Source organism: Tubulanus polymorphus, chromosome 1 (genome assembly GCF_964204645.1).
Source record: "Tubulanus polymorphus chromosome 1, tnTubPoly1.2, whole genome shotgun sequence".
In the NCBI taxonomy this organism is placed as follows: Eukaryota; Metazoa; Nemertea; class Palaeonemertea; order Tubulaniformes; family Tubulanidae; genus Tubulanus; species Tubulanus polymorphus.
In genome coordinates this window covers 11,363,640-11,585,509 of record NC_134025.1, presented here as the reverse complement: position 1 = coordinate 11,585,509, position 221,870 = coordinate 11,363,640, and the positions used below count along the sequence as shown (strand labels likewise).

Below are 221,870 nucleotides of genomic sequence, written 5' to 3'. Positions count from 1 at the left end.
TTCTGAAGCTGGCGTTGTGTACGTAAATGATCCCGTTCAAATATCATAGAGCTAAAGAGAAAACGAGAAAATCAACTATATGGCTTAAAACTGCACAGTTATTAGTTATCCTACCACAATGAGTTTATTCATTGGTCTCCCTTCGTAATACAAGTCGACATTCAGAGCATTTTTAATGAACTTGTTGGAATAACTGTATTGAAATCAATCGATAGTTCTGCTGTATGTTATTTAGCAGTTTTCTTCGATCTGCTGTGACCTGTTCGTCTGTGTAGAGGAGCAGGTATTAAACATTGCTCAGTCATTTAACGCAGTTATAATACAAAAAGTATTGGTGTTCAGGTTGCCAATTTTTTGAATACTTGGGGTGGGAATGATGTGACTTGAAATCAGTCATGTTTTTCACATACTAGAATGCAGGAGGAATGAAAGGTTTCCTTCATAACATGAGTTTACCAATATACATTATATATACGTACGTATACAATACAGTTGTTTTTTCTAAAAAGAAATGAACTTCGTTCTTGACACGTTTGTACATAGTTTCATTTTAAAGAAATTTATTTCAAGTTCGTCTGTGCAATTCCATAGAATGTATCAAGCTGATAACAACATCCGTGTACACTAAAAAGTTGATAGCTGTTTTAAATGGTGTTAATAGACATTGCTCAAATGACACTGTTCTGAAATTTAACGATGAAATGCAATAAGGTTGATGATTTTGTGACGTTTACAACAGATAGTATTATGAAAACATGGCTTAAACGCAGATGTTGTTAACTATGGTTTTTTGAGGATTTGGAAAGAATATTTGGAAGAAAATTGCAATGCAGTGGCTTGGAAATAAATGGTAGATGTGCAGTTGCTTGTTGTTCACTGTATAAATAGGGGATAATGAGTTTAGGTAAAACAGGATAGCTCTTTCTTGTATAAATGCGTAAATGGGATACAGGGTAGACTATGGGATAGATGTATATTTGAAAGACTCATATACCGGTATATCTTTGCTACATACAAAGTTTCTTGGCTAACAGATTTGATCAGTTTGCCATCGGCGAGATGGACACTGGCAAACCTGACATGATAGGGTATCTTCAATCATATAACAATTTCGGCAGTAATATCATTGAGAATTTTTTAAAAAGTTTGTCCTACACATTTTTGTGTTAGTTTGGGAAGTTAAATTGACGAGAATGGGCTAAAATGATGTTTGTAATGTGGAAGATCGGGTGGTCTGGTGCGTTTGCTCGAGACGTGAGTGCCAATTCTGTTAGCTTCAGTTTAAACATAGGGGAATAAGTGATTCTCAACTTCCTTAAAACTTATCATCGTATTACCTCGCCATCAGTCATCGTGCAATAATGATATAAGATAAATATTTTTTTGTTTATCGACAGTAGATGCACTATTTATGAAAAGACCCAGTTTTCGCTGATTATCTAGTTTGTATTCGTCGGAGTCGACATGAAATTTAACTATGCAACATAGACTGATGACCATGCTAATGATAAACAATATAAACGAGATATGTTTCTCCTCCGTGTACTGGAGGCGCTATATTTTAGGTATTATGATATACGGAAAAGTATGCGATTGTCAGTGTTGTAAAGTCGGAAATAAAAAAAAAAACTGCATTTGAAATAAATGTACTATTTTTCTACGAAGTACAAGTGCTGGAACTATAAAATAATGAAACCCGTTTGGGTTTACTTATTTGTAGAGAGTATGGCGTCTTAAGTGAACCTATATATCTATGTTGTAAGAGATTATTGCGGTCACAAATTAAGCTTTTATTATCCTCAGTAGTCTGTCTCTACTAGTGAAGTTTAAACAATGCAAATGCACCTAAGTGAATTGAAAGGAAAATCTCGGTTTTGGTTGCATAACGGACTGAAATACTTAGGCTTCTGAAAATATGCCATAGCAATGAATTTTTTCATCAGATACTTGTTACATCTAAGGTATTTCAGCTATATTTTGTACATATGAATATACATCGGGAAGTACTCGTAAACTGACAAGTGAACATTATGATGATATTTTATTCAATGAGGTGTAGAACTTAACAAACGCTATGTATTACCGATATCATTTTCATTATTATCGTTATTATGTTGTGTGTACTTATGATATAAGTCGACAGTACCGAAGCCCGAAGAAAACGTCTACCAGTAATTTGATTTACATCGCATCAATGTGTTATAGTGAGGTTTCTTTTTTAAAAGGACATTTACCCACAAATGGTTGAAGGACAGTGACTTATATTATGATAGTATTTATTTTGGATTTGATGGAAGACTATGCGTTTTCTGCGTGAAATCGATTTTGTATTATATATAAATAAGAAAATGTATTATAAATAGACTTATTATTAATTAATTTGTATATATTATACTCATAGCTGGATATGTTTTTATATATATATATATATGAATATCCGTATAACCGCAATTTTATGATGATGTAATGTACTGTGCTTTAATTACATTGAAATAATTAATCAATTATCAAGTCGATTGATCATGACATGACATTTTACCCCGAGTGGATATAGCACGCTTTTTACAATGATTCTAAATGTTTTTAGAATTACGAATACTCAAAAATGAAAAATTTCTTGAATGGCTTTGTTGTATTTTTATTTTATTATGTATATTGTGTATTGATTGAAAATATTGATTTTATCAGTGTATTTAATTTTAAAGAGGAATGTGCCCGATTTTCCTTTTTCAAGCTGTTTAAACGTGATGACTTGTATTTTAAAAACTAGTAGATGACGCTTTCTTTTAATACGATTACCGGGTTCTGGATTTTACAAAAGTTCTTTAACATTTAAGTTTTGCATACTGGGATCTTATGTATTTAGCATTGGGTCAATGCAATTATGCCGTTATTTCTCAATGAAATTATACATTTTTATTCTTTTCGAACGTGATCGAAAAGCTAAGTGTAAATTTCATGTTGAATGAGGATCGTAATTTTTTTGGCTAGTGAAGTTTTGATTGGTTAGTTTTCTTAAACCGTTCTAAATGGGCCAATAAGAGTAGCTTCGACATTTAGAAAACATCAATTGGTCATTGCTTCCCGGCCAGAACAGATATCTCGATTTCCTTCATTGAGAGTTGATTGGATGTCTTCACGTGGCTATAACCATTGCCCCAATATTCCGCTGTTTAGATTTTTTGCGTTCATAGGGAAACATATCGACTACATAAATTATTTATTTCTTTTTGTTCATAGCACAGATGATAATTCAAAAAAGGTGCAAAGTTTTACGACGTGCTTGTACGGTATTGAATCTCTCAAAGGTATATATAGCCACATTATCAGCACTATTATGGTTTATGGCTTCAGTCTGATATTATTCTATGCACAGTCAGATATGGATCAAATGCTGCCTTCATGTACCGGTACTTAAGATAAATATACAAAAAATTTGTTCAACCTCTCATATGGCTTGTAGATAAGAAGAAATTGCATTTGAAAATGATGTAGAACTCGACACTAAATTTAAAAATTACTTTAATTTTTTTAACTCTTGCACCTCAGTGATATAGAGCTAGGGAATGGGTTGAAAGCAGTTAAGATTCCTGTATAAAAAAAAGTTAACTTTTCTTCACAGACACACTATTTTGGTCCCTTTTAACTAGCTTCAAAACTCGAAATCTAGCCCTATTTAGTAATAGAAACTAAGTGATCTGATACTCTGAAGTCTGACATTTTCATCAATCTACATGTACTTATTGCTGAATAGGATATGATTATGGAAATTGGGCCCACTTTTTCATTTACTCAAATTGTGATCATGCAGGCTTTAATCGATTGTGATGTGATAAATATACAGTGAAATTTTAGTACGATGATGCGATATACATGTACAATGCTCACTGAATTTATCTACTTTGTTAGTCAGATTTATATTTAAAAAAAGAAAACTGTGTCATGGCTTATTCTCAACCGAGAGCTCAATTTATTATGTATGGTAACCTACATGAAGAAGATCTGATGATTGTGAAAAAAATCTGAACCGACAGTGTCTTAACGCATTTACAACTATTGACACGTGCTAATGATGGTTTATGTTATTTCGAAACAAGAATCTCTACTGAATTGCTTGTTATTTAAAAGAAAACATTTCTAAGAATATTTTACTGTAAAGCTTCGTCTACACGGGAGTAATAATCCTTTATCTCGAGTAACAAGTGCAAAAACCCTTTCTTTAACAAATTAAGACTCCTGTAGACATAGTTATTAAGTAAAGGTGTAAGTTATGGTTTGGGTAAGAGGCATTTATCACTTGCAAAAAAATATGATTTAATTCATTGACTTGCCTTGCTCAATGCTGCAATACTGATTCGGTCAGTCAGAATTTCGATCTGTTCAGAAAACGAGTACCGGTAGAATTTTTATCAAATCTAAATCGATTCATTTGGCCAGTAGATTAATTAAAGATGTTCATGAAGAAGTTGATTTTTACCGTACCGCGACTGTAACAGTGTGGTGGTGACGATTTTAGCACCACATGAACTTTGTCACGCTCTTTATTTTAGCAGGGTAAAATTTAGACTTAGAAGAATTAGGCGTAGTGCGATTTCTTTCAATGTGATGCTCAATAGGTATGATAATTGAAGTTTTAGAAAGCCCAGTTGACAGACGCCCATACATAATCTCTGTATACATAACAATTATGTACATGTATGAACAATTTTGTCATTTTCCCTATTTACACACTTTTACGAGGGAAACTGGGAAGTTTTTTATCCTCATTGTTGGCTTTGAACAAACGAAATGTATTGATATGTTACGACCCAGTTCCATGGTTGTCAGTTGATATTGAAATTTTTGATAACTGAACGTGACAAGTTTCTTATCTTAACTCGTATACAGTAAACCTTGCCTTACTGTGACATGGCCTACTCTGATTAAGTCGGGACAAAAAACTGAACTGTGGGATTAGGATGCAGCTATACCGTCGGTCATTTATACATGTTGGGAGATCACATTGAAAGACTTCGGCGCTATTCCAGTAAAGGTATGGCTTAACGTTAGTATATATAGTGTACATAAGCTACTCCAAGAGAGCCTAAACAGCATAATGGACTTAATATAATAATCATGATGTTAAAGATGAGGAATTCACATGAAATGACACCTAGTGTGTAGTTGTATACTTATTCAAAACTTTTTAATACAAGTCTTTTCCTAGCAATAAATGGACGAGATTGAAAAAAATGCTTCATGTAGTTTTAAAGTTCTTGGTTTTTATTTATCACCCAGAAGCGGCACATCTATTCGTCATGATCTTAGAATGTATGGAAGTGTATGTAATGTATGGCCTTTTTAGCCCACTTGGGACGAAGCCCCACCAGGTATTGTATTTTGTCCAATCGTTGACAGACTCTTAATTTTTCACAGTCAAAGCTCGTTATAACGCCAGCCCCTGGACCGTCAAAATTTTGGCGGTATAACAAAATGACGATCATGAGAGTTGACATAGTATACAAGACATGACTTTTAACCAAATCCAGAATTAGACAATATTTGACATAAGTTGATCTTATATCAGGAAAGTATAAAGGTCTTAGCTCAATGTGTGATACTGCCGACGATATCAATTCTTAACCCAAAGATGGAAACGTTGACACAATATTGTTGGCAGTATAACGAATGTTTTCTCTACGATTTTGAATATTAACGTTCTACGATTTCATTGGCGTTATAGTGGAGGGTGAGATGTGGTATAACGAGTGCTATTTACATTCAAATAGATACCAAATGAACTGTGCACAAGGAAATTCTTGGTGATAGGTGAATTTGGCGGTATAACGAGCTTTGACCGTACATGGCTTGTATGGTCTTGATATTTGGTTTATGTATGTGCATGTTTCTACCGTAGACACATAGGCCAAAACCTGGCCCATTGAAATCAATGTGGTTGTGGAAAAAGATGGGCATACTTTGATAGGAGACCTTGAACATATCAGGTAGGTCGGTTTTGATGCAGCCAACAGCCATCTTAGTTTCATCAGTTCCCTTTCGTATTTGGAGAAGTTTTTTGGGCAAAAATGTCAACAGGTTTGAACTTGCAGTCTCGATATTCAACGATTCACATGGAATTGGGATTACCGTACTGGCATTTATTATCCTCACCACCACACAATGATTTTGAATCGTCATTAGCTACCATGATCTTCAGTTGATAACCCAATAAGTATATTTTTCTTTTCCTTGTTGAAGATCTTGATCGGACAGTATTGCAACATAGTGGAATAACCAAGATCTGTATAGATGGGACTTAACTGATCATAAGAAACCCAAAAATCCCATCAAAACGGGGAGCGGCAAAATTTGAAAGTAACTTCTTCATGAAACTAGACCCAGGGAAAAATTTCACAAAAATGTTTAAAACTGTTAGAATTCAAATGTTGCACTTATTGAAACCATGACGTAAGTAATGACAACTAAATCAAACATTTCATTTTAACATGTTTGTGAAACTGGACCTCACGATAGACCAACAAAAATAGACGCAAAGATGACATTCATTCAAACTAATGCTTGACTTTTTATAGAAACAAATTTATTCTATTGTATATCAAGTCTCCTCAACTTTAGACAGTTCTTGAATAAATGCACGACATTTCGCCATTAGGATTTTAATGGCTTCAGAGACCAGGACATCGGGTGGTAAAGCTCCAGTGGATTCCACAGAAACTGTAAAATAAAGGAAAAACATAATACCTGAGCTGAAATAAAGATGAGATAACCTCTGGTAGCAATAAGCTCGTTGACTTTGAAAAACATAATGTATCGAACTAGTAAGATCCAGACATAAATCAAGAAGTCTCTCAAGGGATAGACAAACTAGACTAGAGCTACACTAGCCCCTAAATATGAAGGCTCTACAAATTTGGCTGTGCCAGCCATCTCGCATAATGTACCGGTATATACATAAGTCAAAACAATAGGGCTCTTCCTCCTTCCTTCCATAATCTACATACCAAGTTATGAGAAAATGGATGACCACCCAGATGGACGACGGCGATGAAAATACCCTTCCGGGCCTACTAGCCAAGCGGTTGAAAACCAGAAATTTTACTGGTAAATGACTTACAAATAAAGTGATCGCGCACTCGATGAAGTTTGACACAGTCTTTCAGATCATCATGTCGTAATACTTCTCTGCTACACACATCTCGTCTAGCATCAATGACCTTCGCTACTTTTTCACCTGCGAAGAGTCAAAATACACACTGGAATACAGTCCAGAATATTTTCATTTTTCTTTTTATTGAAGAAGCATTCTTGATCAACTTAAGAATGACAATACTATGAACTGAAATAAGCTAATCGAGTGGAGAGGGCACATTTTGTAGCAGTTCATAAATCTATCATTCTCACATTTCCCTTTAATCAATGAATAAACAGTCACAAACAAAGAGAATACATGATGAGAATATTTGGCATCAAATTATGTTCTTACCTCCAATATTTTCGATTTTAATGACTCCCGGAGCGAAACATTTCTTCAGTTTTTCTGCCCGCTCCCCTTTGACTGGTTTCGCAAGAATGATTTCGGGTAGCAGGCGATACGATGCAGTGGCTGTAAAATCGATAAATATTCAGAGAAATATTTACTAAACTGTATGAATTTCAATCAATTTACATAAACATATTACGAGTTTTTTTATGTGCATGAGCCTTTACCAACAGGGGAAAATTTTGCATGGTCCTGTCCGATGCCTTTTACACAGTGCATAGTAACATCGATCTCCTGAAACAAACAGAAGAACAATTCATAAACATATAGACTATTTTCATAGTTTCACTTATCCACGATCACGAATAACAGATGATTATATGTACTTGCCTGACCAGGTCTAAGTTTGGCAATTAATATATCATCTTCGACTGGTCTTATATCACCCTCTTTAAACTGAAATACACCAAGTCACATCATCAAGAACAGAACAGGTGTAGCGGTTTATCAGACTAAAAAGATGTTGGTCCTTTAGTTAAAACTATTAAAATAGATGCGAGGGTACAACAGGGTCTAAAAGTGTCCTCTTCATAGTATGTGTATTAGATAAGGGTGATTCGAGCAACTGTCATTGGTGAAACAGAAACTTGATTGATGCAATTTTTATCAAAAGAGAACTTTTCACTTGTTTTCCCTTAAAACATAATTCACAACTTGACCTCCAGTCTCAAATAAATCAGTTTTGGACTCATCTTGGTGATCAAAAAGGTTTTAAGATTCAAAATGGTTTCTAGGTCCATAATTTGAACTCACACGGAAAATGATGGAGCCATAAACGGCAAAGGAAAAATAATGAGCACATACCAAGTCTGCTTGACTTCCCATCGGAACCCACTTCATGTGACTCGTGAAGACTAAAAAATATGAAAAGAGAGCAAAGCTTAAGATGAGTTAAAATGGTAATTTTCTATAGATAACAGAAACAAAGGATTTTTTACCTTTATGGTCCTTGTATAGTTCGTTTGGATCAGTGGCATCTTTAGCTGCACTGGGGTTTTTCGTACATCGAACTTTCAGTTGAAAACTGATTGTATCGTCGCCTGTACCTTCTGCCTCATCTACGAGAGGGGCAAGAAATTGATTATCTCAATGGGCTGGCAACTTATTATCTTAATATCACAATTATTTAATTAGTATTGAAATTGGTATTTCTGATGTACATAGCCATTGCTTAGCTAGCTGGAGTTTTAGAGAAATGGACCAGTGGTGCAGTCACTGGAGGTGACTCCATCTTAAAATGCTACACTAGATAAAAAGCCAAGCTGGGAGGAGGGAGGACTAAAATATTTTTTTTACATTTACAAGCACATTATGTTCTTATCACTTTCCTAAGAGAAGCATTGGCATCATTATTTCCACTTTCCTATGATACCAGGAACCAATGGTGCAGCAGTATCGTAGGGCTCCCATACATGCAAAGTTGTGTCCTTCTCACTGGAACTGAGCACAGACTACCAGATTGCCTTCACCTTGGCGCACAGATATTCTTTTACTTTCGTCTTCAGTTCATCTGCACAAGCTCCAGGTAATCTTCACCATACGCCCTTACAGAGATAACCGAAACTGAAACTGAAATAAAGGTTTTTACAACAAAATGGTCGTATACCTTGTGTTTTGTATTCAAACAAACGTGGATCAGCGTATATAGGAATCAGTCCCAGTCTGTGTGCGAGTACTTCATCTTGAATAATTGATGTGTTATTTTCAATGAAGACCTTTTCCACAGCCATCGTTGGAACCTGCAAAACATCATTTATGGTTATCTTAAAGAGAATTTCTTATCTTAACAATCTGAGAGAATTTATCACTAACTGAATTTGCAACACATAGAAAATTGACCACATAAGGATGTTTGTTAAACGAATGTGTTCAAAATATATAATTTACTAACCTCGGCCAGTAAGATCCTCCTGAATGCATTCGCGATCGCGGCATCAATCCCAACCATATCAAACTCCATTTCCCTCTCAGTCAGCTTGACTACTTCAACTCTGAATTTCTAAAAAAAAAGAAAAAACACCGCAACAGTTAAGAAGTGACATACTATTCAGGGGCCAGTTACTGAAAAGTTGGTTAGGGTTAGTGGATAGTTGACATAGTGACAATTTAAAGTTCATCGTTACTATGGTATTTCAGTTTATCAGCCGGTTATCTTAACCGACTTTTGAGCAACTGAGCCCTGGTCGCATATGAGGAGTTTGTGAGTATACTGTTTGTGAGTAGTTTTATTGATTGGGTTTCATAATGAGGGCTTTGCAGTTGAAAATACCATGTGGTCAGAGTTACCGGCAGTAAGAGAGGTTAAGGAAAAAGTAAGCACTTTTTTGACCCAGAAGAAAGCGCTTTCCTAGCTATTTGCAGGGTAGTCTACAATCACAGCATAATCTCATGACCAGAATCATCAAGTACTTGTAAAATGAGATATTCGTACATTCATCTGATTTATGCAACCAACCTGAAGGAAACACTTTTAAAACTTAAGACTCACTCGCAACCGTAGAGTTGCTTTAGTGACCCAGTTTATCGCACATTCTTACCTCTTCAAATTTCTTTATGTTCCATGAATCGTCGTAACCCTCGTAATTGCCAGGGAAATCCGAACTGTGTGTCTGAAAGCAAAATCTTTTGTATCATTCCTGGATCATAGAGCATACTAAATGTAGTCCAATAAAATAATGCATGATTGTGGCTGGTGGGTAATCAGTTGTGAAAACAAAATCAGAATCAAAGTTTCTACGATGGACGTCCTAAATTAATGCCAAAACAAAAGAGTCCCTCAGGAATCCACCTGTTGATCTCTGAATAGGATAATATCAGAGCCACACAAGTCATTGAATAGATACACAACTAACTAGCCGCTAAGCAACGTCAAGAGGGAGCCTCATTATCTCCCTAGAATAATTTGGTGTTCAGGTAAGCATATTAATTTTCTTCTCGCTGTACCTTGCTGGTAGCGGTCATCCTTATTACCGAGATGACGTATTTTACCGAGATGAACCGAGATGAAATAAAATATAACATATTTATTTATTCCTTATCGATTTTAACACTTGAAATCATATTATATCAGTAATAAATGCCTGCTGGAGTCATATTTTACATATTTTGTGGGATATTTTTGTAGAAAAATAACTTAACTTTACCGAGATGAGATCGTTGATCAATCAAATTCAATGAAATTTTATTGCTAACCGAGTTTACGTATTTGAAGTCAAAATTTTTTTTTATAAAAAAAATATGTAAAATATGATTCTAGAAGGTATTTATTACTGATATAACATGATTTCAAGTGTTAAAATCGATAAGGAATAAATAAATATGCTATATTTCATTTCATCTCGGTTCATCTCGGTAAAATACGTCATCTCGGTAATAAGGATGACCCGCTGGTAGGGGTACTCTGATCATGGTTTCTACAGTGCTTGCAGCCACTAGAATATTCTAAGAGTATAAGTACCGTAATAAAACCATTATAAAATATGACTCTAGAAGGCATTTATTACTGATAAAACATGATTTCAAGTGTTACAATCGATAAGGAATAAATCAATATGTTATATTTCATGTCATCTCGGTAATAAGGAGGACCGCTAATTTTCTGGGGTTGAAATAGCTGCCATCTTGTTTTTTTTAGGCCACTGGCATTCTGTGAATAGGATTGATACCACTGGCACACGTACAGCACAAGACACTTTTTTCTTCTCAGGACTCAAGAGACATATCATTTGATTTGGAAGGCCTAATTTTCTTGAGTGTTAGCGTCGGGGTAAAAAATAGAAGTAGTTTGGGACTGTCAAGTTACATAAGCTTACATTAGAAACACCATGCTCTTCCAACTCGACACGGCTTCGTATAGTTTCGATTCGATCTTTCATCATAGTTTGAAACGATGACAACTAAAGCCGACTGAGTTGAAGCGCTGAAATGGTAATTTCAGGCAGAAAATCGAAAAATCGGCACGCGTTTACTTTTTGACAAAATTGTTCGTTGCAGCTGTACTAATTTCTGTTAAATATGGAATTTTTCGAAATATTTCGATAAGTTTTTTCATTGCAAAAACACGATAAAAAGTAAGAGATAATTTTTCGTTTTGAAGAATTATTTAAGTTATTCATTTGACCATATATGATTTGACGTTATTAGAAGTTGGTAAAACTTTCGGCCATGGAATTTTCATTTTGCTTCAACCTGCCAGCCCCCTTCAAATTAATTGAGGATAGTTGGTACCGGATAGTTGAAAAATGAATGACAACTCACTAGAAAACTTCGATTCGCAGTAGGAGATTGATTGACCAGTTAATTAACGTAGAAATGTAAAATGTATGAGGCTGATTGTTAAACCCCATATAAAAATCTCAGAGTGGACACCGACACCACTTCTTCTTGTTCATTGTTATTGTTAGTGTTAATGTTGGGTCAAAAAATGCAAAAAAATCGAGAAGGCTAAGCTGAGGCTAAGCTCAACATCATCACGATGTGCTCGTACAACCAAGAGGGTGGAAGTGTTAAATCCTAGAAGAGGCGTTATAACAGTGTACGCTGCCTACAAATTTTTTGCTTTAAGGCGAGTTACCATATTTTGGGTACCGGTACCATACGCAGCCAACTCTTCCGTACAGACGAGTTGGTTTGGATTTCTAGATGGTGCCTGTGCGTTCGGCGATAGACCAAAATACAAAATGGTTGCCTTTTCAATCGCACAAAATTCAGGTTGCAGTGCGATTCTATTTGCACCATACGTGTCTGTCGAACGCGAGTTTACTGAGTTGCTTAAGTAATCTCTATCCGGATGCATAGTAGAGGCTCTGGATCTCATGATGAGGTCTTAATGTGACAAAAATCTAGTGGGTTTAAAATTTGGCATGAAACGAGCCCAGGTATGCCCTGGCCCGAGGTCTGAAACGTTGCCGTGGCCGATTGCACCCAAATCTTCTAGATATCAAAGAATAATCGTTAAAGAATATGTTTTGAATATGCCCATTGTTGGTGATAGCTTTCCTGTTGTTGGAATATGATTTCAGGCCTATGGCTGAAAATGCCTGGTCGCCATATTTTGACTTTCTTGTGCTGTTCATTTGAAGTGTAGGATCTTGTGTAAAGTGTAGGAACTTGTGTAGTCCCTTAGTTAACTGCAGTAAGTTCACCAGTTATATTGGCCCTCGGCTCGATGTAGTGAGAAATGTACACTACAAAGGAGCTTTACTCAATTCTTACGTGTAATGAGTGTGAAGGTACCTATTTTGGCCAATCATGAATCGATGTGATCATCGTCCCTCGACAGGAATTCGGATGGCGTCGCGCTAGACTCTGCCATCACAGAAAAAACCCCTGCCTGATCAGCCCAGTGAGTCAGCTATTTACGCCCTTAGCCATGAAATCATCATCATCATTAGCCAATCTATAGGCCTACAACAGGCATCTGATCGGTACCACAAGTCTTTTTCTGGGTAAGATGGGCAAATAGGTCTATTCAGGTGTTGTACGTCTCAATGCCATCAGGTTTGAATCCCTGGCGCTGACTTGGCCCGGAACAACACTGTTCACATAGGACTAGGTACCAAATGGGCCCGTTTGGCTTGACCACAAACGTCGGACCAGGCCCGAGTCAAATTTTAGCACAGGAAAAATGATTGCATTTAAATTGCAACTGGTTCTAGATATGACTCATTGTTTGAGGGATCAAGTCAGTGGTTTGCACGTGAGCGCGCTCTCTAATTAGGCATGGGCCAAATTTGACTCTGGCCTGATCCGTGCCAATGGCCAAATTGTCTCTGTGTGATCGCGGCTATTCTTCCCTTCTTTCTTCGCTAGATGATAGTTTGAAATTTTCTATTTTCAGTTTTCAAGCCGATTGATTAACTGACTGTTTACAAAGTTAAATTGATGCAGTATCTGGATCATACGATGGAAGAAAAAATGAATTCTAGTGTGGAAATGAGGAACCTAGCTCAAACTTACATGTGCATCGACAAAAGCATCAAAGTACATGTAAACGGTGGGAAAAGAAACCAATTTGTTGGTGTTAATACCAGCTCGTATGGTGATAGCTTCTTTGCAATGCCCAAAACTGGCATCAGGAATTATAACGGGGTACAATTACAAACTGGACATCCAGTTAAGCAGAATGCAGGTACGAAGATGGTATGGACATTGGCGTCAGAAAATAACGCGATATCCGCAGCATTGAAGGCTAAAAACGTTTGCCCAAATGGCAGTTCTGTTGCGCAACGCATGCCGATGAAAATTATCAAATGTTTGAGGCCTGAAAAACAAATCGATAAATGTGATTCTAATGATTCTGTCAGAATGCCTGCTCAGTCATCGTCGAACGTCGGTCAGAGCTTTGTCAATTCGGCGGCAACGTCATCGACGAAAACGTCCGCAAACGTCGTCGAACATCTACGGAAAGTTATTGTACATCCGCCGCAGTCACGTTGGCTTACAAAAAAATCGAAAACTGTGACAGTCAGAGAAAAAAAACTGATTCCTATAATAATAAGAGGTGAGGACGGTAAACTAAACTGGCATATGTCGAAATGTTCAACCAGTAATATAGCACCTCAGAGCGGTAAGTCAATGAACAATTTGATAAGTTCGACTAATGATGGAAATTTGAGGCGCACGACCGCGGACAAACCCGCTGTCCCAACCCGACTGAATTTCGATAACAATAAGACCGTATCTTCGCAGTATTTGCAGAATAAGGGCAGTCAGGGCAGTAGAGTTTGGTACACTATGAAGAAGTCGACGGAAGACGGTAAATCGATTATATTGCTAATCCCCGGAGAAAAGCCACGAGGCATTAATAGCGCTGTTAGCGAGCGATCGCTTGTGGTTACGGCTGATAAGCCAAATGCCGATGCTCATAATGCTATCGCGACCGGAACGCAGTCGCGACTGTCGCGAGGTGAAGTAAGCGCGTCTGCTCTTAATCGATCGGTAGTATCGACGACGAATGTAACCTCTTCGACGGGGCAACAAAGCTTCTGTGCGATTCCATCTTTGCCGAATACTGCGGACGCGCATTCGCCGACGGCTGATAAAAGATTTCAAGAGGTAAAACAAAATGGCCGCACGGTATTCGTTCGTTTGAATGTTGCAAATACTAATGTTACATCGCACACTATCACTAGTAATCGTACCAGTATCTCATCGTCCCAAGTTGTGAGTAGACCTACTGTAACTTACCCCGGAACTTCTGATATTCAGAAAAATGATGTTCGCTTGAAGAATAGTTGTATCGAGCGCGATCCGAAACCTCTTCGACAACCGTTGAGCGACAATCATAAACCGGTAGCCCGTGATTCGACGGTTCAACAGCAACGCCGACTAAATGATCTTGAACTCGATTCGAATGTTCAGCCGCGATGCAGCGCTCCGGTGTCGGTACTCGCGTATCAGTCGTTAATACACTCAGACCAATCTAGCGGTAGCGCTCCGTGTGTCGAGGCAGTCGAAAACGATTTAGGATTGAGGATAGATGCCGTATACAGCCTGGCTGCGAGCGCTTCGTCGGTAAATCAAAATGCTTCAGAGGGAATTATCGAAGAAAGTGTCCAACACCGGTTAAAGATGCCGGTATCAGAGAAGAGCCAATCTAAAGTTAAAGTGAAAATGCAACTGGACTCAACTACTGATCGGACAAAAAAGCCGTCTTGCGTGTGCAAATTAGCATTCGAAGAGATCGCTCGCCGAAAAGAAGCGGAGACGTACATCATGTGGCATCGACGGTGTTCAGTGCGGCTTACCGACATTTCGAAGGCGCTCGCCGGAAAATCGAAAGTTCACGCGCGAAATCGAGAACTGTTGAAATTCAACAAACGTCGCTACCGACACTCGAACTGGCGTCAGCGCAAACCACGTTACGACACCGTTCGGCCGGACGAGACATATGTGATAACGTGCGACGACCCGCTACAGCTTAAAGTCAAAATGGCATCGCCGCGGTATGCGCGTTGCTCGCGATGCGTCGTCAGATCGTCGGAGTGCGACGATGATGGCGAGTCGTGTTTGTGCAGCGGTTGCCTCGAAAAACGAATTTGCTGTGAATCGAGTAACACGAAAATCAAACTGTCCGGCCAGTTCAAAGCGAAATTGATTGACGTTTTGATGACGATGAAAAATTCGAAAGACCATCGAAAATGTATCAAGTTCACCGATCGCGGAAAGAATATCCGATATGGCTGGATTCTGTCGGATTTGGACGTGGCGTTGCACGTCGACGACGCTGATTTCTTGAAGCGAAATTTCAAACTGCTGGCAGTGAACAACGGTCATTTCCTGTTGGATAAAACGCATTACGCTCGCATGTGCGCAGAGATGGTGCGTATAATCAAAGCGTATCGAAACGAATCGTCTTCCGAAAGCGAGTTGAAACACGATGACGGCGGCGCTTCTCGCGACGGAGCTACCTCGAGTTTAGTGAGCTTAGTTAACGATTTATCATCGATAATGTCTCAAAACGACAACCGCATGTCGGTTGGGACTACGGAAAAAGCGCCGTCAGTTGCCGTGCCGAATGTACAACCCGCAGTTAATGATGCCGCGATAACTTGCAATCACGGCGATACACACGTGCGTAATAATCATCGACAGGAATCGAGCGTGACCGTTAAAAAGGAACCGTCGTCGGATTCAGACGCGATCTCTTCCGATGAAGTATCGCGGAAACGCGAGGCTGAAAACGTCGTCGACTCCGCGTCGAGCGAAAAGAAAATCAAACACGAACCAGCGGATGATTCCGATCGAATCGAGAAGAATTTCTGGCCGACATGCTATGCGTGTAAAAATAACGTCAAACCGGAACCGGTCGACGGCGGTTTAAGCTACGAATCGATCAAGTCCGAGCCCGGATTAAACGAGTGCTCCGGCAACGATGCGCACGTTTTTCAGGAATTCAGGGGCGATTGCGTAACAAATGGCGACGTTGATAACGACGACGACGAAGACACGAATCTCGCTGGGTTGGATGGTATCGAACGCATTTCAAAACTCAGAGAATTATTGAACGAAAAACAAAGAACTCTCGATGAACTGCGAAAACAATGCCTCAATGCGAACTGATCGTTCAGCGGTATTGAAATGGATGCTGCTGGGAGTAAATTTGAGAAATTTCAGTCAACTGCAGCGCTATATAACATTGTATCCTTGTATTGCATCTAGACATGTATCGTTACTTACGCTAAAGCCTAGTGCACATAGCCGGGCTTAAACCTGAAACCAATGAAACGATAAACACCAAAACAAACCTACAGCATAGTTACTGGTTATGTTCATTGCCATTTTGGTCAGTTATGTAATCTGTATACTGCTGCTGATAGATTGGTTGTCGCATACTTGTGACTCTTGACCATCGCACATAGCAACTAAAACGAGTGAAAAAAGGTTTCAGGTTTAAGGAACACCGCTTACAGTCATGAAACAAGCCAGAAAAGCATTTCTGTCTTGTATTTCTTGCTGCCAGCTATGCTTAAGGTTAAAGATGAACAATTGGTGCTACCATTTTTAGCCCACTTTGTACTTAATTTCCAGTGGGCGATTGCCTTCACTTTTCATCCGTAGTCCATCCATTCGCCTGTACGTCCGTCTGTAGACAGAATCCGGCCTACAGAGAAGTCTTGACGATGCTTCTATGTATTGTCTTGATATTTTGTTTATACATCTTTCGATCGGTTCACTTCATCAGTACTTTTTACACAATTTAAATGTTTTTTCGAGGGAAATTCTGGAGATACGGTGATCAATTTTCTTGATGTTTGATTTGTATCCCTTAGGGTCCATCCTCATAAAATAATTGGGTTGATCAGTCACCAAGGCCACCTCGTGACCTTTTTATGCCCATAAAAGGTCATTATTTGCCTAAATTTTTAGCTAACTGTTGGTCAGCCATTATTCAAGTATGTTTGCGATGTATATACGGTACTCTGGGATAAGATCAGATAGGTATTTCGACTGATCAATTTTCACATAATTGGTGGCCAACATTAGTGTCATCAGTCCTCTTGCATAGGATATAAAGGTTTTTTTTTTTCAGAAAAATTTGAGGATAGTTTTAACTGATAGTCTAGATATTTAGTAATTGTTAGCATTTTCATAGGGCGCATTGCCTTATATGGAATTGGGGTAATCCAGTTTTTGGTTCAGCAGGGGGAGTTGGATATTGAATTATACTCAATTTTTCCTTTTACATTGGCATAAACTACCTATGCATACTTTGTAATCATAATCAATTGCAAATACATAGCTCATGATAGGCCTATGCTTTATGATTGTGTTGGCTTTCAAGGTCATTTGTTACTGTTTGTTGTCACAAGGGGGCGTTTAATAGCTGAATAACATGGTATTCACATATATGTATATTGTCAAGCATTTCACCAAACGGGTATGGTGTCCCTGGGCCAGTAGTTCCATATTAAGATATCAATTAAAGAAATGTGTCTATGCGCAGTTATGGTGGGTCCCTTGTACACAGGGTAGGTGCAGTGAAAGGTGTAATAGCTAATGCATAACATGATAATTTGTTTTCCTGAATTTATTTATGTATTTCATGTACACTTAATAGACTATGACTAGCCCCAATTTCAGGGTCTGAGATCAGTTAGAGGTTACCGATAGGTGTTATTTTCTATTGTAAATGGCAACAGTTTGATATGTTATTGAAAAATATTTGACCAGACCCAGTTTAATAACAATTTACATTTTTGAAACGGCTGTTATTTTTTGTCATTGTAGTCTACAGCGCCAAAATTAACTTACAAATATGGAACTGACTGTAAAAAGGTTTAAAAATTTTGAAGACGCGATTCAGTTTTAATTAGTTAGACAGTTTTAGTTACTTTTTAGCATGGCTGCTTTCTCGTATCAGGAGTGAACTATTCATAAATTGAAACAGGAATTTTGTAAAAATACTTTCATAGTGAAATATCTAAATAACATCATGTTATATGTTGGTTTAGTTCGTTTGGTGGAAGTTGATTCGTTTGGTTTGAGAGATTAGGGACTCATTCATCTTCACTTGTGCATCCACAAGGTACATGAGTGCATCATCTGCTGCTTGGACCCTAACATTAGTGCTTCCTTTTTGATCACCGAGAATCGCTATGGAATCAGCACTTCCGAACGACCCCCAAGACGTTATCAATTGAAAAATTGATCTTAAAAAAACAAACACACCTAAGTGATGGAATACTTAACACTGCCCCCACCATACAGATGGAATCCTTTTAATATCCATAATCTTTCTCATTATTTCTCATCACATGGCACTACTTTACTTGAGGTAGTAAAGGTAAATTCAAAGTCCTTTAAATCATAAAATAATAATAAACAACACCAGTGAATTAAAATAATCGTATTTGACTTTTATTATTCTCCACCTCCAAGGCTCTGTATAGAAGAGTCCAGAAAAACTACACAGTTTTACTATAAAACAGCAATTACTGCAACAATTGTGGATTTTACATTACTTTTAGTCATTTGTACAAGTGAAGTTTTGTCAGAAGGATCGATCAATTCTCAGTGTTGCAAAAAAACCTGTTAAAATTAGTACTTTAATCTTAGGTGGTTGATACATAATTCAAACTTGATGCAGAATATAATGCTATGTTTTATGTATTGCAGCTATTAATCTGCAGCCTGGATTGACCCATTCAGTCATTAACAATGAAGTGCGTAATTTTTCAAAACGTTGATTATAAATGACTAATGACTAGTGATTCTAGTCCATTTGGCACTCAAAACTGAGTCTCCTGAGAACATGTGAGCCTGAATTTCCAAATAGTGGAAAAATTGTTATTAAGGATATAAGGGGTGTCCAGGCATACAGATTGACATTTGCATTAAAACTTATCAAAAAATTCCATCAAAAGGTTCGACCAGTATTCACTATATGGTTGGTTTACCGAGCTAATTCATGAAAAACTCTTTAAAAAATCAATTTCAGCAGATCGTTTCAATGAAATGTATATCGAATTTAAGTAAAATGAAAGGTTTATTAAACTCAGTGAAATCCCTCTTCCGTGCGTGAGATCTAGAAAAGTTTAAACTAACGTCCTCTAAATAATTCGTCGATGCTGCATGCGTGAAATTTCTTTTGTAATGGTTTTGATAATGTTCATAATCATTTTCAATCACAGACACGTCTGAAAAACTATTTCATCCCTGAGCAAATGCAGACCAAGTGTTGGTGTTAACCTTTTCTCGACTGGTCCCTAAACGATTGGGCAGTGAAAAATGAGGGTTTATACGGAGAAATTATTATCCCATACATATTTCCAGCCACAGTGGCACCTCATTACAACAAACTTCAGATATGTTCGTTATACAGTAGAACTTCCTTAATTTATATTTTTCAATCAGGATTTTCACTTAATTCGGATGAAATGTTTGGCCCATTTAAAGTGGAACCAGGTAAACTAAGTCTGAAATTATCAAAATCCTATTTGCGATGAAATTCTATCTATAATCGATGAATCGTAATATATCTGAGGTTTTTATAACAAAGTTCCACTGTATATTGGACTGACCCCCGTGCTATGTAGCCAAACCTTGTTCAGAAAACGAGGGATGTGTATTTCAACGCGAATTAAGGCTGTCAATCAGCCATATCGGATGAGAAGAAAACAGATTTGCATGAAACTAGGGATAGTGTATATACGATCGAATCTGCATAACTCAGAATATTGCCTAATTTTAAAATCTGCAATTCGAAATCCAATAATCTGTGTCACAAATATGTAGACAAAATCAGACGCGCGCAATAGTTCTCAGGTTCATACAGATTCAACAGTATAGCCGCGATCACTTGGAGACAACTCGGCCCTGGCCAAATTGGCACAGATCTGGCCTGAGTCAAATTTAGCCTGTACCTAATTAGAGAGCGCATTCACACGCAAACCCTTCACTGGTTACTAAACAAAGCGAAGTAAGACACTTTTGGAACCAGATGAAATTCAAACGCAATGATTTGACCTGTGCTAGAATTTGGCTCAGGCCTGGTCCAACGTTTCTGGGTGAATAATGATGATCTCAGTTGATGACAAATGAAGATGACTACAAATCATGCAGTTCGCGGGATGTATCTATCTATCAAAGGCGTCAATCATGTAGGCAAATACACTGATTCCGATCATCAACGTGCTCAAGATGCCGTTCCTATACACATGTATGTGGTAGTTATGTTGACGTCATTTAAAAATCGATGTACCCAAAAAGTCCTGTCAAAATAGATCAATCACACTGTACATATACAAACATCTAATATCTATATAATAACAATAATATTATCACAATTCTCAATCAACTGATAGCACATATACATGTATAATTGGGAATTTAATATATATCTCGCGATGGACAAGAATGTGCATTTGTGTTAGTACACGCAAGTACTACCGTTAAAATAACACCACTAATACATCGTGCCTTCCGAAAACCTATTCATATTCTGTGAAGTGTGTCCGACTCAGACAAACTGAGAAAATTGGTCCAAGGTAAGCAAAATCAGGAAAATATATTCAGAAGTCAGAAAAATGATCAAGTTTTAGTCATAGTCATTCAAAAATCCTAGTTGGCCATGTCTGATTAAGACTAGGTTTACTGTATGCTACGTGAATCTACAATTCAACTCCACAGATTACACGGTTAAGTGATTTTACAGGGGGTAAACATCGGTGACCAAGAAAAATGTCTACTCGCTGTCACTTATTCTGGATCGTACGGGACAGATGAAATTCATCTCGTTATTATTAAGAAATCGATCGGGATTGAAGACATTTTTGCATAGGCCTATGTTAAGGTGGTCTTTATACATACAGTAAACTCCGCCCGATTCGGATCCTATCAACTCAAATATTTTTTGTGATGCAAAGAAATACATAACAACATCCCACTCGGATATTACTTAGGTCGGACACACTTTTACGGTTCTAAATGATCTGACTTGACAGGAGTCTACTGTAGTTCCGAGACGAGATCAAAATACGGGTTGAACTGATCTGGATTAAGTAGTCTAAACTACATTCAAATTCATATACCATAACTCAAGTGTACCGTAGTTGAATTAGACGTTTAGTGGCCAGTACAGGCCAGACAATCCCATGAAACATCCCAAAATACATTTTCTCTCTTAGTTCCATTTTGGCATGCATTGCTGAACTGATGTTATACCAGTACGGAAGTTCTGGTGGTGCCACCGGAGTTTGCGCATAGAGTTGATCATGATGTAATAGATCGTGCGCCACTTCAAAAAGTTTGCAACCTTATTCATCAAAATGTATATAGTTTGTCCGATAACCTTGTTACAATACAAGAGAGATGACACCTATTTGCAGTATTCACATTACAAGGATTGCCAGTATTTTTGGTATGCAAGATCTGTAGTGAGTCAAATCTAGGAATCTGGAAGTGGTTATATGACGGTCAACAATTACAACTGGTGTACGTCTGAAGATTTGAGCATGGCTTATACGTAATTAAAGGGCAATTAGCTCAGTCAAAGTAGTAAGAATCTCATTAAGTTGAAAAGTATGCTTTGTTTATGAAATGAACTAAACTCTCTCTAAAATTCAGTATTCACGAAATACTCATCCAGCATTCCAGTATTTAAAGTTTTGGGGTGCGAACCCTTATACAACTAATCAAGGAAAATTTCAGTTACGGTACTTCAAAAAAAAATTATACAGGAATGCTGCCCTTATACCCAATACAAAATTCAAATCATTTCAATAAGCCGCTCACATGTGAAAATGACATCAAGGAGGTTTTTCTACTCACAATAAAACTACATCGTGCTTGGTGCAAATGCAGTGTCTCTTTCATTTTACTAGAAAGCAAATTCACTTCAGAGAGCTTGAAGAGGTGAATCTTATATAAAATCATGCATTTCATTAAAAATTAATTCTTTGTAGACGTGTAGATGATCTGATCGGATCACTCCTAAAAAGTAAAATACACGTACAACCAGCCACAAATCCTACACAGCAATCTACTTGTGTAACAAATTAGTATTTCGATTTCAAGGCTTCACAGTCATTAGAATTGGCTAATTCCTATAAGCAATGTTAACTAGTTTTGAAGCACGGCCAAATTTCCAGTTACAAGAGATACAAAATACCTAAATCTTCAGTGGCAAGCTAAACTTCAAACAGTGCTCTACTGCTATAACTATGACCGTGATATAGCATTTATAGAAAGATCATGCAAAAGAATAGCAAAAATAACAATGAATATAAGCAGTAATTCTGTCAGAGCGGGTGTTAAAACAGAAGAAACTGCCTGACAAATTTTATCCATCTACTTATATATAATATATATATATATATATCAGTCCGTAAAGTCTACATATCCTGTAAGTTTACTTTTAGCCAACAGGATCCAGGTCAAAAGTTCGAATTAAATTTGACTTGCAAGTTATAAGCATTTCTTTTTACTTAGGGTCGCATGATTCGTTGATTGGTCTGGTTACACATCCCATTTACTCTTTTTTTCACTAAAAGGGCTGGGTATCACATACCAAAATTTCGGCACTCGGTATGAAGAGTAAAAAAGATATCACCGGCAAGCATTTTTACCTCTAGCATTTGAAAGCTTTCATCACTTACCCCGGCCAGCAAGAGGGTTTTTGTAATAATGAAAGTAATAATTAATTTGACGTATCATTTCTGCAACGAAAGTTACATATAAGGCATTTCGAGATAAAAATTGGTTTTACTTTTCATTAGCAATGGGGTACCCGCAGTGCTACTGTGGCAAGCGAGGATTCCACATATGGCAGGCGAGGATCCGCCAGGTTCGCTAGTAGATAGTTGGTCGTCCGCGTTCGATTTCTTCTACATTTCAATTACGGTAAATCTTAATGAACTCTTCTCTAAAACAAATCAATTCCTCTATGAAAACTATACTGATATCTGTGTCGAAGAATGAATGTATATTTGGCGGGTGTGGTGAAAATGTATGGACTCTGGAGTACAGTTCTAAGTTCATTGAAAATGCACTAATTTTGACAACGGACGTCCTACTGCTGGTCACACCATCTGGTGGTATAGCTGGTTATTGCGGGTTCCCCATTACTCATTAATTCATCGCAGTTAGATATAAAATCTCAGAGGTCAATAAAATAAAGTTATAAATAAGCCAGGGGATGTTGACTCGACATTTCTACGGATTCAGCTAAATGTTCAAGTTTATTCCGACACTCCGCGATATACTCATATATCTCATATATATATTCATAATTTCTCATGATTCACAACAGTACGTTCCAAAACCGGGTTTCTGACAGCGACGATTACCGGGTAGCTCTAATTCTACATATACAGCACAAGAACATGCAAATATCTTACAATAATACCGTAATGATGATATAATATCAATAATCATAATAATAATAATGATAATAATAATATAGATATTTATAATATATAATAATAATCTTACTACAAATCGCAATTCGTGTGCGACATAAAATCATACCACAAGAGTATAACAAATAGGTGCTTGACGTCCAACTACCCCCCTCCCCTATACCACGAACCAGGAGTCGTAGACCTTGAACCAGTGCCATAACAATTGTATACGCGTTAGGGTGCAAGGTTGAGATATTATCATAACGATTGACACCTCTATTTAAGAAGTTTTAAGTGCAGTCAAATAGTTTACTATATGTTCATCGTTATGCATGCGTTCCAATTGGAACTTTCCTTCATACGTCCCCCATACATTCGTACATCCCCAAAATGGTTAAACCTTACAACAAATCCCACAGACATTTAGGAATTTCAGGACAGCTTTTGCATCATATAGACAGTGCGAATTTTGAAATATTCTTTTTCGAGTTCGTCATCCGAATTCGCTACAGTTCTACACATACCTATCATTTCATAAAAAATCAGCGGAAAACAGCTTTCTTTTTCTACTGCGCAGCCAAAATCATAAGTACCGTAATCTACTACATATGAACATTAGCAATAATAATAATAATAATAATAATAATAATGATAACGATTACGAGGTGTACATGTGATGCAAGAATCAGTGTGAATTCACGAAAGCGTCAAATTTGCTTTGTTCGATTGTCATCAATTCGACTATCAGTATCTAGCCAACGATTCAGTTGAGATTTTTCGAATATTCTTACGCGTGCTGCATCAATCCAACCACCCGCGTAAGCGCTCTCATCGAATCGTAAAACGGCAAATATTTGACGATCATCATTTCTGTCCAGAGTATTCGTCGGCGTTAATGCGGCGCGTCCACTACTCTTTTTAAAGACGTCTACGAAATTATGCAGCAACGTTCCTGAGAAGTTCCTAATGAGCATCTTGATGAAAAGATACCCGCATAATATTTTATTTATCACAAGTTCGGCATTTTTTAAATTTCATTTAATTGTTGTTAGGAATGACTACGTTTTCGACACGGTCGAGCATTTCCAGTATAAGCGGCGGGACCTCGCCACCCGGCATCTCTTGACGTAGATGTAATACGCATTCGGCGCCTGCAAAAACAACAAATTCGAATTGAACGCAAAAAATCTAAATAAATAGAGTTCATCTTTATGCCATCACATATGTACCTAAAAAGTTTCAAGGATTTTATCTCAACCAGTTCTTTAGTTATGGCATTAACACAAACTTCACATGGATATGGATAAGCCAAAACCATGATATCAAACAACATCGTCCAGGGGATATAAGCAGGGAATTTACGAACTTCAAGGGTCACTCAAGAAGAGGGTTAATTACTTATTGTGTTTACCAGCCAATATGGCATAGTTGGAAAAGCATATGGCTGGCTGCAAGACCTCTACATTCTTCAAAGTTGCATTGACTTGAAAGCATAATCTAGGAATTTTTCAATCCAATTCATCAAATCTCAGAATTATTTGCGTAATTATCCACGTCTCAGTCTCACATTTACACTCCACAGAGAGCTCTTACAAAACTTAAACAAACCAAAATATACATAGATACATACGTACCTTTTACACTGATACTCCGCAGATCTGTCAGTTTCATAATCATTTTCGCGAATATATGAGGCTGAGAATGTTTATGCCGTACGTAATGTTTCATTGCTTCCAGCATCGGTTCTTGCATTCGTTCGATTTTTTCGGTCTCGGTCAAACCGGAGCGATCTGAATAGAAATAATATTATCAGTAATCATCAACGCAGTGACGTGCCTCACAATATCAAAACTTTAACCATGGGTAGGTTATCAAAAACAAGTAACTGCCTTACTTCATCGGTGGATATGTAGACACTTGGATTAACTAACTTGGATTTCTGTTCGCAAAATCAACTACTTTCAAATAACATCTTAGCAGCAAGAGACTTTCAATGACTGGGGCGTTCTTAGTGGGTTTTTTCCTCTTATAGGAAGGACAGGTTAGACAATAATTAACGCTTCATTTTGTCATTGATTTTGACAGTTAAGCGCAAATATGTAATGGCTAGAATCTTATGATACTATCAGACCTAGGAAGGATGCTAGCATGTCACCGAAAGCATTTAAATCTTTGACCACGTTTCTAACAACTCCGTAATCGGCATCGCATACCAACAAAAATGCTGCCGTAAATCTAAAAGTACCCACCTCCGCTAATCAAACATATCGCCGCTAATAAGCCATATTCTGTTTCGTCGATGTTCATACATTTCATCGAGTTAGCGAACGCGAATATACTGTCCGTCAGAGATCCGAATCCTCCAACTTCGAGTTGTCGACGTGTCAGCGTCAGTCCGCTGGAGAAGGTCATCGTGTCGTCCGTTTCGTTGTATTTGGAGCTCAATCGCAGCACCTTCAGCGGAAATAGAATAAAACACGATTAATACGAATACGAACGAAACCACACTCGGACGCGGTAACACCAGAGCTGCTACTTAGCACTCAGGAGACGTCTTTTAGGGCGAGGTCGACCTACAGAGCTGCCAACCTCTGAAAAGTAACGCATTGAATCTTTTCGGTAACATTTCATTGAAATATGAAAGAAAAAAGTCTATTTAATCAGTAATCAACAGTTAAACCCTCAGTAATGTCTTTCATATTTCTGTACGCATCAAACAAATCATATAAGTATTTCTCGTTGTAGAATAGTAACTAATACTGAAAATCAGGAACAGTTACCAGCTCTGGACCTACCCATTTACCTCTGGGTGGAGAAAGGCAGTGAGGATAATCAAGTCTTGCCTGGGGATACTACAGTGTTGCACAGGGCTTCAGACACACAGCCTGGCATCCAAGAGTCAAACGGTCTAACCACTCATTCAGGTTGCTCCACGAAGATGGTATTAGGCTAATAGAAGATGATGCTTTCCCAGATTGCAATTTAGAAGCACCTTCCTAACAGAATGTAGAGTTTAGAATATAAATAGTTATCATACTTACAATGATTTCTAAACAGGCAGCTTTGAGTAGGGTTATTTGATCAGTATTACTGAGTGACATGAATCCGGGCATTCTCTTCGCAAAATCGACGATTTTCACGATTCCGGTCGTCGACAACTCGCAAACTCGTTCCCAAAGAACAATATCCTGACCATCTTTGATCGGCTCCTGCATAGATAGAGAATTGATAGAATGCATTATTTAGCAATACATTCATATAGCAGAATATACAGGAACAACGTAATAGAGAAAAATGAATTTTGATGAATAGATGTTTTACAGAAAGGAGCATTTGTAGCAGTCGCTGAAATTTCTATAAGTTATGCATCCTTAATATCTTGAGGGTCTTGGAATTCTAATTCGTCAGGGTAAGCTGCATGCCTCATGTGAACCAAAATGTAATTGCCAACCCTATCCTAAATGCGTTGTGTCAACAATCTTCGAAAATCTAAGAGGAAGTTTTTTTGAAATGCTCGTAAAAGGTTTCTGAATTTAAGCAGGCAAAGAACCCTAACCTAAGATGGGCATCTCACTCATTCATATAAACGCTCTCAGTTTGGTAATCATAATTGGCATCGCAGAAAGTATTCAGAAAACCAATTATGTAACTAATGCTTTCGAGAGGACACTCAATACAAGTACGACATCAAAGGCGAATGCCGGTAATCTTCCATTGAAGCATTAACTTCAGATCATCGATCCCGGTATAAACAAGACTTATCGATTACTCCGCAGTCAATGGCTTCATGTCAAGTACTTCAGAAGCTTCTTTTACTTCTTATGATACTTATTGATTAATTGTTAAGAGACGTTTACGGCATTGTCTCGAGTATGGCGCACGCCAGTGTTGCATGGTGCGGTATTTTTTCACCAGTTTCCACTATCCTGGTGGGACTTTATTCCATAATTCGCACGGTAGTAACCTTGAACTACTTTCATTGCAAAAACATTCTCATGTCTACTAACACTAATTACTACGTATAGTAACATATCTTAAGTTTCTATTGACAATGACACAATTTTTATCAATGCTTGTGTATTGATGTGGTTTTAGCATGTGACTGTACCAGTATATAGAATTGAGCAACATAAAAGATAATGAGCCCATAATCAGGTTTATGTGACTTAAAATCATTACCGGGTACCATCATTCCAATAAAAGATGCTGGCCACAGCAAAATTCTTGTGTCACTAATTATGATAGTGACATTACCGCAATCAAATCAGCAGCAGACCTAACTAACTACTTGGTATTATAACCTTAAAGAATAGTTTTCACCACAAACAAAAATGGTAGTTTAGTTGAATATGAACCAAGATTAGTCCGATTTTGGGGTTACCAGAATTTTTTCATAGTAATTTCGAATAATCAGTAAACTGGCGAATCAGCTAACCTAGCAGATGGCACCGATTGTTACTCTTAAGTGCTAAAATGCGGTGTATTACCAAAGTTCATCACCAATTAAATAATACACCGTTATGCAGGGTATTCACACTGAAAGGGTTAAACGATACAGATTATGAACTCGTCAGGTATTCAAGAAAATCTAATGATACATTATCTTACAAAAATCAGCTTCATTTGTCAATCAGTTTTAAATCTGGAGACGCATGAAGTTAGGTACTGACACTTAATGCTTAGGAATGGTTGATGGTGTCATCAAGTGGCTGATGACATAAGCTCACTCAGAACATGAGCTAAAAGTCAGACTAATCGCACATCTAGATCAACCGAGTAACCTTTAAAATCATGGTTAAATTTCATATTCAGGGCAATACGAGCTTACTTTTCTGTGATAAGATCTATACTTACCGCTGATTTGAAGTCGTCGCTTTCTCTAGGTAGCGTTTCTAGATGGGCTTTTTCGATGAGTGTAATGAGGTCAAGTTCTTCCTGAGTGAGATCGTCGGACGGCGTATTCGAGGCACACATTTCAGCTTTCGCTTTTCGTTTCTTATTACGGTCGTTCCGTACAGCTGCCGATGAAAAAAGAAAAACGTAAGCAAATACTATACACGTATGCATTGGTGAACCGGGGATGAATCGTGAAGTGTGACTAAACAGTATATAGAGAAATCCCACACTAATATAACTTTCAGCTAAAACTATCAATCTATTCTTCCAACATTTCGACTAGATCCTAATATGACCTGAAGATGACTATTAGAATAAAGTCGAAAAAATATGTAAACTCGACCGCCGATCACACAACTATATCTGTACTTCGATTTCCGATTTCAAAATCAAATCCCCTGTTTCGCTCCCGGCAGGTGTGGTGGGTGTGTAAGGGACACTCAATCAGAAAATCAAACGAAATTTACCAACCAAATAAATAACAGGGACAATCCCTATTTCAAGATTTAAAAAAAAGAATATAGTCGAAATGTCGGATGAATAAATTGATAGAAAGAAAACTTTTCGGACTTTATCTTTGGTTCTATTAGTGTAAGATTCTCTGTATACCGTCACAACATGGAGTGTTTCATCAATTGGTGAATAAACAGTACTCTTCCCAACGACAAGGGCGATATAATTTGGAAAGGGCACATTTGTAGGGGGATACATTAAAATGAGAATATGGCTATACTCCCAACTCATTTCCAAAATCTGAATTTTATTCGGCGCATTTAGAGTTTGGACACTGCTAATCGTTAAAATCATTGAGTTTCGCAGTTTATCAGCTTCCAACCTTTCCAAAGTCACTAAAGAAAAACTAAATCGCATTGCCTAGAACCGAAAATACAGTCTGGATCTGCTCCCGCCTAGATCACAGAGATAGAAGATGCAAAGATAGCATTTGCACCGTGCACCATGCACCATTATTTCTAAACCAACTTTGACGCATCAACTTAACACAACCAGTATACAACCATTGTCCACATGAAGATGTGTATTTGCATTTATTTAAAAATTAGCAAATAGGATTCATGACTTATGGCTCGTTAAGTTATATAGAATTCATAAACAACCACCACTTTAGACTATGAACGGGGATAATGAATTCAATTATTCTAAAGCAAAGTTGGTTTGATACCAAACCCTGATGAGTAATACGTAGAAGCATGGACGCTATTTAGGGCTAGATAAGATAATGGGCAGGTCTGCGAAGCTAGTCGTGTTAGTGACATCTTCAAACAAGTGACTCATTACTAAGTCAGTCAATACGATCAAATTGTATTCACTGATTGCAGGTACAGCAGGTCAACCAATCAGTAATCTGAATTGTTTATGCCCACAAACCAGGATAGCGTCATATTTCGATAATAGGGACTTTCCGTAAAATAGCAACTGTCAACATAATCGATGACAGCCGTTCTTCTGTAAAATTAGGGTGGCCACTTTTATTATTCGACTTGCGTTTTCCCTGACATGCACGTTGTTTGCTAAGAATCCAATCAATTTACACAGTCAAACATGAAAGACATAGACGGAAACTGTTTGATTATATGCACGATCTAGCAGTCGGAAAAAATTTCCCTGATTTAAGTTGTTTTTTTTTTACTTAACTCCTTATTCCCTAACTTTTTTAAAGAAAAGAATTTCCCACAACATTTTTTCTGATTTCCCAGGTACTTGGCCACTCAGAAGTTGTTTCGATTACGTGAATACTGGTTTGCCAATCGCAGAAATGAATTTGGGTACGTGGGTGGTAAAATCAGGCAGACGCTCCGTAAAATATCAATGATCTACGAGATCAATTACCTTCTTTCGACATTCCCTTCGCAAAACATTTCTGAAGTCGACAATATTGACAGCGATTTCGCGTCACTTTGTTGATCACGCAACTTTTGTCTTTGTGACACGTGTACTGCATGTTTTTCTGAACGCTTCGACGAAAGAAGCCCTACAACGAACAACAGATCAATGACATGAAACATCGGGTACGTAATGGCCAGTAGTAGCCAGTAGAGGAGATTGAACTGGTCAGCTTTACAAACATATTAAGGATGGGAAAGGAATCATTTCTTGCACCTAGTGAAAAGGCATCACGATACTCCCGCGGGATAATTTGAAAATTTTGAGCTCTGTCGCACAATTCCTTAAGAACATTTCTTAATCCTTCAATGAAACGGATGCGAAATTTCTGACAATTTACCGGCCACTTAATAAGGATGTAGTATGGACTTATTAAAATTTATCAAAATATGCCAAAAACGCTCAGCAAGATCGAAATAATTTCATTCTAGATTATGGATTAACATCGCGGAACCGACCCCAGGGGCCAGTTGCGCAGTTGTGACTTAAGCCCAAAAGTGGTCCTTAATCTTAAGACTGGTTTTAAGTTGTTAGATTGGCTATAGAACTAAGTGGGTCTTAGACCGGTCTTAAGTCTAAGCCATGACTATGCAACCGGTCTCAGGGGCTAGTTGCTCAAATTTTGCCTTAAGATAACTATCAAATAAATACCATTGGTTACAAAGCAGTCTTATTTGTTACGACGACAGTTATCCGCTGGATTACTTAAACCAACTTCTGAGCGTCATACGAAACCTACCTTACAGCCTTCGCAGGAACTGACGCCGTAATGGTAACCTGAGGATTTATCGTTGCATACTACGCATGGTTTATATATACGAGGCGGCGGCGGAGGTGAACACGCCGGACTTAGCTCGGTCGCCGTCGTCGTGCCCGAGTTCGGACTCGTCATACTCTGTTGTTGCTGCTGTTGTTGTTGTTGTTGAGGATTGTGCATGTATATCGAGTTCATCGTGGAATGCGGTACATACATCTGTTGATTTGCTAGAAAAACAAATCGAAAGCGACGTTTTTCAAACGATTGTTTTTTTTTTGGTGTAAAAATAGAAATAACAATTTTGAACGCTACTGCCGAAATATTCTAATGAATTGTCAGTCGTTCAGCTTGATTTAAATGAACATTTATCATTAACCCTTTCCTATCTTGTAGCTAAATTGTTGGGTTAGAAAATGATTACGGAATGGATGCATTGCATAGCGATATGGGTATGTAGACAAATGAATATCAAGATTACTTCACATATTGGTGCACCGAACAGTCGGATGATGCTGAAATGTTATGCGTTCCGAGAAACGACCCCGGATAGTGTCACATATTCATGCTTTAGATGAATTTAATTGTATTCATTTGTCAATTACCCGTATAGCCTATATGCCAATTAACCCCGGTTCCAGAAAATGGGGCCAAATAAAGACCATTCAATAGATTCAAGCCCATTTTTGAATGAGATAAAAAAATACTGGTAACTATTTTCTTCATAATAACGAAATGTTATATCAGCACTTAAAAGCAGTGTATCATAATAGACAATTAAACAATATAATCAGTGACAGGCATATATAACCAATATCAGGGCTGCCAAAATCTGAAAAGTGCTATCAGTAACAAATATTTTTTCATCGAAATATGAAAGAAAATGTTCAAATTAATCAGCAATCAACAGTAAGACAATCAGTAACATCTTTCATTTTTCTACATGTATCAAACAAATCTAATCAGTATTTCTTGTTTTAAAAGAGTAACAAATGCTGAAAATCAGGAACACTTGGCAGCTCTGCAATATATATTTTTGATAGAATCCCCTACCAATTCCGTGTACATAGAGAGCGCTTGCGACCTGATGTCATAGGATTCTATTCTAGAATTGATTTAAAATGATATCATCGCCCAAGAATTCCAAACATTGAATTAAAGAAAACTATTTCCATCTCATATACACGCTATGATATATACATATATATAGTAAGCACGAAGCCGAAGCCGAGTAGCAACTATATGTAAGCAAAAATTCATCGAAAGTGAAACACACGAAACAGCCATAGCTTGCAGAGCACACTGATTCTAGTTCATCGTAACACACTGTCCTCGATAAAAAACAACACACAGCGATGATCAGATAACTATATACAATTGATACAGATGATGTGGGCCATTCATAAAGTAGGATATTGAAAACGACAGAATGAACCTCGTTATTTTTTCACTGTCGATGTCAATTCTATCATTTTCCCCCATCCATTATAAGCCTTCATTTCGTGTCCAAAATTACCATATTCTGTCCGATTTACAGTTCTCGTTCATTGAGTCCATAATTTTTTTTTTTTGCAAAATGTGAGGAAGGTGGTAAATAAAATGTCTAATAGGGAATTTGTTCACATATTTCAACGACTTTCTCATGGAGGTGGATTTTGGCTTTATTTTCAGTAAAAAAAAATTTGATATGGAAGACTGTTAAATGCGTGTCTCAGATGTCATGGGGCCCATTTATTTTTCTTTGAGGTAAATGAATTGCGGTGACGATGAGTCAACTTCGCATGAACTTGAATAGAAAAATTTAAACACATCGTCCCAGTGATTATCTAAGGCAATCAGCTCTGTGGCAATCATCGACTTTCTGGTTCTCTTTTGGGCGCAGAATTTTCCTCTATTGTATAACGCATTTTCGAATTTACTACCGATTCCGAATACAGACATTCCGAATACAGACAATCTTGCCAACCACCGAGTAGAATGGAAGCAATCTTGCCTATTAACGTACTACTATTGTACGGAAACAGCATCAGTGACCAAACTCGTGTACCTCGATTGGCTTTATTAGAAATGATCTACCATTGTTGATCGTGAAACCCGACGATATGTCAAACAATGGTCAAACACAACGCAATTGTTCAGTACCAAGAACAGTTAACAATGTGACATGCTATATGACCGTCGTTTTAAGAGACCTTTGCATAATATGTGACATCTTAAATTCTATACAAGACGGCTGTGTAATGAGTATCAGGACCTTTTAACATCATCAAGTTGCCAACTGCCATTGGATCTGTGAACCCGCTAAGAAAACATGGCTATGAAACTATCCAAACACGAGACTAGTGAAAATATGACCATGTCACAGTGGAGGCAACCAGCCTTGAGTGAGGCCACTACAGATGTATGAACTGTTGTTGGGTTTTTTTAGGTTGTGTGACGTAGAAATTGCACCTGAGATTTGAACCAAGCAGAAAAATCATGCGTATCTACTGCCAAGTTGAAAACCAGTTCAAAATATTTTCCAACTCAAAAGCTTGAAAGTTTGTTGTAGATAAAGCCATAGCAATTTGAACCACTTTTGGGGAACTTGTGTTTATTATGATACGCATCATAGGCCTACTACACAGAAAGCAGTTCGGATACTAACTGAAATGACGGGACGGGAATAAAATGAGTTTTAGGCAGGTTTTGATCTAACGTATTCCATTTTACGAATAACTGATCTTGATTACGAACTCCTGACCAGCCTTTTGCCAGGTATACAGACTACCCTATACCGGAATGAATAGAGCCTTTTCCGGTCAAGACGAACACGTCAGAAGAGAATTCTAGAATCGTTAAACACCGATCGAAACCTGCCTTAGTCAAAGCATGAATATACATCAGCATTATAAAGTCAAGTAAAAAACATGTACGCTGATCGTTGTCAGTCTGGTATATTCTATCTGCATACAGCTATTGTTGCGAAGACAATTGCTAGGTTTCCCCATAAGGACAATGAATGAACTCATCTTGAAAGCACCACCGAGTATTCTACTGTACTGCGGATTTATAGTCTCACTACTGGCGGAAGAGCCTTAATGAATGAACGCGAATAGATGAGAAGCAGTATCACTAGCTGATTTAACGGGCAACTGCCTTCGTATCACACTTCATATGGTAACAACGCCGGCGAAGAAAACTGGCAACTCAGAAACTGCGGGTAGTGGCTGAATAGTAGTCAGCGATGGTGAATATTCCTTATAATGAATATCACGAAATTCATACCTCGCCGAATACAAGCGAGAAGTGTTATATATAATACCATCAAATACGTTACCTGTATGACATAAAGCCTAACCTGCCTATAGGTATAAATGTACCCATCAAAAATTTTTTCGGATACGGCCTGCTTCCGACACCACACCGTACGGTGGCGCAACCATCAATTTCCAGGTTGACCAGGCGAGGCGCGTACGGCGGACTTTATGCTTGTCATTTTAGAGTTATTCAACTCCGTATGCCCGCTAAAGACTGTGGTTAACCTTGGGTCCGGTTTCATAAAAGCCAAATTCATGAACTCTACCAGCAGTCTGTTTTGATTTGGCTTCCGACAGTCTTATCCGATATGGATAGAAAGCTTAGAGGAAACTCTAAATAAGTTTCTTAGACACCGAAACTGTATCATTACAGTCCTAGAAACTAAAACCGTTTCCATGAGGAACTTCGGCTGGTGACTGGGATGATTAATTAACGTGGGTCGACCAGGTGGATTGTCAAAAATTAATCCACATTCCAAAGGGTTAAAAGTTTAACTCTCTAGGACCTTTCACACTCCCAGGGGCCAGTTGCTCGAAAGTTGGTTAAAGCTGTTTCTCGAGACAGTTTGTCTCTGTGTCTAATGCGTTAATTGTTGTTTGTCTCACTGTCATGTCACTGCTCGTCACCTTTGTTTTTGTATCATTTTCCATGTCTCCACCTGTCTCGTATCTCAATGTATATAAATAGTTTGTGTGTAAAAATAAATCAGTCCAGTTTTGGTATTCCAAACTGATAGTTCGCTCGTTACTCTTTCGCTCTGTTCCGGATTTCCGACATCGACCATTCTTCCAGAATAGGACAGAAAATAGCTTTGTTAAATATGCTCTAGAAAAACTAGATAAAACACGTATACCAAGATATACTACTGAAAAAATCCGATCATATCACATCGACTGAAGTGAAGTTTATCGAGGAATAAAGCGTGATACACAAGAAAAGATGACGAAAGTTACCGTCTTTCTCTCGCGAATTGGTGAGCTACCGATCACTCATCATCATCGGCACCGGACCGAACCGACGACACCCGTGTAACACATACATACCATAATTATGAAAATACGCCGTCTTACCCTGGTCCGTGGGTATCGCGATATCGATTTGCGGGTGTGGCAGCGGCGGCTGCTGACAGTTCATCATCCCGTTCATGTCCGATAGGCCGGTCGTATCGGCGTTGTGGAACGACGGCTTCACGTCGGTCACATGGTCGCTGTCGAAATTGTTGTCGAGAGCGAATCGCAAAAAGTTGCTGCCCATCAATCCTGCAAAATTAATTTATGCGCATTAGCAATTGATATGGTTAGCTCAGAGCTACCAACTCTGAAATATACTTTCAGTAACAAATTGAATTTTTTCAGTAACGTTTCAATGATATGTGAAAGAAAATGTTCAAATTAATCGGTATATTAATCAGTAATCGACAGTAAGGCCCTCAGTAACATCTTTCATATTTTTGAATGCATCAAACAAATCAAATCCGTATTTCTTGTCATGAAATAGTAACAAATACTGAAAATCAGGAACAGTTGGCAGCTCTGTTAGTTAATCAAAAGCAGAAAAACTGGTCGATGCCCAAAAGCCATGATCACGCGCATTTTTGGCCCAAGCATAACTTGGCTGCAATGACCAAATTTTAGCACGGGTCAAATCACTGCATATGAATTGCAACTGCTTCCGGAAGTGATTTTGACTCGGGACCCTGATCCGTGCCAATTTGGCCCAGGCCAAATCATCTCCATGTGATCCCAGTTAATGCTACCATTCGATGGGATCTGGATATTCTCTGAACTAATACACGAACTGACCAAGTCACGGTTTTCAAAGGCCCCTAGTTAAACATGCCTCAGACAATTACGTGCAGATGGTAACTCAGTCCGATTTGACTTTCTTAACGTGATGGGAAAGGCTTAAGTTGGATCTTTTTTAAACAGTCTTATCACAGGGGGATGTCTGATTGAGTGTTGCTGAAGTCACACGTAACCATCTTAATTGCTGTGCATGTTTAAAACTTGACTATGCTCGTGTGCTGCCTTGAAACCTTGTATGGCACTTATTAGATAACAAGAAACATTAATGTATTCACTTATTTTGGTCAAGAGTAAATACCAATCAGTGTTTTCTCATCAGTAATTGGCATCCTTTCTTTCAGTGTTTCTTGTCTCACTGTACATGACAGTAAGCGAATCATCAACACATATCAATATGAATCTGTTTCATGTTTCCGGTTGATTGCTAAGGTATCTAGGATTTGAACCATATCCTTTGCCACCAACTTGTATTCATCATAAGGTTATTTTACCATGGAAATTATTACCAAGTATATAATTTTTGCTTGCCATGTATAAATCGATATTGCTAGTACACTACACTATGGTGTATTGATGCAATTAGTAATTTTTTTTATCTCTAATGAAAGACGGCAGGACCTACATAAAACCCAGTTAAATATTAGTGACTAACAATACACCGCATAGATGCATTATGGCCGCATGCCTGTTACTCAACACACTGGGGTGGAATCTTTAAAAATTTTCAAATCATCTCCAGCAGATATTAATTAGTCAACACTGAAAGGGCTTGGAGTAATCAAATGATTTATTTGATTACTCCAAGGAAATGGTTAAGCTGGTTTCTCGGGAATCATGCCCCGTCATCGCTAGCAGATTCGAAAATCTCACAGGCTGTCATATAGGGTGAAGCCTTGTCGAAACATCCTTGTTTCCCCACCTCCCCCCCCCCCCCCCCCCGGACACATTTACTGCAGTATCTAGTTTTAGAATAACCGCCTCAAGCAAATATACAAGAGGCACTCTGATTAGATCTTCATGTATTTGAGCATAATAAGATAACTGCACAACTGGTCTTACACGGCAGGCTTTTGCCATCGAAGGCAAATGGGAACAAGAAACTACGGTATCTGCTTAGAAAAACGATTGTCTCGCTTTATTTTTTACTTTTTAGAAATAGTAGGAAATCATATCACGACAAAAATGTTTGAAATATTTTTCGGAAAAAATCTTCTTTACAATTGTTTGCTCGCGAGAAAGATCAACAAGCACTAATGTATATCACTCACTCGTCATTTATCAGAAGCCATCATGCACATTCATCGCTTATACACACAAACAAGCATCTCTCGTACACATGCGGCTGACACATTTGATGTCAATCTATGAATGTGTCGCATTAAAACGTCGATGTTGATCCGCGAATGCAACTGAGACTGCGGCTAGTGCTGGCACAAATGACGGAAATTTTCCCGGCAAACGGATGAATGCGCCACATCGATCGATAAACAACGAAATCGCGATTTTCGATTTCATAATCGATGAAATAGACCATTTTTCTTTCCCCTGACGCGTTTTAATTTCGCTTTATTCATATTTCACTAATGTAATAGATGATACTCATAGCCGGTATAAGGTATCGCGAGGGTTGCAAATATCGAAATACGCGACGGAATCGATATATAGCGAAGAAGATATGTCTGAAGAATATCCGTGGCTTTTAACGATGGACATTATCAACGTAGCAGGAAGTAAACGATATTCACTGGCTCTAATAAGTTAAAATCTCGGATTTCTAATCTGAGGTTTAACGACGAGTCGCACAATATCTCGCAACATGTTTGATATTGCGCGACGGATAATCGCACGTCGCGGTGAAATCGCTCATCACAACCACCGCTGCGTGTCGTTATTTTAAAATCTAACCATGGTTAGGACTATTAGATAGAGGTTTTTTTTAAATCTTAAAATAGGGAATTTCCCTGTTATTTATTTGGCTGGTAATTTCGTTTGATTTTTTGATTGAGTGTCCCATACAGACCCACCACACCTGCTGTGAGCGAAACAGGGGGTTTGATTTTGAAATTGGAAATCGAAGTACAAATATAGTTGTGTGATTGGCGGTCGAGTTAACAGAATTTCTTTTAAGAGGATTTTATGAAACAATCATATGCCTAAACTAGAGTGCGCTGAATGAATACTATCTACGTACCCTTGATAGGTCGAAAAAAATATTTTCATGACACTTTATATTGCCACAACGCTAGTCGCGACAAATGAACCGATTTACCATTGCACGATATGAAATATTTTTGACATTGAGCGACTAAATCCTTTCTTCTGATCTATGAAGTCGCCTCCTGATTGCAGGCTGCTGGCGATCGACTATCGCCCATGTGCGCATCAACCAAGTTCATCCAGGGCCTCATTATAATGTTGCAAAATGAACGGAGCTTCAAAACCAATGATCATTTCAACCATCTATAGCCGCATTCATACTATGTTATTTATAGAAAGGTCTAAATTTGGGCTGACCTAAAAGACTGATTGAGGTCCATTCTATCAAAATGGACATTTCCCTGTGTATGCATAGAATCTTATCTTAAATTGCCTGTCAATCACTGTGTTGTGTCTAGCTGGACCATGGATAGCTGCTGAGCCATAATCACAGAGACGATTTGGTCCAGGTCAAACTGGCCTGGATCAGGCCCGAGTCAAATTCAGCCCGTGCCGAATTAGAGAGCGCTTCATCTCTATCACCAAAACCACTCGGGCCACTGCGCCTCTCCTATATATACTGTGCATTGTTCCCACAGTTATATAAATTCAAAATTCCCAAGTTTTTCCCAAGTAATTCTTGGGTGATTTTTCAATTTTCCCAAATGGAAATGAACACATATCGTCATCCAACAGTCAACATTTTAGCGGTGACTGGTTGATAAAGATGATTTTCAAGGAAAATTGCTGAAGAAATGTGCCCTTGGCAAATGCAATATGTGAAATGTAATGAATTTCCCGAGTATTTCCCTGATTTGAGGGAAATTTTTCAAATTCCCAAATATTTCCAAACCGGGAATTATTTTTTCAAAATTCCCAAGTTTTTCCCAATTTCCCTGTCCTGTGGGAACCATGACTGTGACAAAGCGAGGTGGGTCACTTCCAAAACCAGTTAGTGCTCACACATAATAATTTGACCTGTGCTTAAACTTTACACGGGCCTTGTCTGAGGTTTTTGGTCTGGCCAAATTTGGCATGGGTCCATTTGGCACTCCTGTGAACAGTGGGCCCATACCAGAGATAGTTGTGCGATGGCGGTTTTTATGCTGAGTGCACAGATTTGACTTGGTACATTCTCAACTGATCCATTATATGGGCAATATTAGAAGGGACCAGTTAATGAAATTGGTCTGGGGTATGTTCATGTCTATTAACTGTGACAAAGTCAAGACTTCCAAAGATTATAAGGCGTGTTCAGATACATGAATTCTACTTTTAAGAAATGTTGCCTCTCTCAGCAGCGGTCAGAAATCGTTTTAATTGTTTAACCGATATCACAGATGACACGATTCGAATAGAAACATTCACATTATATCCCGACCCCCTACCGCCTCATCTCCCAGAATGAAATTTCATTAAAGCTCATTAAGATCAGTTTTATGTTTCTTCTGAATATAAAACGTCTCGCTCGATCGAGGATCTAACAGCTCGATATAAAAGAGGAAGGAAATTCAAACTGTTCAGCCAGCAAACGTTTGGTATAATGCCATCTGGCATACCACGCTTTATGAAACTAAATCTAGCCTATCACGATCTTTTCTACAATCTACACTACATTTGACCATATTCATTTCATTCTGTATGAAAACTTGTTTTGTTCAATTTTCTTTTACAACTCAACATGAAAAACACTATATACAGTATACATGGTTTGACAATATATTGTCAAACCGTGTTACATATTGGTCAAAAGTACCCAGCCAGTAGTAGAAATTCAACAAATTGTTGTTCACTTAGCCACCTCAGATTTCTGGAGACCACTTTGACATGTTTTAGGATGATGTAAATGGAAAAATATTATCATGGCATCCCCCCCAAAAAAGAACTTTCCGAAGGGTATTCTAGTTGTTCTACAATAATCGATCACTCGACCTCATTTGTGAATTATTTACAATAAATGAGGTCATCGGATCACATTGGTTTCAAAATGGCCAATGTCCTCGGGAACTTCCCTTCCTAGGGTTCTGATATTATAGAAAAAATAACTATTCAAAATGTGTCGAGCTCGAGTTGCTGAGGTCAGCCATGATAAAGCTATAATTTCCCCTGAATGGCCTTTTTAATAACTTTTTGATAGGATATTTCATTATATATCATGTATATGAGGCCTATACAATATTTCTACCATTTTGAGTACCACCTTCAGCAATGGATGAATTTCCAGGCATTTCATTCTTATATCAGTTTCACCCCTTTCTTCCTGAGTTTGAGGCAAACGTTGCCCATATTTTAGTTAAGATGTTAACATCGTCGTACCTTTCTCATCATCATCCAGCTTATCGCGCTGTACTTCTCCATGAGTGTGGTACATAGCCAGGGGCTCATTCATACTCTGAGGTCTCGACAGTATATACATCAGTCAGAATCTACAAAATAAATCGAGAAAGAAAACATCATTTTGAATTTCGCTTGGCATTAATTCGCAATGCCCCAAACGAAGGTATCCCACTTATGATCCCTAAAAACCCTGTCTCTTCAAAATTCAATTGATTTACTTTTTCCATACATTTCGTGTTCGGTCCATTTATGAGTTAATGATCTCATCATTAAACTAAATCCAGTCGGTATTAAGAAAAGTGAAAATATCTTTTTTTGAATATCCGAACTTCAGTAACTGATCTCGGTGAAATCGTTCATAAAGCGATGGCTGCGAAATCGGAACCGCGCGCGACAACAGCGATCAGTTGACAATCGGCCACAGTTGTGCTGATACCGACATGCGGTTTGTGTGACCATGAACTCAAACTCATCATCGTCGAGAATAATATAGCTTCGATCAACTAGGCATCGCATCATGGTAATTAGCATGCAGGCCGTCGCCGCTTGTATCTAGATTCAACAATGTCCTTAAATATCGCGCGTGTCCGGCCAGACGGTGGACAATCGATGATGCCGGCTATCATTAACCGAATCGATTATACCGTACATAACAACGTATACAGCGGCTGCGACAGGGTGACATGTCCTCCAACGGCGACACATGCTTTAAGAGTGCCGGATAACCAGCGATTTATCAATATTTGATAACTTTGTTATCGAAAATATTATATACGCAATACGAGGAGAGGACCCCAGTTTTCGGGCCGAAACATGACGCAACGTATTTTCGTGGATCGAAATCCAGTAGGCGGACTTAGATGACAAGTTTTGCCGAAATATGATGTGAGATGATATCTTCATTAGTGACACGTGTATACGTATATTCATTTCGATCGTTTACAATTTTTCTCAACACCCAGCCATCACGGGTGTAAATGTCTCTACAAATTACGGTTTAACAAAGTATTGTGATACAAAATACCGAGTTTGGCCCAAACATTTATTTCTCGACGTCTTTCATACCAGGCCTCGGACACAAAACCACTTACTTCCATTCGACGATTTTTCATTAAATATATAAAAACTGCCATTAACGATACCATTCAAATGGAACTTAATTAATGATCTATTCGTTCATTTAGCAAGATTCATTTGTACCAATTTGACAAAAGACATCTAATTTCATAGAAAATTGTGACCAGACTGTTTTATTTTCTGCCAGTTTCTTTCACGCATATCGCTCGAACCCCCCCCCCCCCGTTAGCAGACAAAGCTATCAAAATCAAGCACGCCGCCATCGACATAAGTTTTAGTATGCTAGATAACTAGAACCCTGACCTCTAGAATCACCCGTTAGCAATCGATAATTAACACTAAAATAAAAAAGAAATACTATAAATATCCGATATTCCATCAATTTTTGACCAGAGATTTTTCAAAACTCGAGGGGAACAACTCACCAATTAACAATCATTATCATCCCGTCCGAGCGCGCGAATGTCTGAACAGCATCTGGCGTTCTGATACGGACGAGCACCGGGATAGATCGATCGCTTTTGATTTTCGCCCTATTTTCGTGCGACCCCCGCGCCTTTCAATAACAACAATCGAACAAAAAAAAAAAACAGCCCGCCGATCGCGCGAAGCAGAAGTAGATAATACGCGATTCTAATTTGGTCACCTAGATAGCTGACGACGACGATGACGGAAGCAGAATGCTAGCGCGCGGTTGTGGTTTTTCTGAGAACACGAAGAAACATGAACTAAAATAACGCATCGCTTTTCTTTTTTAACCATCAAGACCCGAGACTGCGGCTTATTTTTGGTAATCAGGTCAAGGTCAAAACGTTTTTTTTTTTTTCTAAAAATAACAGAAAGAAGAACGGTATCCGAAACTTCCGCAGACACTAATTCACAAATGATTTAGCGCGAAACTTCAGAAGATATCATTAAGGAACGAAGGAAAAAACAAACGAAAAGAAGTCTTTCGAGATGTCAAACATGGGGCAAAAACAAAACAATCTGTATGTATTAAATTAGGCAGCCAACAAAGTTAATCCCAATCAGTCACTTGCCGGTTCAGACTGGTTGGAAGAAAAAATTCTGTAATTTTGACGATCACACAACTATATCTGTACTTCGATGTAAGGGACACCAAATCGAAAAATCAAACGATTAACAGGGTCAACATGCCATACCATAATTCGTCAACCTCAGAAAATGGGGGTGTGAATTGTGTGAATAATCAATTCTCAATTTTATTTCATTTTCCTGATTTTCTAATCATTTATCCAGCAAACTCAGCGAATAAGGCAGCAATAGCTAGCTGTGACCCTCTACACCAGCATATAACTATGCATAATAATCATATTATATGGGAAGTGATATTCCGTGAATCCGGTATATTTGACATTAAATAGTTCGAAAATCAATTTCATAATGATTATAACTTTATAATTTTACTACGGGTTATAGCCTAATTTAAAGTTTTAAGTTCTACATTCATGAGAAAAGTTGCACGCATTCAGGCTATGAGGAAGGATGTCTCATGTTAGAGGTGTTATAAAAATATGAAATATGAAAATCTATTAAGAACATGCAAGGGTGGGGGTTCAATTGGGATTAGGGTGTGTATAATTTGCCTACACATGGCCTAAAGTTATTTTACGAAACAATAGATTTTTGTTCTTTTCGCCTGTCATAGACCCATCATTAATGAGCTGCGAGCTTCTGTAGATGGCTTAACCACGCTTCCGTGTCACGACACTTTCCATTTTTGATCGAAGAATAAACAGGGCGTTCTCTCGTCAATGAGGAAGCACTGCCATGATCATTGACTACTAGCAAAAATATATTCAGGGTTCCTTCAGATCGGTCATTCCAGATTTCAAGGAGTTTTCAAGGAGCAAATTTCAACTTTCATATCTGTAGACCCCTAAATCTGTTCTGTTTATCTCGGTAAACCATTTAATTCGGTGTAATCTGTGTGAAATCTATGTGTATATAACTAGGCCTAGAACCGTAAAATTTACTAATTGCCAATTTCTCAAAATTCAAGGCATTTTCAAGGATTTTTAGGCATTTTGCTCGAATTCAAGAATATACAGGGAACTTGAAAAACATTTTTTTGTTTGGAAGGAATTTACAAGGAATCAAGGAGTCGTAGGGACCCTGATATTACAGGCGCTATGTTAGAATTTACCAACAGAGCTTGATGTGTCCAGATATAGGCTAATGATTAACTGCAGTCATCAACATCCGTTTAATAAATAACGGCCAGGGACTCATAAATCGATCATTAAGATAGGAAATTCTAAAATACTCAGGGCGACATCATGCAGGGCCAGTCATAAATATCTGTAGCCAATTCGGCAAGGTGCACTCTCATTTGGATGGTTCCAAATTTGGCACGTTCCGAGCTATTTGGAATAGTCTATTAAGTGATAGTGTAAACACTCGCTGTTTTGCTACTACTATGAACAGGGAGGTTGTACAGAGAATCCCACAATGATAAGAAAAAGTCCGAAAATGTAACTTCAAGATAGTAGTTTTTAGTTTCTATTTATATTTATACTCACTATTGTTGTTTATCATTACCCTTTGGTTTGCTTCCCTTTAATCTATTTTAGCGTGTAACTGTTTCTACGTTAATTTTCCTTTAGTTTGTATCATCTCTGATTCCTTGAATTAGTCTCTGTCTCCGGATTGTATATATGTCTCATAATTTTTGTAGTATCTCATTATTCCTGAAGATGACTATTAGGATATAGTTAATAACTACTATCTCGAAGTTACATTTTCGGACATTTTCTTATCATTGTGGGATTCTCTCTACATCGCGTCAACACGGATATAGTGTTCTATCAATCGTGAGGGAGGTTGTACCTCCCTAAGTAAGTTGAAGTAAGCCACAGCCAATTTTGATACCTCCACACTATCAACCTCGTAGCCTTTCATTAGTAACCTATTTTCTCGCATTAGTGTGTCTGTCTATCAGAGAGCCATTCATAGACTATGACCAATTCTTCGAAAACTTTCTTAACCGGATAGCAAAAATATTTTTCATTTGTCCAATGGTTTGGTCAGAGGAATTTTCATCACGCATTTTAAGACTTTCAAGCACGCAAACATATTCGTTTTGTTTTATAACAGCATTGTATGAAGATGTGTCCTTAATTTCTTTGTTTATGGAATAGACCAGCTCAACGTAAGTAAATATAGATGATTCAAACTTTTACATTTGATTTCAGTAATTTTTGAAATCAAATATTTCCCCAGGTCCGGCAAATATTGTTCGCAAGAATAACAAGATTTTCACAATATAGCCTCAGTACAAAAGATGCTGATTTTTCTATAGTAATAAGACAAAAACTGAAACCACACCCATTTCGAGTACAATATGGCCATAGGCATTATTTTGTGAATGTTTAATTGCACCCTATGATCTTAAAGAACATAATAAATGTCGATTCATATCTGAAGATAATGGAATTTATCGAGTTTTCGAAAGGCTATCCACACAGTATGGAGGCCTTAATTTTGAAGTTATGATTTTTCTGTAACATTTAGGTATTAGGACTCGTGCTCCGTAGTTGTCTCCTGAGTTAGACGCAAAGGGTTAAAATGTGTTCAATTCGAATTTTTTCAGTCTAAAATTTAAACCCAAGAACTGTGGAACCGAGTTCAGTTCTGACGCGAGTTAACTCTGTAATTAAAATGAGTTCAGTTTCGATCAACTCTTGGCAAATCTAAACTCACTGCAACTAGTAATTTTGGTTCACTTCTCAAAAGATTTCAATTTCGGGCCCGGGGGCACTAAGGCCAGCCTGTTGTTTTCGATTTTCATGAATTTGTAGGTTGTAGGAAAATACCCTTTCTGCTTCAATCTAATCTACACAGTACACGCATGATTTAGTCACACAGACAGGCAAAAACTTCGGATCAATTTGTTTTTTCCTTCGTCTCAATGATTTGCATGATTTACGCGGTACAATATTGAATAAGGTTAGACGGTTTTTTGTTGAATGAAATAAAATTGAATTGAATGGACTTTAATTGAATTTGCAGTCTAATGGGGCAATGACAACACTACAGGATCCCATTTGCAAGAATTCTGGAATGATCCACTAGGTTCGCTTATGGTTACTGAGCTTTAATTTCTTCTACATTTCAATAAAATTCTAATCAACTTTTCCAATAAGTGAATCAATTTTCAGAGTTATCTTTTACCAACCATGTACTGGGTGGAGAAAATGAATCTAACATCTATGTGATTCGTAGCAAAAATCAGTTCATTTTCAACTTTTTTTTAGGCTTCCAAATATGAAATCTTATCAAACGAGTCATCTGATAGATATAAGATTCACTTTCTCACTCAGTGTATGGAATAGATTTTACTGAGAATTGATTTACTTCATGAGAAAAGTTGACTGGAATTCAATAGGGAATTTTCCAGTTTCCAGGAGCCATTTTGAGGCGGTCCCGCATTGTTGGAATGATTTTTCACATTTTTGAAACTAAAACCTTTAGCGCGATTCATTGTAGTCCATCCCCCATTTGCTTCAAAAATTTAAGTCATGCATCGTTAGAAAGGTGACAATTTCTATTTTCAGATGGTGTTTATTTTATTTTTCTCGGCTGCAACAATCGGATACAGTTACAGTTTAAAAAATATACGTCACTTTAAGGAAGGCGCTTCAAAAAGATTGGTAATTTTGTGTTATTGAATGTAACTTTTTAATGTTTTGAGATGAATTTTTCATTGAAGATAGTTTTATCTGAGGATTTTATTGATACAACATTGGCAAAAATATCTTCATAGAAACGCGTGGCCACTGGTTGAGCCAAACGCATCTGAGGATTTTATTGATACAACATTGGCAAAAATATCTTCATAGAAACACGTGGCCACTGGTTGAGCCAAGCGCAAAGGGCTCGTGAGTGGTTGACCATCGATTTTCTGCATGCGTTGTATGCTATTTTTAAAAAAATGTGAAAATCTGTCCAACAATGCAGGACCTGTGGGACCGCCTCAAAATGGCGCCTGGAAACTTCCCTATTGAAATGTAGAAAGAAATTGAAGTGCGGTAACCCGGCGCCACTAGCGATCCTGGCAGATCATTGCCGAATCCTTGCGTGCCAACGAAGCATTACCGGTATCCTATTGAAAAAAGTCTTGGCTCGATATCTACTGTAAATTCATGCGAACCCATCGGTTTCTATTTTCCATCGCTTTAAAAGCCGCGACGCGAAATAAACGCGAAAGCCGAGCGTTTGCGCGAACCTTGAAAAAAAAAACCCGGCATCGCTTCCCCGTCTTCCATCGCTTCCCCGCATTACATCAAAGTTCCGCTTCACGACGACGACGCCCCGTCGATGAAATTTTACTTTAACATTTCTCAAACAGCGATGAATTTACATTGTCTTTGTATCCGTAAATGCAGATTAATATAGAGACATACTTTGATGCGACGATATAATAACCATTTCACGCCGATCGATACCTTTGATATCGCGCCCGAGGCCGTAACGCCCCTCGCTGCGCGACTAAAGGTTTCGTTCCGGTGGCCATTTTTGGGCAGTTTTATTTTTATATCGTGACGTACGCAAAGTTCACGTAAAGGTAAATTGAAGAGAGGCTCTGGCCTCGACTACAAGGAAAACGAATAGATGATCATCATCGCGGTAAATGTAGTTTTCAGCTTTCATGGATCGCGAGCGTGTGCGCTTACTTTTTAGAACAATATCGTCGCGCCAAAATAAGCGAAGGTGACATTTGCGTTCCATCGAAGCTGGTTTTTCAAAACGGCGGAGCGATGACAATTTTCAAGTTCGAAAGCGAAATCACAATAAGTCGATATGCTTATATATGAAATCAAAGCATGCTTATACGAAGTCCAAGCGGACTTGAAATCGAGTTACGCATTTAAGCTTATAGTTTCTACACTATATCAACCCTTTATCGAGCAATCAGGCAGGAAAACATAAAAATGTGATCGCCCCACGAGGAATCATTGACACTGAATATTTGATATAGCGATACATCAGATCCCTATGGACTAATAGCCAACTTATAGATTGCAAATGCAAGTTACATGCGGACTGATATTACGGGCATCAAAATTTCTCTAACCAAATTCTCTCTTCGAGAACTGAATAAATGATCACTGAACAACTATACCCGTCCTTTTGTAGCTCGTGATGACGATTTTCATTCGGAAAGGATATTACCTTAATACTAATGAATGATTATAGAATTAAAATTAAACTAATTTGAGATATGCGAGTAGTAATCGCCCGTTTAGCGGTAGAAAGCCACCATTAGCCACAATTTCTCAGGATTTATATCATGCATAGAGGTAATGCAGTTTTCTAAAGTACCAAGTCACCGCCACATTTTAGCACCGGTCAAATTATTGCATGTGAATTGCGACTGGTTCCGGAGGTGACTCACTTCGCTTTGTTTAAGCATTGTTTAGTATAGAGTGAGTGGTTTTCATGTGAACGCACTCTCTCCGATTAGGCATGGGCCGAATTTGACTCGGGCCCGCTCCGCACGATCATGGATTATGTATGAAGTCCGCGCGTTTCTACTCTCGTAACAACACCCTCAGAAGACTTTCGGCCTCAGTCCGATATAAAGCGAAATTGTCTGCACATTCACCATACTCCTACGCCCATGCAATATTTTCTACATTTTCACTATTTTGTACTTAGGCCTACATCAGACTTGGGCCGATTTTCTTCTCGGTATAAAACTTCAGACTTGCTTTTGTTTGTATCTGTAAAAACCTGATAATCGGTTTTCAATACTAACACGTTAGTAGGATTTTGTCGTTATGTTATCGCCTTACGAAATTAATACTTGTATGTTATCGCCTTATGAAATTAATACTTGTATCTATCGAACGAATGGCTTTATGCGCCGAGAGCATTGAGTAGAACATACACTGGCCTAGACACGTACATCATAAACACTGACCAACCGCATTGTTAATCGATTTCAACTAGTGCACGGCACACTGAATTGACCACAAGTCAGTCTAGACCTCAGTTGCACATAGTTTGCAACGTAGAATGTCAGACTGGTAACAACAACAACTATAACAAATTTATAACCAACCATAATCCCACTGGCCGCGCGGGCCGGCCGCACACAATGCGCGAGAAAATTTTCATTTCTATAGGCCATAGAAATCAACCGGAAAATTGATATTCGAAAATATCAAGCACTTTCCAACTGAAATTAAACGTGAATAAAGAATAAAATCTGAGCTTTCTAATTTTTGAGCATCGAGCAGAATGTAATAATGCCTAGCCGTACAATGCATTCCTTATCCTCATCAAACCCGCTAAATCCGGATTATTTTAATCCAGATAATGATCTAGTTTGGATATCGTTAACAAAGTGCGCTTGCGCGCAATAATGTTTAAGTTAAATATATTGCTTCAGAAACATGAATTTCAACAAACCCAAATGGTCTAGATGGAGCAGGTTTAATAGTGTCTCCACGTCTCAAGAAAAATAAACGGCGAAAAAAGTTCAGCAAAATTATGAATTTTACAAACATAATCAAGCTAGATATTTTTTGGTTTTTTCCTAGAATAGATCATGGACTCTAAAACGAAGAGGGCCTGTGATCTATTCTAGGAAAGGAAGGCATAACAAAAATGTGTTATGCCTTCCTTTCCTAGAATAGATCATGGACCCTCTTCGTTTTAGAGTCCATGCCTAGATGAAGTATAAATAGACCTAAGCAAAATCCTGCAGTTTCAAACAATTGCCGCAAGAATGCTATCTTAGGTTCTATAACGATCAGAATGATATGACTTCAGTCGTGTTTTCAAATTCAAACTGACCAAAGCTTTGAAAATCTCCTAAACAATAATAGGCTTGATATTTTAGGGCCAGCAAAAGATAGAAAACTAAATACTATTCCCGTGGTAATCAATATATTTAACACTTTAAAATGTAAATTCATATTTTGATCGCATTCAACAATAGTGGAACAAACATAATTAAATCTCGCAATAGATTCGGCCAAAAATGAAAAAACCGATTATGGGATTTCTCTCGTTTTTCACCTTGAACAGGATATTGCGCGTGTCTGCTCAGACACATCGTTATTAAAACGAGTTTATGGCCCCTTACATTTCGAAGGGAAACGTTATATAATATGGGATTAGACCTTGAAATTCAATGCGAGAATCTTCACTTCTCTTCATCAACCAACTAACTACAATATCTTTAAACTCGCGATCATATCTTCACTTTTCTTCATCAACCAACGCAGTACAATAACTCGCGCAGACTTTTGCGAACTTTACTCCCGTTTAGCAAAGATCATCAAACATGATATAGGGCCTCGTTTGAAAATCATAACGATAAAATTAAGACGTAAAAGACGCGCTTCATAATAATCTAGGCTATATAAGTAACAGGCTTCAATTTTCCCAAGTCACACATATAAAACATTGGCAATTTTTGTTAAGTGCTTTGAAACTTTTCATGTATTTCCTGTACATACGCGCTAAAAATTTTCTAAATGACTTATTATTAATTCGAAATTTCTTATCGACCCGATGTACTTACCTTCTTAGAATCACACCAGAATTCGTAAATCCCAACTGTGAAATGTTAATAACGAATCTATTCCCGATTGTTCAACTACGCACAGATTGAAGTATTCAACAGCAAATGACAGCCAGACAAGCAGGCTGACGGCGCGTCGTCGACCGATCGATAAATTTTTACGAAAATTAAAGCCTATGCCAATCGTCGTTATCCATCGAACCACTCGCGCGCAAAAAGTACCGAATTCTGACCGGCGGAACGATTGATAACCCGGAATAGATTATCCGAGAATGCCGTTGTCTCTCGTCCGTATCAGGTAGTAAAATTATCACAGGTTTTAGAACTGGCGATATAGCCTAGGCTGGTGAATGCCGGAGCGCCAGCGAGCAAGTTCACTCGAAGTTCAAAACCCGCCGAGACGAAATTCATTCAGCGCAACAACAGCCGTGCGCGCAATGGTCAACGGTTTTGAAAAGCTTCGACGAAAATAGCGCCGCGCCGCTTGACCGGAGTCCGAAGTTTACGAACAAGAGACTCGCTGTCACAGGCATAGGCAGCCGCCGCCGCTCGCACTATAATTAATGATTAAGAAAACTATCGAATGCCAACGTAGAGAGTGATTTCTCAATAGATTCTATTCCGGCTTATTCATTTACTTATCATGCGCGCGAGGTGAGGAGAGAGAGCGCGCAGGGGTACGAGCATACGCACAGCTGAACTTAGAAGGCGCACGGTTCTACGACGCGCGCGTATAGGCCAGACCCGATACAATTACTAGTTGGATCATGCATATACATGTAGTAAACAACAACAATCTGAACTATTGAACTTTCTCGTATATCAGCCCGCGCAATTCACAGGTTACCAGTACTAGTGCGCTTTCAGCCGGTACAACCGAGCGAAACTCCTGCCAAAGCCAGGTATGAAATTATCACGAAAGTTAACGACTACAAACGATCAGTTTCATTATCAAATTATCACGTGTAGAGGACCGCGGTTGTAGCTGTAGGTCGCGTTAAATGAGAAATCTAGCGCTGTATCGCGTACCTCGGTAAATGAGGTCAGGCCCGGTGTAGGACATAGAGGTGGCCAATGGGCCTTTCGATAATGGCGCGATGTTTATCTCTCGGACCCCATTGAGTAATGTAGGCCTAGGCCATAAACACAAGCTCGGACAAGCCTTATTTCACTTAAAAACTTACATTTCTATTGAACATCAACAATGAAAGTAACGGCAACAGGGCTTTTTTAACTGAATATTTCTACAAATATAGTAGACCTATACACTCATTGAACTACATGTCCTTTGTTGCATTGATATTATCTTTTACCCTATTTGGTTTTATTTGTAACAGTAAAAATTCAAAATAATAGATGATACCAAAAGACAGTCACCCACTAGAGAAATGTGACGATTTAAAAGATTTGAATCTTATGGATGATTTGCATACTTACAGGCTTATTCTCTAATTACTTGGAGTACGGATCTGCCGAATGTAGGTAAACCCCCCCCCCCCGGTAAAAATCCCCCCAATTTCAGTTTTCGATCAAATTTAAAGGCCCCACACACGAGCTGAAAACTGCGTACGCAAATGGCGCAGCGCAGTTTTCGGCTCATGTGCGGGGGCCTTTTCGAGCGCATTTATAATTTTTACCCCTTCGCCCTCCAACTTTATTCTTGAAAAAATCTGTTCTCCGAGTAATTTAAAAAAGGCCTTAGGATGCGTGAAAACCAAAACATGGCTTTTATACTTTCGTTTTGAACATGAAGAATAAATGCAGGCACCACAGAAGTCGCAACTTTCTGGGACTCTGACGCTCAACATGACTGAAAGCAAAAATACATAAAGAGTATGTATTTTCGCTGAAAGGCATACTATGGACTTAGCACGGATGATTGTCAGGCGCCCGGTGTTGCTATTGGCAAGTGCAAGCAACTCCGACCAACTTAAAATTTTTTTTCGCGCCTTAACCCTTTCAGTGCATCTACACCTCAGTGTGGTGTATAAATCGGTGATGGATTTTGCTAGTACACCGCACTGCGGTGTATTGATATAATTAGTAATTATCCCTATTGAACAATGGCAGCTCCTGTCAAACATAGTGATATATTAGCAACTAATGATACACCGCACTGCGGTGTTGATGCACTATAGTGGTATTCCCGTTATTCAACACACTGGGGTGGAATTTTTCAAAATTTTCAAATTATCTCCAGGAAATTAATAAGTCAGCACTGAAAGGGTTAAACAATAACAAATATTGGTTAATATTGTCGGCAGTAATGAATTATCCATTATTAAGGATCGATAAAGTTATTTTGAATTTGAATATATCGATAATTGAATTGAATTGACCGGCAACCAGTCGATCCTAGATATATTGATGAAATAGTGCATATTCTCTCAAAAGTAATCATCAGAATGTATCAAAAATTTAATATAAGAGTTATGAAATGTATTCGATCACAAAATACACACGGCAAAATTCACAATTGTAATTGTTATTTTGAAATGCAGAACCCCTTAGATAACACAAACTAGTTATCAATGTATATAAACATTATTGTAACGGTTTTTACGGCATCAAATTAGTGTGATGTTTCCAGTTAATATACGAAGCCAGATAAATAATACATACTAACTTACTATCTATCTAACAAGTACGCCTGAGATCGGGAGCCGCCCTTGTTTCGCAACTTAGCCATGAAAGAAATAAGCGGATGTATCTATGAATTAAGCTTTTGTTGAGACCTGCGAAAGCAGCTTTCGTGTAACCCTTGCTCGTACTGCGCTAAAATGCGGTATCACTTTGAAGTACATGTAAGTAACAACACTGTAAAAGTTTCATCTTGATTCGTCGCCAAACCCGTCTTCGAACTAATGGTTACCTATCTGATACTGCCACCTGGTGGTCATTTTTGTAGCATTCAGGTAAATAACATACGCCGTCGTGAATTTCATATCATCAATGATGACGTATGAAATTTGGAAATGATCCGATTGAAACTGTAGGACAAGCAGCAATTTGAAGAAATAGAAGCTCCACCCCAGGGGCGCCTCCAGGGGGGGAGGGGGACAAATCGAACAATGGCTCAGTAACTTTGTAGGTCTCGGACCATAGAGTATTCGCACCAAATTTGGAATGATGATCATTAATTCACAGATGTAATTATACCCTCTGCATGCTGAACTTCAAGTGCGTCCTTGAAAAAATCATATAAAAAATGCGCACACAATTTTTCAATTTATCCACGGACTTAGTCCATTACTTAACCTATCGCCTCCCATATAAAAGACTTCTCCAGGCGGCAAATTTGCTGAAAACAAGCTAAGAAATTTCCCGCGAGCTGCTTTGAATAATTGGTCAAATACAAGGTTAAGATTCATATAATTCCACATTTAATATGTTGTTTTTGCCATTAATGAGATTGAAAAATGTTCAGCTGATTAGCTGGGAAATTCAGCAATTTGACCTTTTTCTAGTCGGGTGCTGGTGTTAGGACCTTGAAACACACAGATGATTTTCGCGATTATTTGATTTCTAACTATTATTAGGGGTTTTGATATCGAAAACACATGTACGCGACCGCATTTGCCACGCCAGGAAAACTCGCAGGAGATCGATAATTTACGCCGACAATAGAAAAGTCAGTCTACATAGCAGCTGAATAAATCACTCAAATCAAACAACCAGATTTGAGAATTGGTACGACTTAAACAAAAAATTAAACAGATGAATGGATACTGATCTCTCATTTGGACCATATAAAATGAGCAACGACTTATCTAAAAATCTGACGTAAATGCGAATGTTTAATGGGCTTTGTCGCAGTCACTGAATAATACCAGAGACCTACTACGATACGAGTAGATGTCAAATTCTGACATATCCCGATCCAGCTTAAGCGGGCTTAACGGTAATTTTCATAAAACTCTTCATCAAATAGCCTTAGAATCATAACCCACGGTCACAGATCAGGCCAGAGTCATATTTGACCCGTGCCTAATTAGAGAGTGCATATGCACGTAATTACTCACTAGATACTAAACAATGCTAAAACAGTGTGCCACTTTCGAAACCTGTAGCAACTGTTGAACCTGTTAAAATTTGGCTTGGGCCTGATCCGGCATTTATGTTCGGCAAAACAGGCTCAGGCCCATTTCGTAAGTACTCGTGTGAATAGTTGTTCCGGGCCTAATTTGGCATGGGCCAAAAATGCTTGTGCGATCCTGGCTATAGAGCCACTACACAAATCAACGAATAGATTCTACTCACCCGGTATTGGTTGTTAATACCTAAGTCACATGTTCTGACACGGCCGCGATTATTATTAATCCTGAATAAAAATCCGCGAATTATCATTATTGCATGACAGTCGCCGTCGCACTACATTATTACTGGGACCACACCTGAAAAATGATGGAATAATGACTTTAAAATTAAAAACTTCATATCCCGCAAAGCGTAGATTATACATGCATTTTTGAAGTTCTTCAGGAGAATTCTAGTCAGAATTCTAAACAAACTCTTCATAGAAACGCAAGGATCAGATTGATGAGCTCTTGTCTAATTGATCAGTAAACAAGAGAGGGTAAAAATTGTGATTTGAAATGTGTTTCGAGACCTGATCAATGATTTAACGCTGTATAAACCCAACTGTATGTTAATCCTGTTTTGAGCGGATTCACCATTTCATTTTATAAGCGGACCATTGACGATTTCCATAATCCGAATAAATCAAACTGGTCCAGATTATGCAGGTTTGACTATGACGCTAATACGTGATTAACGCTATATGAGTAACAGATTCCATGAAAATCGAGGACTTAACAGTAGCAGGGTTTACAGTGGTAAGGCCAGGGTAAAAAGAAATGCTCAAATGGACTTTTTCGGCAATTTTAGACCCAAAAGGACAAACTTTTTGACTCGAAAAAGAAGTACTTTCCAGTTAAATGAGGGCCCATAAGGAAGCATTTTCGCAAAGCCTTTACCGGAATACTAGTCATGAAGACCAATCATATATACCAGGCTAATTCCATAACACTTTCCTGTACATTCAATCTAACTGACAAGTGAGTTACCAGGCCTTACTAATAAAATACTTACACAGTCAAATTCGCGACAAATTTGTGCGCGAAAAAATACATAAAAATCAAATTTGTAAGGACATTTTTTTCAAAAGGAAGGACTAAGATGATAGTTGTCGAATAAACACTATAATCCGTGTAGGCCTATACTGTAGATAAATGAAAAAATCCCACACTTTCGAAGTGGGATTTCTTCATTTATTGACAAAGATGACCTTCGTCCTAACTTTTTCCGATAGAAGGACTTGGAAGGACCGCTGCAAACCCTGAGTAGACTTTTAATGCCTGCATAATTTCTGCAGTTGATCGTCGTAGTTTCTTCCTCAATTCTTCAAAAACCTTTTCAAAGAAATTCACTTTCGAAAGAAAAATCAATCATATTCAACTCATAGACATAAAAAGATACGACGATCTGGACATTACAACAGGTTAAAATTTCACCGAGCTGCAATCGAGAATTGTTGACTCATTCCAACTCCGGGAGTCAAATTTTATATCGTCTCGGTCGACGAAGCCGGATAAAATGAATCGAATCAATTAATAAACGTACGCAACGAAAAGATTTCCATGGATTATCGAGCCATTTCTAATCCGGGACGGGCATAAATTATTATCGAAGCGACCAAAAGCTTACTACTCGGAAAGGCTAGCCCGAGGGCGGTGAAGCGTAGAGTACGTATGGCTGGTGTTTCGTGTGGTCAAGCAGCGGTCACCAGACAATCTTGTTGGAAGCCCGATGTCGTTTGTGTCGATGTGGATACCAATCAGCTACGTACACAGTATAGAAATTGACCGGCTAGACAACAGTCTGCGTAGATCGATATGCATCTCATAACAACGCGTTGGCGTTGAAATATCAGTTTTCATACACGCACACATGCGCGACTGTCTACATGTGGATTGAAGAAAAATCTGTGATTAAAAGCTGGGAGTAGTTAGAAACAAATCCGACCTCCCATCATTATATGAGCAGTCTTTATGATCTTAGGCCAGCGAATGTCTATGGGGCCTTTTATAGTTGTGTTGTATCAAGTAGTCGGAGAATGTCTGGATTTATCACAGTGTGAAAAATAGATCTCAAACACTAGATATAGCGGGCTCCTGGGTCAACAGAACGGCGGCATAGGGAAGATTAAGAATTAATCTGTTTGCACATCGAGATTTAAGCGAAAATAGCGTGTGACTCTCATTGTCTCATATGTACACTATGTATAGCAATACAGCGACCTGATCCGATCTGATCGAAAGTTATCAGAGGTCAGATTTCGATTTTCGTTCTAAGGAATTCAAAACTACTGTTCCAAGTGCAAACCGGCATCCCTCGCATAATTCATAATAAGCTGCATTCACACTAGGCCTACCTCTAGTTTAGACCATTCTACATTCAGTGGGGGATACAGGGGATGTCCGCGTGGGTCCGCACCCCCAGTCAAATTTTAAGGTCCCTTAAAAATTCCATCCACAAAAAATTCATGAAATATTTTCAGAAATCAAAGCCTGAACAACCGAATCAAAATTTTGCTGTGGTATTTTCGTTTTTTTCCCATTACAGAAGTTCTTGAAAACATAATTGTGTATGTGTTCAACGAAATCAGTGCGAAACTCGGAAAAAGCCCTTAATTTCCATAAGTGAAAAGTCAGCATACTTAACTAGGTAGGTGACTGGCGTAGACTTGCTGCCAATCTTGTCGTCATCGAATACCTAGCATGCTAGATACTGAGTGATCTTGTCACTTGCGTATTTGTCGGCCGACAAAAGTTGCAAGTAGGCTCATACTAGACAATATTGTCAAAAAATTCATTTACTCGCAGCAAAAATCAGCGAAATATCATCAAGAAAATGTGACTAGCGCGCCATCGGATTTACAGCTCATACATCAGTTTAGAATGCAAAAACCAATCTAAATACTATGCGTAGGCTATAGTACCACGGAGTGAAAATAACGAAAATACGCGAATAAATGATTTTTCAACACCACGAGCTGCTTTGTTTTTGCGTTCACAAAATATATGCAAATTCCATAGAAACGGAGCAAAAACTGACAGTTTCATATGACTGATATCACCATAGAGATCTATTCCTATCACAGCGGTCTCTTTTAGCTTAGGTTTCCTTATCAACAAAGACATAAAGAAATACGGCATAAATATAGCGCAAGACTGGTCAGGAGGTCAAACAGTCAAAATGCCAGGAAAACGCATCAATTCAACTACATTGAATGTGTACCCAGTTTCCCAGATGTTGTTGTGTTAATAAGTCCATGCGCCAAACTTCAATTCAACTTTAATATCTATCTGACAGAAAAGCAGTAGGCCTAATATAACTCAAGGAAAGAACAAATATATATATATATATATATATATATATATATCAATTTCTAAAAATCTTACAAACGATACACAGCGCTTTATCACGTGGGCCTTGCAAAACAATTCTCAACTCATTGCACTAGCCTTAGGTGTGGTTGCTCACCCTCGGGAACCCTGAATAGCAACATTGAGCTCGCTTAGCTGCGTGTCATTGTTTTGCAAAAATTACTCGAACGCAATTTTCAAACTAACTCCCATATACCGTTATACCACATGATGTTGTACGTACGATTAAAGGCCAATGCATTATTCATTTTGCTAGAAATCATCAGAAATGACTGGACCCTTTTCAATCGGAGACCAGCTGCGATCACAGCAGCTCGTATTGTTGAAAACAAAAACAACATAAATTCACGTCTCGGCGAACTGAAAACAATTGAACCTAAAAATCATTGTTGAAAAATAAGTAAGTAGGCCTAGGGACTTGAAATATCCATATTATCCGTAAGGATACTTATCACAGATATCATTACCGAACCTGAGTGAAGCCACCATAAACTGGACTAAGACGGAATATCTGCGAGTCATGTTATTTAATTTTAAACAGATAAAAAACATCATATCAACCATCATTGAATGGGGAATATATACCTTCTTCAACCTTTAACAAGATTTTCCAGAAGGAAAGCAAGAAAGAGAGAGAGGGAGGGAGAGAGAGAGACCTAAAGCTCCCCAAACATATAGGCCTAAAACAGCATGAGCCACGAGAACTGGTAGCAATATCAACAGCAGCGACCTAAAACCCTTCTGTTACACTCTTTCCAACTGGGCAAATGGTGCTGGCTGCCTGGCTCGCCGGGAGGATTAAGTGCAAGCGCACTTTACACCCTACTAAAGCCTTTTGCATTATTAATGCATGACTACACAAGAAGATCTGTGATCCCCGTCAATGAGAAAACTATAAGTAACCTAAAATACGTCAACAACAATGAACAGTGTCTGGAAACCATATAATAACTACTTATGTAATTCCAGATTTTGAGGACCTTATGTTAGGCATACCCACCCCTTTTCAAATCACACACCAATGATTAGGCTATAGGCTTATTATGCTTTTTACTTTAGGCCAATGAAGAGCCCTAAGCAGTTAGCATAGTGAATTTCAATCTCTCTCAAATCTTTCAATAAGCGATTCGCAAATGACCAGGATTAGAAGGCTTTTCTGCATGCTCATAGCGCAAATTATTCATCAAAATGTTTTAAGTCTAAATAGGCCTAAACCTGTTGGGGCTTCAGACTTAAATGCTGCACTCCATTAGCCAAACGGGCCTATAAGAATCATGCAAGTCCAATTTTTTCTGAGGGATATGACAAATTATACCATGTTGGTTCGCTTTTTTTTTTAGTTAATTGGGGTTGGGCTAACCAAAGCCCTATTCAGTAGCCTAACTCGACTGAGGTTTAGTTCGACAAATGGCTATTCCGATCAGTTTGGCCTAGGCCTATGCCCTAGGTATTCAGGATTCACTTATGATTTGAATACCGTATTGGTACACATTACCAAGAGGTAAAATCAGCACTTAATATCAGATAGACTTAGCTTGTTTCTCGGTTAAGACAGCATAAAATTGCATGTGTAAAAACAGAGAGCTCTATTTCTGACCTAAAGCACAATACATTGCAGAATGGTAGGCCTATCTAACTTAAGGAAAAAATCGATGAAAATTAATATACCAATAAGATGGCATCAATAATCATTGCTAACATTGTGCTATAGGCCTGTGGTCATCACCAATAAGGTCCTATGAGTAACTAACAACTAAAACAGGGTTTTGTTGGTCTAACTGATCCTAAAGGTTTGCGGTTCACTCGTAGAGCTCGTACGTGGCAGCATTCATTTCAAGTCAGACCCACACTGTCAACTTTCACCTCGCTATTCATTTCATTCTTTTACCAAAAATCTACCAGAATTTCAAAATCATCAAAAACCATAGTCATCCGTCATCTTATCTGATTTGTTGTAGGCCTACCCTATTTATCTTCGTCACATACGTAGGTGGTTTCAACATGGCCTAAAAAAACCGAAACTTTATCCAATCTATCATTAACTATCTAACGTCTCAAATGGATGCCAATATATCTAACTTGTTTGGGGGTGGCAAAAAATTACGGTAAACAAAAAGTTCTGCTTTCCATACACTAGTTACAAGCATGGGCAGATAAGAATAACCGCCCATAATCCCGTAAAAAGGCCTGTGTTCAAAAAAGCCTATGAATTTTCAGAAATTGGATAAAATCATAGGCATGACCTCCATACTCCTGATCTTAGTCAGAGGCCTACAAAGGTAATAGGCCTACTTGAGACTGGCATTTAATTCCATCGGAAGCCTTGAATTGTGAACTTGTTACTTGCCATCACAACACTTTTACCTTCAAGCATCGTTTCAAACAGGTCCACCAAAAAAATCGCAAAATAAGGAAATGAAGCACCGAAACATCGATCACGCTACTTGCCTACACAGGCCTGCTCTTAACAGCGTTACTTTATTAGGCCTAATGAAACGTTAACTTTTCACAAAGGATATCATAAGGGTTACATAGGTTAGGGACATAACCACAAGGCTCAATTTCCATTAATTGATATGATATGATTAATTGTTGAAACTGACCTGGTGAACGAAGGAATCGGATGATAGGCTACTCGTCTTTTGGCCAAAAATTCTATTTAATTTGAATTGATTGCGCCTTTCCCTATGATGCCAGCGGTGGACGAATGGTTCAATCTACGCCCTACTGGAATGTTAGACCAACAGATTCTGGTTCTTCTCGCTGGTTGATTCGGGTATCGAAGTTTAGAGTGATATTCAATCGACGTTAAGTTACGCAATGAAAATGTTACATCAATTCTCGAGAATGCAGAATTGCACGCGTTACGTGTAAACGGTAGCGTTACGGGCACGTTTATTTACTAAAATGAAAACTTGCAAACAAATACAATTCAAATCTGTCCTTTTATTTATCCGTATACAAAACAGTCAACGCCCTGTAAAAAAAAAAATCAAAAAATGCTAATGCACTTTTAAGATTGGTTTCCTTTTATTTGCAAATGGCTTAGAACGACTTGTTAATACCTCGATATCGATTTGCAATTCTTGATCGTGAGGATTCAATCGGTGATTCGAGATCGAATGCATCGATTCCAGGCATTTCAACCCCCTGTTTCGTACGAGGCGGGTTGTTGGGTGTATAGATGTAGCAAACAGAATTATGTATATACATCAAATCAATCAATCAACAGATGACAGTAATCCCTATTTCCCTATTTCAAAGAAAATACCAGGTAACTTCAATTGCGGATCACTATGCCGTTGGGAGATTTTAAAACAGGTTTTCCACTAATAAGGCGCTTAGATATTCCAGGGCCCTAGTTTAAAGTTTACCAACGCCTAAATTCACATCGATAAATCGGTTTGCCCAGTATTTATACGGTGGAATCTTGAACAATTGTCCCCAGTATAAAGTGTACAAACAAGTCAGTGTTTTATGCGATTATGAATTCCAGCTCCGTCTTACTTAATCCACGAATTCAATCGCTGGCTGGGTTAGTTTTGCGTAGGATATTTTTGTAGGCTCAGGAATTCACTCATTGATTACAATTTTCCCCCTCCTACGATATTTCCTCAATGATATTTCTTTTTATGGGTCTGGTATAATCCTTGTCCTCTTTATCATGAAATTTATTTTCACTGGTCCGATATGGTCCGATGTCCTCATGATGCATTATTTCTATTGGTCCGGTTTGATCCACCCGAGGTCCGGTATGCCCACCGGTAAGCTATTGCCGATATGAAAATCCGGTGAAGCACGCCCTACATCCTGCAGACTATAGGCTGGTAACATTTCAACTGCAATCGGCACAGCCATGATTCCACACCATATGCACCACCATTGACGAGTGGAAAAATGTCCGACCTAGATCCGATTTATATGGCTAAAGAATGAATACGTTTTATTTGTATATAATTTAAGTTACAGAATAAAATGAGTTTTTATTTCAAATTTGAATAATTATTATTTCAGGCGGCTTCATCGTCTATCTCTTCGTCGAATTCCTCCTCTTCGTCCCCGTCGACTGTAGCGTCCTGGTATTGCTGATACTCGGACACCAAATCATTCATATTCGATTCGGCTTCTGTAAATTCTAACTCGTCCATTCCTTCGCCAGTGTACCAATGCAAGAACGCCTTACGCCTGAACATCGCCGTGAACTGTTCGGATATTCGTTTGAACAGCTCTTGGATCGCCGTGTTGTTGCCGACGAACGTCGCGGACATTTTCAACCCACGCGGCGGGATGTCACAAACAGAGACCTTGACATTATTTGGGATCCATTCGACGAAGTAGGCGCTGTTTTTATTTTGCACGTTCAATATCTGTTCGTCAACTTCTTTCATGGACATTCGCCCGCGGAACATCGTGGCTACGGTCAGGTACCTGCCGTGCCGTGGGTCACAGGCCGTCATCATGTTTTTGGCGTCAAACATTTGCTGCGTAAGTTCCGACACGGTGAGCGCGCGGTACTGTTGGCTTCCGCGTGATGTCAGAGGTACGAATCCTGGCATGAAAAAGTGAAGGCGCGGGAAAGGTACCATATTGACTGCTAGCTTGCGCAAATCGGAATTTAGTTGACCTGGAAAACGTAAGCTAACGGTCACCCCGGACATCGTGGCAGACACCAAGTGGTTCAAGTCCCCGTATGATGGAGTCGTCAGTCTCAGCGTGCGGAAGCAAATATCGTAAAGCGCTTCGTTGTCGATGCAGAAGGTCTCATCCGTATTTTCAACGAGTTGGTGCACAGAGAGCGTCGCATTGTACGGCTCGACGATTACTTCGGAAACCTTCGGGGACGGCAGCACGGAAAAACTCGTCATCATTCTATCTGGATACTCTTCACGAATCTTATTGATCAACAGCGTACCCAGGCCAGAACCTGTACCACCACCCAGGGAATGGGTCAACTGGAACCCCTGAAGGCAGTCGCAACCTTCAGCTTCTTTGCGGATGACGTCAATAACACTATCAACCAACTCGGCTCCTTCGGTGTAATGACCTTTTGCCCAATTATTACCGGCGCCGCTTTGCCCTAGAAAACAAAGTTGCGTTAAGTAATGGATATGAACTGCCTCCTCTCACAAAGATATTCGGAGATGTCTTTCTAATCATATCATAAAATACTGGAATCTTACCAAAAACGAAATTGTCTGGTCTAAACATTTGGCCATATGGACCAGATCGCACCGAATCCATAGTCCCTGGTTCCAGATCAACCAGGATAGCACGCGGTACATACTTTCCACCTATATTACGAAGACAAAATAAACGTTTATATTCATATTTCGATTCTGGTTTTCAAAACCACAGGTTGTGGGTTAATTCTTCTTGCCTTTTGGCCAAATGACTGATATAATATCGATCTTGAGTAGAATTATTCACACTTTATCATTGATGCCATCACGAAACAATGTCAAAACGTTTAGAAGAGAAAAAAATCTGTCTGGACACTTATCACCGCAATAGTGTTAATAATTATCATATATGTTACGTGACTATTTCTAGTAAAGATTTCCATAAAAAAAGTTGATCATAAGTGTTAAGTGTAGGTAGTGAAGTGTAAGTAGACCAACCGGCGTATCAAAAACGAAGAAGAAATTTCTAAGCAAGAAACTTCTATTTCTATTCTCAGCTGCATAATACATACCGTTGGCCTCGTTGTAGTAAACATTAATTCTTTCGAGTTGCATGTCGGAATCACCATGATATGAACCAGTTGGATCGATTCCATGTTCATCTGAGATGACTTCCCAGAACTACAAAAAAATAACGACACATTAGAATAAACGGGATTTCTCGCATTCACGGAGAGCATTATCAATTGTACAAAAGTTTTGATAGTATCATCGCCGTGAAAAAGGTAATCTAAATAGTGGCTATTTTCGAAGATGCACTAAATTACTGCACTAAATTACTCCTCGCGGAAAATATCAAGAGCGTACCAATGTAGGTCCGCTGTATAACTAACAAGATCTTTCCAGAGTGCAACCTTCTAAATAAGAGGTTCTCTTTGTAAACCTGTAGAACTGGATCCCGACTCTCTCTTCATCTGAGGGGCCAGTTGCACAGTCGTGACTTAAGTCCAAGAAGGGTCTTAAGTCTTAAGACTGGTCTTAAGTTGTTAGATTGGCTATAGAACTAAGTTGGTCTTAGACTGGTCTTAAGTCTAAGCCATGACTATGCAACCTGCCCCTGGATGTTCTGCGAGTCATATTTTAGCCCTGACAGTGGAATAGAGTCCTGCAATAGTGAAAATTAGACCATAATTCGCGCTGCCGCAGTTTCAATTGACAACTTCTGGTGGTAAAATAGATTGTTGCGCAGTCGTTACGTGGCTGATATATAGAAATGAATTTGTCAACTAAAACGGCTATAAAACGGCCTGTGAAATAAGCGAGAGTTGATAATACATGCAGTATTAGGCCCTGAAATATTGATTTTCTGCTGATAGTGACTTCCTGTGTGTAAAGAGAACTTCCTGATGGACGACATTTTGTATGTCCGTGTAGAGTCAACTAATTATTCCAATCTCCAATCCCTATTATTCCTAGCTACAGTTTCCCTAATTACAGCTATTTCCCCTTTTACGAATAAGTTGTTATTACTATTGATTGGTGCCCGATTCGCCGAACAAAAAAAGATATTTCATGTTGCAAAGAAAAAGACTGTAGTTGCGAAATTCTAATCTTTTTCAATGAAAGTAAAATTTATATTCAATTACTATTTTCAAAATAAATTTCTCTGCCGATTCCATTATAAATTTTGACTATTTTCCGGTTCTACCCAATGATTCTATCTTGATATTTTATCTAGACTTATCCAGTTTACCTTGGAACCTATCTGGTTGCCGCATTGTCCGGTCTGAACGTGTACAATTTCCCTCATTTTGTGCAACTATAAAAACTAAAAGCGTTATACAGCCTTTCCAATCTGCAAGTTGTAACTAACGTATGCACTCGAAATCAATCGGGACGTCCAAATCTTATATCTCTCCTTATCATATATCTGCGACACGGATATTCCGATAAACAACCAATTCCACCAATTAACAAATAGAACCTATACAGGCTTATACGCTTTTAGCGGTACCGGATTTTCCTGGATATAGCTCGGGGCTCATCTACATTATAGTATAGTAAATTACAGTAAAAATCCAATAATACATATGTCGGGATCATGCGTCAAATATCAAATAGTTACTATATCATATTTTGTAACATAACACCCCGAGGTGACTCTAATAACGATTGTCGATACGAGCCTCAAGCTTATTAATAAGCTACATACGCTCCGCTATCATTTTATGAAATATCAAAGGATTTTTGTTTTGTTTTATACCGATTTATTTTCACCAAAGGTTCCTCTCTCATTGATATCTCTACATTTCACTGATTCATTTAGTTTGAGATCAAATCAATACGTTTACTTAGATATTGTAGTCATCATTATATCTTTTCATTCCACGAAATGAAGGCCGGGACAGCCAAATCGCCGTGGCAATATCTTGTTTCTTGTAGCCTTTTTAATCGTCAATTTCGGTGACTCGCTGTGGAAAAATGTTAGTTGACTAAGCGCATATTCCAAAGTTGAATTACAATATCGATTCTTTCGTTACACACATTTTCACTAATCGTATTTAAGGGACTCTTATCTGATAACACACACGTCGTCGCATTATACGTGGTCGTTGACTCAAACCCCGGAATAATGCTCGTCCTAGGTAGAAAATTATAGAAATTACTTTTAAAAATGAATTCACCTTTCCACAGCAAGTCCGCATCAGCATTTTTGACAGGTTTACACAGGTACACGTTCGTGCATCCTTCATTCTTGGGGGTTCGTTTATTCGGCCGAAGTCCTTGGTTTTTTGACCCGATATTTTTAGGGACGTTGTATTAACAAAGTCTATATACCCTGCAGACATCCGAAGTGAGGCCTGGGGTGTCATCGGGGTTGGCTTTGGCCGGGCCGATAATTTTGACGATGATTTTTTGACAACGATTCTTGTAATCGACTGTGAAAGCAGCGGCGTCTAAAACATTACGATTTGAACAATCAAAAACCAAGTGATTCAATCTTCCTGAATAATGATACCGGGAAATCATGGTCGCAAAAAGCCCAAGGGCCTTTGAATGCGACCATTTAGAAATAATTCTCCAGGAACACCGGGAAAAAGAAGATGTACATTTTCTCCCGCGGTTAACACCTTGTGGCGTTAGATATGAGCCGGGCCAAGGCCAAGTTGCTGTAGTAATCAGGAGTAATGGAGTAATCAGGCTGGCAGAATAAGGCTGTTTTTTATTAAAAGCTGGATTACGGATTCGATGGACCGTCGCCATTTACTGAACGAATCCGACAAATATATCCATTAGAAAAAAATGGAAAAAAATAGAAATAATTTTTGTCTTTCTACTTAGAAATCGGAAAAGTTCGTCGATGGAACCGTAATCCAAATAATAAAAACAACGGCCTAATTACTTATTATACAGTGATACGTCAGATATAAAACCAAACAAAAAAATACATAAATTTCAGTTAAGTTGTTTTCGTCGAATATTTTTATTATAGACTTGTCTATCGTTGCAAACATGCATCCATCGTTTAAGAATCTTTCAAATTGTATAAAAACAAAATAACAGACCAGCTGAACTAATACAATTACAAGAAAAATAAGATGCGAACTCTGTAACACAACTTAGGAAAATACATGAAATATATTGCTACAGACATGTTAGGTTGCTAAATGCATTTTTTTTTACTACGGAAGCGTCCTGGGGATATAGCTATTAGAAAAAATGGTCAAGGTTTATTATTTAGATATTTGTACGAGAATATTATATTAATATTCTCTGACAATAAAGATATTACTATGGTTCTATTCAAATTTTTCAGATTTGTCGAACGGACCTTTTCAATGATATAACTTACACCATATACCACATCCTCCACCTGATGGCACCGAAATTGTCACGGTTCGTGTCGTGGCTGAGAGTAGCGATGCCATCAGGTTCGAATCCCCGCCGAGGAAGGATGCATATACCATAAAGTCGATAGCCGCGATCACACGAATGTTTTGGGCGATCAAAAATGTTGGACCTGTCCCGAGTCAAATTTTAGCACGGGTCAAATCGTAGTTATTACTACAGGTTCCGAAGTGAATCACTTCGATCAGTTCGATCAGCTAGTTCGGCACGGGCCAAATTTGACTCGGGGCCTGATCCGTGCCAACTTAGCCTGGGCCAAATCGTCCTCGTGTGATCACGAATAATGTTTCTATATACAAAGCCCACTTTTTACAAATCTTGAAATTCGAAAATTCAGAATCATAAATCGGTATAATGGAAACATATTTCATCGAAATTATATCGAATTTTATCAATGAGATGATATATCTAATCATTTCATAACAATAGGACAGCAAATAAGTTTTTTCCATATAAATTTTTTAATAAACTCTCGTTACAATGTCGTTTCTATAAGCAATAAAAAAGTTGATTACCCTTTAAAAATCCCTTTAGAATATATATAATGTTAATAAACTCTCATTACAATATCATCTCAATAAACAATGAAAAAAATTTGATTATATTTTACAAATCGTGCGTTCTTGGAATTCACCTTATTCTATTATACATTGGAATATTCAGCTAATGCCATAAAATGAATTGAAAATGAATCTAAAATTGTTATGGCACGGAATTGTGAAGGGCCATATATCGAATGATTAATATTTCAGATTAGATGTAGCCCTACAGTAAGGGTCCTTTATAATGCCACTGTTGGGACCAATGGAAAACATGACGTTAATCAAAAAAACATTTTCTAGAGTCAAGTCTTAACCGAAACTTCTGGAGTCAAGTCTTAACCGACACTTGTGAAACTGATGTTTACTGGTGGTTTCACAAACAGGGCCGTACCTGACGGAGGAGCAGGGGCGGTTGCCTCCACCGGAAATTTTGGAAAAGTGCCCTTTTTGCAAATATTTATGTTATATCCAAATAGAACTGCCCATTTTCGGGATTCTCTCCCCTCCCCCTGAATTCAAATGTTAGGTACGGCCCTGAGGAAGCGAGGTAAGGTTCAATCGGACTGGGCTAATATTTGATCGTTGGAAGTTGGAACTTGGTTAACTGGGTCAGAAACATTTTCCGGGGATAACAATGATATCGGACTGAAATAGAAAATCCGTAATGAACTAGAGCATTTGATAAATATGATTGCTAGATTATAAAAAAGAATTGATAGAAAAAAATTGATAATTTGATAATCAACGTCCGCTTTGATTTGTGATAAGAGGTGGCATTGTCAATATAATTGGTATTTGAGGAAATGAAGCAGATTTATGAATTGAACTGGTTTATCCCGGAACTTTAAATCATCCCCTTCATACTTAAAAAATGTAGAAATAACAGGTTTTATAGAGATATAAAAAAAAACAATAAGATTAATGACCCGTATGTATACATGGAATTTGTCCTGTTCTCGAATAAACTTATCAAATCTAATTGTCTAAAATATCATAACATTTACATTAAATCGTACATGTAAATAAATCATCACAATTCAAATTGAAAACATGACGAATTTTTATCATGTTTTGATCGAGCGATATCTTGATAGCCTCGGAAAATTATTGCAGTTCCGGAATCATCTGATACTGTGAAACTTCTTCCGGTTCTTCGTAGTAATTTGGCTTCGAGGGTGCGCTCATTGACATGTATGGACTCTCCACTGTAAAGTAGATATCCCAAAATGAAAGAAAAATTGCTGAAACATTTGCGCTAAGAAAGGACCGTGGAATATCTGTGGTCATTACGTGAAACTTGTAGTTTGTGTAATCGTTGTAAATAAGGCTAAAAAATTGATACCGTCCTTGCTCTTTTCTGCTGAGCTTAAGAGTCTATACCCTGTAGTCTACATAACTTTTTTTAAATCATGATTAAGCTAACCATAACAGACCCGGCAGCTATAGAAGTGAACTGATTTCAAATTGTGTTGCGGTTTTAAAAAGTGACCCGACCGATTAGGAGAAACAAGGTATTATTTTTCTTTAGCCTAAGACCGGGTTTGTCGAATAAAGTAAAGAAAATGCAATAGCTTCCTTTAACCTTATCATACTCCGTGATTCAACGTACCTGTCGAATCCCAAAATCTGCTTTCGGAGGATTCTCCCATCGCACGTATGTCTGGGCGGCCGTGACGTATGTGCTCGTACGCTGAAATATGTAATAACGATGACATTATTCATTTCGGCATTGTAATCTACGTGCGCCATGATATAAATATATGTATATATGTACCTTACCAATGTCATTGTCGCCGCTGTCACAACTGTAAACTCGAATTCGGTCGTTGTTGCTCGCCAAAGATCTATTTCTTTCCAGTGTTTGCATACCCCTGTGAAAAAATCTTACAAAATGTAACTCGACGCAACAAATATTTTCTTATGAAATGAAACGCACTTTCTAACGTCCTCCCTATATACCACGCATAAACGTGGATATCTTTTCTCTTCGTTAAAGTCAAATCTTTCGACATTATTAGCCTGAAAAATTTTGTATTATTGTCCTCAAAATATCAGGTCACTGATCGTTATCGGTGGTATTTGTTATATTTGCACACGGTTGGAAAAAAAATTATATACTTCCAACGGGCATTCTCCCTTCTTCTTCGACCGACATACACAACGCATGTTACAACCAACGCAATGGTCATGGTGGCCGTCAAGAAGGCCAGTGAAATCAGTACTGCTTGCATCACCGTTGGGTTGATTTTCCCGGCTAGAAAGAAAGTGAGTCGAACATAATTAGTCTTTCGTAGTTAACTACATTGATACACTGATAATAAGACCAAATTCGAAATTTGTTTTTATTGAAACCTCGATTGTTTCAGAATGATCAGTTTCAAGCTAGCTAGCATCATCAGACATCACGGTAATCTTTCTATTTTACATATAGTTTACGCTTATTGCCCAAAGTTCCACAAATAGAAAATACAAGAACTATCGTTATTTACCACTGTTTACGTTTTGATCCTCGGAAACTGACACTTTTGATGATAGCTTCTGATAGATAACTGGATATGCCGTTGATCTTGGGTCTAGAAAAGAGTCGAATTTATGTAAATTGCGATTTTGACCAATTGTGGAATACGAGATATAGGATGCATGCACACGAATCACACGTACCGACGCGAAGGAATGCATCTGCGTTGTCGTTCCAAAGTTGACAGCGCCATGTTCCCTCGGTGTTCTCATTGGCGACGAAAGAAATAGTGAAGATCGCGTCAGTCCAATCACAGATTCTCTGTATGAAAATGTACTTCATAAAACTTTTAAAATAATTTCTCGAAAAATAAAACTTTAGCTTTAGTATATTTCTGGTTGATTTGGGTATTGAGAAAAATTCATAATTTTGGCACCTTACACCCATACGCTTAAGTCAAAAGGAACGCAGAACGAAGTTTGATTATAATTAAGCGCACCATAGTTGTCAACTGAGAAGTTTGAATGTCTTGGACCGAGTTTTAAAAGTCAACTGGTTTCGACACTCGTGGTCCACCTGTTATTAAAGAGGGGTTTAGTAGTTTTATAGTCAAAATGTATATCTTATATCTGCCAAATACTATAGTCAAGTGATAGACGCATGAGGACGAAACGGGTTGTTTGTCATTGACAGTTTGAGTCGTGAGCTAGAGAGGGATTTTCGATGACCCCTATTTCATAAAACACCTACAATTTTTTGGTTAAGTTCGATCCCTGAGTCATATCATAAATCACGATAGTGGCATGCATTAAAATCTGCCTTTTTCATATTGGAGATGCATTTCTTACCTTTTTCATTGAAGGAAATGTATTCGTATACGGCACGCAATTTTCAGCCGCTGGTCTGAATTTAGTTTTACCTAAGGGTCTGTGACGCAGTAAGAAGGGTTTCTGAAGAGGTCGTCCATGGAGCCGACAAGTTAGTTCTATTTCTTGTCCATATTCCACCTTAGATCCGTTTACAATTTCAATTGAAACATTACTCGCTTTATTTTGTATCGCTGAAACTTAGGAAACATTTTTCTGATATACTACACTGTACTGATGAACGGGAATTATTGTTTGAGTGGTTCAAAGCTCTTATCCAATAACAGCAGCAAGCCGGTCTTTTCGAAGGAGGATTCAGATTTAATATGAGGATGTGCTCATTGCAAATCCAGTATGTATTCTAGCACAAAACGGGTCCCTCCCCGGAGATTTTCTCACTTGAATGACCTCAACAATGTCAGGGCCTTACCGGTAGTAAAAGTTGTTTAATAGATGAGCCTGACATAAACATACATTACAAATCGAAACACATTACAATTCGAAACAATTTAAGACCAAAGCCAATAACCCTATCGTGTAAAATCTCATAGCGATGAGCTGGGGGACTCTCGAACATTGATATAGAGTCTAGGGGTGGGGAAGAGAGTGCTGCATCTGCAACTGTGATTCGGTGTATTTCTCAGATGCCTACACGAGTCATCTATGGGGTTCGTGCTTCTATACGCGAAAATGCAGAAACTGACAAGGTGCAAAAAACATAAGTAAACAAAAGAATTTTTAAAAAAATGATATACTTACCATGCGAGAATGAGAGGATTATTATTGGCACGATTAAAATGGCTAATTGCGTTTCCATACCAATCATTGAGATGGATTCCCGTTCACATCTTTTAAATCGAACGTCTGCTTAGGTGTATGAACGTGTTACCGTTGGTCGTCGGTTAACATACGATTAAAAATACATGAAGATGACATTATTCTACTGTTTGTTTATTTTCGATACGACGATTGGTTGATTGGTTTGCATTGTGTCAAACGTCATATCCGTCGAGGTGATTGATCGTATAGGATAAAGCGAACGGACGCTGAAGTCATCACCCGATAAGTGTCACGTATAGCTAACGAGTCGTTTCTATTCTAAGGTCCCAATCTGTGTATCGCCGGTCCTATTTCATTAAACGTAAATCGTCATTTGGATAAGTCGTCAACATTATGATCGTCCCATCTATAACGATGAATTTGACTATATAGTAGAATCGGCTTAATTCGGGTCGTTTGGGACCAACACGTTTCATCTGGTTTACGGGAAATCCGGACCAAAGTAATTTTCTTATATAATAATGAACGAATGGGCTGCAAATAGTGTCGGGATTAGACCAAAATCCAGAATAAGCCGACCCGGATTAAGCGAGTTAAGAATATTTGTATATTTGACGTTTTTTCATCATCGAAATCGTCATAATTTCACCGCAAAGATTTATAAGGGAATAAATCATTGGAATTGTTCTGTATTGTCGGCTTAATCATAGTGGCCTCAGTCATCTTTTTAACTGGCAACTTCTTTTCCAAGAACAACATTCTTTTTCGAGCGACGGAAATCAGATTCCAAAACAAACTAAACTAAACATCATTTTAGACTAAGACAACAAGTTTATTAACACTTAATAAGATATATTTGTACAGTATTTTTTCACTATGTGTTTTATTCGTTACATTCCATAGTAGTGGTGCATTCTGATTGGAATTTCGCAATATCCAGAAAAGAAGCAAAAGTTCGTTCGTTCGTTCGTCTGGCTGCCAGGAAAACAAATCAATTTAGCATCATCACATTTATGCTTTATTCAATAATAACCAAATCGATCGACAATTCCTAACCAGCGGGTATTTTTTTTTTGAAAGTGCTTTATACGACCATACACCGGGGCTACACAACCACTGCATCCTCCCTCTGCAGGGACTCGAACCTGATGGCATCGCTACACTCAGCCACGGCACGAACCCCTGCATCAGTAGACCGGGTGCGCAGGTACATGCGCAGCTTTCCGAACGAAAACTGGCGGCACCAATCAGATTGCTCGTTGTATAATCGTTGAGGCAAATTTCAAGGAAGAACTATAAATGGGAAAACCCGGGCTAAAATAAAACGGGATTTTTGATTGGCTAAAAATCACATCATCTGAACTGCGCATGTATCTGCACACACGGTCGATTATGGCAGGGTTTCGTGCCGTGGCAATCTCGATGCCATCAGGTTCGAATCCCTGCCGGGGGAGGATGAACCACTGGGGCATATACATCGTAGTACAACTTCAAAATAAAGCTTCCCGCTTAATAATTCATCTACGTATATATAAGTTTTATTCAGAAGCCTCCCTTATAACTAGAACAGGAATTATCTTCTTATTTTTTTCTTAAATATATATATATATATATATATCACATTTTACTTAAAAACAAAAGTCGTAACAATGAACTCGGCGTCGGTTTCATAACAATTATATCCTCAACACATCATCGGAATAAAAGCATCTTACATATAACATAATGATAATAATCGTTATAATAATCATAATAATAATCATAATTATATCAACGAGGAATAAAACTCGGCGTCATTCAAATGCGCTATATTCTACAATACGGTATTATACATATTCTCGACTCGATATCTTTCCCGTGAAGAAGAACCCACATAAATATTCGTACACACATTGACTGCTCTTTACGACCGGCTGCGATAACTTTTATTGCTTTGATTTTTTAATGAGCGTTTCAGGCGCTATGTATTGTTAGTTATGATATGTAATAATATGACGGGTTACTACATTATATTCATAGTCGGAAATCCAGGAAACGGCAAGAAATTGGAAGTCATACGCGACAGAGGCAAATTCGAAGTATTTGGCAGGTTTCGATTGGTTGAACGTATCCGCGATTACGAACTCTCAAGCGGCCTTCTATCAAGTTTATTTCATTCCAGAGTTGGCGCGGTTTATTCCGGTCGAAACGCACTAGAAGAGTATTCCAGAATCACTAGAGACCAATCGAACATTCTTTTTTTGTGCGAACCGTTATCGACTGGAATAACCTCGAGGAAGCACTCGTCCAGTCAAGAGTCGGCCGAGCAGTTTAAAGCTGCCATCGACCCGCTCGTGCAACCACCGCGGCTGCCACTGATCCTCATAAGGACCACAAGCAGCCTAATAATTACAGATACAGATACAATCGAAACCTGGCTATGGTTTGCAGAGAAAGACAAAAAAGTCAGCCATCACAATCAGTGTTCCACGAATATTCAGAGTTGAGTTGAGAATAAGAGATACTTTTTCACCTTTGGCTTTACCGCGCCATAAAAGAACTAATTCAAATTCCGGTGTGTACAACTACCATAACATTGAGCTAGGTTTTCTGGGTTCATTTCAGATACGTATCTATTTTTTTTTCACTTGCCAACACCATTATCACGGTTATCGACGGTTTGGGACCAATTATCATTCAAGGCTCAGGTTTTCGGTTTGAAGGATAAAACTTTTCTTCAGTTACACATATATACAACAAAATCTAGGTTGGCAAATTTTCAACATCGAGATATCAGAATATGGACCAGCCAGCCTAATTTGCCACATCATTTGTAGAAAAGATGAGCTTGGACCCGATTCGAGTTCTATTTTCAACTCCTAGACTTTCTAAACATGGAATGATTCAACTACTTATTTAATCACTAAGATATCGATAGTACGAATTTTTTTTTTGTGGCCGCTACCAAATGCAAATATGGAAAAGCTAATTAACATTGAAATATGTAGACACACTTAAGCCGTTGGCTTATAATATTTGCGGAATACAAAATAAATTAAATCATTATTTTGTGACCTTTATGAGTAGTTAGATTTCCTGGGCATTTTGCATCCCTGGTATTACTAAGTACGTTCATTTTACCATTTATATAGATATTTATATGTATATGCATATATTCGTAGGCAATTTGTGTTATACCTGGAACAATAGTAGCTCTATTGTCAGTCATATGGATGGTTATCTGCAAACTCTGTTCGATGGATGAAAGGATGGATTTAACGTTAAGTTCGAAATTCCAATCGGAGAGTGAATAAAAGCTTGAACTATGGTTACATTTGATTTAAGCCTTAACTATTTTCACGGCGGCAAGACCCGACTCTGAACCATAGCTTAACTCTGCAATGTTTGCGATAAATCAAGTTTTGTCCAAAACAAACCCAATGCTGAAAATATTGAAACCGCACTGAATAACATTTATGCTAAAATAGACGAGGCATGTTCGAGGGAGGATGATAGTATTTTTCGCGTACGCGGAAGTTTAAAAAAGGCTGTGATGTGGGTTCTTCTTAACCTAGTCACAACTTACGGTGAGCAGTCCACTTGCGTTATACTAATATATTATGTTAATATATATATAACATACATGCATATACATAAATTTATTCTCGACGTACAGATATAAATTTATATATATACATATACAAATATCCATTTATTTATACAGAATATACAATATGCTTATAACAGTAATCATTATTCGATATTTCATGAACGCGTGCCTCACCCGGTGGAAAGAGGCGATATTTTTCGAAGCCACTGGAATGTATACACGATAATCGTACGATGTACTGGTTCAACTTCGCGCAAATTTAAGTGGGAGGTGGTCGTTAAAGTCGAAATTTGCTGAAACGCGTCTTGCTCGCGGTGGCGGTAGTGGCAAAAAAAATAAAATCGTGTATTATCACTATATTTACATCGTGGAATATTTTCTACGGTTGTCGCGAGGAATGTCAATTCTACTGGGGTCACTGCGTATATCTGAGTGAAATAGGCATGTTCAATTTCATATCTCAAGAGCAAATGAACTATATCCCTTCAGATCATGGGTAATGTTCTCGAAAAATGCTGTAAGTGGTAGAGGCAATTCTGGCATGTTGGCATTACATGGAAAAATTACAGTAAGTTTTCCATATAATGGCTACAAAAGGAAAGGCCAACTTCATATATCATTTGTCCAGATTGTAAAAAACATGCTATTCAGTTTAACTTGCAGTGATCAACTTATCGAATTGACATTTTCTTTGACACGTTTCCATACCAAATTAACAAACTTCATCATACTTTATACATATCACCTGAAATTCTCTAAGCATTATTAGTTTTGAAGGTGGGTTATCATCAGAAAATTTGTTCAACATTTCGTTCGTTTGTTCACGAGAGCATTTATTTCATCATGGCATACAACGAGACTGCTTCAACGATGGGCTAGATATTACTATCCCTGAATCCCCTCAAAAAGTACTCCCCCTTTAACAAGGAGAGAATACTGGTAACTCTGGTTCGATGACTATTATTCACATACATCGGTTTTCAAACTAGATGTTTTTCGAAGGAAATTTTGATCGATTGGTTTTGTCATACCTAAACTCGATAGATATGCATTTGATTTTCGTAAATTTACAATGGTCAAATCATTGAAGTAACAAGACCACCTAAGCGCCTATGAAAACGTGTGAAGAAATTCTACAAACCAAGTACTGGTTTTATATATAGACAGTTACTAACTTTAACCCAGGACTCTCAAACACAAAATCCTGTAGCTGTCGAGATTGAAGGTGACTTTTTTGTGCCACGTCCCTTGCAGTCCATGCTTTAACCCAGAAATCAGATTGAATCGTAAGTCAATTTGTATTTCCACGGTAACAATGAGAAACCATGGTCCGCTCAATACGGATTGTTTGGGTCCAGTGAAATTAATCCAGTTTGCGAGAAATCCAGATCAAAATTTCTATCTTATCAATAAGTGGACTCTTAATAGTATCAAGATTAGATCAAAATCCGGATTCAACTGATCGGGATTTTAAGCGCTGCGTATGCTAATAACTGAAAAATTCAAATAGCAGCATATTCACAGGCGTTAATACCTATCCACAAGAATTTAGATGCCCACCGCTAAACTGGAAAGCTTGGCGGTACACTAAGGATGAAATGCAATTCAGAAAAGGAGGTATTCTTAGGTACGCTGAGGAGTGCATTAAAACATAGTAATAAAGTTCAAATGTTACGGATGGTTTTCGATCCGAAATTTTCAACATAATCGTTCAAAATCATCCCGACCTGTCTCACATAAACCACATCTGCACGGAGTCGATAAACTCGAGTTAACATAAAGATACACCAACCTCTAGTAATAGCCAGCATTGATATAAGAGGTTTCCCTCGTCAAAGTCATTTCGCGTGAACATATACATACAGCTGCTATAAGCCTGACTCTCTGTGTAGACGTAGCTTTAAAGACGTTTTGCATTGCAGGTGCGTTGGAAGCAATTTTTCATTGCCGCGGCCGATTGCCAATTTTTGACACGTTCTAAATGTTGACATGGCGAATTTACTTCGATTTTCGCCAAAAATGTGGCATTGATAGAAGAAAAACGTCATTCAGTCAGTTGCCGCTGCACTTCCAACGCCACTGCATTGTACGCGATTGCAAATATCTTGTTTACGTAACAAGTCGAAAGATTAGTGGCGCTACAGAGTTTTTGAAATGCACTGAATAATTACTGAAAAAAAAACCAGTAGTAGTTTGATTAGATTAGAAAGAGGCCACCAGTGCTAGTGCTGGCCTTATTTTCATACACATATTAACGCATACACGTTTCGCATCGATAATCATCTCCGATTATATTACGCGATTCTCCAATCATCCTCCTGACTAGAATCAGATTAATAATGGCAATGAATTAATTGACGATTATTCATATTATTACAGATACATTCACCGACTACCACATTAGTTACCAGAGAATGTTTACATGATTTCTTTTTTTGTAATCACCAACATTATCGATAATCTCATTACAGATACACGCACTTAACATATGACAAAAAGAACGCCGCCGTCAACCCTTTGCCCGCGTGTTCGCTTGAAATTTCTTCTCAATTTCTAATGACTTTAATGAAGGCATCATTACTTAACGCTAAGCATAACCATTCGCAAGCGGTAAAACCTAGTTTTATTACCATGATAATATATACGAGCACCTCAATAGCGGCTTCGGCTTCAAGGGCACAACCGACGTGGTAGTGACAATTGAAACTGCGTTTTCAACATGGTATCCAACTGACTGGAGTACGTAAATACTATCATTGCGTCGCGTCTTCGGTCGGTGGTTTCAGGAAGATGTTACTTGCCTTGGCTTGTCGTCATCAAACGCAAATACCAGGGAATGCCACAATACAGTATCTCGCAAGACAACAGCCCTCTACTGCCATTTTTCAAAGTCATAGACATCGATAGCGTTTTAACCTTTACACTGCCAGTGTAGAAGTCGGTGCAAAACGAATAGCGGACTGTAGGCAAAGGGTTGAAGGTAAGTAAATCATAGTCAACATGATTTACTTTTTTTTTTGGTGTGTAATATTTGATTATCATAGAAGAATGAGACAAACGGTATTTTTATGGTTTTACACGGTTTTGACTTTTGTGTGTTGTAAATAATACACATGTTTGATTAAGTAGGCGTAAAATTCAACGTACGCACACACGCACAGGCCGGTAAAGTATGTATCGTCGTGACCTCAATGCCAACGCTGACGACAAGATGGCCGATGGTGACGTCGCCCGGTTGAATTTAGCTTTTCTCCGGCATTTCTTGTAGCGTGTGCCACTGCGCGATCGGCCGTCGTGGATTGGCCAACATGTCGCTCCAATGCCGCAGTTCCGTTCCTGACGAGTTGCACCCGAGCACGATGCGTCCGATTGGTTCTGATGTGCCGATTCGATCATAGTCGACGACCGTGATGATTAGCGTTACTTTCTACAAATTGAAAATTTTACGAAAATGTTAGTTTGTTTGTTCATGCGTACATATTATGTTCAATCATCGGAGAAAACCCTATAAATTTTGTTTTTTTCCGAATCTTGAATTGGAAATTTGAAGGGGGACATTCTTAATGTTCTTCATCAAAGCATATCATTTTTGTTTTAACTTTTTATTACAATTTTGTTTCGTAGTCAAGCGTATACCGTAGATTATTCTTTTGAAATCATTTGAGGAGGCAATGCGCTTAAGCATCTTGCTCTCTCGCACCAGTGACCTTCATTTCAAGGTCAGGATTTGGCATCAAAATTAAAATTTGGTATATCACATGAGCCGACAATTAAAGCAATTACTGTAGGCCAATTGATATTGGAAAAATATAATTTCTAGTATAAATATATATATATATATATATATGTGTGTAGAATATATAGGTAAAAATTTTGATAAAATTTGAAAGTATTTACTTACAACTTCTTTCACAAAGTAAATGCGAGGTTGATTAACAATATTATATATACTGCAGTTCAAGAGGAAACTTGGTGTATATGAATTCATACTGCACTATCATTTTTAGCTTTTTTAGAGGAAGGGAAAACTGGTGCAAACGCGAGTGACAGTGTTTAACCTATGTTAGAATCTACCTGTTATCTACTAACTAACTATATGTGCAGTGTTTTTTGTCTAACTAGCAACTGTGCAAAATTTGTTAGTAATAACCATCCAGCAATCTTATTCTTCGATTGAAAAGTAAAGTCTATACGAATAGTATTTTGACTAATCTATGTATATATACTAAACAACAATGGGTGGGACGGTGTGGGAAGGTGTGGGAGGGGGGTGGTTGGTCAGGAGGTTCATCACACAGTCTGAGGCCGGGGCAGATGGAATTTAACCCCACCTGGCAATAGGTAATATTAATCAAAGTACATTTCTTGCTGCCATGCAACATATTCAATGACTAAACATAATGACAAGGGTATCATTGAATTGCTACCATAAACTACAACTTTTTTCATCTTAGCGTCAATGATCAGACTGACCCGAGGGGAAAATTTTTTTATCATTCTATCATTTCGAAACTTTACATCTACAACCATGACACTAAATCTTCAACATGTGAAATTTCACCCTTAGGTTGATCTCCGTACCTATTCTACCAGATTGGCTCGCGTCAAAGGACTAACCATCTTAAGTCAGGATTCTAACCCAACACATTTGGGGTGGCAGTATTATAATGACAACTGTTCCATAATTTTCCTGATGATGACCTCAACAATTGAAATCAATAATTATAACTTTGTGACACCGGTACCAAAAATCAGATCCAGTACCTCGTTCATCTTCTACTGTTAAGCATGGTTGGTACCCTCGAAAGGGCAGTCGAGTTTCATTTTTCGATCAAATACAGACGATAAGTACGTACGTATCTAAACATTGACAAATAATGCGATAGATAGCGAGTAGTTTGGGAATACATCGATATACGCTAGCAAACTAGACGATGAACGAACAACAATGGTGACGAAAAAAAAGAGAAAAAAAAAACTATCAAACGTTTATACATTGATAGCTATACTGCAGGCAACACATCGACACAAATACACGACATGTATGTCTAGCGTATAGAGCTTGAATACCTGAATCTGTTCGAACGGAACCTCGAACGAAAACGATTCGTTATAGTACGGGTTCAGCGTACACTTCTTAATAGTCGTTTTCTTCTTCTTGATGCGCTTTCCGTTAAGCATCAAAGATAGTTTAACATAGGGATCTAGAGACAGCGATAGAGAGAGAGAGGTAGAAGAAAAAAGAGATGATATCAAACGACACGCGTTGATGATTCGGACGGCGGGGATTTAAAAAAAAGAGACGGAACAAGTCATCGCCGCGGCTTGTTCGTCGCTGACAACAATGATGACGACGACGGTGGTGGGGCTTCTCGTATGCCCCCCGAGAAAAAATCCGAACACCACGTGAAAATCAAAATACCAAAAAACCCATTGATTATGATACGTAATGATGATGATGATAATAATAATAATGTACCATGCAAAAATTTGAAAAGGTGGGGGTTAGAAAAAACAGTTTATCATGAGCCAACACCGTCACATTTCCAGACCGATCACGCATTTCTCACGCCTGTCCCGACGATAAATGGTTGTTTATTCAAAATGGACTGTCAAAATATTTTCAGCAGATGGTATTGCAAGAAGTAGGCAACATTCTGAATTCGCGCTGAAAGATTCGGATCCAAAAAACCATTTTCGCCGACGCTAAGCGTGAGCATCGAGTGATCATTCCGAAAACACGTTCAGATTCGTTAAAAAAAGCATGGTCAGCTTGGTTTTTTACGATGTTTAAAAAAGAACCAGTTTGCGTCCCAGTAAAAGCAGCCATTCCGTGAAGAAAATGCGCAACATCGTAGTCGCCACGTGTTCGACAACGATATCGGTCGCGGCCAGACGGACGAGCCGATGTTACGTATACGAATATATATATAAATAGAGTGCGCGTCGTGTATACCTGAATTTGTTCGAATGGAACCTCGAATGTAAAAGATTCATTGTAGTACGGATTCAGCGTACGTTTCTTTATGGTCGTTTTCTTCTTCTTCAAACGTTTCGTACCCTGATACAGTGCTAATTTCACATAAGGATCTACACTCACGGAACAACAGAAAATCATAATGATAATAATAATAATAATAGTACATCATATTGTGCATATATATATATATATATATATATATGTTTATAAACGTATGGTTGAATGTTTATATTTCAACAAAAAAAATCGCTTATGTGTACAGTAGACTCCACTGCCAGATTTATCAAGAATATATTGCAGATTTCATTGCAAGACTACAGAACATTTTGCCGTAGAGTCTGCTGTAATACAAATAAAGAAGAATGATTGAAGATAAATGAAAATACAATTGAATCAAGCCTTTTTCTGGTCTGCAAAAGGAAAATGATGACAAGAGCGAATGTTGTTATGGTCTCCGTACTGAGCTCACATGTATGGAAATTTTTCGGATCAACTATCTAATAGGACAAGTCACTTAAGTGCACCACCAGGGTGGCGCTAGTGTACTTTGGGGAAAACATAATACTTCTAACATTATACTATAGTCTATTATTGTAGAATCAATGTCTTTGGCCAAAAATGTCAAATCATTAAATGGAGTGTTTTCACAATGCATTGGTCCAAAGTGAAGTATTTTATCGATTATAGGGTTAAATTCTACACCGGCCGGTTAACCAGCCCTTGATGAGAAAGTAATTAACAAACAGATAATGGTACTAATTTATTAGTGATTGAAAGATCTTCTTATCTGCATTAAATTTGCATCCAGATTTGCTGTCTTTTTCGAGTGGGGTTTTCAAAAGATCTTTTTTCAAAATCAATGTAAAGAGAATAAGTAATAGCCTAGATGTACATCATTACGATCAGATTATTAGCGAATCACAAAATATCCCGACAATTAATGGTTCTTCGAAATATAGCATTATTTGTAACTTTAATCATATATTGATAACGGCAAGATGGCAATTTGATGTGTATTTCTCTGTGAATCTTTCATATGCTGCTTAGCAGTCTGTATACTTCATGTCTAGGATAAAACATTGGTAATGAACTAATCTAACCTAACTAATATGAAAATTTGGTAACAGGTCCTGTATTTTGCAATGCATGGTGTATTTCTTCCCTTGCAAGGATTCATCGACCCTCAAAGAGACCAAACTATCATTCCGAGCCCCACTGTTGCAGACCTGGTGTTTCACATAATCGTGAATAGCATCGCATACGTGCAAAGACTGATCTAAATTTCATCTCTAAAAACGAAATGTGAATATAGTAAATGTGTAATAAGCGACTAAGTTATTCTAACACGCAAACAATCTGAATTTTTGTCATAAAAGACAAAGGCAATTCAAAGCAGTGGTTTTCTGTCGAATGTAAAATCAGGGTCAGATCCAGCGGCAATTTTTCAGGGTCATACCAAAATTTCGTTTTGGGCAAACCATATTCATTAAAAAGGGCAGTTCTGGCAGTTTTGCCCTTTGGACAGGAAAAAAATATTGGCACTCGTTTTCGGAATTCCATAAAAAAATTGTGCCTTTCTTTTACAGAATCTGCCATTTTCAGAGATATATTTATAAAATAAAATGCCTTCAGATAAATGGCAAATCTCCTTTTGGGGAATTTGCTTCGGGGAAATTTCATCAACCCGCTGGATTCGCTCCTGAGAATAATAACAATAAGTTCATGTCTCCGCACGGTCAATAACCTCGAAAAGAACTATAAAGCAGCTTTGCGATATATCCACACGCATAAGCATCGTAGATAAATCCATTTTCCATAAAACAGTACCAAATCAATTAGAGATCACCAATTCTATATATATCTAACCTGAAATTTATGTTCAGCCGGCTTAATTCAATTCGAGATTTGACCTGCTGAAAACATAACTTAAAAAGAGACTAACAACATTCATGGTTATATGGTTAAATGATGTCGACCTTCAATTCTACCTGTTTATGAAATTGAAATGGATAAAGATATTATATGAATATATACATATATGTATTTTCAAGTGCAACACCGCTGGAATATGGTGACTTGTGTTTGAAAAAAAAATGTACCTATGAAAATTAATTCATTTTACATTTTGCATGGTATGAAAAACTAAAGAAAAGGAGAAAAACACCTCCCGAAACCATCGCCAAAACACTTGGATCCAGTTCCACAGTTGCGAGTTAAGATCAACTCTGAGTTAAAGGTAGAGCGGGTACACAAGCGCATTTTTCAAACACGTTCGATATTTTCAGCCGATTATTCATGTCAGTGAACTTATCGCTCGCAAATTTACTCATCTGCCCGAACTCAACTTGATTGATTTTCATCAACCAATAGAATGCATTGTCGATATCATGTGATTTGTTAAAATGGCTACGATAAGCAGCGTCTACACTGTCTGAATATCGATATTGATCACTACGTGTGCCCGTTCATTATTGGGCGTATAAATTCGCCGTCACGATCAAGCAAAAAATTCACACGGGTGTGCATGCTGTCTGTCACACCTCCTCTCCGTGTGATGTTTTTATCCGTAATTTCGTTAATAATCAGTTGATCTGTGTATATTATTCATTAGTTTATTCAGTAAGGATTTTGCATTCAGAAATTAACTATGATTTTTCCGGAAGTTGTTTTTGTCTTCAGTAATCAGCGATAGCGTGTAATGCTGAAAAAACTGTTCGGTGGATGCTCGGAGACGTTGCTATGACGTCATCACTTATTCATTTGCATAAAAAACACAGTAGGCGGCGTCCACCTTACGGGCCGTGGAAGCCGTTCATCAGCATTACGCGAGCGTATTTTAGGTAAACAATTGCTGATGGATGAAAGCAAAAACAAGTTTATGCGAAATCATAGTTGATTTCTGAATGCAAAATCCTTACTGAACAAACTGATGCATAATAAACACCGATAAGCTGATTATTAATGAAGTCACGAAAAGTGGCACGGAGAGGTGTGACAGACTTACGGTTAGTTCATTTGAGTTACCTCCGCGTCAAGTCTTTAACTCAGAACTGTGAAACTTGGCCCCCGAATGTAAGGCCATTTAAACCGATCATGCGTCGGGTGTTTCCGAATTCAACCCACAATCTGAACGTAATCTGCCTACGGTAGGATAACTTGACGCGATATACTCGATGGTGCGCTCGAAAAAAAGGTAATCGATGTTTCGTCGCTATCGGAAAAGAAGAAGATGAGAAACACTTTCAAAAACGAAATGGAGGATATGTCGCGGCGAAAGCGACGTCATAAAAAATCTGATCGATATTAGGATGAAATCATAGTCAGAAATCGAAATAGCATATTGAATGAAATAACATATCGAAAATAACAAACAAGTATCATTTGGACAAGAAATCTTAAAACCTGTTGTAACGCTCGTGACAAGACAAGTCGAATTTCTTCGGCAATTCATTAGTTGCACGATTGAATTTGGTGCGAAGATAGATCGCTAATCAAATGATCACGTGATTTAGTATATATTCTTTTCGCTGAATTTATTCTGCGAAGGCGACAAACTCGACAAATTTGGTAATCTTCAACAATCAAAATTCGGGTAAAATAGCGAATTTCATTTTTGCAATTATTGAAAATTCATTCGCGGAGTAAATTCGCTCATCAAATTCCCCTAGTCTGTCACGGGCTTAACGAGGTCATCAAATTCAATATAGATTAATTTGAATCTATCATCAACCCAAATTTCCCTCGTATACTGATTATGATATTTTCGGAACGAATTCGATTCTCTGACGGTTGAAATTAAATCATCACAGCAATACCTAATAAATATTATGAACAATACCACGCGTAAAACGGATTCGGGCCCTTTTTTCCGTTTAAATATTGATAGCTAATCTATTGGAAAGCTCGTGCGCATAAAAGCTGTTCGGCAAATTTCCATTCGAATGTTCGTAGACAAATATTTAATGAGTCAATTAGCCGCGAAATGCGCTAAAGTGCTCTACGTGCGCGCGCGCATACCGCTCATGGTAAACTGCTAAGCTTCAGATTGACGAAACGCCAATGGGTTTAATTCCCATATTCACCACAGGAGGTCTCTGCCTAGTGATCTAATTGATGTCATTGACGTCATCATTGCACTGCTGTAATATTGGCCGCGCATGTGTACTGAACACTGTACGGCTACAGCATACTATAAGGGAATACGGATTGATTAGGGATTGTCTAGTGAATATGCAGCAATGCACAACGTTTATCCGATATTCTATTTTCGGCTATGCCGAGCTACGGTATTGAAAATCATTGACAGTATATATATATACATATATATCATTTGAGGAGATGTTTGCAGCACTCTCGTATTAATGGAAGCTTTAAGGCGGCCCTGTCACTGTAACGTTATAAAATATACGCTAATTGACCTTATTCCCGGTAAATTTCTCGAAGATAAAACTTTTACAGAATTACATATAATATCCACTAGGGCCACAACAAATACGAATACTTCTAGCCTGTTCAAGGCACCGGTTATTTCGGGTTATTTCTGTTTGATGAAAGCTTTACCATGTAACATCGTTCTAAAAAGGATTCTGAAAAGATTTTTAGTTATATGCATTTTAGTCACCGATGAACATCTATCTATCGCGAGACGCACCTGAAAGTCCTCCGACGTCCATTTTCTTGAGATTCTTCGCTTCGAGAATGACAACGGTCAGTTTGCCAGCCGTGGGTACATATCGCAATGAGAAGCAAATGTCGCCCAGTTTGTTCTCCTACAAAAAATGTAAAATCAAATTTTAAATTAAATTGTACAAGATTAGCATAGCATCGGTTTCTCATCCAGACCTAGTCTGATCTAGTTTGATAGTTGAGCATGTAAATAGTTACGAGTTTACTAATTGAGTCGATTTTAGGCGAGAAAATTGTTCTTAAATCCCTCTACCCACTGAGGAGCATTATTAGTAAGCTCGAGGTTTCTTTCTTCCTCTTAAAAGTGAAATCAGAGAAGCATCGACCAAAAATCTCTGCTATTACCAGGATTTGATCCCATCAATGGATTGATGAGACCAGTTATTGGAGGCTTAAACCACTCCGACATTGGGCTAAGAACTGTGGAAGTGGTCCACCGAGATTATGTTCACTAGTATTTTGATGATACCACTACAGATTTTTGAGAATGACTTTCACGTGTGAACGAAATTCACAGATGTTCATTGACAGTTTCAATATGAAATGTGATATGCAATTAACACTTTTTATAGTCATGAGAAGGTACAATTAGAGCGCACGAATATATACAAATACAGCAGGAATAATTTGGTTCAGTTATTGTTACAGGGATATTCATTTGATGAAATGATATTTTCCAGTAGACTCCCAACTTAATCATTAACTAAGTCAAACCCTATTACTGGTCTCAATTGATTTTGACAATAAGATCGACTTATTCATCCTCAAATCTCCTATTTTTCTAAAGTCTTTAGTAGTGCAAGAATAAAGATATCCGTTGTTCAAACCTTTTCTCCTTCGGCTTCCGGACTAGTTAGGTCTCTCCATTCTTCGATCACGCGGCCCAAATCAACCGAGTTTAACGGGACCTTCACCAGGCCGATCTGGTCATGTTTCGAGAACCGATCAAAGTCGTAGACGGCGAACGTCAATATTTTCGACGCTATGTCTGCGTACGCCACCTATTGAAAGAAGGTGAAATGTGAAACTAACATCGCATGATTGGTGTTTAGACGCACACTGCGGAGTACTTGTCGCATTGTGACAAAAAGATCAAATACGTTAGATATCGGTGTCGACGACGCAAGCGACAAGTACGCCTGAAAATTTCACCCCCACGCTAGGTTAATTTGTTGCTGGGGTACTTTTTGTGGCGTACTTGGTGCTAGAGTCTGGCAGGTTTAAGATAGGAGCAGTGAACGGATTCAAAAAGTCCATATTCAAAGAGATAGAGTAGTTAATGAAAGTACTTCAGCATAGATAACTCTGCATATAAAAGCATAGCATCCTTTGTCACTCTAATTACCTTGAACGTGAAAGTTTCGTTGAAGACTGGGTTGAGCGTTTTGCGGTGAACTTTAGTCTCGAATTTCTTCTTTTTGTCGGGCAGAATGTAAACTTTTACGTATGGATCAGATGTACCAGACATGTCCATACCCGGCAGGTCCGACGCCTGGATAACACCGACGGCCAACTGAAAACAACGCCACGAGACATGTTGAGAACTAGATTGGCCAGAATGTGCCACATGACACGTAGGAGAGAAATTGGCCGGAATAAAGTTGCATCATCAATTCATTAGTATGTAAGCAAACATTAGCATCCTTCTGCACAGGTCATTTTGAGAATTTCTTTAGACTTCTAACACTAACCAAGATATAGCAAAATATCCGACTGTTCTTTTCAAGTTAACAATGATGCCGAAATATCATATCAGGGCTGTATTTAGGGCAGGTGGGGGCACTTGCTCCCCACAGAAATTTTTGGAAAAAAGCCCTTTTTTGCAAATATTATTGTTATATCCTATAGAACTGCCCTTTTTGGGTTTCTTTGCCCCCGCCAAAATTAAAATGCTAGGTACAACCCTGGATATATGGTTTCTATGCGGAAAGTTCAGTTAGGCAGGATCATCTCATCATTTCTTATTCTTATCGGGACTGTAGAGTTTCTTAATTTTGGCAGAATCGAATTGGCACAAGGGATATATCTGTAATACATATCTAGTGATTTGGCTTTTTTAGGGTTAATTGACATTGCAATTCACATTTACGATACTTTCATTCGATTTTATTGTTCAACAGTTCGATCTAGGTACCGGTGACGTGAATTTGTCAATACCCAGTAGTGTATTCGCTTTTCGATTCAAATTCGCTGTCTGGTAATTACCTCGCCCTTCTGGAAATCGTAATCCATCGAGAACTGCAGTTTACCGAGTTTGACTTCTGACTTCGTACTTTCATTGTCGTCGTCTCCTTCCATATTGACTTCTAACTCATCCAAGTCCGGCTGCACCTTATACGAAAACGTTTTCATCATTGAATAATTAATCCTTAAGGTAATTATCCAACAGCCATAGCGCAGACACAAAGGCTGCCTTTAGTCAGCAAGGTCTCTCAGTGTCATGAATCTGAGACATTCTATCTATCATTCGTTTATACATTTTTTATTCATTCAAATATTCATTTAATAGATGATGGCAGAATGAAACGAACTATTACATATGTATGATGACCCGGGTACGAACTTATACAGTCCTGGTGACTTCCCTTAGGGTAATAATTTCACCATAGCCGATCAATGTTCCCGCTGATAATATCAAGCTACGTGCGATGAACCCGATAGAAGGCATTTGATGAAAGCGAAATTAAATACTCGCTCATTCGAATCTTATTCAGTCATATCAAAGCTAATTTTGAAAAGTCTTTCTACGAATGTTTAAGGTAAGTTGTGAGGCATATACGCAGCAAAAAGTTTATCCGAAATTAATTTTTTGAGGTTTGAAGGAAGTTCTCACTTTTTACTGAACTTGAAATGTTCGAAACGTCTCCCTAGTACCGGACTCCCGTCGAGCGAATATTGACCGTTGATAACTGGGCCTAGTTCAACTATTTCTTACCTTTTCCTTGTACGAGTTTCCTAGAATCTGTACACTTTTCAAGTCGACGGCGCCTTTCAGGCCCTTTTTGCCTTCCTTTCGTTTTCGTTTGCAGCATTTCTTACATATACAGATGCAACAGCATAACAGCAGGAGTACAGCCACTACGGCGATCGTTATAGTAGCCCATAATGGTACTGAAAACAATCAGATTATCAAATGAGTATCACAAGATCTTAGAATTAGTGATTGAAAGCTTTGGCAAATGCAAATAGTTGCATCGTTAACTAGGGGTCCTTCATGGGAAGTGCTGGACCATATGACAATTTCAATACACAACGCCCTCTGGTGAACAGTTAAGCCAATGACCATGAAACTCACTGCAATTTTAGAATATATATGGAAATAACGTGTCATTCCACTATTCAACGCTCACATAAACGGTTAGCATTATACAGAACCCAAAAAAGTTGAAACACCACAACCATAGAACATGTCACGGGCTTAAACTTGAAATTGGTATCGGTCACATGGTGGACTAGAATCAAAATTTCATCTAAACCTAACTATATTTTGTAAAATTATCACATTATTGCAGGATATGTACGGTACTAAACATCAAATATGAGCATGAAGTAGTTTTTTCCAATTGGCGCGACATGGTGATCCACACACGCTTCGCACACCAATAAAATCAAAACATGTACATATAATCTAAGATTATTCATTACTTTCAATATTTTCAGATCTCTTACTAACTACTGATGAATTTGTTTTCAATATCAAAGTAGGAGTGTCTACCGGCTAGCCATATGCTACGAAATTCCAATTTCAGTGAATTCGATACTACGTATTTCAATGAGAAAATCTCAATGAACTATTACTATTAATATACCTATACCGTAAAACCTACCGGTATAACAAATCGATGGTAAGCTGCAACGCTGCCATATGTGGTAATGAGCACTCGGTCTTATGCCATCAAATTAGCTCAACTGTGAACTGATATTCTAAGTAACCGAATTCATACATTAGGCCTATCTACACAACTCACCAAATATATCCCTTCCCTCTTCTAGGTTTACCCATCTCAAATTTCAATGTAATATGACAAATCACAGCTAGAGACCATAGAAGAATTCAGAACTAGAATGACCCATTTTGGTCCGAAAATGGCCTTTTTGTTTGTAATAGCCAGCTGGGGCTTGGCTGATGGTCTTAGAAAAACGATACAGCCATGTCATAAGCCGCGATCACACAAGCGTTTTTGGCCTGGGACAACTGTTCAAACGGGTGCCAAATGGGCCTGAGCCTGTTTGGCCCGACCAAAAATGTTGTACCAGGCCCGAGCCAAATTTTAGCACTAGACAAATGATTGCGTTTGAATTGCAACTGGTACCGGAGATGACCCACTTCGCTTTTTTTGAGCATTGTATAGTATCAAGTGAATTGTTCGCGTCTAAACGTGATCTCTAATTAGGCACGGGCCAAATTTGGCTCGAGTCTGATCCGTGCCAATTTGGCCCGGGCCAAATCGCGAATGTTTATACTATTGTATAGAAGAATTATGAAATACATTAAGAAGGTTTGTTTATAACAGCATTTATCAGGTATCGAGGATTATTTATTCAAAATCTGTAACAGAATTAACTAGTTATAGCCAGAAAGTATATATTATACTCCCTACATTTAGAAAACTCGACTAGGCCTATCATAAAACAATCATTTTATGGTATGATCTCATGCCCCCTGAAGCAATGCACAATCTTCCCAATAGAAAAAATATTATACGTAGCACCTTAAATCTTTCAAGCAGACAATTTGATAAAAATGGTCCTAGAATCTGCTTTTTGATTATCGAGAATGATACGAAAATGCCACTCCAATAGACAGGGTTCAAGATAGCATCGTTGGTCTGAATTTAATGGCTTTCCAATACCACTTTGGACCAATTTTCAAGGCAATCTTCATCGGTGAACGTAATAATTTCTGAAGGAATCAAAGACCGAATCTATACGAATAGAAATCGACATGGCTGTCCCTCGTGGATCTTGAACACAACCGCGAAAAAGTCGACAACGTCATAGCGAATTATTTCGATAATTAGATATTGATTCGATGGTGTTTAAACACGTTGGAAAGCGCTCCATAAGTAAATACATCCAACTGCTGAAATCGTAATCAATTCCATGCGGAGAAATTCGAATGAAATAATACAATGTAACTTTTGTCATAGATTAAAGCGACCCTGGATCTATCAACGGCTGGATAAAACAAATGCGATTTAGTTCAAATTCTAACCGAAATCACAAACGAAATGTAAATCCGCCCTAAAATCACACAACTGTATCTGTACTTCGATTTCCTATTTTTGAAAAATCAAACCCCCTTTCGCTCTCGGCACGTGTTTTAAAGGGATACCACCAATCATAACAAAATTATAGAGGAGTCTTTGCTTTCTGATTGGCTTTTCAAAACCAATATTTTTGCGATCAGATATTCGAGAAAAAGCTCATATAAATCTTAACGAGGCCCTTTTTCAAAATTCAGCTACGTAGAGTTTGGAGAATGGATAATGCTGTAATGAATGATTTGTATGAATATATGCTCAGTTGCACAGACAAAGAGCCCTTGCTCTGGAAACCATGTCATTTAAATTCGCTCCATTTGTATAGTAATAGGCTCAGCCTAAGGCTGGCCTAAAAATGACCCTCTTCATATTTCTTCTCCTAGTCAAACCGAACTCAAAATTTAGAATAGGCCTATGCCAAAATACTGACCTCAAAAGGCACAGAATCTAATCTAAGTCCTGCATAAGTCTGAGCGGGGAGGTTCTTTCCCACCTCCCTGGTCTAAACAAGACTTAAATGTTGCGTCTTTACGACCTTAGTCAAGTTTCTATGATCAAACAAACAACACAGTTAAACGATGAGGTATCTATTTCAGCACTTTGAAACTTACACGGAATCTTGTCTAGAACGCGCCTGAACGCATCTCTCACTTTGTCCGCACCACTCTCCGCGGTGGTGGTCGCGTTACCGCTGGACGACGAAGTGACCGGAGCCGTCGTCGAAGCAAATGCTTTCGCTACTATCCGGCGTACCCTTAAGTGTGGCTCCATTTCGGCGGGGTTGGGTCGAAGCCTACGACTGGATACCCTTTACCTGAAAGACAGCAAAACATAAAACAATTAATGCAAATAAAGCTGCAAAGCAGCAATTTACCCGGTTTCCAGCGTTATTTTCTGTTACTTGGAAGCAATAAATCCTTATTGAATTGATTTTTCCGATCGTAGTGTCTAGCCCTAACCTATCATCCGGAATTAAATTGGTGCTGCCATCTATCTATGATGGCAGGAACGTGCAATAATTCACTACAATGGCGGGCTATTCAGTACGACCAAATTTATGATATTATGGCTCAACAATGGGATGATTGATTCTTCTGAGTATCTATAGTTCTAAACGATTGTTAGGATATTTCTGGAACGAGCGCTAATGAAAGAATATCTACTTTCAGTAAAAATTGTTCAGAAAAGAGAAAAATGTGTTATCACGATGATAATAATAATAATAATAATAATAATAATAATAATCAAAGGAATAACAATAGCATTAACATTCGGGTTTTCTAATCCGTTCAACAAAAAACCCTAATGAAGATCATTGAAATAATCATGAACTATGCGTGTTACCAGAAATACATAAAGAGAAAGATCCTTTTTATGTATTTTTGATGTTTTACTGGCCAAGAGATTCGACAGCAAAATAAATTGGTGAATATATACTTAATGATTTTGCGAGTAACCTAGAATGTTGGTGAATGGACCGGCATAATGATGCAAATCTATTACCTAGATCTGTCGCGGTGTCAGAGATGCTAATGAAACTCTCGCTAACAGTCTGCTGTTCTAACGCATATTCCATATAGGCCTGATGCATATTCAATGATTTTATGACGTATACATATGAAATTACCACCCACAACGACACTCGATACAACTTCTGGCCTGCACCACCCCTAGGGAATGTCTCTGAATTTATCAATTATTTGCTACGATAAGCAATGAGAATGATTGAATTTGGAAATGTCGTAGTCGCATTTATGTTGGATGCACTCTCTCAAACAATTCAATTCTAAATTTATTCAGTAAATAATAATATAAATGATTGAGGCTGAACAGAAAATAAAATTACAACAAATGTCTTAAAAAAGTTGAACATACACAAAAAAGAAAGCTGTGCTGCGAATGAAATGGATTTGTGTAAAGCCAAACAGCTGATATCCTGTTTTAATTGAGCCCGGGTTTTCCCATTTATAGTTCTTCCATGAAATTGGTCTCAGCGATTATACAATAGGCAATCTGATCGGTGCCACAAGTTTTTGCCTGGCAAACCTGCACACCCGGTCTAGTGTGGCAGGGGTTCGTGTCGTGGCTGAGTGTAGCGATGCCATTAGGTTCGAATACCTGCTAAGGGTGATGATAGTCTACAGGGGCTGGTTGCATAGTGATGGCTTAGACTTAAGACCAGTCAAAGACCAACTTAGTTCTAAAGCCAATCTACCAACTTAAGACCAGTCTTAAAATTTAAGACCACTTTTGGACTTAAGTCACGACTGTGCAACCGGCCCCAGATGAAAAGAGAGCTGGGATCCAGTTCCGCAGAGTTAAAATTTGACGCGGAGTTAACTCATTGAAAATGAACTGATTTAAGCTCACAACTGTGGAATTGGGCCCGGGTGTTGCGAAGGCTGGTTTCACATGGAAGTGTAACAAAGCGGAGGACCTCATTGCTGTTAATGGAATCAAGACAGCTCATATCTGAAATTCACGCCGCTGTTGACGATTGCATTGTTTCTATTCTGAAAAGTCTTTGGAATATTCGATATATGTTTGCATGCATGTGTTCAGCTACTTAGCACTGCCGCTTAGTGGTTCATCCAGTCCACAGCCAAAACAATTGTTTGCATCATACATATAGGCGAAGAAAAGGGCAACGCCTCGAAAAGCCATTATTATCGATTGATCATCATATGGACAAGAAGATTACTTGCCCTCACAACTACACTTGTAATAGATATTATTTGAAATCTGATTATGCTTCTCTTCTATTGCAGATGACACAATATGACTGATAATTACAGCCCCGTTCACACAAGGGTCATTTTCACAATTTCTAATAAATTGCCACGGTAAACTTTACTAATTCAGCCCTCACAGTACCCACCCATTTGGCAGATCGGATAAAGTGACCCAGTTGCCTAACATTCCCCATATCAACCTACTTTTAGAGTCCTTTATGCAAAATATATCCATTACCAAGATAATGATGTTTTTAACTGAATGGCTTAAAACGTTTTCTTTCAAATACAGTACTATAAACAAGAAAATATCTAGGAAGTTAATCGATGCCTTCAAAAATAACACATATAATGTGAAATGAAAAGTGAATGGTTTTACATAAATTATATAATAAGGATTAATAAAGATATTTCGGATTTGAATGAATATATCGACAATTGAATTGAATTGACCGGCAACCAGTATAGCCCCGATATAGCGATCAAAATTATAATTATTAGAATCTATCAAAAATAAAATATGACTTGTGAAATATATCTAATTGCCTAAATTCATATTCGTAATTGTTATTTTTAAACGCCAATAGTGATGACGTAGTGCAGATCCACTCAAGACAGAACCCCTCATATAAAGCATACTAGGTATCAGTGTATACAAACATTATCGTAACAGTTTTTTCAGCGTCAAACAATCAATAAGGACATAAGGAATATAACTGCATTATATGACTGCAATTCGGAGCACCGTTGCCTAACTGCTGACTAGTCATCCAATAAGTAGAAGCATGCGACGTAGTTTATACGTCCATGGTAAAAGCTAATCGATATCTGGTGGCTGCATCGATGACTTACATGTACAAATCCAAGAGAAAATTCTATTTTTCATAAATACAGATATGCTTCTCTTCCCTGAATCACCATCTCTATAATTATATCCACACAGCATTAGATTAGTTCTGACTATTTTCTAACCCTTAATGCAAAATGTGCATTATTCAAACTTTCAAATCCTGTATTGAAGAGGTCCGTGTATAACTGAAGCCAATAAGCCTGGTGTGAAGTCCTCATAAAATCATTCTCCATTATTGCGCATTTGTTCATACCATGATTTCAGCATTACGCCAAGTGTTCATATCGAAGACCAATTCGCGGCTTATTCAGTACCGTACTTAAAAACCGGGCCTAGCAAGCACGGAGGTGATTCCACCGGATCCAGATCGCTGCTGTAGCGTGGATACAGATTCAGTGTTTAATACCGTGAAGTTCAAACCTTTAAATCCTGTATTGAACTTTAATAATATGGATGAGGTCCGTGCATAACTTAAGCCAATAAGCCTGGTGCAGCCCTTGTATAATTATTCTCCAATATTGTGCATTTGTTCATAAAAGGATTTCATTACGAAACCAAGTGTTCATATTCAAAACCTATCTTATTCAGTACCGCACTTAAATACCGGGCCTAGCAAGCACGGAGGTGATTGCAGATTCGGTGTTTAATACTGTTAAGTAGTACACTATTCTCAATCAGGGGATTCTGTTGTGCAATCACCAGCGTGAAATTTTTTCAATTTGTCTTTAACATAAAAAGCCACAAGAAATAACTAAGTACCGCATATAGGCAGTTTTAGTCGCATGATTTGACTTAGAGTGAAATAAGTTCGTTGCAGTAAATCAATGTTGGGACGAACATTTCGCTCGCGTTGCACGAGAAACTTAATAGTACAGTTGATTTTACGCCGAATTGGTAATTTAAAATACCGTTTGAAACGACAGGAGAGCACGATAAGAATAAATTGAAAATACAAGAAAACAAAGGCGGCTGAAAAAAAAACGATATCTTGAAAACACAATGAGAAAAAGGGCACTTTTTACGAAACGCCACATACTACGGATACTTCTACACCATTTTAGGGGGTGCTTTCGGTCATTGCAAAATTATTATAGGCGGAAAAACCTTGGTCCAAAAAATTTTGGGGTGACATTTTTGAGGGCATTTCAAATTTGAGAGGGGGGTGCGGACACCCTGACATCCTCCCTAGATCCGGCCCTGGCGAGTGAATGAACTCGTTTAGTAAGCACAATATTCTCGCAAATTCCGCACTGATTTCAAAAGGATGGAAAATATCATCAATTAATGCGTGGCATCACCATTTAGCTAGAACCAAAAGTTTCTTCAACTTTTCGCCTAAGTTCACTCTACTCAAATCAGGTGATGCCTTACAGAAATTTCGCGCCGTATAAATACTGAGTAAGATGCTTTTGAGGAATAAATGTGCGGCATCCAGCTTCCATCTCTTTGGATGATGTGGGTTTCGAACCAACAAAATCCTTTCATCAACCCCATATCCTATAACCTATCGGTACAGTGATGATGGATAACAATATCCACGATATTTAATGGTGTCCAAAAAAGAAATTTCAAACATCAAAAATTCATCGATGATTTTCCCGCTTTTTGAATACAAAAGAACCTAAATTCTAGCAAAAACTTTCGTCACTATCAATCATTGCTACATAGGAGGGATTTTCATAGACCTAGAAACTATGAATAATTATACAAATTTGACCACATAGAAATGCTTTTCCTCTTTTCATATCTTTATATCCCCCCCGATGCATTGCATATGAACCATGAATTGTAAAACTGGCGCGCGTGGTAAATTTCATCCGACAAAATTACAAAACAATATACACGGTAACCATGGAAACGTTATACCGCTTATCTCATAAAAGCTGTAATTTCCTAACGTCGTTAACCTCAACCCGGAAAGATACAGAAATCGAAACCGCTTTTCTTCTTACAACTCGATCGATCTACGTAGATAGACATTCGTATTGGAAAACTTGCAATAAAGGCCTATTGAACATTTCAAAAAATAAGAAAACCAACTTGATAGTTAGTGACGCCTTGAAGAAACGAAAACGTAACTTGTCAATTGATATTATCATCGACGATATAATATAATATAATTAAATATTAAGGATCAATAAAGCTATTTGAAATTTGAATATTTCGACAATCGCATTGAATTGACCAGCAACCAGTCTCTGTCGCAACAAGACTTGCCCCAATATCAACGATGTAGGGCATGTCCACTCAAAACTCATCACCAAAAAGACATGAGAATTTATCAAATAGAAAATATGAATCACGAAATATATCGAATAAAATAATGAATGCCAAAATTTACAATTGTAGGCCTAATTGTAATCTTTATTTTCAAACGACAATATTGATGACATAGTGCACTTGAACTCACACAGTAACACATAGTAGCAAAAATACATGTATATTTGATAGTAGTTATCAAAACACTATTGTAACAGTCAAAAATTGTTTAGGGCAGACCAGAACCAGAGACTACCTTGGTTATTTGGCAAAATACATGCGTTGTCGTAGAGAAAAATTTTTGAAGAAATGGTGTTCATAGCGTAAGATTCTAAGTTGATGGTATACGATCTAAGTCCCGATCTAAGTCCCTGACTTGAGGTTTACCGGTCCTAGAGCAATTTTCAATCCTGTTCATTACACTGATCGAAAATAAGAACGGAGAGAAGTGATAATTTCTATAGCATGAAAACCACTAATGCAACAGCCACTCCCATTGGAAATGATAGGTCTACGCAACACTCTTAGCTGATTGCTGCTGACATCAACAAGTCTTGTCATAGATATTACCGAAACTACGTAGGAAGGTGTTTAAGATTCCAAGTAATGTGATATTTGCAGCAGAGCCGAATCAAAATCCCACTTCACTGATTATTCGTATTGAAAATCTAACAGTTAACCCTTAACCTTACTGACACCTTTACCTATCTGACTTAGCGAGGAGGTTTATATTTAACATTAGCTATCAGGTAGACGACGGCTGGATATAATCAAATAATCCTTCAACTCCACGATCTTAATCCTTCAACCTCCGTACCTATGTGACCGGTATATTGGGAGACTATCAGATTAGTACTATTTTTGTTAAGTAGACCAAAAAACCTCAAAAAGTTGTTCTGGATAAAGATCCGGGGCAGATCCAGCACATCGCTACTACCGCTTGAGCGGCACTCACCATAGTAGAAATGTCCTTCCGTTTTTCAAATTCTCGTAGAAGCAATTAAAAAGGTCAATTTGAGTAATCGAAAATGGGTAAACTTCTTTTTTTTGTGAATGATCTTTCTTTACAGGGTCAAAATGTTATAATTTGCGGATGCAGAGAAGGATTTGATGCCAAAAATTGACTCGGATTGCATCTCAGAGCCCTAAAAATTCAAAATTTTCTATGACATAGGCGCCCTTCCACAGCTGAGCAGTTACTCAGAAACCTAGGCTAGATCCGCCCCTGAAGATGTTATCAATATTGATATGGGATTCCATACTAGTTCCAAGATGGTTCTGTAGAATTGCTTAACTCCATGAACCATGTTTCACTCATAAAAACTGTGATCAATGTTTTATGATCAATATTTCACCAGTCCTTTGACGGATTTTCACATCATTGGTACTATTGTAATCTCTAGTTTCATTAGTTTTATTATTCATCCAGAATTTCATGGCTGAGAAACTTGCTACCCAGTCTATAGCCGCGATCACACGGACATGATTAGGCCCTGGCCAAATAGGCCCGAGCCTATTTGGCCAGGCCAAAAATACTCGTGTGATCGCGGCTTATAAAACCTACGAGCAATCATTTCAATGATTGCTCATTGATGATTGCTCGAAAACTAGCCCAGGGCCCAGTTTCACAAAAAGGTTAAACTCTTAAGTTGATTTAATTCCTTCGTTAATTCAGTTTATCTTAAATCGATTTAGGCCTTAATCCTTTTTGTGAACCTGTGTCCAGGGCACACTGACTCAATTCTGTCAATTCAAAGTAACTAGTATTTCAGTTTTTTTTGTAAGAATACATCATGGCTAAGAGTATTGAGAACTGACCAATATTCCAACAATGATAGAAATGGGTGTCAATTCATAGTTTTAGAAAAAATGCTTCGCACCACTTATCCAATCTATCTGTTAATCAGATACTAGACTTGCGGACCTAGTTGATGACGGGGGTGTGTATAAAAGCGTTGAATTAGACTAGTCAAATTTGCTGTATTGATCATATTTGCTCGACCTAGCTACATCACCATTACGCTCATGTGATTTTATCCAAAAATAATCAGGTAAGGAATTTTATTTGCAGTTCACTGATAACAAGGTGATCGCTTATTTAGCATTACGGTTAGATTTTTAAATTGAATTTAAGTGGAATGAAATTAAAACATGCAAAAGTAAACAAGAAAACTAAACTTAAAGTATATGCCCGCCTTGAAGAAAAATATCGCATATATTGCTTAATGTTATCGATAATGAATAATGTAATGTAATATTAAGGAACAATTAAGTTATTTTGAATTTGAATACATCGATGATTGAATTGAATTGACTGGCAACCAGTCTTACAAGGCTAGCCTTATGTAGGGCACATCCATGCAAAATTCGTAATATCAAAAAGACATGAAAACTTATCAAATCATCTGTTTTGAAACGCCAATATTGATGAGGTAAGTGCACATCGACTCATACGGTATCCAATACAGAAACATTATTGTAACGATTTCAACAGCATAAAAAAACACCTTATAGCCTAGTTGGGCTATGTCGAAATTCACAGTAATTGCATTCTCAGTAAATATGATTTTGTCAAGTTGACTTTCGTTTGATTTAATTTCATCGAAATCATCATATTTGCTTTTCAAATCGAACGTGACAGCAGTGGAAACAAGAATCAAGCATTAACGATGAGGCATCGTGTTCAAAATGGCCGCTAATGCGATTAATGAGAACTAACGTAACCAACAGTGTAGGCGGCACACACAGCGATCCGGAAGGATTAGAGACAAAAAAAAGAAATACCATAAATGTCCTCGCGTAGTCAACCAACAAAATATTTTCTAAGTATTCTAGGACAAAACCGGAGACATTCATGAATCAGATTTGTATAGGTCTACAAAATACACATTTGTTGGCGTGCGAGTAATCTTCACTATTCGAGATCAAGAGGCCTGTCGAAACTGAGACTAATCCGACCCCCAATAAGTCAGACTGTTCGAGTTCAACTTGCCCAGTCTCGCTTTTTTGACCGACTGAGTTAAAATGCTTGAAAATGTACTCGAAACGTATCCATTTTTAGATTTCACCTCGACTAAGGGACATGCAGTGATCCACGAGGATTATAAAAAAAAGGAGAAATATATCTATCTTTGCGCCGTCAACCAACCTTCGCGTAATTGAGGTTTACTAAATACAACCCAGGGATATTCATGAATGAGATTTTATATGAAACAGGTCTACAAAACATGCATTTTTCACATGCGAATATCTTCATTCACTATTCTAGATTTAAAAGTCCATCGAACCTGAGACTAAGTCATGTACTAAGTCATGTACTTGAAACTGTTCAAGTTCAAGAACCAGTCCAGTTCCGTTCATTTGATCGAGAAAGAGTTAAAACATTTGAACATGAACTTATTTCAAACGGATCCATTTTTGGATTTCGCCTCGACTAAAGTACTATTTCCAATATGAGTCGAAATATGAACTATTAACACACGTGAGATGCCCGCCTACACATATTTTCTAGGCGAGTCAAAGTTCCCTACATGCTATGTAAACATTTTATGCATTGGTGACATATCTGTTTACCATATAGGTAATCTATATCAATCGAAGTGTTTATACACCTGAATGGGCGCTGAAGGACAATTTCCCTTCCCAAGCAAAAAAATTCCGTCCAATCCTGACAGACGGCTAGACACGGGTAAGTTTGACAGACATCAGTTCGTCAGAATCTTCAACTGCCATAGTAAACTGCCATCTCTCCTTACAAATATTTTTGCTCTAAATTTTTACAAGGTTATCTTCTCTTTCTCACTCACGTTTATGGAAGAATACCCATCAGACACGCGGGAATAATTTGTTTACAAAAGTATTTGAAAGTATCTGGAACTTTACGATTGGGTAGAGGAACTTTACTATTGGGTACCCTCTTGATCTACGTGCATAGCGTACAGACATGAATAGAAAGCCTTGACGGACTGAAACATCATCCAAATTTGTCAACATTGACCAACATGGAAATCCAGTTTTCAGTAACCAGATAACTTAATTCCTGTCATTAAAACCACGGATAAAAACAAAAAAAAATGATGTCGTTGAAACGGTTTCAAACGGAAACAATAGGAACGTTTCCAGCTGTCCTCACGATTGCCTCATTAACCGAACACAATCCGTAATAAGTGGTTATTCATCGATTGATAATAGGCCGAATGACATTCGAAAATTTGTAATATTTCTGTCGGATAACTTGTCACGAATGTTTTTAACTTTGGTGAAAAATAGAAATACATCTTTTCACAGACAGCGAACGAAAAAACCTATAATATTCATACAAAGCTTGACATATCAGTAGACGTGGCTGAGATTTGGCTATACTAAATAGTGTCAATCAACAAATTATTTGCAAGACTAAAATTCCTAGTGTAGGAGTCATGGAACTAATTCACCTGAACACTGAGCACCTCCCCATTAAAACCCAGTAGCTTACACGCAAAAAATATGAGAAATAACTGCCTTCATATGATTAGAGTTCATAAAGATTCATCATTGAGCAAGGTGCAGAATAGGGGAGGTATTCAAAGAACCTCTTTTTGTGTCATCAATAGATTAGTAACCCCCTTTTCTTTCTTGAAAAAGAACTGCCCTTCATTGAACCACAGCACGTGCTCGATTTCTAAGACTAACGTTGCCGTATTCAACTAGGTTTATTCTCTCGTATTCGGTAATGACGAACACCGAGCATCTCGCTAACGAATACCGTGAACAGGCCATTTCTATTCTATACGAACGAATACTATCAACCAGCCCGAATCCGATCACGAACTTATTCAATATTCAGGAGATGACGAGAGTATTGTGCGAATGCGGCCGCCATTGTCGTTGATGCTGATGCAGTTGGGATTCGTCGATATTTCGCAGCGGACCGCTCGCTATCAATACGTATATATACACGCATACACACGACCACTGAACCGCTATATACCGAACCATGTACACAATATATTATTAATGATTTCTTAATTCGTCGTATATCGTTAAGCCATATGCACACATACATATGAATATTCCATTTATTCGGGCTTCGTTACGTAAAATAGACGGAATAACGTTCGACGGAAAGTAGAATTATTTAGAAGACAGCGAATACGAGATTCGCAAATTAGTTCGTACGAAAAAGAGTAGAGAATCCCGTAATAATAACAAAAAAAGTAATATGTCTGAAAATGTTTCCTTGAGCTAGTAGTTTATTCGTTGTTTTGACTTTATTCTTAAAGTCATCTTCAGGATTACTAAACTACTATACTAGCTCGAACAAACATTTTCCGACTTCATATTACTTTTTTTCATTATCATTGCCTGCGGGATTCTCCACACATTATCATCACACGGATAAAGCATTTTTATCAACGGTTGTATGAAATGATGGTACGATTACCACACTCAAACGTGGTGAACAGATGATAAGATAAAAACCCACTATTTACAAATTAAAAGAAATCTAAAATCGAGAATTTATTAATCAAACAATCTAAAAAACAATCTAAAATATAAGAACACGACGTTTCGATCTCACACTAGAGATCATCGTCAGGTGATGATCTCTAGTGTTTCAATTAATAAATTCTCGATTTTAGATTTCTTTTAATTTGTAAATAGTGGGTTTTTATCTTATTGTATGAAATGAGTTTCGATACGGTTCTCATGACAGTCAAAATACACTTAGGAAACACATCTAGTTTCATAGCATAGACGACTTGAAGAACCTGCGAGCTGAAAAACTAATTACCATGGTTACGATGATCGAGAGAAACCAGGAATGACGATGGACATATTGGAATATAACCCTACAGCTTGGAGCTTGCGAGCGACTTTTATTTGTTGAATTTTTTGAAAATGAGATAATCGAAACTGATGCGCCGCTTCGAGTTGAAAATGACATATCCATTCGTAGCAGTTTCCTCTCCTTACGGGTCTTAAAAAGATAATTTTAAATCTTTTTAAAAATGTTCATCTTTTTAAAAGATAATTCAATAGAAATCGTCCGATTTGTCTTCAAGTATTCGTTTTTCAAATTTCAAAAAGTAATTGAACTTTTCACAGAGTTGAACTACTCTCAAATAGTAGTAGTGATAGTAGTTGGGTTTGTCAGAAGTCTGTAATATCATGAGATGAGCTCGGGGCGTAGATAAAATTGATTCCTTATTCTCGGAAAACTTTACTGTAATATTTCCGCCATCAAAAGATTACGATAAAAGAGTTCATTATATTGCTTTAGGTGCGAAAATCAAAGCATACCTTCTGAATTATCTGAATGAAAAACTGGTGGATTTACGATTCAATTCTTATCGAGACTTCATAAAACAACTCTTCATTACCTGATTACCTGAAAGCACTAGCGATCCTACAAGTAATGTGATTGTCGAATTACCTACGTAACTTTTACCTCCGTCCAGAAGGGTCACATGTAAACACTGACTACGATATAAGCCAATATATAAGTCAAAAACGGACGTCGGCTTTTACCTTTATTACTTATAAGCTATCCGGGCATCGTAAACCTCTGATCGGACTGATCGATGTCTCGATCTAAGATTTTTTTATCATTTAAACGAAAAACGGCATAGTGTCCGCCGTGGTGCCACCGACGTTACGAATCGCCAATAAGACGATAACACTGATAATCGAAGTACCAGACCGATTAAGCGATTTTTAAAATTCTGCTTTTACAGGCGGGGCAAATCGACTTAAATCGATCGCAGATCGTCTGTCGTAGATTTGGGAATCAATAGCCAAATTGTAAGGTTACGATATCCGAGTTTATTTTGAGTTTAGGGTCTAGAAGAAACATTGATTTTCTGTTATATGTAAAGGTGTAAAGTAATGGTAAAACCCACTTAATCCGGATCATTTGTGACCGACAAAACTAATCCAGTTCACTAGAAATCTGGTCCCGGTTTTATAGACTGGTATTAACTTTAACCCGGGGGCTAACTTAATTCATTTTCAATTGAGTTAAACCCCGGGTTTAAGATAATGCCAGTCTATAAAACCGGGCCCAGGATTAAAAATCATGATTTACACACTATGAATATAGGCTGATCAAGCGCGATATCCAGATGACATCTTAGTACAGATCTAACTGAACCGGATTAAGCGGGTTTTACTGTATAAACGCTCCAGCGTCTGGTCACTGAATGAAAAGCGAAAAACATACCTTCAACAGGGTATAGTCCGAATGATAGTTCCACCCCTCAAGCCGGTAATCTCTTATCGGTAAGTCAACGTATACTCCTACAAGGCAAGAGACGAACCGAAATTAAATAAGTTCATAGAATAATAATAATACTTCCATACGGCGAACTAGCCACCAGTCTCCTGTCATCCGACTGAATAGCACTGCATCATGGGTAGCAACACACCGAGTAGCGAGCGAGCGGGATCAATAATTGATATGCGCGCATACACTAAAACCCGCCGCGAACGTACACAAGCGCGATGATGACACAGGGGTATCTTCATGAATTACGCGAAGAGGTCTTTTGTGCGATATATAGGAGTTACGCGTTATAGGGTTTAGAACAACACATCAGTCGTCGGAGGTCGGCGTCGTAGCCGTGGATTTAAATAACGCGCCGCGCGCACACGCGTGAACCCCGCAGACTCCGATCGATCGACTTTTATCAGCATAATTTATGGATAAGCGCGAAGAAAGAATGAATAATCGAGTGATAGCCCTTACGTGAAGTGTTACGACTCCCGGTTTCAGAATCTATCGCCGTAACTATCGAGTCCGCGCGTAATGGGTTGTGTACGCATGATATTATCCCGAAGTAGAAGTGATTCCTGACGAATTGTTTTTAATAGTATTCCCGAAGATGACTATTACGATTTACAGTGTAACAACCCTCGCCTAACTCAAGACATGGCCAACTAGGACTTTTGACTGATTCGGACGAAAGCGAAATCATTTTTCTGACTTCCAAACATATTTTCCTAACCCAAACTCGGACTTCGCTTAACTCAGACCAATTCTGCCAGTCCTATGAGTTTAGGCCACGTTTTCAGGCGAAACGTAGAATAAACATCATGCTAGGTTCACACACACGATTTTTCGTCGAGGAATCGAGCAACTCACAGTCGAGGACAACTATTTTGAAGTGAGTCATGTGTGTGAACGAAAAAGTTGCTCGATTTTCCTCGACACAACTCTAGTCTCGACTAGTTGAGAGAAATAGAACATGTTCTATTTCTCTCAACTCAGTCCAGGAGTTGAGAGAAATCTAACCAATCAACATGCAGTATATTCGCGCGCATTTTAATAGTCTTCCTTTCTGGTAAGAGAGGGCAATATATTTCTACAATTTCTACAATAAAAGAATAAACCTTTAAAATCTCATCAATCGCATGTCTATCAGATAATTGATATATGAGACTCATGAATTCTCTTTAAAATTTCTGGAGTCAGGCGGTACCAGGATCCCCTAACACCGGGCATGATATATCCATATGGATGCTGGATAGGCCAAAGTCGTTTTATCACAATTATCTTTTTGATTTCTGCTTAAATTGCAATTTCTTGTTCATCCTTCTATGCCTTCTATGCACTGCTGCATCTACGCCCAGCTGGAGTTGTGTGAATTAAGCTGTGTGTGTGAACACACATTTTGACACAACTTTGTTTATTTATCTAACCGGGTCAGAAGTTGAGAAATCGAGAAGTTGAGACAACTTCTCAATTTTCTCTTCAAAAAGTTGTGTGTGTGAACCCAGCATTAACTTGAATAAACATTTTTGACTCTTTACACTCTTCAGCCGCGATCACACGAGCATTTTTGGCATGACCAATAACGTCGGACCAGGCCCGAGCCAAATTTCAGGACCAGGCCCGAGCCAAATTTTAACACCAGACAAACGATTGCGTTTGAATTGCAAATTCTCTGATATCGTTACATCATCGTATATTTGTCTGAGCGCACATTTTGTCCCCGCCACCATTAACCGATCATCAAGATTTGACGATCAGATAAAAATGAACTAATCAAGAGGGTCGGTTAACAGAACGACTAACCTAGTCATCATCATAAATGCTGTCAAACACAATCCAATCATAGCAGAACAGATGTTGTAGCTGTTATTGATGAAAGAATTACAATGAATATTAAGGTCGTACACATAGTTTTTATTTGACAATGACCTTACACATACATATGCGTGAAAATATATATTCAATGTCATGAATGATAACTAGTATACATATCAAAGGGGGAGAAGTCTTTATATCTAGTCCTTTGAGTCCTCAATACAGAACGGTCTACTTGTAATTTGGGGGTAGCTTTCAACACAAATGAGGAAAAAAAACTATAAAATTCGTGAAGACAAAATTTTGGTAAAATTCCAAGTTGTTTGCCAATTTTCAGGGAATCAACTGCCATGCGTGAAGGAAAAATTCCATGGCATGGAGTGGACATCCAACACGAAATAAATCATAAATTTTGCGAAAAAAAATCCTAGATTCTAAGATATCCTTTCAATTACCTACAGATAACGAACAAAAGCAGGTGTATATCACATTAACTGAAACCCTCTTTAAACGTCTTCGATTAAATGTCTTTACTTAAGTTTCTAACGAAAAACCATCCCGAAAAATGCTTAGGAAAGAATACGGATTTTTTCCGAACATGCCATCTATGCATGCGAATTCACACGTTCGTATAAACGGGCCGAAATCAGAGGGAGTGCGGTAACGATTGCAACTTCTAATGACATCAATAGAAATGTGATTGATCAACTACGACGACAGTGTGCATTGCTAGGCAACCATCCCTCACCATCCACTCTAGAGCGCGTAGCATGCAGCTATCTCTCGCTCTCTCTCTCCGGCTGTGACTCTTTCGAAGGGTATCGGTTTGCGTTGTATATGTAATCTATGAGCAGTCCATTACCGACGTGACGTGCCGCCATATGTCATTCAAATGAACTCCATTGGGAGATGAAAACATGTAACAACGTTACTTAAGATTAGTTTAAGTGATATCTCGTTTGTCGGCTCTCGCCCACTCCGCAATTCTATTTATATATCTATGACGTCTAAGAGCGTAATATTCCATAAAGAAAAAATGAAACAAAACAACAAATGTGTTCGGCAAAACAAATGGGAATATTATTTTTCACTGCGGTCAGTAAGGTCAACTTGCCAGATTCCATTTCTTCCTTTGCAGGAAAACATGTAAACGACCATTTTACAATGGTTGTGCAGCCTTTTTGTTAGGACACTTTTTGCTGTATTGTTGGGTCGGTTTTTTTCTCTTTCAACAAACTATTAAGTATTTGTAATGTTTGTTTTAAAATAGTTCACCCATCTTCAACGACCTTGCAAATCTCAAGTTGTTGGTCAAGCAAAATTTATTTCACAAAATTGCAACAATGTGCCATGAGAGCAATATCAACTAGAAGTCCAGGGACACCATGCCCACTTGGTTAAATATGCTCCCCCCAGACTCAATTAACTACCTTGTATTATCACATGATCCCATCTTCAATTTGTTACATCTATTACATATTACATTTTCGAGATGATTTTTGTATAGGTTGCTATAACTAAATAAAGTGTTGATCGAAATGAGGAAGCATGGTCTTAATGTCAAATTGTCTCGTGTTCCCTGTGATTCAAGGGCCAGTTACGTAGTTTCTGCCAGGACCCGGAGATAAGCAAAAACAGAGCGTATGTTGGGAGTCGTCGATAAGAAAATTTGATTCCAACCAACAGTACTGCTGAATGCAGGTACATATTGAAATTTACCACGATTCCATCATCAATCTAGAAAATCGAAGACTGAATGAATCTACCACCGACACTGACGATAAAAATCGCCGCATAAATAACTATTTATGGAGCTAAGTATGCATGAGTGATGGGATACGCAATACGAATGTAGGTGTAATGTTTTACCTAGTGTAGGATATTGATGACAAGTGCCGCGCGCGCGCAGCATCGACTAGATTTTCATAGTTATGAACACGCACGGAAATATCTTTCGGGAATAACGGTTAATTGAGTGAATGATTTTTGATCGAAGGGCAAATCTGATTGTTTGGTTTTTCATTGACAAATCATGTATGTCGAATTCATACGAGACGAGTAAAGCCCGTAATCGAAGAAAAACAGTACGAGGATATCGACGTTTCGACGAGCCATTTTCAAAAACGTCGTCAAATCTCACCTGCCAATGTTTTGCAACAATGCTTGCTAATTAGTGTCTGACAGTCTCTGCCAAAGGTGGAGATATATGAAATAGGTAAAACTTTAGAGGCAGATCTAGGGGGTGGTCTCGGGGTCCGGACCTCTGTGCCTTCCTATTGAGGTTGCCCTTTTCGTCAAGTCGAAGATCATTGAAACTTGCTAATTTTCCACCTATCCTTTCAGAAATTGCATCTTTTCGAATGTGTTTCTTCGAAAAAATTTTTAAACATTGGCGGGACTCCAATAGTAACCTACAGAAAGGCTGCGTTACCTGAAAAATGCCTTTTCCTTTCTTCTGGACCCCAGAAGCATACCAAATTTCCTAGATCCGCCCCTGGAAACATCTCCGACTACACGAATACTGTTTTCAAGCGATAGAGCAATGGGATTAATAAAGACGCGATACACCTGTCGTTATCGATCCGTCGACGGTGTTTCGAAAACGATAAGGCCATCGCGAATCATCCGTGCTGTATCGTCGTCGGGACCCGTCCCATGCATTTGATAGATTACAGCATATCTATCGACGTTATCGCGAAATATTTCATTATCCCGATTAACATTCGCGTTCATTGAAATTCCAACGACGACAGTTATTGACCGGTCAAACGACCAATTCTGGACAGCGCTGATAGCCGTGAACTATTGACAGAAACCTGATGCCGCGCGCATCAGGTTTTGATGTGACAAAACACGCGTAGAATTTCGAGTAAGAGGCTAAACCCTTCGCGTGTACAGGGCGGGGAAAATATCGTAAAGGGGTTCGTGCCAGCCATGATATTACAGGCCTTTTTTTCAAAAATTACTTGGAACGACTGTGGAAAAACTAATCTAGGGGTACAGGAAGATCATGGCCACTTGGTGCAATGCTTGACGAAGAAAATTAACTCAGCAAATCGAAAACTAAGAGTAAAATATCAGGAAAAATATACCTTTTTGGGGTGAAAAATAATACGATGAAAACACAGTGGACGACTGAAAAATATTTTTCTAATAGCTATGATGCTTTTGGCTGAATTCTGGGTGCTGGCTCCGTACTGAATAGTTTAAAAAGGCCTTCTATACAGAACTATAAAGAATAATTCTGTAGGAAAATTCAGATATTTTGATCTTCATTCTACAAAAAGTAAAGGGGTAAATCGCGTAAATCGATGTTAAATTGGGGTTTTAAATGCAAAATTAATAAAGAACCCTCTGAAATCCAATTCTTCTTCGTTTTAACTAAAAATTGATGAGACAAATAAGTTCATTTCTGAATATTCAGATCCTAGAATTTTAATCCAGAGCTGTGGAACGAGTCAAGCCTTATTATAATCAAAGCCGACCATCTTTCTTCGTGTTCTCTAAAGCCGCGGAGACGATTTGGCGCGGGTCAAATTGGCACAGATCAGGCTCGGACCAAATTTGGCCCGTGCCTAATCAGAGAGCTCGTTCACACGCAAACCATTCACTCGATACTAAACAATGCTAAAAAAAAGCAGAGTGGATCATTTCCGGTGCCAGTTGCAATTCAAACGCGATCATTTGTCTGGTGCTAAAATTTGGCCCGGGCCAAGCAGGCTCCGGCCCATTTGGCACCTGTGTGAACAGTTGTTCCGGGCCAAATTTGGCAAAAAACGCTCGTGCGATGGCGGCTTAAATGTCATCAACCTTTTTTGAATCCAGTCAGCGAAACGTATTAGTGAAGACCGGATGTCAAAATTTTTCTAAATAAGCCTGTACAAAAACTGTGTGCAATCTAATGATAACACGCGCGCGAATACACGACAGGTCTACGTCGACTAGATACGGCTTCTGTGAAAACTAATAAGCAAAATGTCTCGTCGTCGGTGACTTCTTCGAAATCGGAGAAATTGATACTGGAAATGGCGTTTTTCGAAGTCGATGCCGTAGACGACGCTTCGCAATTTCATCATACAGATTTTTCAAAAATGCCCCGGACAGCCTGATTGCATCGATGGCCAGCATAAAACGGAAAGAAAAAATCTCACTCATACCAGTTTTCCTTCGCGGTAAAACTGGATCCAGCTCCGCCGTTTTGTGTTAGATTAAACTTGAGATATCGAAGTAATTTATCATTTTTCATCTTTGTTCCTCCAGATTCGTTACTGATACAGAGGAAAATCGCAGAATCACTACTATAAAATATCAAGATCACCGGCCACTCTAAAACCTCTCTTTGATGTATTTAGGCTCTTGTGCACTCGAAACACAAGTTTTCTATACAATTCACCTGACAATTCATTCATATAGCTAAATGCCAAATCAATATACAATTATAACGATATTTATGAAGCTAGCTTCAAAAATATCGTTACCCTATACAAGTGTATTCATAAAAAACTCTACTCTGATTTTACCCATACATTGTATTTTACACGATACTGACATTTGATTGTGTTAAGCATATTCCGAAACAGGCGTAGCCAAATCTAATACTGCTGTTGCCTTTCATAGTCATTTATCCTATCTACGAAATGAGACTCGAGGGATGAACGAAGATTTGTCTTTGTATTTTACACAACATACCTGATCGCCATTTTGGGAATCGTTAATTTCAATACAAGAAAGCACTTCAAGTCTGAATAAATTCTAACCTCACGATCAAGTAACAAACAGTCAAAACAGCATATTTTCGATCCATAAAGATTTAAGCCAAAAATTGCACAAGCATTTTGACCCATGCTAAATTAGGCCCGGAATAACTGATCACACGGGCGCCAAATGGGTTCCTATTTGGCCCAAGCAAAAACGTCGGACTAGGTCCCCAGCCAAATTTTACCAAATTATCGCTTATGAATTGCAACTGGTTCCTGAAGTAACTCACTTTGCTTGGTGTTGAGTGATGTGTATGCACTTTCTCTAATAAGCCACGGGTCAAATTGGACTCGGGGCCTGATCCGTGCTAATTTGGCCGGGGCCAAATCTTTGCAGCTTCAATCATATAATTTACAGTCGTCGCTTTCGTATATGCGTATACACAGAAAACGATGCTTAATCCGTGGGAATTTAATCGGCCCCAAATGATCCGGATTAGGCGCGTTTTACTATACCACGTAATGAATGTTTGATGGTCTAATGAAATGATCGCTACATCGGGAGTTGTTAATTTCAATATATTTCGCATCAAGCGCTACTAAAATTCAACGCGAAAAAGATAAACATCCAGTCGATCCGAGTTAGAACAGGTTTCGGGTTTTTTTGGACAATTTTTTCTTTAATTAGACCAGTCGAAGACAGTATCATCTACCCAATCGCCAAATCTCATAATTCCCCAAATTTTGGTGTCAAATATGCAATTCCACATTAGCTTATCCCAGAAATTCTACATTTTTTCGCAGGCGTCAAATAATTTATTAAAGTTAATTTTCTTGTTTATTCTTGTTGTATGGTTACAGGGGCGCGACATCGAACCGGAATGATGAAAGTGTGAAACATCACAGGCGAATGGAAAAAATGTTCAATATTCGTCGCATGCGCTGAATTTGAACACAATTCTTATTACGTTACGGGACATGAGAGTGCCATACGAGGAAAGGGACCTGTATTATGAGTCAGGGTACGCGAAGACTGCGCAAAATTCTTGGAAAATCAATTTCACCGATGCTTCATAGCTGACCAACCAGTTTGAAGTAGTAATATTACTATTACCGGGTGGAATAAGGCCCGAAACAACTGTTCACAGGGGTAGCTAATGGGTCCGTGTCTGTTTGGCCCAACCAAAAGCGTCAGACAAGGCCCAAGCCAAATTTGAGCACGAGTCAAATTATTGCGTATGAATTGCAATTTTTAGGGTCTATTCATGTTCTCATCTGAAAAAAGGACAACCTCAATGGGAAGGTAGGCATCCAGACCCTGAGACTATCAAAATCTACATCGAAGATTTCCCTACGTATCCACAATTCCTGGGTCAATATTTCCTGACGCTATGGGATACATTCCACGACTTATTTCAGGAGGATTTCCTGAAGAGGGGATTTCTGTCGTGGCGACTAAGAGGAAAGTACGGCGTATGGAAGCACATTCCAGCGTACGAATAAGGCTATCCTTGTACGATGACGACGCCTAGAAACCACTAGATATATGATTTCCTTAACCTGAGAACACGTCTCGAGACTGTCGGAATGAATTACACGTCCATTCGCGAATTAGCCCAGTTACCGACAATTGGGAAATGGAAAATGGTTTTGAAATGCGCCGTCTTTCTAAAAGACTAATATAGGCAACGCACGGGACAAACGAAACGAAGTACTTTTACCGAATCAATTTCTCACGACAGAAATTACGAAACGGATGTTGCCTTAGCCCCTGAGGTCATTCATTTACGAATCGTGATGTATCCATCAAAATTTATACAATGAATTTTAAATGGCACGGACGACATCATCGGAATCCGTGTCGTGTAAAGATAACCATATCTGCTACCGTGGACGGTCGTTTTGATTCATATAGCGCTAAGCGCTGGTGTATCCATTTGATCGATCAATTGTATACACGCAAACACCAGTCGGAATGTCGTCGGTGGCCGTATATAGCACCAGCAGCAGCAGCGGCAGCAGCAGCAGCGGCAGTAGCCTACTGATCTGCCTAATTAGACATTACTTAAAAGCGAAATAAACCCGAATATCGTGTGGAGCTGATGTTGAAAAGATGGCCGCGCGTTGTGCATAAAATAACGCTCGATGACATCGGTAATTACCATGGCAACATATAATGAATTTCCAATTAGCGTCAGAATGGGGCTATCCGCATAAAACACCTGAATCTATAGATATACGTATAAAAAAATTAGACACGGCCGTATATTTCGCGACCGGGGTTAAGACGCAAGATCACCGATTCGTGAAATCAAGAGATGACGTTTATAATCTAAGGATTCGATCAATTTAAACAAATGCATTGGCAATATGATAACTCACAACTAGGCCCCCCTATACTATCTGCTTCGTTCTTGGCTTAGATTTTACTTATGCATAGTTGATTTTCTCTTGAGACTGTTGCTAATAATTGACTGTTACAAGGATCGGCATCAGACAGTCACTACGTCTAAAGGCTGGCTTATGTCCACAAGCGACGCGGCGTCTACTGACTCAACCGGGAGTAACCGCGATTGCAGCCCAGCTTATGTCAACTGCACTTCTATAGCCGCGATCACACGAGCATTTTTGGCCCGAGCCAAATTTTAGCACCAGAGAAATGATTGCGTTTGAATTGCAACTGGTACCGGAAATGATCCACTTCGCTTTGTTTGAGCATTGTTTAGTATCGAGTGAATGGTTTGCGTGTGAACGCGCTCTCTAATTAGGCACGGGCCAAATTAGGCGCTGGCCAAATCATCTCCGTGTGATCGCGGCTTATTTCCAACAACTGAGACCGAATAGTGGAATACCAACTAGCCAGATGCGGCTTGTGATGAGTCGGTAGGCGTCGGGTTGCCATGAAATGGAGCAACTGGCAGCCTCAGACCGACGATAAACCCAGTTGCATCGGTAGGCGTCGAGTTGCTTGTCGACATAAGCCAGCCTTATAACAACAAGGGATGAAACAATTTCGTTTTTGCTGGTGCAGCCGGAAGTTTAAGATCAGTTTGAGTTAATCTAATTTTCTCAAAAGGGCGCATTTAAAAAGTACGAACTGCAAAAACTCCCAATTTTCTGACCCCCTTCCCATGTACGTACCCACCATTGTATCAAATTCATTATTCCCCGTTCAGCTATGTACCATATAAAAAAATATTGAATTCTTTGTACCGCGTACAAAATACATGTACGGTACCAATAATAACAAGGATTTGTAGGAGCATACATACTACATGTGTGGCATATAAAACGATGATCCCAATTAAGAATAAACTAAATATTTATATTTTTAATAATTTGTACGGTAGTTAGCATCAATTTTCCATTTATGGCAGAGCAGAAATAGGCTATTTCTATTTGAGTTTGGGGCATTAACTACGTAAAGAGTACAGATTAATCAAAACACCCCCAAAGTGGAGGTACTAACTTTTTCTGCTATCCACGCCCCCAGCCCCCCATACCGTGTATGTACCAAAAATCGAACCCCCTCCCCCTAACAGTGGGGGTACTCCCAAAACCTTTGCCGAGCAGAGATAACTACGCTAATGAGGAAACTTTGATTTGACAAAGAAGAAATCATGTAGCCTAGGCCTATGTGCTTTGATCGGTAGCTTGTCAGTACTCGGGAATAGCCACGCGTGTACACTGAGCATCCGCTGCATCTATTTGATCACAGCACAGGTTAAAACGAAGACGTTTGAATTCATCCTTTGTTATTTTAATGTAGTCAGTCTAAGCTTGGCAAACTGTTGATACTGATCCTTAACAGCCTTCTACTTCTACTAGTGTCAACATTAACGTGGTGATAACTAAAGCCTAACGCAGGTGGCAAAAAATCTGACCTGATCTTCGGATCTTATGGAATCTTTGCAACATGAGTAGGCCTAGGCTACTTAAGATTGTTAAAACTGATCACAGACCAGTCGTAAGCTGATCGGACGTGTTCTATTTCTTACACCGATCGGACGGGATTGGATCTTATGTGACCTGAGTGTATTAACAACTAATCATAAGGTCGCGTAGCCAATGAACAGTGATGTACACTTACCTAACATGACTCAGGTTTGTGAAAATGGCAAAAAGCAGTTGAAAAATAAAATGCTTAAAAAAATTATTTTCTAATTACTTCAGCATTTTTCTTTGAGATTTAAATCAATTTATCCTTGGATTTCCTCGGAAGGTACCAGGAAAACCTAAAAACCAAATTACATTATTTAGGCAATAGGCTAAATTTGTTCCATGAAACTTATTGCCAGAAACTTCTACAAATATCTATATATTTCTGGAAATGAAAAAAAATTCTATCCAACTAATAATTAGGGATAGCCTATGTTTTGATTTTTATATTCTTTTAGACTTTTGTTTTCTTTAAGGCCTATAATTTTGTTGTTTGCCTTTCAAGTTTGTGTTTTCTCTGCCTTGGGCTACATTTGATACCTACACATTTAATACCCAGGCCCATGCACTTTTCATTAGCTTTCCAACACAGGGATAAGCCTGATCCAGTGTAACAGTTCACATACAACGGACCGGCATTGCTTGGTAGCAACCGGTCGAAACACAACCAGTCAGTCAGTCACCACACCAAAGACTGTGGCACAGTGTCAAATCAGAGTTTGGATTTTCTTATTTAATATTTTCTTCAACATTATGATTACATGTCAGAACATAATTAAATCGTTACTGAGCCTACCGTTTTGTCGACACTAAACAAGCTTATCTATCACAGCCGATAGAAAACAACAGCCGCCTGCCTAATAACTGCATGAGTCGATGATCGATCTAATGGATGACAGGCCAGCCACCATTTTGTTTTGTAATGGTTGGTCAATGTTGATATTAAGCTTGGGTTTAAATCGCTAGCCTTAAAACCCGCTGGATTTCATAGGTAGCGGTAGTGCCTAAATTGAAATTAAGTTTATTCGTTTATTCATTCGTTCTAGCAACATGCATATGCCGGGTTCTGCGGAAACGCGTTGGGGACAGTCCAGTACAATTTTATGATTATTTCTATCACAGGCAAAATTTACAATCGCTATTAACACCGAGAGCCTAGAATACCTGGACCAACGCTCGGCACAGACTTGGTCCTGGTACTTCTAAAAATATTTGTACATTATATTTTCTAATTTGTTGATATTTACTAAATCCCCGATGATGAACTTAAAATGAAAACGCCTAGGCCTTCTACACAAATCTAATAATGAGAGATATGACCTTTTTAAACCTTACTTAGGGATTTCCATATCTCGTGATTTTTCTTGAATTAGGCAAATTCATTTACCGATGTAGATTGTTCATCACTTACACGAACCGGGACCGAAATTTCCAAGTGTGTAGGCTACTTAGATTTGAACAACAAGACCATCCACTGAACTATATCTGTACCGGTACGGTTCTTCGATTTCCGATTTAAAAATCAAACCCCCTCTTTCCGTTCGCTCTGCAGATACCGATGGGTTTGTGAGGAACACATCAAATCGTTTCAGGTCAAAATCGATCGATCAGATGAGGGCTTTCAAAATGAAAAAAAAATGTTAGTAGAAATATTTAAAACTTTATTTATGATTTAGCATCTAACACAATAAGGGTTCTTACCGATCTGTAAAATCAGAATTGTTATTTTAGGGTATTAAAGGGTATTTTTGAAAAACATTTGAGGGGTCCAGTTCCGCGTAATTTTCATCCACGGCACTCACTCCCTACACACAAATTAACAGCGTAATTCCATGAAAATAGAAACAGAAGAGTAATGATTTCATGCATCTATAGAAGAAGATTAAATATTGAATATGGTGAAAGTTTAAACCACGTATCATTGAAAATACTATTTCCTAACGTCATCTTGAAATTTTTCGGCCCGGAACAACTGTTCAAACAGGTGCCAAATAGGCCTCCGTCTGTTTGGCACGGGCCAGCCTGAACAGCAGGGGCCAAATTGTTGCGTATGAATTGCTAAAAGTTACGGAAGTGACCGGGAATGGTTTACGCATGAATGCACTCTCTAATTAGGCACGGGCCAAATCGTCTTCGGGTGATCGCGGCTTTTAACTGTTTATCAACTTATGTACATGAAAGTTATTCAACCAACTAGCCAATTAAGAAATTAGCAAACTATTGCCTTTTTAATTACTTTTGCCACTACTGGAGAAATTTACATATCACAAATTGAATAGAACATATGTCTTTGTGAGTACAATAACAATAGGCCAACATAATACATACATAAACTTTATTGTCAGTTAATGATAACTTTTGACAAATAACATACAATCACACATTTAAAAAGATGGTAATAACAATTTACAGTCCGAAAATATCCGAAATAACACAAAACATTATACATCAAATTTAATCGAGTTGTCCTAAGCTTTTGTATATCTTTTAAAAATCTAAAGATGTTTTGAACATAATTTGTTTTGCCCATTAGATTTATGAATTTATTGGCGTTCGGTTGTACAAAATACTTTCTAGGGATGTATTGAGATCTGGGTGTAGCGTATGTGGGACATACTAGTAAAACGTGGTATAAATCTTCAATTTGATCATCATTACAAATAGGGCAGGTTCGATTCTCGTAAGTTACTGGGTTGTGGTCGTCGCCATCTGTCTGTTTCTACACATAGATTATGATTCGAGCATCGGTACTAAATAAAAGTTATTCTGATCCATAATGAAAGGATGTTGGTCTCGTTGTATTCATAATAAAAGGATGTAATTAGTTCCCACTTCACTGCAAACACAAAACAATGATAGAGACACAAACTTTTATAAACATGTGTCCAATTTCAGTGGTACCCATGTGACTATTGTGTTCCTGGTCAATAAGCTCAGGTTCGCATTAACACAAATTGAGCAAGATATTACGGATGAAATTTTCGGAATTTATGGGGGTTATGGAGACTTGAAGGAAATTCAGCCTTTTTCCCCTTAAATTTCGACTTCCTGAATTCAGGGGTATTTTATGACCCGTAAGGAACGCTGCCAATGTTTCAGAAATTGTCAATTCTGCTCCATTTACTCCTACCATTAACCAGTAATCTGTCAGTGTGGTCGTTAGTTTCACGATCGGATATTTTCACAAACCACAATGGTATAAGCCCATCCGATTACAAAAGCTTACCCGACTAACGATTAGAACTTCTATCTTCCCATATCTAAATTATAACTACTTTCAAACCGGGCCCTGCTGTTGATAACTTTTCTATGAAATAAATTGTCTTAAACTTGAAAAATAGTGGCACCAGCAAGTTAGTGAAATTATATGAAACTAGACAACAAGTTAACCCATAAGCAATTTTGGGATGTATGGGTAGTGGGGTATGTGCATCACCCACTTCTTCAGCCCGGTGCGGTGTCATGGAAAGGCAAATCAATTTAGTTTGAATTGAATTTGATTCGAACTGCGCAGATTGTCGTTTAATACTGATGTCGTGTGGATTTCGAGCACTGTATTAATACATGTATGATCATGTGACCTAATCAACACTCTTCGCTCGGTAATTTCCGCACTGGTGCTTCGCCTTTACATTTACCACACAAATATACAAATGGACTTCTTGTTTTAGATGTTATTCGCTTCTACTAACGTTGTCACAATCCACTGCTAGCTATAGTGTACGTCCTGCCCCGACTGGTGGACGCCCGATCGATATTCCAATGAAAGATAGTAGTGTAGAAATGCCCAATAAAACTAAAAAGGAAAAGGTAGGCCACACCGCAAATCTCTGTCCCTCAAATCTCTAGTCTGGACATGTTATTGTTAGCTCGAAGAATCAACCTATTTCCTGTTTTTTGTGCACTTCTAAACATTGCGTACGTCTACTGGGCAGCCATTGGAGGCTGATTGTTGGACCTGTATGGGTGTAGCCATCCAGCTAGTAGGCCTAGATTTGTCTGATTCTGTAGTCAGTTTTTACGTGGCTGAATTGAAAGGGTATTTGGTGGCGGTCATCCTTATTACCGAGATGACGTATTTTACCAAGATCAACCGAGCTGAAATGAAATTTTACAATATTTATTTATTCCTTATCGATTTTAACATATGAAATCATATTGCTAACCGAGATTTGTATTTGAAATCAAAATTCTTTTTACAAAATATCCGGAAAAATATGACTCTAGAAGGTATTTATTACAGATATAATATGATTTCAAATGTTAAAATCGATAAGGAATAAATAAATATGCTATATTTCATGTCATCTCGGTTCATCTCGGTAAATTACGTCATCTGGGTAATAAGGATGACCTTTTGGTGGCCTAGCACCAGACAGTTTCGGTAATAAGCCCAATATAGTCCTCGATCTAAAAAACACCGCTATGGACGGGCAGTTTGTTTGTTTATTGGTTTACGTCATTTGGATAGATTGGGTTTCCCAAGAGACGACTAGGCCTAACCCTAGTAGATTATTCATTCAACCTCACAACGGGGCTCGGGCCTTTGAAGTTTTACTAAAACATTGATAATTAGGCTGTAATCATTCTAATAGCCTTATTGGAGATTGCTATACAGTCCTTACTTGAAAGGTCATAATTTTTAGGAATCTAACTACCATCGGCAGTATCTTGACGAAATGACGCACCGGTAATATACGTAGGTTTCCATGTGATGAAGAGCAGTATAGTTCAGATGGTGCTATAGTAGCAGTGCATGTGGCCACATCTACTTCAATTGCATTTAAAAATCTTGTACAGAACGTCATGCAATCATGTTTTGATTTTATTCGCTTTCGAATAAACAACAGCCGACGGCATGAATTATGCAAAGATGGCAATCGAGAACTTGCAACACTGATATTGGTTGAACTGTCAAGCCAACCACCCCTTCGGAAATTTACCTGCCCACCTCCTGACAGCGTATGCGTGAATGGGTGCACGATTCTTCTAGAATTGACGCTCGCATATCAATTAAGCAAACCTTCAACATAGTGAAAAATGAATCAATAGTCGATAATTTAGTTCAGCTGCCCATCCATTCTGGCCAATTTAAGAATAAGATCAATTCCCGCTATGTCCCACAAATCTGACTGAGCTGGAGTGCTAAGTAGAGGTAGACTTAAGCACATGTCTATATATTCGAAAATAGTGTGATATCTTGAAGGATAATCCAGATTATCAGTACGGTTTGGCCTAGTAGGCCTAATAGATTTTAGACTTTGCTATTCTGGATTAGCTACCGGTAGACTAGAAAGAATGATTTTGGTGGAAACAAACATACCAGAAATGCCAAATTGGTAGAGGCCAATTGAAATGGGCTGTAGTAGTAGGACAAGCTAGTTGGGCTATTATGTCTATCTAGCAGTTACAGTGCAAGCCTAGGTCTTAAAAACGCGTACATTGCTGATGGTCCCTTAGAATCATGGTTCCCACAGAACAGGGAAATTGGGAAAAACTTGGGAATTTTGAAATGATAATTCCCGGTTTGGAAATATTTGGGAATTTGAAAAATTTTCCTCAAATCAGGGAAATATTTTGGAAATTCATTACATTTCACATATTGCATTTGCCAAGGGCAACTTTCTTCAGCAATTTCCCTTCAAAATCACCTTCATCAACCAGTCACCGCTAAAATGTTGACTGTAGCATGACGATATGTGTTCATTTGCATTTGGGAAAATTGAAAAATCACCCGTTAAATACTTGGGAAAAACTTGTGAATTTTGAATTCATATAACTGTGGGAACCATGTTAGAATAGTCCCTGGAAGTTGCAAAGCCGATTTATGCTGCTTTTATGCTAAGAAAAATTGTAAAGGCCTCGGCCTCTACTAAACTACATGGGCCGAGCGCAAAGTGTGTCACCCTCAGTATCCTAGCATAGATTTAGAAAAAAACAAGCTTTAACAATGACAAAATCTCATGGTTCTGGAGGTATGTCGATGTATATTCATATTGTTACATGCTAACAAAATTATCCATAATTCAATCAAATATATTGGCGCTATTCATACGTCCTAATATTCCGTAGACAAGTAAATATCTTTTCAATTCGACACAAATCAATTTTATTTAGAAATCGCGCAAATTATTGCGACTGCAAGAAAACGCTGAAGTATTTGTTCCTGGCAAATACTTCAGTCTGTTACGAAAAAAAAACATCATTCATACTACAATATGTTCCAGTCACGATGACACCATTCGAATGATGTCTTCAACAAAAAAAATTTTCTTTTTTCGAATATGATTATCATAACTTTTAAAATCCTGGACCCAGTTCCACAGTTGTGAGTTGGAGTTAACTCTGAGTTAAAATTAGTTCATTTTCAATAAGTTAACTCTGAGTTAAATCTTAACTCACAACTGTGGAACTGGATCCTAGGGCCTAATTTTTGATACTAAATTACACTTAAGCACAAATTTATGATGTGTATACTTGTCATATCTAGAGTTCATAAAAAAAGCAACACAATTATCTTTGCAAACTAAAACTACCGGTAAATTGTCCCTGTTTCAATGTGTGTACTAGGGTCATGGCATCCTCCCTTGGCGGCGATTCGAACCTGATGGCATCGCTAGACTCGGCCATGCTAGACCTGGTGCACAGGTACATGCACAGTTTTGTCGCCCAAAAATTTGCAGCACTAATCAGATTGCGTGTTGTTTAATTGCTCCTCAAATTTCACGGAGAAACTATATATATGGAAAAACCTGGGCTAAAATAAAACAGATTTCTGATTGGCTAATAATGACATCATCTTAGTTGCGCGTGTAGTTGCGCACTCAGGCTAGTGTGACAGGGTTTGGGGTTGGGTAAAAGGGCATACAAAGTTACACCAAGAGTTGTTGTTGGTTATCAGCTGCTTCTGGGCACTTTTCTTAATGTGAAAAAATATTTGAAATTTCAGGCCCCTCCAAAACCTCAGACCGGAAACAAAGCAAACAGCAAAGAGAATATTAGTTCAGACACTGATAATGATGTAAGTAAAATCCAAAATTTTATTATGTTTTCAGATTGAAAACAGTTTGTACACCAGTACATTTTCAAAGATAAGCATGTACCGGTATGTGCTTATCTTAATTCATAAGCTGCCAGTAATGGCAGTGATATAATGGCATCATGTTTTTTGTTCACGTGGCCAAAAGTTTATCCATGCCGCATGTTGTTGCCATGTTAGAATCAATTAGCCTGCTTGCAAAATTTTCATTGGTCAACATTTGCGACCGTTTTAGCGAAGGATCCCAAAATGATATAAGATTGCTTCGCAGACTCATCGGATTTGCCTTCTTGACATCATCCACAATCATAAACGAACATCATCCAGACTTTGGTTTAATTTTGATGATTAGTCCCTGTTTTTAGCCCTGAGTGGGCTATTGTATTCACTTTTAGATTGTCCATAGACAGAATCGAAGCTATTTCGAGAAGTTTCAAATGGCGCTTTGATGTACCGGGTATTGTTTTAATTCTTGGTTCATAGATGGAGAGGTTTTGGGAAAATATCTACATGTTTTAACTAATATTCAATATAAAATTCAATGTTGTTACTACTTAAGACACAACTCTTCAATATGGAAAATTGGGTATTAAGCAGTGTATTTTATTTCTTCACGCTAGTGGCAGGACACCAACTTAGATTGGTATCCTGCCTACCATATGTTTATTTTGTAATTAAAATAACTACATTTTAGGTCAGGGCACGTTCTATTATTTTGGCAAGTTTCAAGGTTATTGGTTTTGGTAGGCCCAATCGTTGTCCAGGGGGCATTGAAATTATGATTTTCAGATTGTCAAGTATTTCGCAAGTAGACATCGTGTCCCTTGATCCCTAGTTTATGTAAACGGTAGGGTATAGTTTTTATAGAAGCTGGATTGATAAATTCTGCTTGTCTCATGAACCAAAATGTTCTGAATTGATGTCATTTGACATTTGATTCGACATTTGAGTTGGATAGTATATATGTGACCTAAAGTCACATAGATCCAAAACTTATTGGGTTTGTTGAATAAGATTTCACCCTTCAAAGCAAAAATCAGTTTTTCCCTGCTGCAACCACTGTCCTAAATGGCTAGCGAAACTTCAATTCATTCTGGAATAAATTGCGTATAAAAATAATCAAGACGACAGGCTATCATCAGACCATCGGATATGTTATTAGAAATGAAAGTTACAACTGGCACTGCCGTTTGATGTGGGACTTGTGGTTATTGCTTTGACGAAATCTTTTTCCAGTCATGTCTGTAAACGTGAATGATCATGTCAATTGCGCTGATGATTACAAAAAATGATTTCAACGTTTATTACGTTTAGGCAAAGAAGAAATCTGGAGCGATCGTGACAAATGCGACGATGGACGACAAACAACATCCCGCCCAACACCCCCCGACGACTCAGTTGACGAAGATGAAATATACCGGGCCGCCGCATATCAAGAAAGATAAACGCCAGAGCTCGTCGCGTTTCAATATCAGTAAAAACAGGGAACTCGAAAAATTACCTCCGTTAAAAGGTAAATCTTCTCTCCTTTGTACAGGTAACCTAACTCTGCATGAAATTAGTTACTTGCTAAGATTGGACGTGAATATTTCACTTAGTTATGATGATGATGATGATAACTTAGTTGAAAATCTCACCGATTTGACCCGTACAGAGGAATCTATTGAACATTCATCCACCCCTGGGAATTAGGACCCCTATCCCCCAAAAGCATGGTAGATGGATCAGCGCTACTTGACTAATGATATTACGACGAAATGACAACATTTTGTGTCGCATTTGTGTAGTTATAAACTACCGGGTACATGTGTTCTTATCAGATACGATATGTGCCAGATTTATATCTCTGTGAAGGTTTTACAGTTACTTTACCAATGTCCACGATCTGAATTGTCGGTGCATTGTTAATTTTTTACTTGTCTCTTACCGACAATTCCTCTTATATGGAGTATAATGTAATCATTTCGCTTTATAGGGCTTGTACGAATGTATGTCTAATAGATAATATCTTTTCAAGATTTAGCCGAACGAGTGTCTTACATTTGTAGATATTATCGCTGGCATTAGACAGTGACGTTATCAGAGAAGACTATTATCATTAAACAGGGTTTCCAGCCGTCCTTCTAAGTCCTTCTTTGTCCTTGACTTTTGGAAAACGTTCGGGCAAACATCATCTTTGTCCTTCTTTTTGGTTCATAGTCCTTCCTTTTGATGAAAAAGTCCTTCCAAATTTGATTTTTATGTATTTTTTTGCGCGCAATTTTGTCGCAAATTCAACCATTGAAGTATTTTATTACTTAGGCCTGGATACAGGAAAGTGTTGTGGAATTACCCTGGAATATATGAATGATCTACATGAGAAGTATCCACTAGCTAATTAACATTTCTTGTTGAAGCATTGAGAGAATGCTTCCTTGGTCCTCATTTTACTGAAAAGTACTTCTTTCTCAATAAAAAAGTCCTTCCTTTTGGGTCTGATAGGCCCTAATTGTTTTTGTCTCAGTCTTAGCACTGGAAACCATGATAGTAGCATATAAAGTATATGTTTTGTGCGAAATCTATTTTTTGAATTATTTTTGGTTTGCCATGAAAGTGTAGCTTATATTGGCGGCTTTATAAAGTACGCTTATGTCTCTGTGAATTGTGTAGTTTCAATGGGATACTACTAGAACAACGACTACAAGTAATTGGTAATAGTGATGTATGTAGTAGCGGGGAGGTATGGTAGTACGTAGACAGATTCTATTGATCATTGTGGAGTGGCGAGCGTAATATTGAATCTCTATATACGGCGTACATGTAGAATGATATATATTATTGCATCAAAGTCGGGGAAACCATGTAAAACTGTGTATCAATTACTCCTCGTGTTCCGAGGAACCGGCGTTGATGGTCGCTATTTCAATTCGGGGTTCATAAGGAGTTTCCCGTCTTCAATCTGAGATTATTTGATCACTGAATTTACATGCCTTCCACTGGCTTCACTTAAACTTAATATTGTTGCTGGGAATCATGCAGGTTATGGCGAGTCTCCCTCGTAAATTACCCGAGGGGCTTGGTTGGCATCTGTTCCAGTCCGATCTCGGGGGTCTTACCATGGGTCTGGAAATCAAACTAGTGACCTACTCCAAGCTGTATCACTCAATTTTACCGTTATATGTAATACGATACTAGGCTACACCCGTCATATGAGTTATTAAAAAGCGTTCTATGAGATGTTGAAAACAACCAGATTGTACCTCTACCCGTGATAACTATAGATATAGCTAGCTGTCCTCATGTCACGTCAATTCCTGAGAAAATTAGCATAGAATGAGACACCAGATCATTTAGCTTCAATTGCTCAATCGTGATTCCATCGGCTATGGGATTGAGTGTAATTCTAACATGTTGAATAGCCTATGTTTTGAATGGATGTCGTACAACTTGGTTATAGTAGTCAAGGCTCAGATTTAAAACCGGGCTAAGCCCATTTAAATTCTATCACCAATTTGATCACCTAGTACATGTACTGGTATTTCTTGATGAACATTTCTGGACTTAACAAAATTACATAACTGTATGTTTTTATCATCATACCTGTGCGACGGGCCTCAGGGTTTTATGCGATAAGCCGCTAATTAGATTCTATGCGCCAAATTAATTAATGACACCGAATACATACGTTTATATTTAGCCGTTCTTCATTCACTTTTGACCTTTACTCACAGATGCCACGCCGGCTGAACGGGAAGAACTTTTTATTAAGAAGTTACGACAATGCTGTGTGCTGTTCGACTTCGTACAGGATCCGCTCAGCGACTTGAAGTGGAAAGAGGTGAAGCGATCGGCCCTGAGCGAAATGGTCGAGTACATCATCCAGAGTCGTGGCGTTATCACCGACGCCATATACCCTGAAGGTATACACATGGTATGTATCATACTTGAGATTCAATTCTCGCCTATATAGCTGATGGTAAGATCATCGAAGACAAAGTCCATCTCTACGTGATCATCATTTAGGTATATATTGCGATTCAGCCACGTTCTAAGTCAATCTAAGACTCTCTGAAGGTAGAGACTTAGTGAGTGAGTTGTATACGTAAATATTCTTCAGAAATCATTAAAATCAGTCGTGTAGCAAGAAAGTTGCGTCATTGTCGATTTCCATTCATCTCCAAAATGATAGTACACTCTGTTTTGGCTTTCGTACATGTGCCTCGAGAACATCCAAATCACTGATGATTTAGAGACATCGAAGGACGGTTCCGCTTGGACTTGGTTTTGGCATTAGCTAAGGATGTCCATCTCGGAATTTTAGTTTTTCGCCCAGGGATCATTTCAACTGAGAGTCAGTTGAGGTAATGTCTGGGTTTAAGCTTAAACCACCATATAAAACTGACACCTAATAATCTTCTATCAAAGAGATTCCTTTACCCAATGCAGGGGGATAAAGAACAACCTTCGACCTAGAACTCGCTATAGGATCCAAATCCATGAACCCAGATTGATCTCGAGATCGCTTAAACTATTTGGCTACAGTTCTTCTCGGCATTTAAAGCTGGTTGCTGTGAGCTATTTGGACAATCTTTGTCTATACATGTTTGTATATCTGTTTCGCAGTTTGCCGTGAACTTATTCCGAACACTTCCTCCTTCGTCGAATCCCAGTGGTGCTGAGTTTGATCCGGAAGAGGATGAACCCACGCTTGAAGCAGCCTGGCCACACCTACAAGTAAGTGCAACATGCATATGTTATTATGCGCATGTACATTCTCTGGGCCATTAAAATAACCACACTTCTGCAAACCAGACATTGTTTTTATCCAGAAGTGATATTAGCCTTCTTTAACACAAGATGATAACTAATGATTAGTGTTTGCCTTTATAGATAGTTTATGACTTCTTCCTGAGGCTTTTGGAATCTCCCGATTTCCAACCAAATATAGCGAAAAGACATATCGACCAGCGCTTCGTGTTGCAAGTAAGTGCAAACCCTCTTCTAGCTCTCAGCCACTGTTATTGCTCTTTTATGTCTGTGGTCACGTCGACCACACTTTGTAACATGGGCTGAATTTATTTACGCATATGTAGTTTTCCTGCCTTATAAGATTGGTCATTCAGTTTGGAATGATATAAGTTATTAATCTAGTCTATCGAACATCTACCAGAAGTAGGAAATATAAGTGTATCTCTCATGCTAAGCTGTACTAAAAATGCTTCTGAATAGATAACCTGAAAAATTGCAGTTGTTCAAACCGTTAATATTTGTTGTGGCACATAACCACAAACGCTCAGTATAAACCGAATGAAATCGCCATGGCGAAGTATTGCCATCTTAGTAACTTAGAAGTCACAATGGGGTACCTTCAGCACTACTGTGGCAATTGAGGATTCCACTTATGGCGAGCTAGGATCAACCAGGTTTCCTAGTAGTAACTCGGTCTTTGTGCTGTACATCTACGTTTTACAATTAGGATCAAATGAACTTTTAAGGAAAACTGCACCAATTAATGAGTAAAAAATTTATCTAAAGTATTAGGTGGGTCCTGTGAATATACGTATGGATTTTGGAGCTTGAAAAATTCCAGTTCAAAGTTGATCGATCTTGAATTGATTTTGACAATAAGATTGAGTGCTTGGCGTGCCATCTGGTGGGATAGGTAGTGTCGCCGTTCCCCAATGTTGCATTGATCTTCATTGCACAACCCTTTCTAAATAAACAAATGTGCCTCCATTTTGTGCATAGCACGGACTACGCTAATTCGATTATATGTCACTGTGGATCATCGGTGTCTCATCATCTGAAAATGAATTTCGTTGTTCGCTTTACAGTTGTTGGATCTGTTCGACAGTGAAGATCCCCGCGAACGAGATTTCCTGAAGACTATACTTCATCGTATCTACGGCAAATTTCTAGGTCTAAGAGCATATATCCGAAAACAGATCAATAATATATTTTATAGGTACGTATAAACACATTCACACGCGGCACTGAGTATATACACCACCACCGATCAATAGCAAATGTCGTGAGGTATTACCACTAATCGCTTTTTCATAGTCGGATGTAAATGAAACAAAAATCGATTGTTTTTTTTTTTCAGATTTATTTACGAAACAGAACACCATAATGGTGTCGCAGAGTTGCTAGAAATTTTAGGAAGGTAAGGGATGAACTTAGTGAAAATACTTGGAATGTACGATAAATGCGCTTAACTGTTTCTGCTGGTGTTTGTCATTTCTGCTCTGATTTTGCAAAATACTTACCACGATGAATTGCAGGGTTCATATAGCAGGAGTAAAAGTCTCTAATCAATCTTTGTTCTGAACCAGCATGCAAATTTATTCTTTATTACCATTCTTCCAATATCTGAATATCGAGGCTGAAGGACTCAACTTGGAGATTTCTTATTGAAAATGAACTATTGAATGTATACCAGACACCACACATTCAAAAGTTTAGACTTCGCATGAGTGAATGTCTGGGTGATGTCAGATTGATACTTAGATTTAAGTGGATCAGTGTGGAACATCTTGCCGTACCTTTGAAAGTGTTCAATATTTAGCCCACTTAGGTATATTTGGATTTATTTGATAATTGATGTCATATAAAAGGACACATTGCTTCATGTGGAATTGTGACTTACCTGTTTTTGTTCTCCCGCCAGGTGAATTGAATATTTTATGTGTATTGATATCTACCTATGCAAATTATCTTTGCACAATCAATAGCAAAATTGTAGTTCATGATATGTACTATGGTTGTAGCTAGTTTCAAGGTCATTTGGGTCTATTTGTTTGCCAGGGGGCGTTGAATAGTTGAATAATATGTATTCCATTTATATTCAATTGCTACTTACGCATATTTTGAAACCACGGTCAATTGCAAAATTGCTCAAAATAGCTCATGACATTTTCTACAATCGTAGTGAGTTTCAAATCATTGATTTCTGTATTTGTTCACTAGTGGACGTTGAATAATGAAATTTACTGTATTTATTCACCAGGCATCCAATAATTATCTAAATTGTTAGATTCTCCAGCATTTCATTTGCCTAGAGGGCATGGTGTCCCTGGACCCCTAATTAGAAAGACATTTTACCGCAACATCTCTAATGGTGTATGCCAAAAGTTCACTAGTTGTCTTTGAATAAATGTGTTCTGTGAGGCAATGAACCTTTTTTAAGTTACTTCTATTTGGGTGACCAAAATTGCCGTTGAGTTGGCAAGTAAAAGCAGATCTGATTAAAAGTAATTTTTTTTTCTTTTTCATCAGTATAATTAATGGATTCGCATTACCGCTGAAAGAAGAGCATAAGGTGTTTTTATTGCGGGTGTTACTGCCATTACATAAAGTCAAGTCACTCAGCGTGTATCATCCGCAGTTGGCGTATTGTGTTGTACAGTTTTTAGAAAAAGAGCCCAGTTTAACAGAACCAGTAAGTCATCATTAAACATTTATTCGTCGCATGTTCAGGCAATCGGGAATTGAAAAGTGCCCTCATGTTGTTATTCGTATAATCTACATTATCAAAAGCTACTATTTCTTTTTTGAGAGCCATCGTTGTCTAATTTTCACCGCCCTAGATAAAAAGTCGAGTCCATTTTCTGAGATTGATAACCGGTATTGCTAATTGTTTCATCGACTGTTATTGTCGTAATTAGTTTGTTTTATTTGACGATGTTATACGGTTTGACCCAAGTTTACGCTATTAGCGTGGTTGCCATTAATTTACAAATGAAATCATTTGAAAAAATAATTTTCCTTCCTACCTACCCGAAAAAAATTGTTGGAGATAGTAACACGCATATACTTCGTTTTGGCCACCTATAAACACCGTCTATAATCATTTTTATTCCACCATGAGTACATGGCCATAAATCACAGGCACATGTTGCATTCACTTTGATGTTCTGAATTGTCATTCATTATTTGCATTGTTTCTATCTAGGTGATCATAGGATTGCTCAAGTTCTGGCCAAAAGTGCATAGTCCGAAAGAGGTATGCGAATGAAATTTATCATATTTATCACGGTTGAAAGGGGCTGTTCGATTTCAATGAAACCCCCTGTTAATGAACATCTCTCTTTAGTGAATACCTCCATTAATGAGAATTTCATCCAGAACCAGGAGAGGTTTCATTATATAATTGATATATTTTCAGGTGATGTTCCTCAATGAGCTCGAAGAAATCCTAGACGTAATTGAGCCGGCTGAGTTCGTCAAAGTGATCGGTCCACTGTTTAGGCAGTTAGCCAAGTGTGTTTCTAGCCCCCATTTTCAGGTGAGACATTTGCGAAGAATGCGTGCGTACATTACAGGCTTCTCAATTTGGGAGATCTTGTAGGACCTATGAAATTCATCCGGGGTATTTAGTCGTATACGACTTTACAAATGTATAGGGTGTAGAGGACCAATTTATGATCAAACTTATGCATGGATTATGCTATATGTTTATTATATCAGTGGGCACCTTATTTACAATTAGTAACTCCTTAGGTTGTCAGTTAGTAGGGTCCAGAAAGTAAGGTGCTCATTCAAGCCTTGACATTCTACATGTTTTAGCTGTTCAACTCCTTTCAATATATTGGAGGCTTCAGGTGAATTTATATATACTGCTACGAAAACGTACCACCATGTTGATACGAATGTTTTTATTGTGATATTCAGGTTGCTGAGAGGGCTTTATATTACTGGAACAATGAATATGTGTTGAGCTTGATAACGGACAATGTCGGCACGATTCTGCCGATCATGTTTCCCTCGATGTATAAAACTCAACAGCACTGGAATAAGTAAGTGTTACGATGTCGTCGACAGAAGAAGAAAATTCCTAAATTCCTAGATTGAGTTGACGAACTGATAATTGCGAAGGCAGTATGTTCTGAACAACTATTATGTGTTTAGAAAAGGGCAATTATTGGATTTGAAAGGAAATATTAAGTTACAAAAAACAAGTTACCCCTAGGGATAAAACTTCAACCATAGATCATTTCCGCACTTACCTTGAATTACCTCTGATTTTGAGGGATATATTTTGTATCATGATTTTGTCCCCTCTTCTTTACATATTGGTGTACTGGATATACCTTCATGGCAAATATTTACAGTGAAACAATTTGACATTCTGGAGTTCAGTTGGGGTATTTTTGTATAATATTTGTTGCAATATAATATGTTGTACTGTTGTTAGCTTCCTTAGCTTTTCATCACACTGTGCCTAACTAACTAGCAGGTTTGGAACACAAAATATTGACACTGGAAATCAATTTCGCATGGAAACAAGTAGTGTTCTTTCTTGTGCCAGGACACACTTGCATTTTTTTAACTCCAAAAAGTGGCTTTGTTTCATCTCAGATATTGTATGATTATAGCTTTAAAACCAAAATGGGTTTATATAAGTCTTCGACTTTGCAACTTGGTCCCAGGTGCCCATTTCATAGAATGACATCATCAGTATTGTGTTACTATGACTTAGATAAAAACAGTTGAAATGGGTACCTGGAGTATATTTACCTGAAACAAATATTTCTTCTACGCAGAACTATTACTGGCTTGATATACAATGCGCTGAAAGTTTTTATGGAGATGAATCAGAAACAGTTTGATGAGTGTACACAGCATTACAAACAGGATAAGCAAAAGTAAGTAGTCGGTCAGTGGTGGGTCTAGGCCAGATTTGCTGTATTAGGTCTAGATTTTTTAGTATCCTTCGAAAAGATCAAGACCTGATTGAACCGTTTTCGGTTAAGATTTGACTCATGGTTTTACACATTGGAAATGCATGGGATACCGGCACTCACCAGATGGCGCAAAAACACTATTCGTAACGAAAATTAGTTCATTTTCATTGGAATTTGAACTTGATTTTTAAGCTCCCAAATCCGAAAATTATCAAACAAGTCAACGGATACAATATAAGATCCGCTTTCTCATTCAGTGTATCTGGTATGGATTGATTTATTGCATATTGATTTACTAATGAGAAAAGTCGACTTGAAATTAATCGAAATGTAGAAGAAATTGAAGCACAGTTTCTCAGTAACCATTAGCAAACCTGGTGGATCATCTCCGGAATCCTTGCTTGCCACAGTAGTGTTGGGGGTACCCCATTGACTGATTGTTGAGTCAAACTTATGAACACTGACGAAAATCTTCAAAAAATGATAATTATGGTCACTTGATATCTCTTCAACCTTCACCGCTCGTTGTCTTGCAGGGAAAAAGAACGCCTGAAGGGTCGCGATGAGGCCTGGAACAAAGTTCAAAAGATGGCGAGCAATCACGTACGTTTATCATCTTTACATTTTTCAAGTCACTCCTATTAATCGGAGAGATTTCAATGAACAACTTTAAACCAAGAAACTCAACCAAAAACATCAAATTTGATTTAGGTTTTATTCAGTATTGGTTCATAGCAAATCGTTAAGACGACGAAAAATAATTTATTTGAAGTATTGGCAACTGGGTATCCGTGCTACCACGGTGTACTTGAAAAATCACGATTGCGCTGTGTAAATTGAATTAAAGAATTGAATGCAGCAATAACCCACAAATTGCATCAAATTCATGAAAAGCAAATTATAATAGGCAGGCTGTTGTGTTCCATGGGTATCTTGTTATGATACACGATCCTCCCTGGACTAGACGTCTTAGGTTTCTATCTTAGACTAGTTTGTAGACAGTTAAAGCAGATGTGTTTTGTACTTGTTACTGCTTTACGGTGTTTCATATAATTGTCCATTCAAACCTATTTTTGTGAGATGAAACTTAGTTACTGTAATATATGCCCTATTACAATTTTGCATTCTCACCGTATTTTCCGGCCATTAAGCCGAGGGCTCGATTGCTATTACACGCAACCATATATTGTAGTATATACACAGATCGCGTATCTACCACTGATGCGCGGACATATTAGCAGACACCCACTGCTGACGCATGTATATACAAATGTACTACATTGCCGCTGTGATATAAAGAAACAAAGTAGCAAAATAGTTCAAAATAGATTATTGGTAGTAGAAAGTGATTATTGGTAGTAAAATAATATGGACCGCTCTTTTTGATTTTAACGATTTTTGGGAGCATTAAAGTGAAATAGATGGGGAAGTGATTTTTTAGGTCAGATCATATCCATCCGATAAGCCGATCTTGTTATTTTGGGCTAAAAATCTGAGGCTTGAAAATCGGCTTATTAGCCGGATAATACGGTACTGGCCGAGGGGTATTCATTATGTACTTGCAAAGATGGCGTCACGGAAATAAACACTCGATGATTATATCGATTTTCAGTTGAAGGAGTTCCCGGGCCAGAAGATAAACGTAGACTTTATAAACACGGATGCGGGCATTACTGTCGAAGACGATGACGTTGACCTGGCGTTCAAGTCGAAGATCGAGCCGGGCAGTAACGAGGTACAAAACAAGCGCAATGTAGTCCTTATACGAGCGAAAAACGGAGTATAATATTCGCATTCGTACCGTTTGACTTCGATGTCCGTCGTTGTATGAAATTTTGGTGGTTCTTTCGTGAGACACATGAATGAGTGTACAAAGTATGAAGAATGAAAAAGAACAATGTGTATATAATATATATTATAATCAAGGGGGGAGAGGCCGGTTTATACATGTGATGATGAAAAGTGTTGTGCGATGTTTAGTCTGCAGTGTTTATGTCGCTATTTTGAGACCTCATATTCGCAGCATTGTAGTCGCAAACTGACCCACTTGTCGGGATTGGGTCTTAGACGGCAGTGCTTTCACCCATTACCCTTAGCGGACCAGCCATTTTTATGTGAAACTGGGGATACCGTTTTGAATTACTCCGAATAAATGCCCGATGGACATGGATCTGAACTCGGGCACCTAGGGTTGATTTCTTTTGTATTTAGTTCAAATTACGGAACTTCTGAATTATATATTCATGAAATATTACGAGAATTGAATGGTAATTCAACAATAGTCAAACATGGGATCAATAACATTTTTAAGTACACTATTGGTAGCTCCTGGGTGAAGGGAAAAGCCTTGACAATAATCGAATTACTCCGCTGCTCGTGTGCGGAGGGAGGCGACAATAACAAGCAAAAAAACAGTCGTAAGCACTAGCCAATTTTGCTTGAGAAATTTTGAACATAGTGTCCCATTTTCTAGTAAATTTTACAAGAGTACGCGCAACCAAAGTCCCTCACTGGAGGCTTTGTTTCACTACAGTAGTAAGCAGTGTTTTGTTGCAGTAGTTTAGTTACTTTTATCTCTCGAAAATACATTTAAAGCACTTTTTGATTAACGCAACTCTTTAGAAGCTCTTTTATCCAATTATTTCGTTGTTTGGACCACTAGTCGAACCAGTATTTTCTAACCGCCTTGCCATACCCGACTTAGATAACAGATATGTATGTGCATGATCGCGTTTTTCGAACCGTGAATATTTGAGCTTCTTTTCGGTTTCAGAATTCTTGCAATGGTTCATTTGTAAAACATGCATTATTTTCAATTATTTGTAGTCGATTTCGCACTAGATATTTCGGAAACTTAATATTCTAGGAACTGACGGACGTAGACTGGTGGTTTATGTCAGAGCATATAAATGTGGTATGGACTACATGGCAATTACCTCTATTGTAAATTTTGGAACACATGATGCCGTTTCACTTATCGCATTATGAAGCAACAGTATTTATTTTGACAACTACTGTAGATTGAACAACTATGGACATTCTGGTTTACCGGCATATGTCGCTTAAAAAGCCGTGTCCAGAGTCCGGATTCTATTACTGTCACATAAAGTATACCATTATCTATCGGTATGCTGCTCAAACCCGCCAAAGATGTTTGACCAACCATTGGCTACTGCACATTCGAAGCATTTGGCCCATGAATAATCTGGTCATAATTGGGATTTCTAGTGTCTTTGTCTGTGGATCTTGATGATCGTGTGCCACAGTATCTTGTTTCCCATTTGTCAGTATTGGTTATCAGGATCGAAGACATGGGGTCATTGGATCATTTATACTTGTCATTGTCATAGCCTAAGCAGAGCTGAATACAGTTTGTGTGCAATCTCCTTGATGTCGTAGAATTCAACCATACCCATGTTTGAAAATCATCGCCTAGTTACGCTATATAAGTTTCCCAAATATCGAGTCCGAGATTGTTTCCTCGTTTCTTGCGACTTTATCATTCGTCGTTCGTGTCTCTATTGTTTATTTCCGTCTTTTAAGTTGTTCTTTTTTTTCTTCGCTTGTTGCTTCGTGTAGGTTGTGAAACAAAAAAACAAGGAAAAGCCTCTGTTGCGTCGCAAGTCTCAACTGCCGCATGACTCGTACACGATTAAGGCGTTGGAAAGCTACACGCGGCCGGAAGACTACCTGAGCACGTCGACGGAAAATAACTGATGACGCAGCTGTTGTTGTTGTACTCGGCGCGACTGTCGATCTGCTGACCGCCGTACCCGACCGTCATCGAACAATCGACGAGGACTATCGCCACGCTTTTCGAATAATTATCGTCAAGACTTAGCCATCAGGATCCAGTTCCACAGTTCTGAGTTAAATTTGACTCCAGAGTTAAAACATTGAAAATGATTTCAACTCAGAGTTAACTCAAACTCACAACTGTGGAACCGGCGTCGATTCATTTTAGTTTTAATTTTCAATGTTCAAAAATATCTAGTTCTATTAAACGCATGCGTGTTGCCTGAACAATCTGAATGATTTTACAAAATATTGATTACGACGTCGAATGTCCGAGGGTCGGGTCCGGGTCGAGGTTCGATAGCTGTGTACGGTCGCATAAATGAATGTAATACACACAGCGACGACTCTGCACTTCTTAATTTTTGTGTGCATGGAAACAAAAATATCATAATATTTATTATTAGTCATCAGAGTCCCCTACTGCGGATGTTGAAATGTGATAATATTGTCGGAATTATTGATTATTGAGTATCGATCGATACGGATTATTTGTCATCATAGTTGTATATTTAAAAAGAGATAGTGTCACAGATTCTTATATAGAAGACAAAAAAAAATTGATTGTAACTATATTCACCGTTGAATGTCATCTTCGTTAACTGTCGTTAATTTTCCGCGATCGTCGAGAAATCGCGCGATGGTGTTTCGGTTACGCGCCGCGAAGTCGATAAGACTTCGATTAAAACGAATAACGATTTATTCGTACTTGCGAATGCTGTATAAAGTGCAGTCTTCGAATGCAAGGGGAAAACGATAATAGAAGCTGATTTATATTTAAAAAAAGAATTTCGATGAAATCTTCGTCGTCGATTCGTAAGGGCTGGATCCACAGTTCAGAGAGACACGAGTCTGAAATAGCTTTAATTCTCCTGCGGCTGGTCCTGATCCGTTGAAATCGAAATCGTGATCTAAAGTCTCCGCTGAGAGATAAAGATCCATGAATTTGGCTCGAAAATATTTACAACCGAATACATCGGATTACACCAGTCAAAAAGCCTGCTACACACTGACTGTAAGTGTATTTTTCAACGAATTTTTTGTCATAATGAAAATTACTTACCATTATTTCCGGGGCAAATATGCGTATAAATGTAAACTAGAGTTCCGGTGTCGGGGCGCGATATTCATTTGAGAGTAATAGTAGGTTATTATTTTTTTTAAGTCCGGACCTCGGTGATGGGCCTAGAATTTAGAAAAACGCGACCGGTTTTATCAGCCCTTATTGAGTACAGCGCTGTGGAGTATTTACAGGAGGGGGGGGTTATTTTACGCAATCGAACAAAGAAGTCTTACGTTGATATATGACCAGTGTGCAGTGTGCGTGCATGTGTTTGCATGTATGTGTGTGTAACATGACTGCGATTTTAAATCTGGTTTAAAAAGTGATCTTTGCTTGGGAAGCCACAATGCAGAAAATGTGAAATTGTAGTTGGCGTCTACGCTATACGATTCTGATACGCGTCGTAGAATGCTGGATTTTCTAGACTGGACTAAGGTCAACTGCACACAGAATCCTGATGATGCTAGCCTAGTCATATTGAATGCCAAGTCAAACTGTTGAAGTTGAATCCACAAATGTTTTGTTCTAGAAAATCCTGTATAGGTGCTATCGAGTGTAGATGCCGAAAATCATTTCATGTCTGGAACCCTATGATTTTTTTCTCTAAATGCAATTTGGAACCTTTGCGAGACCGGAGAGCGTTATGTTGTTGATCAGGGGCCAGTTGTTCAACAGCTTACGATGAAGATTGCATCATTACTGTGGTATACGGTGGAGCGTCTAACAACCTCGGTATAACGATTTATCGGTTATAACAAACCTAGAATTTCGTCCCAAATACAACGATACCTGTTACTTTCATAATGGATATAACGAACTATCGGTTATAAGGCTAAACATAAACGATACCTTTTTTCTCTGCAGCGGCCGGGTCATTTTTGTTAGATATAACAACTTTTGTAATCAGTTCATTTCTACAGCTGCCGGGTCTGTTATGGTAAAATTGATAACGATTTCAAATAAGTAATGTACATGATAGATAGGCGGCTGGCCGGGTCAACTTTTAAGCTCAGCAGAGCGGAGAAACAAAGTATCAAAATTGTTTGCCAAATGATGGATAGATTTTCTGGTTCTCTGAAGTTCGTTGCAACTAAGTTCCGCTGTATATCCACTGGTTTAACTAACCAACCTTTGAGCAACAACAGCATTGTTATAATGGAATTGATAGTGTTAACATGGTATCTACCGTATAGACACATGTTAGTATTTGGCCATCGCTCTAGACACCATTCTCTCTGGGTTGAAGTATAACTTCAGAGAGTTGATAAACTTTTAGAAATGAACTCAGCGGTTTAACGCTAACTCACAACTGCGGAACCACCGGGTCCTGAACTAGTGATAAATCTAAACATAAATTTGCATATGAAAGAGAGGTGATGTCACTGATCAATAAACAAGAAGCCTGTATAATTTTCCTCATCATGTCCTCATATTGAGTTTTAACATTGAAAACATATGCACACGACTGATATTCATTTTTCCTCTTTTTGGAGTTTTTTTCATCATCTTTTAATCTAGTTTTGATTTTAATGAATGAAGATGAACATATGGCTTGGACGGGACGGTTGACGGTCGCTCATATTTGTAGAATTGAGCCCCCTCCGATTCCGTTGTGGCAACAGGTAAAATCTTCAACTGCCCTCTGTGGCGAAATGCGTTAAATTATATCATGAAAAATTCATCTTAAATGTATATTACGGTATATGTATATATATCGTATTATGATAATCATCATTTGGCCGTATTTGAGGCTGTAAAAAACATTCGTATTGCGAAGAGACCAATTATTGTTATGTGATTTTATTTTGCTGTATTTAACATGGCCCCATGTAGGTCCCTTCCAGATGTAAATAAAATGTTTTCGTGGTAACTTGAGTTCTCTTCAAAGTCTCTTATTCCTGGGGTGAAATTTGCTGTCAAATTATCTGAAGATGAAGATGTGTAGTGTCAAGATTGAATAAGTTCGGTGCTAAGGGAGAACATGCGCAATATCTGTGTAAGATGAATCATACAGTGGAACCTCGTTAACGAACTTCACGGGACCAGACAATATGTTCGTTATGTAATTAATAGATATCGTTTTTTTTTGGAGGGGGGGGGGCGAAATTCTCTTAATTTTCATACTTTGGACGAAATTCTATATTTATTAAATAAGATAAATCGTTGTATTCAAGTTTGTTATAACGAGGTTCCACTGTAGAACTCGAATCTAATCAATCTGATATTTGCGTTGATTTCATAATGTTCTCGATTGTTTATTTCGACATTTATATTCATAACTGATCTAGAATCAGCCCAGGCAGTATACCGGCTAGACTCGTTAATAATTGTTAAAGCTGGTGATAAAATCACGGGATGCAAGCTCTTGATATCGGAGGGATGAGGAGCTTATTGTAAAATCCGATCGTGCTGTCGATCGCGACTATTGCAACGGAAAATCGTTCTGCGAAAAGGGCCCCAATCAAATTTGTTTATTTGCTTAGACCATCGTTATTTCGACGGAAATCACTCGGAGGCCGTATCTAAGCAATAAACTTACAAGTTTTTCTTGGGGAGGGCCCTTAACCTCTCTAGTTCGGGTTAAATTAACGAACAACACGCCACGGGCCTGAATTTTGACGAGTCAATCTACATAAATACCGGTATGTTAATTGTTTTCTGTGCGCGTTAACTCCAACGATCCATGGTCGATTAGGTTACTACTCGTGAGATGATAGAGAAGCTATGATCAATAATGTTATGCAATGAACAAAAAATTCAACACAAATGAATTGATTATATATATACATGTTTTATTTATAATGAATAGCAGTTACATTAATTATGTATATATCTACAGTTAATCAAATACGTCATAAGATATTGCTACTGTGTAAAAACATCTCAAACGTAACCATTTTTCTATAGGACAACGAGCGATATTGCTAATTGTTAGTATTTAAGGCCCCGCAGTCGCACAGTCACGACTCAATTCCAAATGTGGTTTTAGATAATGGAGACTTGGTATCAAGTTGTTAGATTAGCTTTTGGACTGCAAGATGGTCTAAAACTGGTTAAAGCCATGACTGTGCAAATGGGCTCACTGGAATTCGAACTTGATAGCGTTTGAACCTGTAGCTGTCGACCGACATTTTCGAAGTCGAAAATGTAGTTTTTTATCGGTGAATGGTTGGACAGGTTTTTTTTCGCTCTCACAGCCCGATCAATGAGTTCAGAGATTCGGGAGAAATATACAACAAAATAAAGAAATAAAGAAAACGATTGTTTACAATACATGATATAAAACGATGATTCACGTAAAAAGGTGTTCTGCTAATGGCGTCTCTACAATCGATCAATATTGTCTACATACTCTATATACTACACTTTACATATTAAAATGCAATAACCAAGATGACAGACTATAAACATCGTACGCTATACATATTCTTTTCAAAATAATACTTAACAATTTTTCGATTGAGAATAAAAATCTTTGGTTTTACTATAGATAACAGATATTGACAGAAATGCACCACATTTTAAAGCTTACACATAAAAGAAAACGCGCAAAAACGCTGGAATGTAGTATGGACAAGTTAGAATAGCGAAATGCACACTTTGAATTACTGAAGCGAAAGGCTGGAATCTACATGGATGGATTCTGAGGGGATAGATGCTGCGAACCGCTACGTGCCGCTTATACGCAACCGATTTTTTCCCGCGAAACCTAACTGATTTATATATATATATACATATATATATATATATATATATATATATATATATATATATATATATATATATATATATATATATATATATATATATATATATATATATATTCAGAGATCATTCGATGGTCCAAACTGAGAATTTTGAGTTTTTCGTTTGTATCGATTTTTTTTTGGATGGCCGGAGTGGACGTGATATATATGTATACATATATATATATATGTTTAGATAAAAATAATGTTTGTACATATCTATGCAAAAGCAAAAAAAAAAAACAACCAGAGATTCGGATTATACTCGGATGGATTTATCGTATATCATATGTATAACTTCAGATCTGTTTTTCATTTTCATTCGTATCGTTGATTGAAATGCGAAATTTTTTTCTGACAGATTCGTGAAATGACGTGCTATCAAATTATGTTTGTAGTTGTTATATTCAAGACATTCTCTCGATGAATGCCACAATTATTTTTTAGTTTCGTTAATTTCATAGATTTGTGATGACGTGTTTTTTTTCATTGACGAAAAAATAGATCCGTGGATGGTGGATGTACAAATCTCAGTTTTTCAATTAGACTACCGCGGTATGTAGTTCATAGCCGCCGCTAACGATACCGCCAGGACGAGGACAGTCGATGCTTTCAGATTGCCGGCGTGGTTGCATAGTTCGCCGGTGCAGTAACATTGATGTTGATATCCCTTGCTGCCAGTCATGTATGAGCAATAATCGCCCGGTTCCACGTCAAAGCTATTCTTCTTGATGCAAACTTTCGACGTGACGCTAAGTTCTGAAATACAGAATGAGAGATTTATCACCGAATCTAATACGTACAATTTTTTCTCACGGACAAAATTCGCAAGATTTCAAGTGAACGTGATTATTTTTCGGACAGTGGACCTTATTTCTTACCGTTTTTAGAATGGACTCCTCCATACTTCGGTTTTCCGTAGTTCGTGATCAAATTGGTTACGTACTTCAGACATACTTCGCAGTCGTCTTCGACCGACGGATTGTCACATTTTTTCGGTGCCATGCTACCTCGAAACACGTTGCATTGGTAACATTTGAATGTTTTTTTTTCTGTGAATGATAATTCCAGCAAATACAATATATTCATTACCACCCGGAGACTTTTTTTATTGCGTATACAAAAAAGTGTGGGAACAGTCAATCCGTGATATGTATCAAAGTTATATTACCCGGTACGCCTTTATACGTTTATTTTGGTGATGATTACGATAGATTACATACGAAAGGGACTGTTAAAAATTATGTAACACTTTTTCGGAAATTTTAATACCCCCTTATAACGAACTGTAACGAATCTTGGCAGATCCCCTAGGAAACTGGAAACTTTAGTTTGACTTGTTAAAACCACCGAGAGGCAGTATTACAGTACAGTACAAGATTGCTCGAGGTTTTTTACTGAGAAATTTGAACATTTTATTATGTTGTGACAGCCCCTCCCCTTGTAGCAATCTGCAAAAACTTTTCGACACCCAACCCCCACTCGTTACATAATAACAACCCCTAAGGTACAAATTGTATATTTAAAACGTATATTTTATTTGTTGGTGACAATATCGAACCTTATTTGTCCATTATACAAAAACTATATTTTACACAATCTCCTGTGACGGATTTCTTTTTATTTTGGCTTGAAGTCACCGTGATGTTCGTATTCATAGTGCAAATTACATGTATCAAATGAACGCATTGTCTTGCGATGGAGGCGTTCGTGAATAATTGTACAAACATGTGGTGTATGCTATAGGATATAGACCGTGTGTATTTTACAAGCGTCGCCCGGTATTCGAAACGCTCAAGCACTTTTCAAAACGTGTGCTGGCACGACGGCGACTCGACCGAAATAACGCGACATTACATTGCGTTTATATGACTACAAGCCGGTGGCACAAAACCCATAAATAATGATGCCCAGTACGATATATATATATATATATATATATATATATATATATATATATATATATATATATATATATATATATATATATCGTCTTGTAAGCAATTTTTCGTTGAATCTGAGATCGAACCCGTTGGAGTGTTATATCGGGGTACGAAATATATATCGTCTTCTAAGCAACGAATCTGGCCGCTTGAACCAGGTCGAGTGTCATTTAGTGATATAAGATAACTGTCAATATCATGTTGGCGTTTTGACGAATACTCCAACATTTCATACCGAGCCTAGATTTTGAAATAAATCTTCCACAATTGCGGAAATAGTACATCCTGAACAGATTTTATATAGTTTTTTTAATATACTCTACAGCCACATAGAAATGAATGAATGCATTATTTGTACGTATATTTACTAAGAGAAATCGAAAACAAAGCCAATGTATAGCTATGTAATGTACATATAGATTATATATATCATTTTTATCTGCGAAAAAACCACATCGCATTACGTACTGGTATATTCTAGTAATACATTATATGACAAGAGGTGTAGATCTTTGTAATATTCATAATCGATATAAGAAATTGAAAATGTGTTTGTCGAACCGAATTTCAACAAACAAAGGCGGCATAGGTACGAGTGTATTTGGTTGTCGAGTCAGTGTCAGTCGAGATATATCGAATTACGAAACCGTTTTTACGATAAATCTACCAAATCATCTTTTCAAAAATAACAATTCAAACAAACCTTCTCGAATAAAGCCGCTCTCAGACTGTGACGACACTTGTAAAACGAAGCAAATTAAAATGCTTATGATGACTAAGCTGACGTTGTTAATGCACGTCGCCATTTTGGACTGATCGACTATAATGCGACCTGAACAATTCTGTCCCAGCTTGTCACCACATACAAACACGGTAGATGGCGATGTGGTGACAATAAGTTATGTTGTTATAATAAATATTCGTATTCGCTATGTTAGAAGATTTGTGACACCACTGCAAAACCGCCTTAAATACACAGGCTATACACATGTAAGCTTCCTGAATTGATTTTAAAAAACTAAGCCGCATTTTAATTAGAAAAAGAAGAAGAAGACAGATCCACGGCTTTAAGAAAAAGGTCAGAATGATGGCCTGTCCCGCTAGTAACTCGGTAACATGGCCATATTTGTCATCTCTTCCAGCACAGTTGCAAGTTATAGATGACATCCTGGTTAACCAGTTCCATAGAGATTATTAGATTCAAAAAGTTGGGGCGAAATATCGTTAAGCAGCTCTCATTTTCCATCTATGCATTAGTACATCGCATCTATCTTATAGAATAGTATACTTACTATATGAGATGCATTATGGTCTGAAGCAAAGTAAATAAATAAAATAAACAAAAAATGAATACTTTTTCAGAGATTCCAGATAACCGAAAATCAATAAAAAGCGATAACAAAAACCCCCATTTTCTAATTTTTTTAAAAACAGTTTGCTGACACACGTGACACTACTAAGTTACAAGTGATGAATTCCAAGATTATTGTTTTTCTTTTTACGAACAGATGTTTGATAAAAATCAATAATTCCACCGAGCCGTTCTGGGGAACAGTGAGTTTTTGGTTTAGTAAGAGCGCTTTAATAAATTAATTTGAACAAGTTCCAAAATCCCTAATTCTACAATCTAGATCGAAAGAGCCTTTATCTAAAATTCTTAATTTCTTGTCACACCGAATTCCTCTCACAAGTGTGACAAATTGTGAAACCCGACAGCCAAGTGTCGTTTTGTTTTTCCAATCTAGAAAGTGTAAAATACTGTATACATATCATTACAGTCTAGATCTGACAATACCTTCAGTGCAGTAGGGGTTGGATATTTCAGAAATTATTTATATTTGAGAAAAATTCGTAATCTTAGCACCGGCTACTATGATAAGGCTAACAAATGTAACCTTCTTTCTCCTGATCGGCCGGCGGGTCATTTTGTAAATCGCAATGAAATTTGTAATCAGTTCATCTCCATAGCTGCTGTTATGGTTGACTTAATCATGATTTCAAAAACATTAATTTAACAGGGTAAGCGGCCGGCCGGGTCACATACTTTTTAAGAACAGAAAGGAGTTTATACAAATAAGGTAGCAATTTTCATAAAGCCTAACGATGAATAGAAATTTATATAAGACTTTTTGTTACAAGTTCAGTTTAAATCCGAATACTAACACGGCGATCGATTAGGAAAAGCATTACGGCTTAATAAAAAATAAGTTTCGCCCGCTAAACAACACTGTTAAATCTGCTATTGAATCTGCTACCCTTTCTTTTAGCAGGATACAAAGTTGAGATTTTTCATCGAAAACCAAGTCGAACAGACAAAATCAACCCGCTAATCGTGATTTTGTTGAAATCTTAATTCAGGATTCGAACTTGACGTCGTAAAAAATGACGTCATTGGATTAACGCAATTCCGCAGATCCCGCACCTCCATGTTGACAGTCAGTACTAGCAATCATCATGAATCCAAAAAATGACTACAATTTTCACGCGTCGAATGCATCGTTAAACCCATCTCAATCACTCAGCAATATCTGATAAAATGGTAGGTTAACTACTGAACCGTGTTAAAAATCGTCTATACGGCCAGCATCCTTACGAACCCGCGCAATATTTAATCTTTTCCCCGACCCCCCATATAATAACAAACCAGCAGCCAGGCCCGACGAATGTATCATCGTTGCGTGATTTCGAAATATTTTGGATTGTAATTGAACAAACCAGGGGCGGATCTAGGGGCGGATTTTTCAAAGGGGGTGGCTGACAAAACGTAATGAAGAGACTGCGACTAGCGCGCCGCTCAGCGGTGAAGTCCGAGCGACCGAAGGTCGCAAGACGGGGGAGCTGGAGGGGGTCCCCCCTCAACATTTATGTCCCCCCCTCGACATATAGAAAATTTTGAAAAATCCTCTGGAAAATGGTGCAATTTGACAGCATTTGTGCGATGGTTTCAGTGAAAATTATGATATCCTGCTGAGCTGTGGCCAGGATGAGGTGTTGATAATTTTAATGAGATGATTGGGGGAAGCTTAGCAGGTCATTTTTCAAACATTTGTCATCATAATTTACGATTTGTCATGGTACTGGTTTTAGGAATATTTTGACACAGATTGGGGAAAAAATCAAGTAGTTTTGATTGGGAAAATGACCGTTTACCGGATACATATACGGCCTAGCGGAATGGCAGGAGATACACTAACTTACGAGCAATCATCGAGATGATTGCTCGTGTCATACAATAGGTATATAATACAGAGTCACAAACTGTTAGTTCTGATTCTGAGGCAGCTAATAACATTCTTATTTCATCTTCTTAGAGATAGGCTATTTACACGAAAAAGCCCCTCATAAAAATTTTTTGGAAGGCATTTGAGGGGGTGGCTAGCCACCCTATTCACCCCCTAGATCCGCCCCTACAAACCTCCTGCATCGGTTGCTCCAGGACTCAGCAGAACTTCAGCTAAATATGCTTGTGGTTCCATGCAATTTTGAAGCAAGTTAGGCTATTTTGAAATGTAGTGCCACTTTCTTTTGAAAAACGCTCAGGCTATTTTTACGACGCCGTAGATGGATGACACTAGCTATATTTGCGACGTTTCATTCTGATTGGCTAATTCACGTTGCGCATGCCGATGGGGTGCGCGACAATTCAAGGCAAGTGTGGAGAATAGAGTTAGAGAACATTGAGCGGATAGAGCGAGACTCGAACCCAGGCCAGTAAATTACTAGCGCAGCATCATACCACTAGACCACCGAGCTCGCTGAAAACCAATCGAATGTTTTTACTACATATAGCCTTACCTTACCCTTATCCTATCCCTAGTAGAGGGTAAAATGGACCCTTACCCTAACCCTAACCCTCTGGACCCTCTTATCATCCTCTTGACACTAATCCTCTCCCCTCTAGACCATAATTCTAAATTCTATATAAAACCGTTGTAGGCCTAAATATAGAATTTACGACTGGTTTACGACGCTGTAAATATAGCCACTTCGTTTAAAAAACCGATGATCGATACCATCACTTAATGTCACCTAAATATGATGGGGGTGTCCAGATGTTGAAGGCCCGGTGAAATAATGCTGTAGTAGTTGATTTCAATGGCGTGCAAATTGCATGAAAGGCTGAATAGAATTTAGTTGCCAAGGATTTACTATCAATTTTGTTATAGGCCTAGTAGCAGTAGGCTATCCACTATGATGAAACTTGCTTTCCTGCTATTTGCTTTACGTTAGGTAGACCTCATTTAGGTCTAAACATGAAAAATCTGGAATGCAGGATGAACCACATTTGCTCATTTGGCTCTGATGATGGATAAACATTTAATTATTAAGGCCTACCAGCGATCCGTTGCCTATTCCTATTGCAATCATCCTCCATATTTAGTGTATTGCATTCATTTTTCACCAGGCGGAAGCCAGTTATTTTGGGGAAGGCCAATGGATTGTCTTGATATATGTATGTACATGTAGGCCTACACAAGACACAATTAATGGCTGATAAGGCTATAGTTGGATTTCGTGGATATGAAAAAAACTCCTAAGTTGATAACTTATAGAATAACTTACCAATATTTGATAATTGTTGACGCCCTTAATGGAATTGGGGTTACCCATTCTTTTGTTCTCACCACCTGAGGGAGTGAATTATTGAATTGTAGGGCTATACAATTTTCCATTCATATTGGTTATTGCATATTTGTAACCTCAATCAATAGCAAATTTGTAGTTCATTAAAAATTAAAATTTTATGATCGTGATGACTCTCAAGGCAATTTGTTACTGTATGTTCACTATGGGGCGTTGAATAGCAGAATGACATGGTATTTCCACATAGGCTAGGTACCTATGCATATTTTGTATTAAAACAAAATCAATTGCAAAATTATAGCAGCTCATGACTTGCTCTATGATTGTGGTGATTTTCAAGTCATTGATTACAGCATTTGTTCTCCAGGTGTTGTATATTGAAATTGTCAGATTGTCAAGCATTTCATCAAGTGGGCATGGCGTCCCTGGGCCCCTAATTCATGATGAATTTACCGTGGGTATCGCCAAGATTTACAAAGATAGGAACATTTTTCTCCCTTATTGTATAGTATAGATAGACGAGGGGCACGCGTTTGATCAGGGGTATAAACAGTTGGATTTAATTAAGATGGCAAACTGGGTGTATGTTTTGTTCCAGATCATCGGCAATATTTCATTTTCAATTACAACAACAAGATCTAAGCCCATTCAAGCGCTTGCAATTGAACCATCCATTTTATACCCGTTCTGTATCAATTTGAAGGTCCAAATGAATGCGGTAAGAAAATAGTCAGTTTTCTTTGATTAAACTTGAATAAGGGAAGACTTTTTGGCAATCCTTCAAATCTTCAATACCTCGGCAGGAGAGAATAAAGAGGAATATAGGAGCTTAGGCTTGGGGATATGATATCTTCAAGGCAATAATAGATGATATTTCGGGCCAATAAATCTTGAAAAAGAGTACCTTTTTATCCCCCATCAAGGCTAGTACGGGAGCCACAAGGCAAAACTGGCAGGACAGGGGCTCTTGCGCTCCGGGAAATCTTTACGAGCAAAGTCATATTTGTTGCATTATGAGGGGTTTAGGGTTTATTGATTAATGAATGTCATAGCTCAATCTGACCAATGCGTGGTGTCTACATTTTTCAGGTGCAACTCAATCTCCATGACAAAACCTAAGGAGCACCAATGAAAATGTCTTCGAATTATGGTACTCCCACTGCGGTACCTTCGTCGCCGCGGGATCCCGTGCCGACATCGCCGGCGATCGCAACATCGCCATCGGTGCAACAGGCGTACGGGCTACTGCCGCAGAATCTGCAAATGCAAATACAACACCAGCAACAACTGACGAGCCAAGGTTACCATAGCACCGCGTCCAACAATACGTACCAGAACGCGCGCTATTCGAGTCAGAACGTGTTTCAATTCGACCATCTTTACTCGGACGACGAGAAGAAGACTGCGGCGCCGCCGATCGCGCAAGTGCAAATCAAAGTCGACAACCATTCGCCGTCGGTGAACATGAACTTCAATTTCCCGCAGGCGGCGAACATCAAGACGGAGAACTCGAAGGGCTACGACCTCGTGCCGCCGATGCCTGCCGGCATCAGCGACGACAAGGCGTCGGCGACGGGAATGTCGCCGTTGAACATCTCGGTGACGTACCAGGACGGCAGCCAGGCGAGTCCGGCGTCGTCGTCGAACCAGAGCCTGACTAGTCACCACGGACTGCGTTACCAACGCTCGACGGGAAGCGGCGACGCGATGCTCAGCGCGATCAACTACAATGACAGCGACGTGTTGCAGGACAGCGGCTTCGATGTGACGGCGAACATCGGCAATTTAGAGGATGGCATTTTGAGTTCGATGAACGCGAACGGCAGCATTCGCTTGCCGGAGAATCACCCGGCGTCGACGTTCGATTTATTCGACGGCGACGGAAACGTGAATGAGGCGTACATCGAACCGAGTCAGGATCTTCACCTGGCTTCGAATACGTACTCGGATTCGGCGTCGGGTTTCGGCATCGGTGATGCGCCCAAAGTCGCTGACGATCGCGCCAGGCAAGGTAGGTTCGATAACGAATTTCCCGCGGTTCTTGGTTTCGTTTTCGCTCACTCTTATATACAGGTCTTGTAGTGTGCTCGAGTACTTGATTACGCCATATTGGTCTGCGAAAAAATTATTCATTTACATGACAGACCTTCGAAGTTTGTTAATCCCAACGGACCCAGTTCCACCGTTGTGAGTTAAGAGTTGACTCTTTGAGTTAACTCATTGAAAATGAACTCATTTTTACTCGGAGTTAACTCTAACTAACTTAACTGGATCCATATAATCTTTAGTAGTTATGCATGGCAAGCCTCATGCATCAGTTGGCTAACAAACATTGGTATCAAATGCAAGACTTCTATAAGGGTGGGATGCCTGAGAAGAACTTTTGGACAAGAAAATCTTTAACCCCCACACCAGAGGCCAATTTCATAGACTAGTATTACCTTTAACCGCAGAACGTCTGTTGACATTCGACTTGTATCTCCGCAGAACGTCTGCCAACGTCCTCTGTACTATAGCGCCATCTATAGTTTGAGGGGGTCAAAGGTCAAACTTTTGACCAATGATTGACCAAATCTATACAGCAATAGAAAGTCTGTATAATTATCTTCAAAATAACAATGGTTGTAATGCATCGTTTTCAGTAGTTTTCACACTGCATCTCTACTTAATCTTTATATACAAATTCAATTGGGGATCATTCTTTTGTTACGTATGCATGAAATTTGACTTTTTCATATGAAGTCGCAGCGTCTAATGGGTTAAATATCGATTGACTTAGCCCCCAGGTTAAAGTAAATACTTTGCTATAAAACCGGCCTTAGAGGATTTTAACCTATGATTCCTATATTTGTAAGATCCTTGAATGAATGACTGATGGCTTAAACCACTTAATGGCTGTGCTTTCTAGAGGGTAGCAGCCTAAAAGTCTACCAGTGTGAATCAAAATCAGGTTCAGGGTTTTGGTTTAATTTTTTATTTTGTTTGGGGAGTAATATCTGTTATCAATTCAGAAGAGCGACGAAGTTCGCCATCAGTCGCTTCTATTCAACAACGTGATAAACCATCGGCACCGATTACACCGCAAACCACGACGACAACGGCCACGCCGCAGCGAACTAAAGGACGCCCGGGACGGTCTGGACGTACACCCGGCAGTCGGCCGAATCTTACGTGTCCCACTTGCGGTAAAAGCTTCAATAACTCGAGCGCGATAGCTAAACACAAGCTGACGCACAGTGATGAACGTAAATATGTGTGTTCGCTCTGCTCAAAGGCATTCAAACGTCAGGATCACTTGTAAGTATATTGATCGGTCTACTTATATCTACTCATGGAGCTCGTGTATAAGGATTGATCTACTTACTTAAGAGAGCTCTTGTTTGTTATTCTCGGATTAAATTTGACTCTTTGATTTTGATTAGTTCAATTTGTTTATCTCAACTCGTAACCACGGTACTGGGTTGTTATCAAACAGCATTTAGGAAAAACTAACCGGTGAAGTTCCGACTAGAAATCTTAAAACCTGTTGTGGTGATGTTAATTTGAATTCAATACTAATTAGTATTATAGATTGGCAATGTATGATATTATCATTTTATAGAAACGGGCACATGCTAACCCATCGCGACAAAAAACCGTATGAGTGTAAGTTCGAAGGGTGCGACAAAAGCTACTCGGACGCGCGTTCTCTGCGACGACATCTAGAGAACCACCATCAGAACATCGATCCGTTGCACGCGTACAACACGGGCAACAATCGTCTTTACACCGGATATAACTACAACAACAGCAGCCAGCCGCAGTATTTCCAGTTCGACAAGTCCCAATACAGCGCCAACAACGGTAACCAAGGCGATCAACAACAATGGCAAGGCGTTCGTTACCGCAGCGGCGACCACTCGCCCGGTTATCTACAGCAAGTTAGTCCTATCAGCCCGGCGCCGGGTCACCCGACGAGTCCGATGCATACGAACGCGCCGCGCATGCCGTGGATGGGTCCTGGTTCAATATTTGAGTAAGTTTTAGCAGTAAATCCTCATCCCTTACGAGTCTACACTAGCATTTTGTACCCGGGTTATGCGTCTCCACTACGCTCCTATAATAATGGAGCGAATTTAAATTAAAATGGAGCGAATTTGCTCTTTGACTGTGCAACTGAGCATATATTCATACAAATCATTCATTAGAACATTATCCATTCTCCAACCCCTATGAAGCTGAATTTTGAAAGAGGGCCTCGTTAAAATTTATGAGCTTTTTCGCGAAAATCTGATCGCAAAAATATCTGTTTTAGAAAGCCAATCAGAAAGCAAAGACTCCTCTATGATTGGCTTAGCCGCAGAGATCAGCAGGTGTCCACGTGAACCCGCGGTATCGTCTACCGTTTTACTTCCGGGTTTTATTTTAAGATCTAAAATTGTATTTCAATATCGATTTCTGTGAAATCTTTAGTTGATTTGGTTTTTGGGAGGAATGTTTTTATTTGCACTACAGAAAATATCATTGACAATTGTGCAAAGTCCGGGAAATATAGCTTTTTCTCAAATCGGATGGATGACCTTGATATGCAAATTAGCCATGTGCTCAAACGGAAATTCAATCAAATTTTATTCTGCAAAAAATATAAAATCCAATTCAATTTTACTTTATTGAACAAGTAAAAGAGCAAATTCAATTCAATTTTGTTTTATTGAGCAATTTTCAGAAAATTCTATTCCATTCCGCATTCAAATCAATAAGACCAAGGGAAAAGATTTATCTGAGTTATTTGTTCCTGCCAGCTCCAGTCGCTGTCTGTGATACTTATGAAAACATGATTGAATTGTGTAAATTATTAGCCTGGGATTGACTAGTCTATGAGCTGGGCCGTGTATTTGGACAAATTTAACCCACAGAATGCATCATTTGCCATTTTATGAAAAGCTGACAGGCTGGCCATAGTGCCCCTTGGGGCTCTTGTTTGCTAATGTAGACTACGTGTGAATGTGAATACGTGTTCAATGCTGCATTCGAGCGCCACAATTGACCTTGAACTTGCACTACATCTATGTTGATTCTTACTACCGAAACTGCATTAAGTCAAGACGCTACTTACCGCGAACGAGGGTTTTCATTGAACCCAGGTACGTTGAAACCCGGGTACAACGCCCTAGTGTAGATGTGGTTTTATAATGTACTTTTGATACCAAGGTTTTGTGTACTACCAAGTGAAACCAATTTTGATCTTCAGTCCGATATTTACGCGTTTTACTTGCAGCGAAAGTCTTAAGCCAGTAGAATGTACAATGTGCCATCGAAGGTTCAAGAATATACCCGCGTTGAACGGTCATATGCGACTTCATGGTGGATATTTCAAAAAGGTAATTGGATTCTTCAGATGCATCGGCCGAGTAATTCGTGCCACTGTTCTCTCGCATAATAGTCCCATCAATCCAGGTTTCATTTGTTCGAATTCTGGTAGCAGCAGGGCTTCTTATCTGATCTGTTAATGATATCCTAAGTGATGCTCAGCGGATTGAGGGATGACAGGGTCCCTTTGACTCCTCAATTCCTTCAAAAGGGAAAATGTTTTTAAAGGTGCTCGAGACTCCTTTCATTGGAATCAGACGCTCTAAGCTCCGTTTGAACTCCTTCAATTTTGAGAAATAGGCAGTTAGAAATTTTTGTCTAGTTTGTAGTTGTAACAATAGACTACCCCTAAATCAAAATAATTGGGACTTGGATTTTTACCCAATTAGACAGTTACCGAATTAGAAACCAAGTTCAGGTAGTGTTAGAACTTTGCTTACGAAAACAACTGAATCATTGGTTTACCGAGATAAACAGTGCTGATTTATAAGGAGTCTGCAGTAATTGGGATGATATGAGAGTGATGCATGCACTCCTCGAAATTTAAAATTTTCTCCTTTTAAACTCCTTACATCCAGGATTGACTGATCTGTAGGCACCCTGGATGAAAAAAAGCAGTTTGTATGTGATGAACAAAATAATGTAAAATGATAAAAATCTTGAATTCTCTGATCTTATGTATTACAGCAAGATGTGCCTATGAAAAAACAGGAGACAAATGAAAAGGAGAAAAGTCAACAACCAACGACGAATCAAACTCAGTCCTCGGCACCACAAACATTTCAACAACCGCAAAATTTACCTAACAAACCGCTGGCTCCACCGCCACCACCGCCGCCACCCCCTCCACCACCTGCCCCGACCACGGTACAAACGTCAATTGCACCGCAACAGTTGCCATCAATCTCACAATTGCAAGCCGAATATCTGAAGCAACAACAGCACAAACAACAACAGGAAATGCAGGAACAACAGCAAGCCGTCGCCGCTCTTCAACAATTACAACAACAGGCTATACATCATCAGCAACAACAACAGCAGCAGCAGCAGCAGCACCAGAAGAATCAACAACAACAGCCGCTTCCGTCTGCCCGGCAACAACAGCAACAGCATCAACAGCAACAATTACTGACGGCGGTGACGTCGACGCAGTTACAAGCCTCTAATAACATGTCCGTCGCGTCGTTACTTCAACAGCATCTACGATTACCAAGCGTGTCGACGACGTTCATGCTGCCGCCGACACAACCGAGTTTACCTCCAAACACCGACGCCAGTTTAGATTTGAACCAGTCGATGTTGCCATTGACGACCGACGCCGACATTCTCGGCGTGCAGTTGTCGCAGCACGACCTGAAACAAGTCGTCAGCTCGGTGAGCGACGGCATCTTGCCTACGCCGAGCACCGCAAATTTGGCGACGACGTTTCAGAACTTGTTGCAGAATGCGCCGGAGAGCCTCGGCTCGTTGACGAGCTGCAGCCCGAGCAACGATATATTGGTCGGCGGCAATTCGCAGACGGCCGGCGGCGCGATGCACGTCAGTTCGGCGGACGACGATGACATGAACAGCAACGACGCGGCGTTGTTCGCGAATCCGGACATATCGAGTTTCGCGACGACCGAAGGAACGCGGCTGACCGACGACATCGGCGAATCTTTGGAGACGACGAGCAACAATGAGCCGGTGTTGATTCGTGACAGCATGCTGAGCGCGGCGAGCAATGCGCCGTTGTGCTATGCCAACCAGCAACAGAACAACAGCGACAACAACTTGAATCCGCACATCGCAGTGCAGCTGATGATCAAGTCGCCGACGACCGGCCAGACGTTCTCGTTTCCGGATCGCGCGCCGCACCAGTTCACGCTGCCGAAAAGCATCAACGTCGACCTCGACTCGCGCAACAACCGCGCGCTGTTGAAAACGGCGATTTTCGAGCGCAAGCGCCACTTGAGTGCCGACCCGGACAAGTTCACGACGCCGAAGCGTTTGGCCAACACGCAGCAAAGCAGCCTAGCCGTTTTGCTGAGTAATCACTTCAATAAGAAAATGGATGTTACTAGTATTAATAAAACTCAAGGTGCTCCGCGAATTAATAATTCGACAAAGCAGCGGCAGTCGTCGGGTGATAAAGATGACGGGGTGTTCCAGCGTCCGTCGGACGACGCGTTGCCGCGCTCTCGTCCGCGTAGTCGCGCCGATGACCCGCTCTCGCGTTCGTACCCGGGTCCGTCGGTCGACGACGGCGGCCTATTTCGAAATCCTTCTAGTCTGGCGACGAGTCCGGCGAAAGGGCGAAAGAAGCACCGTCCAGAACCGCTATTCATCCCTCCACACGTGAACCACTTCGGCTTTCAGAGCCGCCTGCGATCGCCGCGACTGTGGGACAGCTACGAGATGCGCGGCAACCGCGGCAACACGCCACCGCCGTACACGCCGCCTCCGATGCTCAGCCCGGTGAGAAAAGGTTCAGGTTTGTTTTGGACGCTGCACAGTTATCGTCCGATTACACCGAAATCGGCTCCTATTACACCAAAATTACGTAAGTATCGTCGGTTTGTAGTGTTTTGTTTTATTTGCGCTTTGCTTAGCTTCTCTTTAATCATTGGAGGGATAACACCTGCCCTGATCCAGCTATTTTGACTTAGAATTGGGGATATGATGTGTATACATGCTGAAAATCGCCTGATAATACCATCCAGCAATAGAAGTGGGTAAAACGAGGAATACATTCAGATCCAAAACTCGGGCACTGGAGTTTTGACTGTTCTGAATTCAACTGATAATTTCAAATAAATGGGCTTCGGGATTTGAATTTTGCTTCAATTAGGATCAAACTTGGCTCCCATGCATCCATCCCTTCAAAACATATTTGACTGTTCTGAATTCAAGTGATAATTTCAAACAAATGGGCTTCGGGATTTGAATTTTGCTTCAATTAGGATCAAACTTGGGTTCCATGCATCCTTCCCTTCAAAACTCCGGAAAAGTTTAGAATTATGAAAATAATTCAACAAAAGAAATATAATTCAACAATATAAAAAGTGAAAGATAAATCCAGATGCCCTGATGGCCTGAAAGAAAACCTATTTTACCCTAGATTTTCAAACGTTCCCACGAGGCGGGGCCCTGACCCTCCTATGTATGATCTGTGACACTGGCATGGTAAAACCTGTCCTTTTCAAATAAATTGACAATTCCAATTTTAGGGCTCCACCCTTTCAAAAAATCCTAGATCTGTCCTTGTATTTATCCAGCAGTTTAGGAACAGCGCCTGAAGTTCATAGTTGATCTTCCAATGCCCCTCTAATTTCTGTGATTATACGCTCAAGCCCCTTGAATACCACTCGAATTTGAAAATGGTGCTTCTCTCGGAACCCTGTGGGAAGATAAGGGGTTAAAGTCCATATATAGTTAGGTTCAGGATTTCTGGTGTCATGCGAATTTGGTTCTTACCTTGCGAAATATTCTGTTTGATAATCATCCCACAAGGTGCGACGGGTGTTGTGAGATTATTCCTTAAACAGAAAAGGAATTTTGAGAATCATGTGGCAAACGCAGGTGCCTCCTAGTAATAAATTGCTTCCATTTTTGATAACGCAGTGGCTGCTCCTAAACCATTAAATTCATTTAAGATTGTGTCGTGCTACATCAGTTTTGAATTCGATTTCTGTAGGGGTTCCGACAAGTATTACTCCTTCAGAGCCGCCATTAATCGAAGAACCAGAAGAGGAACCGCCTCCGGAGACAGATATTCGCCCGTAAGTTTAATACATCGACTTAGTCAAACAGGAGTCTGATATTTATGGGCAAAACTCATCAAATGTTTTTGTTAGGAAATAGAAAAAACTACTGTAAAATTGTATACCTTGGGGTAGACTCCTTACTGACGAGGTCGATTCACCGTATCATTTTCCGGTAACTGGAGCGAAATGTTATTTCTTTGAACCATTATTGCAATTGAACATGAATTTAATTTCCATTGTTGAACTCTAAAATTAGAAGTCTACCGTTGAACGATTTTGAATTCAAGGATTATCATTTTTATTCTCGTCTGGTTAATTAACACGTTCGCTGCCAATTGCAAATCTTTGCGTATTTACTCCTTTCTTTAATGCTCAATTATTAATTTATGCGGAAATATTTTAGAAATTTAGTATGCATCAAATTTGAGGTATCCCCATTAATATTTTTTGTACTGTGTTCCCGCCAGACTAGTCCTAGTTCTCAGGCAGCAAGGAGTTAACATCGTGTCCATGAAATATCTTACTGTTAGTCCTGGCAAAATGCGCTACTGCTGCTATGACGAGCTCTCGTCACTCGCAGTCAATGTGTTTAAGCATGGTTAAGGGATGTTGTACGCTTTACCCATATAGGGGATTGGCAAGTGTTAAGTGGGGAAAATAGCTATTTTCTAGGTGCCATAATGATTGAATTATGTTCATTTTGCAGACATGTCAATATTGGTGCTCAATATCAAGCAGAATTACCTCAATATTCCGGTATCTATGACCATCTTATTGTTTTGGATCCGATTGATTGACTCAGACGTCCTTTTTGTAACCGTTTAACTTCTTTTTCAGAAATTGTTGAATATAAGGATACAGAGGACAGTATGGAAGATTTGTTGTGGGAACCTAGTAGTTACGGAGAAAACACTGACGAAGAAGGTAGAAAATTGTCAAAAAATTGTCTTAATGTATTGTTAGCGACTCGATAGTTACGTTCCTTCCAACGTTCTCGTTGTGTTGAAATTGGCTACTCGATGCTGAGTCTTTTGATTCATTCATCCTTATCGTTCCTTATCGTCAATGCGTTATAGCTAGATCACAGTTTCAAGGCCCTTTGCACTGAAGAATTAGTATATATTACATGTTTATTCTTTGAGAATCGATTCCGGAATCATTGGAGGAGAAATTCTTCTCCAGTTCTGAACATGCTTTCGACAGTCATTTACGTTTTACATATATTCTACGGTTGATGAAGTTTAATAGTACATATACAAGTGGTTTATATGTTTAATTAAAAGTAGAATTTATTTCGTCACTACAAATCCATGAATTCATTTCAGTGCAATTCTATCTTGATTTTGCTTGCTGTGCTGCTGTTCCTGGTAATGGAACTAATAAAGAGTATGCAATACATTTATTACACCTTGCCAAAGGTCAGATCCAGGTAAGCTTTCAGTTCTTATTAAGCTGTTCGTATTCACCTAGATTCTACCTATGGTACATCCCACATAAATCACATAATTCCTACTAATCATCCATCCAACTTGCTGGATTGTCGATTGTCACTGTACAGTTATATTACGTTTTTGGCATATTTAGTAATGGTGTCCGGGCAATGATATGTCCAATTAATAACGATTGGACATATAACTGCCCGGGCACAATTTTAACGAAAAATGCTGTAAATTCGACTGCCGATCACACAACTATATCTGAACTTCGATTTCCGATTTCAAAATCAAACCCTCTGTTTCGCTCCAGGTGGGTTTGTAAGGGCATAGTAAGGGACAGCAAATCAAACGAAATCTACTAATTAAATCCCTATTTTAAGAAAAAAATAAAATATTGGTATTTGCGCATATGAGGTAGGAACATAGAATGCGTGTACGTTTACACATATTCTCGTATTCCAGGATGCTCTGATAATGTTAATGCAAGGACAACCAATGGTGCCTAAAGATCACACGTTATGTACATATAAATACCAGGGTATGTATGCATATCTCGTTTATATCTTCGGATCCTATCCATAGAACTGTTTGTACACTGCAGCTATCATTTATAACGAGAGAAATCCGACAATATATATATATATTATATTTCAAGCAACATTTCGGCTAAATACTATTAACCATCATCAGGTGTACTGAGAAAGAATGATATATATATATATATATATATATATATATATATATATATATATATATATATAATTTTACTACAGAACTATTCATTTTTTCATTTTTGGCTGAATCTCTATAGTGGGATTTCTCTCGTTATCCATCATACACGGATATTGTGTGTCTTCTCGTCTCAACTATCATTTATGCTACATTATTCAGAAACGGGCATGTGGACTACGGAGGAAATAGATTTGTATCACCAAGCTTTGCTCAAATGCGACAAGGATTTCTTTCAAATTGCCAACGAGGTACGATTTTGATATGATGTTTCCAAGGTTTTCGGTGTGAAGTTGTTACATTATTTTCAGTCGTTTATGAAGTTGAAGTTACCACTCGACTCCATTTAGACAATGGATACCAGTCTTTCATGAGCGTATGTGAAGCGATGACTTCATACGACGTCGCTTCACAGAAAATAGATGCTTATTGTGTGTCTTAAGATATTTCTGCTAAAAGTTCATTTTAAAAAAGATTTGTCGATTTTATTTGGCCTGTCCTGTACTATCACGACAAAAAGTTAAGAAATACCAAGGCTCGGTTTTAAAGACTGGTATCAATTTTAATCCAGGGTTGAAACTGAACTGAGTGAATTGAGTAAGCCAACCCCCCCCCCCCCCCCCGGGGTAAAGTTGATACCAATCCATTAAACGAGCATCGAGATAACATTCCTGAAACTTGCTCAGGTTTCATGCAACGTTCATTTATTGGTTGGGGATTGAATTCTGGGCATATTTGCAGCTGAATAACAAAATCATGATTTTTACCCCTCTTCACACATTTTTACGGCATATTATGTTGCCACAATCAATTGCAAAATTGTAGCTCATATCACGTTCTATGATTATTGCGAGTTTCAAGCTCATTGATTACTATATTTGATTACTTCGCAAATTTTTACGGAATATTTTGTCACCGCAATCAATTGCAAAATTGTAGCTCATACGGTAACACATTCTATGATTTTTGCAAGCTCAATGATTATTATATTTGTTCACCAAAAGGCATGAATATTGAAATTGTCAAGTATTTCACCGAGTGAGCATGGCGTCCCTGGACCCCTTGTTTCCGTATTGTTCAGAGCTTTGTAATTTGCTGAGACCCTAATCGCTATATAGAAAATAGTTAAGCCAGGTCATCGTGCTCATAATTGCATAGATCTCATACAACTAGACTATCACTGATGACTGGTCGTGTTCCTTATCAGAGTACACCCATATTTCATCTTATATTGGTTCTCAGGCACTTACGACATCCATTTTCGTACTATCGGTCTTTCAGCGACTCAGCTTGGTTATTAGTGGGTCAATTTTGATTAATTCGGGCACAATATTAGTATTAATTGTGCAAAGCCAAGTATGAGCCCAGTGTGCCACCTAGCGACAGAACAAGGCACTAGAAACTCTGTTTTTAGTGGCCTGACCTTGAAGATGACTTCATAGCTGGGAAATGGGGTCGAAATTCAAAAAGTTGTCTTGACAAAGTTTAGCTATTGGCCCTGGATACAACATATCCAAAATGCAAAGGGAACAAATGCATGGTAATTTAAGAGTTCGAGTCTGAGACTGGCTTGTTCCATTTTAATCTCAGAAGAATGGTGTATCATCATATTATAATACTTTTATTAGCTAAGAGATAAAGTATGTTAAGTAGAGGGTGTTAATAGGTGAGACCTGGTGCATTACAATGGCCCAGTTATATACAGTATTCAAAGGGTTTTAGATTATGATGATTTGACGCGCTTCATTTTCTTGAAGGTTACCACTAAGTCGACGAGGGAGTGCGTCGAGTTCTACTATCTCTGGAAGAAAGTTTGTCCCGACGAGTACAAACGATTGCGCATCATTCGACGCAAACGCGAACAAGAAGAGATCTACAATCTTCGCTCAAAAGCTGCTCAAGATAAACAACCTGATGACGACAGCAAAGATACAAATATGTTCGCGGAAGGCAGAGACACCAGTGTAAGTAAACAAATACGAAATTGCCTGGTAGTTGATAAACTTTGAGCGAGCAGTGTGGGTGAGTGGTTAGAGCATTCGGAAGCCAGGTCGTGGGTTCAAACCCGTACATTACCGTCAGGCATAGTGTCCTCATTGCCTCTCTCCACCCAGGAGTAAATGGGTACCTGGCCTGATAGATGACTCCTGAGCACCCATTAGTTGCTCAGATGTTACTTCTCCCCAGGGAGAGATGACTGATACATGGAATAGAGTTATAGGCTTGGGGTAACAATTACAATTTGGAACGCATTTGAACTAGACTCTGTTAAGGATGCCTGCGCTGTATAAATGATATGATAATCATCATTATGAAACTGATTTTTGAAACTGGGTATAGTAATGCAATGTTATTTGTTTTACTTATGTACATAGAATTTCTATATTGGGTAGAATGCCTCCCTAATTACCAGTAGTTGTAGATATTATGTTAATTTCTCCGATGGTCACCATTAACTTGAATTATGCATTTTTCTTTACAGACAGAACCGACTGGACAATTTAGCTGTCTGTACGCTGACTGTTCGGCGGTAAGTTGATAATCCCATCCAGTTTGGAAACAGAGTTTTGTTTATCTCAAACCCTCTCCTCCCCCCCCCACGCACACAATGTTAAGTATTCTCTACATAAATGATAAGTTTTCAGGCCTTTTCTCTTATACGTATCATTCACACGGGAACCTTGTTATTAATGAACTTAGACAGATACGTAGTTGTATCGAGGTTCCGCTGTCAATTCATTTTTTGCTTAATATGTCATATGTACCCAAAAAAGTTATTCAAGTATATAGAACCAAAATACTTCCATGTCTTTGAGGGAACTTCATTTCGGCAACTTTAACCCATTAGCACTCAGGAATTTCACTATGTAGTGTCAATTACTCCTCAGAAAATTCAAGGGAAATCCAAGTTCACCACGATACCAAATAGCTCATTTGCTGTTTATTTCCATGCATTACAATTTTGTGTTATTTTGTAGTAAATAGTCAAGGCTTTCATATGAAGTAAGATTTGATGAGGTGGGCCACCAATATCGTGTCCTTTGGCCCCCCGAAATTCATCCAAACTTACTTGGATTTGAAGTGAGCGCGCAGATGTGTCATGTTCATACTCGAAATACTCAAGAAATTAAAATAGGAGGATGTTGATTTCTGTTTGGTATTTCGAGGACTTAGGTGTCTAGTTTATCATAAGCTATTGGGTTTGAATCTCACTATAACCGTTTTTGTGCAGCAAATGAAAAAAGTGCGGGGGTGGATTCGGGCAGCTAGAGGAGTAATAGGCAGAGCGGATACTGGCAGCTTGAGTGCTAATGGGTTAAAACAATTCCTTATGTCTGTAGTTTTCATAGGTACCGCGGTTTTGACCATGTACTTGCGTACCTGTTGACTAAAATCAATTCCGGTCAAAATCTACTAATGCCCAGTACATTGTACAATAATACTGGGATAATAATCTTACTGTAATAATAATGATAATATATATTTCTTATATACTGCGCTACATATACATTTCAGCGCAGTTAACAAATATACAGGGCTATTATATTTTCGAATTAAAGCAGTCGATTAGAATATTGCCTAAAGAGAAATTTTTTACTCAGTTTAAAAGTAATTATTCGCTACATGATCGAATTCTAAAAGTTAAAGCATTCTATAAGATTGGAGCTGCTGAAGCAAAGGCGTGATAACCATAAAATTGAGGAAATTCAATTTCATTTTTTTTAGACTTTCCCTTCGAAACAAGCGCTGAATGGACACATTCGCATTCACTATATCAAAACTACGGAACAGTGCGACGACAGTTCTGCCCCGAAGATGCCAGCTCAATCTCGTAATAATAATATCGAGTCATCGCCGAGTCGTTCGTACACATCTGATGAACCAGATGAGTATCCTTGTAAAATCTGTGGAAAGTGAGTATATGTGAATGGCTATTACTCAGAGTTGCCACTTCTCCGGATTTCTCCGGAATTCCGGATTTAAAAAAAATCCAATTTCATTTCCCGATTTTCGGGAGAAGTCAAATAACCACAAAAGAAAACTTCGGGAAAAAATAAAATCAATTCGGGATCAATTCGATTCCCTAAACATCAAAATGTAACAGCTCCGTAGAGGGTTCGAAAAAGCCGTATTGTGCTGCCACGTAGTGGCAACAACCCCGCAGTACACGATTAAACCAAAGGCGCTTTTACGAAATTGAATCTGATTCGATTTAGCTAAATCCAATTCGATGTCGGAAAACAAAAGGTTTAGTAAATCGAATCGTTTTTCGTAAATGAGTCGAATCAATTTATCAATTTAAAGGTCGCGATTCAAAAGAAAATGGGCGTCAATGGTGACCGAATTATTGATAGATGATGGTCTGCGATAGATGTCTTAAGCCCGCGGTCGAAGAGGATACCATGTTGGATTTCACTGACTAAATCGCCACTAACTTGCTCGCCGAGCAAGTTAGTCGATTTAATAAATCAGTTTACTAAACCGCGTCCATAAACGAGTTGATTTACCAAATCCGATTCACTAAACCGCGTGCCGTAAACATGAAACTTAAATCGATTTACAAAGATTCAGTTTCGTAAAAGCGCCTCAAGATGACGCGACGATCGAAATCGACTGACGCTTCATTTTTTTTTGGCTCTGGTTTATATATGAGGTGTATTTGACGGAACCAATCGCTATTTGAAAAAATGATCTATACACATTGTTGTTATTGACATATCTTGGAGTGAGTGAGTGTATAACCTTTGAGAAAATGCTTACTGAAAGTTTGAAGCGACAGATTTTCATTGGATTGTAATTGACAGACGTGAAAATTGATACACACTTCCGGTAATGAAAGTGAGGCCTATAACGCGTATTGCGCCAGAACGCATCTCCTGGCGTTCTAATTTCAAAAATTATATGGGGGAGGCCCCCCGACCCCCCGACTTATTTTCCGGATTTTTAGCTTCACATAAGCTTCAACTTTGATTACTTTTCTATTTGTGGTCGAATGCGTTTATGGTAGTTCGTCTCATTAGTTTCTATGTTTTAGTCCAAACCATCAAAAAGTTGATACCGTGATCCCAACACTTTGCATTAATAAGGTACACGAACCAGAAAGTATGTTTTTTTTAAATATATTTTCAGAAAATATGTTCGTTATAACCGATAGTTCGTTATATCCAGTAAATTAATCAAATTGTCTTACTTGGGACTATATTTGTTAAGGGGGCACTCAACTGTGATTACTACTAGCAACTAGCAGCGATCGTCAGCAACCAGTTATTTGCCAGTTGCGCAAACCTGAGCGCGACGGAATAACTGGAGGTTCCACGGAATGACAATTTCAGTGATGATTTATCGGTAATTCTCCTATATATTTCAGAGTATTCAGTAAAGTGAAAAGTCGTAGCGCGCACATGAAGAGCCATCGGCCGCCGGACATCGATTCGAAACCGAAAGCTAAAGGATGAGGCGGAAAATCGAGTGCGGAACATTCGCTTTTAGGTTTTCGTAGCTACTAACATAGCAACGGCTTACTCGTCGACTACGGTAACTACTACTACAATTATTTGCGAGGAGTAGAATTTCGTAACGTCGGAAATTAGTTCCGATTTTTGACGGCTCGACACGTTTTCACGTCGATAAACAACACGTTTTCAATGAATGATATGCAGTTTTATATCCTACACACAGGGAATGGTCTATTTTTATTCCGTATACAAAATACGTACGTAGATACAGTACAGTACGTAGAGGGTAGAAGAGTTGTATTTAGATAAGTAACAACCTATATTTTTATTTCACTGAACCTCTGATTATTATGATCGATTATGAATATTATTATTATTATTATTATTTTACTGCTATGAATCATATAATATGGATGTACGGTGCTTTGGTCGTTACGATGAAAAGATCTGAACACTCGCAGTTCTACGGGTCTACGGGGAACAAGTGAAATTGCCTCAACGAAAGTTGAATGATTTCCCTCTGCGATGGCTGTGTTTATTAATGCGAGCTCGGAATGTGTTTCACAACGGACAGCCCTTTGGTCATCGGAGAAAAAAAGTCGAAACTGTGGAACGTGTGGAAACAACGGCGTGTATAAATTGTACATATAGAAGATTTAGAATGGAACAGGGTGTTCCCGCCTGTCGTTTTGGATAAATAAGATCGTTGAATTTGGGTTCGTTCTTTGGAGATTTTCGATGCGATGATAATGCGTTGAATTTCTCTATTTTCGCCGGTGATTTTATCATTATTCATCGAACAAAATTTAATCGTCTTTCATCAGTTTTCAGTTTCAAACTGGGATTTTTACGGGCACTTACTACTTGACAGGGGGAGGCACTGCAGCTCCATGGATGCTATCTGCTTGCATATCAACGATACATAATCGGGTTTTCTCATACAATGTGCTTTTGATTAACACTAAGGATGGTTAAGCGGTCGACTATTTGCGACTATTGATGATTAATATTTTAAGGAAGATTGTTTTAATTCCATACGAATCCGTGATACGGTGTGCGTAGGTATTTGAAGACAGATGATTTACTGATATTTTTGTATATAAAAGTATATATTTATGTAATCTATACATATGTTCATCTTTGTGTGTTGGTGTTCGGTGATATCAATTGTATACAGCAAAATTTGTGACGTGCGCAGTCGAATGAGGCATGGATTCAGAGACAGGTTTTGATCGTCTTACTGGTGTAGTAAGTGATATTCCGATTGAGAATAGAATACCATAGTATGCGAAGACCAGCAACACCTTCTGATTAAAAAAAAGCATACTCTCCAGTAGTTGATCTTCGAATATTTTAGCGAAATGCACGGTATTCCGCAAAATTCTGTTTTGTCACTGAAAAAGTTTCTACATTTTGAAATAATATTTTTCTGTGAAATAAGAACTCGTGTTTACTGTCATACTTCGATAAGTCAAGGCGATATTTTGAAGTACCCGTATACACAGATCCGAGGTATGATTAACTTCGATTTTATGCGCTTCATCTACTCTTTTGGACATTGTCTAGTTTGATCAAGTTTGCGGTTGGTGTCCACTAACTACTCATGAGATGATGATGATGATGATGGGGAAACCAATCAAAATGCGCAAACTTTTGCTATATACGTTGAGAAACCTTTCACATTGTTGGCTCGATTTATTATTGCTTTTGCATCGTTTTATTACTGTTTGTACATAATTCACCTCGTGGTGGTCGGATGATGTGAAAAAACATGTTAATAGCACAATGTACGATGCGTCGATCAGATGTTTTAGGCTGCGGTACATTCAAGTTTTCGGCCGAGGTGAATTTATCGCGAGGTTTTCCTCGAGTCCATGTCGTCGAGTTTTTACTTTGCGCTGTGAAAAAGTGAGGAAAGTATTCGAAATGTTTGATGCCAAATTTACTCGCCCTCATAGTACGTCCATTAAGGAAATTTATTTCTCATTCATATTATGAGAACACATTGTATCAAATTGTAATGGGAAAGGATTTAAATGCCTTAGAAATGTGAGCTTTTGGTTAAGTTGATAGGGAACCCGCAAAACCAGCTATCCCAGCAGATGGTTTGAAAATTAGTAGGTTGTCCGTTGTCAAAATTAGTTCATTTTCAATGAACTTTGAACTGGATTTTCAGACTCCCGAATGCATGTATTATCACAGCACCCATCAAATATGCAATGCTTTCATTCTTCTACTCGGATGTCGGTATAGATTTCATTAGTAATTGATTCATTTAAAGAAAAGTTCATTCAGATTTAATTGAAATGTAGGAGAAATCGAACACGGACGACCAACTATCTACTAGAGAACCTGGCGATCCTCGCCTGCCATACTTGGAATCCTCGATTGCCACAGTAACGCTGCGGGTACCCCATTGCTCATTTTGGTTTGCATAGAGAAGTGACCGTCTAATACTATTTGAAGTGAAATTCTACTTAAAATCTAATTGCTTGGGTTGTTGCTCTGAAATGGGAAACACCTTGGTAGGAAATTTACCTTTGCTGATAGCTCTAGTGCACGGTGGCCTTCGAATATTACCGGTATTGTGTGTATCACAAAAATTGTGTTTTCAGAGATGCCAACACGTATATATGTATATATATATATATATATATATATATATACGTGTGACGCAAATTGATCTATGGAAAAAATGTGTTTGTTTTGTATATGTAAGAATTATATATATATATATGTATATATATTATGGTTTAAAGTCTATATTTTGCATTTTAACTTTCGATACCCACAACATGAATGGGTAGAAAATGAAACTAATAATGTTGTTATTCGTTGGTATACTTCTGTGTAAAGGGTTGTTTCGTTAAAAATTGGATTATTTTCTTAGAATCTGTTTTATCAATTTTTTCATTTCTTTGGACATAAAGATGATTCCAGAGAATGTGGCTACGTTTTCACAAATCCCCGAAATGACATCAAGTTGCTGTGTTATGATTTTTGATTAACTTTCATTAGAAAAAGTTCCATACTAAATACTCATGGACCACATTGTATCTGCTTTTGGATTTTTATTGTATCCATTGATACTGCACGCAGAGCTGCCAATTCGATTTGTTTGATGCATACAGAAGTATGAAAAATGTTACGAAGGGTCGTATTGTTGATTACTGATTAATTTGAACATTTTCTTGAACATATTTCAACAAAATGTTACTGAAAAAGTTCGATTTGTTACCGATAACACATTTTAGAGGATGGCAGCCCTGAGCGCATGTATAAATAAATTTCATATATACCAGTTATGGTAAGAAGCTCAGTCTCAGAGAATCATTGCAGACTTCAATATGCCGCGTAGAATTTGGCCTGGAATATTCTTCAGCGGTTACCTTTAACTCTAGACTCAATACATAATTTCATGACTTATGATTTTTTCCAATCTCAACGAACTATGCAGCTTGATTGTCCGAAGATCTAGCGAAATCTCGAATTAGGTTTCATAGCGGGACAAGTGGTCATTTCGCGCTTGGATTCTTCGTCTTGTTTTTCCTCGAAACCCGTTTACGTACATGTATACCAAAACGTGAATGTATGAATTATATGTACAAATCCTGAACGACGACCGTTTTTTTCTCCGGTGAGGGAATACGGTCGGTCGCGATTGCTTCGGCAATTATGTACAGTGTTATTATTGATGGTTTTGCCGCTGTTATCTTGTCAGCATGCAAGCTAAATGGTGTTATTTGGTTAATGGACGCAGTTTTATCGATTTTTGCAACAACCTTTTTGATAGTGGCGGGGAATATATAGGCCGCTTCTTACTCACTTATTACACAAATACTTCCGAGCAATGCGTGTTTACTTTTTTCGAATAGTCTGAGGCCAGATAGTTCTATTTCTATGTTTTACGGATCTCTTTACTTTTCTGTTTTAAGAAAAATTCTGAATTTTAGACGTTCTTATCTTCCCTCTGCGCCGTTAAGTAGAAAATTGAATCTTGATGTAGCCTAGAAATAAACCGTTGGATTCAAACTTTACGTTCATTTTGGTGAGCATTTCATCGGTTACCAATTTTAAGTTGGCTGTGGCATTCACTTTTCCGTTGTCGGACCGTCTGTTCGTAGATGGAATCCAGTTATTTTGGTAAGTCATGGAGTCGCTAAAATCAGCAATTTTTCACATTTTTCAAGTTTCGAGGGAAATTTTGAAGATATATGTACTTAAATGGAATTGGGGTTACCCAGTTTTTTTGTTCTCCCCACTATGGGGAGATAACTTTTAAGTTGTATAGAATTTTTTCTATTGATATAGATTGGTATTAATGCATATTTTATGATCCCAATGAATCAAAAAATTGTAGCTCATGACATATTCTATGATTGTTGTGTCAAGATCATTGGTTTCTGTATTTGTGTACCAAAGAGGGGCGTTTAAATATTGAGATTGTCAGATAGTCGAGCATTTCACCTAGTTGGGCATGGCGTCCGTAGACCTCTAGTTTAAACATCAACTTCATTTCCATTGCATTCTCCAAGATAGTACTATTAGAGAGTACTGCGTAGTTTCTCCTCTTTTAAGACCTCAATAATTCTAAAAGGATATCAATAATACGCTGAATTTCTTGTTGATTTTAAATTAGGTTTCTATTTTTGTTGTCGAATTACTCCATTTATAATGAAAACTACTCGAAATAGATATCCTAAGGTACCCGGTTCAGGGTGGCATTAGAAACTGAAATTCCAGGCACTGTAGGGAGAATTCATAAAATAGGGTTCATCATAACTATGGATATGCTGTCACGTTTCATAGTTTCTTACTCTCCTATCCATTTATGTGGAGTTGTATATCAGTACCACCTAGGCCCTTAAGCTTTCGATTGGGCGATTTTTGTTGATTTTGGGATTGCCGCGGGCCTGACAATATACTGCAATCCATGACTTGTGATGGGACTCCGCCGAAGTGATACAAAACTTGAGTAAAGCTCAGACATATATGAATGAACGTTTTCTGTTATTGTCTCTTGATTTCATTGCGTACAGTGGTAGCGCTCCACATTGATGGAACAGTTTTTGAATATTGCAATTCGGTTTGGGATTTAGGTATTTGTAGCAATCTTTTGTAGTTCATTTTCAAATTGAGGGATCTCCTTTCTTGAGTTATGGTCGTCCGACTGCTTTATATGTCAGTAATACTTTGAATACGATTAGATCCTATTTGATGCGGGCTTTTTCTATGAGCCTACCGTTGTTAAGAAAGTCGAAGCGCTTTCTATTACAAACTATCTGTGTGGTTCCTAGGATGCACGGCTATACCGTTGGTTATTGACCCCAGCTTAATGTGAGTTTGGAGTTTTGAGTAAAATGGTTGGAAATAAACTATGGTACTGGCTATATCGCTAGATTACTTTGCCAAGCAACATATAACTGCCACTGGAAGTACGGAATACTACGAACAGTTGTACCTATTTTGCAGGGCTGCCGATTTACCATGGTGTAATTATGCAAGTATCGAATGAAGAAATAAAAAAAAAGCTTCATTTTGCTCATTTCGTGCATATGCAATCATTTTTAAAGGGCAACATATACAAGTCAGATTTATTTTAGCAAATGGCACTTTTAGTTTTTTGAGTCTTTTTCGTACATAGGAAAAGGAGATCCCATAGTTTGTGGCTCGGGAAACTAAATTATACTCTTAAGCATATATACAACAACCGGGTGATACGACAAATTAGCTCCATTTAAAGCAGAATGTGCTTAATTTAATTTTCATGCTAGCAAGATTACTGGGATACATTGCATTCTACAGTGGAACCTCGTTATAACGAACTTGAATGCAACGATTCATCGGATATAATGAATATAGAATTTCATCGCGAATAAGAAAATTTAGTTAATTTCGCTACTGGCTATAACGAACTATCGATTATAACGAACATATTTTCTGGACCCATTAAGTTCGCTGTAACGAGGTTCCACTGTAATTTTTGTGAGATTGTTTCAAGTTCACATAATATTATAGGTGGCTCAGGGCGGACTTGGTTTGGCATCTCGGCTATGAATGTTAATTTTGTTTCTGGTTAGCATTTCTGGTTCAATACATAATCGTGAATGCGTCGCAAAGAATCTGAATTTTCCAGATTACGACATCACGAAGGTTGTCACTATTATCGATAAAGCGATCCTCGATATTCATTATATTTTCGGCAAAAAAAAAAAAACTTGCGGTGTCGGTATAAGGAACTTTCCGAATATATGAAACGTGGGAAAACTCTTATATTGTAAATGTTTAGTGCTGTGATAGTAGATATGCTATATTTGTGTATATATTTGCATTTTACCATAATGTATATAGTGCATTTTATTGTACAGGATAAAAACCGTGGAGGTTTACTATTCGAAAGACAAGTTTTGCTTTTACCTCATGTGTGCCAAAGGCCCAGCTGGCTAGAAGGTGTTACTTAACCTGAATTCGAAGTCCATCCATCGCGATTTTCGCATTTTCAATTCTTTCATTTTGTCAGTGTCATTGCGCGTGTTATTATTCAGGAAGATGTCTTTTATTGTGTCGGATTAGATTTTAGAAAGATATTTTGGATTTTTAAGAATTTGTAGGCATTGTGTGGTCGACATTGCGATCGTTAAAAAGCGTGCGTTTCGAGAGGTTTTTTTTTAAAGATCTGGTCTTGTTAGTTTGATAAGCACAAACCAATTATGCAAATCATCTAATATCCCGAAAGCTCAAATTGTTGTGTTCTAATGGTTTTTCTATGGGGCTATCCATTTTGGAAAATTAGGTCACTTGTCCCCATTTGTCGATAATGCTTAGAATTATGCACGTGGAAATGGGGTTGAAATGAGCCAAATTTGCTACCGAATTAACGACCCCTAATGTTTTTTCTTAAAAAATAATGAAACGCAAGTATTCTTTTGAATCAGGTTCTTAAACACCATAGTTGCCGCATCGTGGCAAATTGTAACGAAATAGTATTTTGCATATGCCCACCACGAAGTAGAGATTTCCTAATACCCGCGAAAAATTTGACGTTTTGGATGATTGGGACGTGTGTTAACGTAGAATATTTTGATATAAACCTCGATGCCTTGATGATTATGTTAGATCTAGCCAGCTGGTAGACAATTTAGGTTTTTTTCGGGACGGTTAGTGTAGGCTACTGCTAGTACTTCATTCATTTATCGCTCGGTTTGGTATATAGATGTTTCGTTTTTCGATGTACAGTACGTCGCCCCCCCAAAATAACTACGTCATATCCAGAACTTATCATTAGCTTTTTACGTGTGATGTTACAACTATTGATTATCGAACGGCAATATTTCGTAATAGCTTTCAGCTTGGTACTTCTTGTACATATTATATGCATTAAATTATGAAGAGGTGCAACGTTTCTCTCACATTGATAGGCAGCTCGGGCTGGTATTATAGGCTTGTTTTTTCAATATCTGTTTTTTCTCATTTAGCGGTGGTGTGACAACGCAGCTGATATGATAAAACCAATCGTACATGTAATAGTATATATATCGTTACCTTATCGTAGCTTTTATCGCTAGGAAGTGGCGTTTATCGTAGACTAAATCACACCTTGAAAATACGGTTTGGCAGTTACAATTTTTGTGGCCTCTTATGCGTGTTTATTACCCTAGCCTGTGTGGAGATGTAGCTAGCCGCTTGAAAAATAAATGGATGCAATTTCAAACCACCAGTGCTAGTTGTGAACGACCAAGCAAAAGTGCGAACTAAGCTCCGTTTGTTCATAGGAAAAATTTGCCCTCAATTGGCGATTTCATTTTTTGCATCGTCCATACGATCGTAGGGTTTTACCTTCAACTTATAGAAATCGTAGAGACCTGTAAAGATAGATTTCGGTCATAGAATTTTTACCATAGAACACTTTACGTAGATCATGAAGTGAAATTTTTTCTGTGGAAGTTAGGAAAGAACATGTCGAATTTGTAATGGAACCCGCCACCATACAACGTTTAAGTGACCTTCATCCCAGCAAAGCATTTCGAATGTTTAGGAAATGTTGGTATATTTGAAAAGGTGCGATGTCTTCCTAACGGTGTATAGCCCCCCACGTCAGTCAGCTGATTGGTAGTGTCGTATACCGGTACGCTTTGAAGATTTTAGTTTAGATATCGTTATAAACATCGTTTTCCTACATTTATACTCTATCTCTGTATGATATGTATATGTATAATTGATACAAATGAAATACCACCTTGGGAATATTGACTATATATATATTTTATTGTATATATGTGCTAGCTCTGTTGTTGGAAGTACGCGCTTGGAATTTTTGAATTGAATATATTCGTATTGTAGTTTCCAGTGTGTATGGATGGATATTTATAGTATCCCTATTATCAATATCATGGTATCGTGATCTTAACCGTCTTGAATATAGATTATAGGTTTTTTAATGGTGGGGTGATTTCTTTTCGTTTCCCTCCTGAGAGGAAATGCGTTAATGCTCATCTGATAATTTATTTGAATCGGAGTAATATTCCTAGGGAGCAGGCCTGACATAACAGCGTGTTATGGGCTCACGCGCGATGTCACAAAATCTCGATCAGCGCTCGATTTTTAGTGTTCAGAGGCTAAAGAAAAAGGATACCTTGTTTCTCCTGATCGGCCGGGTCACTTTAGTAATCTGCAATAAAATTTGTAATCAGTTCATTTTGATTCTATAGCTGCCGTGTCTGTTATTGTTAGCCTGATCATGATATAAAAAAGTAATGTACAGGGTAGATAGGCGGCCGGCCGGCCGGGTCAACCTTTTATGCTCAGCAGAAAGGAGAAACAAGGTATCGATTTTTATTTTAGCCCGAGTTCCAACATAGTTTAAAAGAGGCCCTGTTTCAGAAAATCAATTTAAGTTACATTCACATAACACACTTCTAAACGGTGATATTATGCAAACCTTAGAATTAGAACCTTAGAATCTTGTGAACCCCTTTTTGATCATCAAAGTCATCCTCGAGATATTTTTACAAGCAAGACGGTTGTTTCATGGCGTCACGAGCAAGTTGTCTAATAGGTGGCGTACGTGTGTGGTGACATTCTCACCGTGTCGATGCGCCCTCGGATAAAAAAGCAACTAGATGTTTTGATGATCGATTAATCGAAGTAATAAGCCATGCGAAATAAGCAATAGTGTTGATCGGTTTTTTACTTAGAAAATGCCATATTTTCTCTTTCTCTGCGCGTGGATAAATATATAGATAGCATTGAAATGAAGTTCGTTTATTTTTTTGCCGCTAGATTTATATATAAATCGGGGGTAAAGTGGTTTGATTGAACCGATACCTTCCCTGGCATGCGAGTTTTTACACTGCGATCCAGAGAGTGAAAAAAGAGCGAGAGAGAGAGATAGAGATGGTGGCTGTCTTTTTGTAACATCGTTGTTATCTATATTGTTGTTTCCATTCCAAGAATAACTCTTTAAGTCTATTTGAAAAATTGCTATCTATACCGTTTTGGTTTACTGAATACGACGCGTAGTTTTTGAATGTAACTATATTAGAAATGATAAAGAGAACTATAGGTTAAATTAAGTAAGAACTAGTCAAAAGAAAAAATTGTTATTAAGCATATAGAATTGAATTTTATGACTCTTTCATAATGAAATAATGCCGGCAGATGCTTTGCCGTAAACGTAAACTCGAAGAAAAGAGTGAGTTGAATTTTATTATCGAACTGTGAAATTTTACTTGGAGATATCTGTATCAATATATTGTGAAAATGATGTATTTTTCATGCATTGCTATTTTTAAATAAATATCACCACTTTCATAATCGCGTTGCTGCTGTCGTTCGGAATCCAGTATTCATCCAGTGAGTTGGCGGATCATGGATCAATGTGGAGCCCTTCATATGGAGCCATGGAAGGTTTAATGGTCGCTCATCGTGATCATTACAGGCACTAGCCTAAGTTTGCATCTATGAACGATCTGCCCTGGGAGCGTGCTCGATTTTCAGTGCAGGAACTACATGTGACAATGGTATATAGACATTAGACGAGAAAATATACAATATCCGTGTATGATGATAACGGGAGAAATCCCACAATAACGAAGCCAAGATTGAAAAATTCTATATCAGAATGATTATATTTGAGGAGCGACGTTTCGGCTAACAACTGTTAGCCATCATCAGGCGTACTGGAGTACGCTCCTCAAATATAATCATTCTGATATAGAATTTTCAATCTTGGCTTCGTTATTGTGGGATTTCTCTCGGTATAGACATTATTTGACGATAGTGTGGATTCGGTAACATTGACGAGCACGTCCCTACATATACGTTTATATGGTCATTTAGGTAAGGGGTCTACTTTTGAAAATCCAATTCGCCTCTTAACAGGGTAACCACGATTCTGCTGGAAAACAGGAAAACTGGGAATTCGATAAAACTGTGGAAACACAAGGAAATTGTGTTTATTTTGCCCGCGAATTGTATTTCCTCAGAACTTTACAACTTAATCTTCGTTTCATATGGTAAATTTTCAAGCTCCTAAGCTGAATGTTGGATTGTTTACTGGACTAGCTAATCACTTGGATGACATCTTCCTGGTCTTCCTTCAGCCGTTCACGGGGGAAGTTTTACTTGTATTGGGAAAATGTATTTGAAAGTTGAAGAATTCTGACTCTCAGAAGCATCCTCGTTCCAGTACGCGGTGTAGAAACTTGTTGAATGATGAAATAAAAGAACCATTTTCATAGTAATATAGTCATTCACAACTAGTGCATCCGGTGGCCTTTTATCTAGTTGATCTTGTGATGGCTGTTACGTGACAACTTTGAAGCACATAAGTTGTATTTTCTATTGCTGGTAAGTACAAAGTGCATGGTTTTCGAAAGTTGCTATGACGAGGGCTGCAAATGAGCAAAAAGCTGCCAACGAATGCGGGGACAAACGAACATTTCATTTTCATTTAATTTTTATTGTTCCACAAAAACATGTTTTGCGCAGAACGTTCATACATTGAATTTTAACAGTAGATGGCATTGTACAGCGAAGCAAATCGTTGATAAGTATTCATAAAGAGACACATATACATGTACGCTGGGTAAATATTATGCGGAGACCTCGTTTACGCACCCCCAACTAATTTACAAAGTTACTTAGTTTTACCGCCAGTTTGTGCGTATTGAGTAGTTCCCCGAGGTTTTCTATTGTTGGTACCCCCCAATAGTGACGCGAGAAAAGGCGCGCTCTTTCATTCGCATATACAGGGCATTCTAAAGTTGCGTGCCTTTCATCCCCCAGGGTTTGGGTGTTACACTTCATACATAGTCTATCTTCTCGAGCAATACGATGGCGGCGCCCTATCTAAATCGGTGGTAAACTATGGTTGCTGCAACGAAAGCGACATAAAGTAATTCTATGGTTAGCCTGTAAATTTAATAGATACCATTCCGGTTCAAAGTTAGTTTTAATGCAGCAGTATGTGGCAGCTTTAGGGTAGTTGGCGCAGTCTGCACGCTATATTTGTATATATTGGTCAGTTAATCTATGCTTGACAGAGAGATGGATAAAATCTATATTAACGAAGACGTGTCTGTTTTTCAGCATATAATTCAACGAGAAAACTAACTTGACAGTTTATCGACGTATTGATAATAAATGATATGATATAGATTTTATAAGGATCAATAATTCACTTGGATTTGAATATCGATAATCAAATTGAATTGACCGGCAACCAGTCTAGCGTCGATTGATGAAGTAGTGCACATCCTCTCAAAAATAATGATCACAATTTATCCAAAACAAGAATGTAAGTTATGAAATATGTTTATTCACAAAATCAACGCCAAAATTTCCAATTGTAATTGTTATTTCGAAACGCCAATATTGATGATGTAGCGTACATCAACTCACACAGAGCCCCGGAAATAACACGCACTAGGTATCAATGTATGAAAACATTATTGTAACAGTTTAAACGGCGTCAAAAATTGAAAATCGCTAGCATATAATGTTCATGCCTAGCGCACACAAGGCCTAACGTAAACGTCGTTCGTGTTTCGGGGCGAGGCAGACAGTCACGAACAAAAAAGGCTATACTTATTTCGTGTTTCGAGTTGAAGTTAATGTCTCGCTGAGCGCACTTGGCGCTGAATCATCTTGCAACATGCAAACACCTAGTTTAGTTAACAAAATAAGGTGTTTGATATCTATGGATTACTACGCGCCACATGCCACGAGTAGTTTAAATATTATTCACGAATAAACCAGGATTTACAATTCAAAAAGTTACACAATTGTGGGCATTCTAATAACTGAACGTACGAGCATCGTGTCTTTTACAAATTTAGTAGAATTATGTTGCCAGTCTCTCTTCTTCATTGCATGAACTGACGGAAAATGTTCCTTTTCTCTTTCATCCGAATCTTTGACTGCTTTCAGGCCAGTAATGTTTCCTGGGACAAATCGATTGACGGACCAGCGCGGACACAAAGCGAAACCCTTAATTTCTGAATGCTGTAGTTTTAATATATCCTGACACGGGCGCTGTAACGACGAATATGTAGATGGTATTATCACTGAAGTGTCGGTTTGTTTGATTGATTTCTTATGATGATTTTGCCCAAAGAATTTATTCATTCGTTGAGCTGCCAACAGCGCTCGTTCTCCGACTGTCATGCCTGACGTTCGTACCTGCCACAGACGATTGTGACGGATCGAAGGCGCCCTACCGCACACTAACCTTCTGGCGATTTCGGCCGGGGGTTCCGAACACAATCCGTTGAGCCAAACTAATTCAACGGACGGATCAAATGCTTTGCGCGGTTTTGTAGCGCGCGATAGGTTCACTTGAAGCTGCGGAGACGGTGAATGATCAAAGGAAATCTCTCCAACCCCTGACAAATATTCTCGCCAACCTGTGGAGCAGTCTGCGGGTGATCGTTGTCCGGAAGACTTATAAATGTATCTGGCTGCTGTTTGAGATAAGTCCAAAAACGACTTTTTACGCGTGATATCTCGTCTGATACGCATACTTACGCGTTTACTGTTCACAACTGCTTTCCCTTTGACACCACACGGCATTACCAACCAACATTACCAACCGAACGCTAGAATATGTTAATGTTTCCTTTCCTTTTTGCAACAAAATTTATGAATTTAAACTTTCAGTTTTTCAAACGCATTCTTCTAGTGTCTGTCGACGAATGAATTCATTGACTAGTCGTCTACAGTTTTTCCCACTGAACAGAAGTTCACAAAATCAATTATTCATGGAGTTCTATAGAAATCGCGTGTTAAGGTGTCGTTTTGGTCGGTGAAATTTATGTTTTACCACATTTGAACTTTTGAGCTGGCAATATCAATTAACTATCATTGGTTTTCCGTATGAAAAAAACGGGATTATCCCACTCTAACATATGAGAACAGATACCCCGGTAATAAGATAACAACCCACTATAGGCCTATACAGATTTGAAGTTTAAAAATCGAGGATTTTTTTCAATCAAGAATTAAAATGACATGACTCGGGTTTTATCTCTAGAGATCATCGTCAGGTGTGAATCTTCAAATCTGTATATTATGGGTTTTTATCTTATTATCTAATGCTAATTCCGTAGTATTTCGCCCGACACAGCGATATAGATGCTTGATACAGTTCCAGTAAAATGCGCCTTGTAATAATATGATATCTAAATTGCGTGGCAGTGTCAACCACTGGGTCAGAGGCTGATTAAAAATAATTAGGGTGACTATTATATGTACCAAAATAAGGAGGGTTTGCCGCATTGCGCATATACGCGGTATAGTATGTACGAGCATAGCGCATATAGTTTCGAGATATAAAATGGCGGATATTTGCCAGTTTTCCTGGTCACTTTTATGTGTTCTTTGCGTCGTAGGATTTAGCGATGGTGCCAGGTCGAGAGCTAAGGCGGGTGAGTACGATCGAGTTGCTTGCTGATATTGCGCAATCTGGTAAAATGTGTTAGCGTACGATTTATTTGCTTTGGCATTATGGCGGTTAAATGTACTCTGTTCAAATATGGGCGTGGGTCAGTAGGCTACTGAAAATCTGTACTGTAGAAATGAAAATAAACATCCATCTTACTGTTTTAATTTCTGATAGATATTCAGATGTTAAATCAATACTTTGTATGTACCATTAATTTTTAGATTCAACAGTCACATATGACCTGGGGAACCGTCATATAGGGGAAAAGTCACAGAGTTCTTTTATCTTTTAATTTAACAAGATTTTGACGTACTTCTTGAGATGTATTGATATTTTCATTAGCTCAAAAGTCTGCGCCCCTCCTCATATAACATCGGTGTGGCCAATACCCGTGGGCCAGACCCTCAGAAATGGGAGTGAAAAGCTTCGAGTCCTGCAATGATGTACGTGCTCTTTATGTTTTTAGCGAAGTCACAAGAGCTAAAATTGATTAGCTATTTCACGAACTCCACGTCCAGAAATTGGGTACAAAATAAATTTGTGAGACCCAGTCGAGCATATGACGAACCAGTAGTCGTGAAGATAAGCTTCAGCTTGATAAATATTCTAGATATAGTAAGTAAGGACCTTCCTGAACGATATTGCACGAGTTACCCCTCTCAGTTTTGATTGAATACTTTCATCACGCAAATAAATGAAAAGTAGGCATATTTCTTTTGCGTGGCATTTATTTCCTATGGCATGCACGAGATAAAAATCACATTCAACCAGAACATTCTCATCGTTTATCTTGTCATTCGACCATTTTCATGTGTTTGTTTCAGACAGCGAATCTACAGTTGTTTAAATTCGAAGGCCTCGTAGATTTGGTAGGTATGCTAATATACAACCATTTCAGAAGAATAGAATCTGGTACATTCTATTATTTTGTAAGCTCGACGAGGGCTAATTAATTACTCTATCCGGTATAATATATTTTTCTAACTTTTTTTCAGGAATGGATAGATTACAGAATAATGTGGCTCCCATCTGAACACGACAGCATCAATAAACTTTTGTTACCAGCAAAGGAAGTGTGGGTTCCTGATATCACTATCAAGAACAGGTTCGTGTTTCCCGGTAGTAAGACATTATAGCACTCCAGAGTATACAACGTGTTCATGGAGCTACTCCTCTTGGGCATCGGGCAGAATTAGTTGGTTATTAAGATAACCGGTGGATAAATACCATAGTTACAATGAACTTTTAATCATTACTATATCAACTATCCACTGGTTAACTCTAACCAGGGACCAGTAGCCGAAAAGTTAATCGGAGGATAGATAACATAACAACAATGAACTTGAATTGTCTCTTTCATCAACCATCCATTGGTTCACTCGAACTACCTTATGACCAACTGGCCCCATGGTATTTTAGCATTTTAAAAGGAATATATGGTGTATTTCCCTCAGAATCCTATGCCAAGACACCAAAAAAACATTAGAACACCCAAGTAATGATTCCTAAATTTTTGACGAAGTCAACATTTCGAAGGATCTTGACATTATGCGCTTTTTTCGAGACTAAACCTCGGTTGGCATTATCTGGGTTACAAACAAAGCCATTGAACTAACCGCTACATCGCCGTATAACGACAATTATCTAAGTTGTAAATGACGATACAGGAAAACAAAATAAATCGCTTAATTGCCGCATTAATTCATTACTAGGGGCCTACATAATTTTACTACAATATTCATCATCGCACCAACTGTTGTCGAGCTGTCGGAACGGAATGCAATTGACATTTTTTCCCCGTGGACGATATTTTATGGACTACGCGAATACAAAAATTTGCTCGCGCTGCAGATTCGGTTCGTGCTGTTCTTTTTGTTACATTACGGTACGAAATGCTTTTTTTCGTGTGACCAACCGAAGACAGCAAAAGATTTGGATCATCAGTAGTCATCGTCGAAGCTCTGACGCTGCGTTTTACTATTTCATGGATATTGGTGACAATGTTTTATCAATATTTTTTGGATCTTGAAATAGGGATTGGCCCTGTTATTTATTTGATCGATAGATTTTGTTTGATTTTTGTTTTGATTTGGTGTCCCTTACAAACCCACCACACCTGCCGTGATCGAAACAGGGGGTTTGATTCCGAAATCGGAAATCGAAGTACAGATATAGTTGTGAGATCGACGGTCGAATTTACAGAGTTTTTTGTTTAAATCGAAGCACATTATTTGGAAATTCGGTTCCGGTTCATTGAAACAGTCTTCCAACACCATTCTAAACCGGCAAGCGACTAATTTGATCAAAATTCACTATAGTATTCGCACACTTCCAAAATTTATCACACAACTATAAAACTGGGACCAGTTTCACGACTCGAAGTTTCATCGAAGTCATGATAACACATGATGCGTATAACATATCAATGTAGACCCGCCAAAGTCGGATCCGATCAACTCTGCTAACCGTTGAATTTTTTTTTGTGACACTTTAAAAAAATGAAATACATAAACATCCAACACGGATATCACTCACGTCGGACACATTTTTAGGGTCCCAAAAGATCCGACTTGAGAGCGAAGTCTACTGTACATGTATATACACTCTGAATCCTTGAAATTCAATATTAATCCTTCGATAATTTGGAATTGTTCAATGATAATCTGAGGTCGGCTGGAAATTTGACAGCTGAAATTTGACTTCATTTTGCAGCACAGAATTCAATCAATTTTTTTTCTTAATTACATCATATTACAGCCTGGACAGTTCGACGCGCCTATGCCGAGGATTGGTGATATTTTCCAGCGATGGTGGCGCTTTTTGCTCGTCGAAACTATCGGCGACCGTGACGTGTCAGATGACCATGAAACATTTTCCTTTCGATCGGCACAAGTGTAAAGCCGTATTCGGCTCTGCTACCTACGATGGATCTCAGGTGGGTGATAGTAGTGGGTTGAAATCTGTCCATGATAGCAAAATACAGAGATATTCGATTTTATTCGTCGGGACCCTTATTTTGTTTGAAAACCAAACAACTTTATTTTCAACAATTTTGTGATCCTAAAATCCTATTAACTTGTTGAATGAATCATAACTTATTCGACATTTAGAAAGCCTTCTGAACTATTTACATATGAACTTCGTATTGTAAGACAAACTTTCCTCTGTAGCTCATCTCGAATATGCCTATTCATGCAAACCAATTGTTAATTGATTATCCTCTTTTGTCGATTCATTTTAAGCTGCTGTATTCATCTAACACACTGGTGTATTTTCTTCAAATATCTGTATTTATCGTAGTTAATTTTGAACAGTAGTTCTCTATTAGCCAACTACAACATTTTATGTATTTAACATTCCTTTTTCAGGGTTTCAGTTTAATACATGCCTTGCTTTTTCTGAAACCCATTTTGTATTGATTGTCACATTGTACACATTGTAGCAATTCTTTCTGAAATAAATGTATAAATTGGCTTTTACCGTTTGGTTCACTAGAACTATACCGAACCAGGGAATTCACATTTTTGATTTTTATATTTATCATATAGCTTAGTTTAGTGAATCGAACGAATCTTATAGAAGTTGATGGTATGTACGAGAACGTCGAGTGGCTGTATGTGAACGGCAGTATTACGAAAGCTACCGAGTATTTTTCGGGAAGGAACTACCCGGAAGTGAGATTCGAGTACGAACTGGAGCGATGGTCGCCTGCCCGGATTCTAATGATGGTCGTTCCTAGTTGTATTATGTCGTTGATGGTGCCACTCGTACTCGTCGCCGTTCCCGGAGAAAAAACCGCTTTGGGTAGGTCGCTGATATTTCTAACAAATCAAATGCCCAAAAGTGTTAGATTCTGTTGAGGTAGTTTTCTGTAGAGTACGAACAGTGGATTGGACCTGCCATCAGAGACAATATGAGTTTTTTTTGGGCTAATCGTTTTATAGCCGTCAATTTTCAACCGACCAACGTTCATGACATTCATGAAATAAATGAAGAATATTTATTTCATAGATAAATACTTTGTTTATTTCAGGTATAGGATTAGAGGTTGGCTTCTTATTTCTGCTGATAGCTAACCTTCCTCAGTCGGCTGGTCCTGTGAATGAGATTCCTTACTTAGGTAGTAGAAAATCAAGATTTCTTTCGAAGTACAAATATCATTATATGAAATATGATAGTATCGTTGTTTTACTAATTATAATTGTAAAAGTTCGTAAATACTGCAACTTTCGAAATGTGAATTGCCGAATAAGTTAAGGTTCGAAGCGTCTTACTTAGATTTTTCCTTCCAGTTTTATATTACATCATCAACTTCCTACTCGTGGCTGCCGCACTGGTGACGTCACAGATCATAGTTGCCTGCGCCAACAAACCAGCTGAGGTAACGAACAATCCAATCATTTTACGTCAGAAAATGTGTAGATCAATTTTAAATAAAAGCGATTATTAAACAATGATGGTCGTCGATGGTATAAGGAGAATTTAAAAGTAATATAATACTTTGATATTTTTTGATGTAATGTTTAAATGAAAGACCTCGATCTAAAATTGATTTTCAATTTCAATTGATGACTGTCACTTTTCGACTATAGTTCTATACTTCTGCGTACCTAAGGATAGGTTCGGATAAAATCTCAGAATTTTCTACGTTTTAAAAACGTTTGTATGTGCTGAGCAATATGCCAATGTATGACTATTCTAAATTCGGTAACAATAATTTCAGTTTTAATCTATCTTAGCTAATGAGCAATAATTTGAATGTCTGACATTGTCAATTTTTTCCCAGTTCGCAGTCAATCCAGAGTTGAAAAAATACGTCCACAGTAGAGATATCGGTCGGCTAGTGAGTTGGATCTTGTTCGGCATTTTCATGTTGTCGTCCGTTACGATGACGTGTCTGCTGTTCTACGCGTTAGTGGCCAAAGTACCGTAACGACTTTGACCCTTTTGAAAATAAATGTCAACATGTCAACGATTCGAATCCAAGTTCCGGTGCATGATATCGATTAAAAAACTGGTTAATATCGACGACTGTTCGAAAAATCTCGAATGCATGAATAGTGTGACTGATGTCGTAAATTCGATCGAAAGCCGGTTGTGTTGTAATTAACATCTAGCAACGTTGAGCATAATAAAAGTAACATATTTATTATTAGAATTTTGATCTTATCTTTATCTTCGATATGTAGCGAAAAAACTTTGTGCGGGTGGCAAACGGTCCTAGTTCGATACTTCCACAATGTACGGAACATTTGCGTAGAAATTGGCGATGAAAAATGCATGTTTACATTGGAAAATCTCATTATCCCCGTGGATCTTTGGGTATAGCTTGGTATATCTTCTAGGTTCAAATAAGACACCTATTTTTCAGACTTGGAAACGATCGAATTCAAGCGGCAGTATCATAAAAGATGTATACATGTAATTTGAAAAATATCAGGTACACTTTTTAATACCTTTCTCGAAAAATATGACCCAACACAATCCTTTTTGTAAATTTGTATATTCATTAGATAGATATAAAGAAGATATAAGAAAATCTGATTTCGTTTACCAGCGCCCGATCCTTGATCTAGTTAGACTTGGGGTAGACATACGAGACGGTCTTTACGACAATGAATGGAGCAACAGATCGAGCGTCTGAATACGATGAATTACATGCCAGACGGGCCATTTTTTTCGTGCGATTTTTTTTTCTTTTGAAATTGAAATAGGGATTGACCCTGTTATCTATTCAATTGGTAGATTTGTTTGATTTGTTTTGATTTGTTGTCCCTTAGAAACCCACCACACCTGCCGGGAGCAAAACGGGGGGCTTTGCGCGCGATTATAGCACAATTGAGAAATCGCTTGAAAATTGCAGCGACTCGTCGCTCGTCTGTGGGTTAATGCTACTGCTACTGATCTCAGTTTTACGAGATCACAGAGTTACTGCATCAAACATGTTTGATATCGTGCGACGGAAAATCGCGCGTCGCAATAAAATCGCTCGTTATGCGGCAAGTAGCGACGCAAAGCGATGGAAATAAAATTTTTCGACCAATGGACGTACGTTGGTAGATCACGTGTTTCTTTTAGCGTGCTCTAGTTCAGGGATATAACTCCTCTCTTTTAGTAGTCCTTACTCAACACAGGCGGGTTTGATTTTGAAATAAGTGCCCGAAGTGCCACTCAGTTCCAAGAATTTTTTTTTGAAATTTTTTTAGGTTCATAATTTTCTCGTTTAAAAAGATTTTTACTCCAAATGGGATACTTGTTATTAAAAAGAATTGAATTCCCATGTCCTTGACGCTCTACGGGAAAATCGCTGGCAGTTGCATTTTGGCCTACGTACACTGGTAATCGCAGGTTTCTTCATGGTCTATAGCTGTATGGTTGAAAGACGGATCAACATTTATACACTAAAACATCTTTAATTTTTTTCTTCTTATACAATATTGTAAACATAATTTTTGTTCCTTTCACATACCCTTGAAAATGGTAGGAGAGTATATAAACATATCATATATATATCCTATATCATATCTACAAAAAACAAGAACATAATATAAGAATACATGTATTTATTCCGTTAAACATCTTTATTTTTCTCTTCCTTATACAATTATAAACACAATTTATGTTCCTTCCATAAAACATGAAACTCGTAGGATAATAAATACACTTATCATTTTAAACTCTTCTTATCTACATAAAAGAACTGATTTAAGAATAAATTCAATGCGTTATAACAAAATTCATATAGTCTTTACGAGTTTTTCGTTATAAGTATATCCACCATTTTTTTCATGATTGGATTAGATTTTGAGCAATTTTTCTCAGCTGTTCTGGGAATATGAAATCTGATATCAGTGAAATTAGTCGACGAAACAATTAAAGCACCGAATGAGCCGAGCCTACTCGGTATTCTTTGAAGGTTGTAGCATTAGATGCGGAAAGCACAAAACGTAATCGATAACGAAAAAGATTCGTAAAAGCGTCATTATTATTCACGCATCAATTTAGTATTGTTCAATCGACTCTCTTTTGTGGACGGCACGACTGGATGCTGACGAGCCAGAAAAAGAAAAAGTGCAACAACGCCCGAGGAATGACCAGGGGTTTTTGTCTGTCGGTGTCCGCGGCCGTAGTAACTGAATTTTTTTAAGAGTGACCATGGAACTATAATTGCAGTGTAAAACGTATCATTATATAGATCGCTTTCAGCAGAGGTGTATACGTGAAATACATATGCGCTTTTCACGACATATCAAATATACGTACGCCCATAATCAAAATATCTGATAAATAATGGGATCAAGAACGCAGATTTGCGTGCATAATATCCATTTTACGTTATCTTATCGTATAATTATATATATGTATGTGTGTGTGATTGCAACATCATCCGACCAAGCCCATATTGGTTTCGTCGGACCTGTTCGCTTGTTTTCATTCGTTTGTTGTTTTTTTCCTCTCTCTCTTCCGGCGCTGCTTATATATCGAGAAAGCCGCCAGCGGGGCATTCATTCTATCCGATAGAATATCTTCAAAGACATACGTTCGTTTTGAAAACCTGAACGATATAGCTTTATGCAATTTGCGACACTTTTATTCGGGGGTCTTTTCAACGAACGAAAACGGCGCATCTTAGCCGGTTTTTCTATTGAATTTGCCGGCTTGACGCGCGCGCTCGAGTTGACTTCTCGTGAAATTGAGACTTCACTGTTTGTTTCACGCGCGCGTTTGAAGTCGCGCCTTGAAATTCAAAACACCGGTGCCGAAAAATATTGAAGGCATCGATATCACCCGGGTCTTAGATCGTGTATCGATTTTCGTCTATAGTCTATCTTCCTTTTGAAAATTGCTCGCTCGTCTCGGGGGCCCTTGCAACTGGATCGGTGTCGACTACACCGACGAACTCTCATTATCCAATCGTTCAGTCAGCGAGCGCTTCGTATTCGATTTCGTCTTAAAGGCAGACGGGCTAAAAAGTAAACCATTTGATCTGGGCGTAGATACCGGGTCGATCGATCGCGCCTGTGTCGCGGCGACGCGGCCTTTTGTTCGCACGGCAAAGATACACTTCAAGAGGCATCGTCAGATGGAGTCGAAATATTCGATATCGGATGCGGTTCATCTTTGCAGACCCCGTTTGCTCGTTAGTAAATCAAAGACTTATAACGAGCGCGATAATCGCCGTATAGCCGGCGCTGGGGGCTGACTTGTTTTTGTAACATCAAGAAACCCGATGCGATTGGTATTGTTGGCGGCGATGAATAGCGAAAAGATATCCCGTATAAGACATTCTCCCAATAGAGATACAAGACATCGATCAATTAAAACTTAAGCGCCTTTACAGTCATTTACAATGACCTTTAATAGAAGAGTCATTCACAGCGTTGAATCGAAATTCCATACGGCTTATTTGGACACATCGGTGCCCATTCATGGAGCAGTTACAATGCGGTTCAGCACACTGACAGAAATGTCGATAACTTAATCACAGCGATTGACTAATATGCACTTCGTGGCATATGATCTTTTGAGTTATAGGTGCTCGTAGCATCCCTAAGCTGGGGTGAGCGCAAATAAATTGATCTACATTAGTGCAATTAAGGGCCTATATTCATTAGTAGGAATATTATACATTTCACATTTCATATTATACATGTATACCTTTTCTTTTTTTATTTTCACTGATTGCATAATCAACACAATGTAACCACCGATAGGAAATTGAAGAAATATGATATTTAACGTCAATTTATTATTAGATAATCAGAAGATACTTCTCGTAATGAACTCGTTCCTGGGCGTGACGGCTGCCTGGAAGTAACGATGTATTTGCCAATACTTTGAGCATGTTTGCACCGATTTTAGCTGGCCCGCAATCTTCCGCGAAACAGGACGGAAAGAGAATTACTAACAAAGGTGCTTCCTAGCGCTGGCCGGCACGGTAGCGACTCTGTCGCGCGCGCACGGTCAACAAGTTTTGAAGGGTTGATGATTGAACTCGCACAACACCGTGCTTGCCTTTCCTGCAGCAAGAGTGTGACAAAGGAAGCGAAAACCATTACAAGTTTAACGCAAATATGTACCATAGTGACGAAGTTAAGGCTCGGCCGGAGATGGGACCAGAGTTGTTGTGTAAAGTTTTCGGTAGAAGCCGCACGCGACTTGTGATAGCGATAATTAAATATTAATAGGGAGACGTTAGTTTCCCACCGTAGCACTAGTGTATCAGTGCTATAAATTGATAAATTGATGGGGGAAATTGGCACCAATTACTTACAGCGCAACAGATTTCAAGGGCCATCGGGGCGGCAGAAAAGTGATAATTAACTAAAAACAAATTGAGAATTCTCATACGAAAAAATAATATGTTAGAAAGATATGATACATTTTTTTTCAATTCAATACCACTCATCTGTCGAAACGATTCGGACCGGTTCAACTCATTATCATTTGAATAAAGAGCGCCCTCAAAAAGGTCTTAAACAGTTGTTCAAATCTAGAGAAACCAACAAGCCCACATGATCAAAAACGTTCCCAGGTTGCTTAAACCAACTGTTGTGCTATATATCAACTACTTGACATTTAAACAATATTGAAACAAATTAGTGGTAATATGATTTAGTTCGGGGGGAGGGGGGATATTGTATCAATTTTCGAGACAAAAATTCGAGCGCTTATGTTAGAATATGATTGATAGAATATTATATTTGATCATATACGTATTCGTTATTGTAAGAAGAAAAAACAACACGTTTATTGAAACAGAACTCTAGAATTGGCTTTTAACGTAATTTCCGCAGTTTTTCACTGGCGGAAAAGACGCTTGGAAAGCTAATATAAAGATCTGTCGCGAAGCCCCTACACGGCATCAATGGCCGTCTGATTTGGGAACGCACTCGCTTCGAGCGTTGAGCCCAATAGGGGCTCCGTTGTCGAGCGGCCGCTCAACCGGAAATCGGTCTCGTCACCTCCTGATAATGGTGAATTATGGGCCTCAGACCGGATGTTATGATGGCAAATAATAACGAAAGAATGGTCGACGGTTAATGGAAAAACACGCAATTAGGGTTGGAAGCCACTTAATAAGATTTTAATAAAACTTGTATTTATCTCCATGACTTAATCTACTAATACGCGGTGTGTAATGTCAACTGTTTTTGTTCAGTCACTGAATACGACTATTATTTGTTGCGATTGACATCGCGATGAAAATCCACTGCGGATTGTTTCCATATCCTCGCTCCCCGCCTCGTCGAGTAATAACCGTTCATTTCCTAGTCATGTTCTTTCGCCCGAGTGGACAACCATCGCCGACGAGCGGTAAGAAACCTCAATTACCGCACCGTACAACTCTCACACCACGGCGGAAACGTGGTCTATACGTTTTCGGGCCTAGTTTCATAACGTGGGTTCCTTTTTCTTCGGCTGCATTAGCTCTTTTCAGTGAAATTCCGGTTTCATATTAGTTTTCAGAGTTCGAGTTAAGCGATACGTATAAAAGCTAGCCGCGAGTTGTCAAGCCTGTGAATACTGTTCAAACAAAAAGTGACTCCGTATTCTACTAGAATATTAATCTGCCCATTTTCCTGCTCAACGAACAAGTACGCAAAACATATTGCCCGTTTAAGTGTTTTTTTTCCTGATCGGGCAATCGTTGTTAGTTATACCGTGAAATTTGACTTCAACATCACAAAGAATTTACACTAATAGCCCGTGTACGAATTAAAACCAAGAATGGTGAAATATCGCCTTTTTCAAGCTATGGTCCTTAGAAGAACGATCATTTAAGTTATCGAAGAAGAATGAATCAATTTTCCTTAAAGTGGGATCAATTATAAATTCATTCCTCGACCATGCGTGTCGTCGAATGGAATGACCTCTTTGGGCAATTTCTTTCATTTAGCAGTTCCATTTATCTGTGATATAGAATTAAGTCTACACAATATATTTGAAAATAGACACATTTTCAGATGTCTTTATCAAAATGCCAATTTGACGAGATGAAGATATGATGGTATTTGATACGACTAAATTACAATTACAATTAGTTTATTGCTCCACAAAATTTATATTTGCACAAAATACAAAAAACAGGTTCATACATGATACACGTAACCATACAGTTTACAGAATTCATACAAACACGGTTTAAATGAGAAGAAATACATGAATACTTATCAATCAATTAACAATAGTTTAAGGCGGATATTGAATAGTACATACTTAATATAACTTAAAGAAACCTTGACCCTTGCTGTATAAAGCGAGACAGGTTACAGAGCTGTTTGCCCTTAGAATTTAATAGTTGTATCAAGGCACTTGGTCTTATTCTAAAGTATGGTTTAATGAACCGGGTGCGAAGATTCTGAAGGAAAGGGCATTCTAGAACAAAATGGTACTCATCCCCAATGACTCTCATATTACATAGATTACATATTCGCTCTTCCCTGGGGGTACGGTTATATCTTCCTATTTCGGCTGGTAATTTAAAATTACACATATATAATTACGATTAACGGTGTTTGTTAGTTGGTTTCCATAGACAAGCGACAGACTGTCTGATTGATACTGATGAAATGAAACCCCACGATATAATGAAAAATAGATGAGAATTTGACGATTCGGCCGAATATGACGATTTTCAATTTTCAATTTCATTGGGCCGAAACGTCAAATTATCATCTAGTTTTTCATCATATTCAAGAAGGAACTCACTTTTACTTACATAACTATTGTAATTTTTGTTAGTTTTTTTCTGTATTTTTGTATTTCTGCATTCTATGGAAAAAACTGTGGTTGGCCACCCTATACCAACTAATATCTGTTTAGTGTATAGAGTGACTCGTAAGTCCACCTTTGGGCTGGGTGCAGTTTAAGGTAAATGAGTCACAGCATATGTATGTATATTGCGCATGTCACTATAATAAATAAATGAACAAAATAGTATTTTGCAGGGTTTTTGCTTCGTGCTTGTTTGTGTCCATTTTCTGAAGTCGATCGAAAAGTTTAAAGACCCTATTGTTTTTATCGATAGAAAATTTATCATCGATATTCGTCGCGAGATTTCGATAAAGAAACGAAGCCGACGATTTCTCTCGTACGAAAAAGAACGATATAGAAAACGATACGGTAAGGTGTCGCCCGCGCGAATCATCGATAATGAGAGTGGATCAGACGGGGATCGATGGACGGTACAATCGCCTCGGCGTATCGTAGTCGATATCGGAGCCTCCCGGGTTAATTAGTGCCATCGAACGCGCATCACTGCGTGCGACGAAAATAATTCTACTACGTATTATATATATATAATTCGTACGTATACAAACGTCGATTTGATGCCGTTTGTTCTAAGCTAAATCTCGAATAACCTATACGTATAAACTGCAATTCAATGAACACGGGTCCATCGATCGGGTAAAATGAGTTATGTACATATTCAACATAAAAAACATCTCCCATGAATGTAAAGCCACAGAGAAATCCTAGTTTGTATTTTTGATGTATTCGCATGAGTCAGTGGTCTTTAAATCAGATGTCATGCATACATTTACTGACTATGTATGTTGAAGTAATATGTGACTATTGAATTGCTGATTGACGATTTTGTTGAACTGTCAAGTTCGAGATTCTGTTCGGTTTTAAGTAATGGTACACATCATGTTATCACATCATATCATATAGAGCAAATCACTCACTCACAAAGGTAAACGACAGTCCGAAAAGGTTTCCTTATTTTCGACGTTTTGACTAGATTTGATTTGATTTATTAGCCATAAATAATTGGTACAGAGATTTCAACAGGACATGATAGTTATTTCATAATATCATAATAGTTATTACATATATAACATATAGTTAGTGTAACAATAATTTATTCGAGGAATTGAAGAAAAACCAATAAGGCTTATACTAGTCTAAATTAGTGATCGTCTTCGTTAGAAATACGGACAGATCAGTGGTGGGTGAATGCATATGTTATTCTTAATTCAGCATTCAAGAATCTCTTGCAGCATTCAAGAAACTCTCGTCCTTGGGAAATATCTAAGAAAAATAATATTTGCAAAACACTTCTTAATACGTGTCCAATAGTGGACAAGTGTAATTGAATGATTCGCGAACAATTCAACGTGCTGTCCTCATGAGCGTCGATTTATTCACGATGTGATCGTTATCGGTCACAAACCCGCGCAAATGGATTGAGCGCGTACGGTCGCTTATGACAGCCATCGAAGAAAATACCATAACTTGCAAAGATCGTGTATAATCAATCCCAGGCTAGAAAAATGATACCTCGTTTCTCCTAATCGATCGGGTCACTTTTGTAGACTGCCATAAAATGTGTAATCGGTTCGTTTCCATACAGCTGCCGGGTCTTAAATGTTTAGTCTGATCACCAAAAAAGGAATGTACAGGGTAGATAGGCGAACGGCCGGGTCTAATCTTCAAGGGCCATCGGGGCGGCAGAAAAGTGATAATTAACTAAAAACAAATTGAGAATTCTCATACGAAAAAATAATATGTTAGAAAGATATGATAGATTTTTTTTCAATTCAATACCACTCATCTGTCGAAACGTTTTGGACCGGTTCAACTCATTATCATTTGAATAAAGAGCGCTCTCAAAAAGGTTTTAAACAGTTGTTCAAATCTAGAGAAACCAACAAGCCCACGTGATCAAACACGTTCCAAGGTTGCTTAAACCAACTGTTGTGCTATATATCAACTGCTTGACATTTAAACAATGATGAAACGAATTAGCATATATAACGTGTAATCGGTTCGTTTCGATACAGCTGCCGGGTCTTAAATGGTTAGTTTGATCACCAAAAAAGTAATGTACAGGGTAGATAGGCGAACGGCCGGGTCTAACCGGGAAAGGAGAAACAAGGTATCAATTTTCTTGCCTTAGATTAAAATCACACATTGTAGTTAATCATCCAAAGTAAGGAAATAATGAAATGAAAATCTTAAGAACCTTAACAGGTTTCTACATGCGTCCCTCTATCACGAATTCTTGCTTTTGTATTACTTCTGTACAATTATCTTAATTCAAAATGGTAAATAGATTATTATAATTGTTATTATTATTTAGTCTAAGTTTGTTTCATGGAAAGAAAATCATATCGAAGTTTGGCCCCTTGATTGGAGAAAATAAAATTCAACTCTAATAAACTAATAATGCTATGCGTGGAGCGTGCACAGCGTATACATTGATGATAAAAAAGTAGGAACACTTTTCAGTATGGCGTGAGAGAGTGTGAAGACCTAATTGGATTTCAGCAATTCAATAATACATTCGACATAACACCAATTAACACCAATTATGCATACGAACTGCTCGTTTTCAATTTTGCCAGCAGTTGCAGCATTATGGAAATTCAATATCTATACTCACGCCTCAATAATGTGACACATGTCATGTGCAAGTGTTTTGACGAACAATTTCCAGTTTGTTTGTCTGTTACGCGTTGACCAAATTAACCTTGACCCTTTTGTCGTGACAAGATCGACCGATAAAATGGACAAGGCTAACTTGTGTACTGACGAACTGAAATTTTTTTGTCAAAATTATTGATCGAAAATGCGTGATAATGAATCATGCATTTGATGAGGACCGGGACCCAAGACACATTGCACTCATTGGCGCGGCCGTCGTTTACCTCCCGTGTCGTGATTATAATTCTAAATAGTCACAATGCACCGGCCCACCCCTTTTTGAATGATTTGCCTAAAGTGGTTTACAACACTTCACACCTAACAAGGACCGAGCGCGAATTCTACTGTAAACATTTTGACAACGGCCATTGTGGGTGATCCGAGGTTCACGGGATATGCGATTGAACCGCTAGATGATTGCCAACGCACTGAAAGATGTGTGTGTACAAACACACAGAAAATAAGACCAAAACAACTCGATCAAAAATGAATATCAGTTCAAGTGACACTATGCAAATTGTCGCAATAGAAACTCGCCAGCTTCACGATGATAGTCTGAGCGTAGTCAAATCATTTTCTCTCAATGAACCTCTATCAATTTTGTATTGAATGAAAAGAAAGCGTTTTGATATCGAGAATGCGCGAAATAGAATTCGTCGTTTTGAAAATCAATTGCGACGCTACACTCCTCGTGGTAATATATTGCCAGTGACAAATCACCGAAAAAACCACGCCAAAGCTCAACTCACGTAAGATGGTGAGTTTTTCAAAATTTTGTTCAGAATATATGATTTGATTATTTTATCGCAAATAATGCAATTCAGAGATTTCGGATCGCTTAACTCGATCGTTACAAGACGATAGAAGTTTGGTTATTATTCTAATGGAGTAGGTGCGTGAAAGTTGACTGAGTGGAAACGATGAAAAAAAAAACATTTTTGCGGAATGCCGCTGAAACCCTCAGTCATAGGTTGTTGAAGAACAAGCGCATTTTATAATGTTGCTAAAGTATCGACAGATTTGCGATTTGAATAGTAGTTTATGAACGCATCATCGCGATGAATTCCCACTTTTCGGTGCACGCTCGGGGCAACAAGTTTGTGTTGCTGATGTCAAAGACAAATGTTTGTATTGAGTAAGGATGATACTTCAATAGGATTGCTGAAATGATATCATTGAAAAAGAAAAGTGCGTCCATTATCTCTTAGTCCTTTACATTTCCATCCCGACTAAACTATTGTTAGTGTTTTAATGACGTGGTTTTGTCATCTTTTTGTCGCACTGGGTTTTCGAAATCTCTCGCCTTTTATATATAAATCAGCGATGCATTTGACATTGATTTAAATCCAGCAATTTACAGATCGACGTTTTTCACTTAAACTTTCTCTTTACGTTTTGTCGAATCACACGTAACAAAAATACGACAGATATGTTGTATAACCACTGACCTAGTGTACCAGTTTGTATCCATTCGTCTACTGGTTAGCACGTCAGACTTGGGTTCGAACCCCGCTAAGCGCGCGTAATTTCATTGTCACCTCTTGACCGTTAGGTATGCAAACCTGAAACATGAAAAAATTGAATATCAAATTCTGTCGAAAATGTGAATAATTTACGGGATTCGGAATAGAATACGGGTCATTAGTTACTTTCATCGTAGTAAATAAAAACTGACTTGTTCCCTCGCAAAAATGCCACACACCTGAAATATCATTCTCGAACGCTACTTTGAATGCCACATTTAACAAACTGTGTCGGTCAAGGGTTTTCGACCCGTCTATAGGTAAATAGTACGACAATTCGCACGAATCTAATTGCCCGTACGTGTTATTTAAACAAGCTTAACCGAAAATGACGTAAAAGAAACTGACAGCAGAGGGCTTCTGTGAATATTTTTTTGCAAAAAAATCCCGCTTCGCAATTATTTCATTTTGCTTGTTTGTTTGTTTTGGTAAGTGTTAAATACTGAGGAGCAAATCTGTATTTTCAAAACGCGATACTAAGGACACGTTATCGTCATAATCATCGTTTACCGCATTTTGAGATATCTTATCGACCTGTTCTCCTGTGGCGTGAAATGTCGAAATTTTTTTGCAATCGTAAATTGAATAGATATCAGCGGGTAGATTACTGTATTGCAAAAAAACTCAATTATTGCACACTTTCCTTCCCTAAACTGCAAAGGCATAATCACTGTTAATTGAAGAAATTAAGAAAGAGTTTAACTTCGAGGTTATTTTATCAACTTACCAAATAGTCTACGGATAATGCTGTGTCGCTTTAGATATAGCAACCATCGCCTACCCGTTGACATTGGTAAGAACATTTGTAGGACAGAGAGACTCTGTAAGGACTGGGAACTAGGTAAGGTGGGAGATGAGGTAGATGAGTTACATTTTCTACTTGAATGTGCGGCATATAAACCCCAACGACCTCGTTCCATAAATACCAATAATTACTATACCTTATATACTCTGTTCAACTCCCAAAATGAAGTGCTCATAAAACATTGTAAATACATCAAATATTGTTTAAAACCACCCTAATGCATAACCCAGAACCTGTAACTTACTTTGTAATTATAATAACGTATAACGTATATGCATGTAATCAGTTACAATAAACCGAAATCTAAACTGAATTGATACCAGACGCATTCTAGAGCTCTATCTATTCTTTGGCCTGATCATAAACAGAAGATGAACAATCCTTAAAAAATGGTTGATAATGTATATACACTATCAGACGGCGTAAATATATTTTCAGGGCGTGGTTAATCACGATTTTAATCGAGAAAACGGATTGTATTTCTGTTCTGTTAATTCAGCATCTGCTTTTCGCTTTTTTAACGCTTTGAAGTCAGTTCGTGTGAAAATGTTTTAATATATGAGCATCATATTTATATGGTATAGAATAAGACACTCAGTGCAGCTGATACCTGAATATCGAATTTCGAACCACTGGAAATTTTGCTTTTGTCTAAGGTAACATATCGTAGAATAGGAAAGGGGTATAAAAAGAAATGAGAATATACATCGGAATGAAATGAACAGGAAAATTCAAACAATCCGCCCATGGCTTTGATTGATTCAAAAAACATCAATCATCTAAATTTGATGCATTCTTCTAATTATATTAATTATATACATATAATGTATAACTTACATATATATAATGAATATAATTAGAAGAATATATCAAATTTGATAAATAAATATATTTTATCGTTTTTATACTTCAATTTTCTCTTTCCTTTATTCTAATTGAAACAATATCAATATTACGGATAATTCGGCATCGAAATGATCCGTAATGAGATCGTACGAATGCTCGAGTTAAGAATAAACAACGGAAATGATTAATTTCAAGATGCGACGTTGCAGACTTACCATATGGCGCGTCTACTTAGAAATTTTAATTTCTTAGATTATCGTTAGGGGTATAAATGATCTTTTATGTATATTATACTTGCCCGATTCAAAACTCCTGTGAGGGATTTTCGAAAATTTCTTATCAATATCTACGTATCTAGTATTGAGATATTCATTATAAGCGTATTCTGTAACAAGGAGATGACTGGGATATTTCATAGATTTTAGAATAATACATTCTGTTGAATTATGAACCATCTGTCCCTGTATTTCTAGATAAGGATTTGAAATTTTAAATGAACATTTTCCTAACGCGTATCTTATTCTCGTAAATACACCTTTAAAAACTGTTGTAATTATGAAAGACAAAACAAAAAGAAAAATGAAATCATTTGACTTGTATTATGATTTTAATTCTTCTGAAATTTTAAGAATATTATAAAGCCATTAATTCTATTTTCGAGTATACCACTCGGACAATTCATTTAGATCTTCTGAACCCAGTTCCATAGTTAACTACACCAAGAACTGTGGAACTGGTCTTTGCTTGTCAGGAAATGTCTATGAGAATTTGAGTGTGCCATTGACGGTATGAGATGGCTGTTACACTTTCTAACCCACCCTTGATTCTATTTTGTAGTTTTATTTTCATATTTCATTATTGTACCATAAACACAGCTCCACTTTATTGGCAGTCCAAATTTGACGTTATTTAGTATTCATCAGAATTCGACGGAGAGCAGGAGATAATTGAAATAAATTGAAATAAACTCCACTGTCAATACTCATAAAAAATATGGGCCTAAATCAGATTTCGGAAGTTTCGAAGATATCCAACATTTGTGAAACAATCATATGGCACAGAGCCATTTTTCAAATCCTTCAAAATCAATAATGATATAATCATGATTTATTTGGCCTAGAATCCATATGGGTTATATACAAACAATGGGTTATAAATCAACATATACTTTGATGACCAGTCTAGTCGTCGAGAGATTATTTAATCGCAGTAGAACATAATAATTGAACGTTCTGAATCCAGTGGACAAGTGACCAATGTGAATGACAATTGAGATACGGGCCTTTAGTGCGGTATTGGACAGATATTTTTTAGAGTCAGGAAAAAGAGGTGATGGGCAGAATCTGGTGAAATAACATGAAACCTTGTGCGCCACAAACACGTTGAGGTTTGCCGAAACAAGCCAGAAAAGCGTCCCTTTTCGTGTATGTGTCTGGGTGCGTGAACTAGCCTTTAGAGTATTGAATACACCAAAAAAGAATTGTAGTGGTCCAAAACTCCACCATGTCTATCACCTCATACCCCAAAAACGTAGTACTTTCTATTTGAAAAACGATCTATATGAAATCACAGATACTCAATGACTTAATTATGAATCTCAGTTTCGTCAACAACTAAGCATTATTTCTTTTTCAATTTGTCAAAAGTGGTAGAGATTTTAAAAAGTGAAGGTGAGTCCGGTTAAAAGGGCCCAGTTTTGAAGATGTATATAAGTTAAAGTTTTGAAGTTGATGAGATAAGTTTATTTCTTTTAGACCCAAAGATTCAACTCGGAACTATCGATTTGGAAATTCCATCGAAAGCAAGGATCGATACCCCCAAAATTCATCTCAAGACATTATCGCGCGTTTTTAGTATGAAGCCAGCTTTAGGAAGTATAGAAATGGCGTATTTAACAGCGGCGGATCCAGGATTCCATGGAGGGGGTGCACAAATCCAAATAGGGGGTCTGGGGGAGCAGAAAGATTTTTTAAAATTAGACGAGCGGAGACGCGTTCTGGGGACGATCAGAGTACGATTTAACTCGCAATTTGAATAGTGATTTTCACAACTTTCATAAACGATGTAGGACTGTCGTAAAAAGGCGCTGGTAATTGTAAACGTCGACATAAAGTTTACGCATTTCCAGGGATTTTTCACATGTTAGCTTCGTTCTCACGAAAAGGTCAGTCCATAAAAAATTAGCTAGGACTTAAGGGGGGGTGCACGTGCCCCCTGTGCACCCCCTGGATCCGCCGCTGTTTAATTGGGAAATAATTCGCGAATAATAGGCATACTTTTGACCTGGAAAATCGTGGGCATTCGCGAATGTTTAGTAATCCATGTCTGAAATAACGAGTTGGCTTAGATTGAGTCATCAGTCAGTTAATTAAATAATTTCACCGCAGCATAACTTCCGGTGAAATTGATACGGGGCTGCGCCTGTCGAAGAATTCAAAAAATGACATTTTAAAAGGTTTCAAGTGCGACGATCCGTTCCGCAAGGAAATGTAACCAGTCGATGTCGTCCAGGGAATGAAGTCAATGGGTATATTTTCAAGTGACTTATCCCGAACTGTAGCGAAAAAGAGTAATTTAACGGCTTTTCGCCGAGTAGCAATAATTGCAAAATATGTCAGTCGAGGAGAAATATGACAGGGGACGATATTTGGTGACCTGATGCATATTGGCGCATCTCCGCGCGTCGACTTAAAATAATTGAAAGATTCTCGCTCCGACTGCGGAAGATCATGTAGCTTAATATAGGGATAGGGGAAAAGAGCAATAGAATGCACGACAAGGAGTACGACTTAATTCATCATATTCATTTATCATCTTTATCATATTGCATAGTGCAATTAGGTATAAGAAATGATAGTTAATTTTGAGCTATTTTGATGGATTTTCAATTATTTATTTAATCTTTCTTATCGGGGCGGGGGAGGTCGTTTTTGGATTCGAATTCGTCTTTTTCTTCTCCACACGAGCAGTATCATAACCGCGCGGAGTCTTTCCGTACACAATACCGGAAACTGATATTCTCACCGATTTAAAATGCATATACGCGAGACCATTAAAAAGATGACTGGCACTCGCAAAAAACAAAACCTACTTTCCGCAACGCTTGTCAAACTGTAAGAACAATAAGTCGAAACACAATATTATCGGCTACGCGGCGTAATAAGTGCAAATGTATCCATCACTTCAGAACTCAATGAACCCCGGACTCTGCTGCAGAGCAATAGAGATTCGAACGTCGTCTGTCTTGAGAGTTGACGGGGAAAAAGGATACACCTTCAAAATTGCAGCGCGCCGAGTTATACAATAATGAACGATTCGAATCTCTGGAGGAGACGCTCATCCGCAAATGAGAAACAGAAACGAATACGGCTATGAAAATGCGTGTGCGCGTATCAAAAAAGTTGATGCAAAACATGTGAAATGAAGAAGTCAACTTTAGAAAAAGATATCCGTTAACTCATATCAGCGCTTACGTAATAGACACGGCTGTGGTGAAAATCTACCCTGGGGCTTTCAAAATCAATTGTTGCAAACATTAATTGGCACGATTTAAGGACAGAGAACTTACAGACATGATGGCCTTGAATTTAGAGGGTATTGCAAATTCAATATTTTTCAATTGATTAACAATAAAATTATAAAAACACGCATAAAGGATATACGGCATAACTTTTTTAAAATGTAAACAGCTTTTGAGACTGGTTACCTGTGCCTCCGAACTCGGCGTTGGCGTATGGGATAGTCTAAGAAATACTTTCATTACGATCAAAATAATTACCCTTGTCATAACGACGTACGACGTTAACAATGCTAATTTAATGAGAAAACGACGCTGTGTTTTCAATTGTCGACTGCCATTCCATTTTCAAGTACCCGTGCAAACCACACCCATTCGCAACTTCAACCTATATCGACCAAAAATAATAATAATATTATAATAATGTATACGCGAATGCGATATAATTCGGCGCAATCCGTCGCCATCGTTGTTGATAGAGAGAGAGAGAGCGAGAGAGAGAGAGAGCTGGTGACGTAGTCAGCGAGTGGCGAGAAACGGACAGCAGCGAACAAGTTCCCATCGCAACTGCGCCAAAGAACAACCGTGGGCGAAGGTAAGTTAAAATTTTCAGCCTCTAAGAAAACCAAAACACAATTTAGAAAATTAAGAAAACACAATGGCACAATTTTCTGTTTAGATATCGTCAGCTAAATTGCTGTTATCTTTAAGGTGTGATGAAATGGTTAGCGTTTACGTTTTCTAAGGAACGGAATTCCCCTATTTTCTGAAACGATTATAATCTGTAAAGAAAACGCAATCGATATCGATGATAAACACTAGAATTTGTTTTCACTTGATTAGTTATTGGGAATAAGTTTTCAAGGGGTTAATTCGAGTTTTTGGTGACAAGAATAAGATATCGAAAACAATATTGTACTTGAAACGGTGAAAAAATGACGGCCTTCTTTTTTTACCGAGATGAAATATCGGGAACAGTGCGAATACAATTTGTAAACGTTTTATCATTTAGAATTGTTATAAGAGCACCTTTTGTTGGAACCTGAAAGTGATGTTATATCCTGAATTTCTAATATTTCTAGTCGGACCGTGTCTCGTATGCAAAAATCTATTCCATATTTTCTAATTGACTCAAAGACTGGTTAACCTACGTTTATTCATACTTTAACGTCATGATTCTCTGGCGAGTCATAGACTAAAAAAAGAGATACTCCAGCATACCCAACTTAACGATCTGATACAAGCGTATATATATATTATGTTTACTTCAATTGTAATTTGTAATTTATGTCTTTGCGTATTGAATTTTGTGTGGTGGTATAGTTACTATAATCAAATCTAATTTAACCTTTTTAAATGAATTTCTTTAATACTGTTTAGTTTAGTTGCGCTACAAAACGTTTTTTACGGGTGAATTTGAGTAAGTAAATCTACTAGTGATATTCGCCATATAAAACAATTGTACAAATCAAAATTTGTCATATCATTTCTTGTGGAAAAAAAAACAATTCTAATTTGAATTCTTAGGATACAGTTCTACATTCCGCTCGATGAAAAAATCATCTGGTCCCGTTGTTGCAACTAGGCATTTTATCTAACGTTAAATGATTCTAACAAGACGGCTAAAATGATGATTAATGTAGCAGCAAAATCAAGGACGGATACATCAAAAAACACCAGGGACACACATGAATTCACGAACAGCTGGTTTTACAACAAAATTTTAAACATTCAGTTTTATTCGAACGTTACACCAGTTGAATTGAGGACAAAAACGGGAATAGTAAAATGAAATGAGTGACCCGCAGCACATTTTGATACATATTTATACATAATTAGGAGTTTGGAAGTGCCACTGTTTTTCTTTTGAGTCTGTATTTCATTTGCGCCATTCTATAGAACATGGCCAAATTTAGCAGGCGCAGGGGGCAGTTGCCCGCACGGAAATTTTAGGAAAATGCCCTTTTTGTAAAATATCATTGTTATATCCTACATAGAACTGCCCTTTTTCGAGTTTCTCTATCACCGCCCCCCACCCCCCAAAAAAAATTCAAATGCTAGGTACGGCCCGGAAACAGGATCAAACTAATTGTCGCATCAATTCATTTCGATGTGTTTTTAAAGGAAAAGAAATAAAGAAATGAAGGTCAAAATGAATACTTTTGGTCAAACTGAACGGTCGTAGAAACTACATATAGAATTTATTTAGTTTTATTTTCATTGTACCTTGAAATGCGTTCTAATCTATAATTGTGAGCTTTCTTGAACTCCCCTAATCGGTAGCTTTTGTCATGCACGGCCTTGTTCACAAAGCATTGCATCCTACTAAAATGCTTTGAATTCCATTTTTCCGGGAATGAAATGTAGCGACGTTTCGAAAATCCTTAAGAGTACCCAAAAGATGCATCGCCTATTGTTCGAAAATACGATATATATTCATTAAATGCATCACTTTGAAAATAAAAATAAACAAATCATCTTTAATTTACTGCGAATACTGGGCATGTTAAGTATCAAAATTCTACGGAACGTTAGTTGGCCTGAAAATGTTACTTACTTATATGAAAGAACTCGATTCTAATTTTGCGATTATCAACATATTTTTCGGCCAATTTTCGTCAAAATTGAATACAATTTACAACAGGAACAAAGCAACTGACAATAAACAAATACATAAACGAATATCATATCGTTTTGATATGTTCCTTTTATGATAACCTTAGGTTGGAATATATCAACTCGAGATACCGGAACAACCCAAGTACAGTGAAATTCTCTATTCTAATGCGTAATAACAATGATCTTTCAAACCTTTCGAAATTCCTTCAGAAAGTTTATATACTCAGGCAACCTTAACTTATCATGTAATCCACATATCAATGTTTGTTCTATGTTATATTGTTTTCCGCCGTTTATGCTTGTATGTCGATTTTTTGTCATAAAAGTTTATAACTTTGGCAATAAATACATATATTCCAAATATGACATAAATATCATTCGAGAAAAAAAATTTTGAAATGCGACAAGAAAAATATTTCGACCTAAATTTTGAAGATTTTCAAGCCCTTTTTTTAGTTCTATCGTCAGTATTTGTTTATCGTTTTGAATATTCAAAAACATTTACCTAGGTAATTTATATAGTTTGTTTAGTTTTGACTTTTAACAAAATTAAAACGATCAGCCGAATGCCTAGAATCTAGTCTGTCACCACAAATAAACACGGGATACTTTCCGATAGGTCAGTTCCCTAATATTATCGACGATTGCATAGTCTCTCTTCTCATTGGTCGGCGCGTCACTTTACCCGCTGGCTGGTAGTTGCGACAAATTCCAATATGCGTCGCCACCGGCGTCGAGATAAAAGCTCGAATAAACATTGTTATTTCGCATTCCTATCATCGAAGTTACAATCTTGAAACTGCATCAAAAAACACCAGTGTAGAAAATCAAGGTGAGTACGTCAAATTTCGATTCTTCTTGGTTGATAATAGCTTTAAAAAACATTATCATTTATAGAAAACGGCTGCGATTCGCCATGATTACAACAATCAGTCAGTAAGCACCTTCCGTCGCATGTCTATAGGCGATTTGATAATCATTCTTGAGGATCTGATCATATTTGGAATACCGATAAATATCATGTATTGAGAAAAGATGAATGCGTACAAGGTAGATTTCTATTTTTTTTCATATCGGATGCAATAACGAATTTTCACGTCGAGGTTTATTTGCGAACGCTTCTCAGATTTTGGTGAAAATCTTTTAGTTTCGGATATCTCTGCAAACAAAATTAATGAATATAACGAACACAACACAACATCTGCGTGTTCTATCCGAATGTGTTGTCAGTTCATGCTCGTGATTCTTAATGAATTTGTTAATTCGAACCAGCCATTCAAAATGGAACATTTGTTTTTTGAAATATGTTGAAATATCTTGCGCAGAATCGTATCATTTTTTTCCATGTAATTTGCCTCCGACTTCATAAGATATTTTGATTATTCTCGTTTACGAGGAAAGTATTTGACATAATAAAAAAGACGTATTTCGTGAAAAAAGATTCGATCATATTCATCATTTTCTGATAAGAAAATTAGACAATCGTAAGAATGTCAAATAGGCCTACAGATATCTTTCGAGAATTGGTTAACCCGATACATTGTTTTCAACGTAAAAATACGCGTACAGCGGACATTGTAGCGATAGATTTCGTTTGAAAAACTTATGTCCACTTCATAATCGTTTTCGTAATTGGGTATGTACACTGAAATTTTAAATCGACTTACAAAAATCCTGACAGTTTGACCGGATCTTTTCCTAGTCGGTTTTCGCAAAGAAATTTATGATCGATCTTCCATCATAAGGACGAGTTGTATATTTCAAATCGTAATCACTCATAACAAGAGTTATTAATCAAAAAATTTAGAGGGGGAAATCATTGAAAAAATTAAGCTGAAATCATGAAGAAAAACTTGACCACATAAATATCTTTAATAGTAATACAACTAATATGTACATTCAAATAGAAAAATATATAATGAGTTATAATATTAGAGGGTGCCCAATGAAGCAAATTGCTTGCTAGTTTGGATTACCCGGATTGCACTGATTACAATGTGTCTTGGACAAAAACAATTTCCGTCATATATTTTTCTAGCTAAGTAGTGGGACTGATGTACTGGATAAGCGACGATTTTCTCGGGCTGTCGTGAGAAGAAAATGCGCTGAATTATAATTAGAAAGTGATGATGAGCGCAGCATTTCTCGACGTTTATTCCCACCGGCGTGGGGCTCGATATCCTGACTGCGGTCGCCGCAATTTGCAACGGAGGTGTCGGATATCGCGATGTTAATCTGCCCGGGTTGCGGAATATACCGCACAAACCTAAGTTAATAACGCCTCGGAAGTGACAGCAAATGCGATCATTCTTAGAACAAGCCGTCTAAGTTCTCTCTATCTTTACGTTATGATTTCGTGTGTATACGCGATTCTAATGATCATAATGACGAGCGTGTTTTACGCATTATTACAGTCGGTGCGCGAAGACCTCGTATATATAAGCCATCGTCATGGATTATATAAGAAAAGAAATAATTGCCTACCTCCGAATTCGTTGAAAAATTTTACTCACCCTTTTTCTATCATATAAATTAATTTACATTTCGTAAAGATTTCAGTTACCTGCGTCATAACAAAATATGATACAACTATTATTTTCGCGATTTTTGATTCGGTCTTTAATGAATTTCAAATATAATCGTGGAGCACTGATAACACTTTGCTCATAACATAAGTTGTATATGTCAATATATGTATATAAGTCACCAAAACCGCAAACAATCTAAAAATCGGTATGTTTCAAGAGACATTCGTGTCACCACCAGAATAACTTGTTGTCGTCGAATGCTTGATCGTAAATAGTTCCATTTTTTGGCCCTGGTGATTCCTTTTTTCGAAGCGTTAGTGTGTTTATATACCCTGAAATATTTGACGGGATATCAAATACGTTATAATGAAGTACTTATTGTTTCAAAATGTATGAACATATATCATTATTATTATTATTATTATTATTAGTACTACTATTATTATGAACAGGTTACGAGTACGCGAATTACTGATGCGCCATGCAGTGAGCCTCGAAAGTGCGATCAGCAGAACTATCATTGCATATAAATGGCGTCATTGTATACGGATAGATCGAGACCCATTTCCCAAAAATTGTCGTTTATTGGATTAATCTTGTAAAAATCACCTGTTATCAATGTTTTCGTGTTCCTTAATTCGACATAAATGTGTTAAGGGGTTCTAAAGTAATCCCGATTTACGTATTCAAAAGCGATATATATTCAAATACTCGCCCGAAGTCCTTACCATGGCAGATTGACACCTCCAATGGGATAAGGTTTCATTGAGTGACGTGGTTGCCAAGGGAAACAATTAGAACAAGCACTTGCGAATATCGACAGTGCCTAGGTCAACTGGCGCAGCCAATCAGCGCAGCTTAACGCGCCGGTGATGGCGCTGGTACATTTAACGAGCTTGTGCAAACTCACATGTCGGTTTGTTTTTCCAGATACGTGAGCCTGTTCAAGGAGCATGTTGACCGAACAAGTCCCATCTTCGTTTACACATACCAGTCCCATGCTACCATCATTCGGTTTCACCCAGGAACAAGTCGCCTGCGTTTGCGAGGTGCTGCAGCAGGGCGGCAATATCGAGCGTCTAGCCCGGTTCCTCTGGTCTCTACCGGCGTGTGAACATTTACATAAAAATGAAAGCGTACTCAAGGCCAAAGCAGTCGTCGCCTTTCACAGGGGTAACTTTCGAGAACTCTACAAGATAATGGAGATGAACAATTTCTCACCTCACAATCACCCGAAACTTCAGGCATTGTGGTTAAAGGCGCATTATATCGAAGCGGAGAAGCTACGAGGACGTCCACTTGGAGCAGTTGGAAAGTATCGCGTCCGCAGGAAGTTCCCTTTTCCGAGGACGATCTGGGACGGCGAAGAGACTAGTTATTGTTTCAAGGAAAAGTCTCGGGCGGTTTTAAAAGAATGGTACAATCACAACCCGTACCCGTCGCCGCGCGAGAAACGGGAACTGGCTGAAGGCACCGGACTGACCACGATGCAAGTTAGTAACTGGTTCAAAAACAGACGCCAAAGGGATAGAGCTGCCGAAGCTAAAGAACGGTAAGATTTTCCATTTTATACATCATTTTGGGGTTACGACATACATCCACTGAATAATTCGAACACCCAAAGCGACTACAAGGTGCATGACGTACATCTTCCATTGCATCCTTTCAAGTTTCGCACAACGTACATCATCGCTGCAACCATCCAAAATTTGCCACACTACCAATACGTTTCATTGACCACCTTATAGTTCGTTGGAGTGGAACAGAATATGTTGATAGTTTCTCACGAATTTTAGGGGATTAAATAAAAATCGTTATGGTAGACGGCATTTAAATATATAGGACGATTGAAATTCACCCAACTCGAATGAATTAAGTGACCTGTAGTCCCTTCTGATTTTTCGAAACCATCCATAATGTGTGTCGACATGTATCGAATATCCGCATTTGGTATCCACTTCTAAGTGTACTTTATATATATTCATGTATTTATACGTGTTTCAACTCTCTATTTCTATCGAGCCCGTCTAAAAACAAACAAAATGTGACTTGCCACATTCTAACCGTTCGGAGATAGCGGGAAACTATTGCAACGAACACAAACTGATGTTTGCATTAGTCAGGTGAATCTGACTATATCTCGCTAATCTGTTCGTATATAACCTCAGAAAAGCTTCCATGATGCTTGGTGGTCTGGTCATCCGTCAGTCCGTCGAAACCGTGCAAATAAACATATCAAAACTTCACCTGAACGTAGTTGTGGTCGGTCGGCGCGTATGGATAAATCTGTATACATATATATATATATATATATATGTATATATATGTATCTGTTTTGGATTTGTCCGTGGGTAGATGTTTGATTTACAAAAAATGCGATGTGTAATTTAGTGAGTGGGCATTGATAGGTCTCAGTACGATGTGGATGTTTGTGAAAAGTATTAATCCGCTCCCAATAACCAACATTTTCACCACTTTAAATCTTAGCTGGTCCACTGTAGTGCGGATGTGATTTCAAATATGCATGATTAGAAAAATAGACACCGTATACTAGATTTCCTTGATATGTTTTGACGTCTGCGTTGTGTAGGTCTAATAGAGGGATATGCGAAGAATTTTTGCCCTTCACCGCGTGAACCAAAAAATATAGAAAAAAAGGAGCCGGGCGTGGAATAAAACATATTGTATTCGCTCCCCTTTCATGAGATGCGTGTTGAAGATAAAAGCTACACAGCTTTATATCTGAATTACATATTTTCACAAAGTCTGAATCATTTATAAAGAAAACAATGAAAAAGCAAAATAGTGTCAGTGTAAGCCAAGTGGAAAAACTATGCAACGCTGAAACCAGATCTTATGAATACAACACAAGTCTAAAATTAGTACATAAACGGTTCGAACGATTCCGAGGGTATGGGGCCCATCCGGCTGAAGAAGATTACCTCTACTTTCATCATATACAGAATATCGCACGTATTTGTTTTCGCACGTATACAGTTATTGTTTTATATATACGCCATATATGTCATGCGCAGGTCCTTTTGATTGGGGTAGATTTCATTCTTGTCTACAAAGTTATTTTCCGCGGTGATAATGAAATATTTGAAGTAAGTCGACATTTGTTGCGAGTCGTTGTTCTCCAACTTGTTACCGTGCCCCGAAGGGCCAAGGTTCAATTGGCTACAAAGGGAAACGGAGTGTACGAGCGACGGCGAAGAGGTATCGAATTGCCCGGGGGAATGTGAGGCTTTTTTCGAAGGGTCGCTGCGACATAAGTGATTATATGCAATTTAGGAGTGCGAGTAATTCGATTAAGAGAATGAATGATGAAGTACACTTTTTCACATCAGTTTTACATAACATAAGTAAAGAAACTTTTTACATCTATTTGTTCTCATTTTACTGGTGATTTAAACAACCTTCAAACTTGTGAACTGTTCAAAAAACACGGGTTGGGTGTCCACTGCCGAACGGCCATTCACTGATTGCGTTATACAAATGTTTGCCATGACATAAGTTTGGTTCTCTAAAACATCTAATCTACAATCTTAAAAATGATAAGGATGTTTTTAACATTATGGAACCATGCAGCCTCTCTACCAAAACTCTTCAGGGCTGCGTCCGCAATTGTGAGTTAGATTCTACATTATATAGTGTCATATTTAGTTCATTTACAGCAACTAAAAACTCTAAGAGAAATTTGAAACTCATAACTGTGGTTGTGAAAGCGTGTGCGTCGTCGCCATCTTTTATCTAGGCGGTCTATACATGTGTCTATATCGTTGTTCGCTATATCATGGACAATGTCAGAAACTGAAATATTAACAAACTTCAGCAGCCAATCTATTGATCAATTAAGTATTTAATTAGGGAAATCAGCGTAATATGAAATACATAAACAACGTTCGGTAAGATTAACGAACCGAGTAGGCATCGGGTTACACTCAGTAGGATACTACAGGGACTCGCAATTATTGCCGTGAAACCGGACACCGTGGATTTACTAGGCTTTCCCCACGGTCGATTGTTCCGTCGTCGACAGCACGACCACAACCGCCAAATTATGGATGGCTTTGGGGTATTAGGCTCCGACTTCAACTCGATAAATTGATCGTTTTAGCAACGACGTTTTTCTCCCTGAATTTTAGATGATCGTTCGGATGATATCCGGTTTCGTATCGGCCAAGATTGATACGCTTCGCTAAGTGCGATGGCACACACAATACCACACACACCACCATCGACAGGCTGCCCTCGCTTAGTTGGCATTCTAATCGGGGTTCGGTGTAGTTTGCATCAAAATCTGTATGCCAGTGTTCCGATATATACACAACACGCCGAGCGACACAAAAAAATCCGCCATATTTACTCCGCGACACCGCGCTATCGCACATACGCACAGCATCAACTATGATTCATATAAGTACACATGCATATTCTGCCACTTATGTGCAAGATCGCGCGAACAATCAGCCAAAATAGTCACCTCTTCAGAGGCTGCTTCATAAAGCGTATAGAAATAGCACATATACGTATATTGTATGCGTTATGGCTTAGAGGCATTTTCACGGAAAATGAAGAAAAAAATAACAGCAGTTAATATATCAGCAGTTAATCGGAAGGACGAGAATGAGGACATCCTTAACGTTTGAAATCGATAGACTGGTCATATTTTTTTCGGCCCATACGTTTATTGTAAAATGTTATGTTCATGCACAATTTGAAACCCCAGTCGGTGCCCAAATATTCGTATATATTTTAGAACCGAATGTGTGAGAGCTTGATATAGTAAACATGAGCCCATATTTTCACGTACATATACGCGGGAAAAATATGACACAGCCTATTTACAGATATTGTTGACTGTAATGCTCTACTGCAGTACAAATATGATACTTAATTTTTCCGTCTCACAGTTCATATGTACTTCCAATCAAAAACCGATAAATACAAAAAAATGCTTTTGCTATAAAAGACTGGAATAGTCGGGAGCGTTTTCTTTTGGCTGTGTTTGATATCATTGTAGAAAATGTAGTTTGTCTTGTTGCAAGAAATCACAAAATCTGGTCATAATCCCCGTTGTTTTTCTTATAAACTGATTCCTTTTCGAACGTCATCATTATATCTATCTTTATGAACCATGAATTTTGAATTGAACGAATTTCTATCGGTGTACCGTTCGTTCAACCGTGGACATACTAACATAAGCTAGTTTATACGTCCATGGTTCAACCAACCTTCCTTCTGCGTGTAATACATGAATGTAGGTTAGTCAGAGATCTTCCGCTCTCTCTCTATCTCGCTCTCTCTTTCTCTCTCTCTCTCTCTCTCTCTCTCTCATTCTCCATGGGTTGGAAAGTTTTCTTCATTAGCATTTTTGAGTGACTGTTTTGCATAACTAGTTGCAAACGCACGCATAACGATATAATTCATCACAGAGGCATATCAGGTAGGGGCAGGTCGATTCATTCGCATTTACAAAAATCTGAATTCTTTAGGAAAATATGTATAATTAGGTTAAGTACGCGTCTACCAAAAGTACAAAGTATATGCATTAGTATAAAGGTTGCGATGTCCGCTGTTGTTCCTATTTAGCTAAACTAATTTTGGGGGTCAAGCGATTCATATGTACGCGAGATACATTACCGGCAAAAATTTATAAAGACTATCATATAGTCTTTATTGATCTTTGATACTGGTCATACAGGCGTATCTTTTTCCTAGAAAGTCACCCTCTATTCGGCGAATTTATCGATTCCGTCTTCGTATTACCGATAACATTTTTAATTAAGTGATAAAAATGATCGACGGATGAGGCGTCAAAATCGCGATTATGCCTCAATATCGCTCATCGGTTTATCGCGCTATACGCGCGTCTTCGCGATGTTTTGATGAAAAACGGAAAACACGTTTATATGCCCAAACATGTGAACGAAATAATAACAAACCCTGCAGCTGTGCCACGTGTATATATATATATAAAAACATATACAAATATGTATATATGTGTATAAGAAAAAAAATGAATACATTTCGAAGATAGAAATAATCGCGGGCAGATAACCAATTCCTTGCGAAAACAGCCCCAGTTTCTTCGTTACATTCTTCTTCCTTATATTATTTTATTCATTAGGCAAAATTGTCCAAAAATGTCGCATCAAAATGAAAAAATGAAAATGATTTTTATTTCCATTTCTCAAAACAATCGGCAGTCCGAAAATAGTTTTCAGGTCTCAGGAGAAAATGACTAGTTCCTTCGTTACATTTTTCTTCCTAATACCATTTTATTCATTATGCAAAATTGTCCAAAAATGTAACATCAAAATGAAAATGAAAATTGACTTTATTTCCATTTCTCAAAACAATCGTCAGTCCGAAAATAGTTTTCAGGTCTTAGGAGAAAATGACAAAGGACTCAGCCGTCGAAAAATATGTTGCAGATAAATCAGCTTGTTATCGCCGAATTTTGCTTGATGCATATGCGCGTATGTATGTATATATATTTCGGTTAGGTGGAGATCGACGCCGAAGTCGAACAGAGCTCCGAGCGAATAATAATGACGAAGAGAGAGATGTCATCAATTAGTTTTGTTAGGTGCTGCAGCAAACCGTATCGAATGACGTGTTTGCCTGCGTGGCGAATATACAATTATAAAAGTATTGTAACGCGATACGGCTGAATTCGGCAGAATTTTAACTGTTTAAATCGTATCGGGTGTTGGCGACTTGCACGCGAATTCTTAGTGTCTCGAATCAATTCGACGTCGATGATGATAATAATACAAAACGCCGTATACACGGGTGTTACGATTTATCTGTTTTTTTACATATTGGAATGGCAGAAACAATAATGTACGGGCAAATTGCCTATCAAAGCAGCGTTAGCACCCTCATCCGAAGATACATGCCGATTTTCAAAATACGAATAACAGCTATATATCGCATGGTCGCGTGTCCTTTTTCTAGCGTGTTAACCGTACTTGCTTTGGTTATTCGATTATCACATAGCTTTTCTCACTGGTATCTTCTAATAATCCGCCCTATCTCAAGATGAGCCAACTTGCTAAACGCTGCGTACACAATTTATTATTCCTGGTATATAGGCCCTACCAGAAAAAAATATTTATATATATTCTTTAATTTAGTTGGGGTCTATTTCGGGAATTTTGTCGATTTGAATTTGATTGCGAATTTGAAGATGGCGTTATCGCAGTTACGTTTTTCTCTCCTCATTACGATACAAAATTATCCCATCTCGTGTGGTAGAATTCATGTCGAATAAATGAATACCCATGGGCAGAAACGAAAAAAAATATATCAAAAATAAAGTCTCTACCGACAATGGATATAGAGAAAATTATGGAAATCGTTTCTTCAAATTATTGCATCATTGCATCATATATATAAAAGAAATTCACAATTTAGGTAGAATCTTTATCGGAAATGCTAATTCTTGAGCATTTACGAACGCAGTAACCATTTAAATAATTGAAAATTCTATGCATAATTAGAATTACTTAGTGTATTAAAGGTTCTTTAGCAAAGCTATTTTCTGTCCTATTCTCGAAGAATGGTAGACGTCGGAAAGAGTGATACTTAACTAACACCTTGGAATACATAAACTGGAACTGACTTTATTTCTACACACACCTATTTATATACCACAGATTCAAGACAGGTTGAGACATGGAAAATGATACAAAAACAAAGGTGACGAGTAGTGACATGACAGAGAGACAAACAACGATTAACACATTCTGATGCAGACAAACGGTCTCAGAGGACAATGAGTAATTAGATGGAGACATAAAACAATAAAGAAATATGAAATATAGATGAAATATGTATAACAATTATCAGTGACATTTAGTGTTGTTAAAGTTCTTCTGAACGCGTTAGGGATTTACGCAGACGTCTTTTCTGTAAACGTTGAAATACCCACCGAGGTATTTCGTTTGGTTGTTTGTTTTTTTTTTTGGCTGACGGATCCGAACACTCGTCATATTCGGAGATGAAAAGACACCAGCGAAAACGTGAAACAATTTCGAAATATTAGTCGTATTACACACACACGAAGGCTCTCAGACAGAGGGTTTTATATTTTTTTGTTGTTAATATGAAAGTTGGTTATAATTCAACAGTTATATACAGGTGAAACGGTTTTCATGGTCGTGCAGCGATTATGATTATGAAAAAATAATGCCCCTATCAAGAGTAAAATCCAACAGTTGGTATTGAAGCGTGTATTGCATATCCCTTCATTCGCTTTACGATCGAATATCATTTATTCTATTTATCAATCACGAAAATTGCGAAAAAATGTTTGCTTCCACAGTTCCGCGTTATGCAGGCCTACCTCCGTCGGAAGTATGGGAAGGGTCATCGAATAGAGATAGATGAGCTCAATCGAAATGCTTATGGAATTGATTATAGGTTTCGGTTTTAATACGTGAACAAGCCAGGCGGAATTATGGGATGGCGGTGTTTTTATTTTTCACCGCTGCTTAAATACATACATTACTGAACTATAAATACGAGTCAACCGCCACTCGACTCACATATACATCGATTGGAAACCTTATAGCCAATTCATCATTCGACGATTATAAGAATTCGAAATCATTCGAAACCAAAAATTTAATGTCGAACCGAACGGAATTTTCCAGGTTTTGTTGACACGCCTAGGTCTATATACAGTTTTACATCGTTCGTCTGATTAACTGTTACAGTGTGACGCGACGATATTCGATTCTTGTACCCTGAAAACTATCAAACGCAGTCGCAGTGACAGGCCGTGCGCGTATTGTTTATAGGTAAAGTACCAAACGTTTCTAATGCTCATCGATTAGAATCCAGCCAGCACTTGGAACGTATATATATATAAGTCGGTGAAGTTGTTTGTGATACAGTTTTATACAGTTTGGGGCGATGCAAATATACATCGATCGCCTGAATCATGTACCTAACCGACTTCGACGCTGCTCTCCACCCCGTTTTAACAAAGTTAACAGCGGTTTCGAATTTAACAATCGACAATTTTGTCGATAATAGCTGCACACTTTGACTTTGATATAGTTACGAACTAAAGTTTACGCTCGATTTTTCTCGGTGTTAACTGTCACCACGCCCACCTAGTCAAGTTGACTGACATACATATATTTGCGATATTTATTAAGTATTTAGAGTGTTATACGCATCGTGTTCTATCTTTTTTTGCATTCAATACAGTTGAAAAGTATATCGCGTTCAACAGCTGTAGAAAAGAAATACACCGCATCGGAAATATCATTGAATGCAATCTCCGATGTCAGTAAATGTTCACTTATGCATATATTCGATGTCACCTTTAACCGGATGCTGTAGTTATAACGCGCGGTGCATGCTTGGCGCCAAAGGGAACAAACCGACTGTACGCGTTCGGTTTCGAACAGTCTGGGTGTCGCGGCGTGAGTACGAACCCGGCGAAATTGAAATTGAAACCCGACGTGACTAAAGATTACACGTAAATTGCATTCGAACTTTTGGCCCAAGCATCGACGACGACGTTTGATTAATCGAACGCATGTGTACGGCCTCTGACTGGATCCGATTGCAAATTACATCGCGGTTCCAGCTATTTGGTCACATTATGTAAACTGAGATTAGAATAGAGTCCACAATCAGTTTATATAAATTGTGTATCCAGCTACTTGGCTCCGGGTTGACAGTTTCGCTCGACAACTATTATGTAGTGATTTCGTCCGTGCGCATGATCGATCGAAAATGTTTGTTTGATATATAATTATTTGATCTGAAATCTGCGTTTGATAACGGGAAAGACCTCGCTCGATATGTCGTAGAACGCGGCGCGCGCGCGTGGACCTTGCCTCCGCGCTACCTGTCGCGCACGGCGAATGTCGTTATGAGCTCATCAAAGTACGCTATCCCACCCCGTGATAATCCGGTTCCGATACCGATTCACAATGGCTCGGCGATGTTAAATTGTCGAGTTCACTGTTTGATGCGTAGTTAACAAGATTGAGTACATCCCTCGGCTATTGTCGCGCAACCGGGCAGAAAATTGCGACTTTTGACGTCGTCTCCGGGGAGGCTGTTATCAAACTGTCGAGAATCGAAGCGGCCGGTGCTATCCCCGGGCTAGCCGCCACTTGTTAAACAAATTAAGCGCTTATGTACGAAGATATGATAAAACAGGGAGTCTAAAACCAACAGGCCAGCACACATGAGTCGTGCGTCGAACGAGTCGGCGACACATGCCCGAAAACCCAATTAACGAAATATTGAAAAAATCTTCACTCCCCACACTGCCGGTACGCGGCACGTGTAACTAACTGCTTGATTTGCGGAACAAAAGATTTTTCCGCTTAAATTTGATCAATGAAAATGATACACACGACGGAGCGTCCTGATTAATGAAGGACCACCCGATTGGAAAATCAGATTTGAATGAAAATAAGAATGCAGCAGAAGTTGATAAGGTCCGTACGAACCGCGAAAAGAGCAACCAGGTCTAGGATAACCAAATGATCACCATTGAAATCATTTCAATCCCCATACATCTGGCATGTATGATTCAAAAGGCAAAATCCTTTTGTAGCACAATCATCTTCAAATGTAATTTAAAAGCCATGCTTGTATCGTAAAGAAGTTTGAAATCCTTCAGCACGATGTTCAAAAAGTATATCATGAACCGACAACAGAATCTTTTTCGCCTTTCAATTTCGCAGGGTCTGAAACACCTGCCGATATCCCGTACAGATTCGTGTTATTATAAAGTATACCGAATGCTGCAACAACACTGTTTAATACGATTTGGGTTATCCCTACATCTTAGATCTTTTTTCCGATTTACTGGCATTTGTTGTGTCAACCAACAAAGTCTGATAACGATATGCCATTTTCTAGAACTGTTTATCCTTCTGTTTATTCATGTAAAGTACTGATACGGTAGTTGGATGGGTAAAATCGGTTATATTATTCCCATTGCTTAGAATGCCGGTTACAAAGATCAGGGAGGCATCGATCTTCGTAACAATCCGGCCTTCATGTGGGTTCGAGTCACGGTGGCGACAGTCCTTCCTCTAAGGAGAAGAAAAATGAAAACTCGCATTTATGATGCTCGGAACGACGCTCAATATGTTGAGAAGATAGAGGTGAGCGATGAGTGACAATACACATATATGACTGGATATTTTGAAAATTAGAACCCAAACAAATAAACGAAATAACAATGGAATTCGTGGAAATGTTCTCATTCAGCCGCCCGGTTTTCACCCATTATATAACTACCGGGGCCCTTCACCGATTCAATTCCGACCTCAACCTTATTGAACCAATCTGTTTTAAATGGTTGTTATCACTACGAGTGTAGCTTCATAAATAGTCCATCTCATGTTTTACCAACCAAATCGGTTTAATCATGGACTTTTAGAGGCCATTGTTTAATCAGTTGGTTTAGGGGTTTAACTCGGTCAAAAATACCTATATAGATTTGGCCTGTTTTTGGTCTTCCCTTTCGTACGTCTATGCGGATTTAGAAAATACATCGGTTTGGCTCATTTCATTCGTTTCTATCTCTTGAACGTGAACACAGGGAGGTGGGGGAGCCTCGCTGGTGAAAGTAAAGAAGCAATGGTAAGTCGTTCTGCAAACGGAAGCTCCGAGTCTGTTTTCATCGGTCAAAAACCGGAAATGCTACCGGTGTCCAGCGGCGTCCGTATTGAGCGCGCATACCATTGTTTTATTGGTTAAACCCCCCAATGTAATGGTAGACTACAACGCACTTCAGGCAAATAACACCGAAAGTTATTGTCCATGCTACCCGATCCGACTAATGTGCCTCGGCAAATATTAACCGACAGCTTATAAGCGTGCGTGTCAATCTTACATGACAGGAACCTTTATCCCGGCGTCAAATCCAACAAAACCGATTCAAACCATTAACAGACATTTACACTGGATCTCACGGCACAATTTACCTTTATTACTCAAGACGTGTCAATAAGAATGGTCGCGTCGTCTCCGACAGATGCTTTTTTGACTAGCGCGCGGGCTTCAGATGGCCCACTACGAACCAACACAGACAAAACACGTATTTGTATTATTACCCATGCACACACACACAATGGATTGTAATGTCTTATGACAAGCTAAAGCATTTTCTACCACATTATTCTCGATTTCATGCTGCTGACAAAAATTCACCGGTGATGAGGCCTCAGGACTTCTTTTCTTCGCTGGCGAATTATTCACCGCGGATCGGGTTTCCCAGCGCGAAATAGATCGTTCCAGTGAATTTGGTCCAGTTAATAGAGATCAGAACTTAATTTGCATCAGCTTTCACCGAGGCTTATTAGATCCAACTCCAGCTGCCAATCATGATCTATTCTGTAACCGTATATCCCCGGCGATTTAGGTGCCCCAGACAGATGGTAAGTGTATTTAGAGAAGTGCAGAATACAACATACACGCGAATGGTCGCCGTCGTCCGCCTCGTTATATTGACTCAAAATCTTAGCCGGATCCGTAAATACAAATAGAAAATCCACGAGTTCGGGCGCTGAATACCGCGGGGAAATGGGTGCAATGCTTTCAGTTTCGATGCATTTTTGGACCACCTGCAGGGAGCCAGTTGCTTCTTTTCCCATCTGTTTATCTCTGACTGACGTACGCTTGTCAGATGATGGTTGAAAGGCTTTACTTATCCGTCATTCTAATGAACTTATTCTCCTGTCTTACCAGAATATATTCTTAAGATTAGCTCTTTTCAAAATAATCTTTTCGGCAATTAGCCTTTAGCGCGGCTGGGAGCAGCTATTGGAAACCCCGATTATTACGTACATGTTCAGAAAAAAGTGACAGCATGTGTGGCAAAATGCACATGCGACAAGGGTTATTCTATGCACACATATCAATGTTTTTCTAGGATTTGATTCACCTAGATCTATGTAAATATATAAAGCCTATATCACCCGAACGCTACACCATGACAAGTTCGAGTATTATTGATAAAAGTATTTAGCCAGTTCGTTGCTAGGATGTATACATGTTGAAACCATATGCACGGTTATGTTTGATAGAAACTGCCAGCCTGTCAGATAAAATTAGTGGTAGGCACTCACCTTGTCAGACATCAACTCAGCAGGAACTGACAAACATGACATCAGAGAAGCCAAAAGAAACAATCCCAACTATGAAAATTAGCCCATTCGTAAATAGGCAAACGAATAGGAAATCGCCAACCGGGATCGCCCTGGTGGCAAAGCCGACTAAGATCTTATTGACTGATATAAATCATCAAGGTCATTTTTTCGATGACATTGTGCAATAGGGTATGGCGTACCAACATATGCCTGCTATCGCATCAGTTGGTATTCGTAATTTGTTCATTTTTGGTCAGTTTCGTTCTTGAGTTATATCAACATCATCATGCAAGCCACCAAAAAGAATTTATATTGACTTTTTACCCCTCGCTGGCAGTCGCCGTGGGGTACTGACATCACCATAATCCTCCGTCCGTCTTATCAGAGGGCGTTAGATTTTGGAGTAGAGCCTTATCATGTTTACGTGGATGGACGTATTGGATTCTAACATCGTTCTACCTAATTTCGCTATACGGTCTACAGCATTGTGGCTGGTCTTAATACTTTGTATTCGAGTTGGGGTGGAACGGGAATAATCCCTATCGTATGTATATATAGGTCTTCCGAGATGGCTGCCACAGCCATGTTTGTATGCGGTTACAGGTATAAGGGAATGAGCCCTATTGCTTTTGACTTATGTAAATCGCCCAAGATTGCCGCCAATGCCATATTTTAGGAGGCCATGTTCCTAGAATTCGGGTATCGTTCCTTGTTTCACTCCATAGTTTTGGACCAATTATCTGATAACTTTGTATTTGGGTTACGGGTGGGGGGGGGGGGGGGGGGGTGAGAATGAGCTCTTTTATTTCTTCACTTATCTGGGTCATACAAGATGGCCGCCAAAGCCGCATACAAATGCGAAATATGCATGGTCTACAGTTTGAGACAGGCATCTCGATGTGAACGATGTGTCATGAAATATGTGCTGGACACAAACAATATAGAACGTCTTTGACTTGTACTTCCTAAAACGAATTCAGAATATGAAGTTACTAACTGGTTTATTCCGAAACAAGAAAAACACTGTTCGTTTCATGAAACAATAAGAAACACTGTTTCGATTGCTGTGTGCGATGTCAGAGTGGCTAAACAAGAAACACCGCCACACAATATCCGATCAGCGAGCGGATCATGTGATACATAAAAATCGCCCCCATTTTGGTATTGTTAGATGAAATTACTGTTTCTTTGGTATGTTCCGAATCAAACATGGAAACGTATCAATTCGAAACGAGTTTCTCGTCTTGTTTCATGGTTTTTCGTGCTATGTGAGTCTGTGTATTTTGTTTTCATGTGTTGAAAAAAACAAGTGAATCAATGCCTCCCCTCCGAAAGCTAATATACTTTTCCATTCAAGGCGTCACTCAATCTAATTCAACTAGCTATAAATGCACATAAATAAATGTCCCCCTAAGATATGATATATAACATGACATATGTGTCGTACAGATATTTTCATGTAATTTGATTATTTCGCACAAATCCCGCAATTCAAACAGTCGTAGCTACGGGTGCATGTTAACGATTTTTGATCGCGCATTAAACATTGGTTAATAACACATTGGTTAAATGAACCCCACGTATGCAATATCTTGGAAACACGGGAACATAATCGTATGACCATTTCTCGTAATATCTCGGTTTATCGCGTTCATCGCGTGATTTCGTTCTTTTCGTGTTGATGACTTCTGATCGCCACTTATCGGTGGCTATGATCGACGTTTCGTTATCATTCGCGCCGGGTTTAACATTTAGATTATCATCGATCCTGACGTTCGGATGACATCGCGTTGTATACAAACATTGGTTTTGATTGCCGTAGTATAAATTATAAAACGATGTAGCCTTCTCCGGTTCGCACACCGATGATGTACACTACACGTCTTTACCCGTCAAAATTCTGATGCGCCATCAACAACGATTCTTGTAATTGCTGTTGATTTTCAGGCGCGGATATGGCGCAAATTTATTGTAATCGGAGCCGCTCATTGATAAAATCTTTCGCCGATAAGCCCTTCGTTTATAGCACATTGAAGGCAAACATACCACGCGCAGTGCATGTATGAGAAGCCTGCTTACATGCGGATGGCGGGATTTCGGTATTCGAAAACATACCGACACGCATCAGCCCATCTCGATCGTGACCCGAACTATTGTTGCGAACTATCATTCGCCTAATATATGTGACCGAATATCATATATATATAGATATACATGACGCGAGGTGACCTGTCAAGATAAGCGCAAGAACGGATAGAATGACGCTATCGTAAATACTCGATAACGAACGCGTGAATACATAAACCGAGGTAGTTAATTCGGTAACTGATATACAGGCTGATTTACTAAATGTTATCATTTCTAGCTGATATCATCAGCGCGAGTAGAGGTGCCCAAAATGATTATTTTGACGTACGCCGATCGGGTTTAAAGTTCTCGGAAAACGTGTATGCGTAACATGTTATTTCTTCAGTGTCCAGTCAGCCCCAGATTTGAATTAAGATCCAGGACCCCGAACTCATCCTTATCTCTAAGTTTTGGAACCGCCCACTATGGGAATACCTTTCGAGATGGTCGGGCAGGCCTGGTAGGCACGGAGAATCGTCGACCTGTGTAATATGTGTGCAGTTAGTTATTGGTTATCGATTGTACTCAATGATCATTTCTACATTAATTCATGACGAAATGGATGAAATATTCATCCAGATATCTTGGAACTTAAGGATCTTCTGACTATCGCGAGATCGGTTGTTTTAAGACAACTCATCCGGCTCTTCGATTTTTGCTCGCTATTTTTCCCCAGTTCGCGGCAATCTCCGCGGTAACGCGTATCGGTTGTCAATCAATACGTGATCAGAGGATTGCGAGACAAATTCATGAGTCTTCTCGGTTTTCGCTAGGCGATCGAAAGTCGTCTGTTTAGTCATCGTTGAACTATTCAGTCGCGTTCAGTTATTACATTGTGCGCACGATAATCTGAATTGCGAACAAAAAGAGAGTGAAAGTGAGAACTCTAATATATAGACCGTATAGCGACTAAAAGGTCGGTGCTTTTGTACCATTAGCATTGGTTTTCGATTTTCGTGTTCGCGCGGTTTTAAATTGCTGTTGAATTATTGTGATTACATGAGTTTTAACTTATGCGTCTGTGATTTTTGTGCAAAATTTTAAATTACGCGCACTCACCGGGTATCGAACTCGGGATACATAAAAAGCAAGTGTGCTAAACAGTTGGCCATTAGAACTAGTCTTGGCCATTGGTTGCACAGCTTGCGGTACTAAGCCTTTGGTACAACCATGAACTATATGGTATACGATGGTAAAACCATATTCAAAATTGGTAAGATGGCGTAGCTCCGCTGACGTCAAACTGCGAGAACCAACCGTAATACCCACCAAGAGAGAAAATACACGTGGTTCCTTCGCTGTAAAAGCAAAGGCGCTGACGAGGAAGACAAACTAATTTAACAAATTATTCAGTAGATCAATCATGTTGTATGAGATAATTCGATACGCCATCATTTCCTGCTGACAACATAGCTAGAGTGGTCGTAAATTGTATTTCGGCTGATGGTGAAAGTTGATAAGTTGTCAACAGACAATGTAACGGTTAATAGGAAATGGAACGCACGATTTCGCCGCAAACCCATGCCCGAGACTTGTCTGGCAGCTGCTAACGTAAATGATAGAAAATGTCGATAAAACTAATTCACGTTTCGAAAATGTGTTATTATGTGACATATTGTGACAAGCGCTCAAACATAATTCAGTATTTAAAGCAATGTATTTTTTCTCATCGATGTATAAAAAGGAACAATTAAGTTCCCTCTCATTGTAATTTAGATCGTAAATAAAAATATGTATAACATCAAACTACAAACGTCTTCAGCTAAAGAATAAACATCCAGGGTCCAGTTCCACAGTTCCGAGTTAAGATTCAACTCTTAGTTAACTCATTGAAAATGAACTAACTTTAACTCTAACTCACAACTGTGGAACTGGGTCCTGTTTATTGTTGGGCGTTGGAATCTATCCTTTACTTTGCCATTTCGTGAAATGAATATTGTCGTTATATTATATAATTGCTCGATAACCAGTCTCATATACCACAGGCCAATGTTGCCCAAAAGTTGGCTAGAGTTAACCAGTGGACACACATCATAGTGACAATTGAATTTGCATTGTTACCATGATATGTGTCTGACAGTTAACTCTTGAGCAACCGGCCCCAGATTTAAAACAATGGGATTAACTCAATTGATTAATATTTGTTAAAAATGGTGGTCCATAAAATCGGCTCCTTATGCCATTTTGTAACATCGTCGAAGTTACCGGACCAATATCCTCCGTTTGACAGTTTGACTCACAGTTCATTACCGATATGAAAAACTTTACAGCACATTTCAAGAGAAAATTATGCAACCAACGTCTCGTGGCAGTAATCTGATGTGTAATGTGTAACCCGAAATTATCATCTCTGTAACCGTTTTTAATGAGATTGTTTTAACGCGCCGAATAAATTATGTTTTTCAGTGAACACCAGACAGCACATTCAAGCGACGGGATGCTCTCCGACGGTGACCGGCGTGACGAGAAACCTCAATTCCCTCCGGACGTGAAGCCGAAAATCGAGGACGACCTCAACCACAACCATAATCATAACCACAATCATGCGTATCCGGAGTTCCACACGCGATCGCCACCGCTCGTATCCAATAGCGTGAACTCTATGATGACTTCCGCCAACGGAAGCGCGGCCGCATCGGCTGCGCAAAGTGCAATAGGACTAGGGAACCGTAGCGACGCTGGCGGGGGGATGCTGCCGGACTATCAACGGGCTTTGTGACTAGAGATGCATCCTCACAAGTTACTGATGGATACTTTTGATATTCAATGAGTGTACATATTTAAATGATGTTATATATATTATATTATGTTATGTTATAGGCGTGAGTCTGTATGTCAATGTATAAGATTTCTAAAATACTTATATAAATGAAGAAATAGATGTTTAACGACAGGGATGACGTATACAGTAAACAGGGTATTTATATATAGTATAATGGTATTT

At 38.4% G+C, this 221,870-nt stretch overlaps 11 protein-coding genes across 19 annotated transcripts; 5 read left to right on the top strand and 6 right to left on the bottom strand.

Annotated features, from left to right (window-relative positions):
* Window positions 1-6,569: 6,569 nt before the first annotated feature.
* Window positions 6,570-11,515, bottom strand: LOC141905660 (DNA-directed RNA polymerases I and III subunit RPAC1-like). Its single transcript, XM_074794632.1, has 11 exons — window positions 11,353-11,515; window positions 10,078-10,149; window positions 9,432-9,539; window positions 9,147-9,279; window positions 8,479-8,598; window positions 8,345-8,394; window positions 7,871-7,936; window positions 7,708-7,774; window positions 7,484-7,603; window positions 7,115-7,231; window positions 6,570-6,714 (listed from the first exon to the last, which is right to left on the bottom strand). The coding sequence occupies exons 1-11, from the start codon at window positions 11,416-11,418 to the stop codon at window positions 6,596-6,598; spliced, it is 1,038 nt and encodes a 345-aa protein (XP_074650733.1). The 5' UTR covers window positions 11,419-11,515; the 3' UTR covers window positions 6,570-6,595.
* Window positions 11,516-11,744: 229 nt separating this feature from the next.
* Window positions 11,745-18,477, top strand: LOC141914998 (uncharacterized). Of its 2 annotated transcripts, none has more exons than XM_074806353.1 (2): window positions 11,745-11,860; window positions 13,380-18,477. In XM_074806353.1, exon 2 carries the CDS (start codon window positions 13,424-13,426, stop codon window positions 16,601-16,603), a length of 3,180 nt encoding a protein of 1,059 aa, XP_074662454.1. In that variant the 5' UTR covers window positions 11,745-11,860; window positions 13,380-13,423; the 3' UTR covers window positions 16,604-18,477. The 2 variants fall into 2 exon arrangements, with proteins under 2 accessions (XP_074662454.1, XP_074662455.1); XM_074806354.1 differs by lacking the exon at window positions 11,745-11,860 and adding an exon at window positions 12,829-12,884.
* Window positions 18,478-24,549: 6,072 nt separating this feature from the next.
* On the bottom strand, window positions 24,550-60,961 carry LOC141906513 (retinoic acid receptor gamma-like). Its single transcript, XM_074795843.1, has 12 exons — window positions 60,759-60,961; window positions 54,968-55,101; window positions 41,053-41,162; window positions 35,779-35,994; window positions 31,421-31,665; window positions 30,628-30,769; window positions 28,738-28,901; window positions 26,925-27,092; window positions 26,133-26,337; window positions 25,518-25,673; window positions 24,935-25,034; window positions 24,550-24,722 (listed from the first exon to the last, which is right to left on the bottom strand). Exons 3-12 carry the CDS (start codon window positions 41,150-41,152, stop codon window positions 24,671-24,673), a joined length of 1,548 nt encoding a protein of 515 aa, XP_074651944.1. The 5' UTR covers window positions 41,153-41,162; window positions 54,968-55,101; window positions 60,759-60,961; the 3' UTR covers window positions 24,550-24,670.
* Window positions 60,962-62,073: 1,112 nt separating this feature from the next.
* Window positions 62,074-65,190, bottom strand: LOC141906522 (tubulin beta-4B chain-like). Its single transcript, XM_074795855.1, has 4 exons — window positions 65,029-65,190; window positions 63,848-63,956; window positions 63,336-63,446; window positions 62,074-63,232 (listed from the first exon to the last, which is right to left on the bottom strand). Exons 1-4 carry the CDS (start codon window positions 65,083-65,085, stop codon window positions 62,166-62,168), a joined length of 1,344 nt encoding a protein of 447 aa, XP_074651956.1. The 5' UTR covers window positions 65,086-65,190; the 3' UTR covers window positions 62,074-62,165.
* A 1,545-nt stretch (window positions 65,191-66,735) lies between these two features.
* Window positions 66,736-71,972, bottom strand: LOC141913437 (uncharacterized). Of its 2 annotated transcripts, none has more exons than XM_074804953.1 (8): window positions 71,810-71,972; window positions 71,033-71,250; window positions 70,388-70,505; window positions 70,216-70,299; window positions 69,845-69,980; window positions 69,501-69,597; window positions 69,336-69,416; window positions 66,736-68,931 (listed from the first exon to the last, which is right to left on the bottom strand). In XM_074804953.1, the coding sequence occupies exons 1-8, from the start codon at window positions 71,874-71,876 to the stop codon at window positions 68,908-68,910; spliced, it is 825 nt and encodes a 274-aa protein (XP_074661054.1). In that variant the 5' UTR covers window positions 71,877-71,972; the 3' UTR covers window positions 66,736-68,907. The 2 variants fall into 2 exon arrangements, with proteins under 2 accessions (XP_074661054.1, XP_074661053.1); XM_074804952.1 differs by having other exon boundaries at window positions 69,506-69,597; window positions 71,810-71,970.
* Window positions 71,973-73,427: 1,455 nt separating this feature from the next.
* On the bottom strand, window positions 73,428-115,854 carry LOC141913401 (synaptotagmin-1-like). 5 transcript variants are annotated; one of them, XM_074804934.1, is made up of 11 exons: window positions 115,690-115,854; window positions 115,123-115,189; window positions 104,392-104,468; window positions 91,961-92,163; window positions 89,021-89,196; window positions 88,291-88,416; window positions 87,431-87,598; window positions 86,913-87,086; window positions 86,051-86,168; window positions 81,376-81,509; window positions 73,428-78,846 (listed from the first exon to the last, which is right to left on the bottom strand). In XM_074804934.1, the coding sequence occupies exons 4-11, from the start codon at window positions 92,118-92,120 to the stop codon at window positions 78,661-78,663; spliced, it is 1,242 nt and encodes a 413-aa protein (XP_074661035.1). In that variant the 5' UTR covers window positions 92,121-92,163; window positions 104,392-104,468; window positions 115,123-115,189; window positions 115,690-115,854; the 3' UTR covers window positions 73,428-78,660. The 5 variants fall into 5 exon arrangements, with proteins under 5 accessions (XP_074661035.1, XP_074661043.1, XP_074661026.1 ...); XM_074804942.1 differs by lacking the exon at window positions 104,392-104,468; XM_074804925.1 differs by lacking the exon at window positions 115,123-115,189.
* A 2,621-nt stretch (window positions 115,855-118,475) lies between these two features.
* Window positions 118,476-138,317, top strand: LOC141898095 (serine/threonine-protein phosphatase 2A 56 kDa regulatory subunit delta isoform-like). Of its 2 annotated transcripts, none has more exons than XM_074783908.1 (16): window positions 118,476-118,495; window positions 121,843-121,914; window positions 123,247-123,445; window positions 125,643-125,842; window positions 126,535-126,645; window positions 126,802-126,894; window positions 127,746-127,876; window positions 128,018-128,077; window positions 129,190-129,352; window positions 129,866-129,916; window positions 130,079-130,198; window positions 130,585-130,709; window positions 131,457-131,558; window positions 132,134-132,200; window positions 133,210-133,332; window positions 135,177-138,317. In XM_074783908.1, exons 3-16 carry the CDS (start codon window positions 123,286-123,288, stop codon window positions 135,312-135,314), a joined length of 1,644 nt encoding a protein of 547 aa, XP_074640009.1. In that variant the 5' UTR covers window positions 118,476-118,495; window positions 121,843-121,914; window positions 123,247-123,285; the 3' UTR covers window positions 135,315-138,317. The 2 variants fall into 2 exon arrangements, with proteins under 2 accessions (XP_074640009.1, XP_074640008.1); XM_074783907.1 differs by lacking the exon at window positions 118,476-118,495 and adding an exon at window positions 118,502-118,703.
* A 1,969-nt stretch (window positions 138,318-140,286) lies between these two features.
* On the bottom strand, window positions 140,287-142,967 carry LOC141914915 (uncharacterized). Its single transcript, XM_074806256.1, has 3 exons — window positions 142,848-142,967; window positions 141,083-141,253; window positions 140,287-140,960 (listed from the first exon to the last, which is right to left on the bottom strand). Exons 1-3 carry the CDS (start codon window positions 142,948-142,950, stop codon window positions 140,749-140,751), a joined length of 486 nt encoding a protein of 161 aa, XP_074662357.1. The 5' UTR covers window positions 142,951-142,967; the 3' UTR covers window positions 140,287-140,748.
* Window positions 142,968-144,587: 1,620 nt separating this feature from the next.
* LOC141902109 (uncharacterized) lies at window positions 144,588-166,057 on the top strand. The gene is given in 17 exon segments (XM_074789780.1): window positions 144,588-144,683; window positions 147,818-148,739; window positions 149,740-150,025; window positions 150,330-150,743; window positions 151,986-152,088; window positions 152,765-154,632; window positions 155,365-155,392; window positions 155,783-155,838; window positions 156,530-156,599; window positions 156,678-156,747; window positions 157,149-157,252; window positions 157,722-157,797; window positions 158,151-158,244; window positions 159,754-159,952; window positions 160,471-160,518; window positions 161,715-161,902; window positions 163,357-166,057. Coding segments are annotated over 16 exon segments (4,575 nt in total). The 5' UTR covers window positions 144,588-144,683; window positions 147,818-147,856; the 3' UTR covers window positions 163,445-166,057.
* Window positions 166,058-177,230: 11,173 nt separating this feature from the next.
* Window positions 177,231-182,523, top strand: LOC141914861 (neuronal acetylcholine receptor subunit beta-4-like). 2 transcript variants are annotated; one of them, XM_074806186.1, is made up of 9 exons: window positions 177,231-177,369; window positions 177,853-178,001; window positions 178,211-178,255; window positions 178,382-178,491; window positions 180,144-180,321; window positions 180,935-181,190; window positions 181,420-181,506; window positions 181,679-181,767; window positions 182,173-182,523. In XM_074806186.1, exons 1-9 carry the CDS (start codon window positions 177,279-177,281, stop codon window positions 182,317-182,319), a joined length of 1,152 nt encoding a protein of 383 aa, XP_074662287.1. In that variant the 5' UTR covers window positions 177,231-177,278; the 3' UTR covers window positions 182,320-182,523. The 2 variants fall into 2 exon arrangements, with proteins under 2 accessions (XP_074662287.1, XP_074662288.1); XM_074806187.1 differs by lacking the exon at window positions 178,211-178,255.
* A 22,132-nt stretch (window positions 182,524-204,655) lies between these two features.
* LOC141902018 (homeobox protein six1-like) lies at window positions 204,656-221,645 on the top strand. The gene is made up of 2 exons (XM_074789686.1): window positions 204,656-205,209; window positions 221,333-221,645. Exons 1-2 carry the CDS (start codon window positions 204,656-204,658, stop codon window positions 221,643-221,645), a joined length of 867 nt encoding a protein of 288 aa, XP_074645787.1.
* The last annotated feature ends 225 nt before the right edge of the window (window positions 221,646-221,870 follow it).

What these genes read in the sequence shown, in the direction of transcription:
- LOC141906522 (XM_074795855.1), bottom strand. Translation starts at nt 65,085, where the DNA reads ATGAGGGAAATTGTACACGTTCAGACCGGACAATGCGGCAACCAGATA. An exon ending in GCAACCAGATAGGTTCCAAG is followed by an intron (nt 63,957 to 65,028) that starts GTAAACTGGATA and finishes ATTTTTTTGTAG; the next exon opens with TTCTGGGAAGTCATCTCAGA. An exon ending in ACCAGACAATTTCGTTTTTG is followed by an intron (nt 63,233 to 63,335) that starts GTAAGATTCCAG and finishes TTTGTTTTCTAG; the next exon opens with GGCAAAGCGGCGCCGGTAAT.
- LOC141905660 (XM_074794632.1), bottom strand. Translation starts at nt 11,418, where the DNA reads ATGATGAAAGATCGAATCGAAACTATACGAAGCCGTGTCGAGTTGGAA. An exon ending in AAGAGCATGGTGTTTCTAAT is followed by an intron (nt 10,150 to 11,352) that starts GTAAGCTTATGT and finishes TTTTGCTTTCAG; the next exon opens with ACACACAGTTCGGATTTCCC. An exon ending in GTTTGAATACAAAACACAAG is followed by an intron (nt 8,599 to 9,146) that starts GTATACGACCAT and finishes CCCCTCTCGTAG; the next exon opens with ATGAGGCAGAAGGTACAGGC.
- LOC141914861 (XM_074806186.1), top strand. Translation starts at nt 177,279, where the DNA reads ATGGCGGATATTTGCCAGTTTTCCTGGTCACTTTTATGTGTTCTTTGC. An exon ending in GAATGAGATTCCTTACTTAG is followed by an intron (nt 181,507 to 181,678) that starts GTAGTAGAAAAT and finishes TTTTCCTTCCAG; the next exon opens with TTTTATATTACATCATCAAC. An exon ending in GCGCCAACAAACCAGCTGAG is followed by an intron (nt 181,768 to 182,172) that starts GTAACGAACAAT and finishes ATTTTTTCCCAG; the next exon opens with TTCGCAGTCAATCCAGAGTT.
- LOC141913401 (XM_074804934.1), bottom strand. Translation starts at nt 92,120, where the DNA reads ATGGAGCCACACTTAAGGGTACGCCGGATAGTAGCGAAAGCATTTGCT. An exon ending in ACGATTTCCAGAAGGGCGAG is followed by an intron (nt 87,599 to 88,290) that starts GTAATTACCAGA and finishes CGTTGTTTTCAG; the next exon opens with TTGGCCGTCGGTGTTATCCA. An exon ending in TTCCATTCGAACAAATTCAG is followed by an intron (nt 78,847 to 81,375) that starts GTATACACGACG and finishes TTCAATTTGTAG; the next exon opens with AAAGTAACGCTAATCATCAC.
- LOC141906513 (XM_074795843.1), bottom strand. Translation starts at nt 41,152, where the DNA reads ATGTATATACTGTCGAGACCTCAGAGTATGAATGAGCCCCTGGCTATG. An exon ending in GCTGGATGATGATGAGAAAG is followed by an intron (nt 35,995 to 41,052) that starts GTACGACGATGT and finishes TTAATTTTGCAG; the next exon opens with GATTGATGGGCAGCAACTTT. An exon ending in GGCGTATTTTCATAATTATG is followed by an intron (nt 31,666 to 35,778) that starts GTATGTATGTGT and finishes TTGTTTTTCTAG; the next exon opens with CAAATCAACAGATGTATGTA.
- LOC141913437 (XM_074804952.1), bottom strand. Translation starts at nt 71,876, where the DNA reads ATGATTGGTATGGAAACGCAATTAGCCATTTTAATCGTGCCAATAATA. An exon ending in AGGGAGAATGCCCGTTGGAA is followed by an intron (nt 69,598 to 69,844) that starts GTATATAATTTT and finishes ATTTTTTCACAG; the next exon opens with GGGTATGCAAACACTGGAAA. An exon ending in CAGATTTTGGGATTCGACAG is followed by an intron (nt 68,932 to 69,335) that starts GTACGTTGAATC and finishes TCTACTTTACAG; the next exon opens with TGGAGAGTCCATACATGTCA.
- LOC141898095 (XM_074783907.1), top strand. Translation starts at nt 118,656, where the DNA reads ATGAAAGATAGTAGTGTAGAAATGCCCAATAAAACTAAAAAGGAAAAG. An exon ending in TTTCTAGCCCCCATTTTCAG is followed by an intron (nt 130,199 to 130,584) that starts GTGAGACATTTG and finishes TGTGATATTCAG; the next exon opens with GTTGCTGAGAGGGCTTTATA. An exon ending in TACAAACAGGATAAGCAAAA is followed by an intron (nt 131,559 to 132,133) that starts GTAAGTAGTCGG and finishes GTTGTCTTGCAG; the next exon opens with GGAAAAAGAACGCCTGAAGG.
- LOC141914998 (XM_074806353.1), top strand. Translation starts at nt 13,424, where the DNA reads ATGCAGTATCTGGATCATACGATGGAAGAAAAAATGAATTCTAGTGTG.
- LOC141902018 (XM_074789686.1), top strand. Translation starts at nt 204,656, where the DNA reads ATGCTACCATCATTCGGTTTCACCCAGGAACAAGTCGCCTGCGTTTGC. An exon ending in GCTGCCGAAGCTAAAGAACG is followed by an intron (nt 205,210 to 221,332) that starts GTAAGATTTTCC and finishes TATGTTTTTCAG; the next exon opens with TGAACACCAGACAGCACATT.
- LOC141914915 (XM_074806256.1), bottom strand. Translation starts at nt 142,950, where the DNA reads ATGGCGACGTGCATTAACAACGTCAGCTTAGTCATCATAAGCATTTTA. An exon ending in GAGCGGCTTTATTCGAGAAG is followed by an intron (nt 141,254 to 142,847) that starts GTTTGTTTGAAT and finishes TATCATTCACAG; the next exon opens with AAAAAAAAACATTCAAATGT. An exon ending in AGGAGTCCATTCTAAAAACG is followed by an intron (nt 140,961 to 141,082) that starts GTAAGAAATAAG and finishes TCTGTATTTCAG; the next exon opens with AACTTAGCGTCACGTCGAAA.